General features: G+C 40.2%; 3 protein-coding genes, 2 long non-coding RNA genes, 1 pseudogene and 1 gene segment (V, D, J or C); 4 read left to right on the plus strand and 3 right to left on the minus strand.

Annotated features, from left to right (window-relative positions):
- Positions 1-21,408, plus strand: part of LOC133541816 (uncharacterized) — a 35,998-nt gene extending 14,590 nt beyond the window's left edge. The window contains 12 exon segments of the C gene segment in view: positions 5,293-5,305; positions 5,876-5,928; positions 6,851-7,150; positions 15,037-15,360; positions 15,437-15,730; positions 16,680-16,991; positions 17,057-17,341; positions 18,467-18,793; positions 20,315-20,626; positions 20,695-20,982; positions 21,049-21,197; positions 21,306-21,408. Of these exon segments, the coding sequence occupies positions 5,293-5,305; positions 5,876-5,928; positions 6,851-7,150; positions 15,037-15,360; positions 15,437-15,730; positions 16,680-16,991; positions 17,057-17,341; positions 18,467-18,793; positions 20,315-20,626; positions 20,695-20,982; positions 21,049-21,197; positions 21,306-21,314 (2,666 nt within the window).
- Positions 7,232-20,933, minus strand: LOC133541820 (uncharacterized). The gene is made up of 3 exons (XR_009803980.1): positions 20,670-20,933; positions 10,260-10,316; positions 7,232-9,817 (listed from the first exon to the last, which is right to left on the minus strand). It is a non-coding gene; the product is annotated as an uncharacterized LOC133541820 (long non-coding RNA).
- A 32,043-nt stretch (positions 21,409-53,451) lies between the features above and the next one.
- On the plus strand, positions 53,452-102,802 carry LOC133541819 (uncharacterized). Its single transcript, XM_061885443.1, has 13 exons — positions 53,452-53,497; positions 53,568-53,887; positions 78,678-78,720; positions 79,475-79,774; positions 87,507-87,830; positions 87,907-88,200; positions 93,978-94,289; positions 94,355-94,639; positions 96,183-96,509; positions 98,046-98,357; positions 98,426-98,713; positions 98,780-98,928; positions 99,486-102,802. Exons 1-13 carry the CDS (start codon positions 53,455-53,457, stop codon positions 99,585-99,587), a joined length of 3,099 nt encoding a protein of 1,032 aa, XP_061741427.1. The 5' UTR covers positions 53,452-53,454; the 3' UTR covers positions 99,588-102,802.
- Positions 102,803-114,153: 11,351 nt separating this feature from the next.
- On the minus strand, positions 114,154-190,854 carry LOC133541842 (calcium-binding protein 5-like). 34 transcript variants are annotated; one of them, XM_061885509.1, is made up of 12 exons: positions 185,340-186,145; positions 174,274-174,533; positions 172,125-172,334; positions 164,015-164,071; positions 163,466-163,569; positions 127,495-127,560; positions 127,346-127,398; positions 122,826-122,853; positions 122,596-122,739; positions 121,402-121,511; positions 115,049-115,196; positions 114,154-114,519 (listed from the first exon to the last, which is right to left on the minus strand). In XM_061885509.1, the coding sequence occupies exons 7-12, from the start codon at positions 127,394-127,396 to the stop codon at positions 114,290-114,292; spliced, it is 711 nt and encodes a 236-aa protein (XP_061741493.1). In that variant the 5' UTR covers positions 127,397-127,398; positions 127,495-127,560; positions 163,466-163,569; positions 164,015-164,071; positions 172,125-172,334; positions 174,274-174,533; positions 185,340-186,145; the 3' UTR covers positions 114,154-114,289. The 34 variants fall into 34 exon arrangements, 33 of the variants coding, with proteins under 33 accessions (XP_061741493.1, XP_061741494.1, XP_061741492.1 ...); XM_061885510.1 differs by having other exon boundaries at positions 127,346-127,401; XM_061885508.1 differs by having other exon boundaries at positions 127,499-127,560; positions 185,340-186,144.
- Positions 135,049-175,006, plus strand: LOC133541849 (uncharacterized). The gene is made up of 14 exons (XM_061885543.1): positions 135,049-135,111; positions 135,182-135,466; positions 139,248-139,257; positions 159,629-159,687; positions 160,572-160,871; positions 168,603-168,926; positions 169,003-169,296; positions 170,247-170,558; positions 170,624-170,908; positions 172,070-172,396; positions 173,919-174,230; positions 174,299-174,586; positions 174,653-174,801; positions 174,912-175,006. The coding sequence occupies exons 1-14, from the start codon at positions 135,069-135,071 to the stop codon at positions 174,918-174,920; spliced, it is 2,997 nt and encodes a 998-aa protein (XP_061741527.1). The 5' UTR covers positions 135,049-135,068; the 3' UTR covers positions 174,921-175,006.
- A 1,953-nt stretch (positions 190,855-192,807) lies between the features above and the next one.
- Positions 192,808-196,865, minus strand: LOC133541850 (uncharacterized). The gene is made up of 3 exons (XR_009803987.1): positions 193,087-196,865; positions 192,987-193,014; positions 192,808-192,900 (listed from the first exon to the last, which is right to left on the minus strand). It is a non-coding gene; the product is annotated as an uncharacterized LOC133541850 (long non-coding RNA).
- Positions 196,866-208,573: 11,708 nt separating this feature from the next.
- On the plus strand, positions 208,574-248,606 carry LOC133541786 (uncharacterized; annotated as a pseudogene).
- The last annotated feature ends 9,284 nt before the right edge of the window (positions 248,607-257,890 follow it).

Below are 257,890 nucleotides of genomic sequence, written 5' to 3' on the forward strand. Positions count from 1 at the left end.
TAGCGAGAGTCCCGTCCATAAGGGAGCCAACAGGAAACCATCCCAAGCGGAAGCGGATCAGCAGCGCAGAGATGTCCCCAGCCGATACACAGGCGAGCGGTCCATCCTGGATCCCGGCTCTGGACGAGCGGTCCATCCTGGATCCCGGCTCTGGACGAGCGGTCCATCCTGGGTCCCGACTCTGGACGAGCGGTCCATCCTGGGTCCCGACTCTGGACGAGCGGTCCATCCTGGGTCCCGACTCTGGACGAGCGGTCCATCCTGGGTCCCGACTCTGGACGAGCGGTCCATCCTGGGTCCCGACTCTGGACTGCCAGTACTTCATTGGACCCCTCCACAAGGGAGAGTGGGACAGAGGAGAAAAGGAAAAGAAACGGCAGATCAACTGGTCTAAAAAGGGGGTCTATTTAAAGGCTAGAGTATACAAATGAGTTTTAAGGTGAGACTTAAATGCTTCTACTGAGGTAGCATCTCAAACTGTTAACGGAAGGGCATTCCAGAGTACTGGAGCCCGAACGGAAAACGCTCTATAGCCCGCAGACTTTTTTGGGGCTCTGGGAATCACTAATAAGCCGGAGTCCTTTGAACGCAGATTTCTTGCCGGGACATATGGTACAATACAATCGGTAAGATAGGCTGGAGCTAGAACGTGTAGTTTTTTATACGTAAGTAGTAAAACCTTAAATTCACATCTTAAGTGCACAGGGAGCCAGTGCAGGTGAGCCAGTACAGGCGTAATATGATCAAATTTTCTTGTTCTTGTCAAAAGTCTAGCAGCCGCATTTGGTACCAACTGTAATCTTTTAATGATAGACATGGGGGGACCCGAAAATAATACGTTACAGTAATCGAGACGAGACGTAACAAACGCATGGGTAATGATCTCGGCGTCACTAATGGACAAATTGGAGCGAATTTTTGCGATATTACGGAGATGAAAGAAGGCAGTTTTAGTAACATTCTTAATGTGTGACTCAAACGAGATAGTTGGGTCGAAGATAATACCCAGATTCTTTACCGAGTCGCCACTGTTTGTTTGGTTGTCAAATGTTAAAGTTGTATTATTAAATAGAAGTCGGTGTCTAGCAGGACCGATAATCAGCATTTCCGTTTTTTTGGCGTTGAGTTCCAAAAAGTTAGCGGACATCTATTTTTTTATTTCATTAAGACATGCCACCAGCTGACTACAATCCGGCGTGTTGGTCAGCTTTAGGGGCATGTAGAGTTCGGTGTCATCAGCATAACAGTGAAAACTAACACCGTATTTTTGCATGATGTCACCTAGCGGCAGCATGTAGATGCTGAAGAGTGCAGGGCCAAGGACCGAACCCTGGGGAACTCCACACGTTACCTTAACATAGTCCGAGGTCACATTGTTATGGGAGACGCACTGCATCCTGTCAGTAAGATAGGAGTTAAACCAAGACAGGTTAAGTCTGAGATACCAATTCGTGTGGGTCAAGTAAACATGTTTGTTTTATTCCATTTACACGTAACAATTCTTTAGTTATTTCATCAAAACGAGAGAAACTATTTTGGATGGCAGTATCCGCCGTATACACAGTCGTATCTGTGTTAATGGAACCCGGTTGTAGCTGGGACGCATTGTCTTTAATCTCCTTTCTAATGAGTTCAATTTTCTTATTAAAGAATTTCATAAAGTCATCTGCCGAGTGGGTGGAGCTACTGGAAGGAGTTCCTTGTTGGGTTAGCGATGCTACCGTACTAAACAACAATTTAGGATCGTTTTTATTAAGGCGGATGAGATTTGAGTAATATTTAGCTCTACCTAAGGTAAGCATGCGTTTAAAAGTTATTAAACTATCACTTCATGCTTGATGGTAAACCTCAAGTTTATTCGCGCGCCATTTGCGTTCCAGCTTTCTACATTATAATTTATGAGATTTAGTTTCTTCTGTAAACCATGGTGTACGCCTTGTTGGAGCCTTTTTAAACTTCAGCGGTGCTATACTATCAATGGTTTCGCGCAGGGCGTAGTTAAAGTTGTTAGTGAGGTTATCAATAAAGCCCACATACTTTGGGAATGGTGCCATTACCGAGGGCAGTAGACCAGCAAGAGTTGTCGTCGTGGCAGCATTAATGTTGCGGCTGCTATTGCAGTTATTATTCTTATTAGCTTGCCGAACATGAGTCTGAACCTCGAATTTTATAAGGTAATGATCGGACATTACTTTAGTGTACGGGAGTATCGTAACTTTGGAAACGGTGATACCCCTGACAAGCACTAGGTCTATCGTATTACCGTTGCGATGCGTGGGTTCATTTAATATTTGTGTAAGACCACAGCTATCAATTATAGTCTGGAGCGCCACACACGGTGGGTCCGATGGGGTATTCATATGGATATTAAAGTCCCCCATTATAATTATATTATCGGCATGCGTCACTAGATCAGCAACGGATTCTGAGAATTCATTGATAATTAAGATAATTATGACCATATTAAGGAATTGATAAGAGGGGAATTTTCCGATTGTTTGCTTGGTGCAGCGATAAACTGAACGCATCATAATTTGCCACCTCAGTAGAACCAATGTCCAACTCTGACACAGTCATAGCAGAAAAAACTTGTTCTAACTTAACTGACTCCTCACCCAGGCTAGCCGGCTCACGTCTTCCATTTAAATCCAGGTTCAGGATGGAAGGAAGCGGTGATCTGTGGGGATTAGCCTTTTGCTTTGTTGTTAGCCCCGCTTGGCATCCGCGCTTCTGCTTTCGATCACACCGCTTACGTGTCTTCCGTTGACAATCCCCGCTGGTACTATACACCGCTGCGTCAGAGGCCGCTGGATGTAGCCAGCCAAGTATTCCCATGCTAGCGAGGTGGTCCAACGTGCACGCATTTTCAGTCCAAAATGGCCCGATCTATCCACATATAAAATCGTCTGACGTCGTAAGTGATCACGGAGCGTCCACGCTGTAAGCCAGCCATGAAATTTGCAGAATTGTCTGGTATTTTTTGCCAAATGTTCTCTTTCTCCCATGAGCGTCTGTAGTCGCAGCCCGTCAAGGCGCCGCCATCTTGGCTTACTTTAAAGGGGAACATTATCACCAAACCTATGCAAGCGTCAATATATACCTTGATGTTGCAGAAAAAAGACCATGTATTTTTTTAACCGATTTCCGAACTCTAAATGGGTGAATTTTGGCAAATTAAAACGCCTTTCTGTTTATCGGTCTTTTAGCGATGACGTCAGAACGTGACGTCACCGAGGTAATACATCCGCCATTTTAATTTTCAAAATATTACAAACACCGGGTCTCAGCTCTGTTGTTTTCCGTTTTTTCGAATATTTTTTGGAACCTTGGAGACATCATGCCTCGTCGGTGTGTTGTCGGAGGGTGTAACAACACTAACAGGGAGGGATTCAAGAAGCATCGAAGATGCGAATGTGGCAAGAAATCTGCCGCCAGACCCACCATTGAATTTGCCAGAGTGTCTGCACATTTTACCGGCAATGCTAAGACAGACATGGCACAGAGATGTATGGATAACCTGCAGATGCATTTGCAACGATTAAGTCAACGAAATCACAAAGGTGAGTTTTGTTGATGTTGTTGACTTATGTGCTAATCAGAAATATTTGGTCACGGCATGACTGCCAGCTAATCGATGCTAACATGCTACGCTAATCAATGCTAACATGCTATTTACGCTAGCTGTATGTACATTTGAAACTAGATACCCACATTTAATGCGAAACAAACACTTACCAATCGACGGATTTAAGTTGCTCCAGTGTCACAAGATGCGAAAGTCCTGATCGTTTGGTCCGCACATTTTACCGGCGATGCTAATAAGGCAGCCAATGCTATGGGCCACTTCATTAGGTTTACCCATGCTATGGTCGAATAGCGACAATAGCTATTCGCTCAATAGCTTAAATTTCTTCTTCAATTTCGTTATCGCTATCTGCCTCCATACTCCGACCATCTGTTCCAATACATGCGTAATCTGTTGAATCGCTTAAACCGCTGAAATCAGAGTCTGAATCCGAGCTAATGTCGCTATATTTTGCTGTTGTAACCGCCATGTTGTTTGTATTGGCAGCCCTGTATGACGTCACAGGGAAATGGACAGTTGCATCACAAATAGCGAAAATCAAGAACTTTAAAGCTTTTTTTAGGGATATTCCGGGAGGTGTAAAATTTTGAAAAAAACTTTGAAAAATAAAACAAGCCACTGGGAACTGATTTTTATTGTTTTTAACCCTTTTGAAATTGTGATAATGTTCCCCTTTAACTGTGCCATCAGTAGGCTAAATGAACCTCTTCAACATGTGCCATAGTTAGATGGTGCCACATGTTGCCTACTTATGTGATGGTGCGTGATTGGACCATGCTGCAACGGAGAAAAGGCTTTATTGAAGCTTCCTTTGTGGGTCAGAACATACTCGTCAGCTAAAATAGCAGCAGACATAGTATTAATTATTTGTACCAAAATGGTTATTCTTTTTGCATCTTAACTCCAAGAAAACGGAAATGTTGATAATTGTCCTGCTAGAAACAAACACTTGTTTGCGGTTACCATTTTGAATTTCGATAAAACAATTGTCCCAAGCAACTCAGCAAAAAAATCTCGGGATTATTTTTGACCCAACTTTCTCATTTCTGCATCATATTAAGAATGTTATTAAAACAGCCGTAATATCACTAAAATCAGAGGCAGAATCAGTTTTACTGACCAATTGTGTTTAACACACAATTAATTTGACTTGAAGACAGTGTACTTTGTTCGTTGTAAGAAATGTGTCCCATTATGTCCACTTGTGACTTAGAGATCATTATACATGCGTTTGTTACGTCTTGTATTAATCAATGTAACGTATTTTTCCAGGGTCTCCCCGTGTCCAGCTTTAAAATATTGCAGTTGGTACAAAATGTGGCTGGTAAACTTTTGACCAGGACAAGAAAGTTTGATCATATTACGTAGATACTGGCCCACCGGCACCGGCTACCAGTACACATAAAGCGCGACATTAATGTTTTGTTACTCAGCTACAGAATACCAAACTATTTAGCACCATCACATCTTGCTGATTGTATTGTGCCGTATGTTCCGTCCTGAAATTTGTATTTCAAGTATGCAGGCTTATTAGAGACCACAGAGCCCTAAAAATGTTTGCAGGCATTATCATCCCCACAGCATGATGCTACCACCACCATGCTTCAATGTGGGGCAGGTATTGGGCTGGTAATGAGCGGATCCTGGTTTCCTCCAAACATGACGCCTGGCATTCATGGTGAAGAATTTAATCTTTGTCACATCAGACCAGAGAATTTTGTTTCTCATGGTCAGTCTTTCAGGTGCGTTTAAGAAAACTTTTTTTTACGAAGAAATGGCTTCCGTCTGACCACTATACCATAAAGGCCTGATTGGTGGATTGCTGCAGAGATGGTTGTCCTTGGAGAAGGTTCCCATCTCTCCACAGAGGAATGCCGTAGCTCTGACAGAGTGACCATCAGGTTCTTTGTCACCTCCCTGACTAGACCAACATGTAGCGATCAGAATTAAACTTCAGGTAGCGGAGTGGAAGTGGTGTTTCTTTCTTTACAAAATTACTCAAGTAAAAGTAAAGAGTATGTTGTGTTAAAACTACTCAGACAAGTACAATTATCCCAAAAGTTACTTGAGTAAATGTTTAACAAAATAATGTAGCACAAAACTACCTATCTCTGGTTATGCATCCAAACACAATCAAGACGTTAGAAAGCAAACCGGAAAAAATATCAAATCTCAAGGGAGTTGCCTGTGAAATAATTTTTGAGGAACAGCTTTTTCCTGTGTTCATTCTTTTTTTTTCATGTAATAGTATGTTCATTGTAAACACATTATGTTCTATCACTGTGACAGCAATCGCTACATGGACTTCTGGGGTAAAGGAACGCAAGTCACAGTTACATCTGGTAAGTAATTCTTACGTCCTTTTGAGACATTTTTAATTCTTTATTTGGAAAGTTTTTGTATTGGAATGCTCTTACTTTATGTCACTTTGGTACTACTTGGACTACTGGGGAAAAGGAACCCAAGTCACAGTTACATCTGGTAAGTCAATATTTGTGGTAATTCTATTCTACTGGAAAGGACAAGTACATTATTTTAATATTTCTGATGAAGTGCAATAATTTGTTGATATCAAGTAGTTCCAGTATTTCAACAGTAGAATTAGACCTATTTGCCTATCTTAAGTAGTCAAACATATGCTAAAATCTCTGAGATATTACATAACAATTGAAAAAAACAAACATCAGAATTGAGTGTGATAGCGCTTTGGCGAGTCCAATCTTCTATGTTGTTTGACAGATTATTATAGCATATGGTTGCAAATTGATCTATCATCGACAGCAACAGAGTCTTATGAAATAAGACAATGATTATTTTGCTTGAATTTGAGTTTCTGCACTGTGCTACGTTAATAATCAAACAGGTTTCGTTTTTCTAAGCTTTTGAGTGAGTTAATTTATATATATACATACACACACACACACGCACACACACATTATATATATATATATATATATATATATATATATATATATATATATATATATTATAACAATGTTTTCCAATGTTGAGAAAATGTTTACTCAAAATGTCAAATGAGAATTAAATAATTTGTGACATGTAAAATATAATAAGGTCTATTTTGCAATTTGATCTACAATTTAAATATGGTGTGTGTTATCTTTTCACCATTTTCATGGAATTGTATCATAACCGACTACTTATTTTCTGTTCCTACAATTTAAATATGGTTTAATATGTGTCTTCCCTTTACTATTTTTATTTAATTTGATCTCAACTGACAACTTGCTTTTCCTTTCACAGGCACACCAGCCCCACCCACTGTCTTTCCTCTGATGCAATGTGGCCCCGGAGCGGGATACATGGTCACTCTCGGCTGTCTGGCCACCGGCTTCAAACCCCTTCCACTGACATTTGCGTGGAGCAAAGATGGGGCCGATTTGTCTGACTTCATTCAGTATCCTTCAGTGGAGAAGGACAACCTTTACACGGGAGTCAGTCAGATCCGAGTGAGGCAAGCCGACTGGGACAGCAGGGCCAAATTTCGATGTGTCGCCAAACATTCAACTAAAACTGTTGATGCCGTGATTACAAAAACAGAAGGTAAGAGATTTTTACAGCATATGTACTATGAATAGGTACAATGAATGTGACAGAGCTAAAGGTAATCACAGTAATGTGCTGTCACGTTTGTAGTATATTTGGATTTGGTGTATTTGAAGTCGTTTAAAAAAAATATACTGGTTTTCAGATTCCCCAGTTTTAGTATGATTCAAAGTGGGTTATTTTGTATTCTACACAAAATAACCCACTATTGAACCAAATTAAGTTTTAGTGTACAGTAAAAGTCAAACAAGAGCCCTAGAAAAAGTATTTCTAGACTGTCACTAAATGCACCACGCTGCTAGTAGCTCATCCTTGTCAGTAGTCCTCCTAAAAGGTAAAAGTGATGTTAAAAACTGCAAAAACTGTTTTGTGTAAATATCTGGAACGGGGTAATTAGAATTAGATGATTTTTTTTATGTAAAACAATGTTTACACACAACACGTTTACCTGAAAATTGCACATTTCATACTATCCATACAAATGTTATTGTTGGTGCTAAAGCCAACAGTAAGGTGGAAAGAAAGGTCTGACTCTTCCTTGTGCAGCTGCTTACTCTGCCTTGTCAAATAATTGTTGCAGCAGTTTATTGCTTGCTTTTTGTTTAATCTACGCTTGCTTGTCTCACATGCAGGTTGTGTACGATCTAATCTTGCTGTTTTAGTAGTGTCGACCCTGCAGAAGCCATGAGAATTAGCATTCAAATGACGTTTTGTGTTGTGTATATATATGTGTTGTGCAGACATATACTTAATATGTTCGTGTTTCAGAGTCCTTTTACAAGTTGCCAACTCTGAAAGTGTTGGCCTCCTCTCATGGTCAAGATGAGGCTTCAATCGTCTGCTTTGCCAAAGATTTTTCCCCAAATGTTTATGACTTCAAATGGCTGCATAACGAAGAGGACATCTCCCACGAAATAGAGCAGGTCATAACTTTGTCTAAGGCCAGAAAGACTGCAAATGGGACAACGCTTTACAGCGCGGCGACCCTCATCACGCTCAAGTCCAACGAGTGGTCATCTGGCACCACTGTAAGGTGCAAGTTTACGGGGAGGGACGCACATGGAGATGTGTATATCAACTCATCTGTGAGCAACATGCGCGCCGCAGATTCATCAAGTGAGTACTTTTCCATTTGTTTATTTTAGGCTGTGTTCACACTTTGGTTAAATCAAACTGATTGCAAACAAAGCATGCAAAAATTACAAATATGTAAAACTCTGTGTGTGACAACACGGTGTCTGTAAAAATTAGTGAAGTCAAATGATTAATTATTCAAATCTAATTAATCCCACTTTTGAATTGGAATGAAATATAACTTTTTACCTGCTTGCGTTATTTAAATGACCCTAAAAAGGCCCCCGAAATTGGGCACAAATGTATTTTTTAACATGACAATGACAAACAGCAACATTTTAAAATGTTGCTGTATGTAGGGTGTATTTCTGAAATTAAAAATGCCAGAGAGCACACCAGTCGGAGTCCTCTCACTCATCTCTCTCCATGAATACACCAACCCACGCATCTTTCAGGTAAAAATTCACGGTAAAGGTAAAGGAGCATGTGCGGTCAAAATAAATTGTGTGATTAATCTGTGTATACGCATGATTAATGCAATTCTTTGGTTGATGATTCACATGAGTTAAATTGTTACATTTAACAGCATTAGTTTAATTATATTTCAACGCCAAAAAATAATTTGCTAAAATTGGTGTGAATCAATCATCAGGAATTGGGTGCAATACGTTTGCGGTACAACAAAAAAAGTATGCCATCTTTCAGGTAACCATCTGCATTTAAAGTCAAGGAACATGTGTGCTCAAAATAAAATGTGTAATTAATATGCATGCACCCATGCTTAATGCACTGTTGTGATTAATCACATGATTTAACTGCCCTAGTACAAATAAGCTGGTAAAAATAGCAAAGTCTAAAAAAAACAACTATTTTTGGTTTGAAATAATTGAGTTAGGTTCATAAAAGTGTCCAATCAAGTCTTTCAATGCATATATTTTGGTCTGAACAACTAGTGTGAACGCGGGCTAAAATGCAACACACTCAATGTAAATCACACAACGACCTTGAAAAAGACTTCCTGTCCATTCAACAGGCGAAGGATGCCCGGAGGCGGATGTCGATATACAGATCAGCGGCCCCACAATGGAGGACATCTTTTTGAACAAAAAAGGCACCGTGATATGTCAGGTCAAAGCTAGCAGGCTATCAGTGCAGAGTATTTTGTGGGAGGACCAAGATGGTAACGAGATGGCCGGGACCTTGAAAAGCACCCCGGAGAACGATTCGGGCCCATTTGAGACCCGACTTGACATCACGTATGACGAATGGAGCACAGGGATAGCGCGCAACTGCGTGGTGAAGCATTCAAAGATTGCGAACCCAGTGAAGAAATCCTATAAAAGAACTGCTGGTAAGAAAACTGTAACTGTTTGATAATACTTCCTGTGGTCAAATGTTGTTCTGTCGCACTTGCAGGTAAATCAACTCAAAATCCTGCGGTGTTTATGATGCCTCCAGTGGAACAAACTGATAAAAACATGGTTACCCTGACTTGCTTAGTGAAAGACTTCTTCCCCCAAGAGGTTCTGGTGTCTTGGCTTGTCGATGACAACCCTGTAAACTCCACATACGTCACCAGGACCACCCAACCTGTAGAAAACCAAGGCGTGTATTCAGTCTACGGCCAGTTAACGCTCAGCCTTAATCAGTGGAAAAGGAACGGTGTGGTGTACTGCTGTGCCATTTACCACCAATCTGTGGCCAACACACCCAATGTCCTTGTCAGGTCCATTTCATACAGAACCACCGATAACGTCAACATGGACGACCCCAAAGTGTGCAAGGCCCAGTAGATGTGTTCTGTGTCACTATTGTCTTCTCTTCTTTGTTCTTGGTTGTTTGCTGCATGTTTAATGATAGTGTGTCCATTTAAAATCAAAATAAATTAAAAAAATCACTTTGCAACTGTTGTATGTCGCAAGCTGTTCATGTTGTGGTTATTTTTAGCTACGTGTGACTTGCAGTGTCACTAATCATGCAACAAGGATTAATAGTATGTTGGGGTTTTGAAAGAGAGTATTAAAGTCCTTACTCGTACAGATAGGTGGTCTGTGTGACTTGTCTTGGTACACGTCTTCTGGGTCTTGCCCTAACAAACACAAACAAAAGAGAGATCATGTTTTAAAGACACACACTGAAATAATGGAGTCTTTCAAAAGGCAATTCAGGGTCTCCAGTTATATAGCACTACTTGTACTCATAAAATCAACATTATAGGACACATTTGTTTATATAAACACATAATACAGTACGAGGCTCAATAATTACAGTATGTATTGAAGTACTACTGTACATCCACCAGACTTCCTGGTGGAGATGAGCCACCAGTGGAACAATGCGGTGGAAGCCGAGCAAGATAACATGGGGAACACGGCGCTCACCTTCATCATTCTCTTTCTCATCACGCTGCTGTTCAGCATTGGAACAACTGTCTTCAAGGTAATAATACAACTTTTGTTTTTGAGTTGAGCACTTAACTGCACCTTTACACATTGTGGGTGAAAATAAGTCTGCAATATTTCTAAAGAACATTGGTTGACGGTACACATTTTATACAGTAATGCACTTTTTGGGGAATTTGTCCATCAATCACAATCTTTCTGTGAGACCAAAACACACGTCATTCCCTTTTCTTTTCATACTAAATAGTAAAAGACTGCTCGTAAAAAGCGGCTAACAATACAGGTAATTGTGATACGATCTATTTCACCATATACTGTTGGATAAGCTCAGAGCAATCGGATTCGATAAAACCTCATCAAGCTGGATGCAATCTTACTTGAAGAGGAGGAAACAGGTGGTAGAGGTGAACGGCACCGTGTCCCCTCCCTCTCAGTAAGCTGTGGAGTCCCCCAAGGCAGTATATTAGGGCCTTTACTGTTCCTAATATATGTAAATGACATGCCATCAGCATGTGACTGAATTGTTCCTGTTTGCGGATGACTCGGCCCTGCTGGTATCCGGCAAAGACAAGTCACAGGTGGAACAAATCCTCAGTGCTGAACTCCTTAGTATTTACACCTGGCTCGCTGACAACAAGCTATCCATACACTTAGGTAAAACAAAATCCATCCTATTTGGGTCCCACATCAACCTTGTGAAAGTCAGTGACTTCACTATAAAAGTGGATGACATTGTTATCATCAGGAAAGATGAGATCACCTACATAGGTTCCATTCCAGAGGCTGATCTTTCCTGTGATTAAATGGCAACTAAGGTAACCAAAAGTTCAACCAAAGAACGTGATTTCTCTACAGAATCTCCTCTCTGATCAACAAAAGCACCTTGAAGATTCTAGCGGGAACTCTCGTTCAACTCTTTTTCGATTACGCTTGCACCTCCTGGCACCCCAGCACCTCTAAAACCCTCAAATCTAGACTCCAAACATCCCAGAACAAGCTAGTCAGGTTACTTCTAGACCTCCACCCCAGATCACACCTCACTCCAACCCACTTCTCCAAAGTGGGCTGGCTCAGAGTGGAGGACAGAGTAAAACAACTTGCACTGAGCCTAGTCCATACAATCCGCTACACCTCCCTGATACCAAAGTACATGTCAAACTACTTCCTTAAATGACCGCCAGGGGGGAGCGCCACAAACCACGTTAAACCCAGATTCTGATCTAACAAAGGTCTTAATTCATTCTTTTTCTATGCCACAATGTGGAATGCACTCCCAACAGGTGTAAAAGTAAGTGCATCTCTATCCTCCTTCAAAACCGCTCTAAAACATCACCTCCAGGCAACTTCAACCCTTTACTAAAACCGCTCTCGTTATTTCGTTGCTTGTGTTTCTCTCGCTCCGCACCATCACCAGCCCGTTTTCTCCTCCTCCTCCTCCTCCCCTTCTATACAGCGAGAGGAGATACATTAATTGTATACATACTATATTCCTTCAAAACCGCTCTACAACAACACCTCCAGGCAACTTCAACCCTTTACTAACACCCTCCCCCCTTCACATCCCATCTCCCCGGATTGTAAATAACCAAATGTAAATATTCACATTTATTTCTAATGTATTTACTTGTTCTTATGCTATCTGAACTCACTATGTTCTCTGCTCGCTGTACATATCCTAAGTCAGACCTACACTGTTTCAATGTCCATTTCTCTGATGAGGAAATTGTTGATGACTGAAGTGCTGATATCAACCAAACCCTCCCCCCAGATTGTAAATAATTGAAATAATTAAATGTATATACTCTGATGATTAATCTGTGTGATGACTGTATTATGATGATAGTATACATTTGTACCATGAATTGATTTACGTGGACCCCGACTTAAACAAGTTGAAAAACTTATTCGGGTGTTACCATTTAGTGGTCAATTGTACGGAATATGTACTGTACTGTGCAATCTACTAATAAAAGTTTCAATCAATCAATCAAAAACCAAACAGACCTTTCAAAAAACCTCCAAAAACCTCCCACACTATTTTATATACATGCTGTAAGTATGTACGTCATGTAGTAACATGCACATTCATGAAAACATAACTTGGTGCCACAAGCTTCTACTATAATTGTAATATAAATAATAATGTATCATATTTATATAGTGCTTTTCTAGACACTCAAAACACTAACAGTGAGAACTTAGAACCCATCATTTATTCAACAATTGATGGTGGTAAGCTACATTTGTAGCCACAGCTGCCCTGGGGTAAACTGACGGAAGCGTGGCCGCAATTTTGCGTCCATCGATCCCCCGATCACAAACATTCACTCAAATTCATACAGTGTGGGCGGCACTGGCAGCAAGGTGGGTGACATGTCTTGCCCAAGGACACGATGGCAGTAACTAAGATGGCGGAAGCTAGATTTGAAGCAGGAATCCTTCAATTTCTGTACGGCCGCGCTACCATCTGAACCCTACCTTAGAAGCAATGCAGCAGAAAAAACTAAAGCTCCTTCTTGTTTATTTTGTGGCGAGTTGAAGCCTACGTTATTATCATCTCAAGCCAGCTAGTAGCTGACAACTCACTATAGTGGTATTCTGTTTTTCTACGCCATAAAAGTAGTTCCTCTGTGTTAGCTCCTATGATAACAATGTTGCTATAGGGCATGGCATGTAACTAGTGCATTGTTGGTGTTTTTTTTAAGAGCACAGAGTGGATGTCCGCATTATTAGCCACCTCTTATTAGCAGTTTTTCACCATTTAAAACGCACATGCAAGATTGTCTCACATAAGGATTGTGGATAATGGGCAAAATTCCAAAAAAACAATTCCCTTTAAATTCTATGGATGCCTTATAAAGAATAATTACACTTTATTTGTTGGTTAGCCCTTAAGCTGGAATTTAAATATAAATACGTATTTGTCCAAAAAGACAATCATACTGTAAAAAATTACACATTAAGATTCAAGCAGGTAAATATCTTAAAATTTCAGGCTGAAATATAAATTACATACCAATTAGGCAATTGATTATGTCCACGAATGTCTGCTTTTCAAACAACTGCTCTAAAATATATTGTACATATTATATCAACCCTTTATAGCACAATAGGTTTTAGGTTGACAAAGTGACCACATTTATGTCCAAACACACACATACAAGAGTCAAGACCAAAACTAATCAAACCATTTGCCAATTTTTGTCCAAAGTCAATCAAAGTAAATTTTTTGTTCAAATGTGAATACAGTAAAAAGATTAAAAAACATTTTTTTCCCCACAACTCTTCCTCTTGTTTATCATCATATTATCTCCTGGTAGGAGCCTGTGTAATTTTCCAGGAAGAAAAACTTGCTGATCAAATAAAAGCAACTTTAAGTTAAATTTGCATGGTTTACAGTAGACTTATGCATACTTTTGGGTTTGACTGTACACTTTGTTTGACAGACACACCATTATCCACCATCAATAGTGACACACACATATCTTTACAGTAGCAGGGCAGCCATGCAGAATTTTTGCTGCATGCTTTGAATGGGAAAAAGTAAGGGAAATAAAAGTCTGGTGGAAAAATATAAAAATTAAATAGAAGTAGAAAGCCACTAGTCCAAATTGACAATTATTACATGAGTTCATTACAGGATAGTGTGGAATCAAAAATGGTGTTTTTATCTGTTTTAGAAGGAAATTTGTGTCACTTTTGTTTAGCTTTAGCAATTTGGCTAATTTAAAGAAGACAGATCCTATAAATGGTTTGGAAAACAATTGAATTGCACAAAACATACCAAGCCTCTATTTTTGGATTTCCAATAGGATTAATGAGTCACTCTGTTGTGTGTATTATTTTAATATATTTTTGTTTTCTTTCAGGTCAAATGAATTTTTTTTCTTGAAATTGTAATATGTAATTAATCATATTGATTTACAATTCAAAGAAAAATAAAAAAATTAAATGACGTCTGTGAGTGATGCTTTTCTTGCAGATTTTTTCTCAGAAATTCAAAATGACCTGAAAAAGCTGCAGCTGGAATCTACAAAAAAAGAAAATATATTTTTAGTGTGTTATAAAAAACAAAACTAAATCAACTTTAAAGATGTGTCTGTATATGAAATGTATTTAAATATGTCATCTCTTCTCACACCTGGCCTTTGTCATGCAATGTTGCGCCTCGCTGAGTTTCACTTCTGTGTTATTTTCGGAACTTTCATCATCTTCTTTTTTTAAATGTTGCTAATGCTCGCTCAAGCGGAACCCTTTCCACCTGACTGTTAGTACTATAAAACTACTTAAAATTAAAGACACCTGCACCTTTACAATTGTGACAACAATCTGAAGGTATGTGCAAGTAATTTGTTACATACAGAGAAATAGCCATACGTGTCATTTACGTATTTTCTATTTCAACAGAGAGGATGGAGAGGATTGTGTCTCCAAACATGACATTGTATCCGCTGTGGGAGGGCAACCTTACAGGAGACTCCTCTGTCAAACTTAGATGCGCCTTAAGTGGCTTCTTCCCGGACATGCTGAGTGTCGAGTGGCTGCAGGGCAACCAAATCATCGACGGCGTGCAAACCGTGAGCAAGTTTCAGAGTGTGACGACCCCAAAGACCTTCAGTCTAATCAGTGAGATTGAACCTGATGCAAAAGAGTGGACAAACGGCTTAAGGTTTACCTGCAAGTCCACTCACAACAAGGTGGAAGAGAAAAAGTCAATCAGTATCTGTGAAAGTACGTATGTGTTTGCCGTCTCGCATTAACACACCTATTCTCATCGTCTTCTAACAACGGACGTGTCGCCTGGCAGCACAGGCAAGCGTCCCACCTTCCGTTCATGTGGAGCTCCCCAGCTTCAAGGAAGTCATGACGGAAACATCCCAAGTGAAAGCAACATGCTCGGTGCGCACCGCATTGGATGCCGTTGTCACATGGCTGCTGGACGGCAAAGCAGCCGCCGACCAAGCGAGCGCGTACGCTAATGCATCTCACGTCATCAGTACTCTGACAGTGATGCCTGATGTGTGGAGACAAATCAGGATTCTCAAATGTAAAGTTGTGCATCGTTGCTTTCCTGACGTCGAGGAGACCATACGTGTGTCAGGTAGGATGACTGAACAAAATCGAGTAAGTCCACTCCTCACAACTCAACAAGTAGTCAGTGTACAGCTTGTCCATTTACTACGTACTGAAAAATGAGTCAACACTCAGGCCTTATTGTCCAAACAGCTGGGAACAAAAGTGACTACACTAAGATAACATCATGGCCTGAAGATGCATTACTGCCGACAATGGTGAGCTGCGGTTCTTTAAGGGACATCCAACTGTGACATTGTGAAGTAGCCCACTTCCTCCACTGTAAAGTCAAACTACTGGTTAATAATTGGATTACTTCATATATTTATTTACATTATGATGAAAAATAGAGGACCTAAAATAGAACCTTGAGGAACACCACTAGTATAACTAAAGAAGTTGAACAAATGACTATTGACTGCATCTGAAGAAAACAAGCAACAGCAACACCTTAATTACATAAAGTGCATTACAAAAAAATGTGTAACTGCCAAAAAGGACTTGAAAAGGTGCCTCTAAGAACGCCTCAGTTATGTAAATCACAAGGGTTGACCCCAGTTTTGTACGTTTGCTAGCAAGGTTGAAATGTCTGTGCAAAGATCTGCCAATGTGTTTACATTGGTCCAAGTTCCTCTATACTGTACAACAAGAGCATTTGTGTTTTTAGAAATTGGCTGCAAAAATGTTTATTTGAAGATTTGAACTGAACTCGGGTGACGGTAGGAAGTCATTTTAATTTTACTGAGGGAAGGAATCAAAAAAGTACTATCTATGTATTACCGACAGCCGCCAGCTGAATAACCCTGCAGTACAAAATGTACACTGACTACTTTAAGTTTCATTTCCATCGTATTGTACTTTGAGACTATTAAATAAAATGTTAGCTGAAATGTGAGGGGTGTATTTACTGTACTCTGATGAGCTACTGTATCTTTGAGAGACTGAATTCCACCTTTTATCCTGTTATGATCACTTAGGTGTTGCAGTCACCGCTCCACTGGTGGAGATGAGGCGATCTCTTGCAGATTTACAGAATAAAAACAGCGGCGTGTTCGAGTGTGACGTCACGCAACTAGACGCCATCGACCTCTACGTCACATTTCAGGCCGACGGTGTGGATATTTCTAACAAACAGTATGTTGATCTCCCTGAAGGCCTGGGACCACATTCCATCCGTCCACGTTTCAGTTTGCACGAGTCCTACAGGAAGACTGACGCAAATTTAACCTGCAAAGTGAACCAAGGCTTCTCCGACAGCTTCCGCTCAAACCCCATTTACAGCCTTTTTGGTGAGAGTCTGACTCATCAGAGCTGGATTCATTTGGCACAATAATTTGAACCCATTTTCCAACAGAGAACCCATCAGTGGAACTTTTTCTGGCCCCCGTTGAGGAATCAAAACCTCAGAGGGTTCTGTGCTCTGGTCAGGGCTTTAACCCTCAAATTAAATGGTTCAGCGAGGCTAAGCAGAGAGCTCCATCAATTACTAGCATCAGCATGAGTGCGGATGGACGTGTGACTGTGACCAGTCAACTCCACGTCCCACCGACAGAGTGGCAAACTGGGAAGGTCTTCACCTGTCGAGTGTCTGACAAGTGGCTGAAAAAAAATGTCACAAAGACCATCAGCATTTGCTCCGGTAAATAATCATAAGTACCCTATTGGCATGTTGCATGAAAAAAAGACAACTCATAACATTGTCCTTCAAATATCTGCATTTGTTTGTCCCTCAAGAAAAATATCGGATTCCCAAAAACTGCTGTAAAAATATTATTCAATATTTTTTCCACTTTGACTGTGACAGTCTTTCAAAATCACTTAAAAGCATTAAAAGAAATGTATACATAAAGCATATATCACTTAACCCTTTGAAAGCAACTGTTTGCTGAACTATCCATCCATGTTTTACCGCTTATTGCCTTCCTCGACATGCACCTGGGGATAGGTTGATTGGCAACACTAAATTGGCCCTCGTGTGTGAATGTTCTCCGCCTATCTGTGTTGGCCCTGAGGTGGGGTGGCGACTTGTCCAGGGTGTACCCCGCCTTCTGACCGATTGTAGCTGAGATATATTGTTCCTAATTTCAAAACAAACAAAATAATGAATGTGTTTTATATTATCAAAAAATATTTACATGAATTATATTTTAAGGAATATATCTTTAATATTTTTATCATTGTGCTTTATTTCAATATCATCAGTATATGATGTTTATTTTATATTATCATTGGGCCCTAAGATAGGTTAATGATTGACAACTTTATTGATATTTCATGCCCTGTTTTTCTATTTCTTCAAAATAAATATTAAATATTCATTATATTTTGGGGCTTCAACCCTTCAAAAGCCATTATGCTTAAACAACACTACTATTTATTATTAGGAATGAAATAAGACTAATACAACACACACTTGCCATTACCAAAAGGCACAAGAATAGTTCTTCTGCTGGCTTTGAATAGGAAAAATTAGCGACATCTGGTGGACATTTACACAAATTTAAACTGAACGACCAGTAGGCCACATTAAGATCTAAACATAAACGTTTGTAACTTCTGTTAAGATAAATGTAAAATCAAAAGGTTGCATTTGTATTTGTTTTCATACAAGCATGTTTTGTCTTTAAATTATAACACTACTGTAATAAAAAAAAAAATATATCTTGCCAATTTTACCTACTGTATGCTCAACCGTGAATGGCACAAAATGTTCAAAGTATCTTAATATTTGTTTCTAATCTCACATTTCATGTTATTTTTACAGTAACCCCAATATCATCCCAACAAGTTGGAGTGTTTGTTCACGGACCCCCACTCACAGAGTCTCAGCAGAGGGACAAGGTGACCATTACTTGTCTTTTGGTTGGCCCTCGACTTCATGATTTTGTCATCTCCTGGAAAGTAGATGGGAAGAAATACTCTCAGAATTCCCACACGGAGGAGCCAACTCGTCACAGCAATGGTACAGAGACCTTACGGAGCTTCCTCAGTGCGCCAGCAGATGACTGGGATGCATATAAACAAATGTCTTGTGAGGGAAAACACAAGTGTTCCAACCAGGGCCATGAGGACTACATCAGCAAAAGCAGAGGTATTGTCTCAACATATATTCACATTTCCACCAGATGGCACTATCACACCATCGGTTTTCATCCGGGACAAGTATGTGTGTGTATTTGTATGAGTGTGTGTGTGTGTGTGTGCCATTTTGACAGTTATAATTACACACTAAAAATAACATTGCATGTATACTGAAAATAGCAATTTTTTTCTCTAAAACAACATAAGTTAAAAAAGTTTTTTTTTTTAAATTCTTATGAAGGATATTTGAGGTTTATGACTTTAATTAGTGAAGTTTTAAAGCAAGTGGAAATAGTATTGCTGCAAAATTGTAAACATTAGGAAAAAAGCGCATTTTGATATTAACAGTATGAATGTAAGTATTTCACATGGCATTCTTAAAACCAAAAAAATTCGCCTACCGGCACAAAGAAACGCTGTTTCTTAAGAAAGTTGGTCTTTCACATAAGTTTAAAAAAACTTTTCACATTGACCTTCCTTAGATTGCTCCTGTTTGCAGTTTAAACAGTGAATTTTCCAGGTTGTAATACTACCAAAAAACACACAAGCATGCACACACACGCGCACACACACACACACACGCGCGCACACACACAAAAAAACCAAATGTAATTAAAAACAACAACTCAGTTCATATTTTTTGCAATATCAACAGTTTAAACATTACAAAAACTAAATAATATATATTTTTAAATTTTTGACTAGTTTAGATTTATTTTAAAATGAAGTCTGAAAACAGTTGAAGATAATATTCTGTAATATATTTTAGTGCCCTCCAGGACTTTGCCAAATCACGCAAATTCGCACCGTCACCGCACATTTTGTCCTCCAGTGTAATTTTTGCCAATCAAATGTAATCATAATAATAATTTTCTGATTATTATTATTATTTTTGCCAATCAAACATGTTTCTGATCATCGCTCAAACACGCACAGTAACTGTCGAAACCAAAACATATTTTTGGGTCTACAAAAGCAAGGACAGCAATGCGTAACAATGTATTAACACTTTATTACTCTAACTGCACAACTGTCGTCCTCCCGTGTGTAGCTCACACCTTCTTCTGGGTTCTGTCTACGGCGCTAAGCCTTCTGGGTATAAGCACATTTAGCAACATACCAGCGTCCACACTTTCTAGTTTACTTGTTTTTAGTTAACCTTTTTTTATCCAGGCTAAGAAAATCAAGAACAGATGCTTATTTGGAATATGGACCTAGCAAAGTGACAGCATTTACATGTTAGAGATGTTGAAGTGTGATGATAATCTCTCATCATCGTTTATTACCGCATGAGAAACTCTCCACAGTTCACAAATGCTTTTAACGTGCGGGGATGAATGTGTCGGAATGTAAATGAATGTTTAAGAGAGATAATCTATTTTCAAATGTAAACTAAACATGGATAATTTCCAACTTCTGGCCAAAGCACAATTAAGAGGGTTTTGGTCCCTTTTTCTTTTTACAATAAATTGTAATTATTACTATTATCACTTTTAACTCATAAATGTGTTTTTGTGTTTTATCTTATCAGACTTGTATCCACCAACAGTGCACATAATACCACCGACCATCTCAGAGCTGTCACTGTCTGATGACCTCACACTGACTTGCTTAGTTTCTGGATATTTCCCAGATAACGTTATAGTGTACTGGGAGAAAGATGGTCAAAGATTGCTTGACTACACCAACAGCCCTTCGTGGAAATACAGCAGCAGCAACACTTATTCAATGACCAGTAGAATTAATGTGTCTAAAATTGAGGACCATGAATCCAGCTATTCTTGCGCTGTCAGACATGAGTCATCTCAAAGTCCTTTTACGAGCACTATAGAGGATGTGTTTGGTGAGGGAAAGTTTTACCATGACTTTGTGTTTGCACTACATACTTCCTTACAACTTTCATCTCCACAGCCACAGTGACTCCTACTCAACCGTCAGCCATCTTGCTCCAGGGTCGTGGTGAACTGGTGTGTCTGGTGTTTGGCTTCAGTCCCGCGTCCGTTAACGTCTCCTGGTTTCTGGATGACACCAATGAGCTGCCGGACTTTAACACCAGTCAACCCAGCAGAGGCCCAGATGGGAAGTTCAGCATCCAAAGCCGCCTTCGTCTGTCTCAAGTCAACTTGTTACCTGGGGCGGTTCACACCTGCAGGGTGACACATGTGACCGTTACACTGACCTTGAATCTAACCAATCCAGGTATTAATGAGCTGATTTATGACTATCTTGCAGAAAAATAAACTCATTTAAAAAATAATTCCACAGTGATTTTGCCGGATTGCAACGTCTTGGATGACATTGCTCATGCAGTTGTTAACCAAGATATCAATGCGGAAAGCTGGTATATGTCTGCCACATTCCTTGTCCTCTTCCTCATCTCCACCATCTATGGTGTGGTGGCCACCCTGCTTAAGGTGGGTAATAGATAATGATTCTATTTTTAACATATTTTTTATTTTATACAAATTATCACATTTAATGTGAAATTTGACCTCACTTTATCCTGCTTTTTTCTCCTTTAGACTAAATAATTCTGTCAGTGGAACAGATGAATGCTTCCAAGACAGTGGATGTTTTATTGAACTTCTTTTGACATATAAATAAAGATTTGGTTTGAGTATTGTATCACTGGTTTAATGTTTGCTTTTTACAAAGCAGTATCACAACAACATACAAATTAGAATATTGTTTCTGCATTTAAACAGTAAAAACAAAAAAAAGCTAAAATAACACACCCTAAGTTACTCACATTGACCACAAGAGTGCACCAAAGTTTAAACTGTAGTAACGCTTGCTTGCTTGAGTTTCGTTATACATGCTTGAAAATGTTAAGTATTGACAAAACTTAACTAAAGAACCATTTCTTTACTACAACAGATATGTTTTTTTAAATATTATATTATTTCCGTCCACAGTATTTTTGAAAGTATGTACACACTCCCACTATACTGTCTGCATGTGTTGTGTGTATATAGTGGGTTTAAAGGAATTTCCATCTCGGAGGGAGGACAACTCAGCAACATCAAGGACAACTATTGGCTACCTCTGCTATGAATTGGCTTTGTTGATGTGTGATTGGCCGGGGACTTGAGTTAGTAAGCCCAAATCTGTGACGCTGTTGCTGGGATGTGGATGCACCATGCGGATGCCATCCTAACTGCCAAGAGGCCGGTGAGAGGGATGCATGGCATCAGGCCCACGGGACGGCCTGAGAGGGTGTCACTGTCTTTGACCACCGTCACATCCCATACTAAAAAAATGAGTTACTGTATATTTGATATAGGGAATTACGCTAACGTTTAGTACAAAGGAGTAATGCATTTGTGATGTGTAAAATAAATAGTCTTGACGAGTCTATAAGATGGTATTTTTTACTATATAAAAATTCTGAAAAAAACCTGGAAATGTATACATGCTAACCACAGTTGTCACCAAACGACTTTTGTCCCCTTGCACTTTACACTCACGTCCATAACCAAGGTCGGCTAGTTTTTGTGGCACGAAATAAAATGTAGTTTGTGGCTTCGATATTACAAGGATTTGATTTGTAAGTAGCTAGCTAATCAAAGTGAACCGACCAAGGTTTCAAATGTCACTTGTTATTGAAAATATAAATAGTGTGCATCTAAATTTAGACATAGCACCTTGCACCAGAAGTATAGTTTTCCTCTGTCAATGGTAATGATCCTGCCACATGTTAACATACAGAAACTTTGTTTAACTTCTACTTCCTCTGATTAAGTTTGATTTCTTCTCTACGATGCGCCAGAGCCGAGGACCTCAGTAAATTATGCAATCGCAATTGTTTGTTTATCCAAGTGGTTGCAACTTTTTGTTCAAGGGGGAAAAAGTCGCAATGTGATCTGTTTTGTTCACTTAAAAGAAACTGGATTTTTTAAATACGTTTCTTTAGTTCACTCTTTATACACCTTTTCGGACATGCTATAATAAAAAACTGAGAATATGAGCTGTATTGCATTGTTCAAAATAAACTGATACTATTACTACTTTGAAGGAATCAACAGATAGTGGTTAGATTCACATTAATGTGGCGTTACTGACACCTAGTGATCCATCAGTATATTTACTACCATATTTCACAATCTGTTTATCGTTCTCTTTAAAAAAACAATGATTCAACTGATCATCAACTGTGGGCAAAATTTTGCAAATCAGAATCAACTATAAGAATCCTTAGTCACAGACAGCCCTTGATATTAGAATTTAGCAATGCACAAGTTTATGTATACATACCCTCCAAACATGTACGAAAAGGAGTAGGAAGTAGCATACGCTTACTTGCATCTTATCTTACCCCTTCTCCATACTTCAGTAAAACTACTTGATGTTTGAATGTTATCACTGATGTTCTCAATGTCCACAGAATTTGAAAATAAATAATCGTAAACTACTCAGAAAACATAAGCAATATGCAGCTTTTGAGTAAAATTTCAAGATGTACCTAACATTTATATTATGCAGTATACATTTTACAGGTGGACTTAATTCAAAACCCTTGCACATGTCCAACTGTTTCAGTACTTTTTACACAACTTGCTATTCTCTAACAAGCAGGTTAACTGCAACATGTACAACAGGTGAATTTTATTAAAGTATTTTTACAGAAAAGCATACAGAACAGTATTTATTTTTGTCAATCGTCCCGACGCACAGTGGCCATTTATCTTTGGGAACATCCTGTTTGAAGTGTCGGACTGGCAAAGTACTGTTGATCAACTGTTAGACTTTGTCTCGGTCTCGGTCTCATGATGTCAATCAAGATACTAGCTGCCAATGAATTTGGCCAACTTTATTTGAACCAGGACAATTATTGGTCCATTAATGGATTGTCTGTATTAGAAAACAGCAAGTTGTGCAATACATACTGAAACGTTGAACAGTTGTGCATTCAAAAGTTTAGAGACGGTCAAATTAAGCTCACCTATAAACTTTATATCTGACAATTCCTGTTTTCTTCAGGAAACTCCCCCATTTTGTCCTTCCTTCCCATAAGCGTCTTCCAATTCCTGTGTGACCTTCCGTGAGAAAGTAAAACTGTAAGGCATACAGCGGGGGCCACACAGCTTCCCGGGCCACTAGGTAAACCTTGGTTAACATTGATTGATTGTAACACACATTTTGCAGCTTGTAAAACGTCAGGCCAGCCACCTGCAACACTTGCTCGACGGTGATATTGTGCAAGTAACATCTCTGAAAAGGGGTCATATTGTGATGTTTTTTCTACATATAAAACACTTCCTTGTGGTTTAAATAACATGTAATGGTGGTTCTCTTGTCAAAATTTTGCATTGATTATGTTTTACACGTTGTTTTCAAGCAGCTTCCTGACTGTATCTTAAGGTTGCGCCGTTTTGGTCTTAGTTACGTGGCTCCACTTTGACTGCGTTTTCTCCCCGCCAGCAATGTTTTAGTTCTTAACGCTTTTTTCTATATACAGTCTATTGACAGATATAATTTGGAGATATACGTTACTTTGTATTAGAAATGGCAACAACAGAAGATGCATGACCATGTACAAGCCAGTCTGAAGAAAAAAGAAGGAACTTATTGACTACAGCGTCAGATTACATTTGCAAATTCGTGCAAGGATCTTCGGGTAAATTTAAACCATACATGGAAATATCGTCTGACCTCACAGGGCAGAAAATGTGACCTGAACGAGTTAATTTCAAACGGCTTGTTTCGAGAAAGCATGAAAGAAGGTATGATTATTCTATAAATATCTCCGCAATGCTTCCACTGTTATATTACACATTTTCGAGATTTATGGGAATCCCAAATACACAAAAGCAAGTACCAATAGGTAAGAAAAGTTGGTTTTGCGTTATAGGTTCCCTTTCAGTACTGTAGTGTCCTGACAAAAGTACACAGAGTCTGAAGCTAGTTTTACACTTAAGTACGAGCCTTAGCACGCCAACAGCAGCCATCATAACACCATTTGTATTGCAGCACTAAGCTAGCCACAGCAAAAACAGAGCACTCCCTTATTATGCACCAGGGTCGGTTATGGCTAGTAACTATTCTGGAACCCACAGATTTATGACCATCAATAATTGCAAGAGTCACTTTTGGCACTTTCTCTATGTTCTGCATTGCTGGAAAAATTGTTCTGTATTGCAGCAAAAATTATTACATTTTGTTGTGGATTTTATCATTCATTTTTGAAAGTATTACGTTTGATTTATCTAAATAAAGAATTTAAATTGCCAGTTTATTCAGCTTGAATGTCACAAAGTTCCAAAAAGGAGAACGACAATATTTTTTGTAAATTTTGCCTGTTATTCAAAATTCCTCTGTAAGACAAACACATTAAAATTAAAGTACCAATGATTGTCATTCGGTGTGGTGAAATTTGTCCTCTGCATTTGACCATCCCCTTGATCATCCCCTGGGAAGTGAAGGGAGCAGTTGGCAGCAGTGGGCAGCAGCGGTGCCGCACCCGGGAATCATTTATGGTGATTTAACTCCCAATTCCAACCCTTGATGGTGAGTGCCAAGCAGGGAGGCAATGGGTCTCATTTTTATAGTCTTTGGTATGACTCGGCCGGGGTTTGAACTCACAACCTACAGACATCAGGGCGGACAATCTAACTACTAGGCCACTGAGCATATTTACCATTTATATCTTGTGACCTGATTATTATTGGTGGTAATCGAAATTTTGCGGAGCATGTATAACAGAGCTAACCAACTAATCGAGAAGTGGTCAACTTTGAAGTGAAGTGAAGTGAATTATATTTATATAGCGCTTTTCTCTAGTGACTCAAAGCGCTTTACATAGTGAAACCCAATATCTAAGTTACATTTAAACCGGTGTGGGTGGCACTGGGAGCAGGTGGGTAAAGTGTCTTGCCCAAGGACACAACGGCAGTGACTAGGATGGCGGAAGCGGGAATCGAACCTGCAACCCTCAAGTTGCTGGCACGGCCGCTCTACCAACCGAGCTATGCCGCCCCACAAAGATTGTTTGCGGAAACTTTTATTTTTCAAACTTTTGTGGGGATTATAATACATTTTTCATCTAAACGGGACAATATGAACATTCCACCAGTTGGCATCCCAGTGAGAAAAGACACCCATAGAGTGTTTCTTTGTTATATTCGTAGTATATTTAGGTTTAACTAAAGCTGCATCTGTTTTACACACAACTTCTAAAACTTGTTGCTCATTCTTCTTATATTTAGTCTAAACATTTTTAGGTTGTGGATCATAAATTGTTTCAAAGTAGTCCTTGTTGTCTCTCACAAATGCCGTGAATAGTAGATTTGTCATTGAAAAGCAAAGCAAATGTTGAGACACGTCTGTGAAATGAATGCTTGAAATGAGCAAAATATGTAATCGCATGTTATTATGAATGTGCCTGTTACTACATTACATATATACTTACAGTGTGGTTATAAAACGTTGGAGGGGTTCGGATATTTTTTAGTCCGCTGAATCGCTGAATAGGCGAAATATAGCAACTCCCTGTGACGTTAGCTGACTTATGCTAAAGTTTATTTACGATTTACAAAGTATAAAAAATTAAAAACATGTGTCCTTGTCTTACATAAGGACAGCAAATGATGGGCAAAATTCCCCCAAATTGCAGTCCCCTGTTATAAATTAATTTTTTTTTTATTTTATTTTTTTTTTTTACAAAAACATGTACATGTTTTTAATGTTTCAAGTACCAGTTCAGGCACCATTTATGCAACTGCACTGTTTTTAAAGTACCAATTTTATGCTACTATCAATTGAAATATAAAACAATAGGGGTGAACCATTTGTTTATAATTATAATTAGATTTTTCCCATATAATTCAGGGACTATATTAGTTTACAAACCCCATTTCCATATGAGTTGGGAAATTGTGTTAGATGTAAATATAAATGAAATACAATGATTTGCAAATCATTTTCAACCCATATTCAGTTGAATATGCTACAAAAAGACAACATATTTGATGTTCAAACTGATAAACATTTTTTAATTTTTTTTTGCAAATGATCATTAACTTTAGAATTTGATGCCAGCAACACGTGACAAAGAAGTTGGGAAAGGTGGCAAAAAATACTGATAAAGTTGAGGAATGCTCATCAAACACTTATTTGGAACATCCCACAGGTGTGCAGGCTAATTGGGAACAGGTGGGTGCTATGATTGGGTATAAAAGCAGCTTCTATGAAATGCTAAGTAATTCACAAACAAGGATGGAGCGAGGGTCTCCACTTTGTAAGCAAATTGTCGAACAGTTTTAGAACATCATGCAAGGAATTTAGGGATTTTACAATCTACGGTCCGTAAAATCATCAAAAAGTTCAGAGAATCTGGAGAAATCACTGCACGTAAGCGATGATATTACAGACTTTTGATTCCTCAGGCTGTACTGCATTAACAACAGACATCAGTGTGTAAAGGATATCATCACATGGGCTCAGGAACACTTCATAAAACCACTGTCAGTAATTACAGTTGGTCGCTACATCTGTAAGTGCAAGTTAAAACTACTATGCAAACCCAAACCCATTTATCAACAATATCCTGAAACGCCACCGGCTTGGCTGGGCCCGAGTTCACCTAAGATGGACTGATGCAAAGTGGAAAGGTGTTCTGTGGTCTGACGAGTCCACATTTCAAATTATATTTGGAAACTGTGGACGTGGTGTCCTCCAGAACAAAGAGGAAAATAACGATTCGGATTGTTATAGGCGCAAAGTTCAAAAGCCAGCATCTGTGGGGGTGTTTTAGTGTCGAAGGCATGGGTAACTTACACATCTGTGAAGGCACCATTAATGCTGAAAGGTCCATACAGCTTTTGGTGCAGAATATGTTGTCATCCAAGCAACGTTATCATGGACGCCCCTGCTTATTTCAGCAAGACAAGTGTTACAACAGCATGGCTTCGTAAAAAAAAAAAAAAGAGTGCAGGTACTATCCTGGCCCGCTTGCAGTCCAGACCTGTCTCCCATCGAAAATGTGTGGCGCATTATGAAGCATAAAATACGACAGCGGAGACCCCGGACTGTTGAACGACTTAAGCGCTACATAAAACAAGAATGGGAAAGAATTCCACTTTCAAAGCTTCAACAACTAGTTTCCTCAGTTTCCAAACGTTTATTGAGTGTTGTTAAAAGAAAAGGTGATGTAACACAGTGGTGAACATGTCCTTTCCCAACTACTTTGGCACGTGTTGCAGCCATGAAATTCTAAGTTAATTATTATTTGCAAAAAAAGTAAAGTTTATTAGTTTGAACATCAAATATCTTGTCTTTGTAGTGCATTCAATTGAATAAGGGTTGAAAAGGATTTGCAAATTGTGGTGTGATTGTATTATGAGAGAACTACAGAGTCGACAGGCTATGACGTCACGAGTGTGCGACGGAGCGGGGGACACGGTGGGAGTGAGCTAGATAGGTGACACGTGTGACTGGGCTATAATAAATGTATCCACGTTACAAAGTACAGCTGGACTCGCGTATTAATTAAGTAACTCGACATGGTGTCAGAAGTCCTGTAGTTAATGTGGAGTCTGAGCCAAGTGTAAAGATAGTTTGTACGCGTCTGTGGGGAAAGAAGTGAAGGACAACATGAGCGTACATACCAGGGAGTGCGCGATGGATTACAAGGTTTTTCTGTTGTCAAGAAAAATGTTATCTACGAGCGTGCTAAGTTTAACATGCGCAAGCAGAAAGAAGGGGAGAGTGTGGATTCGTTTGTCACTGCACTATATGCGCTGGCGGAGCATTGTAGCTACGGGATGCTACACAATGAACTGATCAGAGATAGACTTGTCGTCGGATTGCAAGATAAGGGGCTGTCTGAACGCATGCAGTTGGACGCGGATCTAACCTTGGATAAAGCCATAAGAATGGCACGACAGAGCGAGGAGGTGAAAAAGGCAGCAGTCTACTCTCCGAGGGGACACCACCAGTTCATTGGCAAGTGATGCAAAATCTGTTGATAGAGTGTTCAAGAGCAACTTCAAGTCTGCTAAAAACAAACCTCAATATGTTGATAGCCCAAAGTACAAGCCACACAGTATTCAGTACAGCAAGGACAAGGGCGCACAGTCACTTTGTCAAAATTGTGGCAGCTCTCCATCCCATCAAAAAAGTGACTGTCCTGCTAATGAAGTGAGATGTCATGCATGTGGGAGGAGGGGACATTACAAGCGTGTGTGTAAGTCCAAATCAGTGCATGAAGTTGAAGAAGATGAGGAGGAAATCTTCCTCGGCAGTGTCACGAAGGATGGGGATCCTTGGATGGTCAAAATTGGTATCCATGAGAACAGTGTGACATTCAAAATCGACACAGGTGCCGATGTGACAGTCTTGCCTCACTCAGTGTTCCAAAACACATACAGAAATGATCCGCCTAGCCTCAAAAAGGCAACAAAGCCACTCCTGGGACCAGGAAGAAATCCCCTCGACGTTGTGGGCGTCGCCAGGTTGCTACTGAGGAGAGGAGATAAGACAGAGAGGGAGGATGTGTATATTGCTCGTCATGTGCATACTGCTCTGCTGGGAAGATCTGTGAGCTGTCGGCTGGGGCTTGTAGCACGCCTAGACAGCGTTACTATGGAAACATTAAAGGAGCACTACCCAAAATTATGCACCGGGCTCGGAGAAGTGCGGCAGCCATATGCCATCAAGCTGAGTCCAGGGGCGGAACCATTCTCACTAAAGACACCAAGGAGGATTCCATTGCCTTTAATGGACAAAGTCAAGCAGGAACTGTCCCGCATGGAACAACTCGGGGTGATAAGTAGAATTGAGGAGCCAACAGACTGGTGCGCTGGCATAGTAGTGGTGCCAAAGAAGACAGGTGCTGTACGCATGTGTCGATCTCACAAAACTCAATGAGTCAGTGTGTAGGGAAAAGTTCATTCTGCCATCAGTGGAGGAAACACTAGGAATGCTGGCTGGAGCCAAATTTTTTAGTAAGCTGGATGCAAACATGGGGTTTTGGCAAATTCCTCTAACTGCAGATTCAGCAAAACTGAAAACATTCATTACACCCTTCGGGCGCTATTACTTCAGGCGGCTACCGTTTGGCATAGCATCCGTCCCCGAACATTTTTAGAACCGGATGGTGACAGAAGTCACAGAAGGGCTTGAGGGTGTTGTTTGCCACATGGATGACGTGCTAGTGTGGGGCCGAACACAAAAAGAGCATGATGCTCGCCTGCATGCCACACTAGAAAAGATCCAAAAGGCAGGCATCACTTCGAATGTTGATAAGTGTGACCTGTCAAAGTCAGAGGTGACCTTTCTAGGCCACGTGCTCTCCACCAGTGGCATCAGCCCAGACCCAAGCAAAACAGAAGCTGTGAGAAAGATGCAGGAGCCAACAACAGTGACTGAGTTAAGAAGGTTTCTTGGAATGATTAATCAACTTGGGAAGTTTGTGCCGCAGCTGGCTGAGAGAGACAAGCCCCTGCGAGATCTCCTGTCGAAAAAGAACTGCTGGGTGTGGGGCGTCGATCAGGCAAGGGCCTTCCAGGATCTAAAGGATGCACTGACGTCTACACCAGTGCTAGCCATGTATGATCCCAATAGAGAGTGCAAAGTATCAGCAGACGCGTCGTCATACGGGTTGGGAGGCGTCCTGCTACAAAAATGGGACGAAGAGTGGAGGCCAGTGGCCTACATGTCGCGGTCTCTCACACCAACAGAGCAGAGATACGCGCAAGTAGAGAAAGAAGCTTTGGGACTGACCTGGGCCTGTGAGAGGTTTCGCAACTTTCTCATCGGGAAACATTTCCAGATGGAGACGGACCACAAGCCTCTCCTGAGTCTTCTGGGGTCTCAAGCACTGGATGCTCTACCTCCACGGATCCAACGCTTCAGAATGCGTCTGATGCGCTATTCGTACTCTATCTCTCATGTGCCAGGGAAGTGTCTGTGGACAGCTGATACATTGTCACGAGCTCCTGTTAAGAGAGAGGAGACAGCAGCGGACAAAGAGCTGTTGGAAGAAACCAACATATATGTGGACATGGTACTGGAAAACTTACCTGCAAGTGCTGACTACCTGGAGGAGCTGAGAGAGCAACTGCAGAGAGACAGTGTGTGTGCACAGGTGATGCAGCTGTGTGCCGAAGGCTGGCCAGCACACGGTTCCAAAGAACCAATACTCAGGCTGTACAGGGCAGAGCAGGCGTTCCTCACAGTTCAAGATGGTGTCTTGCTTAAGGGACACAGGCTTGTCATCCCTTCTACAATGAGGAATGGTGTACTCGCCAAATTGCATGAAGGACACCAAGGCGTGGTGAAGTGTAGACAGCGGGCACGACAGTCAGTATGGTGGCCCGGGCTGAGCCAGCAGCTAAATGAATTGGTTCTCAACTGCCGAACATGCTGTAAGGAGAGACAGAACCACAGGGAGCCTCTGATGCCGTCACCATACCCGGGGCGACCATGGGAGAAGTTAGGAGCTGATCTATTCATGCTCGGTACCAAGACCTACCTGCTGGTAGTGGACTACATGTCAAGGTACGTGGAGATTGCTTTGCTGACCTCCACAAAGTCAAACGATGTAATCCAACACCTAAAATCCATTTATGCACGTCATGGAATCCCGGATCTTCTCGTTTCGGACGGAGGGCCCCAGTTCTCCGGAGCAGGCTTCGCTGAGTTCGCAGAGTCTTATGGATTCCGTCACGTTACCAGTAGCCCAAGATATCCTCAAGGTAACGCTGAAGCTGAACGTGCAGTACAGACGGTGAAAGGTCTCCTAAAGAAAGCAGACGACCCCTATCTTGCTTTGCTTGCTTACAGGGCTACCCCTCTCGACAATGGGTATAGTCCAGCGCAGCTTCTCATGGGGAGGAGACTCCGCACAACAGTGCCTATCCTTCCTGCTTTACTAAATCCTGCCCTTCCAGATAGCGAAGCTGTTAGGTTGAAAGAAGGGGAGAAGAGGACAAAAGATGCACAACACTACAACCTGCGCCATCGTGCAATGAACCTTGACAGACTGAATCCGGGACAGGACGTGTGGATCAAGGACCAAAAGAACGCAGGAGCTATCATTGGACATCACACCACTCCACGATCGTATCTGGTGGAAGGACCCAAGGGGACCATCAGACGGAACCGTCGTCATCTCATCTCTATGGGATCCTCGCCGGAGCAGAGTGGCCGTGGTACAGCAGAGCCGTTCCTAGGGGGTGTTCGGGAACAACCTACAGCAGAAACATCGCAGCAGAATGTTCCAGAACCTCCATCTACTCCTACTCCTAGAACCAGGTCTGGGAGGGCTGTGGTAAGACCAACTAGGTTGGACCTATAATTTTGTTTCCTTGAGACATTACAGAGACTCTAATGAAAAAAAAAGAATGTTACTGTATGTGAAAAAAAAAAGTGTAATTGGAGCGTTTTGGATATGTTTTATTGTATTGTAAATGTTCAAGTCAGTTGCAGGGCTTAGGTTAAGGACAGTACAGGATTGGTATAGGATGGATGTCTGAGTATTTATATTGAAGTGGATTGTTCTAAGGGTAAAATATGTGTGTGTGTTTGATTGTTTGGTACAGGCCCATATAGGAGCAGACCTTCCAACCACGAGGCAGAATAATCCTCAAGGTCTGTTGAATCAATGGCAGTCTACCCATTGATTCTAGAAAGGGGAGATGTGGTGTGATTGTATTATGAGAGAACTACAGAGTCGACAGGCTATGACGTCACGAGTGTGCGACGGAGCGGGGGACACGGTGGGAGTGAGCTAGATAGGTGACACATGTGTGACTGGGCTATAATAAATGTATCCACGTTACAAAGTACAGCTGGACTCACGTATAAATTAAGTAACTCGACACAAATCACTGTATTCGGTTTATATTTACATCTAACCCAATTTCCAAACTCATATGGAAACAGGGTTTGTATTAAGAACAATAGGATCTGAAAGGATTCAGTGAGTTGAAATCAATTCAGTAACTTTTTAGAAATAAACATTCCAACCAGTGTGACTTTGAAATAAATACTGGATACCGGACACTGCATGTGAAATTATCTATGTTCCTGTTATTTCTTCTAAGCCTTAGAATCTAAGGGAATTAGGTGAATGAATTATCGATGCAAACAAGCAAGTAAACAACAACATGGCCAATGCATTAACATGTTATTTGAATAATGTGCAAGCAACACTTCAGGTTGAATTAACAAGAAGAAAAGTTTTGTGCTTACATTTTTAATATTCAAGAAATTATATATTAAAGTACAGTAACTAACATTTTACTTGCTACTTTTGCTGTTTTTCAACAAAAAATACAATCAACATCTCTTCAGGGTTGAATGAAAGGGAGGTGTACGAGAGAAATAAGTGCAACCAAATCTTTTCAGATCAAATGTTTTGACCTACTTATTTTAATAAGTTTTTTTTTATTATTCAAACAGCTGCGGTAGCCGAGAAAAACAATTCAAATACAAATGCCACAACATAACTATAACACTAAACATTAAAAAACGATCAAATGCAGGTAACAGCGGACAAGTTTCGGTGACGGACTGGCTTCCTCAGACGTAAAGTTAAAACCATGTAATGATTGAGATTGGAAAAGTAAGTGAAGTGTGACCATTTTAAAGTCATAAATAACTGTTTTTTTCCATTTTAATAATACCAATAATTATGTTCATTACACTTCTGCCTCTCTAGGTCCGTCAGCTAAACCTGCTCCGCTGTCACTTTTGTTGTGTCTGTTGCTTCCTTTGTGGCTTAAAGTTGTGTTGTGGCTTTTTGATTGATTGATTGAAACTTTTATTAATAGATTGCACAGTACAGTACATACTCCGTACAATTGACCACTAAATGGTAATACCCAAATAAGTTTTTGAACTTGTTTAAGTTAGGGTCCACGTTAATCAATTCATACTATTGTGTTGTAGTGTTTGTATGTGTTGTGGCTTTTGCAAACGTGCCGTAGCAAAAAGTTGTTGCATTGTGTATTTGTTATTGTTTCCCTTTGATGTGAACTTTCTCAGGCACCGTATGTATCCACCATTCTTGCTTTGATGACTGAGCTATCTTATTCACACAGCTTCACACACGTTTACCATCCCTATCATCAGCTACATTCGGGCGGAAGGCGGCGTACACCCTAGACAAGTCGCCACCTAATGAAAATATCGATTTTTAAATTCAAAGTTTAAATTATGACTTTTTATCTCATTATTTATGACTTACCATTGAGATATTTTTTTGTTTTTGAGGCGGAAACGGCCTTCTATTGTGTCCCGTTCTAAGAGGGAGCGAAAGCCATCCTCCGCCGGGGTCGTCTCAGGATCCAGCGGCGGCGACTGCTGCGGAGGAAGAGGAGGAGTAGGAGGAAAGGAGGGAGGGCCAGTCTGCGCCTCTACACCGTGATGATGAGGACGATGAAGAATCCGGCTGATACGGGACATTTAAAGTTTGCAAGAAAGTAGGGGATGATACCACATTGGATTCACTTCCCCCCGTAGGTCCAAGCTCACAGCAAATGTGCTATAGCCACAAAATATCCCCCCAAAAAACGCAGAGTTGCTCAGGTGTGCGTGAATTTTAGCGCCGCTCGTGAATAATCGCGCCTTGTTGTGAGCCTTTAATAAATCAGAAACTGATGACATAGTGCTGTATTTTACTTCATTTCTTTTTTTCCAACCAAAAATGCTTTGCTCTGATTAGGGGGTACTTGAATTAAAAAAATGTTCACAGGGGGTACATCACTGAAAAAAGGTTGAGAACCACTGCTCTATTGGCTAAGTCTTATATTCATAAATGTAAGTTTCTCAATTCCCGACCTGCTAGCGGGGTGTATAAAATAGTCAGGAATTGTCATGGATACAAAGGATTCTGAGTATTTGTTGTGTTGTGTTTATGTTGTGTAACTGGGAGGATGTCCTCCCGAAATGTGTTTGTCAATCTTGTTTGGTGTGGCTTCACAGCGTGGCGCATATTACTAAGAGTGTTAAAATTGTTTATATCACAACCATTAGTGTACTCTGCGTCACCCAGTATGCCTTGCAGTCATGTGCGTGTTGCTGCGGAAGCCACACACAACAAGATGCTGGACTGACAAGCAGATCGTACATGCTGTAGAGGGCGACAAAGTCCATGACTTCATAGCACGCCCTAATACTTATCATCTGGGTGACTGCCGGCCGTCATTGTAGAGAATATTAGCGTCTCCCTTTGTCTTCTTCGCTTTGTGACACGGGTCTTAAATGGCTCTTTGAATGGCAAAGGATACCGATCCCAGAACCATGTATATCAAATATTTCCGGATGGTTCCACCGCCACCCGCACAAATCTAATTAAAATCTATTTTTTCGTCATGTCACCCGCCCGACCCGCGGTTTATCCGCGAACTCCGCGGATGAGACCGCAAACTGCGCATCTCTAATATATATATATATATATATATATATATATATATATATATATTTATATATATACATGAAGAATTGTTGGTTTCTTTTTAGTTGATCTTCAAAATAATCAGTAAGTTATAAACCTTCAAACCACATAAACCTACATGTTGATGTGATTACACAGGTTATTTTCAAACAACTTTTTACAAATGCTTTTAAACCTCTTAGTAATTTTTAAAACTTTCTACATAATGCTTCAACTTTTAGCAAAACATGACTTTATCCTTTAAACTTTACATTCATCTCTTGTACTTTTAACTTTAAACATTTGCCATTTTAGCTTCAGCTTTAAACATTTACATGTGCTTTAAACAACTTGCTTTTAACTGCTCAAACACGGTATGTCAGCAATGGTCAACGGTAAATGCAATGATGCAGTGCTTCAATTTCAACCCAGCAGTTCAAACAAACTAATGAAGAGAGTTCAGAAAGAAAATGAACAAGCTTGCAGGTACAAGTTAAGCATATTAAACAAAGCATTTCGATTGTCATTAAATGAAGAAGCATATTGACCGACCATTGGTGTGTTTGGAGAAACTTGTTGAGAGGATCTTGCGGTTGTGGCTGCTTGCTGTTCTTTCATCCATGGAAGTTGTTTGGGGAATGAATGCCTTCAATTAATAATTTGGCGGCCATTTTACCTTGGCATTCTGGGAATTGTAGTTTTATATATGATTTTGACCATGTTGTTATGTTTTTGTTTTAAATAACACATCGTTGGATGTCTTGTAGAACTGTCTTTTAATAACGATAACATATAACCAACGCTTCTTCACCCCTCGTGCGTACAAGGTGTGTCTACCTCAAATGAGTCCTGCTAGACACATACTATAATTGGTTCCTAGTCATTTGTAGACTATTACTACCACCATGTGGTCAAACACTATCATTACATCCCCCTTTCTAAGCTAAGCACACATTGCTAAAACAATGTCATGTATTAAACGAATAACTTAGTTAACTAAGTTAGTTTTATTTGCAGACGACACAACTGCTTTCTGTTCAGGAGAGAACACAGAAAATAATACAAATAATAACGGAAGAAATGAACAAATTAAAAAAATGGTTTGATAAAAACAGACTAACTTTGAATCTCAGTAAAACTAAAATAATGCTATTTGGTAACAGTAGAAAAGAGCATCTGACACGAATACAAATAGACGGAGTAGATATTAAAAGGGTAAAAGAAACTAGATTTTTGGGAGTATTAATAGATGATAAAATGAACTGTAAATCTCATATACAAAACATACAACATAAGGTAGTAAAAACACATTTCAATAATGAATAAAGCAAAATACGTCCTGGGCCAAAAATCACTTTATATTCTTTACTGCTCGCTAGTGTTACCATATCTGAGTTATTGTGCAGAAATATGGGGAAACAACTACAAATGTGCGCTACATTCGTTAACTGTGTTACAAAAAACATCAATTAGAAGAGTACATAATGTTGGATATAGAGGACATACAAGCCCTTTATTTATTGTGTCAAAAATATTAAAGTTTGGTGATTTGGTAAAATTGCAAACAGCTAAATTGATGTAAGAAGCAAATTATAACCTGCTACCAAAGAATTTACAACAATTCTTCTCAACTAAAGAGGAGAAATATAACCTTAGAGGAAAATCTAATTCAAAACATTTGTATGCACGTACAACACTTAAAACCTTTAGCATATCAGTATGTGGAATTAAATTATGGAATTGATTAAGTGAAGAAGTTATACATTGGACTGATATGATCCAGTTTAAGAGGCTGTTCAAATTAATAGTGCTTACAAAGTACAAAGAAGAGAATTGTGAGATACACTTTCAACCTTATTGAAAATAAGATATTCTTCATCTCAGTATGTTAATAATGACTGAACTAATTAAGTACATATTACAAAACTGTTGTGTTACTCATTCATGGATGTCATTTTGTGGTAAAGAAGGTCAGTGAATGAATGTATATATTTGTGGGCGCTCTGACGTGGGAAAGGGGTAGGATTAAATAAGCTTTGCTTCTTCCTACTCCTTTTCGGACATGATGTATTGTGAATTGTGAAATGATGAAATTGCCTGATGTATAATGTTGTAGGTATGTCATGTTCGAAATAAACTAAGGAAAGAAAGAAAAGAAAAAAGAACTTGTTTTTCTTTCTTGACCACATGAATATGCAATCTTTTCAAAAATGATCCATGTCCAACAGTATTAGAAAACATTAACTCTTTTGCTTGTCAATCAGTTTGAAATTAAAAGAGTTCAATAATACACATAGTCATCATCCACAGGTTTCTTGGTCTGCCTTGTGGATCTTCTCAACACAGGTTCAGGATCGTCAGTTACATCTTCATTCATGTGCTGCATTGGCATTGTTTCAAAATCAGTAGGTGTTGATGAAACCTCGGACTCAGCTGTTGCTTGGTTTGAAACAGTCTTTGGAACCTTCAGCAAACTGTGACGATTTCGATGTAGTATTTGTCCTTCTTCAGTCTTCCCAGTTTACGATCGTGGTGATGTTTCTTGGAGAACAGTAGCTTTTGTTTTCCAACCATCAGGACTTTCAATTCTCACTGTGTCCCTTGATGATAGTGGTGGGAGCGATTTGGCTGCTTTGTCATAAAACGACTTCTGCTTTAGCATTTGTTGCTTTAGCTTTCGTTGTACCTTTTGACTCTGCGTTGGTCTTGACATACCTGGTAGTGTTGTACGAAGCTTTCAGTTCATCAGTAGTTCAGAGGGTGACAAGCCACACTCAAGAGGTGTTGCTCTGTAACTAAGTAGTGCTAGGTATGGATCAGAGTTACTATCCACTGTTTCTTTCAAAAGTTGCTTGAGAATATGTACTCCTTTCTCAGCCTTTCCATTTGACTGTGCGTACAGACAAATGGTGAAGTGAAATTACTTTTATGAAGACGTATCTGAGGAGAGGATTGTCCGTGTTACCCATCATCATACAAAAACAAAACTCTGAAGGGATTCATGGAAAACTAGGTGACATGAAATTCAATTCTTGAGAAATATAACTGCATTAAATGTAGCGCATGCATTTGTAACAAAAATAATTGTTGCAGTAAAAATGACCGATCTGATGAGAGCAAAGGAAGGGTCAAGTTGATTCAAAGACATCCATAGTCCTTTGTTGCCCTCATTTTTGTGACTTCATTCTCACAAACTCTGTAAAGACATTGAGCACAATTTGAATTAGTCTTATTTGTTGCAAATTTCTGTCAATTTGTTTTCATATTATGTACAGTCGTCCCCCATATACCACGATTAATTGGGACTGGACAATAAACAAGTGTACTCAAAGTAGGTTTGTTAATAATGAATCAAATATTTTCATTGTTGGAGCATAATGAACTGTTTACAACCTCCTAAATATTTATTTTAACATCATTAGAGCCTTCTAAACATGAAATAACATCAATATAGACATCTTTCACCAATCTACAAGCTTTGAGTGTGCTCTACTGTAGATTAATTATAATATTCATCCTCCAAGCGCCATTGTCGTCACCCGGCCACTACAACACAGCCACGGCATTAAAATACTTGGTCACATTCATCTAAGTTAGAACTTGGATTCCATCTGCTGAAACCACAGGTGAAAGTTTTTCTGCAAAATCTTGGGGCAACTTGACAGTCACAGCTATGATCATTAGCGGTGTTGTTAGCATTCCGTGTTATCAGCATTGCGTACGCTGCGTTGTCATTCTACACCGCTAAAGCCACAGCTGATGATAAAGTCTATCAAAAAGTTATTCTGCCAAAATTTGGTCAATTTGAGATGTTTGACTGATTGAATTGATTGAAACTTTTATTAGTAGATTTCATAGTACAGTACATATTCCGTACAATTGACCTCTAAATGGTAACACCCGAATAACTTTTTCAACTTGCTTAAGTCGGCGTCAATTCATGGTGACAATAGATTAGCGCCAAGATTAGCCAAAGTGTTGTTGGCATTATTTACCTTTAACCCGGAAACAAAAGTCCTGATTGGTGAATTGATCGCCGCAACATAATAGAACAAATTACATAAATAAAACATGGAGATTATGCTTTTTTTAAGTTTTAAAAATGATGTAGCGAGGGACGACGGTATTTCTCGTGTTGCTGTTTGTTTCTCACCCTCAAAGTCGACAGTTCCATCCCCATTGCGGTCAGCTTCCCTCACCACCGCGTCAATTTCCTTCTTGCTGGTTTGCGCGCCCAGCAACTTCACCATGGCGTGCCTCAGCTCATCGGAAGTGATGCAGCCATCGCCGTCAATGTCAAACTGCGAGACAGAAACCTACAGTTATTAAAAAAACTCTGCCGCACAGGTGCTTTGGACGACGAGAGAGCGAGTGACCGCATCGCAACAATTTTTAAAAGTCACTGTATTGGCTCCCAGTCCGTTTCAGGGTGGCTTTTAATGTTTCGTTTGGTTTTTAAATGTCTTAATGGCGTTGTGTCTTCGTATCTATCTGACCAAGCTGTTAACATCCTGAGGACCTTTTATTTTTATCAACTACCAGAACAAAGACTCATCTGCGGAACACTGCTGGAGAGCTTCAGGACCGGGGCCAGGCTAAATTGGGGCCCTAAGCATCATTGGTCACACTTTCATTCATGTCAAACAGTTTTTATACGTTTTCAATGAAATTTCAATTGATTGCTTTGTACTGAAACATATTCACGGGAAATAAATTGTTCAATAATTTATGTTTTAGTGCAAAACAACACATAACAAAATGAAAACACATGTTCTTTGGACAACCTCGACTGAGATTGGATCACTGTAAATTAAAATTAGCAGGCCAGCAATAATATTATGTGCCACAGGAGACAAAAAAGAACATCTGGAGAAATGTGCCATTTCATTCTTATCTATGACGAGACGGTAAAATTTGATAAGAAGCGCCCTGTTAGTCATTAATTGACATTTTACATGTACTTCTTCAGGCCCCCACAGATTGTGGGGGCCTATGCACAGTGCATGTTTTGCTTATAGGGATTGGTGGCCCTGACTGTTGATACTTTTAGGTTAATGTGTAAGGCAAACCTTTTTATTTATTTTACTGATCTTTTAAAACTTTTTTGGTTCTTGATTTTTTTCCAATTGTTATTTTCCAATTAATCATCATATCTAGTGTTCTTACTATTACAATATTTTAATTTATATTTTTATTTATCTTTACATAACATTTTAAGATATTTTCCATATTTTTTCAATTAAAAATATATATATTTTTTTAATTATCAAACCACGCAGCCTATCAGGAGGCTTCTAAATGTTGCTTTGTATCTAAACATGCTGCATAGCTTTTCCTATGCTTTTTGTGCACGTCGCTGCTGTACTGTTTTTTTTTTTGGTGTTTTCCCTAATCAAGGGGTTTTTACCTGCACTTCGCTGGCTCTCTCTGCATCCTGGAGACCAGGTCAACACTGACCGTAACAGCTAAACAAATAATGTTTTGATTGAATGTAGACAGGGTAACGCTGCCACTCACGATCACAATCATTTAAACCGTTAATCACCAACAACAGGAAACATTGAGACGAAGCTCACCTCTCTGAAAGCTTCTTTGAGTTCTTTTAGACCAATCATGCCTGCCGTTTCAGCCAAGAGTTTGGGGGTCATCAGTTCCAGAAAGTCCTCAAAGTCCACTCGTCCTCCCACTGTCATGATAAATGTTTGGGATGGATAAGTTACCAGCTAGTAATTAAAATACTCAGAAAATAATGTGAAAGATATTACGTTTGCTCGTAAAGCTCCATTTAACACCTCTATTGCAAATAACCAATCCCCAATTAGATTTGGATTAAACAGCTGTGGCTGTAAACAACCTCCTGGTGTAGTTTTTATTACCACTACGGGATGGAAGTATAGTAGCTGCATTAAAAGTATGATGACTGTTCGACATCCAGCAGCTTTATTTACCTCTTCATGCGCTTTAAAACTGTTACATTTGCCAAACTTTTGTTCACAATCAACTCATCAGCGCTGTTAATGCTAGCCAATAAAACATTGATTCTGTTGTTGCTGCTGTAAAATATGAAAATGTGGTCAAAGCCTTCACTTTCCCTTGCACTCCAAATGTATTATTTGCGTAAAAATAATACATTGGAATTAACACCCTCTCTTCACTTGTTGCCTGCTTCCAAAAGCCAAATACAGCATTTATGTTGGGTACTCTTGTTATGTCAGTTGGTGGCAACATACAGAAGAAAAAAAAAATCACAATATAAGCTTTTCTTAATCACGTTACTTCTGTATATTATGAACAGTTATTAGGAACTTTGAAAATATTATTGTATTTCAGTATATGATCGCAAAATGTAAAATAAGTCAATCATAAAACCTTAATCTTTGGTTATGCCTGACAATATTAAATATAATATAAAGTATTTATTCCTTTATACCGACAATTTTCAGCACTGTTTCACATAAAAATATTGTCTCACTCTGACAAAAAGCGATTTATAATCTAATCTTTTTTTGTGCGTAACGGATGAGCGATCATATGCAAACGAGAGCATCAAAGTGTGTAAAACACACTTCCTGCAAACATCACTTTACATAAACTTAGTTTTAGTCATGCATCCATTTTTAGTTCTATGTCATCAGAAAAAAACTAAGCTTTTTCCTACTGCACCCATAAAACATAAGTAAATATTCCAACATTTAACAAAATAACACACAAGTAATGATATTAGCAATTACATTAGATGTATTACTCCAGTCGACATTACTTACAGTTCATGTTGATGTTTTGGCTGAGTTGTATCAGTTCCATTTCGGTTGGCATGTAACCCATGGTCCTCATCAGGTTACCCAAGTCTTTACAGGTTATGAACCCATCTTTGTCTTTATCAAACTCCACAAATGCCTCACGTAACTCTAGAGGGCATGCAGACATAAGGCCAGAGTATAAAAACTGCCCATTTTTGTAAATCATGGGAGACAGGACATGAAAAATGGATTACCTTCTACCTCCTCGTGGGTGAGGGTTCTCTGCAAAACATTAAAGGCGGATGTTGAAAATGAAAAGCAAGGTTTAAGGCGTTTTCATAGTAAAGGTAAACTTTTAAATAGTTCAGGACATGACTTAAAAGCGTTATGAAACATTATTGAACAGGAAATGATTAAACTTAAGAGATAGTTTGATGTCAATAAATGATCATTAAATGTAAAAAAATAATAAATTAATGATTTTTTTTATAAGAGGAAAAGGGAGGAAGCGATGAAACTGTCAGTAGATGGAATTGATATTGAAAATGTTTCTGTACTTAGATTTTCAGGAGTGATACTGGATCAAGGTCTGATATGGAAATCTCATATTGCACATGTACGGAAAAAGATGTCTAAAATTATTTTTATATTAAATAAGGTCAAATATGTGTTAGATAATAGGACAATGTGTATATCGTATTGTGCACTTATATTGCCAAATATCAGCTACTGTGTGGAAGTGTGGGGGAACACATAAGAGTAACATAAAGGCATTGTATCAACTACAGAAAAGAGCTATAAGGATTATTCAAAAATTTGATTATCTAAAACACACTAACATATTTATTAATTCTACTGTATTGAAACTACAGGAGCTAGTAAAGTTACAGACATTATGTGTTATGTTTAAGGCTAAAAGTAAAACATTACCAGCAAATTTACAAAAAATGTTTGTCATCACTTCTGAGAATGAAGAGCATAGAAAAAAAGGTCATTTCAAACATCAGTATTCAAGGACAACTTTAAAACAAATGTGTAAATCAGTGGTGGGGGTTCAACTATGGAATTCTCTTTACAATGAGATAAAAGACCATAAAAACGTATTCCAATTGAAAAAAAGATATAAAGACAGAACAATAAGATCATATGGACAGCCATAAGTGTTTACATTTTGCTTTTTATTTATTATTTTAGTTATTTTTTTGTCTGGTTTTGTATCATCCTGTGAGGTGTATATTCTATTTTTTGTTTCGTTTGTAGTCCATGAAGTTTTGCAGTTGTGTTTTTTTGTGTGATTTGTTTGTTTTCATCATATTTGGATGTATTTGCTTGGTTTTCATGCAATCCATTAAGTAAGACTACGTATTATGTTGAAGGGGGCAGGAAAATATAAGATTTTCTTCATCCTGTTCCTTCTCAGGCATTGGTGTGTAAATGTGTGTTTAGTTCCTGAGGTTTAATGGTCTATTGATCAAAGATGCACATGATGAATGGCCTTCCCAAAGTCATGACTTAAACATGTGGGCAATGCTGAAAAAACAAGTCCATGTCAGAAAACCAACAAATTTAGCTGAACTGCACCAATTTTGTTAAGAAGAGTGGTCAAAAATTCAACCAGACGCTTGTGGATGGCTGCCAAAAGCGCCTTATTGCAACTTGCCAAGGGACATACCAAAGACTATAAAAATGGGACCAATTACCCCCCTGCTTTGCACTCGGCTTCAAGGGTTGGAATTGGGGTTTAAATCACCAAAATGATTCCTGAGCGCGGCGCACGCTGCTGCTCACTGCTCCCCTTACCTCCCAGGGGGTGAAAATGGGGATGAGTCAAATGCAAATTTCACCACACCTCGTGTGTGTGACAATCATTGGAACTTTAACTTTATATCGTTGTCTTGTCAGGTGCCGCCCCGCATGGCTTTGTTAGCTGTGGGAGCCCTCTTTTTTTTTTGAGAAAAAACACACTTCAAATGTAAATTATTGAATGACAAGGCGCTTCACATTAAATTATACCCTGAAGCACTGTCACTGATTAGAACATGAAGACAAATTTTGCCTCATAACTTTTGGTGGCACGTGTCATTAGGACTAAAGCTACAGAGTAGAGACCTTGTGTTCAATTCCATGTCAAGGTATAAATGATGTTAAGTTTTCAAATTGATATTTTAATGATGTTTAAACTGTTTATTCCATTAAATGACAGCTTAGGAATTAAAAAAAGTGGATTGTTAATTGTGTTGCTCAAGGTAATATTGTTTATATGCTGCTGTATACCCATGATTTCAGCCTTTCAAAAGCTCCTCTTGGACCACCACATTTTTGACCTCAGTATTTGTCAAATCCTGGTTACGGCCCTGCACTAGACTAGTGATTGTCAAACTTTTTTCATCGAGTACCACCCCAGAAAAAACTTGACTCTGCAAGTACCACCATGACAATTGACACTGAACTACAGTAGCGTAGTAGGCCTACATATTCATTAAAAACAATACAGAGGCTTTTTTTAACAGGTATTTTTGGTCACTGTAACATTACACAGTTTGAACAGTAACACTGTTTAAAAATAAAAACAAAAAACACTGCACTTCAATCCAGTGTTTCTTTGGCGCACCACTGATGGAGCCCGTGTACCACTACTGGAACATGTACCACAGTTCACGAGAGTGCTGTCGGAAATGATCTTTGACTAGCTTTTTTGTGGTAGTTCTTTAAAAACAGCAGAGCACTCGTGTAACTCTGACAAACTAAATAGACCAAAATGTCTACTGTAGAGGATGTTAGTTCTCTGGAAAATACAAAATAAGAATAATACTGGATGGGCGGGTTCGGCTTTCTGGAAATGTGGCCCCAAAATCAATCTAGTTTGTCTATTCCTGCTGTACAGTATGTACCAACATATTATTTCTGGACACTTCTTGGTAAATGTTATATAAAACAGTACTGTATTGACATTTTGTTAAAAAAAAAATATATATATATTTATATATCTGTTGTATGGCCCTGCGATGAGGTGGCGACTTGTCCAGGGTGTACCCTGCCTTCCGCCCGATTGTAGCTGAGATAGGCGCCAGCGCCCCCCGCCACCCCAAAAGGGAATAAGCGGTAGAAAATGGATGGATGGATCTGTTGTATGATTAATAACAACGTATAACAACTCCTTATATCTGCGAGCTAACATCAATATGTAAGAAGAATCCACTATCATTTTTCTGTTCAACACTTCTGGATAATTTCAAAATTAGAAAAATAAATAACAAATACAAACAAACAAAAAAAATATATATATATATATACACACACATATAAGTATACATATACACACAAGCATGTATATACATATGTTTCATAAATTAGATTTTTTTTTATCATGCCCCCATTTTCATATGCAAGTCTACCATTTGACTAATGTCAATACAGGTGAACAAGTAAATTGTACAGTAAGCCTACAGTATAAACAATTAGGGGTAACGGTGTCTGCATAAGATTACAATATACAAGTCATTTTTTTAATGTAATGTATGTGCATACCTAAAATAGCAATCCCAATTAACATTTAATATTATCAATATTGCACAAATTTAGCCATAAACACAACCCCACATTTCTGGCAAAAATGTATTAATTTGATCTTTCAGCTTGTCTCTTTGAATATTTTGCTTGGAATTCTTTGAAATATAACTTACTTGTCTCCTCGACGCCCCTTTGAGGAAGATGCAGGCTTGTTTCTGGCTCATGTCTGCTTTTGTAAAGAAAAATATATTTTAAAAAGCATGTATTTTATGTATGTATGTATGTCTTTATTGAGTGTGCGTATGTTGAGTGTCAAATGTGATCACTTGCTGATGTGTGTATGTCAGAGAGGAGGGATGAAGTCTCTGGTGGATTATCTCTGCAGCTTTGGTCTGGAAAATAAACATGGACTTAATGATGTACATATACACATTTGCAATGTTGTGTGTATGATGCACATTCAGATAGGGACTTCATTTGACGTAAATCCAAGGAAAATGGGAATGGGATTGAACAATTTACATTGAAAATTGATTTTTGTTGTTGAAAGTTAAAGAAGCTGTTTGCAGCTTGCTCAAAGTTCAATTTTGTTAGGCCTAAAACGAGAACCAGAACAGAACATATGTATTTTTCAATATTTTTCATAAGTACTTATTACATTGAATAAAAGAAATGCGTGTTGGCCTGAGAAAATTGTCTGCTGTTCAGGCTTGTTACTCAAGAGACACAACTACTGTGATGAGGTGGCGACTTGTCCAGGGTGTACGCCGCCTTCCGCCCAATTGTAGCTGGGATAGGCACCAGCTACTTCTAAATCACTAATCCTGGTTTCCATGGCGACAAATAAAGTATGTTTCTTACAAGTATCATATATGTTTAATCTACCCGTAGATTGTTTGTTAAAATAAAGCAAATAATATATATATTTTTTTAATGCTTTGATTTTACGGTCCAGGGCACAGATAATCCTCCATGCGGCCCCTGAGCTCAAATGAGTTGGACACCCCTGCATAAATGCATTAACATTGACATCTCTAAATATGACACTTTTTCTAGCCGTATTTTATTTGGAGCTTCACCCCCATTAATATTTTTCCAACACAGAAGGTGATCAGAACGCCATTTGTTTACACCCGAATGGAATGCTTACGAGGGGGATTCGGACTATGCTAACAAGTGGAAATTGCTGTTTTGCATGGAAACAGTTTTTCTCACTATGATGGAGCGAAACTATCCTTGGTCAGGCACGCCCTTGTCGTTTTGAGTATAAATATTTGGGGTTTTGGCACTAGACTGGACTAGATCTGACCAAACTAAGTCTATGTGTGATGGACCCGAGTGGTAAAAATATTAAAATCTAATACAGTTGTTGCTTAAAACCAATAAAAATTGTTAATATAAATATTAAGAACCCAATGTAATGAGAGCAGCTGTCCAAAATAAGGAAAGATGATTAACAGGTTCACAATTTATTAAAATACAATAAAAACAGTCACGTTGTTGATGCGGGCTTCACGGTGGCAGAGGGGTTAGTGCGTCTGCCTCACAATACGAAGGTCCTGCAGTCCTGGGTTCAAATCCAGGCTCGGGATCTTTCTGTGTGGAGTTTGCATGTTCTCCCCGTGAATGCGTGGGTTCCCTCCGGGTACTCCGGCTTCCTCCCACTTCCAAAGACATGCACCTGGGGATAGGTTGATTGGCAACACTAAATTGACCCTAGTGTGTGAATGTGAGTGTGAATGTTGTCTGTCTATTTGTGTTGGCCCTGCGATGAGGTGGTGACTTGTCCAGGGTGTACCCCGCATTCCGCCCGATTGTAGCTGAGATAGGCGCCAGCACCCCCCGCGACCCCAAAAGGGAATAAGCGGTAGGAAATGGATGGATGGACATTGTTGATGTTAAAATACCAGAGGTTGTTTTTTGTTTTTTTTCAAGATGGCGCTGCTGTAGTGGCTGCTGTAGGCAGGAGCTCTGTGCTCTTGTAATAATAATAATAATGGATTAGATTTATATCGCGCTTTCCTATTGTTAGATACTCAAAGCGCTCACAGAGCAGTGGGAACCCATCATTCATTCACACCTGGTGGTGGTAAGCTACATTTGTAGCCACAGCTGCCCTGGGGTAGACTGACGGAAGCGTGGCTACCAGTTTGCGCCTACGGCCCCTCCGACCACCACCAAACATTCACTCATCATTCATTCACCGGTGTGAGCGGCACCGGGGGCAAGGGTGAAGTGTCCTGCCCAAGGACACAACGGCAGCGATTTTGGATGTTAATAGGTGGGAAGCGAACCTGCAACCCTCAGGTTTCTGGCACGGCCGCTCTACCCACTACGCCATGCCGCCCCTTGTGTCATCCTTTTGTGTTTCCCTCTTGTTTTCATGTGTTATATTTTTTTTCATTTTGGTCCGGGACCCTTTGGGACTGTGTGACAAGGGGTGGCACTTTCGTGACCTCTGTGGTGCTTTTTTTGTAGACTTCTGGATCTACCTCCCGGGAGCCTTTTGGCCATGGAGACCAGCTGCTGGGTCTCTGCTACACCAGAGTCTGTTTGGAGGGACAGGAGGAGATGCGGATGAGGGGACAGGGCTGCGGAGCTAGCACTGAGCGCTGGGACGGAGAGGTTTCGCGGTGTCTCGACTGGGTGAGCAGGTGTTGGACACCTCAGTCACCTTGGACGTATCCTCGCTCATCCATGCGGACTGGACATTGGCCGAGAGTGGAGTCGGCTGTCTTGGTTGCTTTGTTGGGTCTGCTTCTGTCTCTGGCCATGCTCCCTCCTCCCCAGCGGACGATGGCGTGGAACACCGCAGAGGCCACCACAGTGTATATGTTTATTTTACTTTTTATTCATAGCTGTATGTAGAAGTGTCTGGTTGTATCTGCTGCTTTAATGTCTTTAATGTCCTCTGTGTTCTTTGATGTTTCCCTCTTACAGACATGTAAGAGGGATGTGTACTATGGCTATGAGTTGTTTTTTTTTCTCCCTTGGCCTCAGTCTGCACCCCCACTCCAGGGCCCAGGCTAACACCGATTTTTTTTATTTTATTTTAATCTTCTATTCTTTTCTCCCATCCCCCCCTTGTTTACCTGTATGTCATCTTTTTTGTAAGGGGCGCTGGAAGCCAGCAGACCCGTCAGCGATCCTGTTCTGTCTCCCTGTAATGTTTGCCTGATCTTGAATGGGATTGTGCTGAAAATTGTAATTTTCCTGAAGGAACTCTCCTGACGGAATAAATAAAGTACTATCTAATCTAAAAAAGGTGATGGGCGAGGGGCCAACAGGCGTGTGGGTATCTTGGCTCCGCCCCCTTCCATGGCCTCCTCCACCACAAAAAATTAAAAAGGGAGGCAGGCCACGGAGAAAAAATCAACAAAAACCACGGAGACACTGTCCGGGCTGACCTCACATTTACTGTAGTTCCCCGTCCAAGTGTTGGGGCACGCCCACTCTCCTCGCCAGTCTCCGGTCACTCATGGGACCCACATGGCCGTACCCGTCCCGCTCCGCCTCCTGGTCGCTCCGGGGGTCTCCGCAGGTCTCTGGGTCTAAATCGCCCCCCCTGTCCACAGAACCACACAGCCAGCGTACGACGCACGAGCCTGCATGCCCACAGCCAAAGGCAGTTGGGTGTCCCCACAGATCCACAACAGTATGGCACTTACTTGGGCGGCAGAGTTTCCTCTGCCCCTGCCTGTTGTGGACGTCTTGGGGTTCGTTCCGGTAGCCTGAGGGGTCTACTGCGTGGTCCGGGGGTTCCTTCCCAGCCTACATGCGTTCACTCGGTCGCCCTTGGCAAAGCCTGTTGATTCCTCTCCGTTCTGGCCAGAACCTGCCGTCCTCTCTCTCCTGTCGTCCAAGCCTGTCGATCCTTCCTGCTGTCGATCCTTCCTGCTGTCGATCCTTCCTGCTTGTCTCGCCCCTGCCTCTGTCACTCCTTCTCTTGTTGCTCCTTTTAAATGTGCAGTCCTAATGCTCCTCAGGTGCGTCCAATTTCCCGTGCCGTTTGATTGGGCACTTTGGTTGTTAGGGGCAACCAGCTAAAAGGGGCAATGTCTTAAAATACCAGCAAAGTCCACAAGAAGTAAAAACAAACAATTAAACAAGACAAATTCTAAAATGTACAAACATGCAATTAAAAATTCAATCAACTTCTAAAATGTTAAAACGTGCAATTCAAAATACAATCAAATTCTAAAATATAGAAACATGCAGTTCAAAATATAATCAAATCCTAAAATATAAAAGCATGCAATGTAAAATCCACAGCAATAAAACACTATAAAACTTGCATGGCAATGAAACAAACAAAAAATAAAATCCCCTACTTGTGTCCCATCACATATGTGCATGAATTGATGAAGCCTACTTGGATGAGAGGCGAAACGTCTTCTCAGACAAACCAAACAGTCCAGTTGCAATCGATTGAACAACCTGAGATTCAAAATACATGGTAAACAGTGCTTTGATTAAAAAATAAAGAAACATTCTGTATCAATTCAATCTTTGGCAATTTTTTGTTTTCTGCAGGACTCCCCCTATTGTTGAAAAATATGAATTTATTTGATATTATTTTAATTATTTATTTATTCAAGTGTTCTATCTAAAACATATCTAAGCAAGAATACATATTTGGTAGGTCCTGTATATTAGACTTATAAACTATGTTATACAAACTTCATGTGACCTTCCAATTAGCCCACGTACGGTACGCAGAGAGCTTCATGGAATGGGTCTCCATGGCCAAGTAGCTTCATCTAAGCCATAAATCACCAAGTCCAAAGCTAAGCATCGGATGCAGTGGTGTAAAGCACGTCACCACTGGACTCTAGAGCAGTGGAAACGTGTTCTTCGGAGTGAGGAATCACGCTTTTCCATCTGGCAATCTGATGGACCAGTCTGAGTTTGGAGGCTGCCAGGAGTACGCTTCATTTCGGACTGCATTGTGCCGAGTGTGAAATTTGGTAGAGGAAGAATTAAGGTGTGGGGTTGGTTTTTCAGGAGTTGGACTTAGCCCCTTAGTTCCAGTGAAAGGAACTTTGAATGCTCCAGGAAACCAAAACATTTTGGACAATTCCATGGGATGGCACTTCAAGTTCATATGTGAGTAATATAGTATGTGAGTCATCTAGTAATATAATGTACCTAAATACAATTGGTCTTTACTTAGTTGAGCCGTTGCTTTTTTATTAAAAAATAAAAATAAAAATGGTGATTTAATGATTCAAAACCATAAGAGGTGTGAATGTATGCATAAAAAATATGTGGCAAATAAAATCGGTTACAAAAAACACATGGAAAAATATAGATGCATTGTTTTTACATACATGAATATTTGAATATATATAAAGTATATATATATATATATATATATATATATATATATATATATATATATATATACATATATATATACATATATATATATGAATACAACTAAAGTATATATACATATATATTTTTTTGCCCTTTAAGTGAAGATATATGCAAAAAAAAAAAAAACTAACAAAAAAAACTGTCGAACCAAAGAAAAAAAAGTTCTGATCTGTTAAGCTCTTTCAGTTTCCAAACACATCCTGTGGCTGCACCCCTGGGACACCACCTGCTGCTTTGAAACTGGACCCATAAAAACATATTCTCAATTCTTGCCCTGTTTTCCACACAAAAATAATTTGCGTGTTGAATAAATATTGTGAAAGTGTACTATAGATGTGCAAAAAAGGTAGTAGGAAAGAAAAATGAGCATCTCTTAGAAACAAGGGGACCATCTGTTGTTGGACCAACCATGCTTGACACCGCTGTTTTGCATTTGGACTGAGAGAGTTGAGCTGACTGACAGAAAGAAAAAAAAAAAGATTCTCGGTTTTACTTTAGGTAAAACCAAGACTCACCTAACATTTGTGAGTGCAGAGGTCACCACATGAGGTTATTATTTTAGTTGTCGTTCCTGAATAAAATGTTTTCAATTGAACTAACTCCATCACGTCTTTATGGATCCCATGTTGGAACAGAAAAGGATATTCTGACGTCCCCACAAAGTCGGAAACATTCAATTGTCTCAAAGAATAAAATGCCGTCAGATACAATTTATCCTGAATTTAACGTAATCATCAATCAAGTACACAGTAATACATTATTGTTTAATTTATATCAGTTTATTTCTTCTGCATTTATCAATTATTTAATTTCAGCTGCAACAGACATCTAACTCATTTTATGAGACTGAGCCACACAAAGTATTCACTTCAGATTCATGTTTTAGCCACATGTCAACATTTTTAACTACTTTTACCTGAGATATAGTAGACCTTAAATCATATTAATTTTAAAATTGCATGTACAAGTTGTATATTTTCAAAGTCTTGAGTCCCCCAGGAAATAGTTATTCCGCTTGCTTACAGGAAGTGTTTCGTTGTTTTGCCCAATGTGTTTTTTGGGCTGTCATTTTTGTGCTTGTGTATCACAACAAGTTATGCAATAATGTAATAAATGTTCAACTCATTATGTCATAATGCCACATTTGTAGCTGAGATAGGCTCCAGCACCCCGAAAGGGATAAGCGGTAGAAAATAGATGGATGGATAACGCATTTTGTAAAAAACCTTGAAGCATTTTGTGATATATTTGTTAAATATGGTATAAGTTATTACAAAATGATTCATGGTAATCTGCATATTTACATGATTATTGCAATATTAGACCAAAAATGCACAAAAAAATATGCTAAACGTTTTGGAATGTGATTCTGGGAGTGAACGTTTTTGTTCTTTATTGTACCGTCTTTTTTTTTTAAATAAAAGTTTTAAGAGAGAATAAATATACATGAACACATTTTTGTGGAAGTGTACAGCATTTTTTTTTCACCCTAAGAGTGAAAGAGTTTTATTGTCATGAATGTAGTTTTTTTTTTACTCCTGTGGGAAATTTGAATGTCTTAAGCAATGGTTCTTAAACTTTTATTGTTTTTATTTTTCACCCAAGTTCCACCTCAGAAAAAACTTGGCTCTCCAAGTACCACCATTATGGCTAACAGTAAAATACAGTTGCGAAGTAGGCCTAAATATACATTAAAAAACAACAAAGAAGTTTACTTTAACAAGTATATTTGCTTTTTTTGGCCATTGTAACATCAAGGACAGTTTGAACAGTAACACTGTTTGAATATAGGAAAATAAAACAAAACTATCTTTGTCCATCAATGTCAGATTGGGTGGCTGATACCCGAACATATGCAGGTCATCCAAGATAAGATAATTTATTATCTAAGACAGCACTTGTTTCAATGTTTTTTTGTGTAGTGTATAAATACAGTATGTGCGGGGAAAAATGATGCTAATAGTGCTGAAATATGATCTTAAGAGTGAAATTGTTAAATTTTTTAATTTAAGTTGTTTTTTTCAATTCTATCATTCGACTTGAGAAAGAAAAAAAAAAAACATATCTTAGTTGAACCTGAGAAAAACTTGGAAGAAATACATCCATCCATTTTTTTTCTACTGCTTTTCCCTTTCAATTGTAATACTTTAAAAGAACAGAACAAAAACCAAACTCCACATGGAGAGATCCTGAGCCTGGGATTAAACCCGGGACTACTCAGGACCTTCGTATTGTGAGGCAGACGCACTAACCCCTCTACCACCGTGCTGCCTCAATAATAAGAATACATAAAATATATATAAGCTTGTGGGAGCAAACATACATTTTTGTTTTACCTTGGGAGTGAATACAGTCCCATTTTTTTTATTCCTGTGGGGATATCTAATATCCTAGAATAATAAACATATTGATAGTATTATTTTAATTCATAAGCACAAATCTAAGCAAAGTCACTGTATCAACAATGAAAGTAGTGCAATAGCAGTTTCAATAAAAAAAGATAAATAGTAAACATGATTGTAAAATGTATTGCAGCTTACGTAATGAGCGGTCATCTTGCAGCACACCTGTAGTGCCACTGCATGCAAAGTGACCCTCCCACCATGCAGCGTGCTATAAAAGCTGCACACATTCCATCCCATCAGAACAAGTTGAGTACCAACCATGTTCCGTGTAGTTGTGCTGCTGTTGCTGGCTGCAGGTTCCTGTGAGTGTCACTGAGGCACACATGACCTTAGATCCCTAACATCCGATATCTAATAACTTTTCCTCCGCAGGTGTCGAGTGTGAAGAGTTGACCCAGCCACCATCTGTCACTCTGCAGTCTGGTCAGAGTCTGAGGATCGACTGTGGGGTGTCTTATTCTGTGGCTAGCTACTACACATCGTGGGTCAGGCATCCTGCTGGGAAAGGACTGGAGTGGATTGGGTTGGCGCGTACTGACGGCTCTTACTACAAGGACTCACTGAAGAACCAGTTCAGTATTAATCTGAACACCTCCAGCAACACAGTGACTCTAAATGGACAGAATATGCAGCCTGGAGACACGGCTGTGTATTACTGTGCCAGATACATCCACAACAACACAAAGCATCAGCAGACTAGAACAAAAACAACAACATTGTTCAGCGTGACAAACATGTCCTTGTCACTCTTCAAATGGAATCCATCCATCCATTTTTTACCGCTTGTCCCTTTTGGGGTCGCGGGGGATGCTGGAGCCTATCTTAGCTCCATTCGGGCGGAAGGCGCGGTACACCCCGGACAAGTCGCCACCTCATCACAGGGCCAACACAGATAGACAGACAACATTCACACTCACATTCACACACTAGGACCCATTTTAGTTTTGCCAATCAGCCGATCCCCAGGTGCATGTTTTTGGCGGTGGGAGGAAGCCGGAGTACCTGGAGGGAACCCGCGCAGTCACGGGTAGAACATGCAAACTGCACACAGAAAGATCCCGAGCCCGGGATTGAATTTAAGACTGCTCAGGAACTTCGTATTGTGAGGCACATGCACTAACCCCTGTACCACCGTGCTGCCCCAAAATGGAATCCAAAGAACTGTATTCACTTCTAAATCCCATTTTTTCGACGTGCCTAAATGTGTTAGCGACTGTTACCTGAGCTATGGTAGGCCTGGAGTTAATATATGTCTGCTTAGGCTGCTGCCCCCGCGACCTGACTTTGGATAAGCAGACGAAGATGAATGGATGGATACAATTGCATGTACAAATTTTACATCTTCACACTGTTGAGTTTGTCAGGAAATGGCCCGCTAAAACTTCTGCTTGCTTACAGGAAGTTGCTCTTTGTGTTGCCCAATATTTGTTTGTTGTGCTGCATTTTTTATGTTTACAATGTTATTTCAATGTAATTTCAGAAAGCTGAGGACCGGGGGCCCTGACGTGTCCCTTCACACTTTTAGTCTTATTTTGTACAAACCCAGTTTCCATATGAGTTGGGAAATTGTGTTAGATGTAACAAAATATTTGATGTTCAAACTCATAAACTTTATTTTTTATTTTTTTGCAAATAATAATTAACTTAGAATTTCATGGCTGCAACACGTGCCAAAGTAGTTGGGAAAGGGCATGTTCACCACTGTGTTACATCACCTTTTTTTTTTAACAACTCTCAATAAACATTTGGGAACTGAGGAAACTAATTGTTGAAGCTTTGAAAGTGGAATTCTTTCCCATTTTTGTTTTATGTAGAGCTTCAGTCGTTCAAAGGTCCAGGATCTCCGCTGTCGTATTTTACGCTTCGTAATGCCCGACACATTTTAGATGGGAGACAGGTCTGGACTGCAGGCGGGCCAGGAAAGTACCCACACTCTTTTTTTACGAAACCACGCTGTTGTAACACGTGCTAAATGTGGCTTGGCATTGGCTTGCTGAAATAAGCAGGGGCGTCCATGAAAAAGACGGCGCTTAGATGGCAGCATATGTTGTTCCAAAACCTTTATATACCTTTCAGTATTACTGGTGCCTTCACAGATGTGTAAATTACCCATGCCTTAGGCACTAATGCACCCCCATATCGACACAGATGCTGGCTTTTGAACTTTGTGTCGATAACAGTCTGGATGGTTCGCTTCCCCTTTGGTCCGGAAGACACCATGTCAATAATTCCAAAAATAATTTGAAATGTGGACTCGTCAGACCACAGAACACTTTTCCACTTTGCATCAGTCCATCTTAGATGATCTCGAGCCCAAAGAAGCCGGTGGCGTTTCTGGATGTTGTTGATAAATGGCTTTCGCTTTGCATAGTAGAGCTTTAATTTGCACTCACAGATGTAGCGACAAACTGTATTTAGTGACAGTGGGATCGAAGGTCACGGTCATTCAATGTTGGTTTCCGGCCATACCGCTTACGTGGCGCTATTTCTCCAGATTTTCTGAAACTTTTGATGATATTATTGTAACGTCTGTTTGGCATCGTGGTGCCGGGTCTTATTCCCTCGAGGATGCGTCAAAACAATGAACACAACAAAGGTAAGGTGTAACAGATTTATTCTACAAAAAGGTGCTATGAACAGAAACACTGGTGCTAATAAAGGCAAACAAAAGAAACTAGCGTGAGAGCTAGGAAGTACACATAAACTAAACTTGGCACAAAGGCACAAAATGTGAAACAAAACACAATTAGCATGAGAGCTAAAATGGCAAGTGGCTTAGTGTATGAGCTAGCGAGAAAGACATACCAGTCGTACAGTTGCATGAGAGCAAACTAGAGTCCCAGAAAGAATAATGAAAAGGGGAAGGCTTATAAAGGGAGTAATCAAGGAGAAACAGGTGTGTGTCGAAAACGAGGAGCAGGTGAAACTAATGTGTAACCACGGTGACTGACTTAACAGGAAGTAAGCGGGTCAGAGGGAGAATGAGACAACAATGGAACAATAAATAATATGTGAAGAAGTTTTGAGTACGGATCTTAACAATTATGGACCATAGATGTTGAAATCTTTAAATTTCTTGCAATTGCACTTTGAGAATCGTTGTTCTTAAACTGTTTGACTATTTGCTCATGCAGTTGTGGACAAAGTGGTGTACCTCGCCCAATCCTTTCTTGTGAAGGACTGAGCATTTTTTGGGAAGCTGTTTTTATACCCAATCATGGCACCCACCTGTTCCCAATTAGCCTGCACACCTGTTGGATGTTCCAAACAAGTGTTTGATGAGCATTCCTCAACTTTATCAGTATTTATTGCCACCTTTCCCAACTTCTTTGTCACGTGTTGCTGGCATCAAATTCTAAAGTTAATGATTATTTGAAAAAAAAAAAAGTTTATCAGTTTGAACATCAAATATGTTGTCTTTGTAGCATATTCAACTGAATATTGATTGAAAATGATTTGCAAATCATTGTATCCTGTTTATATTTACATCTAACACGATTTCCCAACTCATATGGAAACGGGGTTTGTATATTCTGGAGAACCACTGTCCTCTGCAGTAGATATTTGATTTTTGTCTATTTATTTTGTCAGATTTACAGGAGCGCTCTGTTGTTTTTAAGGACATTCTACAAAAAAAGCTAGTCAAAGATCATTTCTATGACAGCAATTTAGTGTTGGAAAGAATCTGCAAAAATGTGAGTTACTCACAAGGTTTTTTTTTTTTTGAAACTACACTCGTGGTCCACCAGTTAAATAATCCAAATGATGAAAAAGTTATGTAAATCACAAGTTTGGACACCTGTGTTCTATGTTTGCTAGCAAGGTTAAAATGTCAATGCAAGGATCTGTCAATGTGTTTACGGTGGTTCGAGTTCCTCCATACAACAGGAGCACTCTACTGTTTTTAGGAATTTGCTGCAAAAATATTTTTTTTCTCCTAAGTTTTGAACTGAATTTGGAGGCCGGAATGGTTTTATTGGGGTTGATTGGAAAGTTGAATAGAACTGAATTACAGTATATTAAAGAAACCACACTTCTGCCAAACATGTTTTATCATCTGTGGTGTTTCACAGTTTGTCTTTCAAAAGAGTGCTTTAAACGCCCTACACTTCGGACGCTGGAAGTTGCAGGTCAAACCACAGTTCATTTAACCTGAAGAGATTTGGTTACATTTAAATATTTACATTAATGCTGGATTTGAATTATTTGTATATTAGACAACAGCAAAAGTGGTTGGTAAACCTAGTGCAAATTCAGCTTAAAAGATATTTTGGTTGCACTTTTGATGTTACTGAAAATGAGAGCAGAAAAGGTTTACTCTTGTTAATTCAAGCGAAAGTGATGGTGGCACCTAAATAAGATGTGAATACATTGACCATTAATTGTAGTTTACTTGCTTGTCTGTATCCATAATTCATTTAAATCTAATCCCCATAAAAGACATAAGAATATAGGAAACTTCACCTGCAGTATCCAGTATTTATTTCACAGTCTCACTGCTTGAATTTTTGCCTAAAAACTTTGGCTTAAAGTTACCCTTAATCGTACCGGCAATTATTATTTGAATCAAATCGTCGTAAAATGAAATCATTACTCTCCTGATAAAATTTGTTTTTGTTATTGAGTTTATTATTAACACATCTTTGGACGTTGACAAAGTGAACCGCATGAAAATCTGTCGAAATTGGGCAAGTTGTGATTCTTTTTTCAAATAAACAATACATTGAACATTAAGTAAGAAACCAAAGGGAAAAATGTGTGTGTAAACTGACAAAAAAAAAGATTAAATATATTAAAGTATGGCAGCACGATGGAACAGGGGTTAGTGTGTATGTCCTGAGTAGTCCTGGGTTCAATCCCGGGCTCAGGACCTTTCTGAGTGGAGTTTGCATGTGCTCCCCGTGACTGCGTGGGTTCCTTCCGGGTACTCCGGCATCCTCCCTCTTCCAAAGACATGCACCTGGGGATAGGTTGATTGGCAACACTAAATTGGCTCTAGTGTGTGAATGTTGTCTATCTGTGTTGGCCCTGCGATGAGGTGCCGACTTGTCCAGGGTGTACACCGCCTTCCGCCCGATTGTAGCTGAGATAGGCACCAGCGCCCCCCGCAACCCCCAAGGGATTAAGCGGTAGAAAAATGGATGGATGGATAATAATCTATTTTCATCATATTGTGTACATGCATAGACACTTTTCTTTCTTTCTTTTCTTAGTTTATTTCGAACATTAATATTTACAACACAATACAATACAGACAATACAATATTACCTCACTTTACATCACGCCCGAAAAGGAGTAGGAAGAAGCCAAGCTTATTTAATCCTACCCCTTTCCCACTTCAGAGCGCCCACAAATACATACATCTACTGACCTTCTTGCTCAGCACAATAAATAATGAATAATTCCACTTGTAATCAAAAATAACGTTCAAAATATAAAACATTCTCATGCATTTTTATGTTCAAGAAGTTGCATTAATGGTAAGAAGTAATTTATTTATTATTGGTTAGTGTGGGACTTGCCCTCTTGGGGGTTCTTCAGACCACCAGGCACCGACATGAGAGCCTGTTCCGGGGTTACAATATTTTTTAATTTTTCAATAAGTCTCTTAGTTGCTTTCGAGCATTTGTCTTTTTCTCTTTCGTTCTCGCTCTCTCCTGGCTGCTGCTTATAAACAGAGTGACAAGTGATTAGAAAACAAGGCCAAGCTGGGCCATCTACGCACCTGTCGCTGATTTCGAGGTCGGCCCTGGCAACACCCCGCTTCGCTGCAGGCCCACAGGCCACGCCCCCTCCACAGTTAGCTTCAGAATAACAATGTTATTACAAAGAATAAGAGACCTATTATACTCTAGAAATGTTGGTCTTACTTGAAAATGCACGCTTTGAGTTGAGTTCAGTGTAAAAAAAAATATATGGCTCTTACGGAAATACATTTTAAAAATATTTAGCTTCTTGGCTCTCTCTGCCAAAAAGGTTCCCGACCCCTGCTCTAAGGTTATATTTCTCCTCTTTAGTTGAGAAGAATTGTTGTACATTCTTTGGTAGCAGGTTATAATTTGCTTTGTACATCATTTTAGCTGTTTGCAATTTTATCAAGTCATTGAGCTTTAATATTTTTGACTTTTTATAGACAATGTCAGGCTGTTCTCCACCTGTGCTGACGTGTATAAGGTGTTCTGTCGTCTTTTGCGTCACAATTTGTACTTTATAAAGTTTTGTTTTATGACATGTTTATTGTTAGTTATTGTGTATTATTACCCGCAGAGTAAATAAGTAGTTAGTGGGACTGTAAGTTTAGACAGCATGTTGTGTAGTCAAGTACTCTTAACCGTTAATGACAATTGAGATTGCAAAGGTCTTAAATACAAGATTGAGTGCACAATTGCGACAAGAAGAATTTTCACATTATTGTCGCGTGTGATCTTTATTATTAGGTAGTGGTTGCTGGGACATGAATCAGCGAATATGCTGCAATGCAAATTTTTCATGTGGGCAAGATATTAATTCTGTAATTATATCTATTTTTGTGATCACAGCTGAGGACACATCTTCTCAAATCTTAGGAAGTAGTAATGCTTGAGTCCGGGTCAGTCAAGTCCAAGTCGAGTTGCAAGTCTTTGATATTTTTAAGTTGAGTCCTAAGTCATCAAAATTTTGACTCAAGGCCACAACTCTGATCACAATAGAGCAACACCATTCAAGCACCCCTGCTGTGTTGCCTGTGCTATTATTTTGTGACAAATATACACACTTTTATCAAACTCCAAAGTTTGACCGCAAAAGGCAAACTGACTTGAAATTTCTCATGCAGTTCAATGTGCTCTACAGTGGAAAAAAACAACTGCAACCTTATGGTGTGAAGCCAAATTGCCAAAAATTTGGCAAATTTGTTACAAATCTGCACGAGATGGACAAGGACATGTCTGTAAAATCTGACCAAGATTGGTTGAAAAAACATGTCAACCATTAAGCATAACGTCTTTGATGGGGCACTGGTGTGACTTGGCAACTTATTGCCCATAAGTCAGTGACTATTGATTATATAACTTTGAGGATATCTGTGTTAAATGTATGGGCAACACAAATATTATTCACAGTCACCTGATGAGGGGGTTTTGATTATTTAATGTCAATGTATATATTATACAGTGACATTAGTTTCACTAACCTTAACAGATAAAATTAATGAGAGACAATGTTTAACCCAGGGATTCTCAAACTGTGGTACGTGTACGACTCGTAGTACGCCAAAGATTCACTTAATTAAAGTACAGTGTTATATTTTGCTATATTCAAAAACAGTGTTACTGTTCAAACTGCTTGTTATGTTCAGTTATGTTAAGTCAGGGCGAAATTATTGAATATACTTGTTAAATAAAACCCCTGGCCTGTTTTTAATGAATACTTAGCCCTACAATGATCATTATGGTGGTACTTAAAGAGCCACGTTTTTTCTGAGGTGGTACTTCGTGAAAAAAGTAAGAGAGCCACTAGTTAAACCAATAAAACAATCTGTACAGGCAATGTTTTAGTCAAGTGTTTACATTTCAAACTGTCATACAAGAGTAAAGGCAATTTAACCAATGCAAAAGAAAGTTCTACATGAAACCGAAATAAAGTAAAACAATTTACTGCTTTGACTGTTCTCTCTGGACTTTTCCTTGATGACAGTTTGACATTTAAGACTTTGGTCAACGATTTAGACATTCTTCGACTCTAAGTCCTGCTGAATTGTTGCTCTTTGCCTTTGTTGTTTCTGTTTGAAAATATAGAGTATGCATAATATTTGTATTAAATAATATCAAAAGTGGTATTCATATATATATATATATATATATATATATATATATAAACCCTTACAGGCTTAGATGTTTCTACTATTTGCTGTTCCAAAGTCTCGAAAAAAAATATATATTGTACACATATACCCTGCTAAAAAAAATATTTTGTATATTCCAAGTCTTTGTTAAATATAAATATTTCCTACCTTTGTTTCCGTGTCCAAAAAAAAATCCTCTGCTACGTTCTGGACTGGGGAGGTTTTTGTATGGGCTTGTGTCACTGTGGTTATTATACAGAGTGGGGTGGCACAGTGTTACACATCATAACAAAAACCTTTCATTATTCAAGCGGTGTGCACGCCCTCTGATGCACATTGTTAGCTCTAAAAGGTTGATACATATTTTCCCCAACTAAATCAGAGTCAACTAACTGACTGACTAAACTTTTAGCTCAATTAAAAACAAGTTTATTTGTTACAAAACATTAACACTGTAAACATTAGATTTGAAACAATTAATACCTTTGCTAAATTGTGAATTAAAACACACATGTAGTTGTTTAGTTTGCATCACATGGCTGGAAATAAGATGAGTTAAAGATATGCATTTTGTGGATTATAGATTCTTAGTATCACTAATCTGTAAAGACAAATTTTTGAACCTATTCTAAAACATTTTGGTAACTATAAATTTACAATAATGGGTATGCATTTGGGGTTTAAAAAAACACCATAATCCCGTTTTAGTAAATACCTTGGTTTTAATGTCACGGTTTGGTTCATCTTGGGGGCAGGAAGAGAAAAGAAACCTAACAAAATTAAACAGCTTAAGCCTTGTGTAGAATGCTTTAATGTTTTTTAAAAACATTTTTTTTTATCATAACTATTATTAATCTATATGCAAATTTACTGGTAAAATCTGGTTACTTTCTGTTGTAACATCATTGACTAATTACATTTTCATCACAATTATAAAAACAAAACACAGAACGGCTGTCTGAAAAAAGCTAACAATTAAATATTTAAATTATTGTATTATTTATTTTAGTACATACAATGTTTTTGAGCAATATTTGAGTAAAATAAATTTGGAGGTGCAAAATAACCAAACATAAGTGAAAACAACTATTGGCTTTGGTTTTAAATCCTGAAGTCCTGTACACAAAAACAAAACTGAAAAAAATATTTTGTGATGATAAAATATATTGATCTCATTACTGTAGTATTGACTATATAATGATACTGCAGTACACTTGGTATCAGTACAGTCAATATTTGTATCAATTGGCCGCCGGCCCTTGTGTACATCCAAGAGATCTACCTTAGCAAAGCTTCTTGTATGAAGTCCTAAACTCCTGGAAACAATAACAAAAGAATGACAGAATTTTTTTTCATAATAGTAAAAAATATCCATCTAATCACTGTAGTATCAACCATATACAAATAATATACTTGGCATTGTTTCTGTCAAATAGTTTTATCAGTCTGCCCACCCCTGTTTACATTCAAAAGCTCTAGCTTAGTGATTAGCATGGCTTATTGTGTCCTCGTCTGGTGTTTAGTGCAGCATGTTTAGCTGTTCCTCATCCTCTAGTCCTCCAGTGATATCACTTTAAAGAATGTCAATGTTACTGTTGCTTATTTTCTTGCCATGGAGGCTAGGATTAGTTAGCCATCATCTCACTTGCAAAAACTTTGCCACGGCGTGGTCTCGAACCCACAATTTTCCTGCAGCAAGATCCATCAACACTCAGGCTGGCAGTATGCCAGAACACCCCCCGCTTCACGCCCATGCAACGCTGCAGCTGCAGACTATCGGCTATCAGCGCACCTGGTAATAATCAGGGGGACAGCATAAAGACCAGTCGACCCTTGGAATGAACGCCGGAACGTCGTTAACTCATCGTAGTACGTAAGTCTCTGGCTTGCTTCCTGTTGTCCTCGCATTCGTTCTCTTCGTCCTCCTTGTTCCCTCGTCTCATGTTCCTTGTTTCTCCCGCAGTACCCGTCTTGTGCCGTGTGCTCGAGCTCTCTGCCTCGACCAAACTCTGGACTTAGGACTGCCTTCCTCGATCTTTGACCCTCACTTGGACACGGATCTTGTCGCTTCTCTCCTGCCCTTGACCACTCTGCCTGCTTACGGACACCCTTTTTGCCTCGCTCTCTTGGCCTGCCGAAAGATTCATCCATCACGCACGTACAATATCGTCTGGTATTATTCACATGGTTAAAATCACACATAGTCCTGCATCAAACAGAGTAGCATACACATCCCACTCACTCATCAAAGGTTACAATAAACCAGGTAACCGGAGTTTCTTCGTGGTGTCGTCCCCCATCACCCCCCCACGTACATAACAGACATTGCGTTGAGAAAACGGTCATTTGCTTATCTTTGTCAAATATGCGTGACATGACTAGAATGTGTCATTTTAACAATAACACAATAGTATTAAAAACTCTATTGTCAACTAAATTTACATCATTTATATCACATACCTAAATAATATACGCAAAACTGCAAACACTAATTTTAAAAGATAAAATAAAACTGATATAATATACCATAGTTTGCAACATTTCTTTGTTTTAGTCAAATGACACAAAGCAATAACTGTTTAAAAAAATTCTGAATTACTGTCATTTCTTTTGATTTGCTTGTCTCTACCTGTTGAAATATTTCACAGACACATTAACGAAACTGCAGACCTTAAGTCTGAACAGCTCGGCAAAAATTCTGCAAAACTCCTGCCCCGGGTTTAAGACCGACTTGTTGTGTTTTAGGCCTTTTTTAAAAAGGTGATGCTAATGATGCTAACAATGTAAACAGCCAACATGCTAACAATAGATGTGGTACATTGTAATATAATGGAAGCATATTTTGATTCAATCGATGGTTGCTAAATTGCAAAATGACCATGTGATATGCAAAATGCTAATTGGCTCAGGCTAGCATCAATAGAACGTACCAGAATTGCAGTACCTGGACAAGTGGAAGGAGAGAGCTGATTGGAGGGGAGACAAGGATCACGGCAAAACACAGGTGTACTAATGATGGAAAAAGGTGTAGACCATGTAACAATGAGCACATGGAAAACAAAGACAGCAGAAAACAAGGTAAATAAGTGTTATATATAGTGTGACTTGAGTGAGCAAATAAATTAGCAATATGCAAATAAATATCTCATAAAAGAAATGTTGAATTTCTTATAATGCTTTTTGAATGTACAACTAATATGAAAACACTGAAAAAATGTTTCCAACATTCTGGACATGTGGTTATCAACATCCTGTCTGGTTGATATTAATAAACCACAGGAAGCGACCGTTTCTTCCACAGGTGTTTTGTAATATAGCCAACAAACTGAAAGAAATATTGTAAGCCAAGAACACAACGAATAAAAAGATACACGTTGTCACCAGGACACAGGTAGATGCCTGGGGCCCCCGGATTTCCACGGGCCCCCAAACGTTTGAAAAACGATGATTAAAGTTTCCTTCTATTTAAAACAAGTATTTACTTATTTCTGTCTTAATTTATGTATTTAAATATACTTAATCAAAGATGACTGTTGCGACAGATCCCCTCTCCCTTCTCACGCAATGGAGTATTACACGTTATTTACTGCACATGTGCAGACTTGTTTGAGGAAGGCATTCTGAAACAAACTTGTTGGCGCGGTTGGGAAAAGTTTACCATAGTGGAGCAGAGAACAGAAAAAGGTGAGAAGAAAATAGTTTTAATTGATGATTCAATGACACTGAATGTACTGTAGAATTCAGGCGTCCCCAATCCCGGGTCCGGGGACCAGTATCGGTCCGTGACGCATTTGCTACCTAGCCGCACAGAAACATTAAATCATTTATAAACGATTGCATTTTCTCCAACTTAACTTTCGCCTGTCCCACGAGACACACCAATAAGATTGTTTATAGATGTACAATAAAACTCCGCATAGGAAGTTACAATTTGTTATATTTGTTTTAACTTTTTGACATGTTACAATGCACATTAATGAACATATCAAATATTAATGTGACACATTGTAGCCAAAGGCTGATTTCCATCTGCAGTCCCCAGCAGGTTACCATCAACCTGCTGGGGATCTCATTGCAAAGTAACCAGCCCCCCAGCATTATAATGAGTTGTATTTTTATTGCACTTATTTTTGCTGTAATTATCTGCCACAAATGGAAAGCCGGTCTCTAAAAATAATGCCTACATTAAATCGGTCCGTGGTGCAAAAAAGGTTGGGGACCCCTGTGCAGATGCTCTACAACAGCACCAGTCAGAGGGCGTTGCTGCCTGTCAGGATGCGGAGGTGAAGTGGAAAGTGACGCTTTCATCACAAACATGTGGGTAATGGTACGCTCAAAATGGTAACCTATTGTAACTCAGGGTATGGTATAATATAGCGCTAGCTCAGCTGAAAGGCACGCTACATCAGTGTTGTTCTCAGTGCTGCCTTCAATACAGTTGATCAGAACATTATTTTAGATTGAGACGGCGTGGCGCAGTGGTGAGAGTGGCTGTGCGCAACCCGAGCGTCCCTGGTTCAATTCCCACCTAGTACCAACCTCGTCACGTCCGTTGTGTCCTGAGCAAGACACTTCACCCTTGCTCCTGATGGGTGCTGGTTGGCGCCTTGCATGGCAGCTCCCTCCATCAGTGTGTGAATGTGTGTGTGAATGGGTAAAACGTGGAAGTAGTGTCAAAGCGCTTTGAGTACCTTGAAGGTAGAAAAGCGCTATACAAGTACAACCCATTTATTGCATCAAATCGTGTATTGGTATGTCATGTTTATCATGTTTAGCTACTACTTGACTAAAACAATTACAAGGTAAAGAGCAATGGGAAATAATCAATAAAATGGTGCACGTAACACAGTGAATGGTGAAGAGAAAAAAGGCCACCTGAAGAGAGTGCATGGGTCCATCTATCCATCTATTTCCACATATCCGAGGTCGGGTTGCGTTTACAGCAGCTGAAGCAGGGAAGCCCAGACTTTCATTTACCCAGCCGTTTTGTCCAGCTCCTCCCCGGGGATCCCAAGGTGTTCCCAGACCAGCCGAAACGTTCCCTGGGTTTTCCCTGTGGCCTCCTACTGGTCGGACATGCCCTAATCACCTCCACAGGGTGTTGTCCGGGGGGCATCCTGACCAGATTCCTGAATCACCTCATCTGGCTTTTCTCGATGTGCAGGAGCAGCGGCTTTACTTTGAGCTCCTCCCGAATTACAGAGCTTCTCACCTTATCTCTTAGAAAGAGCCCCGCCACCCGATGGAAGAAACTCATTTGGGCTGCTTGTACCCAGGATTTTGTCTTTTCGGTCATAACCCAAAGCTCATGACCATAAGTGAGGATGGGAACATAGATTGACCTGTAAATTGAAAGTTTCGTCTTCTGGCTCAGCTCTTTCTTGACCACGACGGACCGATGTCCGCATCACTGCAGACGCCACACTGATCCGCCTGTCGATCTCACGATCCACTCTTCCCTCACATGTGAACAAGACTCCCAGGTACTTGAACTCATCCACTTGGGGCAAGATCTCCTCCCCAACCTGGAGTTGACACTCCACTCTTTTCCGCGCGAGAACCATGGACTCGGATTTGGAGGTGTTGATTCTCATCCCAGTCGCTTCACACTTGGCTGCGAACCGATCTAGTGAGAGCTGAAGATCCTGGCCAGATGAAGCCATCAGGACTACATGATCTGAAAAAAGCAGAGACCTAATCCTACAATCACCAAACCGGAATCCCTCAATGCCCTGACTGCGCCTTGAAATTCTATCCATAAAAGTTCTTTGCGGACCAAGCTCTGACACCGAACATACAGGAAGGGGACCATCACAATCAGACAGTCCAATACCCCATACTCTCAGAGCACTCCCCACAGGACTTCCCGAGGGACACGGTCAAATTCCTTCTCAAAGTCCACAAAGCACATGTGGACAGGTTGGACAAACTCCCATTCACCCTCAAGAACCCTACCGAGATTAAAGAGATGGTCCACAATTCCATAACCAGGACAAAAACCATACTGCTGCTTTTGATCACAGGTTTGACTATCCGGCGTAGCCTCCTCTCCAGTACAACCAGACACAACTTACCGGGAAGGCTGATTTGTGTGACCCCACGATATTTAGAACACACCCTCCGGTTCCCCTTGTTAACGAGAGGAACCACCTTGCAATACAGAGGCACCGGCCCCGATGTCCACACAATGCTGCAGAGTCTTGTCAGCAAAGACAGCCCCACAGCACCCAGAGCCTTAACAAACTCCGGGCAGATCTCATCCACTCCTGGACCCCTGCCACCGAGGAGTTTATCAACCTCGGCAACCTCAGCCTCAGAAATACGAGAGCCCACCACAGATTCCCAAGGCACTGCTTCTTCATAGGAAGACGTGGAGGTGGGATTGAGGAGGTCTTCAAAGTATTCCCTCCACCGATCCACAGCGTCCTGAGTTCAGGTCAACAGCACACCATTCCCACCATATACGGTGTTGAAATTGCACTGATTCCCTCACCAGAGGCGGCAGATGATGGTTCAGAATCACTTTGAAGCTGTCCAGAAGTCATTTTCCATGGCTTTGCCAAACTCTTCCCATGTTGTACCTGTCCTCTGGGGTTCCATGAGCCATGAGCACTTTCTAGTACTCCGTCGAGGGAATCCAAAAGGAGTGGGTATTCTGAACTGCTATTTGGTGTATCAGCACAAACAACAGTCAGGACCCGTGCCCCAACCTGGGTTAAAATCCAACGTACGGGCTTTGAACCGAGGGACATCAAAAATTGCCACTGCGGCCCGTCTCCGCTCACTGCTCGCAACACCAGAGTGAATGGTTAATCTAGCAAATTTAATTCCAAAGCCTTAGACCAGCTCGTTACATTTTAAGGAGGTTTTATGTGAAAGAGGCGACACACCACGAAGAAAAATAGACTGAGTCTGCAGTATCACGTAAAATAGTAACTGGGACTTTTACATTGCTATCAGTCAGTGAGGCAGCACCCTTCATAATAAAAGGGGAATAAACAGCTTGGTCCGCACACTCACTTTTAAAAGGAATATGGCACTGAAGGGGCCTTTACCAGAACTACTGGTTTTGATTTGGTTCAAATCAACAAGGGACAGCTGTTTATTAACTGCCTAGGTTTCTTGCAGTATTTTCACATGAGCCTTCAATCAATCAATGTTTATTTATATAGCCCTAATTCACCAGTGTCTCAAAGGGCTGCACAAACCACAACACAAACCACGACGACATCTTCGGTCAAGCCCACATAAGGGCAAGGAAAACTCACCCCAGTGGGACGTCGGTGACAGTGACAATGATAACTATTAGAAACCTTGGAGAGGACCGCATATGTGGGCAACCCCCCCAGGGGACCGAAAGCAATGGATGTCGAGCGGGTCTAACATGATACTGTAAAAGTTCAATCCATAGTGGATCCAACACAACCGTGAGAGTCCAGTCCAAAGTGGATCCAACACAGTAGCGAGAGTCCCGTCCATAGTGGAGCCAACAGGAAACCATCCCAAGCGGAAGCGGATCAGCAGCGCAGAGATGTCCCCAGCCGATGCACAGGCGAGCCGTCCATCCTGGGTCCCGACTCTGGACGAGCGGTCCATCCTGGGTCCTGACTCTGGACAGCCAGTACTTCATCGGACCCCTCCACAAGGGAGAGTGGGACATAGGAGAAAAGGAAAAGAAACGGCAGATCAACTGGTCTAAAAAGGGGGTCTATTTAAAGGCTGGAGTATAAAAATGAGTTTTAAGGTGAGACTTAAATGCTTCTACTGAGGTAGCATCTCAAACTGTTAACGGGAGGGCATTCCAGAGTACTGGAGCCCGAACGGAAAACGCTCTACAGCCCGCAGACTTTTTTTGGGCTCTGGGAATCACTAATAAGCCGGAGTCCTTTGAACGCAGATTTCTTGCCGGGACATATGGTACAATACAATCGGCAAGATAGGCTGGAGCCAGACCGTGTAGTTTTTTTATACGTAAGTAGTAAAACCTTGAAGTCTCATCTTAAGTGCACAGAAAGCCAGTGCAGGTGAGCCAGTATAGGCGTAATGTGATCAAACTTTCTTGTTCTGGTCAAAAGTCTTGCAGTCGCATTTTGTACCACCTGTAATCTTTTAATGCTAGACATGGGGAGACCGGAAAATAATACGTTACAGTAATCGAGACGAGACGTAACAAACGCATGGATAATGATCCCGACGTCTTTAGTGGACAGAATGGAGCGAATTTGAGAGATATTACGGAGATGAAAGAAGGCTGTTTTAGTAACACTCTCAATGTGTTACTCAAACGAGAGAGTTGGGTCGAAAATAATACCCAGATTCTTTACCGAGTCGCCTTGTTTAATAATCTGGTTGTCAAATGTTAAAGTTGTATTATTAAAGAGAAGTCGGTGTCTAGCAGGACCGATAATCAGCATTTCCGTTTTTTTGGCGTTGAGTTGCAAAAAGTTAGCAGACATCAATTTTTTTATTTCAATAATACACGCCTCCAGCTGACTACAATTCGGCGTGTTGGTCAGCTTTAGGGGCATGAAGAGTTGGGTGTCATCAGCATAACAGTGAAAGCTAACACCGTATTTGCGTATGATGTCACCTAGCGGCAGCATGTAGATGCTGAAGAGTGCAGGGCCAAGGACCGAACCCTGGAGAACTCCACACGTTACCCTAACATAGTCCGAGGTCACATTGTTATGGGAGACGCACTGCATCTTGTCAGTAAGATAGGAGTTAAACCAAGACAGGGCTAAGTCTGACATACCAATTCTTGTTTTGATACGCTCTAATAAAATATTATGATCGACGGTATTGAAAGCAGAACTAAGATCGAGGAGCAGCAACATAGATGACGCATCAGAATCTATCGTTAGCAATAGATCATTACTCATTTTTACGAGGGCTGTCTCCGTAGAGTGATTTACCCTGAAACCGGATTGAAAGGTTTCACATAGATTGTTAGACGCTAAGTGTTCATTTAGCTGCTCTGCAAAAATTTTTTCGAAGATTTTGGAAATAAAGGGAAGGTGAGACACCGGTCGGTAGTTTGCTATGAGGTCAGGATTGAGGTTAGGTCTTTTAAGAAGAGGATGAATAACCGCTTTTTTGAATGCTAGGGGAACAGAGCCAGAGGAAAGTGATATGTTTATAATATTTGGCACTGATGAACCTAATAATACGAAGCGCTCCTTGATAAGTTTCCCAGGAAGTGGGTCAAGTAAACATGTTTGTTTTATTCCATTTACACGTTGTAACAATTCTTCTGTTATTTCATCAAAACGAGAGAAACTATTTTAGAGGGCAGTATCCGCCGTATACACAGTCGTATCTGTATTAGTAGAACCCGGTTGTAGCTGGAACGCATTGTCTTTAATCTCCTTTCTAATGAGTTAAATTTTCTTATTAAAGAATTTCATAAAGTCATCTGCCGAGTGGGTGGAGCTACTGGAAGGAGTCTCTTGTTGGGTTAGCGATGCTACTGTACTAAACAAAAATTTAGGATCGTTTTTATTAAGGTGGATGAGATTTGAGTAATATTTAGCTTTAGCTAAGATAAGCATGCGTTTATCAATCAATCAATGTTTACTTATATAGCCCTAAATCACTAATGTCTCAAAGGGCTGCACAAACCAATACGACATCCTCGGTAGGCCCACATAAGGGCAAGGAAAACTCACACCCAGTGGGACATCGGTGACAATAATGACCCAGTGGGACGTCGGTGACAATGATGACTATGAGAACCTTGGAGAGGAGGAAAGTAATGGATGTCGAGCGGGTCTAACATGATACTGTGAAAGTTCAATCCATAATGGATCCAACACAGTTGCGAGAATCCAGTCCAAAGCGGATCCAACACAGCAGCGAGAGTCCCGTTCACAGCGGAGCCAGCAGGAAACCATCCCAAGCGGAGGCGGATCAGCAGCGCAGAGATGTCCCCAGCCGATACACAGGCGAGCAGTACATGGCCACTGGATCGGACCGGACTCACTCCACAAAGGAGAGTGGGACATAGAAGAAAAAGAAAAGAAACGGCAGATCAACTGGTCTAAAAAGGGAGTCTATTTAAAGGCTAGAGTATACAAATGAGTTTTAAGGTGAGACTTAAATGCTTCTACTGAGGTGGCATCTCGAACTGTTACCGGGAGGGCATTCCAGAGTACTGGAGCCCGAAATGAAAAAGCTCTATAGCCCGCAGACTTTTTTTGGGCTTTGGGAATCACTAATAAGCCGGAGTCTTTTGAACGCAGATTTCTTGCCGGGACATATGGTACAATACAATCGGCAAGATAGGATGGAGCTAGACCGTGTAGTATTTTATACGTAAGTAGTAAAACCTTAAAGTCACATCTTAAGTGTACAGGAAGCCAGTGCAGGTGAGCCAGTACAGGCGTAAAGTGATCAAACTTTCTTGTTCTTGTCAAAAGTCTAGCAGCCGCATTTTGTACCAACTGTAATCTTTTAATGCTAGACATGGGGAGACCCGAAAATAATACGTTACAGTAGTCGAGGCGAGACGTAACAAACGCATGGATAATGATCTCAGCGTCTTTAGTGGACAGAATGGAGCGAATTTTAGCGATATTGCGGAGATGAAAGAAGGCCGTTTTAGTAACGCTTTTAATGTGTGCCTCAAAGAAGAGAGTTGGGTCGAAGATAATACCCAGATTCTTTACCGTGTCGCCTTGTTTAATTGTTTGGTTGTCAAATGTTAGAGTTGTATTATTAAATAGAGTTCGGTGTCTATCAGGACCGATAATCAGCATTTCCGTTTTTTTGGCGTTGAGTTGCAAAAAGTTAGCGGACATCCATTGTTTAATTTCATTAAGACACGCCTCCAGCTGACTACAATCCGGCGTGTTGGTCAGCTTTAGGGGCATGTAGAGTTGGGTGTCATCAGCATAACAGTGAAAGCTAACACCGTATTTGCGTATGATGTCACCTAGCGGCAGCATGTAGATGCTGAAGAGTGCAGGGCCAAGGACCGAACCCTGGGGAACTCCACACGTTACCTTAACGTAGTCCGAGGTCACATTGTTATGGGAGACACACTGCATCCTATCAGTAAGATAAGAGTTAAACCAATACAGGGCTAAGTCGGACATACCAATTCGTGTTTTGATACGTTCTAATAAAATATTATGATCGACAGTATCGAAAGCAGCGCTAAGATCGAGGAGCAGCAACATAGATGACGCATCAGAATCCATCGTAAGCAATAGATCATTAGTCATTTTTGCGAGGGCTGTCTCCGTGGAGTGATTTGCCTTGAAACCGGATTGAAAGGTTTCACATAGATTGTTAGACGCTAAGTGTTCATTTAACTGCTCCGCAACAATTTTTTCGAGGATTTTTGAAATAAAGGGAAGGTGAGACACCGGTCGGTAGTTTACCATGAGGTCAGGATCGAGGTTAGGTCTTTTAAGAAGAGGATGAATAACCGCTTTTTTGAATGCTAGGGGAACAGTGCCCGAGGAAAGTGATAAGTTTATAATATTTAGCACTGATGGACCTAATAATACAAAGAGCTCCTTGATCAGTTTCCCAGGAAGAGGGTCAAGTAAACATGTTGTTTGTTTTATTCCATTTACACGTAACAATTCCTCTAATGTTATTTCCTCAAAACGAGAGAAACTATTTTGGAGGGCAGTATCCGCTGTATATACAATCGTGTCAGTGTTAATAGAACCCCGTTGTAGCTGGGACGCATTGTCTTTAATATCCTTTCTAATGACTTCAATTTTCTTACAAAAGAATTGCATAAAGTCATCAGCTGAGTGGGTGGAGCTACTGGAAGGAGTCCCTTGTTGGGTTAGCGATGCTACCGTACTAAACAAAAATTTAGGATCGTTTTTATTACGGTGGATGAGATTTGAGTAATATTTAGCTTTAGCTAAGGTAAGCATGCGTTTATAAGTTATTAAACCATCACTCCATGCTTGATGGTGCACCTCAAGTTTAGTCGTGCGCCATTTGCGTTCCAGCTTTCTGCATAATAATTTCTGGGCTCTAGTTTCTTCTGTAAACCACGGGGTGCGCTTTTTTGGAGCCTTTTTTAACTTTAGCGGTGCTATGTTATCAATGGTTTCGCGCAGGGCGTCGTTAAAGTTGTTAGTGAGGTTATCAATAGAGCTCACATACTTTGGGAATGGTACCATTACCGAGGGCAGTAGGTCAGCAAGAGTTGTCGTCGTGGCCGTATTAATGTTGCGGCTGCTATAGCAGTTATTATTATTATTAGTTTGACGAACATGCGTCTGAACCTCGAATTTTATAAGGTAATGATCGGACAATACTTTAGTGTACGGGAGTATCGTAACTTTGGAAACGGTGATACCCCTGACAAGCACTAGGTCTATCGTATTACCGTTGCGATGCGTGGGTTCATTTATTATTTGTGTGAGACCACAGCTATCAATTATAGTCTGGAGCGCTACGCACGGTGGGTCCGATGGGGTATTCATATGGATATTAAAGTCCCCCATTATAAATTAAATGGGTTGTACTTGTATAGCGCTTTTCTATCTTCAAGGTACTCAAAGCGCTTTGACACTATTTCCACATTTACCCATTCACACACACATTCACACACTGATGGAGGGAGCTGCCATGCAAGGCGCCAACCAGGACCCATCAGGAGCAAGGGTGAAGTGTCTTGCTCAGGACACAACGGACGTGACGAGGTTGGTACTAGGTGGGATTTGAACCAGGGCCCCTCGGGTTGCGCACGGCCACTCTCCCACTGCGCCACGCCGATAATATGATTATATTATCGGCGTGTGTCACTAGATCAGCAACGAACTCTGAGAATTCATTGATAAAGTCCGAATAGGGCCCTGGGGGGCGGTAGATGACAGCCAGGTGTAGAGGGAGCGGTGTGACAGACCTCATAGTAAGCACCTCAAACGATTTATATTTATTATTTATGTTAGGACTAAGGTTAAAGTTTTCGTTGTATATTAGTGCGACCCCCCCACCCCTTTTAAGCGGACGGGCAATATGCGCATGTGTAAAGTTAGGAGGACATGCCTCATTTAGCGCAAAAAAGTCTTTTGGTTTAAGCCAGGTTTCGCTGAGAGCGATGACGTTAAGATTGTTGTCTCTGATAATATCATTAACTAACAACGTTTTGGGAGACAATGATCTTATGTTTAAAAAACCTATATTATAGGTAGTCGGCTGTTTTAGGGAATTTTTGATCAAATTATCCGTAGTAGCAATATTAATAATGTTGTGTTTATTATGCCCAGTGCATTCAGTATAATTACGACCATATCTAGGAATTGATACGACGGGAATTTTCCGATTGTTTGATTGTTGCTTTGATAAACTGCACGCATCATGGTTAGCCACCTCAGTAACGGGAATTTTCCGATTGTTTGTTTGTTGCTTTGATAAACTGCACGCATCATGGTTAGCCACCTCAGTAACGGGGATTTTCCGATTGTTTGTTTGTTGCTTTGATAAACTGCACGCATCATAGTTAGCCACCTCAGTAAAACACACGTCCAACTCTGAAACACTCAAAGCAGAAAAAAACTTGTTCTAATTTAACTGACTCCTTACCCAGACCAGTAGTCTCGCATTTTCCATTTAAATCCGGCTGCAGGATGGAGGGAAGTGGTGTTCTGTGGGGATTAGCCTTCTGCTTTGTTTTTAGCCCCGCTCGGCATCCGCGTTTCCGATCACACCGCTGGCGTTTGCTCCGTAGACGGCCCCCGCTGCTACTAGACTCCGCTGCTTCACAGGCCGCTGGATGTAGCCGCCGAAGTATTCCCATGCTAGTTAGCACGTCGAACAAGCACGCGTCTATCAGTCCAAAACGGCCCGATATGTCCATATCCAGAAGTGTCTGGCGGTCGTACGTGATCACGGTGCGAGCCAGCCATGAAGTCTGCAGAACTGTCCGGCATTTCCGCCAAATGTTCCATCTTTAGCAAGAGCTCCGCAGTGCCGCAGCCCGTCTGGGCGCCGCCATCTTGCTCTTGTTATAGGTTATTAAACTATCACTTCATGCTTGATGGTGCACCTCAAGTTTAGTCGTGCGCCATTTGCGTTCCAGCTTTTTACATGATTATTTATGAGATCTAGTTTCTTCTGTAAACCATGGGGTACGCCTTGTTGGAGCCTTTTTTAACTTCAGCGGTGCTATACTATCAATGGTTTCGCGCAGGGTGTAGTGAAAGTTGTTAGTGAGGTTATCAATAAAGCCCACATACTTTGGGAATGGTGCCATTACCGAGGGCAGTAGGTCTGCAAGAGTTGTCGTTGTGGCAGCATTAATGTTGCGGCTGCTATAGCAGTTATTATTCTTACAAGCTTGCCGAACATGAGTCCGAACCTCGTATTTTATAAGGTAATGATCTGCCATTACTTTAGTGTACGGGAGTATCATAACTTTGGAAACGGTGATACCCCTGACAAGCACTAGGTCTATCGTATCACCGTTGCGATGCGTGGGTTCATTTATTATTTGTGTAAGACCGCAGCTATCAATTATAGTCTGGAGCGCCATGCACGGTGGGTCCGATGGGGTATCCATATGGATATTAAAGTTCCCCATTATTATTATATTATCAGAATGCGTCACTAGATCAGCAACGAATTCTGAGAATTCATTGATAAATTATAGGGCTCTGGGGTGCGGTAGATAACAGCCAGGTATAGAGGCAGCGGTGTGACAGACCTCATAGTAAGCACCTCAAACGATTAATATTTATTATTTAGATTAGGACTAAGGTTAAAGTTTTCGTTGTATATTAGTGCGACCCCCCCACCCCTTTTAAGCGGACGGGCAATATGCGCTGTCGTATAGTTAGGAGGAGATGTCTCATTTAGTGCAAAAAAGTTGTCTGCTTTAAGCCAGGTTTCGCTGAGACCGATGACGTAAAGATTGTTGTCTCTAATGACCTCATTAACTAATAACGTTTTGGGAGACAATGATCTTATGTTTAAAAAGCCCATATTATAGGTAGTGGGCTTTTTGAAGGAGTTTTTGATCAAATAATATGTAGTAGCAATATTAATAATATTGCGTTTATTATGCGTAGTGCACTTAAAATAATTACGACCATATTTAGGAATTGATATGAGGGGAATTTTCCGATTGTTTGCTTGGTGCTGCGATAAACTGAACGCATCATATTTCGCCACCTCAGTAGAACACATGTCCAACTCTGACACAGTCATAGCAGAAAAAAACTTGTATCTAACTTAACTGACTCCTCAGCCAGACTAGCAGGCTCGCGTCTTTTATTTAAATCCAGCTTCAGGATGGAAAGAAGAGGTGTTCTGTGGGGATTAGCCTTTTGCTTTGTTGTTAGCCCTGCTTGGCATCCGCGCTTCTGCTTTCGATCACACCGCTTACGTGTCTTCCGTTGACGGTCCCCGCTGGTACTATACTCCGCTGCATTATGAGGCCCCTGGATGTAGCCGGCGAAGTATTCCCATGCTAGCGAGGTGGTCCAACGTAGTGAAGTGAAGTATATTTATATAGCGCTTTTCTCTAGTGACTCAAAGCGCTTTATATAGTGAAACCCAATATCTAAGTTACATTTAAACCAGTGTGGGTGGCACTGGGAACAGGTGGGTAAAGTGTCTTGCCCAAGGACACAACGGCAGTGACTAGGATGGCGGAAGCGGGAATCGAACCTGCAACCCTCAAGTTGCTGGCACGGCCACTCTACCAACCGAGCTATACCGCCCCGCGCATCTTTCAGTCCAAAACGGCCCGATCCATCCACATCCAGAATCGTCTGTCGGTCGTAAGTGATCACGGAGCGTCCATGCTGTAAGCCAGCAATGAAATTTGCAGAATTGTCCGGTATTCTTTGCCAAATGTTTTCTTTCTCCCATGAGCGTCTATAGCCGTAGCCCGTCAAGTCGCCGCCATCTTGGCTTACTTTAACTGTGCCATCAGTAGGCTAAATGAACCTCTTCAACATGTGCCATAGTTAGATGGTGCCACATGTTGCCTACTTATGTGATGGTGCGTGATTGGACCATGCTGCAACGGAGAAAAGGCTTTATTGAAAATTCCTTTTTGGGTCTGAACATACTCGTCAGCTAAAATAGCAGCAGACATAGTATTAATTCTTTGTACCAAAATGGTTATTCTTTGTGCATCTTAACTCTAAGAAAACGGAAATGTTGATTATTGTCCTGCTAGAAACAAACACTTGTTTGCGATCACCATTTTGAATTTCGATAAAACAATTGTTCCAAGAAACTCTGCAAAAAAATCTCGGGATTATTTTTGACCCAACTTTCTCATTTCTGCATCACATTAGGAATGTCACTATAACACCCATAATATAATTAAAATCAGAGTCAGAATCAGTTTTACTAACCAAGTGTGTTTAACACACAATTAATCTGACTTGAAGACTGTGTACTTTGTTGTAAGAAATGTGTCCCATTATGTCCACTTGTGACTTAGAGATCATTATACATGCATTTGTTACGTCTTGTATTAATCAATGTAACGTATTTTTCTAGGGTCTCCCCGTGTCCAGCTTTAAAATATTGCAGTTGGTACAAAATGTGACTGTTAAACTTTTGACAAGGACAAGAAGGTTTGATCATATTACGTAGATACTGGCCCACCGGCACCGGCTACCAGTACACTTAAAGCGCGACATTAACGTTTTGTTACTCAGCTACAGAATACCAAACTATTTAGCACCATCACATCTTGCTGATTGTATTGTGCCGTATGTTCCGTCCTGAAATTTGTGTTTCAAGTACGCAGGCTTATTAGAGACCACAGAGCCCTAAAAATGTTTGCAGGCATTATCATCCCCACAGCATGATGCTACCACCACCATGCTTCAGTGTGGGGCAGGTATTGGGCTGGTAATGAGCGGATTCTGGTTTCCTCCAAACATGACACCTGGCATTCATGGTGAAGAATTTAATCTTTGTCTCATCAAACCAGAGAATTTTGTTTCTCATGGTCAGAGTCTTTCAGGTGCGTTTAAGCAAACTTTTTACGAATAAATGGCTTCCATCTGACCACTATACCATAAAGGCCTAAATGGTGGATTGCTGCAGAGATGGTTGTCCTTGGAGAAGGTTCCCTTCTCTCCACAAAGGAATGCTGTAGCTCTGACAGAGTGACCATCAGGTTCTTTGTCACCTCCCTCACTAGACCAACATGTAGCGATCAGAATTAAACTTCAGGTAGCGGAGTGGAAGTGGTGTTTCTTTCTTTACAAAAATACTCAAGTAAAAGTAAAAAGAGTATGTTGTTAAAACTACTCAGACAAGTACAATTATCCCAAAAGTTATTTGAGTAAATGTATAACAAAATAATGTAGCACATAACTACCTATCTCTGGTTATGCATCCAAACACAATCAAGACATTAGAAAGCAAACCGGAAAAAATATCAAATCTCAAGGGAGTTGCCTGAGAAATAATTTTTGAGGAACAGCTTTTTCCTGTGTTAATTTTTTTTTTTTTATATAACAGTATTTTCATTGTAAACATATTATGTTCTATCACTGTGACAGCTATTACTACCGGTACTTGGACTTCTGGGGTAAAGGAACGCAAGTCACAGTTACATCTGGTAAGTAATTCTTACGTCCTTTTGAGAAATTTTTTATTCTATATTTGAAAAGTTTTTGTATTAGAATGCTCTTACTTTATGTCACTTTGGTACTACTTGGACTACTGGGGAAAAGGAACCCAAGTAACAGTTACATCTGGTAAGTCAATATTTGTGGTAATTCTATTCTACTGGAAAGGACAAGTACATTTCTTTAATATTTCTGATGTAGTGCAATAATTTGTTGATATCAAGTAGTTTCAGTATACTAACAGTTGAATTAGACCTATTTGCCTATCTTAAGTAGCCAAATATATGCTAAAGTCTCTGAGATATTACAAAATTAAAAAAAAAAAACACCTAAAATGAGTATGGTGGCGCTTTGGCGAGTCATATCTTCTTGGTTGTTTGACAGATTATTATAGCATATAGTTGCAAATTGATCTATCATCGACAGCAACAGAGTCTTATGAAATAAGACAATGATTATTTTGCTTGAATTTGAGTTTCTGCACTGTGATATCTTTAATAATCAAATAGGTTTCGTTTTTCTAAGCTTTTGAGTGAGCTAATCTATATATATATATATATATATATATATATATATATATATATATATATATATATATATATATATATTATAAAGATGTTTTCCAATGTTGAGAAAACGTTTACTCAAAATGTCAAAGGAGAATCAAATAATTTGTGACATGTAAAATATAATAAGGTCTATTGTGCAATTTGATCTACAATTTAAATATGGTGTGTCATCTTTTCACCATTTTCATGGAATTGTATCATAACCGACTACTTATTTTCTGTTCATACAATTTAAATATGGTTTAATATGTGTCTTCCCTTTACTATTTTCATTTAATTTGATCTCAACTGACAACTTGCTTTTCTTTTCACAGGCACACCAGCCCCACCCACTGTCTTTCCTCTGATGCAATGTGGCTCCGGAGCAGGAGACATGGTCACTCTCGGCTGTCTGGCCACCGGCTTCAAACCCCTTCCACTGACATTTGCGTGGAGCAAAGATGGGGCCGATTTGTCTGACTTCATTCAGTATCCTTCAGTGGAGAAGGACAACCTTTACACGGGAGTCAGTCAGATCCGAGTGAGGCAAGCCGACTGGGACAGCAGGGCCAAATTTCGATGTGTCGCCAAACATTCAACTAAAACTGTTGATGCCGTGATTACAAAAACAGAAGGTAAGAGATTTTTACAGCATATGTACTATGAATAGGTACAATGAATGTGACAGAGCTAAAGGTAATCACAGTAATGTGCTGTCACGTTGGTAGTATATTTGGATTTAGTATATTTGAAGTCGTTTAAAAAATATATATTGGTTTTCAGATTCCCCGGTTTTAGTATGATTCAAAGTGGGTTATTTTGTATTCTACACAAAATAACCCACTATTGAACCAAATTAAGTTTTAGTGTAGAGTAAAAGTCAAAAAAGAGCCCTAGAAGACGTATTTCTAGACTGTCACTGAATGCACCACGCTGCTAGTAGCTCATCCTTGTCAGTAGTCCTCCTAAAAAGTAAAAGTGATGTTAAAAACTATACATGTTTTTAAAAATATAATTAAGCTCTGCAAAAACTGTTTTGTGTAAATATCTGGAACGGGGTAATTAGAATTAGATGATTTGTTTATGTAAAACAATGTTTACACACAACACGTTTACCTGAAAATTGCACATGATTTCATACTATCCATACAAATGTTATTGTTGGTGCTAAAGCCAACAGTAAGGTGGAAAGAAAGGTCTGACTCTTCCTTGTGCAGCTGCTTACTCTGCCTTGTCAAATAATTGTTGCAGCAGTTTATTGCTTGCTTTTTGTTTAATCTACGCTTGCTTGTCTCACATGCAGGTTGTGTACGATCTAATCTTGCTGTTTTAGTAGTGTCGACCCTGCAGAAGCCATGAGAATTAGCATTCAAATGAGGTTTTGTGTTGTGTATATATATGTGTTGTGCAGACATATACTTAATATGTTCGTGTTTCAGAGTCCTTTTACAAGTTGCCAACTCTGAAAGTGTTGGCCTCCTCTCATGGTCAAGATGAGGCTTCAATCGTCTGCTTTGCCAAAGATTTTTCCCCAAATGTTTATGACTTCAAATGGCTGCATAACGAAGAGGACATCTCCCACGAAATAGAGCAGGTCATAACTTTGTCTAAGGCCAGAAAGACTGCAAATGGGACAACGCTTTACAGCGCGGCGAGCCTCATCACGCTCAAGTCCAACGAGTGGTCATTTGGCACCACTGTAAGGTGCAAGTTTACGGGGAGGGACGCACATGGAGATGTGTATATCAACTCATCTGTGAGCAACATGCGCGCCGCAGATTCATCAAGTGAGTAGTTTTCCATTTGTTTATTTTAGGCTGTGTTCACACTTTGGTTAAATCAAACTCTGATTGCAAACAAAGCATGCAAAACTTACAAATATGTAAATCTCTGTGTGTGACAACAGGGTGTCTGTAAAAATTAGTGAAGTCAAATGATTCATTATTCAAATCTAATTAATCCCACTTTTGAATTGGAATGAAATATAATTTTTTAGCTGCTGCATTATTTAAATGACCCTAAAAAGGCCCCCGAAATTGGGCACAAATGTATTTTTTAACATGACAATGACAAACAGCAACATTTTAAAATGTTGCTGTATGTAGGGTGTATTTCTGAAATTAAAAATGCCAGAGAGCACACCAGTCGGAGTCCTCTCACTCATCTCTCTCTATAAATATACCAACCCACGCATCTTTCAGGTAAAAATTCACGGTAAAGGTAAAGGAGCATGTGCGGTCAAAATAAATTGCGTGATTAATCTGTGTATACGCATGATTAATGCAATTCTTTGGTTGATGATTCACATGAGTTAAATTGTTACATTTAACAGCATTAGTTTAATTATATTTCAACGCCAAAAAATAATTTGCTAAAATTGGTGTGAATCAATCATCAGGAATTGGGTGCATTACGTTTGCGGTACAACAAAAAAAGTATGCCACCTTTCAGGTAACCATCTGCATTTAAAGTCAAGGAACATGTATGCTCAAAATAAAATGTGTAATTAATATGCATGCACCCATGCTTAATGCACTGTTGTGATTAATCACATGATTTAACTGCCCTAGTACAAATAAACTGGTAAAAATAGCAAAGTGTAAAAAAAAAAACTATTTTTGGTTTGAAATAATTGAGTTAGGTCAATAAAAGTGTCCAATCAAGTCTTTCAATGCATATATTTTGGTCCGAACAACCAGTGTGAACGCGGGCTAAAATGCAACACACTCAATGTAAATCACACAACGACCTTGAAAAAGACTTCCTGTCCATTCAACAGGCGAAGGATGCCCTGAGGCGGATGTCGATATACAGATCAGCGGCCCCACAATGGAAGACATCTTTCTGAACAAAAAAGGCACCGTGATATGTCAGGTCAAAGCTAGCAGGCTATCTGTGCAGAGTATTTTGTGGGAGGACCAAGATGACAACGAGATGGCCGGGACCTTGAAAAGCACCCCGGAGAACAATTCGGGCCCATTTGAGACCCGGCTTGACATCACGTATGACGAATGGAGCACAGGGATAGCGCGCACCTGCGTGGTGAAGCATTCAAAGATTGCGAACCCAGTGAAGAAATCCTATAAAAGAACTGCTGGTAAGAAAACTGTAACTGTTTGATACTACTTCCTGTGGTCAAATGTTGTTCTGTCGCACTTGCAGGTAAATCAACTCAAAATCCTGCGGTGTTTATGATGCCTCCAGTGGAACAAACTGATAAAAACATGGTTACCCTGACTTGCTTAGTGAAAGACTTCTTCCCGCAAGAGGTTCTGGTGTCTTGGCTTGTCGATGACAACCCTGTAAACTCCACATACGTCACCAGGACCACCCAACCTGTAGAAAACCAAGGCGTGTATTCAGTCTACGGCCAGTTAACGCTCAGCCTTGATCAGTGGAAAAGGAACGGTGTGGCGTACTGCTGTGCCATTTACCACCAATCTTTGGCCAACACACCCAATGTCGTTGTCAGGTCCATTTCATACAGAACCACCGATAACGTCAACATGGACGACCCCAAAGTGTGCAAGGCCCAGTAGATGTGTTCTGTGTCACTCTTGTCTTCTCTTCTTTGCTCTTGGTTGTTTGCTGCATGTTTAATGATATTGTGTGTCCATTTAAAATCAAAATAAATAAAAAAAAATCAAGTTGCAACTGTTGTATGTCGCAAGCTGTTCATGTTGTGGTTATTTTTAGCTACGTGTGACTTGCAGTGTCACTAATCATGCAACAAGGATTAATAGTATGTTGGGGTTTTGAAAGAGAGTATTAAAGTCCTTACTCGTACAGATAGGTGGTCTGTGTGACTTGTCTTAGTACACGTCTTCTGGGTCTTGCCCTAACAAACACAAACAAAAGAGAGATCATGTTTTAAAGACACACACTGAAATAATGGAGTCTTTCAAAAGGCAATTCAGGGTCTCCAGTTATATAGCACTACTTGTAATCATAAAATCAACATTATAGGACACATTTGTTTGTATAAACACATAATACAGTACGAGGCTTAATAATTACAGTATGTATTGAAGTACTACTGTACATCCACCAGACTTCCTGGTGGAGATGAGCCACCAGTGGAACAATGCGGTGGAAGCCGAGCAAGATAACATGGGCAACACGGCGCTCACCTTCATCATTCTCTTTCTCATCACGCTGCTGTTCAGCATTGGAACAACTGTCTTCAAGGTAATAATACAACTTTTGTTTTTGAGTTGAGCACTTAACTGCACCTTTACACATTGTAGGTGAAAATAAGTCTGCAATATTTCTAAAGAACATTGGTTGACGGTACACATTTTATACAGTAATGCACTTTTTGGGGAATTTGTCCATCAATCACAATCTTTCTGTGAGACCAAAACACACGTCATTCCCTTTTCTTTTCATACTAAATAGTAAAAGACTGTTAGTAAAAAGCGGCTAACAATACAGGTCATTGTGATACGATCTATTTCACCATATACTGTTGGATAAGCTCAGAGCAATCGGATTCGACAAAACCTCATCAAGCTGGATGCAATCTTACTTGGAGAGGAGGAAACAGGTGGTAGAGGTGAACGGCACCGTGTCCCCTCCCTCTCAGTAAGCTGTGGAGTCCCCCAAGGCAGTATATTAGGGCCTTTACTGTTCCTAATATACGTAAATGACATGCCATCAGCATGTGACTGAATTGTTCCTGTTTGCGGATGACTCGGCCCTGCTGGTATCCGGCAAAGACAAGTCACAGGTGGAACAAATCCTCAGTGCTGAACTCCTTAGTATTTACACCTGGCTCGCTGACAACAAGCTATCCATACACTTAGGTAAAACAAAATCCATCCTATTTGGGTCCCACATCAACCTTGTGAAAGTCAGTGACTTCACTATATAAGTGGATGACATTGTTATCACCAGGAAAGATGAGATCACCTACATAGGTTCCATTCTAGAGGCTGATCTTTCCTGTGATTAAATGGCAACTAAGGTAACCAAAAGTTCAACCAAAGAACGTGATTTCTCTACAGAATCTCCTCTCTGATCAACAAAAGCACCTTGAAGAATCTAGCAGGAACTCTCGTTCAACTCTTTTTCGATTACGCTTGCACCTCCTGGCACCCCAGCACCTCTAAAACCCTCAAATCTAGACTCCAAACATCCCAGAACAAGCTAGTCAGGTAACTTCTAGACCTGCACCCCAGATCACACCTCACTCCAACCCACTTCTCCAAAGTGGGCTGGCTCAGAGTGGAGGACAGAGTAAAACAACTTGCACTGAGCCTAGTCTATACAATCCGCTACACCTCCCTGATACCAAAGTACATGTCAAACTACTTCCCTAACGTAAATGACCGCCAGGGGGAGTGCCACAAACCACGTTAAACCCAGATTCTGATCTAACAAAGGTCTTAATTCATTCTTTTTCTATGCCACAATGTGGAATGCACTCCCAACAGGTGTAAAAGTAAGTGCATCTTTATCCTCCTTCAAAACCGCTCTAAAACATCACCTCCAGGCAACTTCAACCCTTTACTAACACCCTCCCCCCTTCACATCCCATCTCCCCGGATTGTAAATAACCAAATGTAAATATTCACATTTATTTCTAATGTATTTACTTGTTCTTATGCTATCTGAACTCACTATGTTCTCTGCTCGCTGTACATATCCTAAGTCAGACCTACACTGTTTCAATGTCCATTTCTCTGATGAGGAAATTGTTGATGACTGAAGTGCTGATATCAACCACCCCTCCCCCCAGATTGTAAATAATTGAAATAATTAAATGTATACACTCTGATGATTAACCTGTGTGATAACTGTATTATGATGATGGTATACATTTGTACCATGAATTGATTTACGTGGACCCCGACTTAAACAAGTTGAAAAACTTATTCGGGTGTTACCATTTAGTGGTCAATTGTACGGAATATGTACTGTACTGTGCAATCTAATAATAAAAGTTTCAATCAATCATTCAAAAACCAAACGGACCTTTCAAAAAACATCCCAAAACCTCCCACACTGTTTTATATACATGCTGTATGTACGTCATGTAGTAACATGCACATTCATGAAAACATAACTTGGTGCCACAAGCTTCTACTATAATTGTAATATAAATAATAATGTATCATATTTATATAGTGCTTTTCTAGACACTCAAAACACAAACAGTGAGAACTTAGAACCCATCATTTATTCAACAATTAATGGTGGTAAGCTACATTTGTAGCCACAGCTGCCCTGGGGTAAACTGACGGAAGCGTGGCCGCAATTTTGCGTCGATTGATCCCCCTGATCACAAACATTCACTCAAATTCATGCAGTGTGGGCGGCACTGGCAGCAAGGTGGGTGACATGTCTTGCCCAAGGACACGATGGCAGTAACTAAGATGGCGGAAGCTAGATTTGAAGCAGGAATCCTTCAATTTCTGTACGGCCGCGCTACCATCTGAACCCTACCTTAGAAGCCATGCAGCAGAAAAAACTAAAGCTCCTTCTTGTTTATTTTGTGGCGAGTTGCAGCCTACGTTATTATCATCTCAAGCCAGCTAGTAGCTGACAACTCACTATAGTGGTATTCCGTTTTTCTACGCCATAAAAGTAGTTCCTCTGTGTTAGCTCCTATGATAACAATGTTGCTATAGGTCATGGCATGTAACTAGTGCATTGTTGGTGGGTTTTTTAAGAGCACAGAGTGGATGTCCGCATTATTAGCCACCTCTTATTAGCAGTTTTTCACCTTTTAAAACGCACATGCAAGATTGTCTCACATAAGGATTGTGGATAATGGGCAAAATTCAAAAAAACAATTCCCTTTAAATTCTATGGATGCCTTATAAAGAATAATTACACTTTATTTGTTGGTTAGCCCTTAAGCTGGAATTTAAATATAAATACGTATTTGTCCAAAAAGACAATCATACTGTAAAAAATTACACATTGATTCAAGCAGGTAAATATCTTAAAACGTCAGGCTGAAATATAAATTACATACCAAATAGGCAATTGATTATGTCCACAAATGTCTGCTTTTCAAACAACTGCTCTAAAATGTATTGTACATATTATAATATTAACCCTTTATAGCCCAATAGGTTTTAGGTTGACAAAGTGACCACATTTATGTCCAAACACACACATACAAGAGTCAAGACCAAAACTAATCAAACCATTGGCCAATTTTTGTCCAAAGTCAATCATAGTAATTTTTTTGTTCAAATGTGAATACAGTAAAAAGATTAAAAAACATTTTTTTCCCCACAACTCTTCCTCTTGTTTATCATCATATTATCTCCTGGTAGAAGCCTGTGTAATTTTCCAGGAAGAAAAACTTGCTGATCAAATAAAAGTAATTTTAAGTTAAATTTGCATGGTTTACAGTAGACTTATGCATACTTTTGGGTTTGACTGTACACTTTGTTTGATAGACACACCATTACCCACCATCAATAGTGACACACACATATCTTTACAGTAGCAGAGCAGCCATGCAGAATTTTTGCTGCATGCTTTGAATGGGAAAAAGTAAGGGAAATAAAAGTCTGGTGGAAAAATATAAAAATTAAATAGAAGTAGAAAGCCACTAGTCCAAATTGACAATTATTACATTAGTTCATTACAGGATAGTGTGGAATCAAAAATGGTGTTTTAGAAGGAAATTTGTGTCACTTTTGTTTAGCTTTAGCAATTTGGCTAATTTAAAGAAGACAGATCCTATAAATGGTTTGGAAAACAATTGAATTGCACAAAACATACCAAGCCTCTATTTTTGGATTTCCAATAGGATTAATGAGTCACTCTGTTGTGTGTATTATTTTAATATATTTTTGTTTTCTTTCAGGTCAAATGATTTTTTTTTCTCGAAATTGTAATATGTAAGTAATCATATTGATTTACAATTTAAAGAAAAATAAAAAAATTAAATGACGTCTGTGAGTGATGCTTTTCTTGCAGATTTTTCCTCAGAAATTCAAAATGACCTGAAAAAGATGCAGCTGGAATCTACAAAAAAAAGAAAATATATTTTTAGTGTGTTATAAAAAACAAAACTAAATCAACTTTAAAGATGTGTCCGTGTATGAAATGTATTTAAATATGTCATCTCTTCTCACACCTGGCCTTTGTCATGCAATGTTGCGCCTCGCTGAGTTTCACTTCTGTGTTTTTTTCGGAACTTTCATCATCTTTTTTTTTTAAATGTTGCTAATGCTCGCTCAAGCGGAACCCTTTCCACCTGACTGTTAGTACTATAAAACTACTTAAAATTAAAGACACCTGCACCTTTACAATTGTGACAACAATCTGAAGGTATGTGCAAGTAATTTGTTACATACAGAGAAATAGCCATACGTGTCATTTACGTATTTTCTATTTCAACAGAGAGGAGGGAGAGGATTGTGTCTCCAAACATGACATTGTATCCGCTGTGGGAGGGAAACCTTACAGGAGACTCCTCTGTCAAACTTAGATGCGCCTTAAGTGGCTTCTTCCCGGACATGCTGAGTGTCGAGTGGCTGCAGGGCAACCAAATCATCGACGGCGTGCAAACCGTGAGCAAGTTTCAGAGTGTGACGGCCCCAAAGACCTTCAGTCTAATCAGTGAGATTGAACCTGATGTAAAAGAGTGGACAAACGGCTTAAGGTTTACCTGCAAGTCCACTCACAACAAGGTGGAAGAGAAAAAGTCAATCAGTATCTGTGAAAGTACGTATGTGTCTTCCGTCTCGCATTAACACACCTATTCTCATCGTCTTGTAACAACGGACGTGTCGCCTGGCAGCCCAGGCAAGCGTCCCACCTTCCGTTCATGTGGAGCTCCCCAGCTTCAAGGAAGTCATGACAGAAACATCCCAAGTGAAAGCAACATGCTCGGTGCGCACCGCATTGGATGCCGTTGTCACATGGCTGCTGGACGGCAAAGCAGCCGCCGACCAAGCGAGCGCGTACGCTAATGCATCTCACGTCATCAGTACTCTGACAGTGATGCCTGATGTGTGGAGACAAATCAGGATTCTCAAATGTAAAGTTGTGCATCGTTGCTTTCCTGATGTCGAGGAGACCATACGTGTGTCAGGTAGGACGACTGAACAAAATCGAGTAAGTCCACTCCTCACAACTCAACAAGTAGTCAGTGTACAGCTTGTCCATTTACTACGTACTGAAAAATGAGTCAACACTCAGGCCTTATTGTCCAAACAGCTGGGAACAAAAGTGACTATATCAATCAATCAATCAATGTTTATTTATATAGCCCCAAATCACAAATGTCTCAAAGGACTGCACAAATCATTACGACTACAACATCCTCGGAAGAACCCACAAAAGGGCAAGGAAAACTCACACCCAGTGGGCAGGGAGAATTCACATTCAGTGGGACGCCAGCGACAATGCTGACTATGAGAAACCTTGGAGAGGACCTCAGATGTGGGCAACCCCCCCCCTCTAGGGGACCGAAAGCAATGGATGTCGAGCGAGTCCAACATGATACTGTGAAAGTTCAATCCATAGTGGCTCCAAGACAGCAGCGAGAGTCCCGTCCACAGGAAACCATCTGAAGCGGATCAGCAGCGTAGAGATGTCCCCAACCGATACAGGCGAGCGGTCCATCCTGGGTCCCGACGAGCGGTCCATCCTGGGTCTCGACTCTGGACAGTCAGTACTTCATCCATGGTCATCGGACCGGACCCCCTCCACAAGGGAGGGGGGGACATAGGAGAAAGAAAAGAAGCGGCAGATCAACTGGTCTAAAAAGGAGGTCTATTTAAAGGCTAGAGTATACAAATGAGTTTTAAGATGAGACTTAAATGCTTCTACTGAGGTAGCATCTCGAACTGTTACCGGGAGGGCATTCCAGAGTACTGGAGCCCGAACGGAAAACGCTCTATAGCCCGCAGACTTTTTTTGAGCTCTAGGAATCACTAATAAGCCGGAGTCTTTTGAACGCAGATTTCTTGCCGGGACATACGGTACAATACAATCGGCAAGATAGGCTGGAGCTAGACCGTGTAGTATTTTATACGTAAGTAGTAAAACCTTAAAGTCACATCTTAAGTGCACAGGAAGCCAGTGCAGGTGAGCCAGTACAGGCGTAATATGATCAAACTTTCTTGTTCTTGTCAAAAGTCTAGCAGCCGCATTTTGTACCAACTGTAATCTTTTAATGCTAGACATGGGGAGACCCGAAAATAATACGTTACAGTAATCGAGACGAGACGTAACAAACGCATGGATAATGATCTCGGCGTCTTTAGTGGACAAAATGGAGCGAATTTTAGCGATATTACGGAGATGAAAGAAGGCCGTTTTAGTAACGCTTTTAATGTGTGACTCAAAGGAGAGAGTTGGGTCGAAGATAATACCCAGATTTTTTACAGAGTCACCTTGTTTTATTATTTGGTTGTCAAATGTTAAAGTTGTATTATTAAATAGAGGTCGGTGTCTAGCAGGACCGATAATCAGCATTTCCGTTTTTTTGGCATTAAGTTGCAAAAAGTTAGCGGACATCCATTGTTTAATTTCATTAAGACACGCTTCCAACTGACTACAGTCCGGCGTGTTGGTCAGCTTTAGGGGCATGTAAAGTTGGGTGTCATCAGCATAACAGTGAAAGCTAATACCGTATTTGCGTATGACGTCACCTAGCGGCAGCATGTAGATGCTGAAGAGTACAGGGCCAAGGACCGAACCCTGGGGAACTCCACACGTTACCTTAACATAGTCCGAGGTCACACTGTTATAGGAGACGCACTGCATCCTATCAGTAAGATAAGAGTTAAACCATGACAGGGCTGAGTCTGACATACCAATTCGTATTTTGATACGCTCTAATAAAATATTATGATCGACGGTATCGAAAGCAGCGCTAAGATCGAGGAGCAGCAACATAGATGACGCATCAGAGTCCATCGTTAGCAATAGATCATTAGTCAGTTTTGCGAGGGCTGTCTCAGTCGAGTGATTTGCCCTGAAACCGGATTGAAAGGTTTCACATAGATTGTTAAACGCTAAGTGCTCATTTAGCTGCTCCGCAACAATTTTTTCGAGGATTTTCGAAATAAAGGGAAGGTGAGACACCGGTCGGTAGTTTACCATGAGGTCAGGATCGAGGTTAGGTCTTTTAAGGAGAGGATGAATAACCGCTTTTTTGAATGCAACGGGAACAGTGCCCGAGGAAAGTGATAAGTTTATAATATTTAGCACTGATGGACCTAATAATACAAAAAGCTCCTTGATAAGTTTCCCAGGAAGTGGGTCAAGTAAACATGTTGTTTGTTTTATTCCATTTACACGTTGTAACAATCCTTCTAATGTTATTTCATCAAAACGAGAGAAACTATTTTGGATATTTGCAGTATCCGCCGTATATACAATCGTATCTGTGTTACTATAACCCCGTTGTAGCTGGGACGCATTGTCTTTAATCTCCTTTCTAATAAATTCAATTTTCTTATTAAAGAACTTCATAAAGTCATCTGCCGAATGGGTGGAGCTACTGGAAGGAGTCCCTTGTTGGGTTAGCGATGCTACAGTACTAAACAAAAATTTTGGATCGTTTTTATTAATGCGGATGAGATTTGAGTAATAATTAGTTTTAGCTAAGGTAAGCATGCGTTTATAAGTTATTAAACTATCACTCCATGCTTGATGGTGCACCTCAAGTTTAGTCGTGCGCCATTTGCGTTCCAGCTTTCTACATAATAATTTCTGAGCTCTAGTTTCTAAAGTAAACCATGGCGTACGCCTTTTTGGAGCCTTTTTTAACTTCAGCGGTGCTATACTATCAATGGTTTCGCGCAGGGCGTTGTTAAAGTTGTTAGTGAGGTTATCAATAGAGCCCACATACTTTGGGAACGGTGCCATTACCGAGGGCAGTAGGTCCGCAAGAGTCGTCGTTGTGGCAGCATTAATGTTGCGGCTGCTATAGCAGTTATTATTCTTATTAGCTTGCCGAACATGAGTCTGAACTTCGAATTTTATAAGGTAATGATCGGACATTACTTTAGTATACGGGAGTATCATAACTTTGGAGACGGTGATACCTCTGACAAGCACTAGGTCTATCGTATTGCCGCTGCGATGCGTCGGTTCATTTATTATTTGTGTAAGACCACAGCTATCAATTATAGTCTGGAGCGCCACGCACGGTGGGTCCAATGGGGTATTCATATGGATATTAAAGTCCCCCATTATAATTATATTATCGGCGTGCGTCACTAGATCAGCAACAAACTCTGAGAATTCACTAATAAAGTCCGAATAGGGCCCTGGGGGGCGGTAGATAACGGCCAGGCACAGAGGCAGAGGTGTGGCAGACTTCATAGAAAGCACCTCAAACGATTTATATTTATTATTTAAGTTAGGACTAAAGTTAAAGTTTTCGTTGTATATTAGTGCGACACCCCCTCCCCTTTTGAGGTGACGGGCAATATGCGCATTCGTATAGTTAGGAGGGGATGCCTCATTTATCGCAAAAAAGTCGTCTGGTTTAAGCCAGGTTTCGCTAAGACCGATGACGTTAAGGTTGTTGTCTCTAATGACCTCATTGACTAATAACGTTTTGGGAGACAAAGATCTGATGTTTAGAAAGCCCATATTATAGGTAGTGGGCTGTTTTAAGGAGTTGTTGATTAAATTATCCGTCGTAGCAATATTAATAATGTTACGTTTATTATGCGCAGTGTACTTAAAATAATTACGACCATATCTAGGAATTGATATGACGGGAATTTTCAGATTATCTACTTGCCGCTGCGATAAACTGAACGCATCATAATTTGCCACCTCAGTAGAGCGCATGTCTAACTCTGACGTAGTCATAGACACAGTAGAAAAAACATTTTGTGAGTTGTGTATTATTCTACGAAAATTGCTATGTGTACAGGGATCATCCAGCCTGGCGCTGGCTAGTTCTAACTTAACTGACTCCATACCCAGGCTAGCAGGCTCTGTAATTGCCTGTGACCGGGCTTGCTCTAGTGCAGTTAGTCAAATGTGGCTCAATGCGAAGTCTATGTTCCGAGACAAGAGGATAGCGCCTTCCTGGTTAGGGTGAAGGCCGTCTCTCCTCAGCAAGCCAGGTTTGCCCCAGAAAGAGGGCCAATTATCAATAAACGTAAATCCCTGTTGTCTGCAGAAGCTATCCAGCCACTTGTTAAGAGAGACTAATCTGCTATATCTCTCATCATTGCCTCTCCCAGGCAGGGGGCCAGAGACAATTACTCGATGCCTGGACATCTTTCTGGCGAGATTACAAGCCCTGGCTATGTTTCTCTTTGTAATCTCTGATTGTCTCATCCTAACGTCATTGGAGCCAACGTGTATTACTATATTCGCATAACTAGTGGTGCGGTTAGCCTGCCGTACGTGTTTACTAGACCTGTTGCGAGTTAGCTCCCTAAGATTAGCTTCAATGTCAGGTGCTCTGCCCCCGGGAATACACTTAATTGTGGCTGGTTTGCTAAGCTTTATGTTTCGGGTGATGGAGTCCCCTATGACTAAAGTGTGGTGCCCGGTAGACTGGGGTGTAGGACTAGCTAAAGGGCTAAATCTATTATGCGTCTCAACCGGTACACCGTAGCTTGTAGGCCGATTAGGGCTGCTACAAGCTGGGCTAGTTAGCTCGCTACAGCTAACGCTAGCAGATGTGTCCGCAACATCTAAAGTTACGAAATTACACTGCTCTAACTGGCGGACACGGCTCTCTAGCAAAGCCAACCTATCCATGAGTAAAGTGCACGAAGCGCAGGAAGCCATACTCACAGAAACTTTCCGTCGCCGAGTGGGGTGCCAGCTGTCTTCGGGAAGTGATGGTCACGGTGGCGGGGGAGAAGCTTCCTTCAGACCGGCGCTGCCTTTCTCCGCTAGCCTCGTTAGCTTAGCAGCTAGCTAGCTGAGGGCGGAGTGGTGAGACAGAGATCGGGTGATTTGCAAGTTAAATGGAACTATTAAATATGTTCGATAAGTTGTAAATAAAGCTGCAAAACAGTTAAAATCACACAGATAGAACGATACTTAGCTTTTTTGCAACAAGAGCAGTCGGCGAGCAGTCATTCACGTAACATCATGGCCTGAAGATGCATTACTGCCGACAATGGTGAGCTGCGGTTCTTTAAGGGACATCCAACTCTGACATTGTGAAGTAGCCCACTTCCTCCACTGTAAAGTCAAACTACTGGTTAATAATTGGATTACTTGATATATTTATTTACATTATGATGAAAAATAGAGGACCTAAAATGGAACCTTGAGGAACACCACTAGTATAACTAAAGAAGTTGAACAAATGACTATTGACTGCATCTGAAGCAAACAAGCAACAGCAACACCTTAATTACATAAAGTGCATTACAAAAAAATGTGTAACTGCGAAAAAGGACTTGAAAAGGTGCCTCTGGGAACGCCTCAGTTATGTAAATCACAAGGGTTGACCCCAGTTTTCTACGTTTGCTAGCAAGGTTGAAATGTCTGTGCAAAGATCTGCCAATGTGTTTACATTGGTCCAAGTTCCTCTATACTGTACAACAAGAGCATTTGTGTTTTTAGAAATTGGCTGCAAAAATGTTTATTTGAAGATTTGAACTGAATCGGGTGACGGTAGGAAGTCATTTTAATTTTACTGAGGGAAGGAATCAAAAAAGTACTATCTATCTATTACCGGCAGTCGCCAGCTGAATAACCCTGCAGTACAAAATGTACACTGACTACTTTAAGTTTCATTTCCATCGTATTTTACTTTGAGACTATTAAATAAAATGTTAGCTGAAATGTGAGGGGTGTATTTACTGTACTCTGATGAGCTACTGTATCTTTGAGAGACTGAATTCCACCTTTTATCCTGTTATGATCACTTAGGTGTTGCAGTCACCGCTCCACTGGTGGAGATGAGGCGATCTCTTGCAGATTTACAGAATAAAAACAGCGGCGTGTTCGAGTGTGACGTCACGCAACTAGACGCCATCGACCTCTACATCACATTTCAGGCCGACAGTGTGGATATTTCTAACAAACAGTATGTTGATCTCCCTGAAGGCCTGGGCCCACATTCCATCCGTCCACGTTTCAGTTTGCACGAGTCCTACAGGAAGAGTGACGCAAATTTAACCTGCAAAGTGAACCAAGGCTTCTCCGACAGCTTCCGCTCAAACCCCATTTACAGCCTTTTTGGTGAGAGTCTGACTCATCAGAGCTGGATTCATTTGGCACAATAATTTGAACCCATTTTCCAACAGAGAACCCATCAGTGGAACTCTTTCTGGCCCCCGTTGAGGAATCAAAACCTCAGAGGGTTCTGTGCTCTGGTCAGGGCTTTAACCCTCAAATTAAATGGTTCAGCGAGGCTAAGCAGAGAGCTCCATCAATTACTAGCATCAGCATGAGTGTGGATGGACGTGTGACTGTGACCAGTCAACTCCACGTCCCACCGACAGAGTGGCAAACTGGAAAGGTCTTCACCTGTCGAGTGTCTGACAAGTGGCTGAAAAAAAATGTCACAAAGACCATCAGCATTTGCTCCGGTAAATAATCATAAGTACCCTATTGGCATCCATCTATCCATCCATCCATCCATCATCTTCCGCTTATCTGAGGTCGGGTCGCGGGGGCAACAGCCTAAGCAGGGAAACCCAGACTTCCCTCTCCCCAGCCACTTCGTCTAGCTCTTCCCGGGGGATCCCGAGGCGTTCCCAGGCCAGCCGGGAGACATAGTCTTCCCAACGTGTCCTGGGTCTTCCCCGTGGCCTCCTACCGGTTGGACGTGCCCTAAACACCTCCCTAGGGAGGCGTTCGGGTGGCATCCTGACCAGATGCCCGAACCACCTCATCTGGCTCCTCTCGATGTGGAGGAGCAGCGGCTTTACTTTGAGAGCCTCCCGGATGGCAGAGCTTCTCACCCTATCTCTAAGGGAGAGCCCCGCCACACGGCCTATTGGCATGTTGCATGAAAAAAAGACAACTCATAACATTGTCCTTCAAATATCTGCATTCGTTTGTCCCTCAGAAAAATATCGGATTCCCAAAAACTGCTGTAAAAATATTCAATATTTTTTCCACTTTAACTGTGACAGTCTTTCAAAATCACTTAAAAGCATTAAAAGACATGTATACATACAGCATATATCACTTAACCCTTTGAAAGCAACTGTTTGCTGAACTATCCATCCATCCATGTTTTACCGCTTATTGCCTTCCTCGACATGCACCTGGGGATAGGTTGATTGGCAACACTAAATTGGCCCTCGTGTGTGAATGTTCTCCGCCTATCTGTGTTGGCCCTGCGATGAGGTGGCTACTTGTCCAGGGTGTACCCCGCCTTCTGCCCAATTGTAGCTGAGATATATTGTTCCTAATTTCAAAACAAACAAAATAATTAATGTGTTTTATATTATCAAAAAATATTTACACGAATTATATTTTAAGGAATATATCTTTAATATGTTTATCATTGTGCTTTATTTCAATATCATCAGTATATGATGTTTATTTTATATTATCATTGGGCCCTAAGATAGGTTAATGATTGACAACTTTATTGATATTTCATGCCTTGTTTTTCTATTTCTTCAAAATAAATATTAAATATTCATTATATTTTGGGGCTTCAACCCTTCAAAAGCCATTATGCTTAAACAACACTACTATTTATTATTAGGAATGAAATAAGACTAATAAAACACACACTTGCCATTACCAAAGGGCACAAGAATAGTTTTTCTGCAGGCTTTGAATAGGAAAAATTAGCGACATCTGGTGGACATTTACACAAATTTAAAGTGAATGACCAGTAGGCCACGTTAAGATCTAAACATAAACGTTTGTAACTTCTGTTAAGATAAATGTAAAATCAAAAGGTTGCATTTTTATTTGTTTTCATACAAGCATGTTTTGTCTTTAAATTATAACACTACTGTAATAAAAAAAAAAAATATCTTGCCAATTTTACCTACTGTATGCTCATTCATCACAACCAAAATGGTTTGCAGATAAAACCGTGAATGGCACAAAATGTTCAAAGTATCTTAATATTTCCTTCTAATCTCACATTTCATGTTATTTTTACAGTAACCCCAATATCATCCCAACAAGTTGGAGTGTTTGTTCACGGACCCCCACTCACAGAGTCTCAGCAGAGGGACAAGGTGACCATTACTTGTCTTTTGGTTGGCCCTCGACTTCATGATTTTGTCATCTCCTGGAAAGTAGATGGGAAGAAATACTCTCAGAATTCCCACACGGAGGAGCCAACTCGTCACAGCAATGGTACAGAGACCTTACGGAGCTTCCTCAGTGTGCCAGCAAATGACTGGGATGCATATAAACAAATGTCCTGTGAGGAAAAACACAAATGTTCCAACCAGGGCCATGAGGACTACATCAGCAAAAGCAGAGGTATTGTCTCAACATATATTCACATTTCCACCAGATGGCACTATCACACCATCGTTTTTCATCCTGGACAAGTATGTGTGTGTATTTGTATGAATGTGTTTGCACAAACAAATGTGTGTGTGTGTGTGTGTGTGTGTGTGTGTGTGTGTGTGCCATTTTGACAGTTATAATTACACACTAAAAATAACATTGCATATATACTGAAAATAGCAATTTTTTTCTCTAAAACAACATAAGTTAAAAAAGTTTTTTTTTTTTAATTCTTATGAAGGATATTTGAGGTTTATGACTTTAATTAGTGAAGTTTTAAAGCAAGTGGAAATAGTATTGCTGCAAAATTGTAAACATTAGGAAAAAAGTGCATTTTGATATTAACAGTATGAATGTAAGTATTTGACATGGCATTCTTAAAACCAAAAAAATTTGGCTACCAGCACAAAGAAACGCTGTTTCTTAAGAAAGTTGGTCTTTCACATAGGTTTAAAAAAACTTTTCACATTGACCTTCCTTAGATTGCTCCTGTTTGCAGTTTAAACAGTGAATTTTCCAGGTTGTAATACTAACAAAAAACACACAAGCATGCACGCACGCACACACACAAAAAAAACAAATGTAATTAAAAACAACAACTCAGTTCATATTTTTTGCAATATCCAGAGTTTAAACATTATAAAAACTAAATAATATATATTTTTACATTTTGGACTAGTTTAGATTTATTTTAAAAAGAAGTCTGAACAGTTGAAGATAATATTCTGTAATATATTTTAGTGCCCTCCAGGACTTTGCCAAATCACGCAAATTCGCACCGTCACCGCACATTTTGTCCTCCAGTGTAATTTTTGCCAATCAAATGTAATCATAATAATAATAAAATGATTATTATTATTATTATATTTGCCAATCAAACTTGTTTCTGATCATCGCTCAAACACGCACAGTAACTGTCGAAACCAAAACATATTTTTGGGTCTACAAAAGCAAGGACAGCAATGCGTAACAATGTATTAACACTTTATTACTCTAACTGCACAACTGTCGTCCTCCTGTGTGTAGCTCACACCTTCTTCTGGGTTCTGTCTACGGCGCTAAGCCTTCTGCGTATAAGCACATTTAGCAACACACCAGCTTCCACACTTTCTAGTTTACTTGTTTTTAGTTAACCTTTTTTTATCCAGGCTAAGAAAATCAAGAACAGATGCTTATTTGGAATATGGACCTAGCAAAGTGACAGCATTTACATGTTAGAGATGTTGAAGTGTGATGATAATCTCTCATCATCGTTTATTACCGCATGAGAAACTCTCAACAGTTCACAAATGCTTTTAACGTGCGGGGATGAATGTGTTGGAATGTAAATGAATGTTTAAGAGAGATAAACTATTTTCAAATGTAAACTAAACATGGATAATCTCCAACTTCTGGCCAAAGCACAATTAAGAGGGTTTTGGTCCCTTTTTCTTTTTACAATAAATTGTAATTATTACTATTATCACTTTTAACTCATAAATGTGTGTTTGTGTTTTATCTTATCAGACTTGTATCCACCAACAGTGCACATAATACCACCGACCATCTCAGAGCTGTCACTGTCTGATGACCTCACACTGACTTGCCTAGTTTCTGGATATTTCCCAGGTAACGTTATAGTGTACTGGGAGAAAGATGGTCAAAGATTGCTTGACTACACCAACAGCCCTTCGTGGAAATACAGCAGCAGCAACACTTATTCAATGACCAGTAGAATTAATGTGTCTAAAATTGAGGACCATGAATCCAGCTATTCTTGCGCTGTCAGACATGAGTCATCTCAAAGTCCTTTTACGAGCACTATAGAGGACGTGTTTGGTGAGTGAAAGTTTTACCATGACTTTGTGTTTGCACTACATACTTCCTTAAAACTTCCATCTCCACAGCCACAGTGACTCCTACTCAACCGTCAGCCATCTTGCTCCAGGGTCGTGGTGAACTTGTGTGTCTGGTGTTTGGCTTCAGTCCCGCGTCCGTTAACGTCTCCTGGTTTCTGGATGACACCAATGAGCTGTCGGACTTCAACACCAGTCAACCCAGCAGAGGCCCAGATGGGAAGTTCAGCATACAAAGCCGCCTTCGTCTGTCTCAAGTCAACTTGTTACCTGGGGCGGTTCACACCTGCAGGGTGACACATGTGACCGTTACACTGACCTTGAATCTAACCAATCCAGGTACTAATGAGCTGATTTATGACTATCTTGCAGAAAAATTAACTCATTTAAAAAATAATTCCACAGTGATTTTGCCGGATTGCAACGTCTTGGATGACATTGCTCATGCAGTTGTTAACCAAGATATCAATGCGGAAAGCTGGTATATGTCTGCCACATTCCTTGTCCTCTTCCTCATCTCCACCATCTATGGTGTGGTTGCCACCCTGCTTAAGGTGAGAAATAGATAATAATTTTATTTTTTAACATATTTAATTTAATACTAATTATCACATTTAATGTGAAATTTGACCTCACTTTATCCCGCTTTTTTCTCCTTTAGACTAAATAATTCTGTCAGTGGAACAGATGAATGCTTCCAAGACAGTGGATGTTTTATTGAACTACTTTTGACATATAAATACAGATTTGGTTTGAGTACTGTATCACTGGTTTAATTTTTGCTTTTTACAAAGCAGTATCACAACAACATAAAACATAGAATATTGTTTCTGCATTCAAACAGTAAAAACAAAAAAAAGCTAAAATAACAGACCCTAAGCTACTCACATTGACCACAAGAGTGCACTAAAGTTTAAACTGTAGTAACGCTTGCTTGCTTGAGTTTCGTTATACATGCTTGAAAATGTTAAGTATTGACAAAACTTAACCAAACAACCATTTCTTTACAACAACAGATATGTTTTTTTTTTATTTTATTTACATCCACAGTTTTTTTTGAAAGTATGTACACATTCCCACTATACTGTCTGCATGTGTTGTGTGTATATAGTGGGTTTATCGGAGGAATGACAACTCAGCAACATCAAGGACAACTATTGGCTACCTCTGCTATGAATTGGCTTTGTCGATGTGTGATTGGCTGGGGACTTGAGTTAGTAAGCCCAAATCTGTGACGCTGTTGCTGGGATGTGGATGCAGCATGCGGATGCCTTCCTAACTGCCAAGGAGCCGGTAAGAGGGATTCATGGCATCAGGCCCACGGGACGGCCTGAGAGGGTGTCACTGTCTTTGACCACCGTCAGATCCCATACTAAAAGAACAAGCTACAAAAAATAAACAGTCTTGACGCGTCTATAAGATGGTATTTTTTGCTATATAAAAATTCTGGAAAGATGGGTGTCTTGGAAATGTATACATGCTAACCACAGGTGTCACCAAACAACTTTTGTCCCCTTGCACTTTACACTCACATCCATAACCAAGGTCGGCTAGTTTTTGTGGCACGAAATAAAATGTAGTTTGTGGCTCCATTTCGGTCTTCGATATTACAAGGATTTGATTTGTAAGTAGCTAGCTAATCAAAGTGAACCCACCAAGGTTTCAAATGTCACTTGTTATTGAAAATATAAATAGTGTGCATCTAAATTTAGACATAGCACCCTGCACCAGAAGTGTAGTTTACCTCTGTCAATGGTAATGATCCTGCCACATGTTAACATACAGAAACGTTGTTTAACTTCTACTTCCTCTGATTAAGTTTGATTTCTTCTCTACGATGCGCCAGAGCCGAAGACCTCACTAAATTATGCAATCGCAATTGTTTGTTTATCCAAGTGGTTGCAACTTTTTGTTCAAGGGGAAAAAGTCGCAAATGTCATCTGTTTTGTTCACTTAAAAGAAACTCTGGATTTTTTAAATACGTTTTTTTAGTTCACTCTTTATACACCTTTTCGGACATGCTATAATAAAAAACTGAAAATATAAGCTGTATTGCATTATTCAAAATAAATTGATACCATTACTACTTTGAAGGAATCAACAGATAGTGGTTAGATTCACATTAATGTGGTGTTACTGACACCTAGTGATCCATCAGTATATTTACTACCATATTTCACAATCTGTTTATCGTTCTCTTTAAAAAAAAAAAAATGATTCGTCTGCTCATAAACTGTGGGTAAAATTTATCAAATCAGAATCAACTATAAGAATCCTTGATATTACAATTTAGCAATACACAAGTTTATGTATATATACCATCCAAACATGTACGAAAACGAGTAGGAAGTAGCATACGCTTACTTGCATCTTATCTTACCCCTTCTCCATACTTCAGTAAAACTACTTGATGTTTGAATGTTATCACTGATGTTCTCAATGTCCACAGAATTTGAAAATAAATAATCGTAAACTACTCAGAAAACATAAGCGATATGCAGCTTTTGAGTAAAATTTCAAGATGTACCTAACATTTATATTATGCAGTATACATTTTACAGGTGGACTTAATTCAAAACCCTTGCACATGTCCAACTGTTTCAGTACTTTTTACACAACTTGCTATTCTCTAACAAGCAGGTTAACTGCAACATGTACAACAGGCGCATTTTATTAAAGTATATTTACAGAAAAGCATACAGAACAGTATTTTTGTCAATCGTCCCGACGCACAGTGCCCATTTATCTTTGGGAACATCCTGTTTGAAGTGTCGGACTGGCAAAGTACTGTTGACCAACTGTTAGACTTTGTCTCTGTCTCATGATGTCAATCAAGATACTAGCTGCCAATGAATTTGGCCAACTTTATTTGAACCAGGACAATTATTGGTCCATTAATGGATTGTCCGTATTAGAAAACAGAAAGTTGTGCAATACGTACTGAAACGAACAGTTGTGCATTCAAAAGTTTAGAGACAGTCAAATTAAGCTCACCTATAAACTTTATATCTGACAATTCCTGCTTTCTTCAGGAAACTCCCCCATTTTGTCCTTCCTTCCCATGAGCGTCTTCCAATTCCTGTATGACCTTCCGTGAGAAAGTAAAACTGTAAGGCATACTGCCGGCAGCGGGGGCCACACAGCTTCCCGGGCCACTAGGTAAACCTTGGTTAACATTGTTTGATTGTAACACACATTTTGCAACTTGTAAGAAGTCAGGCCAGCAACCTGCAACACTTGCTCGATGGTGATATTGTGCAAGTAACATCTCTGAAAAGGGGTCATATTGTGATGTTTTTTCTACTTATAAAACACTTCCTTGTGGTTTAAATAACATGTAATGGTGGTTCTCTTGTCAAAATTTTGCATTGATTATGTTTTACAGACCGTTTTCAAGCAGCTTCCTGACTGTATCTTAAGGTTGCGCCGTTTTGGTCTTAGTTACGTGGCTCCACTTTGACTGCGTTTTCTCCCCGCCAGCAATGTTTTAGTTCTTAACGCTTCTTTCTATATGCAGTCTATTGACAGATAAAATTTGGAGATGTACGTTACTTTGTATTAGAAATGGCAACAGCAGAGGATGCATGACCATGTACAAGCCAGTCTGAAGAAAAAAGAAGGAACTTATTGACTACAGCGTCAGATTACATTTGCAAATTCGTGCAAGGATCTTCGGGTAAATTTAAACCATACATGGAGATATCGTCTGACCTCACAGGGCAGAAAACGTGACCAGAACGAGTTAATTTCAAACGGCTTGTTTCGAGAAAGCATGAAAGAAGGTATGATTATTCTATAAATATCTCCGCAATGCTTCCACTTTTATATTACAAATTTTCGAGACTTATGGGAATCCCAAATACACAAAAGCAAGTACCAATAGGTAAGAAAAGTTGGTTTTGCATTATAGGTCTGAAGCTAGTTTTACACTTAATTACGAGCTTTAGCACGTTAACAGCAGCCATCATAACACCATTTGTATTGCAGCACTAAGCTAGCCACAGCAAAAACAGAGCACTCCCTTATTATGCACCAGGGTCGGTTATGGCTAGTGACTATTCTGGAACCCACAGATTTATGACCATCAATAATTGCAAGAGTCACTTTTGGCACTTTATGTTCTGCATTGTGACTGCGTGGGTTCCCTCCGGGTACTCCGGCTTCCTCCCACTTCCAAAGACATGCACCTGGGGAAAAGTTGATTGGCAACACTAAATTGGCCCTAGTGTGTGAATGTGAGTGTGAATGTTGTCTGTCTATCTGTGTTGGCCCTGCGATGAGGTGGCGACTTGTCCAGGGTGTACCCTGCCTTTCGCCCGATTGTAGCTGAGATAGGCGCCAGCGCCCCCCGTGACCCCGAAAGGGAATAAGCGGTAGAAAATGGATGGATGGATGGATGTTCTGCATTGCTGGAAAAATTGTTCTGTACTGCTGCAAAAATTATGACATTTTGTTGTGGATTTTATTACTCATTTTTGAAAGTATTACGTTTGATTTATATAAATAAAGTATTGAAATTGCTTGTTTATTCAGCTTGAATGTCACAAATTTCCAAAAAGGAGAACGACAATATTTTTGGTATATTTCGCCTGTTATTCAGAATTCCTATGTAAGACAAACACATTGAAGTTAAAGTACCAACAATTTTCACACACAGACTAGGTGTGGTGAAATTTGTCCTCTGCATTTGACCATCCCCTTGATCACCCCCTGGGAAGTGAAGGGAGCAGTGGGCAGCAGCGGTGCCGCACCCGGGAATCATTTATGGTGATTTAACCCCCACTTCCAACCCTTGATGCTGAGTGCCAAGCAGGGAGGTAATGGGTCCCATTTTTATAGTCTTTGGTATGACTCACAACTCACAACCTACCGATCTCAGGGCGGACACTCCAACCACTAGGCCACTGAGCATTTTACCATTTATATCATGTGACCTGATTATTATTATTATTGTTAATCAAAATTTTGCAGAGCATGTATAACAGAGCTAAACAACAAATCGAGAAGTGGTCAACTTTGACAAAGACACGAATATATATATATATATATATATATATATATATATACATATATTTTTTTTTATTGTTTGCGGAAACTTTTATTTTTCAACCTTTTGTGGGGATTATGATTAATTCTTCATCTAAACGGGAAAATATGAACATTCCACCAGTTGGCATCCCAGTGAGAGCAGACACCCGTAGAGTGTTTGTTTGATATATTCGTAGTATACTTAGGTTTAACTAAAGTTGCATCTTTTTTACACACAACTTCTAAAACTTGTTGCTCATTCTTCTTATATTTAGGCTAAACATTTTTAGGTTGTGGATCATAAATTGTTTCAAAGTAGTCCTTCTTGTCTCTCACAAATGCCGCGAATAGTAGATTTGTCATTGAAAAGAAAAGCAAATGTTGAGACACGTCTGTGAAATGAATGCTTGAAATGAGAAAAATATGTAATTACATGTTATTATGAATGTGCCTGTTACTACATTACATATATACTTACAGTGTGGTTATAAAACGGAGGGGTTTGAATATTTTTTAGACCGCTGAATCGCTGAATAGGTGAAATATAACAACTCCCTGTGACGTTAGTTGACTTATGCTAAAGTTTATTTACGATTTACAAAGCATAAAAAATGAAAAACATATGTGTCCTTGTCTTACATAAGGACAGCAAATGATGGGCAAAGTTCCCCAAAATTCCAGTCCCCTCTTATAAATTAATAATTTTTTTATTTATATTTTTACAAAAAAATGTACATGTTTTTAATGTTTCAAGTACCAGTTCAGGCACCGTTTATGCAACTGCAATGTTTTTCAAGTACCAATTTTATACTACTATCAATTAAAATATAAAACAATAGGTGTGAACAATTTGTTTATAATCATAATTAGATTTTTCCCATATAATTCAGGGACTATATTAGTTTACAAACCCCGTTTCCATATGAGTTGGGACATTGTGTTGGATGTAAATATAAACGGAATACAATGATTTGTAAATAATTTTCAACCCATATTCAGTTGAATATGCTACAAAAAGACAACATTTGATGTTCAAACTGATAAACATTTTTTTTTTTTGCAAATAATCATTAACTTTAGAATTTGATGCCAGCAACATGTGACAAAGAAGTTGGGAAAGGTGGCAAAAAATACTGATAAAGTTGAGGAATGCTCATCAAACACTTATTTGGAACATCCCACAGGTGTGCAGGCTAATTGGGAACAGGTGGGTGCTATGATTGGGTATAAAAGCAGCTTCCATGAAATGCTAAGTAATTCACAAACAAGTATGGAGCGAGGGTCTCCACTTTGTAAGCAAATTGTCGAACAGTTTTAGAACATCATGCAAGGAATTTAGGGATTTTACCATCTACGGTCCGTAAAATCATCAAAAAGTTCAGAGAATCTGGAGATATCACTGCACGTAAGCGATATTACAGACTTTTGATCCCTCAGGCGGTACTGCATCAAAAACCGACAGTGTGTAAAGGATATCATCACATGGGCTCAGGAACACTTCATAAAACCACTGTCAGTAACTACAGTTGGTCGCTACATCTGTAAGTGCAAGTTAAAACTACTATGCAAACCCAAACCCATTTATCAACAATATCCTGAAACGCCACCGGCTTGGCTGGGCCCGAGTTCACCTAAGATGGACTGATGCAAAGTGGAAAGGTGTTTTGTGGTCTGACACGTCCACATTTCCAATTATATTTGGAAACTGTGGACGTGGTGTCCTCCAGAACAAAGAGGAAAATAACGATTCGGATTGTTATAGGCGCAAAGTTCAAAAGCCAGCATCTGTGATGGTATGGGGGTGTATTAGTGCCGAAGGCATGGGTAACTTACACATCTGTGAAGGCACCATTAATGCTGAAAGACCCATAGAGCTTTTGGTGCAGCATATGTTGTCATCCAAGCAACGTTATCATGGACGCCCCTGCTTATTTCAGCAAGACAAGTGTTACAACAGCGTGGCTTCATAAAAAAAGACTGCGGGTACTTTCCTGGCCCGCCTGCAGTCCAGAACTGTCTCCCATTGAAAATGTGTGGCACATTATAAAGCGTAAAATGCGACAGCGGAGACCCCGGACTGTTGAACGACTGAAGCGCTACAAAAAACAAGAATTGGAAAGAATTCTACTTTCTAAGCTTCAACAATTAGTTTCCTCAGTTCCCAAATGTTTATTGAGTGTTGTTAAAAGAAAAGGTGATGTAACACAGTGGTGAACATGTCCTTTCCCAACTACTTTGGCACGTGTTGCAGCCATGAAATTATAAGTTAATTATTATTAAATAAAGTTTATGAGTTTAAACATCCAATATCTTGTCTTTGTAGTGCATTCAATTGAATATGGATTGAAAAGGATTTGCAAATCGCTGTATTCGGTTAATATTTACATCTAACCCAATTTCCAAACTCATATGGAAACAGGGTTTGTATTAAGAACAATAGGATCTGAAAGGATTCAGCGAGTTGAAATCAATTCAGTAACTTTTTAGAAATAAAAATTCCAACCAGTGTGACTTTGAAATAAATACTGGATACCGGACACTGCATGTGAAATTATCTATGTTCCTGTTATTTCTTCTAAGGGAATTTGGTGAATGAATTATCGATGCAAACAAGCAAGTAAACAACAACATGGCCAATGCATTAACATGTTATTTGAATAATGTGCAAGCAACACTTCAGGTTGAATTAACAAGAAGAAAAGTTTTGTGCTTACATTTTTAATATTCAAGAAATTATATATTAAAGTACAGTAACTAACATTTTAACATTTTACTTGCTACTTTTGCTGTTGTTTTTCAACAAAAAATACAATCAACATCTCTTCAGGGTTGAATGAAAGGGAGGTGTACGAGAGAAATAAGTGCAACCAAATCTTTTCAGATCAAATGTTTTGACCTACTTATTTTAATCAATCAATCAATCAATCAATGTTTACTTATATAGCCCTAAATCACTAGTGTCTCAAAGGGCTGCACAAACCACCACGACATCCTCGGTAGGCCCACATAAGGGCAAGGAAAACTCACACCCAGTGGGACATCGGTGACAATAATGACCCAGTGGGACGTCGGTGACAATGATGACTATGAGAACCTTGGAGAGGAGGAAAGCAATGGATGTCGAGCGGGTACAACATGGTACTGTGAAAGTTCAATCCACAATGGATCAACACAGTCGCGAGAGTCCAGTCCAAAGCGGATCCAACACAGCAGCGAGAGTCCCGTTCACAGCGGAGCCGGCAGGAAACCATCCCAAGCGGAGGCGGATCAGCATCGCAGAGATGTCCCCAACCGATACACAGGCAAGCAGTACATGGCCACCGGATCGGACCGGACCCCCTCATGGCCACCGGATCGGACCGGACCCCCTCCACAAGGGAGAGTGGGACATAGAAGAAAAAGAAAAGAAACGGCAGATCAACTGGTCTAAAAAGGGAGTCTATTTAAAGGCTAGAGTATACAAATGAGTTTTAAGGTGAGACTTAAATGCTTCTACTGAGGTGGCATCTCGAACTGTTACCGGGAGGGCATTTCAGAGTACTGGAGCCCGAACGGAAAACACTCTATAGCCCGCAGAATTTTTTTGGGCTTTGGGAATCACTAACAAGCCGGAGTCCTTTGAACGCAGATTTCTTGCCGGGACATATGGTAATAAGTTTTTTTTATTATTCAAACAGCTGCGGTAGCCGAGAAAAACAATTCAAATACAAATGCCACAACATAACTATAACACTAAACATTAAAAAACGATCAAACGCAGGTAACAGCGGACAAGTTTCGGTGACGGACTGGCTTCCTCAGACGTAAAGTTAAAACCATGTAATGATTGAGATTGGAAAAGTAAGTGAAGTGTGACCATTTTAAAGTCATAAATAACTGTTTTTTCTATTTTAATATTACCAATAATTATGTTCATTACACTTCTGCCTCTCTATGTCCGTCAGCTAAACCTGCTCCGCTGTCACTTTTGTTGTGTCTGTTGCTTCCTTTGTGGCTTAAAGTTGTGTTGTGGCTTTTTGATTGATTGATTGAAACTTTTATTAATAGATTGCACAGTACAGTACATACTCCGTACAATTGACCACTAAATGGTAACACCCAAATAAGTTTTTGAACTTGTTTAAGTTAGGGTCCACGTTAATCAATTCATACTATTGTGTTGTAGTGTTTGTATGTGTTGTGGCTTTTGCAAACGTGCCGTAGCAAAAAGTTGTTGCATTGTGTCTTTGTTATTGTTTCCCTTTGATGTGAACTTTCTCAGGCACCGTAGGTATCCACCATTCTTGCTTTGACGACTGAGCTAACTATCTTATTCACACAGCTTTACACACATTTAACGTCTTTATCATCAGCTGCATTAGAGCGGAAGGCGGCGTACACCATGGACAAGTCGCCACCTCGTGAAAATATCCATCCATCCATCTTCTTCCGCTTATCCGAGGTCGGGTCGCGGGGGCGGCAGCCTAAGCAGGGAAGCCCAGACTTCCCTCTCCCCAGCCACTTCGTCTAGCTCTTCCCGGGGTATCCCGAGGCGTTCCCAGGCCAGCCGGGAGACATAGTCTTCCCAACGTGTCCTGGGTCTTCCCCGTGGCCTCCTACCGGTTGGACGTGCCCTAAACACTTCCCTCGGGAGGCGTTCGGGTGGCATCCTGACCAGATGCCCGAACCACCTCATATCGATTTTTAAATTCAAAGTTTAAATGACGACTTTTTATCTCATTATTTATGACTTACCATTGGGATTTATTTTTGTTTTTGAGGCAGAAACGGGCTTTTATAGTATCCACTTCTAGGAGGGAGCGAAAGCCATCCTCCGCCGGGGTCGTCTTAGGATCCAGCGGCGGTGACTGCTGCGGAGGAAGAGGAGTAGGAGGAAAGGAGGGAGGGCCAGTCTGCGCCTCTACGCCGTAAAGATGAGGACGATGAAGAATCCGGCTGATACAGGACATTTAAATTTTGCAAAAAAGTAGGGGATGATACCACATTGGATTCACTCCACCCCGTCGGTCCAAGCTCACAGCAAATGTGCTATAGCCACAAAATATCCCCCAAAAAACCGCAGAGTTGCTCAGGTGTGCGGGAATTTTAGCGCCGCTCATGAATAATTGCGCCTTGTTGTGAGCCTTTAATAAATCAAAAACTGATGACATAGTGCTGTATTTTACTTCTTTATCTCTTTTTTTCCAACCAAAAATGCTTTGGTTTACATCACTGAAAAAAGGTTGAGAACCACTGCTCTATTGGCTAAGTCTCATATTCATTAATGTAAGTTTCTGAATACCCGGCCTGTTTTTTGTGCCTTTAAAAAAGAATTAGAACTCTACATTAAAAGACTCTCTACTTCTAACAACCAAAACGCTGAGAAAATTATGATGCTGTGTTTCACATTTTAAATTATTTACTGAACTTGTGTGAGCTTGTGGCTCTGTGGCTTTGCACTTGTCTCACGCACACACACAAACAGCTATATATATATATATATATATATATATATATATATATATATACACATATATATATATATATTTATATTTATATTTATTTTCAGTTAATCTTAAAAATCATCAGTGGGTGGTAAACCTTCAAACCACATAAACCAAGATAATGTGATTACACAGGTTATTTTCAAACAACTTTTTACAAATGCTTTTAAACCTCTGAATGTTTTAAACTTTCGACATAATGTTTTAGCTTTTGACAAAACATGACTTTATCCTTTAAACGTTGCATTCATCTTTTGTAACTTTAACTTTAAACATATTTGCCATTTTAGCTTCAGCTTTAAACTTTTACATGTGCTTTAAACAACTTGCTTTTAACTGCTCAAACACGGTATGTCAGCAATGGTCAAAGGTAAATGCAATGATGCAGTGCTTCAATTTCAACCCAGCAGTTCAAACAAACTAATGAAGAGAGTTCAGAAAGAAAATGAACAAGCTTGCAGGTACAAGTTAAGCATATTAAACAAAGCATTTCGATCGTCATTAAATGAAGAAGAATATTCACCGACCATTGGTGTGTTTGGAGAAACTTGTTGAGAGGATCTTGCGGTTGTGGCTGCTTGCTGTTCTTTCATCCATGGAAATTGTTTGGGGAATGAGTGCCTTCAATTAGTAATTTGGCGTCCATTTTACCTTGGCATTCTGGGAATTGTAGTTTTCACTGATTTTGACCATGTTGTTATGTTATTGTTTTAAATAACACATCGTTGGATGTCTTGTAGAACTGTCTTTTAATAACGATAACATATAACCAACGCTTCTTCAACCGTCGTGCATACAAGGTGTGTCTACCTCTAATGAGTCCTACTAGACACATACTATAATTGGTTCCTAGTCATTTGTAGACTATTACTACCACCATGTGGTCAAACACTATCATTACACATGTAGGGCAGGGGTAGGGAACCTATGGCTCTAGAGCCAGATGTGGCTCTTTTGATGACATTGCTTAACACGGTAAGTAATGAATATTTCCGCTGGCAATTACAGTGTCAAAAATAACGTTCAAAATTTAAAACATTCTCATGCATTTTAATCCATCCATCCGGTTTCTACCGCATCTGTTCAAGAAATCGCATTAATGGTAAGAATGATTTTATTTATTGTTGGTTAGCTTCAGAATAACAATGTTATCAAAAATAATAAGAGACTTATTATACTCTAAAAATGTTGGTCTTACTTAAAAATGCATGCATTTAGTTGTATTCAGTTTTAAAAAATATATATTATATGGCTCTCACGGAAATATTTTTAAAAATATTTGACTTTTATGGCTCTCTCAGCCAAAAAGGTTCCCGACCCCTGATGTAGGGCATGGGTTACTGTCACTTCTGGGTTTTAACTCCACTCTCTCTCTCTCTCTCTCTCTATATATATATATATATATATATATGTATATCCATCCATTTTCTACCGCTTATTCCCTTTGTGGGGTCGCGGGGGGCGCTGGCGCCTATCTCAGCTACAATCGGGCGGAAGGCGGGGTACACCCTGGACAAGTCGCCACCTCATTTAGTTGTATTCAGTGTTAAAAAAAAAAATATATATATATATATATATATATATATGTGTGTGTATATACACACCTTTTTGGTGAGGGAGCCATGCAAGCCAAATATTTAAAAAAATATTTCCGTGAGAGCGATATATTTTTTTTAACACTGAATACAACTAAATGCGTTGTAGCGTTACACTAGGGGTGTAAAGGTACACAAAAATTTCGGTTCAGTACATACTTCGGTTTGGAGGTCACGGTTTGGTTCATTTTCGGTACAGTAAGAAAACTACAAAATATAAATTTTTTTGGTTATTTATTTACCAAATTTGTAAACAATGGCATAACATACATATACACACAGGGTCCATTGCCAGGGTTAATGTGGTCCACATGTATAAAATAAAAACTAAATAAGATAAGGCTCAGAATGGTTTCTTAACAAAACCTTTCTACATATAAAGTGCTTTTTTTTATTGATTGATTGAGACTTTTATTAGCCTGGCTAACTTGGCAGTAAGAGGATATATGGGCTCATTGTTTTTCCACCATAGAAATGGGTCAAAATGTAGTTTTTATTGCAATATGGACTTAAATCTGCTGCTATAAAAACATTTGTTATTGCTTTACCCCTGCCTGACTTGCCGAGGAGAGGCTGCTTGAATGCGGTGGTGACGCTTCAAATGGGTTAGCATGTGTTATGAGAGTAGCGTGTGTGTGTGTGTGTGTGTGTGTGGCCCTTTAATATGTGACAGCATGTGACGTCAGTGAGTGTGTGTGCGAGCGAGGATAGGGAGCTTAGCACAAGTGCGGGAGTGGCTGGTGCTTTGTTGGATTGGCTGTCTGCAAGACCTCCATAAAGCCACGATTTGCAACTAATTGCCGGACGCTTCATTTACCCTGGAGTCCGGAGCTGTGGAGACCCACTGCCGGGTAGAGTGAAGGGTGTTGCCCCCGAGAATACATCAGCCCTGGAGGAGTGTCTCCCCTGCGCTGCTCGACTACGGTCTGGGAGCCGGAAGCAGAAAAGGTGCAACACGTTTGACGTGTTGTCAGAAGCAGCTGCTGAACAATATCGGCAAACCTCCGTCCTCCATTGTTGTATCGCGCAGCCAAAGTGTTCCCAAACGCGAGATCTTAACGAGGCAGGAGGGTCTTCCAGCTCTGGCTTTTATATGTTGTCCTAGCCCGGTCGCTGCTAGCATGTGTATTAGTTTGGTACACCTCTGAAACGGTTCAATACAAATACACGTACCGTTACACCCCTAATATACACACACACACACTTTTCCACCGCGTCATGTGATCACTGAAAGTGGCCAAAATTTCATCTTTTAAGGCCAGCAAGATGGACAGCATCGCCAACAGTTATATCAGGAAGTGGCTGGGCCTCCCCCGCTGTTTCCCAGACACAGGTCTTTTCGGCAAGAACATTCTGCAACTTCCTCTGAAGTCCATCAATCTGGGTTACGGGCAGAGAAGACTCGCCTTGTACTAGAGTTGAGGGAATCAAGAGACAAAGCTGTGAAGAGTGCAGCGGTGACAGTCCGCACTGGACGAAAGTGGAGGATCCAGGTCGAAGTCGACCAAGCTGTCTCGAGGCTGAAACACAATGAGATTCTGGGAAGTGTCCAAGACAGCCGGGCAGGACTGGGCTGGGGACAACCAGTCCAGTTCTGGTCCAAAGCCACGAGACAGCAGAGGAAGGCCATGGTGGTGGAAGAGGTCTCACAAGTGGCGCAAGAATAATATCTGATCAAGGCCGTATCCCAGGGAAAACAGGGGGCATGGACTCGCTGGGAGGATACCATACAAAGAGTCATAACCTGGGCCGACATCTGGCGCACTCTTCAATCACGGCTCAGCTTCCTCGTGAGGGCAGCTTATGACACACTGCCATGCCCTCGAAACCTCGCCCAGTGGTTCGGAAGAAAGGGCAAGTGCTGCCTGTGCAGCAAAGACAATGCAGGACTCAAACACATCCTGTCAGGTTGCAGCGTCACGCTGACGCAGGGGCGCTTCCGGTGGCGACACAATCAGGTGCTGAGGAAGTTGGGAGAGCTGTTGGAGAGCTGCAGGGCAAACAACTCCAGGGACCCAGGCTTACACCGATTTTTTCCATTTTATTCTCCCATTCCCCCCACTTGTTTACCTGTATGTATCTCACCTTTTTTGTAAGGGGAGCCGCAAGTTGGCAGACCTGCAAGGGCGGAGGCTGGTCTGTGTCCATTCACCCCGTGGAGATCGGATGAAGGGGTTTCTTAGTCGGTTCTGGGACCCGGCTCCTGCGTGCGGCGGGAATTGAATGGTTCCAGCCTGAGGAGGGCCATCAAGGAGTTGGCAGAGGAGGCAAGTTTCTGGATGTGGCTAAGGAGGAGGGACAACACTTGGGGCTCAACACCCCATTGAGGTCAGTTGCAGGGAGTGGGGCGGGGAGACGTCCCCGCTTAGCCACTTGCCCCCCCAATGCGAGGTGTCCTGGCTTGGGGGCGAAACATCAGTGAACGGTGGCACCAGCTGACGACCCTGCAGCTGACCTCGTTGTGCACTGGAGGAGGTGCGACAGGCAGAGATGCCAAGCAGTTAGGCCTGTACACATACATATATACATATATATATATATATATATATATATATATATATAATTCTATTTTAGGTACTTTATAGAGTTTACAACCCCCTGGCACTGATTTGTACTTATTTTGATTATTATTATTTCTCGATTGTTTGTAAATGTTGCAGTTTATAAATAAAGGTTTGAAGTCACGTGACACGGGTCTTTCAAAACAGCATTAAAAAAGGCAGTTATCCAGGCATAATACGACATAATTAACATTTCAATGCTGCTCGCTGGACGTTTCCAAACTATAGGTATGATTTTAATGGTGTGGAGATGCGCAGCCGGCAGTCCAACAGAGAGGCAGGGCACGCCGGAGCCCAGCCCAAGATGGCGGCGAGGAGGCGGGAATGGCGAGCGAGCGGCGAGGCGCGTCGGGAGCGACGCCACAATCAAGCGTGGATCGCGCACCTGGGGACAATCTAGTAATTCTGCAGAAAAGTGATATATCGAATATGTGGATTTTTTTTTTTACACTTTGCGTTTATATTTCGATGTGTATATTGCATCTTGCCCTGCGATGAGGTGGTGACTTGTCCAGGGTGTACACCGCCTTCTGCCCGATTGTAGCTGAGATAGGGACCAGCGCCCCCCGCGACCCCAAAGGGAATAAGCGGTAGAAATGGATGGATGTTGCATCTTTGTCGTTCTTGCTTGAGGCGGGTGTCCCTCCCCCAACGGACGACCATCCTTTGATTTGAAAAGATGTCGATCGAGGAGGTGGTCTGCAGTGGAGGATGGAGAAACGTTTTTAAATTCTCAAAGTATAGTGTTCATACTTCAAATTGTAAATCTGACATTCTGTATTTTAATGTACATTCTGAGTGTTTTTAAATAAAAATAGAAATTGCATTCCGTTTTTGAGATGGTCTGTTATAACGTTTTTTTGTGACAGACATTGCGTGTTTGTACCACCATGTTTGCTTTCATCCTTTTTTGCGGAATTTTGGGATTATTTTTCCCCACTAACACATAGTAACCATCACTGTTTAATGTGTTAATAAAAAGCGATCATAGCACATACAGATTACACGCCGCATGTAGTGCTGCATTAGCTGCCTCTTTGTAGTACCCGTGTCACGTGACTTCCAATCTAAATCCTCATTGGCTGCTTCTGAGACAGGATCGATTGAGTCAGTTTTAATTTACCCGAAGTGGATCTTGTGTTTTCATCATCAAGCTTTATTACTTAAGCGCTTTTCATACATAAAATAAATGCAATGCAAAGTGCTTTACAAAGTTAAAAACAATACCCCGGTGACCCATATCCCCCGTTATCTAATACGTACGCACAGATACAGATACCAAATACAAACACACACAACATACACATAAGTAACAATGTGGACCAATGATTGCATGGCTGAGTACAGAGGAGACATGTGAGTAAACACTATCACAGGAACCATCTTCACCAGGAGGTCATCAGACAATGGCCACCAGGACGCTGACACATAAGCGCTCTCACAAGCACGGCTGATAAGCCCTGAGGCAGATGGCTCATCTAAAGGAACGTTGGAAAACAAAAATAATACAACTTGTAAAATAGTAAAAACCATGTGTAGAGATAAAGAATAAAATACAAGTAAGACATATGAAGGTTAATAGAAAAAATATACATACAAACACAGTAAATAAATATAAAAAAATTGAATATTGCATAACTATTAAGATAAAAAGTAAATTACAAATGACTTCAATAAAATAATTATTATATTGAAACTTTTATTAGTAGACTGCACAGTACAGTACATATTCCATACAATTTACCCGAATAACTTTTTCAACTTGTTTAAGTCGGGGTCCACGTAAATCAATTCATGGTGACAATAGATTAGCACCAATATTAGCCAAAGTGTTGTTGGCATTATTTACCTTTAACCCGGAAACAAAAGTCCTGGTTGGTGCATTGATCGCCGCAACATAATAAAACAAATTACATAAATAAAACATGGAGATTATGCTTCTTTTAGGTTTTAAAAATTATGTAGCGAGAGACGACCGTATTTCTCGTGTTGCTGTTTGTTTCTCACCCTCAAAGTCGACAGTTCCATCCCCATTGCTGTCAGCTTCCCTCACCACCGCGTCAATTTCCTTCTTGCTGGTTTGCGCGCCCAGGAACTTCACCATGGCGTGCCTCAGCTCATCGGAAGTGATGCAGCCATCGCCGTCAATGTCAAACTGCGAGACAGAAACATACAGTTATTACAAAATCTCTGCCGCACAGGTGCTTCTGACGACGAGAGAGCGAGTGACCGCATCGCAACAAATTTTTTTAAAGTCACTGCATTGGTTCCCAGTCCGTTTCAGGGTGGCTTTTAATGTTCTGTTTAGTGTTTAAATGTCTTAATGGCGTGTCTTCGTATCTGACCCAGCTGTTAACATCCTGAGGACCTTTTATTTTGATCAACTACCAGAACAAAGACTCATCTGCGGAACACACTGCTGGAGAGCTTCAGGACCGGGGCCAGGTAAATTGGGGCCCTAACAGGGGCGGTTCTAGGCACGCTTATATGAGGGGGCAGTCAGAAATGTGAAGGGGGCATCATGTGTACACATCATGCTCCAGGACTTTTTTTCTGTGCTTATAGTAACGATGCTTTCTTCATTGAAATGGGTCTTTAGCTATGTGTCCAACCCTAACCTGGAGTAGTGGATTGCACTTTGTCAGGCCTCTACCTTCAGACCTGTCCAACTTGGGTGTCCCACCTGAAGACTAAGCTCCTGCTGGTATAGCTCTTACGGTCACTGAGGCACGCAAACCCCCTGACCACAATAAGGTGGCAATCCCTCAGGGGGGAAACATTAACAGCCATATTTCCGACAGGGGAAACAGAAGCAGGCGTCTCGCACCACAAAATACTCTAGACATGGTCGTGTGCGGTACCAGGCAGGATTGAATGATCTTAATGTTGTACCAAATGCACGCTTTGGGTAGCCACCCAGTATTGGCTGAGATGGTGCATTGCCATTTAAGTCACTGGGTAGCTGAGCAGGCTGCTTTGGGGGAGCGCTTGTTGGGGGGATGGAGGGAGCTGGTGCAGGAGAAACAGTGCTTGCTGGTGCTAAAGGTGCAGTATTGCTGGCTGCTGTCCCTGATGTACTAGCAGTAGCATCATTGCTACTACAACATGCAGGAGCAGGACTAGACTTTTTAAATGCTCTGAAAAATGGATGCATTACAGAGGATTAACTTTTTCTTGGTGAGCTGCTGGAAGCTGGAGCAGAACATAAGTAAGCTTGAACAACAACCAGAGGTGAGTAGTAACGCGCTCCATTTACTCCGTTACATCTACTTGAGTAATTTTTGGGATAAATTGTACTTCTAAGAGTAGTTTTTATGCAACATACTTTTACTTTTACTTGAGTATATTTATAGAGAAGAAACGCTACTTTTACTCCGCTCCATTTATCTACAATTAGCTCGCTACTCGCTACTTTTTTTTTTTTATCGATCTGTTAATGCACCCTTTGTTTGTTTTGATTTTGTCAGACACGCATTCTAAGTAGAATCTACGCATGCCTGTGTTTCACCAATCAAATGCAGTCACTGGTGACGTTGGACCAATCAAACAAAACCAGGCGGTCACGTGACCTTCACACGTCGAATCCGACCTAAAAAGGTTGAAAAACTTATTGGGGTGTTACCATTTAGTGGTCAATTGTACGGAATATGTACTGTACTGTGCAATCTACTAATAAAAGTTTCAATCAATCAATTAAAAGTTTAAAAGAAAAAAGACACTTTTTACTTCAACCGTACTTCCCGTCAAAAGCCTAAAGACTGATCGCACAGTTCCTGTCTTCACAATAAAAGTGCTGCTCCATCGCGCCTGCGCTTAGTGCGCTAACTAAATAAGAGTCTCCGAAAGCCAGAGCATACAAGCTAGATAACTACGGAGTTTGCCGCCAATGCATTTATTGTAAAGTGTATAAAAACGAATATGGAAGATGCCAAAAACCAACGACATTCATGTGGTATTAGACAGAAAAGAGGAACTTTTTTTCTCCTCCATTTGAAAATGTGGACATTATCAGCACTATCTGATTCCAGTCAATGCAAGTCATCAGAATCAGGTAATATGTTAAACATTCATGTATATTCATTAAAACACCTTTAATATGTCAACAAAAACGGCAAAATAAATAACTATAAATTATTTATATATATATATATATATATATATATATATATATATATATATGAGGTAGATCACCTCGACTTGGTCATTTATTAAGTAATTGATTAACGTTGAAAAACTTATTGGGGTGTTACCATTTCGTGGTCAATTGTACAGAATATGTACTGTACTGTGCAATCTACTAATACATGTTTCAATCAATCAATCAATCAATCAATCGATGAATGCCTACTGAGCCTATGGTGCTGTTGAGTTATTGTGGCTCAATTTGCCTTAATTTTTTTCATTTTCATGATTTATTATTTAATATATATTATTGTTTTAGTTGCTTAAGAGATATTCCTGGCTAGGAATTTGCTCATTGCTATTTTTATGTTTTTGTGCATTATTTGTGGCCGTATTAATTAAACAAACAGGTTACTCATCAGTTACTCAGTACTTGAGTAGTTTTTTCACAACATACTTTTTACTTTTACTCAAGTAAATATTTGGGTGACTACGCCCTACTTTTACTTGAGTAATAAATCTCTAAAGTAACAGTACTCTTACTTGAGTACAATTTCTGGCTACTCTACCCACCTCTGACAACAACAGAAAAAACCCGCTGTGATTACATGAAGAAAAACAACAACAGTACAGGACTACAGCCTGGGGCGGGGCTTTACGTAGGGGTCCGTCAGACACATGTCACTTGTCTTCAGTTTGTCACATGCAGTGGACGTGGGCACTCATCTGGGCACAAAATTCATTCACTCCAATGTATGTGTGTTGCCCACTAGCTTGTAAATTGATGAAAACGAATGTGTTTTTGTTTTTAGGTGTCTTGGTCATATCAAAATAAACTTATAATTTGTTTATTACAAAATGTAGATTGAAACATTAAAGATTGACTATGTAGAATTACAAGAAAAACAACAGAAAAAGAATTCCAGCAGTCGATTGCCAGACCGTTGCTAAGTTAAACGGGCCGTTGCTAAGGACTCCGCTCTGAACAGAGGACAGCAGAGGAGGACTGCCAAGCAGGATATATACCTTATGTTTCATTTTTACCGTCATTAACAGCATCATAAATGACTTGTAGCTTGTTACAGGGACAGTGGAGGCAGGGGTGTCGCCAGACAGATATCACTGGGGCACGTGCCCCAGTGTTGATCTGCAGTGCCCCAGTAAAAATTTCACCAATAAAAAAAACCCTTCAGAGTTTTAAGTCTACATAACATAGACAACAGCGCACATACTACTTAGTATGGTAATTGATTGCTACTGCATTCACTCCATGAAACAATGAGCACATGGCTAATTAATATGGTAATTTATTAACGTGTGGATCGAGACTTCGGTTGAGAGAGAGAGAGGGAGGATGAGAATCACTGCGTGAGGTAGGTAACGTTAGCCAACAACAATTTTTTAATTTTGATTTGACTCAAACTGTAACTCCTAGATGGATTTAAAAAAGTTATTCGCCCGCAGCAGAGAAAAAGCAGCAGGAATGAGAGATGTAAGTGAAGTCCTAGCTAGCTAGGCAACATCATTGTCTTAAGTTGATGCTAAGTTAGCTAACGTTATTCCTTGTATCAAGACAAACATTCATTTGCTGTACGAGCTGTCGGGGGAATTTCCAATGAACATGAAACATAATGTTGGTTATTGTCTGCTGGTTCTGCATCAATGATGATTTGGAGTAAGCGTGTGTGAGTTGAGTGCTTCTCAAATGGTTTATCTTCAGGAAGAAAAACATTTTTTCCATATCAAGTCGTGAGCCAAATTTTTAAATCATTCAAGTTTATTTCACAGAAAAATAGCACAGTAGACTTGTCTTGTTAATCGGTGTGACTTTGACTAAATCTTGTTTTGTCACCAGAAAAATGGCTACAGCTAAAGCATCTGGTTTTGTTTCCAGAAAAAATTGTAAAATTTCTGTATTTGTTTTCAGAAAGATGGCTGAAAATATCGAGTTTTGTTGCCCCATTTAGATTTTATTAAAATATATTTCCATGTCTGTCCTGAGTCCTCCTCCAACTTGTTAGACGGTTTGCCTTTTGCTAAAATACTCACTAAAAGTCACTAGAAAAATGACTAAAAATATCTGGTTTTGTTGCCACAATTTGACTTTTTTTCTCCCTAAACTTTTTTTTTTTTTCATGCACACATCTGACTGCGACTCACTGAAAATGACACACAATCCACTTTTATGTCACGACCCAGCAGTTGGGAACCACTGGTCAACTGTATAACAGTTACTGTAATATTTCCATGTCTGTCCAGAGTGATTGACCACTTTGCAAAAATGAAAACGAGACGTTACAGTTTACTTTTCAGAAAATGATTCCCTGAACAGACACACAACAGTTGTTCATTTATTCTACTACTGTGGCTTTATTGTTTTGTGTATATTTTATAGTTTTGTGTATCTGAAATAGGATTAGCCACATTGCCATAAATGGAAATTAAATAATATAAAAGAACCCAGAGATGTAGGGGTGCTTTATTTTTTGTTTTACTTTTGTAGATGTTAAATTTGCAGATGATTACTGCAATAAATATTTCAAAAAGATTCATTGCTCTTCCTTTTTGCTTTTACCAGTGGCAGTTTAGAAGTCTGGAGTAAAAAAGTGCACAAGTAGGTCAAATGCATTAGTTAATTTCAGGTGGTTAATCAAAGATCCATACATCATCTGATATGATTTTATAGTTTAAAGCACTATTTATGTATTTTTTATGATGAATAAGAGCTAAAAATGTTTTTGCTTGCGCGCTTTGCACACCTACATGAATTATTTGTGCCCCAGGTACAGTATTAGGTCTAGTGACGCCCCTGGCTCAGAGCCTCCGCTGTCACTGCTCTCGTCAAGTTGTAAAAAAAAAAAAAAAGGAACTCCGTAGCACCGAAAGTCCGCGACGATAAACGTGTTTATGACAGATAAGACTACACAAATACACCCAGTATATGATAAATGTAGGCAACTTTTCCTTTTCTTTTACTTTCATACTGCAACAGTGATTGGATGTTTACTGAGGGCTGAGGGGTGTGTGCGGGTGTGTGACTGCTGCGCAGCCTGTGGAATGTTGAATACATGCACAGCGGAGGGAGGGATGGGAGGGAAGCCGACACTATATCGTGTGTGTCCCTTTTTCGGCGGATTTTTCCGCTAGTGCAGATAATTTTGTCAACTTGTAATGTAGTAATTTTGTGAGTTTATTAAAATTAGCTTTCTAGAAATTTTAATTTGAGGAGGCAAAACATTTATTTAAGGGGGGAGAGCCCCCTCTTGCCCCTGCGTAGAGCCGGCCATGGGCCCTAAGCATCATTGGTCACACTTTCATTCATGTCAAACAGTTTTTATACGTTTTCAATGAAATTTCAATTGATTGCTTTGTACTGAAACATATTCACGGGAAATAAATTGCTCAATAATTTATTTTTTAGTGCAAAACAACACATAACAGAATGAAAATACATGTTCTTTGGACAACCTCGACTGAGATTGTCAGCAATAATATTATGTGCCGAAGGAGACAAAAAAGAACATCTGGAGAAATGTGCCATTTCATTTTTATCTATGACGAGGCAGTAAAATTTGATAAGAAGCGCCTTGTTAGTCATTAATTGACATTTTACATGTACTTCTTCAGGCCCCCACAGATTGTGGGGCCCTATGCACAGCGCATGTTTTGTTTATAGGGATTGGTGGCCCTGCTCAGACTGTTGATACTTTTAGGTTAATGAGTAAGGCACACCTTTTTATTTATTTTACTGATCTTTTAAAACTTTTTTGGTTCTTGATTTTTTTTCCAATCGTTATTTTCCAATTTATCATCATATCTAGTGTTCTTACTAAAACTATATTTTTATTTATATTTTATTTTATCTTTACATAACATTTTAAGATATTTTCCATACTTTTTCAATTAAAAAATATATATATTTTTTCTAATTATCAAACGACGCAGCCTATCAGGAGGCTTCTTAATGTTGCTTTGTATCTAAACATGCTGCATAGCCTTTCTTATGCTTTTTGTGCACGTCGCTGCTGCACTGTTTTTTTTATGTGTTCCCTAATCAAGGGGTTTTTACCTGCACTTCGCCGGCTCTCTCTGCATCCTGGAGACCAGGTCAACACTGACTGTAACAGCTAAACAAATAATGTTTTGATTGAATGTAGACAGGGTAACGCTGCCACTCGCGATCGCAATCATTTAAACCGTTAATCACCAACAACAGGAAACATTGAGACGAAGCTCACCTCTCTGAAAGCTTCTTTGAGTTCTTTTAGACCAATCATGCCTGCCGTTTCAGCCAAGAGCTTGGGGGTCATCAGTTCCAGAAAGTCCTCAAAGTCCACTCGTCCTCCCACTGTCATGATAAATGTTTGGGATGGATAAGCTACCAGCTAGTATTTAAAATACACAGAAAAAAATGTGAAATATATTAAATTTGCTCGTTAAACTCCATTTAACACCTCTATTGCAAATAACCAATCCCCAATTAGATTTGGATCAAACAGCTGTGGCTGTAGACAACCTTCTGGTGTAGTTTTTATATTACCACTACGGAATGGAAATACAGTAGCTGCATTAAAAGTATGATGACTGTTCAACATCCAGCGGCTTTATTTACCTCTTTGTGAGCTTTAAAACTGTTACATTTGCCAAACTTTTGTTCACAATCAACTCATCAGCGCTGTTAATGCTAGCCAATAAAACATTGGTTCTGTTGTTGCTGCTGTAAAATAGAAAAATGTGGTCAAGGCCTTCACTTTCCCTTGCAATCCAAATGTATTATTTGGGTGAAAATAATACATGGAGTTAACACCCTCTCTTCACTTGTTGCCTGCTTCCAAAAGCCAATTACAGCATTTATGTTGGGTACTCTTGTTATGTCAGTTGGTGGCAACATACAGAAGAAAAAAAAAATCACATTAATATAAGCTTTTCTTAATCACGTTATTTCTGTATATTATGAACAGTTATTAGGAACTTCAAAAATATTATTGTATTTCAGTATATGATCGAAAAATATAAAATAGGTCAACCATAAAACCTTAATCTTTGTTTATGCCTGACAATATTAAATCAATTATAAAGTATCTATTCCTTTTTACCGACAATTTTCAGCACTGTTTCACATAAAAATATTGTCTCACTCTGACAAAAAGCGATTTATAATCTAATCTTTTTTTTTGTGCGTAACGGATGAGCGATCATATGCAAACGAGAGCATCAAAGTGTGTAAAACACACTTCCTGCAAACATCACTTTACATAAACTTAGTTTGAGTCATGCATCCATTTTTAGTTATATGTCATCAGAAAAAAACAAAGTTTTTTCCTACTACACCCATAAAACATAAGTAAATATTCCAACATTTAACAAAATAATACACACGTAATGATATCAGCAATTGCATTAGATGTATTACTCCAGTCGACATTACTTACAGTTCATGTTGATGTTTTGGCTGAGTTGTATCAGTTCCATTTTGGTTGGCATGTAACCCATGGTCCTCATCAGGTTACCCAAGTCTTTACAGGTTATGAAGCCATCTTTGTCTTTATCAAACTCCACAAATGCCTCACGTAACTCTAGAGGGCATGCAGACATGAGGCCAGAGTATAAAAACTGCCCATTTTTGTAAATCATGGGAGACAGCAAATGAAAAATGGATTACCTTCTACCTCCTCGTGGGTGAGGGTTCTCTGCAAAACATTAAAGGTGGATGTTGAAAATGAAAAGCAAGGTTTAAGGCGTTTTCATAGTAAACAACTTACAGTAGGGCTACTTAACTAGTGGCCCGGGAAAAACCATAAACGATACCGACCCCCCGAATTCAGGTAAAAACTTAGTAGACAAACATTTTTGCAGAAAACTTCTAACACTTGAGTGGTCCTCGTCACGGCGGGGTCGCATTTTACTGCATGGATTGTTCCCCCAGGATGCAGAGGGAACTCTGCAGGCAAGGTGCAGGTAAGAAAATGATTTATCGTCCATAAGTCATGCAACGTACCAACAAAGAAAACAAACATGGCGATAGCACGGGAAGCTAAGGAAAAAGGTCAGCGCGAATGCTTAGCATATAAAAAGGGATAGGAATAAAAAAAAGTAGCCGTTGTAACTGTTGTGTGGAAGCAAAGAATAATACCAGACTGAGTGTGGCGAAAAGCATGGAATAAGTAGCTCTCTGATTAGTGCCCAGGAACAGGTGAGCATCCCGAACACAAATCAGAGGCAGGTGGAAACAATCTGCAGTCATGGCAACCCAGGGGTGCTCAAAACAGAAACTGAGGGAGTCAAAAACTAAACAAATATGATCTGGGCAGCGGATCATGACAGTCCTGTTGTATAGACGAACTTGGGCCACTGTAAACACTTCGGCAGATCCTTGCATTAGCATTTTAACCTTGCGAGCATACTTAGAACACCGGTGTCCAAACTTGTGATTTACATAACTGAGGCGTTCCTCAAAGCACCCATTTAAGTCCTTTCCTTTCTATCGTAATGTGATTTATGTAACTAAGGTTATGCTTGTTTACATCAGACGTATTCAGTCATTTTTTCAACTGCTTTTGTAGTGTTCCTCAAGGTTCAATTTTGGGTCCTCTCTTTTTTGTCATTTGGGCTATTCAACTGAGTTGAGTTCACAAAATTTGTGAGACTCACATTGTTGCAGCAGAGTGTTAAAAAACACTAGAGCATGGCTGTAACTACCATTGAGGACACTGAGGTCATGTCCTCTGTATTTGTTCTAAGTGACAAAACTGTACATCACCATATGGTACATCATTCTCTCTCACTATACAATCTTTGGTCATTCACAGCCTGCTACAACTCCAGACACCGTGATGTAATAAAGTCCATGTGGAAAGGCGGAGCCGACGGGCCGGGGCGCGCTAGAGCCCTGCCCAAGATGGCGGCAAGGAGGCGGAGAATGCGGCCGAGTGGAGAGGCGGGGCGTGCCAGGAGAGACACCGCCGTAATCTAATTCAGGTGCCTGGATCGCGCACCGGCAAACAATTAACATTTCTCCTTATGATGTATAAAAGGGGAGAAGGAGGCGAGATCAAGAAAGGAGTTGGAGAGCCGGCAACAGCGACCAAGAAGCAAGAGAGAGCAAGACACGAGAGACGGAGATGCGGCCGACTAAAGAGCGGACCGGAGAGCGAGACACAGACGAGAGAGCAGTGGGAGCGACGACGGCGCAAAAAACTGCCTTTATTGAAAAATAAAAGAGTCAAACCTGCTAGAGAGATGTTCTTCCTGGGTGGTCAGTGGAACCCGAGCGACAACAGGGTCGTTCACAGTCCACTTTTACTTTAAACTAAGGTTTTCCCCAATACCAATATTTTGGGACCATTGTTGGCTTTATTTTAACAAAAAATATTTGAATACATTAAACATATTTTTCTTATTGCAGGTTTGTCCTTAAATAAAATAGTGAACATACAAGACAACTTGTCTTTTAGTAGTAAGCAAACAACGGCTCCTAATTTAGCTGCTGACATATGCAGTAACATATTGTGTCATTTTCCATTCTATTATATTGTCAAAATTATTAAAGAAACGCGGCAGAAAATTAATTATTAATATGCTTGTTCATTTACTCTTAACATCTGCTTACTTTCTCTATAACATGTTCTATCTACACTCTTGCTAAAATGTAGTCACTTATTCTTCTGTTGTTTGGATGCTTTACATTAGTTTTGGATGATACCACAAATTTAGGTATTGATCCGATACCAAGTAGTTACAGGATCATACATTGGTCATAAAGTCCTCATGTGTCCAGGGACATATTTCCTGAGTTTATAAAGAGACAACACATTTTTGAAAAACGAAAAAAGATTTTGTGATGCTGAAAAATAGACGTAATCTTAGTAGTATCGACTGGATACGCTCCTGTACTTGCTATCATTACAGTGGATGTCACGTGTAGATCCACCAATGGCGTTTGTTTACGTTTTGACGCCTGTGAGCTACGGTGTGTAGTGAAGCATGTTTAGCTATTCCTCGTCCTGCAGGGATGATACTTGTAAGAAACTTGCTTTAATTGTAGCCATGGAGGCAAGAATTGGTTGGGGGACCGGTACTTTTCAGAGGCGGTATAGTACCGAATATGATTCATTAGTATTGCGGTACTATACCAATACCGGTATACCGTACAACCCTACTTTAAACATTAACCAATCCCAAATGTGCTGTCAACATAAATTATACCAGCTCAGTGGCCTTGCAGTTAGAGTGTCCGCCCTGAGACTGGGAGGTTGTGAGTTCAAACCCCGGCAGAGTTATACCAAAGACTACAAATATGGGACCCGTTGCCTCTCTGCTTGGCACTCAGCTACAAGTGTTGGAATTGGGGTTTAAATCACCAAAATGATTCCCGAGCGCGGCGCACGCTGCTGCTCATTGCTCCACTTACCTCCCAGGGGGTGAACATGGAGATGGGTCAAATGTAGATTTCACCACACCTCGTGCGTGTGATAACCATTGGAACTTTAGCTTATATCGTTGTCTTGTCAGGTGCCGCCCCGCATGGCTTTGTTAGCCGTGGGGGGACCGTTTTTTTTGAGAAGAAACACACTTCAAATGTAAATTATTGAATGACAAGGCGCTTCACATTAAATTATACCCTGAAGCACTGTCACTGATTAGAACATGAATACAAATTTTGCCTCATAACTCTTGGTGGCACGTGTCATTAGGACTAAAGCTACAGAGTAGAGACCTTGTGTTCAATTCCATGTCAAGGTATAAATGATGTTAAGTTTTCAAATTGATATTTTAATGATGTTTAAACTGTTTATTACATTAAATGACAGCTTAGGAATTAAAAAAAGTGGATCGTTAATTGTGTTGCTCAAGGTAATATTGTTTATATGCTGCTGTATACCCATGATTTCAGCCTTTCAAAAGCTCCTCTTGGACCACCACATTTTTGACCTCAGTATTTGTCAAATCCTGGTTACGGCCCTGCACTAGACTAGTGATTGTCAAACTTTTTTCATCGAGTACCATCACAGAAAAACCTTGACTCTGCAAGTACCACCATGACAATTGACACTGAACTACAATAGCGTAGTAGGCCTACGTATTCATTAAAAACAATACAGAGGCTTTTTTTAACAGGTATTTTTGGTCACTGTAACATTACACAGTTTAAACAGTAACACTGTTTAAAAATAAAAACAAAAAACACTGCACTTCAATCCAGTGTTTCTTTGGCGCACCACTGATGGAGCCCGTGTACCACTACTGGAACATGTACCACAGTGCACGAGAGTGCTGTCGGAAATGATCTTTGACTAGCTTTTTTGTGGTAGTTCTTTAAAAACAGCAGAGCACTCGTGTAACTCTGACAAACTAAATAGACCAAAATGTCTACTGTAGAGGATGTTAGTTCTCTGGAAAATACAAAATAAGAATAATACTGGATGGGCGGGTTCGGCTTTCTGGAAATGTGGCCCCAAAATCAATCTAGTTTGTCTATTCCTGCTGTACAGTATGTACCAACATATTATTTCTGGACACTTCTTGGTAAATGTTATATAAAACAGTACTGTATTGACATTTTGTTAAAAAAAAAAAAATATATATATATATATATATATATCTATATATCTATATATATATATATATCTGTTGTATGATTAATAACAACGTATAACAACTCCTTATATCTGCGAGCTAACGTCAATAATAGAATCCACTATCATTTTTCTGTTCAACACTTCTGGATAATTTCAAAATTAGAAAAATAAATAACAAATACAAACAAACAAAAAATATATATATATACACACACATATAAGTATACATATATACACACAAGCATGTATATACATATATGTTTCATAAATTAGATTTTTTTTTTTTATCATGCCCCCATTTTCATATGCAAGTCTACCATTTGACTAATGTCAATACAGGTGAACAAGTAAATTGTACAGTAAGCCTACAGTATAAACAATTAGGGGTAACGGTGTCTGCATAAGATTACAACATACAAGTCATTTTTTAATGTAATGTATGTGCATACCTAAAATAGCAATCCCAATTAACATTTAATAATATCAATATTGCACAAATTTAGCCATAAACACAACCCCACATTTCTGGCAAAAATGTATTAATTTGATCTTTCAGCTTGTCTCTTTGAATATTTTGCTTGGAATTCTTTGAAATATAACTTACTTGTCTCCTCGACGCCCCTTTGAGGAAGATGCAGGCTTGTTTCTGGCTCATGTCTGCTTTTATAAAGAAAATATTATTTAAAAAAGCAAGTATTTTATGTACGTATGTCTTTATTGAGTGTGCGTATGTTGAGTGTCAAATGTGATCACTTGCTGATGTGTGTATGTCAGAGAGGAGGGATGAAGTCTCTGGTGGATTATCTCTGCAGCTTTGGTCTGGAAAATAAACATAGGCTTAATGATGTACATATACACATTTGCAATGTTGTGTGTATGATGCACATTCAGACAGGGACTTCATTTGACGTAAATCCAAGGAAAATGGGAATGGGATTGAACAATTTACATTGAAAATTGATTTTTGTTGTTGAAAGTTAAAGAAGCTGTTTGCAGCTTGCTCAAAGTTCAATTTTGTTAGGCCTAAAACGAGAACCAGAACAGAACATATGTATTTTTCAATATTTTTCATAAGTACTTATTACATTGAATAAAAGAAATGCGTGTTGGCCTGAGAAAATTGTCTGCTGTTCAGGCTTGTTACTCAAGAGACACAACTACTGTGATGAGGTGGCGACTTGTCCAGGGTGTACGCCGCCTTCCGCCCAATTGTAGCTGGGATAGGCACCAGCTACTTCTAAATCACTAATCCTGGTTTCCATGGCGACAAATAAAGTATGTTTCTTACAAGTATCATATATGTTTAATCTACCCGTAGATTGTTTGTTAAAATAAAGCAAATAATATATATATTTTTTAATGCCATGATTTTACGGTCCAGGGCACAGATAATCCTCCATGCGGCCCCTGAGCTCAAATGAGTTGGACACCCCTGCATAAATGCATTAACATTGACATCTCTAAATATGACACTTTTTCTAGCCGTATTTTATTTGGAGCTTCACCCCCATTAATATTTTTCCAACACAGAAGGTGATCAGAACGCCATTTGTTTACACCCGAATGGAATGCTTACGTGGGGGATTCGAACTATGCTAACAAGTGGAAATTGCTGTTTTGCATGGAAACAGTTTTTCTCACTATGATGGAGCGAAACTATCCTTGGTCAGGCACGCCCTTGTCGTTTTGAGTATAAATATTTGGGGTTTTGGCACTAGACTGGACTAGATCTGACCAAACTAAGTCTATGTGTGATGGACCCGAGTGGTAAAAATATTAAAATCTAATACAGTTGTTGCTTAAAACCAATAAAAATTGTTAATATAAATATTAAGAACCCAATGTAATGAGAGCAGCTGTCCAAAATAAGGAAAGATGATTAACAGGTTCACAATTTATTAAAATACAATAAAAACAGTCACGTTGTTGATGCGGGCTTCACGGTGGCAGAGGGGTTAGTGCGTCTGCCTCACAATACGAAGGTCCTGCAGTCCTGGGTTCAAATCCAGGCTCGGGATCTTTCTGTGTGGAGTTTGCATGTTCTCCCCGTGAATGCGTGGGTTCCCTCCGGGTACTCCGGCTTCCTCCCACCTCCAAAGACATGCACCTGGGGATAGGTTGATTGGCCACACTAAATTGACCCTAGTGTGTGAATGTGAGTGTGAATGTTGTCTGTCTATTTGTGTTGGCCCTGCGATGAGGTGGCGACTTGTCCAGGGTGTACCCCGCCTTCCGCCCGATTGTAGCTGAGATAGGCGCCAGCACCCCCCGTGACCCCAAAAGGGAATAAGCGGTAGGAAATGGATGGATGGACGTTGTTGATGCTAAAATACCAGAGGTTGTTTTTTTGTTTTTTTTTCAAGATGGCGCTGCTGTAGTGGCTGCTGTAGGCAGGAGCTCTGTGCTCTTGTAATAATAATAATAATGGATTAGATTTATATCGCGCTTTCCTATTGTTAGATACTCAAAGCGCTCACAGAGCAGTGGGAACCCATCATTCATTCACACCTGGTGGTGGTAAGCTACATTTGTAGCCACAGCTGCCCTGGGGTAGACTGACGGAAGCGTGGCTGCCAGTTTGCGCCTACGGCCCCTCCGACCACCACCAAACATTCACTCATCATTCATTCACCGGTGTGAGCGGCACCGGGGGCAAGGGTGAAGTGTCCTGCCCAAGGACACAACGGCAGCGATTTTGGATGTTAATAGGTGGGAAGCGAACCTGCAACCCTCAGGTTTCTGGCACGGCCGCTCTACCCACTACGCCATGCCGCCCCTTGTTTCATCCTTTTGTGTTTCCCTCTTGTTTTCATGTGTTATTATAATTTTTTTTCATTTTGGTCCAGGACCCTTTGGGACTGTGTGACAAGGGGTGGCACTTTTGTGACCTCTGTGGTGCTTTTTTTGTGGACTTCTGGATCTACCTCCCGGGAGCCTTTTGGCCATGGAGACCAGCTGCTGGGTCTCTGCTACACCAGAGTCTGTTTGGAGGGACTGGAGGAGACGCGGATGAGGGGACAGGGCTGCGGAGCTAGCACTGAGCGCTGGGACAGAGAGGTTTCGCGGTGTCTCGACTGGGTGAGCAGGTGTCGGACACCTCAGTCACCTTGGACGTATTCTCGCTCATCCATGCGGACTGGACATTGGCCGAGAGTGGAGTCGGCTGTCTTGGTTGCTTTGTTGGGTCTGCTTCTGTCTCTGGCCATGCTCCCTCCTCCCCAGCGGACAATGGCGTGGAACACCGCAGAGGCCACCACAGTGTATATGTTTATTTTACTTTTTATTCATAGCTGTATGTAGAAGTGTCTGGTTGTATCTGCTGCTTTAATGTCTTTAATGTCCTCTGTGTTCTTTGATGTTTCCCTCTTACAGACATGTAAGAGGGATGTGTACTATGGCTATGAGTTGTTTTTTTTCTCCCTTGGCCTCAGTCTGCACCCCCACTCCAGGGCCCAGGCTAAGACCGATTTTTTTAATTTTATTTTAATCTTCTATTCTTTTCTCCCATGCCCCCACCCCTTGTTTACCTGTATGTCATCTTTTTTGTAAGGGGCTTTGGAAGCCAGCAGACCCGTCAGCGATCCTGTTCTGTCTCCCTGTAATGTTTGCCTGATCTTGAATGGGATTGTGCTGAAAATTGTAATTTTCCTGAAGGAACTCTCCTGACGGAATAAATAAAGTACTATCTAATCTAAAAAAGGTGATGGGCGAGGGGCCAACAGGCGTGTGGGTATCTTGGCTCCGCCCCCTTCCATGGCATCCTCCTGCACAAAAAATTAAAAAGGGAGGCAGGCCACGGAGATAAAATCAACAAAAACCACGGAGACACTGTCCGGGCTGACCTCACATTTACTGTAGTTCCCCGTCCAAGTGTTGGGGCACGCCCACTCTCCTCGCCAGTCTCCGGTCACTCACGGGACCCACATGGCCGTACCCGTCCCGCTCCGCCTCCTGGTCGCTCCGGGGGTCTCCGCAGGTCTCTGGGTCCAAATCGCCCCCCCTGTCCACAGAACCACACAGCCAGCGTACGACGCACGAGCCTGCATGCCCACAGCCAAAGGCAGTTGGGTGTCCCCACAGATCCACAACAGTATGGCACTTACTTGGGCGGCAGAGTTTCCTCTGCCCCTGGCTGCTGTGGACGTCTTGGGGTTCTTTCCGGTAGCCTGCGGGGTCTACTGCGTGGTCCGGGGGTTCCTTCCCAGCCTACATGCGTTCACTCGGTCGCCCTTGGCAAAGCCTGTTGATTCCTCTCCGTTCTGGCCAGAACCTGCCGTCCTCTCTCTCCTGTCGTCCAAGCCTGTCGATCCTTCCTGCTGTCGATCCTTCCTGCTGTCGATCCTTCCTGCTTGTCTCGCCCCTGCCTCTGTCACTCCTTCTCTTGTTGCTCCTTTTAAATGTGCAGTCCTAATGCTCCTCAGGTGCGTCCAATTTCCCGTGCCGTTTGATTGGGCACTTTGGTTGTTAGGGGCAACCAGCTAAAAGGGGCAATGTCTTAAAATACCAGCAAAGTCCACAAGAAGTAAAAACATGCAATTAAACAAGACAAATTCTAAAATGTACAAACATGCAATTAAAAATTCAATCAACTTCTAAAATATAAAAGCATGCAATTTAAAATCCACAGCAATAAAACACTATAAAACTTGCATGGCAATGAAACAAACAAAAAAATAAAATCCCCTACTTGTGTCCCATCACATATGTGCATGAACTGATGAAGCCTACTTGGATGAGAGGCGAAACGTCTTCTCAGACAAACCAAACAGTCCAGTTGCAGTCGATTGAACAACCTGAGATACAAAATACATGGTAAACAGGGCCTAGATTAAAAAATAAAGAAACATTCTGTATCAATTCAATCTTTGGCAATTTTTTGTTTTCTGCAGGACTCCCCCTATGTTGAAAAATATGAATTTATTTGATATTATTTTAATTATTTATTTATTCAAGTGTTCTATCTAAAACATATCAAAGCAAGAATACATATTTGGTAGGTCCTGTATATTAGACTTATAAACTATGTTATACAAACTTCATGTGACCTTCCAATTAGCCCACGTACAGTACGCAGAGAGCTTCATGGAATGGGTCTCCATGGCCAAGTAGCTTCATCTAAGCCATAAATCACCAAGTCCAAAGCTAAGCATCGGATGCAGTGGTGTAAAGCACGTCACCACTGGACTCTAGAGCAGTGGAAACGCGTTCTCCGGAGTGAGGAATCACGCTTTTCCATCTGGCAATCTGATGGACCAGTCTGAGTTTGGAGGCTGCCAGGAGTACGCTTCATTTCGGACTGCATTGTGCCGAGTGTGAAATTTGGTAGAGGAAGGTTTTTCAGGAGTTGGACTTAGCCCCTTAGTTCCAGTGAAAGGAACTTTGAATGCTCCAGGAAACCAAAACATTTTGGACAATTCCATGGGATGGCACTTCAAGTTCATATGTGAGTAATATAGTATGTGAGTCATCTAGTAATATAATGTACCTAAATACAATTGGTCTTTACTTAGTTGAGCCGTTGCTTTTTTATTTAAAAAAAAAAAAAAATGGTGATTTAATGATTCAAAACCATAAGAGGTGTGAATGTATGCATAAAAAATATGTGGCAAATAAAATCGGTGACAAAAAACACATGGAAAAATATAGATGCATTGTTTTTACATACAAGAATATTTGAATATATATATATATATATATATATATATATATATATATATATGAATACAACTAAAGTATATATACATATATATTTTTTTGCCCTTTAAGTGAAGATATATGCAAAAAAAAAAAAAAACTAACAAAAAAAACTGTCGAACCAAAGAAAAAAAAGTTCTGATCTGTTAAGCTCTTTCAGTTTCCAAACACATCCTCTGGCTGCACCCCTGGGACACCACCTGCTGCCTTGAAACTGGACCCCTAAAAACATATTCTCAATTCTTGCCCTGTTTTCCACACAAAAATAATTTGCGTGTTGAATAAATATTGTGAAAGTGTACTATAGATGTGCAAAAAAGGTAGTAGGAAAGAAAAATGAGCATCTCTTAGAAACAAGGTGACCATCTGTTGTTGGACCAACCATGCTTGACACCGCTGTTTTGCATTTGGACTGAGAGAGTTGAGATGACTGACAGAAAGAAAAAAAAAAAGATTCTCGGTTTTACTTTAGGTAAAACCAAGACTCACCTAACATTTGTGAGTGCAGAGGTCACCACATGAGATTATTATTTTAGTTGTCGTTCCTGAATAAAATGTTTTCAATTGAACTAACTCAATCACGTCTTTATGGATCCCATGTTGGAACAGAAAAGGATATTCTGACATCCCCACAAAGTCGGAAACATTCAATTGTCTCAAAGAATAAAATGCCGTCAGATACAATTTATCCTGAATTTAACGTAATCATCAATCAAGTACACAGTAATACATTATTGTTTAATTTATATCAGTTTATTTCTTCTGCATTTATCAATTATTTAATTTCAGCTGCAACAGACATCTAACTCATTTTATGAGACTGAGCCACACAAAGTATTCACTTCAGAATCATGTTTTAGCCACATGTCAACATTTTTAACTACTTTTACCTGAGATATAGTAGACCTTAAATCATATTATTTTAAAATTGCATGTACAAGTTGTATATTTTCAAAGTCTTGAGTCCCCCAGGAAATAGTTATTCCGCTTGCTTACAGGAAGTGTTTCATTGTTTTGCCCAATGTGTTTTTTGGGCTGTCATTTTTGTGCTTGTGTATCACAACAAGTTATGCAATAATGTAATAAATGTTCAACTCATTATGTCATAATGCCACATTTGTAGCTGAGATAGGCTCCAGCACCCCGAAAAGGATAAGCGGTAGAAAATAGATGGATGGATAACGCATTTTGTAAAAAACCTTGAAGCATTTTGTGATATATTTGTTAAATATGGTATAAGTTATTACAAAATGATTCATGGTAATCTGCATATTTACATGATTATTGCAATATTAGACCAAAAATGCACAAAAAAATATGCTAAACGTTTTGGAATGTGATTCTGGGAGTGAACGTTTTTGTTCTTTATTGTACCGTCTTTTTTTTTAAATAAAAGTTTTAAGAGAGAATAAATATACATGAACACATTTTTGTGGAAGTGTACAGCATTTTTTTTCACCCTAAGAGTGAAAGAGTTTTATTGTCATGAATGTAGTTTTTTTTTTACTCCTGTGGGAAATTTGAATGTCTTAAGCAATGGTTCTTAAACTTTTATTGTTTTTATTTTTCACCCAAGTTCCACCTCAGAAAAAACTTGGCTCCCCAAGTACCACCATTATGGCTAACAGTAAAATACAGTTGCGAAGTAGGCCTAAATATACATTAAAAAACAACAAAGAAGTTTACTTTAACAAGTATATTTGCTTTTTTTGGCCATTGTAACATCAAGGACAGTTTGAACAGTAACACTGTTTGAATATAGGAAAATAAAACAAAACTATCTTTGTCCATCGATGTCAGATTGGGTGGCTGATACCCGAACATATGCAGGTCATCCAAGATAAGATAATTTATTATCTAAGACAGCACTTGTTTCAATGTTTTTTTGTGTAGTGTATAAATACAGTATGTGCGGGGAAAAATGATGCTAATAGTGCTGAAATGTGATCTTAAGAGTGAAATTGTTAAATTTTTTAATTTAAGTTGTTTTTTTCAATTCTATCATTCGACTTGAGAAAGAAAAAAAAAACATATCTTAGTTGAACCTGAGAAAAACTTGGAAGAAATACATCCATCCATTTTTTTTCTACTGCTTTTCCCTTTCAATTGTAATACTTTAAAAGAACAGAACAAAAACCAAACTCCACATGGAGAGATCCTGAGCCTGGGATTAAACCCGGGACTACTCAGGACCTTCGTATTGTGAGGCAGACGCACTAACCCCTCTTCCACCGTGCTGCCCCAATAATAAGAATACATAAAATATATATAAGCTTGTGGGAGCAAACATACATTTTTGTTTTACCTTGGGAGTGAATACAGTCCCATTTTTTTTATTCCTGTGGGGATATCTAATATCCTAGAATAATAAAAATATTGATAGTATTATTTTAATTCATAAGCACAAATCTAAGCAAAGTCACTGTATCAACAATGAAAGTAGTGCAATAGCAGTTTCAATAAAAACAGATAAATAGTAAACATGATTGTAAAATGTATTGCAGCTTACGTAATGAGCGGTCATCTTGCAGCACACCTGTAGTGCCACTGTATGCAAAGTGACCCCCCCACCATGCAGCGTGCTATAAAAGCTGCACACATTCCATCCCATCAGAACAAGTTGAGTACCAACCATGTTCCGTGTAGTTGTGCTGCTGTTGCTGGCTGCAGGTTCCTGTGAGTGTCACTGAGGCACACATGACCTTAGATCCCTTACATCCGATATCTAATAACTTTTCCTCCGCAGGTGTCGAGTGTGAAGAGTTGACCCAGCCACCGTCTGTCACTCTGCAGTCTGGTCAGAGTCTGAGGATCGACTGTGGGGTGTCTTATTCTGTGGCTAGCTACTACACATCGTGGGTCAGGCATCCTGCTGGGAAAGGACTGGAGTGGATTGGGACGGCGAGTGCTGGATACTCTTACTACAAGGACTCACTGAAGAACCAGTTCAGTATTAATGTGAACACCTCCAGCAACACAGTGACTCTAAATGGACAGAATACACAGCCTGGAGACACGGCTGTGTATTACTGTGCCAGACAACCACAACAACACAAAGCATCAGCAGACTAGAACAAAAACAACAACACTGTTCAGCGTGACAAACATGTTCTTGTCACTCTTCAAATGGAATCCATCCATCCATTTTTTACCGCTTGTCCCTTTTGGGGTCGCGGGGGATGCTGGAGCCTATCTTAGCTCCATTCGGGCGGAAGGCGCGGTACACCCCGGACAAGTCGCCACCTCATCACAGGGCCAACACAGATAGACAGACAACATTCACACTCACATTCACACACTAGGACCCATTTTAGTGTTGCCAATCAGCCGATCCCCAGGTGCATGTTTTTGGCGGTGGGAAGAAGACGGAGTACCTGGAGGGAACCCGCGCAGTCACGGGTAGAACATGCAAACTGCACACAGAAAGATCCCGAGCCCGGGATTGAATTTAAGACTGCTCAGGAACTTCGTATTGTGAGGCACATGCACTAACCCCTGTACCACCGTGCTGCCCCAAAATGGAATCCAAAGAACTGTATTCACTTCTAAATCCCATTTTTTCGACGTGCCTAAATTTGTTAGCGACTGTTACCTGAGCTATGGTAGGCCTGGAGTTAATATATGTCTGCTTAGGCTGCTGCCCCCGCGACCTGACTTTGGATAAGCAGACGAAGATGAATGGATGGATACAATTGCATGTACAAATTTTACATCTTCACACTGTTGAGTTTGTCAGGAAATGGCCCGCTAAAACTTCTGCTTGCTTACAGGAAGTTGCTCTTTGTGTTGCCCAATATTTGTTTGTTGTGCTGCATTTTTTATGTTTACAATGTTATTTCTATGTAATTTCAGAAAGCTGAGGACCGGGGGCCCTGACGTGTCCCTTCACACTTTTAGTCTTATTTTGTACAAACCCAGTTTCCATATGAGTTGGGAAATTGTGTTAGATGTAACAAAATATTTGATGTTCAAACTCATAAACTTTATTTTTTATTTTTTTGCAAATAATAATTAACTTAGAATTTCATGGATGCAACACGTGCCAAAGTAGTTGGGAAAGGGCATGTTCACCACTGTGTTACATCACCTTTTTTTTTAACAACTCTCAATAAACATTTGGGAACTGAGGAAACTAATTGTTGAAGCTTTGAAAGTGGAATTCTTTCCCATTTTTGTTTTATGTAGAGCTTCAGTCGTTCAACAGTCCAGGATCTCCGCTGTCGTATTTTACGCTTCGTAATGCCCGACACATTTTAGATGGGAGACAGGTCTGGACTGCAGGCGGGCCAGGAAAGTACCCACACTCTTTTTTTACGAAACCACGCTGTTGTAACACGTGCTAAATGTGGCTTGGCATTGGCTTGCTGAAATAAGCAGGGGCGTCCATGAAAAAGACGGCGCTTAGATGGCAGCATATGTTGTTCCAAAACCTTTATATACCTTTCAGTATTACTGGTGCCTTCACAGATGTGTAAATTACCCATGCCTTGGGCACTAATGCACCCCCATATCGACACAGATGCTGGCTTTTGAACTTTGTGTCGATAACAGTCTGGATGGTTCGCTTCCCCTTTGGTCCGGAAGACACCATGTCAATAATTCCAAAAATAATTTGAAATGTGGACTCGTCAGACCACAGAACACTTTTCCACTTTGCATCAGTCCATCTTAGATGATCTCGAGCCCAAAGAAGCCGGTGGCGTTTCTGGATGTTGTTGATAAATGGCTTTCGCTTTGCATAGTAGAGCTTTAATTTGCACTCACAGATGTAGCGACAAACTGTATTTAGTGACAGTGGGATCGAAGGTCACGGTCATTCAATGTTGGTTTCCGGCCATACCGCTTACGTGGCGCTATTTCTCCAGATTTTCTGAAACTTTTGATGATATTATTGTAACGTCTGTTTGGCATCGTGGTGCCGGGTTTTATTCCCTCGAGGATGCGTCAAAACAATGAACACAACAAAGGTAAGGTGTAACAGATTTATTCTACAAAAAGGTGCTATGAACAGAAACACTGGTGCTAGTAAAGGCAAACAAAAGACACTAGCGTGAGAGCTAGGAAGTACACATAAACTAAACTTGGCACAAAGGCACAAAATGTGAAACAAAACACAATTAGCATGAGAGCTAAAATGGCAAGTGGCTTAGTGTATGAGCTAGCGAGAAAGACATACCAGTCGTACAGTTGCATGAGAGCAAACTAGAGTCCCAGAAAGAATAATGAAAAGGGGAAGGCTTATAAAGGGAGTAATCAAGGAGAAACAGGTGTGTGTCGAAAACAAGGAGCAGGTGAAACTAATGTGTAACCACGGTGACTGACTTAACAGGAAGTAAGCGGGTCAGAGGGAGAATGAGACAACAATGGAACAATAAATAATATGTGAAGAAGTTTTGAGTACGGATCTTAACAATTATGGACCATAGATGTTGAAATCCTTAAATTTCTTGCAATTGCACTTTGAGAATCGTTGTTCTTAAACTGTTTGACTATTTGCTCATGCAGTTGTGGACAAAGTGGTGTACCTCGCCCAATCCTTTCTTGTGAAGGACTGAGCATTTTTTGGGAAGCTGTTTTTATACCCAATCATGGCACCCACCTGTTCCCAATTAGCCTGCACACCTGTTGGATGTTCCAAACAAGTGTTTGATGAGCATTCCTCAACTTTATCAGTATTTATTGCCACCTTTCCCAACTTCTTTGTCACGTGTTGCTGGCATCAAATTCTAAAGTTAATGATTATTTGAAAAAAAAAAAAAGTTTATCAGTTTGAACATCAAATATGTTGTCTTTGTAGCATATTCAACTGAATATGGGTTGAAAATGATTTGCAAATCATTGTATCCTGTTTATATTTACATCTAACACGATTTCCCCACTCATATGGAAACGGGGTTTGTATATTCTGGAGAACCACTGTCCTCTGCAGTAGATATTTGATTTTTGTCTATTTATTTTGTCAGATTTACAGGAGCGCTCTGTTGTTTTTAAGGACATTCTACAAAAAAAGCTAGTCAAAGATCATTTCTATGACAGCAATTTAGTGTTGGAAAGAATCTGCAAAAATGTGAGTTACTCACAAGGTTTTTTTTTTTTTGAAACTACACTCGTGGTCCACCAGTTGAATAATCCAAATGATGAAAAAGTTATGTAAATCACAAGTTTGGACACCTGTGTTCTATGTTTGCTAGCAAGGTTAAAATGTCAATGCAAGGATCTGTCAATGTATTTACGGTGGTTCGAGTTCCTCCATACAACAGGAACACTCTACTGTTTTTAGGAATTTGCTGCAAAAATATTTTTTTTCTCCTAAGTTTTGAACTGAATTTGGAGGCCGGAATGGTGTTATTGGGGTTGATTGGAAAGTTGAATAGAACTGAATTACAGTATATTAAAGAAACCACACTTCTGCCAAACATGTTTTATCATCTGTGATGTTTCAAAGTTTGTCTTTCAAAAGAGTGCTTTAAACGCCCTACACTTCGGACGCTGGAAGTTGCAGGTCAAACCACAGTTCATTTAACCTGAAGAGATTTGGTTACATTTAAATATTTACATTAATGCTGGATTTGAATTATTTGTATATTAGACAACAGCAAAAGTGGTTGGTAAATCTAGTGCAAATTCAGCTTAAAAGATATTTTGGTTGCACTTTTGATGTTACTGAAAATGAGAGCAGAAAAGGTTTACTCTTGTTAATTCAAGCGAAAGTGATGGTGGCACCTAAATAAGATGTGAATACATTGACCATTAATTCTAGTTTACTTGCTTGTCTGTATCCATAATTCATTTAAATCTAATCCCCTTAAAAGACATAAGAATGTAGGAAACTTCACCTGCAGTATCCAGTATTTATTTCACAGTCTCACTGCTTGAATTTTTGCCTAAAAACTTTGGCTTAAAGTTACCCTTAATCGTACCGGCAATTATTATTTGAATCAAATCGTCGTAAAATGAAATCATTACTCTCCTGATAAAATTTGTTTTTGTTATTGAGTTTATTATTAACACATCTTTGGACGTTGACAAAGTGAACCGCATGAAAATCTGTCGAAATTGGGCAAGTTGTGATTCTTTTTCAAATAAACAATACATTGAACATTAAGTAAGAAACCAAAGGGAAAAATGTGTGTGTAAACTGACAAAAAAAAAGATTAAATATATTAAAGTATGGCAGCACGATGGAACAGGGGTTAGTGTGTATGTCCTGAGTAGTCCTGGGTTCAATCCCGGGCTCAGGACCTTTCTGAGTGGAGTTTGCATGTTCTCCCCGTGACTGCGTGGGTTCCTTCCGGGTACTCCGGCATCCTCCCTCTTCCAAAGACATGCACCTGGGGATAGGTTGATTGGCAACACTAAATTGGCCCTAGTGTGTGAATGTTGTCTATCTGTGTTGGCCCTGCGATGAGGTGCCGACTTGTCCAGGGTGTACACCGCCTTCCGCCCGATTGTAGCTGAGATAGGCACCAGCGCCCCCCGCAACCCCCAAGGGATTAAGCGGTAGAAAAATGGATGGATGGATAATAATCTATTTTCATCATATTGTGTACATGCATAGACACTTTTCTTTCTTTCTTTTCTTAGTTTATTTCGAACATTAATATTTACAACACAATACAATACAGACAATACAATATTACCTCACTTTACATCACGCCCGAAAAGGAGTAGGAAGAAGCCAAGCTTATTTAATCCTACCCCTTTCCCACTTCAGAGCGCCCACAAATACATACATCTACTGACCTTCTTGCTCAGCACGATAAATAATGAATAATTCCACTTGTAATCAAAAATAACGTTCAAAATATAAAACATTCTCATGCATTTTTATGTTCAAGAAGTTGTGTTAATGGTAAGAAGTAATTTATTTATTATTGGTTAGTGTGGGACTTGCCCTCTTGGGGGTTCTTCAGACCACCAGGCACCGACATGAGAGCCTGTTCCGGGGTTACAATATTTTTTAATTTTTCAATAAGTCTCTTAGTTGCTTTCGAGCATTTGTCTTTTTCTCTTTCGTTCTCGCTCTCTCCTGGCTGCTGCTTATAAACAGAGTGACAAGTGATTAGAAAACAAGGCCAAGCTGGGCCATCTACGCACCTGTCGCTGATTTCGAGGTCGGCCCTGGCAACACCCCGCTTCGCTGCAGGCCCACAGGCCACGCCCCCTCCACAGTTAGCTTCAGAATAACAATGTTATTACAAAGAATAAGAGACCTATTATACTCTAGAAATGTTGGTCTTACTTGAAAATGCACGCTTTGAGTTGAGTTCAGTGTTGAAAAAAATATATGGCTCTTACGGAAATACATTTTAAAAATATTTGGCTTTTTTGGCTCTCTCTGCCAAAAAGGTTCCCGACCCCTGCTCTAAGGTTATATTTCTCCTCTTTAGTTGAGAAGAATTGTTGTACATTCTTTGGTAGCAGGTTATAATTTGCTTTGTACATCATTTTAGCTGTTTGCAATTTTATCAAGTCATTGAGCTTTAATATTTTTGACTTTTTATAGACAATGTCAGGCTGTTCTCCACCTGTGCTGACGTGTATAAGGTGTTCTGTCGTCTTTTGCGTCACAATTTGTACTTTATAAAGTTTTGTTTTATGACATGTTTATTGTTAGTTATTGTGTATTATTCCCCGCACAGTAAATAAGTAGTTAGTGGGACTGTAAGTTTAGACAGCATGTTGTGTAGTCAAGTACTCTTAACCGTTAATGACAATTGAGATTGCAAAGGTCTTAAATACAAGATTGGCTGCACAATTGCGGCAAGAAGAATTTTCACTTTATTGTCGCGTGTGATCTTTATTATTAGGTAGTGGTTGCTGGGACATGAATCAGCGAATATGCTGCAATGCAAATTTTTCATGTGGGCAAGATATTAAATCTGTAATTATATTGATTTTTGTGATCACAGCTGAGGACACATCTTCTCAAATCTTAGGAAGTAGTAATGCTTGAGTCCGGGTCAGTCAAGTCCAAGTCGAGTTGCAAGTCTTTGATATTTTCAAGTTGAGTCCTAAGTCATCAACATTTTGACTCAAGGCCACAACTCTGATCACAATAGAGCAACACCATTCAAGCACCCCTGCTGTGTTGCCTGTGCTATTATTTTGTGACAAATATACACACTTTTATCAAACTCCAAAGTTTGACCGCAAAAGGCAAACTGACTTGAAATTTCTCATGCAGTTCAATGTGCTCTACAGTGGGAAAAAACAACTGCAACTTTATGGTGTGAAGCCAAATTGCCACAAAATTTGTTACAAATCTTCACGAGATGGACAAGGACATGTCTGTAAAATCTGACCAAGATTGGTTGAAAAAACATGTCAACCATTAAGCATAACGTCTTTGATGGGGCACTGGTGTGACTTAGCAACTTATTGCCCATAAGTCAGTGACTATTGATTATATAACTTTGAGGATATCTGTGTTAAATGTATGGGCAACACAAATATTATTCCCAGTCACCTGATGAAGGGGTTTTAATTATTTAATGTCAATGTATATATTATACAGTGACATTAGTTTCACTAACCTTAACAGATAAAATTAATGAGAGACAATGTTTAACCCAGGGATTCTCAAACTGTGGTACGTGTACGACTCGTAGTACGCCAAAGATTCACTTAATTAAAGTACAGTGTTATATTTTGCTATATTCAAAAACAGTGTTACTGTTCAAACTGCTTGTTATGTTCAGTTATGTTAAGTCAGAGCAAATTATTGAAGATACTTGTTAAATAAAACCCCTGGCCTGTTTTTAATGAATACTTAGCCCTACCATGCTAATTTATTTTAATGTTGATCATTATGGTGGTACTTAAAGAGACACGTTTTTTCTGAGGTGGTACTTCGTGAAAAAAGTACGAGAACCACTAGTTAAACCAATAAAACAACCTGTACAGGCAATGTTTTAGTCAAGTGTTTACATTTCAAACTGTCATACAAGAGAAAAGGCAATTTAACCAATGCAAAAGAAAGTTCTACATGAAACTGAAATAAAGTAAAACAATTTACTGCTTTGACTGTTCTCTCTGGACTTTTCCTTGATGACAGTTTGACATTTAAGACTTTGGTCAACGTTTTAGACATTGTTCGACTCTTAAGTCCTGCTGAATTGTTGCTCTTTGCCTTTGTTTCTGTTTGAAAATATAGAGTATGCATAATATTTGTATTAAATAATATCAAAAGTGGTATTCATATATATATATATATATATATATATATATATATATATATGTATATATATATATATATATATATATATATATAAAACCTTACAGGCTTAGATGTTTCTACTATTTGCTGTTCCAAAGTCTCGAAAAAAAAAAATTGTACACATATACCCTGCTAAAAAAAACACTTTGTATATTCCAAGTCTTTGTTAAATATAAATATTTCCTACCTTTGTTTCCGTGTCCAAAAAAAAATCCTCTGCTACGTTCTGGACTGGGGAGGTTTTTGTATGGGCTTGTGTCATTGTGGTTATTACACAAAGAGGGGTGGCACAGTGTTACACATCATAACAAAAACCTCTCATTATTCAAGCGGTGTGCACGCCCTCTGATGCACATTGTTAGCTCTAAAAGGTTGATACATATTTTCCCCAACTAAATCAGAGTCAACTAACTGACTGACTAAACTTTTAGCTCAATTAAAAACACGTTTATTTGTTACAAAACATTAACACTGTAAACATTAGATTTGAAACAATTAATACCTTTGCTAAATTGTGAATTAAAACACACGTGTAGTTGTTTAGTTTGCATCACATGGCTGGAAATAAGATGAGTTAAAGATATGCATTTTGTGGATTATAGATTCTTAGTATCACTAATCTGTAAAGACAAATCTTTGAACCTATTCTAAAACATTTTGGTAACTATAAATTTACAATAATGGGTATGCATTTGGGGTTTAAAAAAACACCATAATCCCGTTTTAGTAAATACCTTGGTTTTAATGTCACGGTTTGGTTCATCTTGGGGGCAGGAAGAGAAAAGAAACCTAACAAAATTAAACAGCTTAAGCCTTGTGTAGAATGCTTTAATGTTTTTTAAAAACATTTTTTTTTATCATAACTATTATTAATCTATATGCAAATTTACTGGTAAAATCTGGTTACTTTCTGTTGTAACATCATTGACTAATTACATTTTCATCACAATTATAAAAACAAAACACAGAACGGCTGTCTGAAAAAAGCTAACAATTAAATATTTAAATTATTGTATTATTTATTTTAGTACATACAATGTTTTTGAGCAATATTTTAGTGAAATAAATTTGGAGGTGCAAAATAACCAAACATAAGTGAAAACAACTATTGGCTTTGGTTTTAAATCCTGAAGTCCTGTACACAAAAACAAAACTGAAAAAAATATTTTGTGATGATAAAATATATTGATCTCATCACTGTAGTATTGACTATATAATGATACTGCAGTACACTTGGTATCAGTACAGTCAATATTTGTATCAATTGGCCGCCGGCCCTTGTGTACATTCAAGAGATCTACCTTAGCAAAGCTTCTTCTATAAAGTCCTAAACTCCTGGAAACAATAACAAAAGAATGACAGAATTTTTTTTCATAATAGTAAAAAATATCCATCTAATCACTGTAGTATCAACCATATACAAATAATATACTTGGCATTGTTTCTGTCAAATAGTTTTATCAGTCTGCCCACCCCTGTTTACATTCAAAAGCTCTAGCTTAGTGATTAGCATGGCTTATTGTGTCCTCGTCTGGTGTTTAGTGCAGCATGTTTAGCTGTTCCTCATCCTCTAGTCCTCCAGTGATATCACTTTAAAGAATGTCAATGTTACTGTTGCTTATTTTCTTGCCATGGAGGCTAGGATTAGTTAGCCATCATCTCACTTGCAAAAACTTTGCCACGGCGTGGTCTCGAACCCACAATTTTCCTGCAGCAAGATCCATCAACACTCAGGCTGGCAGTATGCCAGAACACCCCCCGCTTCACGCCCATGCAACGCTGCAGCTGCAGACTATCGGCTATCAGCGCACCTGGTAATAATCAGGGGGATAGCATAAAGACCAGTCGACCCTTGGAATGAACGCCGGAACGTCGTTAACTCATCGTAGTACGTAAGTCTCTGGCTTGCTTCCTGTTGTCCTCGCATTCGTTCTCTTCGTCCTCCTTGTTCCCTCGTCTCATGTTCCTTGTTTCTCCCGCAGTACCCGTCTTGTGCCGTGTGCTCGAGCTCTCTGCCTCGACCAAACTCCGGACTTAGGACTGCCTTCCTCGATCTTTGACCCTCACTTGGACACGGATCTTGTCGCTTCTCTCCTGCCCTCGACCACTCTGCCTGCTTACGGACACCCTTTTTGCCTCGCTCTCTTGGCCTGCCGAAAGATTCATCCATCACGTACGTACAATATCGTCTGGTATTATTCACATGGTTAAAATCACACATAGTCCTGCATCAAACAGAGTAGCATACACATCCCACTCACTCATCAAAGGTTACAATAAACCGGGTAACCGGAGTTTCTTCGTGGTGTCGTCCCCCTTTACCCCCCCACGTACATAACAGAAATTGCGTTGAGAAAACGGTCATTTGCTTATCTTTGTCAAATATGCGTCACATGACTAGAATGTGTGATTTTAACAATAACACAATAGTATTAAAAACTCTATTGTCAACTAAATTTACATCATTTATATCATATATCTAAATAATATACCCAAAACTGCAAACACTAATTTAAAAGATAAAATAAAACTGATATAATATACCATAGTTTGCAACATTTCTTTGTTTTAGTCAAATGACACAAAGCAATAACTGTTTAAAAAAATTCTGAATTACTGTCATTTCTTTTGATTTGCTTGTCTCTACCTGTTGGAATATTTCACAGACACATTAACGAAACTGCAGACCTTAAGTCTGAACAGCTCCGCAAAACTTCAGCAAAACTCCTGCCCCGGGTTTAAGACCGACTTGTTGATTTTAGGCCTTTTTTAAAAAGGTGATGCTAATTATGCTAACAATGTAAACAGCCAATATGCTAACAACAGATGTGGTACATTGTAATATAATGGAAGCATATTTTGATTCAATCGATGGTTGCTAAATTGCAAAATGACCATGTGATATGCAAAATGCTAATTGGCTAAGGCTAGCATCAATAGAACGTACCAGAAGTGCAGTACCTGGACAAGTGGAAGGAGAGAGCTGATTGGAGGGGAGACAAGGATCACAGCAAAACACAGGTGTACTAATGATGGAAAAAGGTGTAGACCATGGAACAATGAGCACATGGAAAACAAAGACAGCAGAAAACAAGGTAAATAAGTGTTATATATAGTGTGACTTGAGTGAGCAAATAAATTAGCAATATGCAAATAAATATCTCATAAAAGATATGTTGAATTTCTTATAATGCTTTTTAAATGTACAACTAATATGAAAACCCTGATAAAATGTTTCCAACATTCTGGACATGTGCTTATCAACATCCTGTCTGGTTGATATTAATAAACCACAGGAAGCGACCGTTTCTTTCACAGGTGTTTTGTAATATAGCCAACAAACAAAGAAATATTGTAAGCCAAGAACACAACGGATAAAAGATACACGTTGTCACCAGGACACAGGCAGATGCCTGGGGCCCCCGGATTTCCACGGGCCCCCAAACGTTTGAAAAACGATGATTAAAGTTTCCTTCTATTTAAAACAAGTATTTACTTATTTCTGTCTTAAATTATTTATTTAAAAATACTTAATCAAAGATGACTGTTGCGACAGATCCCCTCTCCCTTCTCACGCAATGGAGTATTACACGTTATTTACTGCACATGTGCAGACTTGTTTGAGGAAGGCATTCTGAAACAAACTTGTTGGCGCGGTTGGGAAAAGTTTACCATAGTGGAGCAGAGAACAGAAAAAGGTGAGAAGAAAATAGTTTTAATTGATGATTCAATGACACTGAATGTACTGTAGAATTCAGGCGTCCCCAATCTCGGGTCCGGGGACCAGTATCGGTCCGTGACGCATTTGCTACCTGGCCGCAAAGAAACATTAAATCATTTATAAACGATTGCATTTTCTCCAACTTAACTTTCGCCTGTCCCACGAGACACACCAATAAGATTGTTTATAGATGTACAATAAAACTCCGCATAGGAAGTTACAATTTGTTATATTTGTTTTGACTTTTTGACATGTTACAATGCACATTAATGAAAATATCAAATATAAATGTGACACATTGTAGCCAAAGGCTGATTTCCATCTGCAGTCCCCAGCAGGTTACCATCAACCTGCTGGGGATCTCATTGCAAAGTAACCAGCCCCCCAGCATTATAATGAGTTGTATTTTTATTGCACTTATTTTTGCTGTAATTGTCTGCCACAAATGGAAAGCCGGTCTCTAAAAATAATGCCTACATTAAATCGGTCCGTGGTGCAAAAAAGTTTGGGGACCCCTGTGCAGATGCTCTACAACAGCACCAGTCAGAGGGCGTTGCTGCCTGTCAGGATGCGGAGGTGAAGTGGAAAGTGGCGCTTTCATCACAAACATGTGGGTAATGGTACGCTCAAAATGGTAACCTATTGTAACTCAGGGTATGGTATAATATAGCGCTAGCTCAGCTGAAAGGCACGCTACATCAGTGTTGTTCTCAGTGCTGCCTTCAATACAGTTGATCAGAACATTCTTTTAGATTGCATCAAATCATGTATTGGTATGTCATGTTTATCATGTTTAGCTACTACTTCACTAAAACAATTACAAGGTAAAGAGCAATGGGAAATAATCAATAAAATGGTGCACGTAACACAGTGAATGGTGAAGAGAAAAAAGGCCACCTGAAGAGAGTGCATGGGTCCATCTATCCATCCATCCATCTATTTCCACATATCCGAGGTCGGGTTGCGTTTACAGCAGCTGAAGCAGGGAAGCCCAGACTTTCCTTTACCCAGCCGTTTTGTCCAGCTCCTCCCGGGGGATCCCAAGGTGTTCCCAGACCAGCCGAAACGTTCCCTGGGTTTTCCCTGTGGCCTCCTACTGGTCGGACATGCCCTAATCACCTCCCCAGGGTGTCGTCCGGAGCGCATCCTGACCAGATTCCTGAACCACCTCATCTGGCTTTTCTCGATGTGCAGGAGCAGCGGCTTTACTTTGAGCTCCTCCCGAATTACAGAGCTTCTCACCTTATCTCTTAGAAAGAGCCCCGCCACCCGATGGAAGAAACTCATTTGGGCTGCTTGTACCCAGGATTTTGTCTTTTCGGTAATAACCCAAAGCTCATAACCATAATTGAGGATGGGAACATAGATTGACCTGTAAATTGAAAGTTTCGTCTTCTGGCTCAGCTCTTTCTTGACCACGACGGACCGATGTCCGCATCACTGCAGACGCCACACTGATCCGCCTGTCGATCTCACGATCCACTCTTCCCTCACATGTGAACAAGACTCCCAGGTACTTGAACTCATCCACTTGGGGCAAGATCTCCTCCCCAACCTGGAGTTGACACTCCACTCTTTTCCGCGCGAGAACCATGGACTCGGATTTGGAGGTGTTGATTCTCATCCCAGTCGCTTCACACTTGGCTGCGAACCGATCTAGTGAGAGCTGAAGATCCTGGCCAGATGAAGCCATCAGGACTACATGATCTGAAAAAAGCAGAGACCTAATCCTACAATCACCAAACCGGAATCCCTCAATGCCCTGACTGCGCCTTGAAATTCTATCCATAAAAGTTATTTTGCGGACCAAGCTCTGACACCGAACATACAGGAAGGGGACCATCACAATCAGACAGTCCAATACCCCATACTCTCAGAGCACTCCCCACAGGACTTCCCGAGGGACACGGTCAAATTCCTTCTCAAAGTCCACAAAGCACATGTGGACAGGTTGGACAAACTCCCATTCACCCTCAAGAACCCTACCGAGAGTAAAGAGATGGTCCACAATTCCATAACCAGGACAAAAACCATACTGCTGCTTTTGATCACAGGTTTGACTATCCGGCGTAGCCTCCTCTCCAGTACAACCAGACACAACTTACCGGGAAGGCTGATTTGTGTGACCCCACGATATTTAGAACACACCCTCCGGTTCCCCTTGTTAACGAGAGGAACCACCTTGCAATCCAGAGGCACCGGCCCCGATGTCCACACAATGCTGCAGAGTCTTGTCAGCAAAGACAGCCCCACAGCACCCAGAGCCTTAACAAACTCCGGGCAGATCTCATCCACTCCTGGACCCCTGCCACCGAGGAGTTTATCAACCTCGGCAACCTCAGCCTCAGAAATACGAGAGCCCACCACAGATTCCCAAGGCACTGCTTCTTCATAGGAAGACGTGGAGGTGGGATTGAGGAGGTCTTCAAAGTATTCCCTCCACCGATCCACAGCGTCCTGAGTTCAGGTCAACAGCACACCATTCCCACCATATACGGTGTTGAAATTGCACTGATTCCCTCACCAGAGGCGGCAGATGATGGTTCAGAATCACTTTGAAGCTGTCCAGAAGTCATTTTCCATGGCTTTGCCAAACTCTTCCCATGTTGTACCTGTCCTCTGGGGTTCCATGAGCCATGAGCACTTTCAAGTACTCCGTCGAGGGAATCCAAAAGGAGTGGGTATTCTGAACTGCTATTTGGTGTATCAGCACAAACAACAGTCAGGACCCGTGCCCCAACCTGGGTTAAAATCCAACGTACGGGCTTTGAACCGAGGGACATCAAAAATTGCCACTGCGGCCCGTCTCCGCTCACTGCTCGCAACACCAGAGTGAATGGTTAATCTAGCAAATTTAATTCCAAAGCCTTACACCAGCTCGTTACATTTTAAGGAGGTTTTATGTGAAAGAGGCAACACACCACGAAGAAAAATAGACTGAGTCTGCAGTATCACGTAAAATAGTAACTGGGACTTTTACAATGCTATCAGTCAGTGAGGCAGCACCCTTCATAATAAAAGGGGAATGAACAGCTTGATCCGCACACTCACTTTTAAAAGGAATATGGCACTGAAGGGGCCTTTACCAGAACTACTGGTTTTGATTTGGTTCACTTCAACAAGGGACAGCTGTTTATTAACTGCCTAGGTTTCTTGCAGTATTTTCACATGAGGCTTCAATCAATCAATGTTTATTTATATAGCCCTAATTCACCAGTGTCTCAAAGGGCTGCACAAACCACAACACAAACCACGACGACATCTTCGGTCAAGCCCACATAAGGGCAAGGAAAACTCACCCCAGTGGGACGTCGGTGACAGTGACAATGATAACTATTAGAAACCTTGGAGAGGACCGCATAAGTGGGCAACCCCCCCAGGGGACCGAAAGCAATGGATGTCGAGCGGGTCTAACATGATACTGTAAAAGTTCAATCCATAGTGGATCCAACACAACCGTGAGAGTCCAGTCCAAAGTGGATCCAACACAGTAGCGAGAGTCCCGTCCATAGTGGAGCCAACAGGAAACCATCCCAAGCGGAAGCGGATCAGCAGCGCAGAGATGTCCCCAGCCGATGCACAGGCGAGCAGTCCATCCTGGGTCCCGACTCTGGACGAGCGGTCCATCCTGGGTCCTGACTCTGGACAGCCAGTACTACATCGGACCCCTCCACAAGGGAGAGTGGGACATAGGAGAAAAGGAAAAGAAACGGCAGATCAACTGGTCTAAAAAGGGGGTCTATTTAAAGGCTGGAGTATAAAAATGAGTTTTAAGGTGAGACTTAAATGCTTCTACTGAGGTAGCATCTCAAACTGTTAACGGGAGGGCATTCCAGAGTACTGGAGCTCGAACGGAAAATGCTCTACAGCCCACAGACTTTTTTTGGGCTCTGGGAATCACTAATAAGCCGGAGTCCTTTGAACGCAGATTTCTTGCCGGGACATATGGTACAATACAATCGGCAAGATAGGCTGGAGCCAGACCGTGTAGTTTTTTTATACGTAAGTAGTAAAACCTTGAAGTCTCATCTTAAGTGCACAGAAAGCCAGTGCAGGTGAGCCAGTATAGGCGTAATGTGATCAAACTTTCTTGTTCTGGTCAAAAGTCTAGCAGCCGCATTTTGTACCAACTGTAATCTTTTAATGCTAGACATGGGGAGACCGGAAAATAATACGTTACAGTAATCGAGACGAGACGTAACAAACGCATGGATAATGATCCCGACGTCTTTAGTAGACAAAATGGAGCGAATTTGAGAGATATTACGGAGATGAAAGAAGGCTGTTTTAGTAACACTCTCAATGTGTTACTCAAACGAGAGAGAGTTGGGTCGAAGATAATACCCAGATTCTTTACCGAGTCGCCTTGTTTAATAGTCTGGTTGTCAAATGTTAAAGTTGTATTATTAAAGAGAAGTCGGTGTCTAGCAGGACCGATAATCAGCATTTCCGTTTTTTTGGCGTTGAGTTGCAAAAAGTTAGCAGACATCAATTTTTTTATTTCAATAATACACGCCTCCAGCTGACTACAATTCGGCGTGTTGGTCAGCTTTAGGGGCATGTAGAGTTGGGTGTCATCAGCATAACAGTGAAAGCTAACACCGTATTTGCGTATGATGTCACCTAGCGGCAGCATGTAGATGCTGAAGAGTGCAGGGCCAAGGACCGAACCCTGGAGAACTCCACACGTTACCCTAACATAGTCCGAGGTCACATTGTTATGGGAGACGCACTGCATCCTGTCAGTAAGATAGGAGTTAAACCAAGACAGGGCTAAGTCTGACATACCAATTCTTGTTTTGATACGCTCTAATAAAATATTATGATCGACGGTATTGAAAGCAGAACTAAGATCGAGGAGCAGCAACATAGATGACGCATCAGAATCTATCGTTAGCAATAGATCATTACTCATTTTTACGAGGGCTGTCTCCGTAGAGTGATTTACCCTGAAACCGGATTGAAAGGTTTCACATAGATTGTTAGACGCTAAGTGTTCATTTAGCTGCTCTGCAAAAATTTTTTCGAGGATTTTGGAAATAAAGGGAAGGTGAGACACCGGTCGGTAGTTTGCTATGAGGTCAGGATTGAGGTTAGGTCTTTTAAGAAGAGGATGAATAACCGCTTTTTTGAATGCTAGGGGAACAGAGCCAGAGGAAAGTGATATGTTTATAATATTTGGCACTGATGAACCTAATAATACAAAGCACTCCTTGATAAGTTTCCCAGGAAGTGGGTCAAGTAAACATGTTTGTTTTATTCCATTTACACGTTGTAACAATTCTTCTGTTATTTCATCAAAACGAGAGAAACTATTTTAGAGGGCAGTATCCGCCGTATACACAGTCGTATCTGTATTAATAGAACCCGGTTGTAGCTGGGACGCATTGTCTTTAATCTCCTTTCTAATGAGTTAAATTTTCTTATTAAAGAATTTCATAAAGTCATCAGCTGAGTGGGTGGAGCTACTGGAAGGAGTCCCTTGTTGGGTTAGCGATGCTACTGTACTAAACAAAAATTTAGGATCGTTTTTATTAAGGTGGATGAGATTTGAGTAATATTTAGCTTTAGCTAAGATAAGCATGCGTTTATCAATCAATGTTTACTTATATAGCCCTAAATCACTAGTGTCTCAAAGGGCTGCACAAACCAATACGACATCCTCGGTAGGCCCACATAAGGGCAAGGAAAACTCACACCCAGTGGGACATCGGTGACAATAATGACCCAGTGGGACGTCGGTGACAATGATGACTATGAGAACCTTGGAGAGGAGGAAAGCAATAGATGTCGAGCGGGTCTAACATGATACTGTGAAAGTTCAATCCATAATGGATCCAACACAGTCGCGAGAGTCCAGTCCAAAGCGGATCCAACACAGCAGCGAGAGTCCCGTTCACAGCGGAGCCAGCAGGAAACCATCCCAAGCGGAGGCGGATCAGCAGCGCAGAGATGTCCCCAGCCGATACACAGGCGAGCAGTACATGGCCACCGGATCGGACCGGACTCCCTCCACAAAGGAGAGTGGGACATAGAAGAAAAAGAAAAGAAACGGCAGATTAACTGGTCTAAAAAGGGAGTCTATTTAAAGGCTAGAGTATACAAATGAGTTTTAAGGTGAGACTTAAATGCTTCTACTGAGGTAGCATCTCGAACTGTTACCGGGAGGGCATTCCAGAGTACTGGAGCCCGAAATGAAAAAGCTCTATAGCCCGCAGACTTTTTTTGGGCTTTGGGAATCACTAATAAGCCGGAGTCTTTTGAACGCAGATTTCTTGCTGGGACATATGGTACAATACAATCGGCAAGATAGGATGGAGCTAGACCGTGTAGTATTTTATACGTAAGTAGTAAAACCTTAAAGTCACATCTTAAGTGCACAGGAAGCCAGTGCAGGTGAGCCAGTACAGGCGTAATGTGATCAAACTTTCTTGTTCTTGTCAAAAGTCTAGCAGCCGCATTTTGTACCAACTGTAATCTTTTAATGCTAGACATGGGGAGACCCGAAAATAATACGTTACAGTAATCAAGGCGAGACGTAACAAACGCATGGATAATGATCTCAGCGTCTTTAGTGGACAGAATGGAGCGAATTTTAGCGATATTGCGGAGATGAAAGAAGGCCGTTTTAGTAACGCTTTTAATGTGTGCCTCAAAGGAGAGAGTTGGGTCGAAGATAATACCCAGATTCTTTACCGTGTCGCCTTGTTTAATTGTTTGGTTGTCAAATGTTAGAGTTGTATTATTAAATAGAGTTCGGTGTCTAGCAGGACCGATAATCAGCATTTCCGTTTTTTTGGCGTTGAGTTGCAAAAAGTTAGCGGACATCCATTGTTTAATTTCATTAAGACACGCCTCCAGCTGACTACAATCCGGCGTGTTGGTCAGCTTTAGGGGCATGTAGAGTTGGGTGTCATCAGCATAACAGTGAAAGCTAACACCGTATTTGCGTATGATGTCACCTAGCGGCAGCATGTAGATGCTGAAGAGTGCAGGGCCAAGGACCGAACCCTGGGGAACTCCACACGTTACCTTAACGTAGTCCGAGGTCACATTGTTATGGGAGACACACTGCATCCTATCAGTAAGATAAGAGTTAAACCAAGACAGGGCTAAGTCGGACATACCAATTCGTGTTTTGATACGTTCTAATAAAATATTATGATCGACAGTATCGAAAGCAGCGCTAAGATCGAGGAGCAGCAACATAGATGACGCATCAGAATCCATCGTTAGCAATAGATCATTAGTCATTTTTGCGAGGGCTGTCTCCGTGGAGGGATTTGCCCTGAAACCGGATTGAAAGGTTTCACATAGATTGTTAGACGCTAAGTGTTCATTTAACTGCTCCGCAACAATTTTTTCGAGGATTTTTGAAATAAAGGGAAGGTGAGACACCGGTCGGTAGTTTACCATGAGGTCAGGATCGAGGTTAGGTCTTTTAAGAAGAGGATGAATAACCGCTTTTTTGAATGCTAGGGGAACAGTGCCCGAGGAAAGTGATAAGTTTATAATATTTAGCACTGATGGACCTAATAATACTAAGAGCTCCTTGATCAGTTTCCCAGGAAGAGGGTCAAGTAAACATGTTGTTTGTTTTATTCCATTTACACGTAACAATTCCTCTAATGTTATTTCCTCAAAACGAGAGAAACTATTTTGGAGGGCAGTATCCGCCGTATATACAATCGTGTCAGTGTTAACAGAACCCCGTTGTAGCTGGGACGCATTGTCTTTAATATCCTTTCTAACGACTTCAATTTTCTTACTAAAGAATTGCATAAAGTCATCAGCTGAGTGGGTGGAGCTACTGGAAGGAGTCCCTTGTTGGGTTAGCGATGCTACCGTACTAAACAAAAATTTAGGATCGTTTTTATTACGGTGGATGAGATTTGAGTAATATTTAGCTTTAGCTAAGGTAAGCATGCGTTTATAAGTTATTAAACCATCACTCCATGCTTGATGGTGCACCTCAAGTTTAGTCGTGCGCCATTTGCGTTCCAGCTTTCTGCAGAATAATTTCTGGGCTCTAGTTTCTTCTGTAAACCACGGGGTGCGCTTTTTTGGAGCCTTTTTTAACTTTAGCGGTGCTATGTTATCAATGGTTTTGCGCAGGGCGTCGTTAAAGTTGTTAGTGAGGTTATCAATAGAGCTCACATACTTTGGGAATGGTACCATTACCGAGGGCAGTAGGTCAGCAAGAGTTGTCGTCGTGGCCGTATTAATGTTGCGGCTGCTATAGCAGTTATTATTATTATTAGTTTGACGAACATGCGTCTGAACCTCGAATTTTATAAGGTAGTGATCGGACAATACTTTAGTGTACGGGAGTATCGTAACTTTGGAAATTGTGATACCCCTGACAAGCACTAGGTCTATCGTATTACCGTTGCGATGCGTGGGTTCATTTATTATTTGTGTGAGACCACAGCTATCAATTATAGTCTGGAGCGCTACGCACGGTGGGTCCGATGGGGTATTCATATGGATATTAAAGTCCCCCATTATGATTATATTATCGGCGTGTGTCACTAGATCAGCAACGAACTCTGAGAATTCATTGATAAAGTCCGAATAGGGCCCTGGGGGGCGGTAGATAACAGCCAGGTGTAGAGGGAGCGGTGTGACAGACCTCATAGTAAGCACCTCAAACGATTTATATTTATTATTTATGTTAGGACTAAGGTTAAAGTTTTTGTTGTATATTAGTGCGACCCCCCCACCCCTTTTAAGCGGACGGGCAATATGCGCATGTGTAAAGTTAGGAGGACATGCCTCATTTAGCGCAAAAAAGTCGTTTGGTTTAAGCCAGGTTTCGATGAGACCGATGACGTTAAGATTGTTGTCTCTGATAATATCATTTACTAACAACGTTTTGGGAGACAATGATCTTATGTTTAAAAAACCTATATTATAGGTAGTCGGCTGTTTTAGGGAATTTTTGATCAAATTATCCGTAGTAGCAATATTAATAATGTTGTGTTTATTATGCCCAGTGCATTCAGTATAATTACGACCATATCTAGGAATTGATACGACGGGAATTTTCCGATTGTTTGATTGTTGCTTTGATAAACTGCACGCATCATGGTTAGCCACCTCAGTAACGGGAATTTTCCGATTGTTTGTTTGTTGCTTTGATAAACTGCACGCATCATGGTTAGCCACCTCAGTGACGGGGATTTTCCGATTGTTTGTTTGTTGCTTTGATAAACTGCACGCATCATAGTTAGCCACCTCAGTAAAACACACGTCCAACTCTGAAACACTCAAAGCAGAAAAAACTTGTTCTAATTTAACTGACTCCTTACCCAGACCAGTAGTCTCGCATTTTCCATTTAAATCCGGCTGCAGGATGGAGGGAAGTGGTGTTCTGTGGGGATTAGCCTTCTGCTTTGTTTTTAGCCCCGCTCGGCATCCGCGTTTCCGATCACACCGCTGGCGTTTGCTCCGTAGACGGCCCCCGCTGCTTCACAGGCCGCTGGATGTAGCCGCCGAAGTATTCCCATGCTAGTTAGCACGTCGAACAAGCACGCGTCTATCAGTCCAAAACGGCCCGATATGTCCATATCCAGAAGTGTCTGGCGGTCGTACGTGATCACGGAGTGACCACGATGCGAGCCAGCCATGAAGTCTGCAGAACTGTCCGGCATTTCCGCCAAATGTTCCATCTTTAGCAAGAGCTCCGCAGTGCCGCAGCCCGTCTGGGCGCCGCCATCTTGCTCTTGTTTATAGGTTATTAAACTATCACTTCATGCTTGATGGTGCACCTCAAGTTTAGTCGTGCGCCATTTGCGTTCCAGCTTTCTACATGATAATTTATGAGATCTAGTTTCTTCTGTAAACCATGGGGTACGCCTTGTTGGAGCCTTTTTTAACTTCAGCGGTGCTATACTATCAATGGTTTCGCGCAGGGTGTAGTGAAAGTTGTTAGTGAGGTTATCAATAAAGCCCACATACTTTGGGAATGGTGCCATTACCGAGGGCAGTAGGTCTGCAAGAGTTGTCGTTGTGGCAGCATTAATGTTGCGGCTGCTATAGCAGTTAATATTCTTACAAGCTTGCCGAACATGAGTCCGAACCTCGTATTTTATAAGGTAATGATCTGCCATTACTTTAGTGTACGGGAGTATCATAACTTTGGAAACGGTGATACCCCTGACAAGCACTAGGTCTATCGTATCACCGTTGCGATGCGTGGGTTCATTTATTATTTGTGTAAGACCACAGCTATCAATTATAGTCTGGAGCGCCATGCACGGTGGGTCCGATGGGGTATCCATATGGATATTAAAGTTCCCCATTATTATTATATTATCAGAATGCGTCACTAGATCAGCAACGAATTCTGAGAATTCATTGATAAATTATAGGGCTCTGGGGTGCGGTAGATAACAGCCAGGTATAGAGGCAGCGGTGTGACAGACCTCATAGTAAGCACCTCAAACGATTAATATTTATTATTTAGATTAGGACTAAGGTTAAAGTTTTCGTTGTATATTAGTGCGCCCCCCCCCCTTTTAAGGGGACGGGCAATATGCGCTGTCGTATAGTTAGGAGGAGATGTCTCATTTAGTGCAAAAAAGTTGTCTGCTTTAAGCCAGGTTTCGCTGAGACCGATGACGTAAAGATTGTTGTCTCTAATGACCTCATTAACTAATAACGTTTTGGGAGACAATGATCTTATGTTTAAAAAGCCCATATTATAGGTAGTGGGCTTTTTTAAGGAGTTTTTGATCAAATAATATGTAGTAGCAATATTAATAATATTGCGTTTATTATGCGTAGTGCACTTAAAATAATTACGACCATATTTAGGAATTGATATGAGGGGAATTTTCCGATTGTTTGCTTGGTGCTGCGATAAACTGAACGCATCATAATTCGCCACCTCAGTAGAACACATGTCCAACTCTGACACAGTCATAGCAGAAAAAAACTTGTTTCTAACTTAACTGACTTCTCAGCCAGACTAGCAGGCTCGCGTCTTTTATTTAAATCCAGCTTCAGGTTGGAAAGAAGCGGTGTTTTGTGGGGATTAGCCTTTTGCTTTGTTGTTAGCCCCGCTTGGCATCCGCGCTTCTGCTTTCGATCACAACGCTTACGTGTCTTCCGTTGACGGTCCCCGCTGGTACTATACACCGCTGCATTATGAGGCCGCTGGATGTAGCCGGCGAAGTATTCCCATGCTAGCGAGGTGGTCCAACGTAGTGAAGTGAAGTATATTTATATAGCGCTTTTCTCTAGTGACTCAAAGCGCTTTATATAGTGAAACCCAATATCTAAGTTACATTTAAACCAGTGTGGGTGGCACTGGGAACAGGTGGGTAAAGTGTCTTGCCCAAGGACACAACGGCAGTGACTAGGATGGCGGAAGCGGGAATCGAACCTGCAACCCTCAAGTTGCTGGCACGGCCACTCTACCAACCGAGCTATACCGCCCCGCGCATCTTTCAGTCCAAAACGGCCTGATCTATCCACATCCAGAATCGTCTGTCGGTCGTAAGTGATCACGGAGCGTCCACGCTGTAAGCCAGCCATGAAATTTGCAGAATTGTCCGGTATTCTTTGCCAAATGTTTTCTTTCTCCCATGAGCGTCTATAGCCGTAGCCCGTCAAGGCGCCGCCATCTTGGCTTACTTTAACTGTGCCATCAGTAGGCTAAATGAACCTCTTCAACATGTGCCATAGTTAGATGGTGCCACATGTTGCCTACTTATGTGATGGTGCGTGATTGGACCATGCTGCAACGGAGAAAAGGCTTTATTGAAAATTCCTTTTTGGGTCAGAACATACTCGTCAGCTAAAATAGCAGCAGACATAGTATTAATTCTTTGTACCAAAATGGTTATTCTTTGTGCATCTTAACTCTAAGAAAACGGAAATGTTGATTATTGTCCTGCTAGAAACAAACACTTGTTTGCGATCACCGTTTTGAATTTCGATAAAACAATTGTTCCAAGAAACTCTGCAAAAAAATCTCGGGATTATTTTTGACCCAACTTTCTCATTTCTGCATCACATTAGGAATGTCACTATAACACCCTTAATATCATTAAAATCAGAGTCAGAATCAGTTTTACTGACCAAGTGTGTTTAACACACAATTAATCTGACTTGAAGACTGTGTACTTTGTTGTAAGAAATGTGTCCCATTATGTCCACTTGTGACTTAGAGATCATTATACATGCATTTGTTACGTCTTGTATTAATCAATGTAACGTATTTTTCTAGGGTCTCCCCGTGTCCAGCTTTAAAATATTGCAGTTGGTACAAAATGTGGCTGTTAAACTTTTGACAAGGACTAGAAGGTTTGATCATATTACGTGGATACTGGCCCACCGGCACCGGCTACCAGTACACTTAAAGCGCGACATTAACGTTTTGTTACTCAGCTACAGAATACCAAACTATTTAGCACCATCACATCTTGCTGATTGTATTGTGCCGTATGTTCCGTCCTGAAATTTGTGTTTCAAGTGCGCAGGCTTATTAGAGACCACAGAGCCCTAAAAATGTTTGCAGGCATTATCATCCCCACAGCATGATGCTACCACCACCATGCTTCAGTGTGGGGCAGGTATTGGGCTGGTAATGAGCGGATTCTGGTTTCCTCCGAACATGACACCTGGCATTCATGGTGAAGAATTTAATCTTTGTCTCATCAAACCAGAGAAGTTTGTTTCTCATGGTCAGAGTCTTTCAGGTGCGTTTAAGCAAACTATTTACGAATAAATGGCTTCCATCTGACCACTATACCATAAAGGCCTAAATGGTGGATTGCTGCAGAGATGGTTGTCCTTGGAGAAGGTTCCCTTCTCTCCACAGAGGAATGCTGTAGCTCTGACAGAGTGACCATCAGGTTCTTTGTCACCTCCCTCACTAGACCAACATGTAGCGATCAGAATTATTTTTCAGGTAGCGGAGTGGAAGTGGTGTTTCTTTCTTTACAAAAATACTCAAGTAAAAGTAAAAAGAGTATGTTGTGTTAAAACTACTCAGACAAGTACAATTATCCCAAAAGTTATTTGAGTAAATGTATAACAAAATAATGTAGCACATAACTACCTATCTCTGGTTATGCATCCAAACACAATCAAGACATTAGAAAGCAAACCGGAAAAAATATCAAATCTCAAGGGAGTTGCCTGAGAAATAATTTTTGAGGAACAGCTTTTTCCTGTGTTAATTTTTTTTTTTTTATATAACAGTATTTTCATTGTAAACATATTATGTTCTATCACTGTGACAGCTATTACTACTGGTACTTGGACTTCTGGGGTAAAGGAACGCAAGTCACAGTTACATCTGGTAAGTAATTCTTACGTCCTTTTGAGAAATTTTTTATTCTATATTTGAAAAGTTTTTGTATTAGAATGCTCTTACTTTATGTCACTTTGGTACTACTTGGACTACTGGGGAAAAGGAACCCAAGTAACAGTTACATCTGGTAAGTCAATATTTGTGGTAATTCTATTCTACTGGAAAGGACAAGTACATTATTTAATATTTCTGATGTAGTGCAATAATTTGTTGATATCAAGTAGTTTCAGTATACTAACAGTTGAATTAGACCTATTTGCCTATCTTAAGTAGCCAAATATATGCTAAAATCTCTGAGATATTACATAATTGAAAAAAAACCCCACCTAAAATGAGTATGGTGGCGCTTTGGCGACTCATATCTTCTTGGTTGTTTGACAGATTATTATAGCATATAGTTGCAAATTGATCTATCATCGACAGCAACAGAGTCTTATGAAATAAGACAATGATTATTTTGCTTGAATTTGAGTTTCTGCACTGTGATATCTTTAATAATCAAATAGGTTTCGTTTTTCTAAGCTTTTGAGTGAGCTAATCTATATCTATCTATCTATCTATATATATATATATATATATATATATATATATATATATTATAAAGATGTTTTCCAATGTTGAGAAAACGTTTACTCAAAATGTCAAATGAGAATCAAATAATTTGTGACATGTAAAATATAATAAGGTCTATTGTGCAATTTGATCTACAATTTAAATATGGTGTGTCATCTTTTCACCATTTTCATGGAATTGTATCATAACCGACTACTTATTTTCTGTTCATACAATTTAAATATGGTTTAATATGTGTCTTCCCTTTACTATTTTCATTTAATTTGATCTCAACTGACAACTTGCTTTTCCTCTCACAGGCACACCAGCCCCACCCACTGTCTTTCCTCTGATGCAATGTGGCTCCGTAGCGGGAGACATGGTCACTCTCGGCTGTCTGGCCACCGGCTTCAAACCCCTTCCACTGACATTTGCGTGGAGCAAAGATGGGGCCGATTTGTCTGACTTCATTCAGTATCCTTCAGTGGAGAAGGACAACCTTTACACGGGAGTCAGTCAGATCCGAGTGAGGCAAGCCGACTGGGACAGCAGGGCCAAATTTCGATGTGTCGCCAAACATTCAACTAAAACTGTTGATGCCGTGATTACAAAAACAGAAGGTAAGAGATTTTTACAGCATATGTACTATGAATAGGTACAATGAATGTGACAGAGCTAAAGGTAATCACAGTAATGTGCTGTCACGTTGGTAGTATATTTGGATTTGGTGTATTTGAAGTTGTTTAAAAAAAATATATTGGTTTTCAGATTCCCCGGTTTTAGTATGATTCAAAGTGGGTTGTTTTGTATTCTACACAAAATAACCCACTATTGAACCAAATTAAGTTTTAGTGTAGAGTAAAAGTCAAACAAGAGCCCTAGAAGACGTATTTCTAGACTGTCACTGAATGCACCACGCTGCTAGTAGCTCATCCTTGTCAGTAGTCCTCCTAAAAAGTAAAAGTGATGTTAAAAACTATACATGTTTTTAAAGATATAATTAAGCTCTGCAAAAACTGTTTTGTGTAAATATCTGGAACGGGGTAATTAGAATTAGATGATTTGTTTATGTAAAACAATGTTTACACACAACACGTTTACCTGAAAATTGCATATTTCATACTGTCCATACAAATGTTATTGTTGGTGCTAAAGCCAACAGTAAGGTGGAAAGAAAGGTCTGACTCTTCCTTGTGCAGCTGCTTACTCTGCCTTGTCAAATAATTGTTGCAGCAGTTTATTGCTTGCTTTTTGTTTAATCTACGCTTGCTTGTCTCACATGCAGGTTGTGTACGATCTAATCTTGCTGTTTTAGTAGTGTCGACCCTGCAGAAGCCATGAGAATTAGCATTCAAATGACGTTTTGTGTTGTGTATATATATGTGTTGTGCAGACATATACTTAATATGTTCGTGTTTCAGAGTCCTTTTACAAGTTGCCAACTCTGAAAGTGTTGGCCTCCTCTCATGGTCAAGATGAGGCTTCAATCGTCTGCTTTGCCAAAGATTTTTCCCCAAATGTTTATGACTTCAAATGGCTGCATAACGAAGAGGACATCTCCCACGAAATAGAGCAGGTCATAACTTTGTCTAAGGCCAGAAAGACTGCAAATGGGACAACGCTTTACAGCGCGGCGAGCCTCATCACGCTCAAGTCCAACGAGTGGTCATTTGGCACCACTGTAAGGTGCAAGTTTACGGGGAGGGACGCACATGGAGATGTGTATATCAACTCATCTGTGAGCAACATGCGCGCCGCAGATTCATCAAGTGAGTACTTTTCCATTTGTTTATTTTAGGCTGTGTTCACACTTTGGTTAAATCAAACTCTGATTGCAAACAAAGCATGCAAAACTTACAAATATGTAAATCTCTGTGTGTGACAACAGGGTGTCTGTAAAAATTAGTGAAGTCAAATGAGTCATTATTCAAATCTAATTAATCCCACTTTTGAATTGGAATGAAATATAATTTTTTAGCTGCTGCATTATTTAAATGACCCTAAAAAGGCCCCCGAAATTGGGCACAAATGTATTTTTTAACATGACAATGACAAACAGCAACATTTTAAAATGTTGCTGTATGTAGGGTGTATTTCTGAAATTAAAAATGCCAGAGAGCACAGCAGTCGGAGTCCCCTCACTCATCTCTCTCTATAAATATACCAACCCACGCATCTTTCAGGTAAAAATTCACGGTAAAGGTAAAGGAGCATGTGCGGTCAAAATAAATTGCGTGATTAATCTGTGTATACGCATGATTAATGCAATTCTTTGGTTGATGATTCACATGAGTTAACTTGTTACATTTAACAGCATTAGTTTAATTATATTTCAACGCCAAAAAATTATTTGCTAAAATTGGTGTGAATCAATCATCAGGAATTGGGTGCAATACGTTTGCGGTACAACAAAAAAAGTAGGCCACCTTTCAGGTAACCATCTGCGTTTGAAGTCAAGGAACATGTATGCTCAAAATAAAATGTGTAATTAATATGCATGCACCCATGCTTAATGCACTGTTGTGATTAATCACATGATTTAACTGCCCTAGTACAAATAAACTGGTAAAAATAGCAAAGTGTAAAAAAAAAAACTATTTTTGGTTTGAAATAATTGAGTTAGGTCAATAAAAGTGTCCAATCAAGTCTTTCAATGCATATATTTTGGTCCGAACAACCAGTGTGAACGCGGGCTAAAATGCAACACACTCAATGTAAATCACACAACGACCTTGAAAAAGACTTCCTGTCCATTCAACAGGCGAAGGATGCCCGGAGGCGGATGTCGATATACAGATCAGCGGCCCCACAATGGAAGACATCTTTCTGAACAAAAAAGGCACCGTGATATGTCAGGTCAAAGCTAGCAGGCTATCTGTGCAGAGTATTTTGTGGGAGGACCAAGATGACAACGAGATGGCCGGGACCTTGAAAAGCACCCCGGAGAACGATTCGGGCCCATTTGAGACCCGGCTTGACATCACGTATGACGAATGGAGCACAGGGATAGCGCGCACCTGCGTGGTGAAGCATTCAAAGATTGCGAACCCAGTGAAGAAATCCTATAAAAGAACTGCTGGTAAGAAAACTGTAACTGTTTGATACTACTTCCTGTGGTCAAATGTTGTTCTGTCGCACTTGCAGGTAAATCAACTCAAAATCCTGCGGTGTTTATGATGCCTCCAGTGGAACAAACTGATAAAAACATGGTTACCCTGACTTGCTTAGTGAAAGACTTCTTCCCCCAAGAGGTTCTGGTGTCTTGGCTTGTCGATGACAACCCTGTAAACTCCACATACGTCACCAGGACCACCCAACCTGTACAAAACCAAGGCGTGTATTCAGTCTACGGCCAGTTAACGCTCAGCCTTGATCAGTGGAAAAGGAACGGTGTGGCGTACTGCTGTGCCATTTACCACCAATCTTTGGCCAACACACCCAATGTCCTTGTCAGGTCCATTTCATACAGAACCACCGATAACGTCAACATGGACGACCCCAAAGTGTGCAAGGCCCAGTAGATGTGTTCTGTGTCACTCTTGTCTTCTCTTCTTTGCTCTTGGTTGTTTGCTGCATGTTTAATGATATTGTGTGTCCATTTAAAATCAAAATAAATAAAAAAAAATCAAGTTGCAACTGTTGTATGTCGCAAGCTGTTCATGTTGTGGTTATTTTTAGCTACGTGTGACTTGCAGTGTCACTAATCATGCAACAAGGATTAATAGTATGTTGGGGTTTTGAAAGAGAGTATTAAAGTCCTTACTCGTACAGATAGGTGGTCTGTGTGACTTGTCTTAGTACACGTCTTCTGGGTCTTGCCCTAACAAACACAAACAAAAGAGAGATCATGTTTTAAAGACACACACTGAAATAATGGAGTCTTTCAAAAGGCAATTCAGGGTCTCCAGTTATATAGCCCTACTTGTACTCATAAAATCAAATCATAGGACACATTTGTTTGTATAAACACATAATACAGTACGAGGCTTAATAATTACAGTATGTATTGAAGTACTACTGTACATCCACCAGACTTCCTGGTGGAGATGAGCCACCAGTGGAACAATGCGGTGGAAGCCGAGCAAGATAACATGGGCAACACGGCGCTCACCTTCATCATTCTCTTTCTCATCACGCTGCTGTTCAGCATTGGAACAACTGTCTTCAAGGTAATAATACAACTTTTGTTTTTGAGTTGAGCACTTAACTGCACCTTTACACATTGTAGGTGAAAATAAGTCTGCAATATTTCTAAAGAACATTGGTTGACGGTACACATTTTATACAGTAATGCACTTTTTGGGGAATTTGTCCATCAATCACAATCTTTCTGTGAGACCAAAACACACGTCATTCCCTTTTCTTTTCATACTAAATAGTAAAAGACTGTTAGTAAAAAGCGGCTAACAATACAGGTCATTGTGATACGATCTATTTCACCATATACTGTTGGATAAGCTCAGAGCAATCGGATTCAACAAAACCTCATCAAGCTGGATGCAATCTTACTTGAAGAGGAGGAAACAGGTGGTAGAGGTGAACGGCACCGTGTCCCCTCCCTCTCAATAAGCTGTGGAGTCCCCCAAGGCAGTATATTAGGGCCTTTACTGTTCCTAATATACGTAAATGACATGCCATCAGCATGTGACTGAATTGTTCCTGTTTGCGGATGACTCGGCCCTGCTGGTATCCGACAAAGACAAGTCACAGGTGGAACAAATCCTCAGTGCTGAACTCCTTAGTATTTACACCTGGCTCGCTGACAACAAGCTATCCATACACTTAGGTAAAACAAAATCCATCCTATTTGGGTCCCACATCAACCTTGTGAAAGTCAGTGACTTCACTATAAAAGTGGATGACATTGTTATCATCAGGAAAGATGAGATCACCTACATAGGTTCCATTCTAGAGGCTGATCTTTCCTGTGATTAAATGGCAACTAAGGTAACCAAAAGTTCAACCAAAGAACGTGATTTCTCTACAGAATCTCCTCTCTGATCAACAAAAGCACCTTGAAGAATCTAGCGGGAACTCTCGTTCAACTCTTTTTCGATTACGCTTGCACCTCCTGGCACCCCAGCACCTCTAAAACCCTCAAATCTAGACTCCAAACATCCCAGAACAAGCTAGTCAGGTTACTTCTAGACCTGCACCCCAGATCACACCTCACTCCAACCCACTTCTCCAAAGTGGGCTGGCTCAGAGTGGAGGACAGAGTAAAACAACTTGCACTGAGCCTAGTCTATACAATCCGCTACACCTCCCTGATACCAAAGTACATGTCAAACTACTTCCTTAACGTAAATGACCGCCAGGGGGAGCGCCACAAACCACGTTAAACCCAGATTCTGATCTAACAAAGGTCTTAATTCATTATTTTTCTATGCCACAATGTGGAATGCACTCCCAACAGGTGTAAAAGTACTAAGTGCATCTCTATCCTCCTTCAAAACCGCTCTAAAACATCACCTCCAGGCAACTTCAACCCTTTACTAACACCCTCCCCCCTTCACATCCCATCTCCCCGGATTGTAAATAACCAAATGTAAATATTCACATTTATTTCTAATGTATTTACTTGTTCTTATGCTATCTGAACTCACTATGTTCTCTGCTCGCTGTACATATCCTAAGTCAGACCTACACTGTTTCAATGTCCATTTCTCTGATGAGGAAATTGTTGATGACTGAAGTGCTGATATCAACCACCCCTCCCCCCAGATTGTAAATAATTGAAATAATTAAATGTATACACTCTGATGATTAACCTGTGTGATAACTGTATTATGATGATAGTATACATTTGTACCATGAATTGATTTACGTGGACCCCGACTTAAACAAGTTGAAAAACTTATTCGGGTGTTACCATTTAGTGGTCAATTGTACGGAATATGTACTGTACTGTGCAATCTAATAATAAAAGTTTCAATCAATCAATCAAAAACCAAACAGACCTTTCAAAAAACATCCAAAAACCTCCCACACTGTTTTATATACATGCTGTATGTACGTCATGTAGTAACATGCACATTCATGAAAACATAACTTGGTGCCACAAGCTTCTACTATAATTGTAATATAAATAATAATGTATCATATTTATATAGTGCTTTTCTAGACACTCAAAACACTAACAGTGAGAACTTAGAACCCATCATTTATTCAACAATTGATGGTGGTAAGCTACATTTGTAGCCACAGCTGCCCTGGGGTAAACTGACGGAAGCGTGGCCGCAATTTTGCGTCCATTGATCCCCCTGATCACAAACATTCACTCAAATTCATGCAGTGTGGGCGGCACTGGCAGCAAGGTGGGTGACATGTCTTGCCCAAGGACACGATGGCAGTAACTAAGATGGCGGAAGCTAGATTTGAAGCAGGAATCCTTCAATTTCTGTACGGCCGCGCTACCATCTGAACCCTACCTTAGAAGCCATGCAACAGAAAAAACTAAAGCTCCTTCTTGTTTATTTTGTGGCGAGTTGCAGCCTACGTTATTATCATCTCAAGCCAGCTAGTAGCTTACAACTCACTATAGTGGTATTCCGTTTTTCTACGCCATAAAAGTAGTTCCTCTGTGTTAGCTCCTATGATAACAATGTTGCTATAGATCATGGCATGTAACTAGTGCATTGTTGGTGGGTTTTTTAAGAACACAGAGTGGATGTCCGCATTATTAGCCACCTCTTATTAGCAGTTTTTCACCATTTAAAACGCACATGCAAGATTGTCTCACATAAGGATTGTGGGTAATGGCAAAATTCAAAAAAACAATTCCCTTTAAATTCTATGGATGCCTTATAAAGAATAATTACACTTTATTTGTTGGTTAGCCCTTAAGCTGGAATTTAAATATAAATACGTATTCGTCCAAAAAGACAATCATACTGTAAAAAATTACACATTGATTCAAGCAGGTAAATATCTTAAAACGTCAGGCTGAAATATAAATTACATACCAAATAGGCAATTGATTATGTCCACAAATGTCTGCTTTTCAAACAACTGCTCTAAAATATATTGTACATATTATAATATTAACCCTTTATAGCCCAATAGGTTTTAGGTTGACAAAGTGACCACATTTATGTCCAAACACACACATACAAGAGTCAAGACCAAAACTAATCAAACCATTGGCCAATTTTTGTCCAAAGTCAATCATAGTAAATTTTTTGTTCAAATGTGAATACAGTAAAAAGATTAAAAAACATTTTTTTCCCTACAACTCTTCCTATTGTTTATCATCATATTATCTCCTGGTAGAAGCCTGTGTAATTTTCCAGGAAGAAAAACTTGCTGATCAAATAAAAGTAATTTTAAGTTAAATTTGCATGGTTTACAGTAGACTTATGCATACTTTTGGGTTTGACTGTACACTTTGTTTGATAGACACACCATTATCCACCATCAATAGTGACACACACATATCTTTACAGTAGCAGGGCAGCCATGCAGAATTTTTGCTGCATGCTTTGAATGGGAAAAAGTAAGGGAAATAAAAGTCTGGTGGAAAAATATAAAAATTAAATAGAAGTAGAAAGCCACTAGTCCAAATTGACAATTATTACATTAGTTCATTACAGTGATAGTGTGGAATCAAAAATGGTGTTTTAGAAGGAAATTTGTGTCACTTTTGTTTAGCTTTAGCAATTTGGCTAATTTAAAGAAGACAGATCCTATAAATGGTTTGGAAAACAATTGAATTGCACAAAACATACCAAGCCTCTATTTTTGGATTTCCAATAGGATTAATGAGTCACTCTGTTGTGTGTATTATTTTAATATATTTTTGTTTTCTTTCAGGTCAAATGAATTTTTTTTCTCGAAATTGTAATATGTAAGTAATCATATTGATTTACAATTTAAAGAAAAATAAAAAAATTAAATGACGTCTGTGAGTGATGCTTTTCTTGCAGATTTTTCCTCAGAAATTCAAAATGACCTGAAAAAGCTGCAGCTGGAATCTACAAAAAAAAGAAAATATATTTTTAGTGTGTTATAAAAAACAAAACTAAATCAACTTTAAAGATGTGTCCGTGTATGAAATGTATTTAAATATGTCATCTCTTCTCACACCTGGCCTTTGTCATGCAATGTTGCGCCTCGCTGAGTTTCACTTCTGTGTTTTTTTCGGAACTTTCATCATCTTTTTTTTTTAAATGTTGCTTATGCTCGCTCAAGCGGAACCCTTTCCACCTGACTGTTAGTACTATAAAACTACTTAAAATTAAAGACACCTGCACCTTTACAATTGTGACAACAATCTGAAGGTATGTGCAAGTAATTTGTTACATACATAGAAATAGCCATACGTGTCATTTACGTATTTTCTATTTCAACAGAGAGGAGGGAGAGGATTGTGTCTCCAAACATGACATTGTATCCGCTGTGGGAGGGCAATCTTACAGGAGACTCCTCTGTCAAACTTAGATGCGCCTTAAGTGGCTTCTTCCCGGACATGCTGAGTGTCGAGTGGCTGCAGGGCAACCAAATCATCGACGGCGTGCAAACCGTGAGCAAGTTTCAGAGTGTGACGGCCCCAAAGACCTTCAGTCTAATCAGTGAGATTGAACCTGATGTAAAAGAGTGGACAAACGGCTTAAGGTTTACCTGCAAGTCCACTCACAACAAGGTGGAAGAGAAAAAGTCAATCAGTATCTGTGAAAGTACGTATGTGTCTGCCGTCTCGCATTAACACACCTATTCTCATCGTCTTGTAACAACGGACGTGTCGCCTGGCAGCCCAGGCAAGCGTCCCACCTTCCGTTCATGTGGAGCTCCCCAGCTTCAAGGAAGTCATGACAGAAACATCCCAAGTGAAAGCAACATGTTCGGTGCGCACCGCATTGGATGCCGTTGTCACATGGCTGCTGGACGGCAAAGCAGCCGCCGACCAAGCGAGCGCGTACGCTAATGCATCTCACGTCATCAGTACTCTGACAGTGATGCCTGATGTGTGGAGACAAATCAGGATTCTCAAATGTAAAGTTGTGCATCGTTGCTTTCCTGACGTCGAGGAGACCATACGTGTGTCAGGTAGGACGACTGAACAAAATCGAGTAAGTCCACTCCTCACAACTCAACAAGTAGTCAGTGTACAGCTTGTCCATTTACTACGTACTGAAAAATGAGTCAACACTCAGCCATTATTGTCCAAACAGCTGGGAACAAAAGTGACTATACTAAGATAACATCATGGCCTGAAGATGCATTACTGCCGACAATGGTGAGCTGCGGTTCTTTAAGGGACATCCAACTCTGACATTGTGAAGTAGCCCACTTCCTCCACTGTAAAGTCAAACTACTGGTTAATAATTGGATTACTTGAAAAAATTATATACATTATGATGAAAAATAGAGGACCTAAAATGGAACCTTGAGGAACACCACTAGTATAACTAAAGAAGTTGAACAAATGACTATTGACTGCATCTGAAGCAAACAAGCAACAGAAACACCTTAATTACATAAAGTGCATTACAAAAAAATGTGTAACTGCCAAAAAGGACTTGAAAAGGTGCCTCTAGGAACGCCTCAGTTATGTAAATCACAAGGGTTGACCCCAGTTTTCTACGTTTGCTATCAAGGTTGAAATGTCTGTGCAAAGATCTGCCAATGTGTTTACATTGGTCCAAGTTCCTCTATACTGTACAACAAGAGCATTTGTGTTTTTAGAAATTGGCTGCAAAAATGTTTATTTGAAGATTTGAACTGAACTCGGGTGACGGTAGGAAGTCATTTTAATTTTACTGAGGGAAGGAATCAAAAAAGTACTATCTATCTATTACCGGCAGCCGCCAGCTGAATAACCCTGCAGTACAAAATGTACACTGACTACTCTAAGTTTCATTTCCATCGTATTTTACTTTGAGACTATTAAATAAAAATGTTAGCTGAAATGTGAGGGGTGTATTTACTGTACTCTGATGAGCTACTGTATCTTTGAGAGACTGAATTCCACCTTTTATCCTGTTATGATCACTTAGGTGTTGCAGTCACCGCTCCACTGGTAGAGATGAGGCGATCTCTTGCAGATTTACAGAATAAAAACAGCGGCGTGTTCGAGTGTGACGTCACGCAACTAGACGCCATCGACCTCTACGTCACATTTCAGGCCGACGGTGTGGATATTTCTAACAAACAGTATGTTGATCTCCCTGAAGGCCTGGGACCACATTCCATCCGTCCACGTTTCAGTTTGCACGAGTCCTACAGGAAGACTGACGCAAATTTAACCTGCAAAGTGAACCAAGGCTTCTCCGACAGCTTCCGCTCAAACCCCATTTACAGCCTTTTTGGTGAGAGTCTGACTCATCAGAGCTGGATTCATTTGGCACAATCATTTGAACCCATTTTCCAACAGAGAACCCATCAGTGGAACTCTTTCTGGCCCCCGTTGAGGAATCAAAACCTCAGAGGGTTCTGTGCTCTGGTCAGGGCTTTAACCCTGAAATTAAATGGTTCAGCGAGGCTAAGCAGAGAGCGCCATCAATTACTAGCATCAGCATGAGTGCGGATGGACGTGTGACTGTGACCAGTCAACTCCACGTACCACCGACAGAGTGGCAAACTGGGAAGGTCTTCACCTGTCGAGTGTCTGACAAGTGGCTGAAAAAAAATGTCACAAAGACCATCAGCATTTGCTCCGGTAAATAATCATAAGTACCCTATTGGCATGTTGCATGAAAAAAAGACAACTCATAACATTGTCCTTCAAATATCTGCATTCGTTTGTCCCTCAAGAAAAATATCGGATTCCCAAAAACTGCTGTAAAAATATTATTCAATATTTTTTCCACTTTAACTGTGACAGTCTTTCAAAATCACTTAAAAGCATTAAAAGAAATGTATACATACAGCATATATCACTTAACCCTTTGAAAGCAACTGTTTGCTGAACTATCCATCCATCCATCCATGTTTTCCCGCTTATTGCCTTCCTCGACATGCACCTGGGGATAGGTTGATTGGCAACACTAAATTGGCCCTCGTGTGTGAATGTTCTCCACCTATCTGTGTTGGCCCTGCGATGAGGTGGCGACTTGTCCAGGGTGTACCCCGCCTTCTGCCCGATTGTAGCTGAGATATATTGTTCCTAAATTCAAAACAAACAAAATAATTAATGTGTTTTATATTATCAAAAAATATTTATATGAATTATATTTAAGGAATATATCTTTAATATTATTATCATTGTGCTTTATTTCAATATCATCAGTATATGATGTTTATTTTATATTATCATTGGGCCCTAAGATAGGTTAATGATTGACAACTTTATTGATATTTCATGCCTTGTTTTTCTATTTCTTCAAAATAAATATTAAATATTCATTATATTTTGGGGCTTCAACCCTTCAAAAGCCATTATGCTTAAACAACACTACTATTTATTATTAGGAATGAAATAAGACTAATAAAACACACACTTGCCATTACCAAAGGGCACAAGAATAGTTTTTCTGCAGGCTTTGAATAGGAAAAATTAGCGACATCTGGTGGACATTTACACAAATTTAAAGTGAATGACCAGTAGGCCACGTTAAGATCTAAACATAAACGTTTGTAACTTCTGTTAGGATAAATGTAAAATCAAAAGGTTGCATTTTTATTTGTTTTCATACAAGCATGTTTTGTCTTTAAATTATAACACTACTGTAATAAAAAAAATAAATATCTTGCCAATTTTACCTACTGTATGCTCATTCATCACAACCAAAATGGTTTGCAGATAAAACCGTGAATGGCACAAAATGTTCAAAGTATCTTAATATTTGTTCTTATCTCACATTTCATGTTATTTTTACAGTAACCCCAATATCATCCCAACAAGTTGGAGTGTTTGTTCACGGACCCCCACTCACAGAGTCTCAGCAGAGGGACAAGGTGACCATTACTTGTCTTTTGGTTGGCCCTCGACTTCATGATTTTGTCATCTCCTGGAAAGTAGATGGGAAGAAATACTCTCAGAATTCCCACACGGAGGAGCCAACTCGTCACAGCAATGGTACAGAGACCTTACGGAGCTTCCTCAGTGTGCCAGCAAATGACTGGGATGCATATAAACAAATGTCCTGTGAGGGAAAACACAAATGTTCCAACCAGGGTCATGAGGACTACATCAGCAAAAGCAGAGGTATTGTCTCAACATATATTCACATTTCCACCAGATGGCACTATCACACCATCGTTTTTCATCCTGGACAAGTATGTGTGTGTATATGTATGAGTGTGTTTGCACAAACAAATGTGTGTGTGTGTGTGTGTGTGTGTGTGTGCCATTTCGACAGTTATAATTACACACTAAAAATAACATTGCATGTATACTGAAAATAGCAATTTTTTTCTCTAAAACAACATAAGTTAAAAAAGTTTAAAAAAAAATTCTTATGTAGGATATTTGAGGTTTATGACTTTAATTAGTGAAGTTTTAAAGCAAGTGGAAATAGTATTGCTGCAAAATTGCAAACATTAGGAAAAAAGTGCATTTCGATATTAAAAGTATGAATGTAAGTATTTGACATGGCATTCTTAAAACCAAAAAAATTTGGCTACCAGCACAAAGAAACGCTGTTTCTTAAGAAAGTTGGTCTTTCACATAAGTTTAAAAAAACTTTTCACATTGACCTTCCTTAGATTGCTCCTGTTTGCAGTTTAAACAGTGAATTTTCCAGGTTGTAATACTAACAAAAAACACACAAGCATGCACGCATGCACGCACACACAAAAAAACCAAATGTAATTAAAAACAACAACTCAGTTCATATTTTTTGCAATATCAAGAGTTTAAACATTATAAAAACTAAATAATATATATTTTTACATTTTGGACTAGTTTAGATTTATTTTAAAATGAAGTCTGAAAACAGTTGAAGATAATATTCTGTAAAATATTTTAGTGCCCTCCAGGACTTTGCCAAATCACGCACATTTGCACCGTCACCGCACATTTTGTCCTCCAGTGTAATTTTTGCCAATCAAATGTAATCATAATAATAACATAATGATTATTATTATATTTGCCATTCAAACTTGCTTCTGATCATCGCTCAAACGCGTTCAGTAACTGTCGAAACCAAAACATATTTTTGGGTCTACAAAAGCAAGGACAGCAATGCGTAACAATGTATTAACACTTTATTACTCTAACTGCACAACTGTCATCCTCCCGTGTGTAGCTCACACCTTCTTCTGGGTTCTGTCTACGGCGCTAAGCCTTCTGCGTATAAGCACATTTAGCAAGATACCAGGGTCCACACTTTCTAGTTTACTTGTATTTAGTTAACCTTTTTTTATCCCGGCTAAGACAATCAAGAACAGCTGCTTATTTGGAATATGGACCTAGCAAAGTGACAGCATTTACATGTTAGAGATGTTGAAGTGTGATGACAATCTCTCATCATTGTTTATTACCGCAAGAGAAACTCTCAACAGTTCACAAATGCTTTTAACGTGCGGGGATGAATGTGTTGGAATGTAAATGAATGTTTAAGAGTGATAAACTATTTTCAAATGTAAACTAAACATGGATAATCTCCAACTTCTGGTCAAAGCACAATTAAGAGGGTTTTGGTCCCTTTTTCTTTTTAGAATAAATTGTAATTGTTACTATTATCACTTTTAACTCATACATGTGTGTTTGTGTTTTATCTTATCAGACTTGTATCCATCAACAGTGCACATAATACCACCGACCATCTCAGAGCTGTCACTGTCTGATGACCTCACTCTGACTTGCCTAGTTTCTGGATATTTCCCAGATAACATTATAGTGTACTGGGAGAAAGATGGTCAAAGATTGCTTGACTACACCAACAGCCCTTCGTGGAAATACAGCAGCAGCAACACTTATTCAATGACCAGTAGAATTAATGTGTCTAAAATTGAGGACCACGAATCCAGCTATTCTTGCGCTGTCAGACATGAGTCATCTCAAAGTCCTTTTACGAGCACTATAGAGGACGTGTTTGGTGAGTGAAAGTTTAACCATGACTTTGTGTTTGCACTACATACTTCCTTAAAACTTCCATCTCCACAGCCACAGTGACTCCTACTCAACCGTCAGCCATCTTGCTCCAGGGTCGTGGTGCACTGGTGTGTCTGGTGTTTGGCTTCAGTCCCGCGTCCGTTAACGTCTCCTGGTTTCTAGATGACACCAATGAGCTGTTGGACTTCAACACCAGTCAACCCAGCAGAGGCCCAGATGGGAAGTTCAGCATACAAAGCCGCCTTCGTCTGTCTCAAGTCAACTTGTTACCTGGGGCGGTTCACACCTGCAGGGTGACACATGTGACCGTTACACTGACCTTGAATCTAACCAATCCAGGTACTAATGAGCTGATTTATGACTATCTTGCATAAAAATTAACTCATTTAAAAAATAATTCCACAGTGATTTTGCCGGATTGCAACGTCTTGGATGACATTGCTCATGCAGTTGTTAACCAAGATATCAATGCGGAAAGCTGGTATATGTCTGCCACATTCCTTGTCCTCTTCCTCATCTCCACCATCTATGGTGTGGTGGCCACCCTGCTTAAGGTGAGATATAGATAATAATTCTATTTTTAACATATTTTTTTTATTGTATACAAATCATCACATTTAATGTGAAATTTGACCTCACTTTATCCCGCTTTTTTCTCCTTTAGACTAAATAATTATGTCAGTGGAACAGATGAATGCTTCCAAGACAGTGGATGTTTTATTGAACTTCTTTTGACATATTAATAAAGATTTGGTTTGAGTACTGTATCACTGGTTTAATGTTTGCTTTTTACAAAGCAGTATCACAACAACAAAAAAATAGAATATTGTTTCTGCATTAAAACATTAAAAACAAAAAAAAAGCTAAAATAACACACCCTAAGTTACTCACATTGACCACAAGAGTGCACCAAAGTTTAAACTGTAGTAACGCTTCCTTACTTGAGTTTCGTTAAACATGCTTGAAAATGTTAAGTATTGACAAAACTTAAAGAACCATTTCTTTACTACAACAGATATGTTTTTTTAAATATTATATTATATCCGTCCACAGTATTTTTGAAAGTATGTACACACTCCCACTATACTGTCCGCATGTGTTGTGTGTATATAGTGGGTTTAAAGGAATTTCCATCTCGGAGGGATGACAACTCAGCAACATCAAGGACAACTATTGGCTACCTCTGCTATGAATTGGCTTTGTCGATGTGTGATTGGCCGAGGACTTGAGTTAGTAAGCCCAAATCTGTGACACTGTTGCTGGGATGTGGATGCAGCATGCGGATGCCATCCTAACTGCCAAGGGGCCGGTAAGAGGGATGCATGGCATCAGGCCCACGGGACGGCCTGAGAGGGTGTCACTGTCTTTGACCACCGTCACATCCCATACTAAAAAAATGAGTTACTGTATATTTGATATAGGGAATTACGCTAACGTTTAGTACAAAAGGAGTAATGCATATGTGATGTGTAAAATAAATAGTCTTGACGAGTCTATAAGATGGTATTTCTTACCATATAAAAATTCTGAAAAAAACTTGGAAATGTATACATGCTAACAACAGTTGTCACCAAACGACTTTTGTCCCCTTGCACTTTACACTCACATCCATAACCAAGGTCAGCTAGTTTTGGTGGCACGAAATAAAATGTAGTTTGTGGCTTCGATATTACAAGGATTTGATTTGTAAGTAGCTAGCTAATCAAAGTGAACCGACCAAGGTTTCAAATGTCACTTGTTATTGAAAATATAAATAGTGTGCATCTAAATTTAGACATAGCACCCTGCAACAGAAGTGTAGTTTTCTTCTGTCAATGGTAATGATCCTGCCACATGTTAACATACAGAAACGTTGTTTAACTTCTACTTCCTCTGATTAAGTTTGATTTCTTCTCTACGATGCGCCAGAGCCGAGGACCTCACTAAATTATGCAATCGCAATTGTTTGTTTATCCAAGTGGTTGCAACTTTTTGTTCAAGGGGAAAAAGTCGCAAATGTCATCTGTTTTGTTCACTTAAAAGAAACTCTGGATTTTTTAAATACGTTTTTTTAGTTCACTCTTTATACACCTTTTCGGACATGCTATAATAAAAAACTGAAAATATAAGCTGTATTGCATTATTCAAAATAAATTGATACCATTACTACTTTGAAGGAATCAACAGATAGTGGTTAGATTCACATTAATGTGGTGTTACTGACACCTAGTGATCCATCAGTATATTTACTACCATATTTCACAATCTGTTTATTGTTCTCTTTAAAAAAAAAAAAAAAAGATTCGTCTGATCATAAACTGTGGGCAAAATTTAGCAAATCAGAATCAACTATAAGAATCCTTGATATTACAATTTAGCAATGCACAAGTTTATGTATAAATAGCATCCAAACATGTACGAAAAGGAGTAGGAAGTAGCATACGCTTACTTGCATCTTATCTTACCCCTTCTCCATACTTCAGTAAAACTACTTGATGTTTGAATGTTATCACTGATGTTCTCAATGTCCACAGAATTTGAAAATAAATAATCGTAAACTACTCAGAAAACATAAGCGATATGCAGCTTTTGAGTAAAATTTCAAGATGTACCTAACATTTATATTATGCAGTATACATTTTACAGGTGGACTTAATTCAAAACCCTTGCACATGTCCAACTGTTTCAGTACTTTTTACACAACTTGCTATTCTCTAACAAGCAGGTTAACTGCAACATGTACAACAGGCGCATTTTATTAAAGTATTTTTACAGAAAAGCATACAGAACAGTATTTATTTTTGTCAATCGTCCCGACGCACAGTGGCCATTTATCTTTGGGAACATCCTGTTTGAAGTGTCGGACTGGCAAAGTACTGTTGATCAACTGTTAGGCTTTGTCTCTGTCTCATGATGTCAATCAAGATACTAGCTGCCAATGAATTTGGCCAACTTTATTTGAACCAGGACAATTATTGGTCCATTAATGGATTGTCTGTGATAGAAAACAGCAAGTTGTGCAATACGTACTGAAACGTTGAACAGTTGTGCATTCAAAAGTTTAGAGAGAGTCAAATTAAGCTCACCTATAAACTTTATATCAATTCCTGCTTTCTTCAGGAAACTCCCCCATTTTGTCCTTCCTTCCCATGAGCGTCTTCCAATTCCTGTATGACCTTCCATGAGAAAGTAAAACTGTAAGGCATACTGCCGGCAGCGGGGGCCACACAGCTTCCCGGGCCACTAGGTAAACCTTGGTTAACATTGTTTGATTGTAACACACATTTTGCAGCTTGTAAAAAGTCAGGCCAGCAACCTGCAACACTTGCTCGACGGTGATATTGTGCAAGTAACATCTCTGAAAAGGGGTCATATTGTGATGTTTTTTCTACATATAAAACACTTCCTTGTGGTTTAAATTACATGTAATGGTGGTTCTCTTGTCAAAATTTTGCATTGATTATGTTTTACAGACCGTTTTCAAGCAGCTTCCTGACTGTATCTTAAGGTTGCGCCGTTTTGGTCTTAGTTACGTGGCTCCACTTTGACTGCGTTTTCTCCCCGCCAGCAATGTTTTAGTTCTTAACGCTTCTTTCTATATACAGTCTATTGACAGATATAATTTGGAGATTTCCGTTAATTTGTATTAGAAATGGCAACAGCAGAGGATGCATGACCATGTACAAGCCAGTCTGAAGAAAAAAGAAGGAACTTATTGACTACAGCGTCAGATTACATTTGCAAATTCGTGCAAGGATCTTCGGGTAAATTTAAACCATACATGGAGATATCGTCTGACCTCACAGGGCAGAAAACGTGACCAGAACGAGTTAATTTCGAACGGCTTGTTTCGAGAAAGCATGAAAGAAGGTATGATTATTCTATAAATATCTCCGCAATGCTTCCACTGTTATATTACACATTTTCGAGACTTATGGGAATCCCAAATACACAAAAGCAAGTACCAATAGGTAAGAAAAGTTGGTTTTGCGTTATAGGCTCCCTTTCAGTACTGTAGTGTCCTGACAAAAGTACACAGAGCCTGAAGCTAGTTTTACACTTAATTATGAGACTAAGCACGTTAACAGCAGCCATCATAACACCATTTGTATTGCAGCACTAAGCTAGCCACAGCAAAAACAGAGCACTCCCTTATTATGCACCAGGGTCGGTTATGGCTAGTGACTATTCAGGAACCCACAGATTTATGACCATCAATAATTGCAAGAGTCACTTTTGGCACTTTCTCTATGTTCTGCATTGCTGGAAAAATTGTTCTGTATTGCTGCAAAAATTATGACATTTTGTTGTGGATTTTAGTACTCATTTTTGAAAGTATTACATTTGATTTATATAAATAAAGTATTGAAATTGCTCGTTTATTCAGCTTGAATGTCACAAATTTCCAAAAAGGAGAACGACAATATTTTTGGTATATTTTGCCTGTTATTCAGAACTCCTATGTAAGACAAACACATTGAAGTTAAAGTACCAACAATTTTCACACACAGACTAGGTGTGGTGAAATTTGTCCTCTGCATTTGACCATCCCCTTGATCACCCCCTGGGAAGTGAGGGGAGCAGTGGGCAGCAGCGGTGCCGCACCCGGGAATCATTTATGGTGATTTAACCGCCAATTCCAACCCTTGATGCTGAGTGCCAAGCAGGGAGGTAATGGGTCCCATTTTTATAGTCTTTGGTATGACTCACAACTCACAACCTACCCATCTCAGGGCGGACACTCCAACCACTAGGCCACTGAGCATTTTACCATTTATATCGTGTGACCTGATTATTATTATTATTGTTAATCGAAATTTTGCAGAGCATGTATAACAGAGCTAAACAACAAATCGAGAAGTGGTCAACTTTGACAAAGACACGAAAATATATATATATATATATATATATATATATATATATATATATATATTTTTTTTTTTTTTATTGTTTGCGGAAACTTTTATTTTTCAACCTTTTGTGGGGATTATGATTAATTCTTCATCTAAACGGGAAAATATGAACATTCCACCAGTTGGCATCCCAGTGAGAGCAGACACCCGTAGAGTGTTTGTTTGATATATTCGTAGTATACTTAGGTTTAACTAAAGTTGCATCTGTTTTACACACAACTTCTAAAACTTGTTGCTCATTCTTCTTATATTTAGGCTAAACATTTTTAGGTTGTGGATCATAAATTGTTTCAAAGTAGTCCTTCTTGTCTCTCACAAATGCCGCGAATAGTAGATTTGTCATTGAAAAGAAAAGCAAATGTTGAGACACGTCTGTGAAATGAATGCTTGAAATGAGCAAAATATGTAATTACATGTTATTATGAATGTGCCTGTTACTACATTACATATATACTTACAGTGTGGTTATAAAACGGAGGGGTTTGAATATTTTTTACACCGCTGAATCGCTGAATAGGTGAAATATAACAACTCCCTGTGACGTTAGTTGACTTATGCTAAAGTTTATTTACGATTTACAAAGCATAAAAAATTAAAAACATATGTGTCCTTGTCTTACATAAGGACAGCAAATGATGGGCAAAGTTCCCCAAAATTCCAGTCCCCTCTTATAAATTAATAATTTTTTTATTTATATTTTTACAAAAAAATGTACATGTTTTTAATGTTTCAAGTACCAGTTCAGGCACCGTTTATGCAACTGCAATGTTTTTCAAGTACCAATTTTATACTACTATCAATTAAAATATAAAACAATAGGTGTGAACAATTTGTTTATAATCATAATTAGATTTTTCCCATATAATTCAGGGACTATATTAGTTTACAAACCCCGTTTCCATATGAGTTGGGACATTGTGTTGGATGTAAATATAAACGGAATACAATGATTTGTAAATAATTTTCAACCCATATTCAGTTGAATATGCTACAAAAAGACAACATATTTGATGTTAAAACTGATAAACATTGTTTTTTTTTGCAAATAATCATTAACTTTAGAATTTGATGCCAGCAACATGTGACAAAGAAGTTGGGAAAGGTGGCAAAAAATACTGATAAAGTTGAGGAATGCTCATCAAACACTTATTTGGAACATCCCACAGGTGTGCAGGCTAATTGGGAACAGGTGGGTGCTATGATTGGGTATAAAAGCAGCTTCCATGAAATGCTAAGTCATTCACAAACAAGTATGGAGCGAGGGTCTCCACTTTGTAAGCAAATTGTCGAACAGTTTTAGAACATCATGCAAGGAATTTAGGGATTTTACCATCTACGGTCCGTAAAATCATCAAAAAGTTCAGAGAATCTGGAGATATCACTGCACGTAAGCGATGATATTACAGACTTTTGATCCCTCAGGCGGTACTGCATCAAAAACCGACAGTGTGTAAAGGATATCATCACATGGGCTCAGGAACACTTCATAAAACCACTGTCAGTAACTACAGTTGGTCGCTACATCTGTAAGTGCAAGTTAAAACTACTATGCAAACCCAAACCCATTTATCAACAATATCCTGAAACGCCACCGGCTTGGCTGGGCCCGAGTTCACCTAAGATGGACTGATGCAAAGTGGAAAGGTGTTTTGTGGTCTGACATGTCCACATTTCCAATTATATTTGGAAACTGTGGACGTGGTGTCCTCCAGAACAAAGAGGAAAATAACAATTCGGATTGTTATAGGTGCAAAGATGAAAAGCCAGCATCTGTGATGGTATGGGGGTGTATTAGTGCCGAAGGCATGGGTAACTTACACATCTGTGAAGGCACCATTAATGCTGAAAGACCCATACAGCTTTTGGTGCAGCATATGTTGTCATCCAAGCAACGTTATCATGGACGCCCCTGCTTATTTCAGCAAGACAAGTGTTACAACAGCGTGGCTTCGTAAAAAAAGAGTGCGGGTACTTTCCTGGCCCGCCTGCAGTCCAGAACTGTCTCCCATCGAAAATGTGTGGCGCATTATGAAGCGTAAAATGCGACAGCGGAGACCCCGGACTGTTGAACGACTGAAGCGCTACAAAAACAAGAATTGGAAAGAATTCTACTTTCTAAGCTTCAACAATTAGTTTCCTCAGTTCCCAAATGTTTATTGAGTGTTGTTAAAAGAAAAGGTGATGTAACACAGTGGTGAACATGTCCTTTCCCAACTACTTTGGCACGTGTTGCAGCCATGAAATTCTAAGTTAATTATTATTTGCAAAAAAAAATAAAGTTTATGAGTTTGAACATCAAATATCTTGTCTTTGTAGTGCATTCAATTGAATATGGATTGAAAAGGATTTGCAAATCGCTGTATTCGGTTAATATTTACATCTAACCCAATTTCCAAACTCATATGGAAACAGGGTTTGTATTAAGAACAATAGGATCTGAAAGGATTCAGCGAGTTGAAATCAATTCAGTAACTTTTTAGAAATAAAAATTCCAACCAGTGTGACTTTGAAATAAATACTGGATACCGGACACTGCATGTGAAATTATCTATGTTCCTGTTATTTCTTCTAAGGGAATTTGGTGAATGAATTATCGATGCAAACAAGCAAGTAAACAACAACATGGCCAATGCATTAACATGTTATTTGAATAATGTGCAAGCAACACTTCAGGTTGAATTAACAAGAAGAAAAGTTTTGTGCTTACATTTTTAATATTCAAGAAATTATATATTAAAGTACAGTAACTAACATTTTAACATTTTACTTGCTACTTTTGCTGTTGTTTTTCAACAAAAAATACAATCAACATCTCTTCAGGGTTGAATGAAAGGGAGGTGTACGAGAGAAATAAGTGCAACCAAATCTTTTCAGATCAAATGTTTTGACCTACTTATTTTAATCAATCAATCAATCAATCAATGTTTACTTATATCAATCAATCAATCAATCAATGTTTATTTATATAGCCCCAAATCACAAATGTCTCAAAGGACTGCACAAATCATTACGACTACAACATCCTCGGAAGAACCCACAAAAGGGCAAGGAAAACTCACACCCAGTGGGCAGGGAGAATTCACATTCAGTGGGACGCCAGTGACAATGCTGACTATGAGAAACCTTGGAGAGGACCTCAGATATAGTCCTAAATCACTAGTGTCTCAAAGGGCTGCACAAACCACCACGACATCCTCGGTAGGCCCACATAAGGGCAAGGAAAACTCACACCCAGTGGGATATCGGTGACAATAATGACCCAGTGGGACGTCGGTGACAATGATGACTATGAGAACCTTGGAGAGGAGGAAAGCAATGGATGTCGAGCGGGTCTAACATGGTACTGTGAAAGTTCAATCCACAATGGATCAACACAGTCGCGAGAGTCCAGTCCAAAGCGGATCCAACACAGCAGCGAGAGTCCCGTTCACAGCGGAGCCAGCAGGAAACCATCCCAAGCGGAGGCGGATCAGCAACGCAGAGATGTCCCCAACCGATACACAGGCAAGCAGTACATGGCCACCGGATCGGACCGGACCCCCTCATGGCCACCGGATCGGACCGGACCCCCTCCACAAGGGAGAGTGGGACATAGAAGAAAAAGAAAAGAAACGGCAGATCAACTGGTCTAAAAAGGGAGTCTATTTAAAGGCTAGAGTATACAAATGAGTTTTAAGGTGAGACTTAAATGCTTCTACTGAGGTGGCATCTCGAACTGTTACCGGGAGGGCATTCCAGAGTACTGGAGCCCGAACGGAAAACACTCTATAGCCCGCAGACTTTTTTTGGGCTTTGGGAATCACTAACAAGCCGGAGTCCTTTGAACGCATATTTCTTGCCGGGACATATGGTAATAAGTTTTTTTTATTATTCAAACAGCTGCGGTAGCCGAGAAAAACAATTCAAATACAAATGCCACAACATAACTATAACACTAAACATTAAAAAACGATCAAACGCAGGTAACAGCGGACAAGTTTCGGTGACGGACTGGCTTCCTCAGACGTAAAGTTAAAACCATGTAATGATTGAGATTGGAAAAGTAAGTGAAGTGTGACCATTTTAAAGTCATAAATAACTGTTTTTTCTATTTTAATATTACCAATAATTATGTTCATTACACTTCTGCCTCTCTATGTCCGTCAGCTAAACCTGCTCCGCTGTCACTTTTGTTGTGTCTGTTGCTTCCTTTGTGGCTTAAAGTTGTGTTGTGGCTTTTTGATTGATTGATTGAAACTTTTATTAATAGATTGCACAGTACAGTACATACTCCGTACAATTGACCACTAAATGGTAACACCCAAATAAGTTTTTGAACTTGTTTAAGTTAGGGTCCACGTTAATCAATTCATACTATTGTGTTGTAGTGTTTGTATGTGTTGTGGCTTTTGCAAACGTGCCGTAGCAAAAAGTTGTTGCATTGTGTCTTTGTTATTGTTTCCCTTTGATGTGAACTTTCTCAGGCACCGTAGGTATCCACCATTCTTGCTTTGACGACTGAGCTAACTATCTTATTCACACAGCTTTACACACATTTAACGTCTTTATCATCAGCTGCATTAGAGCGGAAGGCGGCGTACACCATGGACAAGTCGCCACCTCGTGAAAATATCCATCCATCCATCTTCTTCCGCTTATCCGAGGTCGGGTCGCGGGGGCGGCAGCCTAAGCAGGGAAGCCCAGACTTCCCTCTCCCCAGCCACTTCGTCTAGCTCTTCCCGGGGGATCCCGAGGCGTTCCCAGGCCAGCCGGGAGACATAGTCTTCCCAACGTGTCCTGGGTCTTCCCCGTGGCCTCCTACCGGTTGGACGTGCCCTAAACACTTCCCTCGGGAGGCGTTCGGGTGGCATCCTGACCAGATGCCCGAACCACCTCATATCGATTTTTAAATTCAAAGTTTAAATGACGACTTTTTATCTCATTATTTATGACTTACCATTGGGATTTATTTTTGTTTTTGAGGCAGAAACGGGCTTTTATAGTATCCACTTCTAAGAGGGAGCGAAAGCCATCCTCCGCCGGGGTCGTCTTAGGATCCAGCGGCGGTGACTGCTGCGGAGGAAGAGTAGGAGGAGGAAAGGAGGGAGGGCCAGTCTGCGCCTCTACGCCGTAAAGATGAGGACGATGAAGAATCCGGCTGATACGGGACATTTAAATTTTGCAAAAAAGTAGGGGATGATACCACATTGGATTCACTCCACCCCGTCGGTCCAAGCTCACAGCAAATGTGCTATAGCCACAAAATATCCCCCAAAAAACCGCAGAGTTGCTCAGGTGTGCGGGAATTTTAGCGCCGCTCATGAATAATTGCGCCTTGTTGTGAGCCTTTAATAAATCAAAAACTGATGACATAGTGCTGTATTTTACTTCTTTATCTCTTTTTTTCCAACCAAAAATGCTTTGGTTTACATCACTGAAAAAAGGTTGAGAACCACTGCTCTATTTGCTAAGTCTCATATTCATTAATGTAAGTTTCTGAATACCCGGCCTGTTTTTTGTGCCTTTAAAAAAGAATTAGAACTCTACATTAAAAGACTCTCTACTTCTAACAACCAAAACGCTGAGAAAATTATGATGCTGTGTTTCACATTTTAAATTATTTACTGAACTTGTGTGAGCTTGTGGCTCTGCACTTGTCTCACGCACACACACAAACCGCTATATATATATATATATATATATATATATATATATATATATATATATATATATATATATATATTTATATTTATTTTCAGTTAATCTTAAAAATCATCAGTGGGTGGTAAACCTTCAAACCACATAAACCAAGATAATGTGATTACACAGGTTATTTTCAAACAACTTTTTACAAATGCTTTTAAACCTCTGAATGTTTTAAACTTTCGACATAATGTTTTAGCTTTTGACAAAACATAACTTTATCCTTTAAACGTTGCATTCATCTTTTGTAACTTTAACTTTAAACATATTTGCCATTTTAGCTTCAGCTTTAAACATTTACATGTGCTTTAAACAACTTGCTTTTAACCGCTCAAACACGGTATGTCAGCAATGGTCAAAGGTAAATGCAATGATGCAGTGCTTCAATTTCAACCCAGCAGTTCAAACAAACTAATGAAGAGAGTTCAGAAAGAAAATGAACAAGCTTGCAGGTACAAGTTAAGCATATTAAACAAAGCATTTCGATCGTCATTAAATGAAGAAGCATATTGACCGACCATTGATGTGTTTGGAGAAACTTGTTGAGAGGATCTTGCGGTTGTGGCTGCTTGCTGTTCTTTCTTCCATGGAAATTGTTTGGGGAATGAATGCCTTCAATTAGTAATTTGGCGTCCATTTTACCTTGGCATTCTGGGAATTGTAGTTTTCACTGATTTTGACCATGTTGTTATGTTATTGTTTTAAATAACACATCGTTGGATGTCTTGTAGAACTGTCTTTTAATAACGATAACATATAACCAACGCTTCTTCAACCGTCGTGCATACAAGGTGTGTCTACCTCTAATGAGTCCTACTAGACACATACTATAATTGGTTCCTAGTCATTTGTAGACTATTACTACCACCATGTGGTCAAACACTATCATTACACATGTAGGGCAGGGGTAGGGAACCTATGGCTCTAGAGCCAGATGTGGCTCTTTTGATGACATTGCTTAACACGGTAAGTAATGAATATTTCCGCTGGCAATTACAGTGTCAAAAATAACGTTCAAAATTTAAAACATTCTCATGCATTTTAATCCATCCATCCGGTTTCTACCGCATCTGTTCAAGAAATCGCATTAATGGTAAGAATGATTTTATTTATTGTTGGTTAGCTTCAGAATAACAATGTTATCAAAAATAATAAGAGACTTATTATACTCTAAAAATGTTGGTCTTACTTAAAAATGCATGCATTTAGTTGTATTCAGTTTTAAAAAAATATATTATATGGCTCTCACGGAAATATTTTTAAAAATATTTGACTTTTATGGCTCTCTCAGCCAAAAAGGTTCCCGTGGGTTACTGTCACTTATGGGTTTTAACTCCACTATATATATATATATATATATATATATATATATATATATATATATATATATATATGTATATGTATATGTATATGTATATGTGTGTGTATATACACACCTTTTTGGTGAGAGAGCCATACAAGCCAAATATTTTAAAAAGTATTTCCGTTAGAGCGATATAATTTTTTAGCACTGAATACAACTAAATGCGTTGTAGCGTTACACTAGGGGTGTAAAGGTACACAAAAATTTCGGTTCAGTACATACTTCGGTTTAGAGGTCACGGTTTGGTTCATTTTCGGTACAGTAAGAAAACTACAAAATATAATTTTTTTGGGTTATTTATTTACCAAATTTGTAAACGATGGCATAACATACATATACACACAAGGTCCATTGCCAGGGTTAATGTGGTCCACATGTATAAAATAAAAACTAAATAAGATAAGGCTCAGAATGGTTTCTTAACAAATCCTTTCTACATATAAAGTGCTTTTTTTTATTGATTGATTGAGACTTTTATTAGCCTGACTAACTTGGCAGTAAGAGGATATATGGGCTCATTGTTTTTCCACCATAGAAATGGGTCAAAATGTAGTTTTTATTGCAATATGGACTTAAATCTGCTGCTATAAAAACATTTGTTATTGCTTTACCCCTGCCTGACTTGCTGAGGAGAGGCTGCTTGAATGCGGTGGTGACGCTTCAAATGGGTTAGCATGTGTTATGAGAGTAGCGTGTGTGTGTGTGTGTGTGGCCCTTTAATATGTGACAGCATGTGACGTCAGTGAGTGTGTGGGCAAGCGAGGTGAGGGAGCTTAGCACAAGTGCGGGAGTGGCTGGTGTTTTGTTGGATTGGCTGTCTGCAAGACCTCCACAAAGCCACGATTTGCAACTAATTGCCGGACGCTTCATTTACCCTGGAGTCCGGAGCTGTGGAGACACACTGCCGGGTAGAGTGAAGGGTGTTGCCCCCGAGAATACATCAGCCCTGGAGGAGTGTCTCCCCTGCGCTGCTCGACTACGGTCTGGGAGCCGGAAGCAGGAAAGGTGCAACACGTTTGACGTCTTGTCAGAAGCAGCTGCTGAACAATATCGGCAAACTTCCGTCCTCCATTGTTGTATCGCGCAGCCAAAGTGTTCCCAAACGGGAGATCTTAACGAGGCAGGAGGGACTTCCAGCTCTGGCTTTTATATGTTGTCCTAGCCCGGTCGCTGCTAGCATGTGTATTAGTTTGGTACACCTCTGAACCGAACCGAAACCTCCGTACCGAAACGGTTCAATACAAATACACGTACCGTTACATCCCTAATATACACACACACACACTTTTTCCACCGCGTCATGTGGTCGCTGAAAGTGGCCAAAATTTCATCTTTTAAGGCCAGCAAGATGGACAGCATCGCCAACAGTTATATCAGGAAGTGGCTGGGCCTCCCCCGCTGTTTCCCAGACACAGGTCTTTTCGGCAAGAACATTCTGCAACTTCCTCTGAAGTCCATCAATCTGGGTTACGGGCAGAAAAGACTCGCCTTGTACTGGAGTTGAGGGAATCAAGAGACAAAGCTGTGAAGAGTGCAGCGGTGACAGTCCGCACTGGAGGAAAGTGGAGGATCCAGGTCGAAGTCGACCAAGCTGTCTCGAGGCTGAAACACAATGAGATGTATAATTATCTGATCAAGGCCGTATCCCAGGGAAAACAGGGGGCATGGACTCGCTGGGAGGATACCATACAAAGAGTCATAACCTGGGCCGACATCTGGTGCACTCCTCAATCACGGCTCAGCTTCCTCGTGAGGGCAGCTTATGACACACTGCCATGCCCTCGAAACCTCTCCCAGTGGTTCGGAAGAAAGGGCAAGTGCTGCCTGTGCAGCAAAGACAATGCAGGACTCAAACACATCCTGTCAGGTTGCAGCGTCACGCTGACGCAGGGGCGCTTCCGGTGGCGACACAATCAGGTGCTGAGGAAGTTGGCAGAGCTGTTGGAGAGCTGCAGGGCAAACAACTCCAGGGACCCAGGCTTACACCGATTTTTTCTATTTTATTCTCCCATTCCCCCCACTTGTTTACCTGTATGTATCTCACCTTTTTTGTAAGGGGAGCCGCAAGTTGGCAGACCTGCAAGGGCGGAGGCTGGTCTGTGTCCATTCACCCCGTGGAGATCGGATGCAGGGGTTTCTTAGTCGGTTCTGGGACCCGGCTCCTGCGTGCGGCGGGAATTGAATGGTTCCAGCCTGAGGAGGGCCATCAAGGAGTTGGCAGAGGAGGCAAGTTTCTGGATGTGGCTAAGGAGGAGGGACAACACTTGGGGCTCAACACCACATTGAGGTCAGTTGCAGGGAGTGGGGCGGGGAGACGTCCCCGCTTAGCCACTTGCCCCCCCAACGCGAGGTGTCCTGGCTTGGGGGCGAAACATCAGTGAACGGTGGCACCAGCTGACGACCCTGCAGCTGACCTCGTTGTGCACTGGAGGAGGTGCGACAGGCAGAGATGCCAAGCAGTTAGGCCTGTACACATACATATATACATATATATATATATATATAATTCTATTTTAGGTACTTTATAGAGTTTACAACCCCCTGGCACTGATTTGTACTGTTTTTGTACTTATTTTGATTATTATTATTTCTCGATTGTTTGTAAATGTTGCAGTTTATAAATAAATGTTTGAAGTCACGTGACACGGGTCTTTCAAAACAGCATTAAAAAAGGCAGTTATCTGGGCATAATACGACATAATTAATATTTCAATGCTGCTCGCTGGACGTTTCCAAACTATAGGTATGATTTTAATGGTGTGGAGATGCGCAGCCGGCAGTCCAACAGAGAGGCAGGGCACGCCGGAGCCCAGCCCAAGATGGCGGCGAGGAGGCGGGAATGGCGAGCGAGCGGCGAGGCGCGTCGGGAGCGACGCCACAATCAAGCGTGGATCGCGCACCTGGGGACAATCTAGTAATTCTGCAGAAAAGTGATATATCGAATATGTGGATTTTTTTTTTTACACTTTGCGTTTATATTTCGATGTGTATATTGCATCTTGCCCTGCGATGAGGTGGTGACTTGTCCAGGGTGTACACCGCCTTCTGCCCGATTGTAGCTGAGATAGGGACCAGCGCCCCCCGCGACCCCAAAGGGAATAAGCGGTAGAAATGGATGGATGTTGCATCTTTGTCGTTCTTGCTTGAGGCGGGTGTCCCTCCCCCAACGGACGACCATCCTTTGATTTGAAAAGATGTCGATCGAGGAGGTGGTCTGCAGTGGAGGATGGAGAAACGTTTTTAAATTCTCAAAGTATAGTGTTCATACTTCAAATTGTAAATCTGACATTCTGTATTTTAAGGTACATTCTGAGTTTTTTTAAATAAAAATAGAAATTGCATTCCGTTTTTGAGATGGTCTGTTATAACGTTTTTTTGTGACAGACATTGCGTGTTTGTACCACCATGTTTGCTTTCATCCTTTTTTGCGGAATTTTGGGATTATTTTTCCCCACTAACACATAGTAACCATCACTGTTTAATGTGTTAATAAAAAGCGATCATAGCACATACAGATTACACGCCGCATGTAGTGCTGCATTAGCTGCCTCTTTGTAGTACCCGTGTCACGTGACTTCCAATCTAAATCCTCATTGGCTGCTTCTGAGACAGGATCGATTGAGTCAGTTTTAATTTACCCGAAGTGGATCTTGTGTTTTCATCATCAAGCTTTATTACTTAAGCGCTTTTCATACATAAAATAAATGCAATGCAAAGTGCTTTACAAAGTTAAAAACAATACCCCGGTGACCCATATCCCCCGTTATCTAATACGTACGCACAGATACAGATACCAAATACAAACACACACAACATACACATAAGTAACAATGTGGACCAATGATTGCATGGCTGAGTACAGAGGAGACATGTGAGTAAACACTATCACAGGAACCATCTTCACCAGGAGGTCATCAGACAATGGCCACCAGGACGCTGACACATAAGCGCTCTCACAAGCACGGCTGATAAGCCCTGAGGCAGATGGCTCATCTAAAGGAACGTTGGAAAACAAAAATAATACAACTTGTAAAATAGTAAAAACCATGTGTAGAGATAAAGAATAAAATACAAGTAAGACATATGAAGGTTAATAGAAAAAATATACATACAAACACAGTAAATAAATATAAAAAAATTTAATATTGCATAACTATTAAGATAAAAAGTAAATTACAAATGACTTCAATAAAATAATTATTATATTGAAACTTTTATTAGTAGACTGCACAGTACAGTACATATTCCATACAATTTACCCGAATAACTTTTTCAACTTGTTTAAGTCGGGGTCCACGTAAATCAATTCATGGTGACAATAGATTAGCACCAATATTAGCCAAAGTGTTGTTGGCATTATTTACCTTTAACCCGGAAACGAAAGTCCTGGTTGGTGCATTGATCGCCGCAACATAATAAAACAAATTACATAAATAAAACATGGAGATTATGCTTCTTTTAGGTTTTAAAAATTATGTAGCGAGAGACGACCGTATTTCTCGTGTTGCTGTTTGTTTCTCACCCTCAAAGTCGACAGTTCCATCCCCATTGCGGTCAGCTTCCCTCACCACCGCGTCAATTTCCTTCTTGCTGGTTTGCACGCCCAGCAACTTCACCATGGCGTGCCTCAGCTCATCGGAAGTGATGCAGCCATCGCCGTCAACGTCAAACTGCGAGACAGAAACCTACAGTTATTACAAAATCTCTGCCGCACAGGTGCTTTTGACGACGAGAGAGCGAGTGACCGCATCGCAACAATTTTTTAAAGTCACTGCATTGGTTCCCAGTCCGTTTCAGGGTGGCTTTTAATGTTCTGTTTAGTGTTTAAATGTCTTAATGGCGTGTCTTCGTATCTGACCCAGCTGTTAACATCCTGAGGACCTTTTATTTTGATCAACTACCAGAACAAAGACTCATCTGCGGAACACACTGCTGGAGAGCTTCAGGACCGGGGCCAGGTAAATTGGGGCCCTAACAGGGGCGGTTCTAGGCACGCTTATATGAGGGGGCAGTCAGAAATGTGAAGGGGGCATCATGTGTACACATCATGCTCCAGGACTTTTTTTCTGTGCTTATTGTAACGATGCTTTCTTCATTGAAATGGGTCTTTAGCTATGTGTCCAACCCTAGCCTGGAGTAGTGGATTGCACTTTGTCAGGCCTCTACCTTCAGACCTGTCCAACTTGGGTGTCCCACCTGAAGACTAAGCTCCTGCTGGTATAGCTCTTACGGTCACTGAGGCACGCAAACCCCCTGACCACAATAAGGTGGCAATCCCTCAGGGGGGGAAACATTAACAGCCATATTTCCGACAGGGGAAACAGAAGCAGGCGTTTCGCACCACAGAATACTCTAGACATGGTCGTGTGCGGTACCAGGCAGGATTGAATGATCTTAATGTTGTACCAAATGCACGCTTTGGGTAGCCACCCAGTATTGGCTGAGATGGTGCATTGCCATTTAAGTCACTGGGTAGCTGAGCAGGCTGTCATGATAAATGTTTGGGATGGATAAGCTACCAGCTAGTATTTAAAAAAAACACAGAAAAAAATGTGAAAGATATTACATTTGCTCGTTAAACTCCATTTAACACCTCTATTGCAAATAACCAATCCCCGATTAGATTTGGATCAAACAGCTGTGGCTGTAGACAACATCCTGGTGTAGTTTTTATATTACCACTACGGGATGGAAATACAGTAGCTGCATTAAAAGTATGATGACTGTTCAACATCCAGCGGCTTTATTTACCTCTTCATGACCTTTAAAACTGTTACATTTGCCGAACTTTTGTTCACAATCAACTCATCAGCGCTGTTAATGCTAGCCAATAAAACATTGGTTCTGTTGTTGCTGCTGTAAAATATGAAAATGTGGTCAAGGCCTTCACTTTCCCTTGCACTCCAAATGTAATATTTGGGTGAAAATAATACATGGAGTTAACACCCTCTCTTCACTTGTTGCCTGCTTCCAAAAGCCAATTACAGCATTTATGTTGGGTACTCTTGTTATGTCAGTTGGTGGCAACATACAGAAGAAGAAGAAAAAAAAAATCACAATATAAGCTTTTCTTAATCACGTTACTTCTGTATATTATGAACAGTTAAGAACTTCAAAAATATTATTGTATTTTAGTATATGATCGAAAAATATAAAATAGGTCAACCATAAAACCTTAATCTTTGTTTATGCCTGACAATATTAAATCAATTATAAAGTATGTATTCCTTTATACCGACAATTTTCAGCACTGTTTCACATAAAAGTATTGTCTCACTCCGACAAAAAGCGATTTATAATCTAATCTTTTTTTTTTGTGCGTAACGGATGAGCGATCATATGCAAACGAGAGCATCAAAGCGTGTAAAACACACTTCCTGCAAACATCACTTTACATAAACTTAGTTTGAGTCATGCATCCATTTTTAGTTATATGTCATCAGAAAAAAACTAAGTTTTTTCCTACGGCACCCATAAAACATAAGTAAATATTCCAACATTTAACAAAATAATACACAAGTAATGATATCAGAAATTGCATTAGATGTATTACTCCAGTCGACATTACTTACAGTTCATGTTGATGTTTTGGCTGAGTTGTATCAGTTCCATTTCGGTTGGCATGTAACCCATGGTCCTCATCATGTTACCCAAGTCTTTACAGGTTATGAAGCCATCTTTGTCTTTATCAAACTCCACAAATGCCTCACGTAACTCTAGAGGGCATGCAGACATGAGGCCAGAGTATAAAAACTGCCCATTTTTGTAAATCATGGGAGACAGCAAATGAAAAATGGATTACCTTCTACCTCCTCGTGGGTGAGGGTTCTCTGCAAAACATTAAAGGTGGATGTTGAAAATGAAAAGCAAGGTTTAAGGCGTTTTCATAGTAAACAACTTACAGTAGGGCTACTTAACTAGTGGCCCGGGAAAAACCATAAACGATACCGACCCCCCGAATTCAGGTAAAAACTTAGTAGACAAACATTTTTGCAGAAAACTTCTAACACTTGAGTGGTCCTCGTCACGGCGGGGTCGCATTTTACTGCATGGATTGTTCCCCCAGGATGCAGAGGGAACTCTGCAGGCAAGGTGCAGGTAAGAAAATGATTTATCGTCCATAAGTCATGCAACGTACCAACAAAGAAAACAAACATGGCGATAGCACGGGAAGCTAAGGAAAAAGGTCAGCGCGAAAGCTTAGCATATAATAGGAATCAAAAAAAGTAGCCGTTGTAACTGTTGTGTGGAAGCAAAGAAGAATACCAGACTGAGTGTGGCGAAAAGCATGGAATAAGTAGCTCTCTGATTAGTGCCCAGGAACAGGTGAGCATCCCGAACACAAATCAGAGGCAGGTGGAAACAATCTGCAGTCATGGCAACCCAGGGGTGCTCAAAACAGAAACTGAGGGAGTCAAAAACTAAACAAATATGATCTGGGCAGCGGATCATGACAGTCCTGTTGTATAGACGAACTTGGGCCACTGTAAACACTTTGGCAGATCCTTGCATTAGCATTTTAACCTTGCGAGCATACTTAGAACACCGGTGTCCAAACTTGTGATTTACATAACTGAGGCGTTCCTCAAAGCACCCATTTAAGTCCTTTCCTTTCTATCGTAATGTGATTTATGTAACTAAGGTTATGCTTGTTTACATCAGATGTAGTCAGTCATTTTTTCAACTGCTTTTGTAGTGTTCCTCAAGGTTCAATTTTAGGTCCTCTCTTTTTCGTCATTTGGGCTATTCAACTGAGTTGAGTTCACAAAATTTGTGAGAGACTCACATTTTTGCAGCCGAGTGTTAAAAAACACTAGAGCATGGCTGTAACTACCATTGAGGACACTGAGGTCATGTCCTCTGTATTTGTTCTAAGTGACAAAACTGTACATCACCATATGGTACATCATTCTCTCTCACTATACAATCTGTGGTCATTCACAGCCTGCTACAACTCCAGACACCGTGATGTAATAAAGTCCATGTGGAAAGGCGGAGCCGACGGGCCGGGGCGCGCTAGAGCCCTGCCCAAGATGGCGGCAAGGAGGCGGAGAATGCGGCCGAGCGGAGAGGCGGGGCGTGCCAGGAGAGAGACCGCCGCAATCTAATTCAGGTGCCTGGATCGCGCACCGGCAAACAATTATTTCTCCTTATGATGTATAAAAGGGGAGAAGGAGGCGAGATCAAGAAAGGAGTTGGAGAGCCGGCAACAGCGACCAAGAAGCAAGAGAGAGCAAGACACGAGAGACGGAGATGCGGCCGACTAAAGAGCGGACCGGAGAGCGAGACACAGACGAGAGAGCAGTGGGAGCGACGACGGCGCAAAAGACTGCCTTTATTGAAAAATAAAAGAGTCAAACCTGCTAGAGAGATGTTCTTCCTGGGTGGTCAGTGGAACCCGAGCGACAACAGGGTCGTTCACAGTCCACTTTTACTTTAAACTAAGGTTTTCCCCGATACCAATATTTTGGGAGCATTGTTGGCTTTATTTTAACAAAAAATATTTGAATACATTAAACATATTTTTCTTATTGCAGGTTTGTCCTTAAATAAAATAGTGAACATACAAGACAACTTGTCTTTTAGTAGTAAGCAAACAACGGCTCCTAATTTAGCTGCTGACATATGCAGTAACATATTGTGTCATTTTCCATTCTATTATATTGTCAAAATGATTAAAGAAACGCGGCAGAAAATTAATTATTAATATGCTTGTTCATTTACTCTTAACATCTGCCTACTTTCTCTTTAACATGTTCTATCTACACTCTTGCTAAAATGTAGTCACTTATTCTTCTGTTGTTTGGATGCTTTACATTAGTTTTGGATGATACCACAAATTTAGGTATTGATCCGATACCAAGTAGTTACAGGATCATACATTGGTCATAAAGTCCTCATGTGTCCAGGGACATATTTCCTGAGTTTATAAAGAGAAAACACATTTTTGAAAAACGAAAAAAGATTTTGTGATGCTGAAAAATAGACGTAATCTTAGTAGTATCGACTGGATACGCTCCTGTACTTGCTATCATTACAGTGGATGTCACGTTTAGATCCACCAATGGCGTTTGTTTACGTTTTGACGCCTGTGAGCTACGGTGTGTAGTGAAGCATGTTTAGCTATTCCTCGTCCTGCAGGGATGATACTTGTAAGAAACTTGCTTTAATTGTAGCCATGGAGGCAAGAATTGGTTGGGGGACCGGTACTTTTCAGAGGCGGTATAGTACCGAATATGATTCATTAGTATTGCGGTACTATACCAATACCGGTATACCGTACAACCCTACTTTAAACATTATCCAATCCAAAATGTGCTGTCAACATAAATTATACCAGCTCAGTGGCCTTGCAGTTAGAGTGTCCGCCCTGAGACTGGGAGGTTGTGAGTTCAAACCCCGGCAGTTATACCAAAGACTACAAAAATGGGACCCGTTGCCTCTCTGCTTGGCACTCAGCTACAAGTGTTGGAATTGGGGTTTAAATCACCAAAATGATTCCCGAGCGCGGCGCACGCTGCTGCTCATTGCTCCACTTACCTCCCAGGGGGTGAACATGGAGATGGGTCAAATGTAGATTTCACCACACCTCGTGCGTGTGATAACCATTGGAACTTTAGCTTATATCGTTGTCTTGTCAGGTGCCGCCCCGCATGGCTTTGTTAGCCGTGGGGGGCCCGTTTTTTTTGAGAAGAAACACACTTCAAATGTAAATTATTGAATGACAAGGCGCTTCACATTAAATTATACCCTGAAGCACTGTCACTGATTAGAACATGAAGACAAATTTTGCCTCATAACTCTTGGTGGCACGTGTCATTAGGACTAAAGCTACAGAGTAGAGACCTTGTGTTCAATTCCATGTCAAGGTATAAATGATGTTAAGTTTTCGAATTGATATTTTAATGATGTTTGAACTGTTTATTACATTAAATGACAGCTTAGGAATTAAAAAAAGTGGATTGTTAATTGTGTTGCTCAAGGTAATATTGTTTATATGCTGCTGTATACCCATGATTTCAGCCTTTCAAAAGCTCCTCTTGGACCACCACATTTTTGACCTCAGAATTTGTCAAATCCTGGTTACGGCCCTGCACTAGACTAGTGATTGTCAAACTTTTTTCATTGAGTACCACCCCAGAAAAAACTTGACTCTGCAAGTACCACCATGACGATCAACACTGAACTACAGTAGCGTAGTAGACCTACGTATTCATTAAAAACAATACAGAGGCTTTTTTTAACAGGTATTTTTGGTCACTGTAACATTACACAGTTTGAACAGTAACACTGTTTAAAAATAAAAACAAAAAACACTGCACTTCAATCCAGTGTTTCTTTGGCGCACCACTGATGGAGCCCGTGTACCACTACTGGAACATGTACCACAGTGCACGAGAGTGCTGTCGGAAATGATCTTTGACTAGCTTTTTTGTGGTAGTTCTTTAAAAACAGCAGAGCACTCGTGTAACTCTGACAAACTAAATAGACCAAAATGTCTACTGTAGAGGATGTTAGTTCTCTGGAAAATACAAAATAAGAATAATACTGGATGGGCGGGTTCGGCTTTCTGGAAATGTGGCCCCAAAATCAATCTAGTTTGTCTATTCCTGCTGTACAGTATGTACCAACATATTATTTCTGGACACTTCTTGGTAAATGTTATATAAAACAGTACTGTATTGACATTTTGTTAAAAAAAAAAAAAAAAAATATATATATATATATATATATATATATATCTGCTGTATGATTAATAACAACGTATAACAACTCCTTATATCTGCGAGCTAACGTCAATAATAGAATCCACTATCATTTTTCTGTTCAACACTTCTGGATAATTTCAAAATTAGAAAAATAAATAACAAATACAAACAAACAAAAAATATATATATATACACACACATATAAGTATACATATACACACAAGCATGTATATACATATATGTTTCATAAATTAGATTTTTTTTTTTTATCATGCCCCCATTTTCATATGCAAGTCTACCATTTGACTAATGTCAATACAGGTGAACAAGTAAATTGTACAGTAAGCCTACAGTATAAAAAAATTAGGGGTAACGGTGTCTGCATAAGATTACAACATACAAGTCATTTTTTAATGTAATGTATGTGCATACCTAAAATAGCAATCCCAATTAACATTTAATAATATCAATATTGCACAAATTTAGCCATAAACACAACCCCACATTTCTGGCAAAAATGTATTAATTTGATCTTTCAGCTTGTCTCTTTGAATATTTTGCTTGGAATTCTTTGAAATATAACTTACTTGTCTCCTCGACGCCCCTTTGAGGAAGATGCAGGCTTGTTTCTGGCTCATGTCTGCTTTTATAAAGAAAATATTATTTAAAAAAGCAAGTATTTTATGTATGTATGTCTTTATTGAGTGTGCGTATGTTGAGTGTCAAATGTGATCACTTGCTGATGTGTGTATGTCAGAGAGGAGGGATGAAGTCTCTGGTGGATTATCTCTGCAGCTTTGGTCTGGAAAATAAACATGGGCTTAATGATGTACATATACACATTTGCAATGTTGTGTGTATGGTGCACATTCAGACAGGGACTTCATTTGACATAAATCCAAGGAAAATGGGAATGGGATTGAACAACTTACATTGAAAATTGATTTTTGTTGTTGAAAGTTAAAGAAGCTGTTTGCAGCTTGCTCAAAGTTCAATTTTGTTAGGCCTAAAACGAGAACCAGAACAGAACATATGTATTTTTCAATATTTTTCATAAGTACTTATTACATTGAATAAAAAGAAATGCGTGTTGGCCTGAGAAAATTGTCTGCTGTTCAGGCTTGTTACTCAAGAGACACAACTACTGCGATGAGGTGGCGACTTGTCCAGGGTGTACGCCGCCTTCCGCCTAATTGTAGCTGGGATAGGCACCAGCTACTTCTAAATCACTAATCCTGGTCTCCATGGCGACAAATAAAGTATGTTTCTTACAAGTATCATATATGTTTAATCTACCCGTAGATTGTTTGTTAAAATAAAGCAAATAATATATATATTTTTTCTAATGCCATGATTTTACGGTCCAGGGCACAGATAATCCTCCATGCGGCCCCTGAGCTCAAATGAGTTGGACACCCCTGCATAAATGCATTAACATTGACATCTCTAAATATGACGCTTTTTCTAGACGTATTTTATTTGGAGCTTCACCCCCATTAATATTTTTCCAACACAGAAGGTGATCAGAACGCCATTTGTTTACACCCGAATGGAATGCTTACGTGGGGGATTCGAACTATGCTAACAAGTGGAAATTGCTGTTTTGCATAGAAACAGTTTTTTTCAGTTGATGGAGCGAAACTATCCTTGGTCAGGCACGCCCTTGTCGTTTTGAGTATAAATATTTGGGGTTTTGGCACTAGACTGGACTAGATCTGACCAAACTAAGTCTATGTGTGATGGACCCGAGTGGTAAAAATATTAAAATCTAATACAGTTGTTGCTTAAAACCAATAAAAATTGTTAATATAAATATTAAGAACCCAATGTAATGAGAGCAGCTGTCCAAAATAAGGAAAGATGATTAACAGGTTCACAATTTATTAAAATACAATAAAAACAGTCACGTTGTTGATGCGGGCTTCACCGTGGAAGAGGGGTTAGTGCGTCTGCCTCACAATACGAAGGTCCTGCAGTCCTGGGTTCAAATCCAGGCTCGGGATCTTTCTGTGTGGAGTTTGCATGTTCTCCCCGTGAATGCGTGGGTTCCCTCCGGGTACTCCGGCTTCCTCCCACCTCCAAAGACATGCACCTGGGGATAGGTTGATTGGCAACACTAAATTGACCCTAGTGTGTGAATGTGAGTGTGAATGTTGTCTATTTGTGTTGGCCCTGCGATGAGGTGGCGACTTGTCCAGGGTGTACCCCGCCTTCCGCCCGATTGTAGCTGAGATAGGCGCCAGCACCCCCCGCGACCCCAAAAGGGAATAAGCGGTAGGAAATGGATGGATGGACGTTGTTGATGCTAAAATACCAGAGGTTGTTTTTTTTGTTTTTTTCAAGATGGCGCTGCTGTAGTGGCTGCTGTAGGCAGGAGCTCTGTGCTCTTGTAATAATAATAATAATGGATTAGATTTATATCGCGCTTTCCTATTTTTAGATACTCAAAGCGCTCACAGAGCAGTGGGAACCCATCATTCATTCACACCTGGTGGTGGTAAGCTACATTTGTAGCCACAGCTGCCCTGGGGTAGACTGACGGAAGCGTGGCTGCCAGTTTGCGCCTACGGCCCCTCCGACCACCACCAAACATTCATTCATTCACCGGTGTGAGCGGCACCGGGGGCAAGGGTGAAGTGTCCTGCCCAAGGACACAACGGCAGCGATTTTGGATGTTAATAGGTGGGAAGCGAACCTGCAACCCTCAGGTTTCTGGCACGTCCCCTCTACCCACTACGCCATGCCGCCCCTTGTGTCATCCTTTTGTGTTTCCCTCTTGTTTTCATGTGTTATTATAATTTTTTTCATTTTGGTCCAGGACCCTTTGGGACTGTGTGACAAGGGGTGGCACTTTTGTGACCTCTGTGGTGCGTTTTTTGTGGACTTCTGGATCTACCTCCCGGGAGCCTTTTGGCCATGGAGACCAGCTGCTGGGTCTCTGCTACACCAGAGTCTGTTTGGAGGGACTGGAGGAGATGCGGATGAGGGGACAGGGCTGCGGAGCTAGCACTGAGCGCTGGGACAGAGAGGTTTCGCGGTGTCTCGACTGGGTGAGCAGGTGTCGGACACCTCAGTCACCTTGGACGTATTCTCGCTCATCCATGCGGACTGGACATTGGCCGAGAGTGGAGTCGGCTGTCTTGGTTGCTTTGTTGGGTCTGCTTCTGTCTCTGGCCATGCTCCCTCCTCCCCAGCGGACAATGGCGTGGAACACCGCAGAGGCCACCACAGTGTATATGGTTATTTTACTTTTTATTCATAGCTGTATGTAGAAGTGTCTGGTTGTATCTGCTGCTTTAATGTCTTTAATGTCCTCTGTGTTCTTTGATGTTTGATGTTTCCCTCTTACACACATGGAAGAGGGATGTGTACTATGGCTATGAGTTGTTTTTTTTCTCCCTTGGCCTCAGTCTGCACCCCCACTCCAGGGCCCAGGCTAAGACCGATTTTTTTTAATTTTATTTTAATCTTCTATTCTTTTCTCCCATGCCCCCACCCCTTGTTTACCTGCATGTCATCTTTTTTGTAAGGGGCGCTGGAAGCCAGCAGACCCGTCAGCGATCCTGTTCTGTCTCCCTGTAATGTTTGCCTGATCTTGAATGGGATTGTGCTGAAAATTGTAATTTTCCTGAAGGAACTCTCCTGACGGAATAAATAAAGTACTATCTAATCTAAAAAAGGTGACGGGCGAGGGGCCAACAGGCGTGTGGGTATCTTGGCTCCGCCCCCTTCCATGGCATCCTCCTGCACAAAAAATTAAAAAGGGAGGCAGGCCACGGAGATAAAATCAACAAAAACCACGGAGACACTGTCCGGGCTGACCTCACATTTACTGTAGTTCCCCGTCCAAGTGTTGGGGCACGCCCACTCTCCTCGCCAGTCTCCGGTCACTCACGGGACCCACATGGCCGTACCCGTCCCGTCCCGCTCCGCCTCCTGGTCGCTCCGGGGGTCTCCGCAGGTCTCTGGGTCCAAATCGCCCCCCCTGTCCACAGAACCACACAGCCAGCGTACGACGCACGAGCCTGCATGCCCACAGCCTAAGGCAGTTGGGTGTCCCCACAGATCCACAACAGTATGGCACTTACTTGGGCGGCAGAGTTTCCTCTGCCCCTGCCTGCTGTGGACGTCTTGGGGTTCTTTCCGGTAGCCTGCGGGGTCTACTGCGTGGTCCGGGGGTTCCTTCCCAGCCTACATGCGTTCACTCGGTCGCCCTTGGCAAAGCCTGTTGATTCCTCTCCGTTCTGGCCAGAACCTGCCGTCCTCTCTCTCCTGTCGTCCAAGCCTGTCGATCCTTCCTGCTGTCGATCCTTCCTGCTTGTCTCGCCCCTGCCTCTGTCACTCCTTCTCTTGTTGCTCCTTTTAAATGTGCAGTCCTAATGCTCCTCAGGTGCGTCCAATTTCCCGTGCCGTTTGATTGGGCACTTTGGTTGTTAGGGGCAACCAGCTAAAAGGGGCAATGTCTTAAAATACCAGCAAAGTCCACAAGAAGTAAAAACATGCAATTAAACAAGACAAATTCTAAAATGTACAAACATGCAATTAAAAATTCAATCAACTTCTAAAATATAAAAGCATGCAATTTAAAATCCACAGCAATAAAACACTATAAAACTTGCATGGCAATGAAACAAACAAAAAATAAAATCCCCTACTTGTGTCCCATCACATATGTGCATGAACTGATGAAGCCTACTTGGATGAGAGGAGAAAAGTCTTCTCAGACAAACCAAACAGTCCAGTTGCAATCGATTGAACAACCTGAGATACAAAATACATGGTAAACAGGGCCATCCATCCATCCATCCATCCATCCATCTTCTTCCGCTTATCCGAGGTCGGGTCGCGGGGGCAGCAGCCTAAGCAGGGAAGCCCAGACTTCCCTCTCCCCAGCCACTTCTTCTAGCTCTTCCCGGGGGATCCCGAGGCGTTCCCAGGCCAGCCGGGAGACATAGTCTTCCCAACGTGTCCTGGGTCTTCCCCGTGGCCTCCTACCGGTTGGACGTGCCCTAAACACCTCCCTCGGGAGGCGTTCGGGTGGCATCCTGACCAGATGCCCGAACCACCTCATCTGGCTCCTCTCGATGTGAAGGAGCAGCGGCTTTACTTTGAGTTCCTCCCGGATGACAGAGCTTCTCACCCTATCTCTAAGGGAGAGCCCCGCCACACGGCGGAGGAAACTCATTTCGGCCGCTTGTACCCGTGATCTTATCCTTTCGGTCATGACCCAAAGCTCATGACCATAGGTGAGGATGGGAACGTAGATCGACCGGTAAATTGAGAGCTTTGCCTTCCGGCTCAGCTGCTTCTTCACCACAACAGATCGGTACAACGTCCGCATTACTGAAGACGCCGCACCGATCCGCCTGTCGATCTCACGATCCACTCTTCCCCCACTCGTGAACAAGACTCCTAGGTACTTGAACTCCTCCACTTGGGGCAGGGTTTCCTCCCCAACCCGGAGATGGCACTCCACCCTTTTCCGGGAGAGAACCATGGACTCGGATTTGGAGGTGCTGATTCTCATTCCGGCCGCTTCACACTCGGCTGCGAACCGATCCAGTGAGAGCTGAAGATCCCGGCCAGATGAAGCCAACAGGACCACATCGTCTGCAAAAAGCAGAGACCTAATCCCGCGGCCACCAAACCGGAACCCCTCAATGCCTTGACTGCGCCTAGAAATTCTGTCCATAAAAGTTATGAACAGAATCGGTGACAAAGGGCAACCTTGGCGGAGTCCAACCCTCACTGGAAACGTGTCCGACTTACTGCCAGCAATGCGGACCAAGCTCTGACACTGATCGTGCAGGGATCGGACTGCCATAATAAGACAGTCCGATACCCCATACTCTCTGAGCACTCCCCACAGGACTTCCCGAGGGACACGGTCGAATGCCTTCTCCAAGTCCACAAAGCACATGTAGACTGGTTGGGCAAACTCCCATGCACCCTCAAGAACCCTGCCGAGAGTATGGAGCTGGTCCACAGTTCCACGACCAGGACGAAAACCACACTGTTCCTCCTGAATCCGAGGTTCAACTATCCGGCGTAGCCTCCTCTCCAGTACACCTGAATAAACCTTACCGGGAAGGCTGAGGAGTGTGATCCCACGATAGTTGGAACACACCCTCCGGTCCCCCTTCTTAAAGAGAGGGACCACCACCCCGGTCTGCCAATCCAGAGGTACCGCCCCCGATGTCCACGCGATGCTGCAGAGTCTTGTCAACCAAGACAGCCCCACAGCATCCAGAGTCTTAAGGAACTCCGGGCGGATCTCATCCACCCCTGGGGCCTTCCCACCGAGGAGCTTTTTAACTACCTCAGCAACCTCAGCCCCAGAAATAGGAGAGTCCACCACAGATTCCCCAGGCACTGCTTCCTCATAGGAAGACGTGTTGGTGGGATTGAGGAGGTCTTCAAAGTATTCCTTCCACCTATCCACAACATCCGCAGTTGAGGTCAGCAGAACACCATCCGCACCATACACGGTGTTGACAGTGCACTGCTTCCCCTTCCTGAGGCGGCGGATGGTGGTCCAGAATCGCTTTGAAGCCATCCGGAAGTCATTTTCCATGGCTTCCCCAAACTCTTCCCATGTCCGAGTTTTTGCCTCTGTGACCGCCGAAGCTGCACACCGCTTGGCCTGTCGGTACCTGTCCACTGCCTCTGGAGTCCTATGAGCCAAAATAACCCGGTAGGACTCCTTCTTCAGCTTGACGGCATCCCTCACCGCTGGTGTCCACCAGCGGGTTCTAGGATTACCGCCACGACAAGCACCAACTACCTTGCGGCCACAGCTTCGATCAGCCGCCTCGACAATAGAGGTGCGGAACATGGTCCACTCGGACTCAACGTCCAGCACCTCCCTCGTGACATGTTCAAAGTTCCTCCGGAGGTGGGAATTGAAACTTTCTCTGACAGGAGACTCTGCCAGACGTTCCCAGCAGATCCTCACAATGCGTTTGGGCCTGCCAGGTCTGTCCGGCATCCTCCCCCACCATCGCAGCCAACTCACCACCAGGTGGTGATCGGTAGAAAGCTCCGCCCCTCTCTTTACCCGAGTGTCCAAAACATGAGGCCGCAAATCCGATGACACAACAACAAAGTCGATCATGGAACTGCGGTCTAGGGTGTCCTGGTGCCAAGTGCACATATGGACACCCTTATGTTTGAACATGGTGTTTGTTATGGACAAACTGTGACGAGCACAGAAGTCCAATAACAAAACACCACTCGGGTTCAGATCCGGGCGGCCATTCTTCCCAATCACGCCTCTCCAGGTTTCACTGTCGTTACCAACATGAGCGTTGAAGTCCCCCAGTAGGACAAGGGAATCACCCGGGGGAGCACTTTCCAGTACTCCCTCGAGTGTACCCAAAAAGGGTGGGTACTCTGAACTGTTGTTTGGTGCGTAAGCACAAACAACAGTCAGGACCCGTCCCCCCACCCGAAGGCGGAGGGAGGCTACCCTTTCGTCCACTGGGTTGAACTCCAACGTGCAGGCTTTAAGCCGGGGGGCAACCAGAATTGCCACCCCAGCCCGTCGCCTCTCACTGCCGGCCACGCCAGAGTGAAAGAGAGTCCAGCCCCTTTCAAGAGAAGTGGTTCCAGAGCCCTTGCTGTGCGTCGAAGTGAGTCCGACTACATCCAGCCGGAATTTCTCTACTTCGCGCACTAGCTCAGGCTCCTTTCCCCCCAGTGAGGTGACGTTCCACGTCCCAAGAGCGAGCTTATGTAGCCGAGGATCGGACCGCCAAGTGCCCTGCCTTCGGCCGCCGCCCAGCTCACATTGCACCCGACCTCTATGCCCCCTGCTATGGGTGGTGAGCCCATTGGAGGGGGGACCCACGTTGCCTCTTCGGGCTGTGCCCGGCCGGGCCCCATGGGTACAGGCCCGGCCACCAGGCGCTCGCCATCGTGCCCCACCTCCGGGCCTGGCTCCAGAGGGGGGCCCCGGTGACCCGCGTCCGGGCGAGGGAAATCTGGGTCCTTTGTTTTTACTTTTCATAGAGGTTTTCGAGCTGCTCTTTGTCTGGTCCCTCACCTAGGACCAGTTTGCCTTGGGAGACCCTACCAGGGGGCATAAAGCCCCCAGACAACATAGCTCCTAGGATCATTGGGACACGCAAACTCCTCTACCACGGTAAGGTGGCAGCTCAGAGAGGAGGTAAACAGGGCCTTGATTAAAAAATAAAGAAACATTCTGTATCAATTCAATCTTTGGCATTTTTTTGTTTTCTGCAGGACTCCCCCTATTGTTGAAAAATATGAATTTATTTGATATTATTTTAATTATTTATTTATTCAAGTGTTCTATCTAAAACACATCAAAGCAAGAATACATATTTGGTAGGTCCTGTATATTAGACTTATAAACTATGTTATACAAACTTCATGTGACCTTCCAATTAGCCCACGTACGGTACGCAGAGAGCTTCATGGAATGGGTCTCCATGGCCAAGTAGCTTCATCTAAGCCATAAATCACCAAGTCCAAAGCTAAGCATCGGATGCAGTGGTGTAAAGCACGTCACCACTGGACTCTAGAGCAGTGGAAACGTGTTCTTCGGAGTGAGGAATCACGCTTTTCCATCTGGCAATCTGATGGACCAGTCTGAGTTTGGAGGCTGCCAGGAGTACGCTTCATTTCGGACTGCATTGTGCCGAGTGTGAAATTTGGTAGAGGAAGAATTAAGGTGCGGGGTTGGTTTTTCAGGAGTTGGACTTAGCCCCTTAGTTCCAGTGAAAGGAACTTTGAATGCTCCAGGAAACCAAAACATTTCGGACAATTCCATGGGATGGCACTTCAAGTTCATATGTGAGTAATATAGTATGTGAGTCATCTAGTAATATAATGTACCTAAATACAATTGGTCTTTACTTAGTTGAGCCGTTGCTTTTTTATTTAAAAAAAAAATAAAAATGGTGATTTATTGATTCAAAACCATAAGAGGTGTGAATGTATGCATAAAAAATATGTGGCAAATAAAATCGGTTACAAAAAACACATGGAAAAATATAGATGCATTGTTTTTACATACAAGAATATTTGAATATATATATATATATATATATATGAATACAACTAAAGTATATATACATATATATTTTTTTGCCCTTTAAGTGAAGATATATGCAAAAAAAAAAAAAAACTAACAAAAAAAACTGTCGAACCCAAAAAAAAAAAGTTCTGCTCTGTTAAGCTCTTTCAGTTTCCAAACACATACTCTGGCTGCACCCCTGGGACACCACCTGCTGCTTTGAAACTGGACCCATAAAAACATATTCTCAATTCTCGCCCTGTTTTCCACACAAAAATAATTTGCGTGTTGAATAAATATTGTGAAAGTGTACTATAGATGTGCAAAAAGGTAGTAGGAATGTAAAATGAGCATCTCTTAGAAACAAGGTGACCATCTGTTGTTGGACCAACCATGCTTGACACCGCTGTTTTGCATTTGGACTGAGAGAGTTGAGCTGACTGACAGAAAAAAAAAAAAAAAAGATTCTCGGTTTTACTTTAGGTAAAACCAAGACTCACCTAACATTTGTGAGTGCAGAGGTCACCACATGAGGTTATTATTTTAGTTGTCGTTCCTGCATAAAATGTTTTCAATTGAACTAACTCCATAACGTCTTTATGGATCCCATGTTGGAACAGAAAAGGATATTCTGACGTCCCCACAAATTCGGAAACATTCAATTGTCTCAAAGAAGAAAATGCCGTCAGATACAATTTATCCTGAATTTAACGTAATCATCAATCAAGTACACAGTAATACATTATTGCTTAATTTATATCAGTTTATTTCTTCTGCATTTATCAATTATTATTTAATTTCAGCTGCAAGAGACATCTAACTCATTTTATGAGACTGAGCCACACAAAGTATTCACTTCAGAATCATGTTTTAGCCACATGTCAACATTTTTTAACTACTTTTACCTGAGATATAGTAGACCTTAAATCATATTATTTTAAAATTGCATGTACAAGTTGTATATTTTCAAAGTCTTGAGTCCCCCAGGAAATAGTTATTCCGCTTGCTTACAGGAAGTTGTTCGTTGTTTTGCCCAATGTGTTTTTTGGGCTGTCATTTTTGTGATTGTGTATCACAACAAGTTATGCAATAATGTAATAAATGTTCAACTCATTATGTCATAATGCCACATTTGTAGCTGAGATAAGCTCCAGCACCCCCCGTGACCCCGAAAGGGATAAGCGGTAGGAAATGGATGGATGGATAACGCATTTTGTAAAAAACCTTGAAGCATTTTGTAATATATTTGTTAAATATGGTATAAGTTATTACAAAATGATTCATGGTAGTCTGCATATTTACATTTTTATTGCAATACTTTAGACCAAAAATGCACAAAAAAATATGCTAAAAGTTTTGGAATGTGATTCTGGGAGTGAACGTTTTTCTTCTTTATTATACCGTTTTTTTATTAACAGTTTTTAGAGAGAATAAATATACATAAACACATTTTTTGGAAGTGTACACCATTTTTTTTTCACCCTAAGAGTGAAAGAGTTTTATTGTCATGAATATTTTTTTTTTTTACTCCTGTGGGAAATTTGAATGTCTTAAGCAATGGTTCTTAAACTTTTATTGTTTTCATTTTTTACCCAAGTTCCACCCCCGAAAAAACTTGGCTCTCCAAGTACCACCATTATGGCCAACAGTAAAATACAGTAGCGTAGTAGGCCTATATATACATTAAAAAACAACAAAGAGGTTTACTTTAACAAGTATATTTGCTTTTTTTGGCCATTGTAACATCAAGGACAGTTTGAACAGTAACACTGTTTGAATATAGGAAAATAAAACAAAACTATCTTTGTCCATCGATGTTAGATTGGGTGGCTGATACCCGAACATATGCAGGTCATCCAAGATAAGATAATTTATTATCTAAGACAGCACTTGTTTCAATATTTTTTTGTGTAGTGTATAAATACAGTATGTGCGGGGAAAAATGATGCTAATAGTGCTGAAATGTGATCTTAAGAGTGAAATTGTTAAATTTTTTAATTTAAATTGTTTTTTTCAATTCTATCATTCGACTTGAAAAAGAAAAAAACAAAAACAAATCTTAGTTGAACCTGAGAAAAACTTAGAAGAAATACATCCATCCATTTTTTTTCTACTGCTTTTCCCTTTCAATTGTAATACTTTAAAAGAACAGAACAAAAACCAAACTCCACATGGAGAGATCCTGAGCCTGGGATTGAACCCAGGACTACTCAGGATCTTCGTATTGTGAGGCAGACGCACTAACCCCTCTACCACCGTGCTGCCCCAATAATAAGAATACATAAAATATATATAAGCTTGTGGGAGCAAACATACATTTTTGTTTTACCTTGGGAGTGAATACAGTCCCATTTTTTTTTTTATTCCTGTGGGGATATCTAATATCCTAAAATAATAAAAATATTGATAGTATTATTTTAATTCATAAGCACAAATCTAAGCAAAGTCACTGTATCAACAATGAAACTAGTGCAATAGCAGTTTCAATAAAAAAAGATAAATAGTAAACATGATTGTAAAATGTATTGCAGCTTACGTAATGAGCGGTCATCTTGCAGCACACCTGTAGTGCCACTGCATGCAAAGTGACCCCCCCACCATGCAGCGTGCTATAAAAGCTGCACACATTCCATCCCATCAGAACAAGTTGAGTACCAACCATGTTCCGTGTAGTTGTGCTGCTGTTGCTGGCTGCAGGTTCCTGTGAGTGTCACTGAGGCACACATGACCTTAGATCCCTAACATCCGATATCTAATAACTTTTCCTCCGCAGGTGTCGAGTGTGAAGAGTTGACCCAGCCACCGTCTGTCACTCTGCAGTCTGGTCAGAGTCTGAGGATCGACTGTGGGGTGTCTTATTCTGTGGCTAGCTACTACACATCGTGGGTCAGGCATCCTGCTGGGAAAGGACTGGAGTGGATTGGGACGGCGAGTGCTGGATACTCTTACTACAAGGACTCACTGAAGAACCAGTTCAGTATTAATGTGGACCCCTCCAGCAACACAGTGACTCTAAATGGACAGAATATGCAGCCTGGAGACACGGCTGTGTATTACTGTGCCAGATACAACCACAACAACACAAAGCATCAGCAGACTAGAACAAAAACAACAACACTGTTCAGCGTGACAAACATGTTCTAGTCGCTCGTCAAATGGAATCCATCCATCCATTTTTTACCGCTTGTCCCTTTTGGGGTCGCGGGGGATGCTGGAGCCTATCTTAGCTCCATTCGGGCGGAAGGCGCGGTACACCCCGGACAAGTCACCACCTCATCACAGGGCCAACACAGATAGACAGACAACATTCACACTCACATTCACACACTAGGACCCATTTTAGTGTTGCCAATCAGCCGATCCCCAGGTGCATGTTTTTGGCGGTGGGAGGAACCCGCGCAGTCACGGGAAGAACATGCAAACTGCACACAGAAAGATCCCGAGCCCGGGATTGAATTTAAGACTGCTCAGGAACTTCGTATTGTGAGGCACATGCACTAACCCCTGTACCACCGTGCTGCCCCAAAATGGAATCCAAAGAACTGTATTCACTTCTAAATCCCATTTTTTCGACGTGCCTAAATGTGTTAGCGACTGTTACCTGAGCTATGGTAGGCCTGGAGTTAATATATGTTTGCTTAGGCTGCTGCCCCCGCGACCTGACTTTGGATAAGCAGACGAAGATGAATGGATGGATACAATTGCATGTACAAATTTTACATCTTCACACTGTTGAGTTTGTCAGGAAATGGCCCGCTAAAACTTCTGCTTGCTTACAGGAAGTTGCTCTTTGTTTTGCCCAATATTTGTTTGTTGTGCTGCATTTTTTATGTTTACAATGTTATTTCAATGTAATTTCAGAAAGCTGAGGACCGGGGGCCCTGACTTGTGCCTTCACACTTTTAGTCTTATTTTGTACAGACCCAGTTTCCATATGAGTTGGGAAATTGTGTTAGATGTAACAAAATATTTGATGTTCAAACTCATAAACTTTATTTTTTATTTTTTTGCAAATAATAATTAACTTAGAATTTCATGGCTGCAACACGTGCCAAAGTAGTTGGGAAAGGGCATGTTCACCACTGTGTTACATCACCTTTTTTTTTAACAACTCTCAATAAACATTTGGGAACTGAGGAAACTAATTGTTGAAGCTTTGAAAGTGGAATTCTTTCCCATTTTTGTTTTATGTAGAGCTTCAGTCGTTCAACAGTCCAGGATCTCCGCTGTCGTATTTTACGCTTCGTAATGCCCCACACATTTTAGATGGGAGACAGGTCTGGACTGCAGGCGGGCCAGGAAAGTACCCACACTCTTTTTTTACGAAACCACGCTGTTGTAACACGTGCTAAATGTGGCTTGGCATTGGCTTGCTGAAATAAGCAGGGGCGTCCATGAAAAAGACGGCGCTTAGATGGCAGCATATGTTGTTCCAAAACCTTTATATACCTTTCAGTATTACTGGTGCCTTCACAGATGTGTAAATTACCCATGCCTTGGGCACTAATGCACCCCCATATCGACACAGATGCTGGCTTTTGAACTTTGTGTCGATAACAGTCTGGATGGTTCGCTTCCCCTTTGGTCCGGAAGACACCATGTCAATAATTCCAAAAATAATTTGAAATGTGGACTCGTCAGACCACAGAACACTTTTCCACTTTGCATCAGTCCATCTTAGATGATCTCGAGCCCAAAGAAGCCGGTGGCGTTTCTGGATGTTGTTGATAAATGGCTTTCGCTTTGCAGAGTAGAGCTTTAACTTGCACTTACAGATGTAGCGACAAACTGTATTTAGTGACAGTGGTTTTCTGAAGTGTTCCTGAGCCCATGTGGTGATATCCTTTAGAGATTGATGTCGGTTTTTGATACAGTGTTGCTAAGGGATCGAAGGTCACGGTCATTCAATGTTGGTTTCCGGCCATACCGCTTACGTGGCGCTATTTCTCCAGATTTTCTGAAACTTTTGATGATATTATTGTAACGTCTGTTTGGCATCGTGGTGCCGGGTTTTATTCCCTCGAGGATGCGTCAAAACAATGAACACAACAAAGGTAAGGTGTAACAGATTTATTCTACAAAAAGGTGCTATGAATAGAAACACTGGTGCTAATAAAGGCAAACAAAAGACACTAGCGTGAGAGCTAGGAAGTACACATAAACTAAACTTGGCACAAAGGCACAAAATGTGAAACAAAACACAATTAGCATGAGAGCTAAAATGGCAAGTGGCTTAGTGTATGAGCTAGCGAGAAAGACATACCAGTCGTACAGTTGCATGAGAGCAAACTAGAGTCCCAGAAAGAATAATGAAAAGGGGAAGGCTTATAAAGGGAGTAATCAAGGAGAAACAGGTGTGTGTCGAAAACGAGGAGCAGGTGAAACTAATGTGTAACCACGGTGACTGACTTAACAGGAAGTAAGCGGGTCAGACGGAGAATGAGACAACAATGGAACAATAAATAATATGTGAAGAAGTTTTGAGTACGGATCATAACAATTATGGACCATAGATGTTCAAATCCTTAAATTTCTTGCAATTGCACTTTGAGAATCGTTGTTCTTAAACTGTTTGACTATTTGCTCATGCAGTTGTGGACAAAGTGGTGTACCTCGCCCAATCCTTTCTTGTGAAGGACTGAGCATTTTTTGGGAAGCTGTTTTTATACCCAATCATGGCACCCACCTGTTCCCAATTAGCCTGCACACCTGTTGGATGTTCCAAACAAGTGTTTGATGAGCATTCCTCAACTTTATCAGTATTTATTGCCACCTTTCCCAACTTCTTTGTCACGTGTTGCTGGCATCAAATTCTAAAGTTAATGATTATTTGAAAAAAAAAAAAAAGTTTATCAGTTTGAACATCAAATATGTTGTCTTTGTAGCATATTCAACTGAATATGGGTTGAAAATGATTTGCAAATCATTGTATTCTGTTTATATTTACATCTAACACGATTTCCCAACTCATATGGAAACGGGGTTTGTATATTCTGGAGAACCACTGTCCTCTGCAGTAGATATTTGATTTTTGTCTATTTATTTTGTCAGATTTACAGGAGCGCTCTGTTGTTTTTAAGGACATTCTACAAAAAAAGCTAGTCAAAGATCATTTCTATGACAGCAATTTAGTGTTGGAAAGAATCTGCAAAAATGTGAGTTACTCACAAGGTTTTTTTTTTTTTGAAACTACACTCGCGGTCCACCAGTTGAATAATCCAAATGATGAAAAAGTTATGTAAATCACAAGTTTGGACACCTGTGTTCTATGTTTGCTAGCAAGGTTAAAATGTCAATGCAAGGATCTGTCAATGTATTTACGGTGGTTCGAGTTCCTCCATACAACAGGAGCACTCTACTGTTTTTAGGGATTTGCTGCAAAAATATTTTTTTTCTCCTAAGTTTTGAACTGAATTTGGAGGCCGGAATGGTGTTATTGGGGTTGATTGGAAAGTTGAATAGAACTGAATTACAGTATATTAAAGAAACCACACTTCTGCCAAACATGTTTTATCATCTGTGATGTTTCAAAGTTTGTCTTTCAAAAGAGTGCTTTAAACGCCCTACACTTCGGACGCTGGAAGTTGCAGGTCAAACCACAGTTCATTTAACCTGAAGAGATTTGGTTACATTTAAATATTTACATTAATGCTGGATTTGAATTATTTGTATATTAGACAACAGCAAAAGTGGTTGGTAAATCTAGTGCAAATTCAGCTTAAAAGATATTTTGGTTGCACTTTTGATGTTACTGAAAATGAGAGCAGAAAAGGTTTACTCTTGTTAATTCAAGCGAAAGTGATGGTGGCACCTAAATAAGATGTGAATACATTGACCATTAATTCTAGTTTACTTGCTTGTCTGTATCCATAATTCATTTAAATCTAATCCCCTTAAAAGACATAAGAATGTAGGAAACTTCACCTGCAGTATCCAGTATTTATTTCACAGTCTCACTGCTTGAATTTTTGCCTAAAAACTTTGGCTTAAAGTTACCCTTAATCGTACTGGCAATTATTATTTGAATCAAATCGTCGTAAAATGAAATCATTACTCTCCTGATAAAATTTGTTTTTGTTATTGAGTTTATTATTAACACATCTTTGGACGTTGACAAAGTGAACCGCATGAAAATCTGTCGAAATTGGGCAAGTTGTGATTCTTTTTCAAATAAACAATACATTGAACATTAAGTAAGAAACCAAAGGGAAAAATGTGTGTGTAAACTGACAAAAAAAAAGATTAAATATATTAAAGTATGGCAGCACGATGGAACAGGGGTTAGTGTGTATGTCCTGAGTAGTCCTGGGTTCAATCCCGGGCTCAGGACCTTTCTGAGTGGAGTTTGCATGTTCTCCCCGTGACTGCGTGGGTTCCTTCCGGGTACTCCGGCATCCTCCCTCTTCCAAAGACATGCACCTGGGGATAGGTTGATTGGCAACACTAAATTGGCCCTAGTGTGTGAATGTTGTCTATCTGTGTTGGCCCTGCGATGAGGTGCCGACTTGTCCAGGGTGTACACCGCCTTCCGCCCGATTGTAGCTGAGATAGGCACCAGCGCCCCCCGCAACCCCCAAGGGATTAAGCGGTAGAAAAATGGATGGATGGATAATAATCTATTTTCATCATATTGTGTACATGCATAGACACTTTTCTTTCTTTCTTTTCTTAGTTTATTTCGAACATTAATATTTACAACACAATACAATACAGACAATACAATATTACCTCACTTTACATCACGCCCGAAAAGGAGTAGGAAGAAGCCAAGCTTATTTAATCCTACCCCTTTCCCAGTTCAGAGCGCCCACAAATACATACATCTACTGACCTTCTTTTTCAGCACGATAAATAATGAATAATTCCACTTGTAATCAAAATAACGTTCAAAATATAAAACATTCTCATGCATTTTTATGTTCAAGAAGTTGCGTTAATGGTAAGAAGTAAATTATTTATTATTGGTTAGTGTGGGACTTGCCCTCTTGGGGGTTCTTCAGACCACCAGGCACCGACATGAGAGCCTGTTCCGGGGTTACAATATTTTTTAATTTTTCAATAAGTCTCTTAGTTGCTTTCGAGCATTTGTCTTTTTCTCTTTCGTTCTCGCTCTCTCCTGGCTGCTGCTTATAAACAGAGTGACAAGTGATTAGAAAACAAGGCCAAGCTGGGCCATCTACGCACCTGTCGCTGATTTCGAGGTCGGCCCTGGCAACACCCCGCTTCGCTGCAGGCCCACAGGCCACGCCCCCTCCACAGTTAGCTTCAGAATAACAATGTTATTACAAAGAATAAGAGACCTATTATACTCTAGAAATGTTGGTCTTACTTGAAAATGCACGCTTTGAGTTGAGTTCAGTGTTGAAAAAAATATATGGCTCTTACGGAAATACATTTTAAAAATATTTGGCTTCTTGGCTCTCTCTGCCAAAAAGGTTCCCGACCCCTGCTCTAAGGTTATATTTCTCCTCTTTAGTTGAGAAGAATTGTTGTACATTCTTTGGTAGCAGGTTATAATTTGCTTTGTACATCATTTTAGCTGTTTGCAATTTTATCAAGTCATTGAGCTTTAATATTTTTGACTTTTTATAGACAATGTCAGGCTGTTCTCCACCTGTGCTGACGTGTATAAGGTGTTCTGTCGTCTTTTGCGTCACAATTTGTACTTTATAAAGTTTTGTTTTATGACATGTTTATTGTTAGTTATTGTGTATTATTCCCCGCACAGTAAATAAGTAGTTAGTGGGACTGTAAGTTTAGACAGCATGTTGTGTAGTCAAGTACTCTTAACTGTTAATGACAATTGAGATTGCAAAGGTCTTAAATACAAGATTGGCTGCACAATTGCGGCAAGAAGAATTTTCACTTTATTGTCGCGTGTGATCTTTATTATTAGGTAGTGGTTGCTGGGACATGAATCAGCGAATATGCTGCAATGCAAATTTTTCATGTGGGCAAGATATTAAATCTGTAATTATATTGATTTTTGTGATCACAGCTGAGGACACATCTTCTCAAATCTTAGGAAGTAGTAATGCTTGAGTCCGGGTCAGTCAAGTCCAAGTCGAGTTGCAAGTCTTTGATATTTTCAAGTTGAGTCCTAAGTCATCAACATTTTGACTCAAGGCCACAACTCTGATCACAATAGAGCAACACCATTCAAGCACCCCTGCTGTGTTGCCTGTGCTATTATTTTGTGACAAATATACACACTTTTATCAAACTCCAAAGTTTGACCGCAAAAGGCAAACTGACTTGAAATTTCTCATGCAGTTCAATGTGCTCTACAGTGGGAAAAAACAACTGCAACTTTATGGTGTGAAGCCAAATTGCCACAAAATTTGTTACAAATCTTCACGAGATGGACAAGGACATGTCTGTAAAATCTGACCAAGATTGGTTGAAAAAACATGTCAACCATTAAGCATAACGTCTTTGATGGGGCACTGGTGTGACTTAGCAACTTATTGCCCATAAGTCAGTGACTATTGATTATATAACTTTGAGGATATCTGTGTTAAATGTATGGGCAACACAAATATTATTCCCAGTCACCTGATGAAGGGGTTTTAATTATTTAATGTCAATGTATATATTATACAGTGACATTAGTTTCACTAACCTTAACAGATAAAATTAATGAGAGACAATGTTTAACCCAGGGATTCTCAAACTGTGGTACGTGTACGACTCGTAGTACGCCAAAGATTCACTTAATTAAAGTACAGTGTTATATTTTGCTATATTCAAAAACAGTGTTACTGTTCAAACTGCTTGTTATGTTCAGTTATGTTAAGTCAGAGCAAATTATTGAAGATACTTGTTAAATAAAACCCCTGGCCTGTTTTTAATGAATACTTAGCCCTACCATGCTAATTTATTTTAATGTTGATCATTATGGTGGTACTTAAAGAGACACGTTTTTTCTGAGGTGGTACTTCGTGAAAAAAGTACGAGAACCACTAGTTAAACCAATAAAACAACCTGTACAGGCAATGTTTTAGTCAAGTGTTTACATTTCAAACTGTCATACAAGAGAAAAGGCAATTTAACCAATGCAAAAGAAAGTTCTACATGAAACTGAAATAAAGTAAAACAACTTACTGCTTTGACTGTTCTCTCTGGACATTTCCTTGATGACAGTTTGACATTTAAGACTTTGGTCAACGTTTTAGACATTGTTCGACTCTTAAGTCCTGCTGAATTGTTGCTCTTTGCCTTTGTTTCTGTTTGAAAATATAGAGTATGCATAATATTTGTATTAAATAATATCAAAAGTGGTATTCATATATATATATATATATATATATATATATATATATGTATATATATATATATATATATATATAAAACCTTACAGGCTTAGATGTTTCTACTATTTGCTGTTCCAAAGTCTCGAAAAAAAAAAATTGTACACATATACCCTGCTAAAAAAAACACTTTGTATATTCCAAGTCTTTGTTAAATATAAATATTTCCTACCTTTGTTTCCGTGTCCAAAAAAAAATCCTCTGCTACGTTCTGGACTGGGGAGGTTTTTGTATGGGCTTGTGTCACTGTGGTTATTACACAAAGAGGGGTGGCACAGTGTTACACATCATAACAAAAACCTCTCATTATTCAAGCGGTGTGCACGCCCTCTGATGCACATTGTTAGCTCTAAAAGGTTGATACATATTTTCCCCAACTAAATCAGAGTCAACTAACTGACTGACTAAACTTTTAGCTCAATTAAAAACACGTTTATTTGTTACAAAACATTAACACTGTAAACATTAGATTTGAAACAATTAATACCTTTGCTAAATTGTGAATTAAAACACACATGTAGTTGTTTAGTTTGCATCACATGGCTGGAAATAAGATGAGTTAAAGATATGCATTTTGTGGATTATAGATTCTTAGTATCACTAATCTGTAAAGACAAATCTTTGAACCTATTCTAAAACATTTTGGTAACTATAAATTTACAATAATGGGTATGCATTTGGGGTTTAAAAAAACACCATAATCCCGTTTTAGTAAATACCTTGGTTTTAATGTCACGGTTTGGTTCATCTTGGGGGCAGGAAGAGAAAAGAAACCTAACAAAATTAAACAGCTTAAGCCTTGTGTAGAATGCTTTAATGTTTTTTAAAAACATTTTTTTTTATCATAACTATTATTAATCTATATGCAAATTTACTGGTAAAATCTGGTTACTTTCTGTTGTAACATCATTGACTAATTACATTTTCATCACAATTATAAAAACAAAACACAGAACGGCTGTCTGAAAAAAGCTAACAATTAAATATTTAAATTATTGTATTATTTATTTTAGTACATACAATGTTTTTGAGCAATATTTTAGTGAAATAAATTTGGAGGTGCAAAATAACCAAACATAAGTGAAAACAACTATTGGCTTTGGTTTTAAATCCTGAAGTCCTGTACACAAAAACAAAACTGAAAAAAATATTTTGTGATGATAAAATATATTGATCTCATCACTGTAGTATTGACTATATAATGATACTGCAGTACACTTGGTATCAGTACAGTCAATATTTGTATCAATTGGCCGCCGGCCCTTGTGTACATTCAAGAGATCTACCTTAGCAAAGCTTCTTCTATAAAGTCCTAAACTCCTGGAAACAATAACAAAAGAATGACAGAATTTTTTTTCATAATAGTAAAAAATATCCATCTAATCACTGTAGTATCAACCATATACAAATAATATACTTGGCATTGTTTCTGTCAAATAGTTTTATCAGTCTGCCCACCCCTGTTTACATTCAAAAGCTCTAGCTTAGTGATTAGCATGGCTTATTGTGTCCTCGTCTGGTGTTTAGTGCAGCATGTTTAGCTGTTCCTCATCCTCTAGTCCTCCAGTGATATCACTTTAAAGAATGTCAATGTTACTGTTGCTTATTTTCTTGCCATGGAGGCTAGGATTAGTTAGCCATCATCTCACTTGCAAAAACTTTGCCACGGCGTGGTCTCGAACCCACAATTTTCCTGCAGCAAGATCCATCAACACTCAGGCTGGCAGTATGCCAGAACACCCCCCGCTTCACGCCCATGCAACGCTGCAGCTGCAGACTATTGGCTATCAGCGCACCTGGTAATAATCAGGGGGATAGCATAAAGACCAGTCGACCCTTGGAATGAACGCCGGAACGTCGTTAACTCATCGTAGTACGTAAGTCTCTGGCTTGCTTCCTGTTGTCCTCGCATTCGTTCTCTTCGTCCTCCTTGTTCCCTCGTCTCATGTTCCTTGTTTCTCCCGCAGTACCCGTCTTGTGCCGTGTGCTCGAGCTCTCTGCCTCGACCAAACTCCGGACTTAGGACTGCCTTCCTCGATCTTTGACCCTCACTTGGACACGGATCTTGTCGCTTCTCTCCTGCCCTCGACCACTCTGCCTGCTTACGGACACCCTTTTTGCCTCGCTCTCTTGGCCTGCCGAAAGATTCATCCATCACGCACGTACAATATCGTCTGGTATTATTCACATGGTTAAAATCACACATAGTCCTGCATCAAACAGAGTAGCATACACATCCCACTCACTCATCAAAGGTTACAATAAACCGGGTAACCGGAGTTTCTTCGTGGTGTCGTCCCCCTTTACCCCCCCACGTACATAACAGAAATTGCGTTGAGAAAACGGTCATTTGCTTATCTTTGTCAAATATGCGTCACATGACTAGAATGTGTGATTTTAACAATAACACAATAGTATTAAAAACTCTATTGTCAACTAAATTTACATCATTTATATCATATATCTAAATAATATACCCAAAACTGCAAACACTAATTTAAAAGATAAAATAAAACTGATATAATATACCATAGTTTGCAACATTTCTTTGTTTTAGTCAAATGACACAAAGCAATAACTGTTTAAAAAAATTCTGAATTACTGTCATTTCTTTTGATTTGCTTGTCTCTACCTGTTGGAATATTTCACAGACACATTAACGAAACTGCAGACCTTAAGTCTGAACAGCTCCGCAAAACTTCAGCAAAACTCCTGCCCCGGGTTTAAGACCGACTTGTTGATTTTAGGCCTTTTTTAAAAAGGTGATGCTAATTATGCTAACAATGTAAACAGCCAATATGCTAACAACAGATGTGGTACATTGTAATATAATGGAAGCATATTTTGATTCAATCGATGGTTGCTAAATTGCAAAATGACCATGTGATATGCAAAATGCTAATTGGCTAAGGCTAGCATCAATAGAACGTACCAGAAGTGCAGTACCTGGACAAGTGGAAGGAGAGAGCTGATTGGAGGGGAGACAAGGATCACAGCAAAACACAGGTGTACTAATGATGGAAAAAGGTGTAGACCATGGAACAATGAGCACATGGAAAACAAAGACAGCAGAAAACAAGGTAAATAAGTGTTATATATAGTGTGACTTGAGTGAGCAAATAAATTAGCAATATGCAAATAAATATCTCATAAAAGATATGTTGAATTTCTTATAATGCTTTTTAAATGTACAACTAATATGAAAACCCTGATAAAATGTTTCCAACATTCTGGACATGTGCTTATCAACATCCTGTCTGGTTGATATTAATAAACCACAGGAAGCGACCGTTTCTTTCACAGGTGTTTTGTAATATAGCCAACAAACAAAGAAATATTGTAAGCCAAGAACACAACGGATAAAAGATACACGTTGTCACCAGGACACAGGCAGATGCCTGGGGCCCCCGGATTTCCACGGGCCCCCAAACGTTTGAAAAACGATGATTAAAGTTTCCTTCTATTTAAAACAAGTATTTACTTATTTCTGTCTTAAATTATGTATTTAAAAATACTTAATCAAAGATGACTGTTGCGACAGATCCCCTCTCCCTTCTCACGCAATGGAGTATTACACGTTATTTACTGCACATGTGCAGACTTGTTTGAGGAAGGCATTCTGAAACAAACTTGTTGGCGCGGTTGGGAAAAGTTTACCATAGTGGAGCAGAGAACAGAAAAAGGTGAGAAGAAAATAGTTTTAATTGATGATTCAATGACACTGAATGTACTGTAGAATTCAGGCGTCCCCAATCTCGGGTCCGGGGACCAGTATCGGTCCGTGACGCATTTGCTACCTGGCCGCAAAGAAACATTAAATCATTTATAAACGATTGCATTTTCTCCAACTTAACTTTCGCCTGTCCCACGAGACACACCAATAAGATTGTTTATAGATGTACAATAAAACTCCGCATAGGAAGTTACAATTTGTTATATTTGTTTTGACTTTTTGACATGTTACAATGCACATTAATGAAAATATCAAATATAAATGTGACACATTGTAGCCAAAGGCTGATTTCCATCTGCAGTCCCCAGCAGGTTACCATCAACCTGCTGGGGATCTCATTGCAAAGTAACCAGCCCCCCAGCATTATAATGAGTTGTATTTTTATTGCACTTATTTTTGCTGTAATTGTCTGCCACAAATGGAAAGCCGGTCTCTAAAAATAATGCCTACATTAAATCGGTCCGTGGTGCAAAAAAGTTTGGGGACCCCTGTGCAGATGCTCTACAACAGCACCAGTCAGAGGGCGTTGCTGCCTGTCAGGATGCGGAGGTGAAGTGGAAAGTGACGCTTTCATCACAAACATGTGGGTAATGGTACGCTCAAAATGGTAACCTATTGTAACTCAGGGTATGGTATAATATAGCGCTAGCTCAGCTGAAAGGCACGCTACATCAGTGTTGTTCTCAGTGCTGCCTTCAATACAGTTGATCAGAACATTCTTTTAGATTGCATCAAATCATGTATTGGTATGTCATGTTTATCATGTTTAGCTACTACTTCACTAAAACAATTACAAGGTAAAGAGCAATGGGAAATAATCAATAAAATGGTGCACGTAACACAGTGAATGGTGAAGAGAAAAAAGGCCACCTGAAGAGAGTGCATGGGTCCATCTATCCATCCATCCATCTATTTCCACATATCCGAGGTCGGGTTGCGTTTACAGCAGCTGAAGCAGGGAAGCCCAGACTTTCCTTTACCCAGCCGTTTTGTCCAGCTCCTCCCGGGGGATCCCAAGGTGTTCCCAGACCAGCCGAAACGTTCCCTGGGTTTTCCCTGTGGCCTCCTACTGGTCGGACATGCCCTAATCACCTCCCCAGGGTGTCGTCCGGAGCGCATCCTGACCAGATTCCTGAACCACCTCATCTGGCTTTTCTCGATGTGCAGGAGCAGCGGCTTTACTTTGAGCTCCTCCCGAATTACAGAGCTTCTCACCTTATCTCTTAGAAAGAGCCCCGCCACCCGATGGAAGAAACTCATTTGGGCTGCTTGTACCCAGGATTTTGTCTTTTCGGTAATAACCCAAAGCTCATAACCATAATTGAGGATGGGAACATAGATTGACCTGTAAATTGAAAGTTTCGTCTTCTGGCTCAGCTCTTTCTTGACCACGACGGACCGATGTCCGCATCACTGCAGACGCCACACTGATCCGCCTGTCGATCTCACGATCCACTCTTCCCTCACATGTGAACAAGACTCCCAGGTACTTGAACTCATCCACTTGGGGCAAGATCTCCTCCCCAACCTGGAGTTGACACTCCACTCTTTTCCGCGCGAGAACCATGGACTCGGATTTGGAGGTGTTGATTCTCATCCCAGTCGCTTCACACTTGGCTGCGAACCGATCTAGTGAGAGCTGAAGATCCTGGCCAGATGAAGCCATCAGGACTACATGATCTGAAAAAAGCAGAGACCTAATCCTACAATCACCAAACCGGAATCCCTCAATGCCCTGACTGCGCCTTGAAATTCTATCCATAAAAGTTATTTTGCGGACCAAGCTCTGACACCGAACATACAGGAAGGGGACCATCACAATCAGACAGTCCAATACCCCATACTCTCAGAGCACTCCCCACAGGACTTCCCGAGGGACACAGTCAAATTCCTTCTCAAAGTCCACAAAGCACATGTGGACAGGTTGGACAAACTCCCATTCACCCTCAAGAACCCTACCGAGAGTAAAGAGATGGTCCACAATTCCATAACCAGGACAAAAACCATACTGCTGCTTTTGATCACAGGTTTGACTATCCGGCGTAGCCTCCTCTCCAGTACAACCAGACACAACTTACCGGGAAGGCTGATTTGTGTGACCCCACGATATTTAGAACACACCCTCCGGTTCCCCTTGTTAACGAGAGGAACCACCTTGCAATCCAGAGGCACCGGCCCCGATGTCCACACAATGCTGCAGAGTCTTGTCAGCAAAGACAGCCCCACAGCACCCAGAGCCTTAACAAACTCCGGGCAGATCTCATCCACTCCTGGACCCCTGCCACCGAGGAGTTTATCAACCTCGGCAACCTCAGCCTCAGAAATACGAGAGCCCACCACAGATTCCCAAGGCACTGCTTCTTCATAGGAAGACGTGGAGGTGGGATTGAGGAGGTCTTCAAAGTATTCCCTCCACCGATCCACAGCGTCCTGAGTTCAGGTCAACAGCACACCATTCCCACCATATACGGTGTTGAAATTGCACTGATTCCCTCACCAGAGGCGGCAGATGATGGTTCAGAATCACTTTGAAGCTGTCCAGAAGTCATTTTCCATGGCTTTGCCAAACTCTTCCCATGTTGTACCTGTCCTCTGGGGTTCCATGAGCCATGAGCACTTTCAAGTACTCCGTCGAGGGAATCCAAAAGGAGTGGGTATTCTGAACTGCTATTTGGTGTATCAGCACAAACAACAGTCAGGACCCGTGCCCCAACCTGGGTTAAAATCCAACGTACGGGCTTTGAACCGAGGGACATCAAAAATTGCCACTGCGGCCCGTCTCCGCTCACTGCTCGCAACACCAGAGTGAATGGTTAATCTAGCAAATTTAATTCCAAAGCCTTACACCAGCTCGTTACATTTTAAGGAGGTTTTATGTGAAAGAGGCAACACACCACGAAGAAAAATAGACTGAGTCTGCAGTATCACGTAAAATAGTAACTGGGACTTTTACAATGCTATCAGTCAGTGAGGCAGCACCCTTCATAATAAAAGGGGAATGAACAGCTTGATCCGCACACTCACTTTTAAAAGGAATATGGCACTGAAGGGGCCTTTACCAGAACTACTGGTTTTGATTTGGTTCACTTCAACAAGGGACAGCTGTTTATTAACTGCCTAGGTTTCTTGCAGTATTTTCACATGAGCCTTCAATCAATCAATGTTTATTTATATAGCCCTAATTCACCAGTGTCTCAAAGGGCTGCACAAACCACAACACAAACCACGACGACATCTTCGGTCAAGCCCACATAAGGGCAAGGAAAACTCACCCCAGTGGGACGTCGGTGACAGTGACAATGATAACTATTAGAAACCTTGGAGAGGACCGCATAAGTGGGCAACCCCCCCAGGGGACCGAAAGCAATGGATGTCGAGCGGGTCTAACATGATACTGTAAAAGTTCAATCCATAGTGGATCCAACACAACCGTGAGAGTCCAGTCCAAAGTGGATCCAACACAGTAGCGAGAGTCCCGTCCATAGTGGAGCCAACAGGAAACCATCCCAAGCGGAAGCGGATCAGCAGCGCAGAGATGTCCCCAGCCGATGCACAGGCGAGCAGTCCATCCTGGGTCCCGACTCTGGACGAGCGGTCCATCCTGGGTCCTGACTCTGGACAGCCAGTACTACATCGGACCCCTCCACAAGGGAGAGTGGGACATAGGAGAAAAGGAAAAGAAACGGCAGATCAACTGGTCTAAAAAGGGGGTCTATTTAAAGGCTGGAGTATAAAAATGAGTTTTAAGGTGAGACTTAAATGCTTCTACTGAGGTAGCATCTCAAACTGTTAACGGGAGGGCATTCCAGAGTACTGGAGCTCGAACGGAAAACGCTCTACAGCCCACAGACTTTTTTTGGGCTCTGGGAATCACTAATAAGCCGGAGTCCTTTGAACGCAGATTTCTTGCCGGGACATATGGTACAATACAATCGGCAAGATAGGCTGGAGCCAGACCGTGTAGTTTTTTTATACGTAAGTAGTAAAACCTTGAAGTCTCATCTTAAGTGCACAGAAAGCCAGTGCAGGTGAGCCAGTATAGGCGTAATGTGATCAAACTTTCTTGTTCTGGTCAAAAGTCTAGCAGCCGCATTTTGTACCAACTGTAATCTTTTAATGCTAGACATGGGGAGACCGGAAAATAATACGTTACAGTAATCGAGACGAGACGTAACAAACGCATGGATAATGATCCCGACGTCTTTAGTAGACAAAATGGAGCGAATTTGAGAGATATTACGGAGATGAAAGAAGGCTGTTTTAGTAACACTCTCAATGTGTTACTCAAACGAGAGAGAGTTGGGTCGAAGATAATACCCAGATTCTTTACCGAGTCGCCTTGTTTAATAGTCTGGTTGTCAAATGTTAAAGTTGTATTATTAAAGAGAAGTCGGTGTCTAGCAGGACCGATAATCAGCATTTCCGTTTTTTTGGCGTTGAGTTGCAAAAAGTTAGCAGACATCAATTTTTTTATTTCAATAATACACGCCTCCAGCTGACTACAATTCGGCGTGTTGGTCAGCTTTAGGGGCATGTAGAGTTGGGTGCGTTCAGCATAACAGTGAAAGCTAACACCGTATTTGCGTATGATGTCACCTAGCGGCAGCATGTAGATGCTGAAGAGTGCAGGGCCAAGGACCGAACCCTGGAGAACTCCACACGTTACCCTAACATAGTCCGAGGTCACATTGTTATGGGAGACGCACTGCATCCTGTCAGTAAGATAGGAGTTAAACCAAGACAGGGCTAAGTCTGACATACCAATTCTTGTTTTGATACGCTCTAATAAAATATTATGATCGACGGTATTGAAAGCAGAACTAAGATCGAGGAGCAGCAACATAGATGACGCATCAGAATCTATCGTTAGCAATAGATCATTACTCATTTTTACGAGGGCTGTCTCCGTAGAGTGATTTACCCTGAAACCGGATTGAAAGGTTTCACATAGATTGTTAGACGCTAAGTGTTCATTTAGCTGCTCTGCAAAAATTTTTTCGAGGATTTTGGAAATAAAGGGAAGGTGAGACACCGGTCGGTAGTTTGCTATGAGGTCAGGATTGAGGTTAGGTCTTTTAAGAAGAGGATGAATAACCGCTTTTTTGAATGCTAGGGGAACAGAGCCAGAGGAAAGTGATATGTTTATAATATTTGGCACTGATCAACCTAATAATACAAAGCACTCCTTGATAAGTTTCCCAGGAAGTGGGTCAAGTAAACATGTTTGTTTTATTCCATTTACACGTTGTAACAATTCTTCTGTTATTTCATCAAAACGAGAGAAACTATTTTAGAGGGCAGTATCCGCCGTATACACAGTCGTATCTGTATTAATAGAACCCGGTTGTAGCTGGGACGCATTGTCTTTAATCTCCTTTCTAATGAGTTAAATTTTCTTATTAAAGAATTTCATAAAGTCATCAGCTGAGTGGGTGGAGCTACTGGAAGGAGTCCCTTGTTGGGTTAGCGATGCTACTGTACTAAACAAAAATTTAGGATCGTTTTTATTAAGGTGGATGAGATTTGAGTAATATTTAGCTTTAGCTAAGATAAGCATGCGTTTATCAATCAATGTTTACTTATATAGCCCTAAATCACTAGTGTCTCAAAGGGCTGCACAAACCAATACGACATCCTCGGTAGGCCCACATAAGGGCAAGGAAAACTCACACCCAGTGGGACATCGGTGACAATAATGACCCAGTGGGACGTCGGTGACAATGATGACTATGAGAACCTTGGAGAGGAGGAAAGCAATAGATGTCGAGCGGGTCTAACATGATACTGTGAAAGTTCAATCCATAATGGATCCAACACAGTCACGAGAGTCCAGTCCAAAGCGGATCCAACACAGCAGCGAGAGTCCCGTTCACAGCGGAGCCAGCAGGAAACCATCCCAAGCGGAGGCGGATCAGCAGCGCAGAGATGTCCCCAGCCGATACACAGGCGAGCAGTACATGGCCACCGGATCGGACCGGACTCCCTCCACAAAGGAGAGTGGGACATAGAAGAAAAAGAAAAGAAACGGCAGATTAACTGGTCTAAAAAGGGAGTCTATTTAAAGGCTAGAGTATACAAATGAGTTTTAAGGTGAGACTTAAATGCTTCTACTGAGGTAGCATCTCGAACTGTTACCGGGAGGGCATTCCAGAGTACTGGAGCCCGAAATGAAAAAGCTCTATAGCCCGCAGACTTTTTTTGGGCTTTGGGAATCACTAATAAGCCGGAGTCTTTTGAACGCAGATTTCTTGCTGGGACATATGGTACAATACAATCGGCAAGATAGGATGGAGCTAGACCGTGTAGTATTTTATACGTAAGTAGTAAAACCTTAAAGTCACATCTTAAGTGCACAGGAAGCCAGTGCAGGTGAGCCAGTACAGGCGTAATGTGATCAAACTTTCTTGTTCTTGTCAAAAGTCTAGCAGCCGCATTTTGTACCAACTGTAATCTTTTAATGCTAGACATGGGGAGACCCGAAAATAATACGTTACAGTAATCAAGGCGAGACGTAACAAACGCATGGATAATGATCTCAGCGTCTTTAGTGGACAGAATGGAGCGAATTTTAGCGATATTGCGGAGATGAAAGAAGGCCGTTTTAGTAACGCTTTTAATGTGTGCCTCAAAGGAGAGAGTTGGGTCGAAGATAATACCCAGATTCTTTACCGTGTCGCCTTGTTTAATTGTTTGGTTGTCAAATGTTAGAGTTGTATTATTAAATAGAGTTCGGTGTCTAGCAGGACCGATAATCAGCATTTCCGTTTTTTTGGCGTTGAGTTGCAAAAAGTTAGCGGACATCCATTGTTTAATTTCATTAAGACACGCCTCCAGCTGACTACAATCCGGCGTGTTGGTCAGCTTTAGGGGCATGTAGAGTTGGGTGTCATCAGCATAACAGTGAAAGCTAACACCGTATTTGCGTATGATGTCACCTAGCGGCAGCATGTAGATGCTGAAGAGTGCAGGGCCAAGGACCGAACCCTGGGGAACTCCACACGTTACCTTAACGTAGTCCGAGGTCACATTGTTATGGGAGACACACTGCATCCTATCAGTAAGATAAGAGTTAAACCAAGACAGGGCTAAGTCGGACATACCAATTCGTGTTTTGATACGTTCTAATAAAATATTATGATCGACAGTATCGAAAGCAGCGCTAAGATCGAGGAGCAGCAACATAGATGACGCATCAGAATCCATCGTTAGCAATAGATCATTAGTCATTTTTGCGAGGGCTGTCTCCGTGGAGTGATTTGCCCTGAAACCGGATTGAAAGGTTTCACATAGATTGTTAGACGCTAAGTGTTCATTTAACTGCTCCGCAACAATTTTTTCGAGGATTTTTTAAATAAAGGGAAGGTGAGACACCGGTCGGTAGTTTACCATGAGGTCAGGATCGAGGTTAGGTCTTTTAAGAAGAGGATGAATAACCGCTTTTTTGAATGCTAGGGGAACAGTGCCCGAGGAAAGTGATAAGTTTATAATATTTAGCACTGATGGACCTAATAATACTAAGAGCTCCTTGATCAGTTTCCCAGGAAGAGGGTCAAGTAAACATGTTGTTTGTTTTATTCCATTTACACGTAACAATTCCTCTAATGTTATTTCCTCAAAACGAGAGAAACTATTTTGGAGGGCAGTATCCGCCGTATATACAATCGTGTCAGTGTTAACAGAACCCCGTTGTAGCTGGGACGCATTGTCTTTAATATCCTTTCTAACGACTTCAATTTTCTTACTAAAGAATTGCATAAAGTCATCAGCTGAGTGGGTGGAGCTACTGGAAGGAGTCCCTTGTTGGGTTAGCGATGCTACCGTACTAAACAAAAATTTAGGATCGTTTTTATTACGGTGGATGAGATTTGAGTAATATTTAGCTTTAGCTAAGGTAAGCATGCGTTTATAAGTTATTAAACCATCACTCCATGCTTGATGGTGCACCTCAAGTTTAGTCGTGCGCCATTTGCGTTCCAGCTTTCTGCAGAATAATTTCTGGGCTCTAGTTTCTTCTGTAAACCACGGGGTGCGCTTTTTTGGAGCCTTTTTTAACTTTAGCGGTGCTATGTTATCAATGGTTTTGCGCAGGGCGTCGTTAAAGTTGTTAGTGAGGTTATCAATAGAGCTCACATACTTTGGGAATGGTACCATTACCGAGGGCAGTAGGTCAGCAAGAGTTGTCGTCGTGGCCGTATTAATGTTGCGGCTGCTATAGCAGTTATTATTATTATTAGTTTGACGAACATGCGTCTGAACCTCGAATTTTATAAGGTAATGATCGGACAATACTTTAGTGTACGGGAGTATCGTAACTTTGGAAATTGTGATACCCCTGACAAGCACTAGGTCTATCGTATTACCGTTGCGATGCGTGGGTTCATTTATTATTTGTGTGAGACCACAGCTATCAATTATAGTCTGGAGCGCTACGCACGGTGGGTCCGATGGGGTATTCATATGGATATTAAAGTCCCCCATTATGATTATATTATCGGCGTGTGTCACTAGATCAGCAACGAACTCTGAGAATTCATTGATAAAGTCCGAATAGGGCCCTGGGGGGCGGTAGATAACAGCCAGGTGTAGAGGGAGCGGTGTGACAGACCTCATAGTAAGCACCTCAAACGATTTATATTTATTATTTATGTTAGGACTAAGGTTAAAGTTTTTGTTGTATATTAGTGCGACCCCCCCACCCCTTTTAAGCGGACGGGCAATATGCGCATGTGTAAAGTTAGGAGGACATGCCTCATTTAGCGCAAAAAAGTCGTTTGGTTTAAGCCAGGTTTCGATGAGACCGATGACGTTAAGATTGTTGTCTCTGATAATATCATTTACTAACAACGTTTTGGGAGACAATGATCTTATGTTTAAAAAACCTATATTATAGGTAGTCGGCTGTTTTAGGGAATTTTTGATCAAATTATCCGTAGTAGCAATATTAATAATGTTGTGTTTATTATGCCCAGTGCATTCAGTATAATTACGACCATATCTAGGAATTGATACGACGGGAATTTTCCGATTGTTTGATTGTTGCTTTGATAAACTGCACGCATCATGGTTAGCCACCTCAGTAACGGGAATTTTCCGATTGTTTGTTTGTTGCTTTGATAAACTGCACGCATCATGGTTAGCCACCTCAGTGACGGGGATTTTCCGATTGTTTGTTTGTTGCTTTGATAAACTGCACGCATCATAGTTAGCCACCTCAGTAAAACACACGTCCAACTCTGAAACACTCAAAGCAGAAAAAACTTGTTCTAATTTAACTGACTCCTTACCCAGACCAGTAGTCTCGCATTTTCCATTTAAATCCGGCTGCAGGATGGAGGGAAGTGGTGTTCTGTGGGGATTAGCCTTCTGCTTTGTTTTTAGCCCCGCTCGGCATCCGCGTTTCCGATCACACCGCTGGCGTTTGCTCCGTAGACGGCCCCCGCTGCTACTAGACTACGCTGCTTCACAGGCCGCTGGATGTAGCCGCCGAAGTATTCCCATGCTAGTTAGCACGTCGAACAAGCACGCGTCTATCAGTCCAAAACGGCCCGATATGTCCATATCCAGAAGTGTCTGGCGGTCGTACGTGATCACGGAGTGACCACGATGCGAGCCAGCCATGAAGTCTGCAGAACTGTCCGGCATTTCCGCCAAATGTTCCATCTTTAGCAAGAGCTCCGCAGTGCCGCAGCCCGTCTGGGCGCCGCCATCTTGCTCTTGTTTATAGGTTATTAAACTATCACTTCATGCTTGATGGTGCACCTCAAGTTTAGTCGTGCGCCATTTGCGTTCCAGCTTTCTACATGATAATTTATGAGATCTAGTTTCTTCTGTAAACCATGGGGTACGCCTTGTTGGAGCCTTTTTTAACTTCAGCGGTGCTATACTATCAATGGTTTCGCGCAGGGTGTAGTGAAAGTTGTTAGTGAGGTTATCAATAAAGCCCACATACTTTGGGAATGGTGCCATTACCGAGGGCAGTAGGTCTGCAAGAGTTGTCGTTGTGGCAGCATTAATGTTGCGGCTGCTATAGCAGTTAATATTCTTACAAGCTTGCCGAACATGAGTCCGAACCTCGTATTTTATAAGGTAATGATCTGCCATTACTTTAGTGTACGGGAGTATCATAACTTTGGAAACGGTGATACCCCTGACAAGCACTAGGTCTATCGTATCACCGTTGCGATGCGTGGGTTCATTTATTATTTGTGTAAGACCACAGCTATCAATTATAGTCTGGAGCGCCATGCACGGTGGGTCCGATGGGGTATCCATATGGATATTAAAGTTCCCCATTATTATTATATTATCAGAATGCGTCACTAGATCAGCAACGAATTCTGAGAATTCATTGATAAATTATAGGGCTCTGGGGTGCGGTAGATAACAGCCAGGTATAGAGGCAGCGGTGTGACAGACCTCATAGTAAGCACCTCAAACGATTAATATTTATTATTTAGATTAGGACTAAGGTTAAAGTTTTCGTTGTATATTAGTGCGCCCCCCCCCCCCCCCCCCTTTTAAGGGGACGGGCAATATGCGCTGTCGTATAGTTAGGAGGAGATGTCTCATTTAGTGCAAAAAAGTTGTCTGCTTTAAGCCAGGTTTCGCTGAGACCGATGACGTAAAGATTGTTGTCTCTAATGACCTCATTAACTAATAACGTTTTGGGAGACAATGATCTTATGTTTAAAAAGCCCATATTATAGGTAGTGGGCTTTTTTAAGGAGTTTTTGATCAAATAATATGTAGTAGCAATATTAATAATATTGCGTTTATTATGCGTAGTGCACTTAAAATAATTACGACCATATTTAGGAATTGATATGAGGGGAATTTTCCGATTGTTTGCTTGGTGCTGCGATAAACTGAACGCATCATAATTCGCCACCTCAGTAGAACACATGTCCAACTCTGACACAGTCATAGCAGAAAAAAACTTGTTTCTAACTTAACTGACTTCTCAGCCAGACTAGCAGGCTCGCGTCTTTTATTTAAATCCAGCTTCAGGATGGAAAGAAGCGGTGTTTTGTGGGGATTAGCCTTTTGCTTTGTTGTTAGCCCCGCTTGGCATCCGCGCTTCTGCTTTCGATCACACCGCTTACGTGTCTTCCGTTGACGGTCCCCGCTGGTACTATACACCGCTGCATTATGAGGCCGCTGGATGTAGCCGGCGAAGTATTCCCATGCTAGCGAGGTGGTCCAACGTAGTGAAGTGAAGTATATTTATATAGCGCTTTTCTCTAGTGACTCAAAGCGCTTTATATAGTGAAACCCAATATCTAAGTTACATTTAAACCAGTGTGGGTGGCACTGGGAACAGGTGGGTAAAGTGTCTTGCCCAAGGACACAACGGCAGTGACTAGGATGGCGGAAGCGGGAATCGAACCTGCAACCCTCAAGTTGCTGGCACGGCCACTCTACCAACCGAGCTATACCGCCCCGCGCATCTTTCAGTCCAAAACGGCCTGATCTATCCACATCCAGAATCGTCTGTCGGTCGTAAGTGATCACGGAGCGTCCACGCTGTAAGCCAGCCATGAAATTTGCAGAATTGTCCGGTATTCTTTGCCAAATGTTTTCTTTCTCCCATGAGCGTCTATAGCCGTAGCCCGTCAAGGCGCCGCCATCTTGGCTTACTTTAACTGTGCCATCAGTAGGCTAAATGAACCTCTTCAACATGTGCCATAGTTAGATGGTGCCACATGTTGCCTACTTATGTGATGGTGCGTGATTGGACCATGCTGCAACGGAGAAAAGGCTTTATTGAAAATTCCTTTTTGGGTCAGAACATACTCGTCAGCTAAAATAGCAGCAGACATAGTATTAATTCTTTGTACCAAAATGGTTATTCTTTGTGCATCTTAACTCTAAGAAAACGGAAATGTTGATTATTGTCCTGCTAGAAACAAACACTTGTTTGCGATCACCGTTTTGAATTTCGATAAAACAATTGTTCCAAGAAACTCTGCAAAAAAATCTCGGGATTATTTTTGACCCAACTTTCTCATTTCTGCATCACATTAGGAATGTCACTATAACACCCTTAATATCATTAAAATCAGAGTCAGAATCAGTTTTACTGACCAAGTGTGTTTAACACACAATTAATCTGACTTGAAGACTGTGTACTTTGTTGTAAGAAATGTGTCCCATTATGTCCACTTGTGACTTAGAGATCATTATACATGCATTTGTTACGTCTTGTATTAATCAATGTAACGTATTTTTCTAGGGTCTCCCCGTGTCCAGCTTTAAAATATTGCAGTTGGTACAAAATGTGGCTGTTAAACTTTTGACAAGGACTAGAAGGTTTGATCATATTACGTGGATACTGGCCCACCGGCACCGGCTACCAGTACACTTAAAGCGCGACATTAACGTTTTGTTACTCAGCTACAGAATACCAAACTATTTAGCACCATCACATCTTGCTGATTGTATTGTGCCGTATGTTCCGTCCTGAAATTTGTGTTTCAAGTACGCAGGCTTATTAGAGACCACAGAGCCCTAAAAATGTTTGCAGGCATTATCATCCCCACAGCATGATGCTACCACCACCATGCTTCAGTGTGGGGCAGGTATTGGGCTGGTAATGAGCGGATTCTGGTTTCCTCCGAACATGACACCTGGCATTCATGGTGAAGAATTTAATCTTTGTCTCATCAAACCAGAGAAGTTTGTTTCTCATGGTCAGAATCTTTCAGGTGCGTTTAAGCAAACTATTTACGAATAAATGGCTTCCATCTGACCACTATACCATAAAGGCCTAAATGGTGGATTGCTGCAGAGATGGTTGTCCTTGGAGAAGGTTCCCTTCTCTCCACAGAGGAATGCTGTAGCTCTGACAGAGTGACCATCAGGTTCTTTGTCACCTCCCTCACTAGACCAACATGTAGCGATCAGAATTATTTTTCAGGTAGCGGAGTGGAAGTGGTGTTTCTTTCTTTACAAAAATACTCAAGTAAAAGTAAAAAGAGTATGTTGTGTTAAAACTACTCAGACAAGTACAATTATCCCAAAAGTTATTTGAGTAAATGTATAACAAAATAATGTAGCACATAACTACCTATCTCTGGTTATGCATCCAAACACAATCAAGACATTAGAAAGCAAACCGGAAAAAATATCAAATCTCAAGGGAGTTGCCTGAGAAATAATTTTTGAGGAACAGCTTTTTCCTGTGTTAATTTTTTTTTTTTTTATATATAACAGTATTTTCATTGTAAACACATTATGTTCTATCACTGTGACAGCTATAACTACTGGTACTTGGACTTCTGGGGTAAAGGAACGCAAGTCACAGTTACATCTGGTAAGTAATTCTTACGTCCTTTTGAGAAATTTTTTATTCTATATTTGAAAAGTTTTTGTATTAGAATGCTCTTACTTTATGTCACTTTGGTACTACTTGGACTACTGGGGAAAAGGAACCCAAGTAACAGTTACATCTGGTAAGTCAATATTTGTGGTAATTCTATTCTACTGGAAAGGACAAGTACATTATTTAATATTTCTGATGTAGTGCAATAATTTGTTGATATCAAGTAGTTTCAGTATACTAACAGTTGAATTAGACCTATTTGCCTATCTTAAGTAGCCAAATATATGCTAAAATCTCTGAGATATTACATAATTGAAAAAAAACCCCACCTAAAATGAGTATGGTGGCGCTTTGGCGACTCATATCTTCTTGGTTGTTTGACAGATTATTATAGCATATAGTTGCAAATTGATCTATCATCGACAGCAACAGAGTCTTATGAAATAAGACAATGATTATTTTGCTTGAATTTGAGTTTCTGCACTGTGATATCTTTAATAATCAAATAGGTTTCGTTTTTCTAAGCTTTTGAGTGAGCTAATCTATATCTATCTATCTATATATCTATATATATATATATATATATATATATATATATAATAGATGTTTTCCAATGTTGAGAAAACGTTTACTCAAAATGTCAAATGAGAATCAAATAATTTGTGACATGTAAAATATAATAAGGTCTATTGTGCAATTTGATCTACAATTTAAATATGGTGTGTCATCTTTTCACCATTTTCATGGAATTGTATCATAACCGACTACTTATTTTCTGTTCATACAATTTAAATATGGTTTAATATGTGTCTTCCCTTTACTATTTTCATTTAATTTGATCTCAACTGACAACTTGCTTTTCCTCTCACAGGCACACCAGCCCCACCCACTGTCTTTCCTCTGATGCAATGTGGCTCCGTAGCGGGAGACATGGTCACTCTCGGCTGTCTGGCCACCGGCTTCAAACCCCTTCCACTGACATTTGCGTGGAGCAAAGATGGGGCCGATTTGTCTGACTTCATTCAGTATCCTTCAGTGGAGAAGGACAACCTTTACACGGGAGTCAGTCAGATCCGAGTGAGGCAAGCCGACTGGGACAGCAGGGCCAAATTTCGATGTGTCGCCAAACATTCAACTAAAACTGTTGATGCCGTGATTACAAAAACAGAAGGTAAGAGATTTTTACAGCATATGTACTATGAATAGGTACAATGAATGTGACAGAGCTAAAGGTAATCACAGTAATGTGCTGTCACGTTGGTAGTATATTTGGATTTGGTGTATTTGAAGTTGTTTAAAAAAAATATATTGGTTTTCAGATTCCCCGGTTTTAGTATGATTCAAAGTGGGTTGTTTTGTATTCTACACAAAATAACCCACTATTGAACCAAATTAAGTTTTAGTGTAGAGTAAAAGTCAAACAAGAGCCCTAGAAGACGTATTTCTAGACTGTCACTGAATGCACCACGCTGCTAGTAGCTCATCCTTGTCAGTAGTCCTCCTAAAAAGTAAAAGTGATGTTAAAAACTATACATGTTTTTAAAGATATAATTAAGCTCTGCAAAAACTGTTTTGTGTAAATATCTGGAACGGGGTAATTAGAATTAGATGATTTGTTTATGTAAAACAATGTTTACACACAACACGTTTACCTGAAAATTGCATATTTCATACTGTCCATACAAATGTTATTGTTGGTGCTAAAGCCAACAGTAAGGTGGAAAGAAAGGTCTGACTCTTCCTTGTGCAGCTGCTTACTCTGCCTTGTCAAATAATTGTTGCAGCAGTTTATTGCTTGCTTTTTGTTTAATCTACGCTTGCTTGTCTCACATGCAGGTTGTGTACGATCTAATCTTGCTGTTTTAGTAGTGTCGACCCTGCAGAAGCCATGAGAATTAGCATTCAAATGACGTTTTGTGTTGTGTATATATATGTGTTGTGCAGACATATACTTAATATGTTCGTGTTTCAGAGTCCTTTTACAAGTTGCCAACTCTGAAAGTGTTGGCCTCCTCTCATGGTCAAGATGAGGCTTCAATCGTCTGCTTTGCCAAAGATTTTTCCCCAAATGTTTATGACTTCAAATGGCTGCATAACGAAGAGGACATCTCCCACGAAATAGAGCAGGTCATAACTTTGTCTAAGGCCAGAAAGACTGCAAATGGGACAACGCTTTACAGCGCGGCGAGCCTCATCACGCTCAAGTCCAACGAGTGGTCATTTGGCACCACTGTAAGGTGCAAGTTTACGGGGAGGGACGCACATGGAGATGTGTATATCAACTCATCTGTGAGCAACATGCGCGCCGCAGATTCATCAAGTGAGTACTTTTCCATTTGTTTATTTTAGGCTGTGTTCACACTTTGGTTAAATCAAACTCTGATTGCAAACAAAGCATGCAAAACTTACAAATATGTAAATCTCTGTGTGTGACAACAGGGTCTCTGTAAAATTTAGTGAAGTCAAATGAGTCATTATTCAAATCTAATTAATCCCACTTTTGAATTGGAATGAAATATAATTTTTTAGCTGCTGCATTATTTAAATGACCCTAAAAAGGCCCCCGAAATTGGGCACAAATGTATTTTTTAACATGACAATGACAAACAGCAACATTTTAAAATGTTGCTGTATGTAGGGTGTATTTCTGAAATTAAAAATGCCAGAGAGCACAGCAGTCGGAGTCCTCTCACTCATCTCTCTCTATAAATATACCAACCCACGCATCTTTCAGGTAAAAATTCACGGTAAAGGTAAAGGAGCATGTGCGGTCAAAATAAATTGCGTGATTAATCTGTGTATACGCATGATTAATGCAATTCTTTGGTTGATGATTCACATGAGTTAACTTGTTACATTTAACAGCATTAGTTTAATTATATTTCAACGCCAAAAAATTATTTGCTAAAATTGGTGTGAATCAATCATCAGGAATTGGGTGCAATACGTTTGCGGTACAACAAAAAAAGTATGCCACCTTTCAGGTAACCATCTGCGTTTGAAGTCAAGGAACATGTATGCTCAAAATAAAATGTGTAATTAATATGCATGCACCCATGCTTAATGCACTGTTGTGATTAATCACATGATTTAACTGCCCTAGTACAAATAAACTGGTAAAAATAGCAAAGTGTAAAAAAAAAAACTATTTTTGGTTTGAAATAATTGAGTTAGGTCAATAAAAGTGTCCAATCAAGTCTTTCAATGCATATATTTTGGTCCGAACAACCAGTGTGAACGCGGGCTAAAATGCAACACACTCAATGTAAATCACACAACGACCTTGAAAAAGACTTCCTGTCCATTCAACAGGCGAAGGATGCCCGGAGGCGGATGTCGATATACAGATCAGCGGCCCCACAATGGAAGACATCTTTCTGAACAAAAAAGGCACCGTGATATGTCAGGTCAAAGCTAGCAGGCTATCTGTGCAGAGTATTTTGTGGGAGGACCAAGATGACAACGAGATGGCCGGGACCTTGAAAAGCACCCCGGAGAACGATTCGGGCCCATTTGAGACCCGGCTTGACATCACGTATGACGAATGGAGCACAGGGATAGCGCGCACCTGCGTGGTGAAGCATTCAAAGATTGCGAACCCAGTGAAGAAATCCTATAAAAGAACTGCTGGTAAGAAAACTGTAACTGTTTGATACTACTTCCTGTGGTCAAATGTTGTTCTGTCGCACTTGCAGGTAAATCAACTCAAAATCCTGCGGTGTTTATGATGCCTCCAGTGGAACAAACTGATAAAAACATGGTTACCCTGACTTGCTTAGTGAAAGACTTCTTCCCCCAAGAGGTTCTGGTGTCTTGGCTTGTCGATGACAACCCTGTAAACTCCACATACGTCACCAGGACCACCCAACCTGTACAAAACCAAGGCGTGTATTCAGTCTACGGCCAGTTAACGCTCAGCCTTGATCAGTGGAAAAGGAACGGTGTGGCGTACTGCTGTGCCATTTACCACCAATCTTTGGCCAACACACCCAATGTCCTTGTCAGGTCCATTTCATACAGAACCACCGATAACGTCAACATGGACGACCCCAAAGTGTGCAAGGCCCAGTAGATGTGTTCTGTGTCACTCTTGTCTTCTCTTCTTTGCTCTTGGTTGTTTGCTGCATGTTTAATGATATTGTGTGTCCATTTAAAATCAAAATAAAAAAAAAAAAATCAAGTTGCAACTGTTGTATGTCGCAAGCTGTTCATGTTGTGGTTATTTTTAGCTACGTGTGACTTGCAGTGTCACTAATCATGCAACAAGGATTAATAGTATGTTGGGGTTTTGAAAGAGAGTATTAAAGTCCTTACTCGTACAGATAGGTGGTCTGTGTGACTTGTCTTAGTACACGTCTTCTGGGTCTTGCCCTAACAAACACAAACAAAAGAGAGATCATGTTTTAAAGACACACACTGAAATAATGGAGTCTTTCAAAAGGCAATTCAGGGTCTCCAGTTATATAGCCCTACTTGTACTCATAAAATCAAATCATAGGACACATTTGTTTGTATAAACACATAATACAGTACGAGGCTTAATAATTACAGTATGTATTGAAGTACTACTGTATATCCACCAGACTTCCTGGTGGAGATGAGCCACCAGTGGAACAATGCGGTGGAAGCCGAGCAAGATAACATGGGCAACACGGCGCTCACCTTCATCATTCTCTTTCTCATCACGCTGCTGTTCAGCATTGGAACAACTGTCTTCAAGGTAATAATACAACTTTTGTTTTTGAGTTGAGCACTTAACTGCACCTTTACACATTGTAGGTGAAAATAAGTCTGCAATATTTCTAAAGAACATTGGTTGACGGTACACATTTTATACAGTAATGCACTTTTTGGGGAATTTGTCCATCAATCACAATCTTTCTGTGAGACCAAAACACACGTCATTCCCTTTTCTTTTCATACTAAATAGTAAAAGACTGTTAGTAAAAAGCGGCTAACAATACAGGTCATTGTGATACGATCTATTTCACCATATACTGTTGGATAAGCTCAGAGCAATCGGATTCAACAAAACCTCATCAAGCTGGATGCAATCTTACTTGAAGAGGAGGAAACAGGTGGTAGAGGTGAACGGCACCGTGTCCCCTCCCTCTCAATAAGCTGTGGAGTCCCCCAAGGCAGTATATTAGGGCCTTTACTGTTCCTAATATACGTAAATGACATGCCATCAGCATGTGACTGAATTGTTCCTGTTTGCGGATGACTCGGCCCTGCTGGTATCCGACAAAGACAAGTCACAGGTGGAACAAATCCTCAGTGCTGAACTCCTTAGTATTTACACCTGGCTCGCTGACAACAAGCTATCCATACACTTAGGTAAAACAAAATCCATCCTATTTGGGTCCCACATCAACCTTGTGAAAGTCAGTGACTTCACTATAAAAGTGGATGACATTGTTATCATCAGGAAAGATGAGATCACCTACATAGGTTCCATTCTAGAGGCTGATCTTTCCTGTGATTAAATGGCAACTAAGGTAACCAAAAGTTCAACCAAAGAACGTGATTTCTCTACAGAATCTCCTCTCTGATCAACAAAAGCACCTTGAAGAATCTAGCGGGAACTCTCGTTCAACTCTTTTTCGATTACGCTTGCACCTCCTGGCACCCCAGCACCTCTAAAACCCTCAAATCTAGACTCCAAACATCCCAGAACAAGCTAGTCAGGTTACTTCTAGACCTGCACCCCAGATCACACCTCACTCCAACCCACTTCTCCAAAGTGGGCTGGCTCAGAGTGGAGGACAGAGTAAAACAACTTGCACTGAGCCTAGTCTATACAATCCGCTACACCTCCCTGATACCAAAGTACATGTCAAACTACTTCCTTAACGTAAATGACCGCCAGGGGGAGCGCCACAAACCACGTTAAACCCAGATTCTGATCTAACAAAGGTCTTAATTCATTATTTTTCTATGCCACAATGTGGAATGCACTCCCAACAGGTGTAAAAGTAAGTGCATCTCTATCCTCCTTCAAAACCGCTCTAAAACATCACCTCCAGGCAACTTCAACCCTTTACTAACACCCTCCCCCCTTCACATCCCATCTCCCCGGATTGTAAATAACCAAATGTAAATATTCACATTTATTTCTAATGTATTTACTTGTTCTTATGCTATCTGAACTCACTATGTTCTCTGCTCGCTGTACATATCCTAAGTCAGACCTACACTGTTTCAATGTCCATTTCTCTGATGAGGAAATTGTTGATGACTGAAGTGCTGATATCAACCACCCCTCCCCCCAGATTGTAAATAATTGAAATAATTAAATGTATACACTCTGATGATTAACCTGTGTGATAACTGTATTATGATGATAGTATACATTTGTACCATGAATTGATTTACGTGGACCCCGACTTAAACAAGTTGAAAAACTTATTCGGGTGTTACCATTTAGTGGTCAATTGTACGGAATATGTACTGTACTGTGCAATCTAATAATAAAAGTTTCAATCAATCAATCAAAAACCAAACAGACCTTTCAAAAAACATCCAAAAACCTCCCACACTGTTTTATATACATGCTGTATGTACGTCATGTAGTAACATGCACATTCATGAAAACATAACTTGGTGCCACAAGCTTCTACTATAATTGTAATATAAATAATAATGTATCATATTTATATAGTGCTTTTCTAGACACTCAAAACACTAACAGTGAGAACTTAGAACCCATCATTTATTCAACAATTGATGGTGGTAAGCTACATTTGTAGCCACAGCTGCCCTGGGGTAAACTGACGGAAGCGTGGCCGCAATTTTGCGTCCATTGATCCCCCTGATCACAAACATTCACTCAAATTCATGCAGTGTGGGCGGCACTGGCAGCAAGGTGGGTGACATGTCTTGCCCAAGGACACGATGGCAGTAACTAAGATGGCGGAAGCTAGATTTGAAGCAGGAATCCTTCAATTTCTGTACGGCCGCGCTACCATCTGAACCCTACCTTAGAAGCCATGCAACAGAAAAAACTAAAGCTCCTTCTTGTTTATTTTGTGGCGAGTTGCAGCCTACGTTATTATCATCTCAAGCCAGCTAGTAGCTTACAACTCACTATAGTGGTATTCCGTTTTTCTACGCCATAAAAGTAGTTCCTCTGTGTTAGCTCCTATGATAACAATGTTGCTATAGATCATGGCATGTAACTAGTGCATTGTTGGTGGGTTTTTTGAGAACACAGAGTGGATGTCCGCATTATTAGCCACCTCTTATTAGCAGTTTTTCACCATTTAAAACGCACATGCAAGATTGTCTCACATAAGGATTGTGGGTAATGGCAAAATTCAAAAAAACAATTCCCTTTAAATTCTATGGATGCCTTATAAAGAATAATTACACTTTATTTGTTGGTTAGCCCTTAAGCTGGAATTTAAATATAAATACGTATTCGTCCAAAAAGACAATCATACTGTAAAAAATTACACATTGATTCAAGCAGGTAAATATCTTAAAACGTCAGGCTGAAATATAAATTACATACCAAATAGGCAATTGATTATGTCCACAAATGTCTGCTTTTCAAACAACTGCTCTAAAATATATTGTACATATTATAATATTAACCCTTTATAGCCCAATAGGTTTTAGGTTGACAAAGTGACCACATTTATGTCCAAACACACACATACAAGAGTCAAGACCAAAACTAATCAAACCATTGGCCAATTTTTGTCCAAAGTCAATCATAGTAAATTTTTTGTTCAAATGTGAATACAGTAAAAAGATTAAAAAACATTTTTTTCCCTACAACTCTTCCTCTTGTTTATCATCATATTATCTCCTGGTAGAAGCCTGTGTAATTTTCCAGGAAGAAAAACTTGCTGATCAAATAAAAGTAATTTTAAGTTAAATTTGCATGGTTTACAGTAGACTTATGCATACTTTTGGGTTTGACTGTACACTTTGTTTGATAGACACACCATTATCCACCATCAATAGTGACACACACATATCTTTACAGTAGCAGGGCAGCCATGCAGAATTTTTGCTGCATGCTTTGAATGGGAAAAAGTAAGGGAAATAAAAGTCTGGTGGAAAAATATAAAAATTAAATAGAAGTAGAAAGCCACTAGTCCAAATTGACAATTATTACATTAGTTCATTACAGGATAGTGTGGAATCAAAAATGGTGTTTTAGAAGGAAATTTGTGTCACTTTTGTTTAGCTTTAGCAATTTGGCTAATTTAAAGAAGACAGATCCTATAAATGGTTTGGAAAACAATTGAATTGCACAAAACATACCAAGCCTCTATTTTTGGATTTCCAATAGGATTAATGAGTCACTCTGTTGTGTGTATTATTTTAATATATTTTTGTTTTCTTTCAGGTCAAATGAATTTTTTTTCTCGAAATTGTAATATGTAAGTAATCATATTGATTTACAATTTAAAGAAAAATAAAAAAAATTAAATGACGTCTGTGAGTGATGCTTTTCTTGCAGATTTTTCCTCAGAAATTCAAAATGACCTGAAAAAGCTGCAGCTGGAATCTACAAAAAAAAGAAAATATATTTTTAGTGTGTTATAAAAAACAAAACTAAATCAACTTTAAAGATGTGTCCGTGTATGAAATGTATTTAAATATGTCATCTCTTCTCACACCTGGCCTTTGTCATGCAATGTTGCGCCTCGCTGAGTTTCACTTCTGTGTTTTTTTCGGAACTTTCATCATCTTTTTTTTTTAAATGTTGCTTATGCTCGCTCAAGCGGAACCCTTTCCACCTGACTGTTAGTACTATAAAACTACTTAAAATTAAAGACACCTGCACCTTTACAATTGTGACAACAATCTGAAGGTATGTGCAAGTAATTTGTTACATACATAGAAATAGCCATACGTGTCATTTACGTATTTTCTATTTCAACAGAGAGGAGGGAGAGGATTGTGTCTCCAAACATGACATTGTATCCGCTGTGGGAGGGCAATCTTACAGGAGACTCCTCTGTCAAACTTAGATGCGCCTTAAGTGGCTTCTTCCCGGACATGCTGAGTGTCGAGTGGCTGCAGGGCAACCAAATCATCGACGGCGTGCAAACCGTGAGCAAGTTTCAGAGTGTGACGGCCCCAAAGACCTTCAGTCTAATCAGTGAGATTGAACCTGATGTAAGAGTGGACAAACGGCTTAAGGTTTACCTGCAAGTCCACTCACAACAAGGTGGAAGAGAAAAAGTCAATCAGTATCTGTGAAAGTACGTATGTGTCTGCCGTCTCGCATTAACACACCTATTCTCATCGTCTTGTAACAACGGACGTGTCGCCTGGCAGCCCAGGCAAGCGTCCCACCTTCCGTTCATGTGGAGCTCCCCAGCTTCAAGGAAGTCATGACAGAAACATCCCAAGTGAAAGCAACATGTTCGGTGCGCACCGCATTGGATGCCGTTGTCACATGGCTGCTGGACGGCAAAGCAGCCGCCGACCAAGCGAGCGCGTACGCTAATGCATCTCACGTCATCAGTACTCTGACAGTGATGCCTGATGTGTGGAGACAAATCAGGATTCTCAAATGTAAAGTTGTGCATCGTTGCTTTCCTGACGTCTAGGAGACCATACGTGTGTCAGGTAGGACGACTGAACAAAATCGAGTAAGTCCACTCCTCACAACTCAACAAGTAGTCAGTGTACAGCTTGTCCATTTACTACGTACTGAAAAATGAGTCAACACTCAGCCATTATTGTCCAAACAGCTGGGAACAAAAGTGACCATACTAAGATAACATCATGGCCTGAAGATGCATTACTGCCGACAATGGTGAGCTGCGGTTCTTTAAGGGACATCCAACTCTGACATTGTGAAGTAGCCCACTTCCTCCACTGTAAAGTCAAACTACTGGTTAATAATTGGATTACTTGAAAAAATTATATACATTATGATGAAAAATAGAGGACCTAAAATGGAACCTTGAGGAACACCACTAGTATAACTAAAGAAGTTGAACAAATGACTATTGACTGCATCTGAAGCAAACAAGCAACAGAAACACCTTAATTACATAAAGTGCATTACAAAAAAATGTGTAACTGCCAAAAAGGACTTGAAAAGGTGCCTCTAGGAACGCCTCAGTTATGTAAATCACAAGGGTTGACCCCAGTTTTCTACGTTTGCTATCAAGGTTGAAATGTCTGTGCAAAGATCTGCCAATGTGTTTACATTGGTCCAAGTTCCTCTATACTGTACAACAAGAGCATTTGTGTTTTTAGAAATTGGCTGCAAAAATGTTTATTTGAAGATTTGAACTGAACTCGGGTGACGGTAGGAAGTCATTTTAATTTTACTGAGGGAAGGAATCAAAAAAGTACTATCTATCTATTACCGGCAGCCGCCAGCTGAATAACCCTGCAGTACAAAATGTACACTGACTACTCTAAGTTTCATTTCCATCGTATTTTACTTTGAGACTATTAAATAAAAATGTTAGCTGAAATGTGAGGGGTGTATTTACTGTACTCTGATGAGCTACTGTATCTTTGAGAGACTGAATTCCACCTTTTATCCTGTTATGATCACTTAGGTGTTGCAGTCACCGCTCCACTGGTAGAGATGAGGCGATCTCTTGCAGATTTACAGAATAAAAACAGCGGCGTGTTCGAGTGTGACGTCACGCAACTAGACGCCATCGACCTCTACGTCACATTTCAGGCCGACGGTGTGGATATTTCTAACAAACAGTATGTTGATCTCCCTGAAGGCCTGGGCCCACATTCCATCCGTCCACGTTTCAGTTTGCACGAGTCCTACAGGAAGACTGACGCAAATTTAACCTGCAAAGTGAACCAAGGCTTCTCCGACAGCTTCCGCTCAAACCCCATTTACAGCCTTTTTGGTGAGAGTCTGACTCATCAGAGCTGGATTCATTTGGCACAATAATTTGAACCCATTTTCCAACAGAGAACCCATCAGTGGAACTCTTTCTGGCCCCCGTTGAGGAATCAAAACCTCAGAGGGTTCTGTGCTCTGGTCAGGGCTTTAACCCTGAAATTAAATGGTTCAGCGAGGCTAAGCAGAGAGCGCCATCAATTACTAGCATCAGCATGAGTGCGGATGGACGTGTGACTGTGACCAGTCAACTCCACGTACCACCGACAGAGTGGCAAACTGGGAAGGTCTTCACCTGTCGAGTGTCTGACAAGTGGCTGAAAAAAAATGTCACAAAGACCATCAGCATTTGCTCCGGTAAATAATCATAAGTACCCTATTGGCATGTTGCATGAAAAAAAGACAACTCATAACATTGTCCTTCAAATATCTGCATTCGTTTGTCCCTCAAGAAAAATATCGGATTCCCAAAAACTGCTGTAAAAATATTATTCAATATTTTTTCCACTTTAACTGTGACAGTCTTTCAAAATCACTTAAAAGCATTAAAAGAAATGTATACATACAGCATATATCACTTAACCCTTTGAAAGCAACTGTTTGCTGAACTATCCATCCATCCATCCATGTTTTCCCGCTTATTGCCTTCCTCGACATGCACCTGGGGATAGGTTGATTGGCAACACTAAATTGGCCCTCGTGTGTGAATGTTCTCCACCTATCTGTGTTGGCCCTGCGATGAGGTGGCGACTTGTCCAGGGTGTACCCCGCCTTCTGCCCGATTGTAGCTGAGATATATTGTTCCTAAATTCAAAACAAACAAAATAATTAATGTGTTTTATATTATCAAAAAATATTTATATTAATTATATTTAAGGAATATATCTTTAATATTATTATCATTGTGCTTTATTTCAATATCATCAGTATATGATGTTTATTTTATATTATCATTGGGCCCTAAGATAGGTTAATGATTGACAACTTTATTGATATTTCATGCCTTGTTTTTCTATTTCTTCAAAATAAATATTAAATATTCATTATATTTTGGGGCTTCAACCCTTCAAAAGCCATTATGCTTAAACAACACTACTATTTATTATTAGGAATGAAATAAGACTAATAAAACACACACTTGCCATTACCAAAGGGCACAAGAATAGTTTTTCTGCAGGCTTTGAATAGGAAAAATTAGCGACATCTGGTGGACATTTACACAAATTTAAAGTGAATGACCAGTAGGCCACGTTAAGATCTAAACATAAACGTTTGTAACTTCTGTTAAGATAAATGTAAAATCAAAAGGTTGCATTTTTATTTGTTTTCATACAAGCATGTTTTGTCTTTAAATTATAACACTACTGTAATAAAAAAAATAAATATCTTGCCAATTTTACCTACTGTATGCTCATTCATCACAACCAAAATAGTTTGCAGATAAAACCGTGAATGGCACAAAATGTTCAAAGTATCTTAATATTTGTTCTTATCTCACATTTCATGTTATTTTTACAGTAACCCCAATATCATCCCAACAAGTTGGAGTGTTTGTTCACGGACCCCCACTCACAGAGTCTCAGCAGAGGGACAAGGTGACCATTACTTGTCTTTTGGTTGGCCCTCGACTTCATGATTTTGTCATCTCCTGGAAAGTAGATGGGAAGAAATACTCTCAGAATTCCCACACGGAGGAGCCAACTCGTCACAGCAATGGTACAGAGACCTTACGGAGCTTCCTCAGTGTGCCAGCAAATGACTGGGATGCATATAAACAAATGTCCTGTGAGGGAAAACACAAATGTTCCAACCAGGGTCATGAGGACTACATCAGCAAAAGCAGAGGTATTGTCTCAACATATATTCACATTTCCACCAGATGGCACTATCACACCATCGTTTTTCATCCTGGACAAGTATGTGTGTGTATATGTATGAGTGTGTTTGCACAAACAAATGTGTGTGTGTGTGTGTGTGTGTGTGTGTGCCATTTCGACAGTTATAATTACACACTAAAAATAACATTGCATGTATACTGAAAATAGCAATTTTTTTCTCTAAAACAACATAAGTTAAAAAAGTTAAAAAAAAAATTCTTATGTAGGATATTTGAGGTTTATGACTTTAATTAGTGAAGTTTTAAAGCAAGTGGAAATAGTATTGCTGCAAAATTGCAAACATTAGGAAAAAAGTGCATTTCGATATTAAAAGTATGAATGTAAGTATTTGACATGGCATTCTTAAAACCAAAAAAATTTGGCTACCAGCACAAAGAAACGCTGTTTCTTAAGAAAGTTGGTCTTTCACATAAGTTTAAAAAAACTTTTCACATTGACCTTCCTTAGATTGCTCCTCTTTGCAGTTTAAACAGTGAATTTTCCAGGTTGTAATACTAACAAAAAACACACAAGCATGCACGCATGCACGCACACACAAAAAAACCAAATGTAATTAAAAACAACAACTCAGTTCATATTTTTTGCAATATCAAGAGTTTAAACATTATAAAAACTAAATAATATATATTTTTACATTTTGGACTAGTTTAGATTTATTTTAAAATGAAGTCTGAAAACAGTTGAAGATAATATTCTGTAAAATATTTTAGTGCCCTCCAGGACTTTGCCAAATCACGCACATTTGCACCGTCACCGCACATTTTGTCCTCCAGTGTAATTTTTGCCAATCAAATGTAATCATAATAATAACATAATGATTATTATTATATTTGCCATTCAAACTTGCTTCTGATCATCGCTCAAACGCGTTCAGTAACTGTCGAAACCAAAACATATTTTTGGGTCTACAAAAGCAAGGACAGCAATGCGTAACAATGTATTAACACTTTATTACTCTAACTGCACAACTGTCGTCCTCCCGTGTGTAGCTCACACCTTCTTCTGGGTTCTGTCTACGGCGCTAAGCCTTCTGCGTATAAGCACATTTAGCAAGATACCAGGGTCCACACTTTCTAGTTTACTTGTATTTAGTTAACCTTTTTTTATCCCGGCTAAGACAATCAAGAACAGCTGCTTATTTGGAATATGGACCTAGCAAAGTGACAGCATTTACATGTTAGAGATGTTGAAGTGTGATGATAATCTCTCATCATTGTTTATTACCGCAAGAGAAACTCTCAACAGTTCACAAATGCTTTTAACGTGCGGGGATGAATGTGTTGGAATGTAAATGAATGTTTAAGAGTGATAAACTATTTTCAAATGTAAACTAAACATGGATAATCTCCAACTTCTGGTCAAAGCACAATTAAGAGGGTTTTGGTCCCTTTTTCTTTTTAGAATAAATTGTAATTGTTACTATTATCACTTTTAACTCATACATGTGTGTTTGTGTTTTATCTTATCAGACTTGTATCCACCAACAGTGCACATAATACCACCGACCATCTCAGAGCTGTCACTGTCTGATGACCTCACTCTGACTTGCCTAGTTTCTGGATATTTCCCAGATAACGTTATAGTGTACTGGGAGAAAGATGGTCAAAGATTGCTTGACTACACCAACAGCCCTTCGTGGAAATACAGCAGCAGCAACACTTATTCAATGACCAGTAGAATTAATGTGTCTAAAATTGAGGACCACGAATCCAGCTATTCTTGCGCTGTCAGACATGAGTCATCTCAAAGTCCTTTTACGAGCACTATAGAGGACGTGTTTGGTGAGTGAAAGTTTAACCATGACTTTGTGTTTGCACTACATACTTCCTTAAAACTTCCATCTCCACAGCCACAGTGACTCCTACTCAACCGTCAGCCATCTTGCTCCAGGGTCGTGGTGCACTGGTGTGTCTGGTGTTTGGCTTCAGTCCCGCGTCCGTTAACGTCTCCTGGTTTCTAGATGACACCAATGAGCTGTTGGACTTCAACACCAGTCAACCCAGCAGAGGCCCAGATGGGAAGTTCAGCATACAAAGCCGCCTTCGTCTGTCTCAAGTCAACTTGTTACCTGGGGCGGTTCACACCTGCAGGGTGACACATGTGACCGTTACACTGACCTTGAATCTAACCAATCCAGGTACTAATGAGCTGATTTATGACTATCTTGCATAAAAATTAACTCATTTAAAAAATAATTCCACAGTGATTTTGCCGGATTGCAACGTCTTGGATGACATTGCTCATGCAGTTGTTAACCAAGATATCAATGCGGAAAGCTGGTATATGTCTGCCACATTCCTTGTCCTCTTCCTCATCTCCACCATCTATGGTGTGGTGGCCACCCTGCTTAAGGTGAGATATAGATAATAATTCTATTTTTAACATATTTTTTTTATTGTATACAAATCATCACATTTAATGTGAAATTTGACCTCACTTTATCCCGCTTTTTTCTCCTTTAGACTAAATAATTCTGTCAGTGGAACAGATGAATGCTTCCAAGACAGTGGATGTTTTATTGAACTTCTTTTGACATATTAATAAAGATTTGGTTTGAGTACTGTATCACTGGTTTAATGTTTGCTTTTTACAAAGCAGTATCACAACAACAAAAAAATAGAATATTGTTTCTGCATTAAAACATTAAAAACAAAAAAAAGCTAAAATAACACACCCTAAGTTACTCACATTGACCACAAGAGTGCACCAAAGTTTAAACTGTAGTAACGCTTGCTTGCTTGAGTTTCGTTAAACATGCTTGAAAATGTTAAGTATTGACAAAACTTAACTAAAGAACCATTTCTTTACTACAACAGATATGTTTTTTTTAAATATTATATTATTTCCGTCCACAGTATTTTTGAAAGTATGTACACACTCCCACTATACTGTCCGCATGTGTTGTGTGTATATAGTGGGTTTAAAGGAATTTCCATCTCGGAGGGAGGACAACTCAGCAACATCAAGGACAACTATTGGCTACGTCTGCTATGAATTGGCTTTGTCGATGTGTGATTGGCCGAGGACTTGAGTTAGTAAGCCCAAATCTGTGACACTGTTGCTGGGATGTGGATGCAGCATGCGGATGCCATCCTAACTGCCAAGGGGCCGGTAAAAGGGATGCATGGCATCAGGCCCACGGGACGGCCTGAGAGGGTGTCACTGTCTTTGACCACCGTCACATCCCATACTAAAAAAATGAGTTACTGTATATTTGATATAGGGAATTACGCTAACGTTTAGTACAAAAGGAGTAATGCATATGTGATGTGTAAAATAAATAGTCTTGACGAGTCTATAAGATGGTATTTCTTACCATATAAAAATTCTGAAAAAAACTTGGAAATGTATACATGCTAACAACAGTTGTCACCAAACGACTTTTGTCCCCTTGCACTTTACACTCACATCCATAACCAAGGTCAGCTAGTTTTGGTGGCACGAAATAAAATGTAGTTTGTGGCTTCGATATTACAAGGATTTGATTTGTAAGTAGCTAGCTAATCAAAGTGAACCGACCAAGGTTTCAAATGTCACTTGTTATTGAAAATATAAATAGTGTGCATCTAAATTTAGACATAGCAACCTGCAACAGAAGTGTAGTTTTCTTCTGTCAATGGTAATGATCCTGCCACATGTTAACATACAGAAACGTTGTTTAACTTCTACTTCCTCTGATTAAGTTTGATTTCTTCTCTACGATGCGCCAGAGCCGAGGACCTCACTAAATTATGCAATCGCAATTGTTTGTTTATCCAAGTGGTTGCAACTTTTTGTTCAAGGGGAAAAAGTCGCAAATGTCATCTGTTTTGTTCACTTAAAAGAAACTCTGGATTTTTTAAATACGTTTTTTTAGTTCACTCTTTATACACCTTTTCGGACATGCTATAATAAAAAACTGAAAATATAAGCTGTATTGCATTATTCAAAATAAATTGATACCATTACTACTTTGAAGGAATCAACAGATAGTGGTTAGATTCACATTAATGTGGTGTTACTGACACCTAGTGATCCATCAGTATATTTACTACCATATTTCACAATCTGTTTATTGTTCTCTTTAAAAAAAAAAAAAATGATTCGTCTGATCATAAACTGTGGGCAAAATTTAGCAAATCAGAATCAACTATAAGAATCCTTGATATTACAATTTAGCAATGCACAAGTTTATGTATAAATAGCATCCAAGAATGTACAAAAAGGAGTAGGAAGTAGCATACGCTTACTTGCATCTTATCTTACCCCTTCTCCATACTTCAGTAAAACTACTTGATGTTTGAATGTTATCACTGATGTTCTCAATGTCCACAGAATTTGAAAATAAATAATCGTAAACTACTCAGAAAACATAAGCGATATGCAGCTTTTGAGTAAAATTTCAAGATGTACCTAACATTTATATTATGCAGTATACATTTTACAGGTGGACTTAATTCAAAACCCTTGCACATGTCCAACTGTTTCAGTACTTTTTACACAACTTGCTATTCTCTAACAAGCAGGTTAACTGCAACATGTACAACAGGCGCATTTTATTAAAGTATTTTTACAGAAAAGCATACAGAACAGTATTTATTTTTGTCAATCGTCCCGACGCACAGTGGCTATTTATCTTTGGGAACATCCTGTTTGAAGTGTCGGACTGGCAAAGTACTGTTGATCAACTGTTAGGCTTTGTCTCTGTCTCATGATGTCAATCAAGATACTAGCTGCCAATGAATTTGGCCAACTTTATTTGAACCAGGACAATTATTGGTCCATTAATGGATTGTCCGTATTAGAAAACAGAAAGTTGTGCAATACGTACTGAAACGAACAGTTGTGCATTCAAAAGTTTAGAGACAGTCAAATTAAGCTCACCTATAAACTTTATATCTGACAATTCCTGCTTTCTTCAGGAAACTCCCCCATTTTGTCCTTCCTTCCCATGAGCGTCTTCCAATTCCTGTATGACCTTCCGTGAGAAAGTAAAACTGTAAGGCATACTGCCGGCAGCGGGGGCCACACAGCTTCCCGGGCCACTAGGTAAACCTTGGTTAACATTGATTAAATTGTAACACACATTTTGCAACTTGTAAGAAGTCAGGCCAGCAACCTGCAACACTTGCTTGACGGGGATATTGTGCAAGTAACATCTCTGAAAAGGGGTCATATTGTGATGTTTTTTCTACATATAAAACACTTCCTTGTGGTTTAAATAACATGTAATGGTGGTTCTCTTGTCAAAATTTTGCATTGATTATGTTTTACAGACCGTTTTCAAGCAGCTTCCTGACTGTATCTTAAGGTTGCGCCGTTTTGGTCTTAGTTACGTGGCTCCACTTTGACTGCGTTTTCTCCCCGCCAGCAATGTTTTAGTTCTTAACGCTTCTTTCTATATGCAGTCTATTGACAGATAAAATTTGGAGATGTACGTTACTTTGTATTAGAAATGGCAACAGCAGAGGATGCATGACCATGTACAAGCCAGTCTGAAGAAAAAAGAAGGAACTTATTGACTACAGCGTCAGATTACATTTGCAAATTCGTGCAAGGATCTTCGGGTAAATTTAAACCATACATGGAGATATCGTCTGACCTCACAGGGCAGAAAACGTGACCAGAACGAGTTAATTTCAAACGGCTTGTTTCGAGAAAGCATGAAAGAAGGTATGATTATTCTATAAATATCTCCGCAATGCTTCCACTGTTATATTACACATTTTCGAGACTTATGGGAATCCCAAATACACAAAAGCAAGTACCAATAGGTAAGAAAAGTTGGTTTTGCGTTATAGGTTCCCTTTCAGTACTGTAGTGTCCTGACAAAAGTACACAGAGTCTGAAGCTAGTTTTACACTTAATTACGAGCCTTAGCACGTTAACAGCAGCCATCATAACACCATTTGTATTGCAGCACTAAGCTAGCCACAGAAAAAACAGAGCACTCCCTTATTATGCACCAGGGTCGGTTATGGCTAGAGACTATTCTGGAACCCACAGATTTATGACCATCAATAATTGCAAGAGTCACTTTTGGCACTTTCTCTATGTTCTGCATTGCTGGAAAAATTGTTCTGTATTGCTGCAAAAATTATGACATTTTGTTGTGGATTTTATTACTCATTTTTGAAAGTATTACGTTTGATTTATATAAATAAAGTATTGAAATTGCTCGTTTATTAAGCTTGAATGTCACAAATTTCCAAAAAGGAGAACGACAATATTTTTGGTATATTTCGCCTGTTATTCAGAACTCCTATGTAAGACAAACACATTGAAGTTAAAGTACCAACAATTTTCACACACAGACTAGGTGTGGTGAAATTTGTCCTCTGCATTTGACCATCCCCTTGATCACCCCTTGGGAAGTGAAGGGAGCAGTGGGCAGCAGCGGTGCCGCACCCGGGAATCATTTATGGTGATTTAACCCCCACTTCCAACCCTTGATGCTGAGTGCCAAGCAGGGAGGTAATGGGTCCCATTTTTATAGTCTTTGGTATGACTCACAACTCACAACCTACCAATCTCAGGGCGGACACTCCAACCACTAGGCCACTGAGCATTTTACCATTTATATCGTGTGACCTGATTATTATTATTATTGTTAATCGAAATTTTGCAGAGCATGTATAACAGAGCTAAACAACAAATCGAGAAGTGGTCAACTTTGACAAAGACACGAATATATATATATATATATATATATATATATATATATATATATATATATATATATATATATTTTTTTTTATTGTTTGCGGAAACTTTTATTTTTCAACCTTTTGTGGGGATTATGATTAATTCTTCATCTAAACGGGAAAATATGAACATTCCACCAGTTGGCATCCCAGTGAGAGCAGACACCCGTAGAGTGTTTGTTTGATATATTCGTAGTATACTTAGGTTTAACTAAAGTTGCATCTGTTTTACACACAACTTCTAAAACTTGTTGCTCATTCTTCTTATATTTAGGCTAAACATTTTTAGGTTGTGGATCATAAATTGTTTCAAAGTAGTCCTTCTTGTCTCTCACAAATGCCGCGAATAGTAGATTTGTCATTGAAAAGAAAAGCAAATGTTGAGACACGTCTGTGAAATGAATGCTTGAAATGAGCAAAATATGTAATTACATGTTATTATGAATGTGCCTGTTACTACATTACATATATACTTACAGTGTGGTTATAAAACGGAGGGGTTTGAATATTTTTTAGACCGCTGAATCGCTGAATAGGTGAAATATAACAACTCCCTGTGACGTTAGTTGACTTATGCTAAAGTTTATTTACGATTTACAAAGCATAAAAAATGAAAAACATATGTGTCCTTGTCTTACATAAGGACAGCAAATGATGGGCAAAGTTCCCCAAAATTCCAGTCCCCTCTTATAAATTAATAATTTTTTTATTTATATTTTTACAAAAAAATGTACATGTTTTTAATGTTTCAAGTACCAGTTCAGGCACCGTTTATGCAACTGCAATGTTTTTCAAGTACCAATTTTAAACTACTATCAATTAAAATATAAAACAATAGGTGTGAACAATTTGTTTATAATCATAATTAGATTTTTCCCATATAATTCAGGGACTATATTAGTTTACAAACCCCGTTTCCATGAGTTGGGAAATTGTGTTGGATGTAAATATAAACGGAATACAATGATTTGCAAATAATTTTCAACCCATATTCAGTTGAATATGCTACAAAAAGACAACATATTTGATGTTCAAACTGATAAACAATTTTTTTTGTGCAAATAATCATTAACTTTAGAATTTGATGGCAGCAACACGTGACAAAGAAGTTGGGAAAGGTGGCAAAATATACTGATAAAGTTGAGGAATGCTCATCAAACACTTATTTGGAACATCCCACAGGTGTGCAGGCTAATTGGGAACAGGTGGGTGCTATGATTGGGTATAAAAGCAGCTTCCATGAAATGCTAAGTAATTCACAAACAAGGATGGGGTGAGGGTCACCACTTTGTAAGCAAATTGTCGAACAGTTTTAGAACAGCATGCAAGGAATTTAGGGATTTTACCATCTACGGTCTGTAAAATCATCAAAAAGTTCAGAGAATCTGGAGAAATCACTGCACGTAAGCGATGATATTACAGACTTTTGATCCCTCAGGCGGTACAGCATCAAAAACCGACAGTGTGTAAAGGATATCATCACATGGGCTCAGGAACACTTCATAAAACCACTGTCAGTAACTACAGTTGGTCGCTACATCTGTAAGTGCAAGTTAAAACTACTATGCAAACCCAAACCCATTTATCAACAATATCCTGAAACGCCACCGGCTTGGCTGGGCCCGAGTTCACCTAAGATGGACTGATGCAAAGTGGAAAGGTGTTTTGTGGTCTGACAAGTCCACATTTCAAATTATATTTGGAAACTGTGGATGTGGTGTCCTCCAGAACAAAGAGGAAAATAACGATTCGGATTGTTATAGGCGCAAAGTTCAAAAGCCAGCATCTGTGATGGTATGGGGGTGTATTAGTGCTGAAGGCATGGGTAACTTACACATCTGAAAGGTCCATACAGCTTTTGGTGCAGCATATGTTGTCACCCAAGCAACGTTATCATGGACGCCCCTGCTTATTTCAGCAAGACAATTGTTACAACAGCGTGGCTTCGTAAAAAAAGAGTGCGGGTACTTTCCTGGCCTGCCTGCACTCCAGAACGGTCTCCCATCGAAAATGTGTGGCGCATTATGAAGCGTAAAATACGACAGCGGAGACCCCGGACTGTTGAACGACTTAAGCGCTACATAAAACAAGAATGGGAAAGAATTCCACTTTCTAAGCTTCAACAATTAGTTTCCTCGGTTCCCAAATGTTTATTGAGTGTTGTTAAAAGAAAAGGTGATGTAACACAGTGGTGAACATGTCCTTTCCCAACTACTTTGGCATGTGTTGCAGCCATGAAATTCTAAGTTAATTATTATTTGCAAAAAAAAACAAAGTTTATGAGTTTGAACATCAAATATCTTGTCTTTGTAGTGCATTCAATTGAATATGGGTTGAAAAGGATTTGCAAATAGCTGTATTCGGTTTATATTTACATCTAACCCAATTTCCAAACTCATATGGAAACAGGGTTTGTATTAAGAACAATAGGATCTGAAAGGATTCAGTGAGTTGAAATCAATTCAGTAACTTTTTAGAAATAAAAATTCCAACCAGTGTGACTTTGAAATAAATACTGAATACCGGACACTGCATGTGAAATTATCTATGTTCCTGTTATTTCTTCTAAGGGAATTTGGTGAATGAATTATCAATGCAAACAAGCAAGTAAACAACAACATGGCCAATGCATTAACATGTTATTTGAATAATGTGCAACCAACACTTCAGGTTGAATTAACAAGAAGAAAAGTTTTGTGCTTACATTTTTAATATTCAAGAAATTATATATTAAAGTACAGTAACTAACATTTTAACATTTTACTTCCTACTTTTGCTGTTGTTTTTCAACAAAAAATACAATCAACATCTCTTCAGGGTTGAATGAAAGGGAGGTGTACGAGATAAATAAGTGCAACCAAATCTTTTCAGATCAAATGTTTTGACCTACTTATTTTAATAAGTTTTTTTTATTATTCAAACAGCTGCGGTAGCCGAGAAAAACAATTCAAATACAAATGCCACAACATAACTATAACACTAAACATTAAAAAACGATCAAACGCAGGTAACAGCGGACAAGTTTCGGTGACGGACTGGCTTCCTCAGACGTAAAGTTAAAACCATGTAATGATTGAGATTGGAAAAGTAAGTGAAGTGTGACCATTTTAAAGTCATAAATAACTGTTTTTTCTATTTTAATAATACCAATAATTATGTTCATTACACTTCTGCCTCCCTAGGTCCATCAGCTAAACCTGCTCCGCTGTCACTTTTGTTGTGTCTGTTGCTTCCTTTGTGGCTTAAAGTTGTGTTGTGGCTTTTTGATTGATTGATTGAAACTTTTATTAATAGATTGCACAGTACAGTACATACTCCGTACAATTGACCACTAAATGGTAACACCCAAATAAGTTTTTCAACTTGTTTAAGTTAGGGTCCACGTTAATCAATTCATACTATTGTGTTGTAGTGTTTGTATTTGTTGTGGCTTTTGCAAACGTGCCGTAGCAAAAAGTTGTTGCATTGTGTCTTTGTTATTGTTTCCCTTTGATGTGAACTTTCTCAGGCACCGTATGTATCCACCATTCTTGCTTTGATGACTGAGCTATCTTATTCACACAGCTTCACACACGTTTACCATCTTTATCATCAGCTGCATTCGGGCGGAAGGCGGCGTACACCCTAGACAAGTCGCCACCTAATGAAAATATCGATTTTTAAATTCAAAGTTTAAATGATGACTTTTTATCTCATTATTTATGACTTACCATTGAGATATTTTTTTGTTTTTGAGGCGGAAACGGCCTTCTATTGTGTCCCCTTCTAAGAGGGAGCGAAAGCCATCCTCCGCCGGGGTCGTCTCAGGATCCAGCGGCGGCGACTGCTGCGGAGGAGTAGGAGGAGTAGGAGGAAAGGAGGGAGGGCCAGTCTGCGCCTCTACACCGTGATGATGAGGACGATGAAGAATCCGGCTGATACGGGACATTTAAAGTTTGCAAGAAAGTAGGGGATGATACCACATTGGATTCACTTCCCCCCGTAGGTCCAAGCTCACAGCAAATGTGCTATAGCCACAAAATATCCCCACAAAAAACGCAGAGTTGCTCAGGTGTGCGTGAATTTTAGCGCCGCTCGTGAATAATCGCGCCTTGTTGTGAGCCTTTAATAAATCAGAAACTGATGACATAGTGCTGTATTTTACTTCATTTCTTTTTTTCCAACCAAACATGCTTTGCTCTGATTAGGGGGTACTTGAATTAAAAAAATGTTCACAGGGGGTACATCACTGAAAAAAGGTTGAGAACCACTGCTCTATTGGCTAAGTCTTATATTCATAAATGTAAGTTTCTCAATTCCCGACCTGCTAGCGGGGTGTATAAAATAGTCAGGAATTGTCATGGATACAAAGGATTCTGAGTATTTGTTGTGTTGCGTTTATGTTGTGTAACTGGGAGGATGTCCTCCCGAAATGTGTTTGTCAATCTTGTTTGGTGTGGCTTCACAGCATGGCGCCTATTACTAAGAGTGTTAAAATTGTTTATATCACAACCATTAGTGTACTCTGCGTCACCCAGTATGCCTTGCAGTCATGTGCGTGTTGCTGCGGAAGCCACACACAACATGATGCTGGACTGACAAGCAGATCGTACATGCTGTAGAGGGCAACAAAGTCCATGACTTCATAGCACGCCCTAATACTTATCATCTGGGTGACTGCCGGCCGTCATTGTAGAGAATATTAGCGTCTCCCTTTGTCTTCTTCGCTTTGTGACAAGGGTCTTAAATGGCTCTTTGAATGGCAAAGGATACCGATCCCAGAACCATGTATATCAAATATTTCCGGATGGTTCCACCGCCACCCGCACGAATCTAATTAAAATCTATTTTTTCGTCATGTCACCCGCCCGACCCGTGGTTTATCCGCGGACTCCGCGGATGAGACCGCAAACTGCGCATCTCTAATTATATATATATATATATATATATATATATATATATATACATGAAGAATTGTTGGTTTCTTTTTAGTTGATCTTCAAAATAATCAGTAAGTTATAAACCTTCAAATCACATAAACCTACATGTTGATGTGATTACACAGGTTATTTTCAAACAACTTTTTACAAATGCTTTTAAACCTCTTAATAATTTTTAAAACTTTCTACATAATGTTTTAGCTTTTGACAAAACATGACTTTATCCTTTAAACGTTGCATTCATCTT

The sequence above is a fragment of the Nerophis ophidion genome, linkage group LG23 (assembly GCF_033978795.1).
Source record: "Nerophis ophidion isolate RoL-2023_Sa linkage group LG23, RoL_Noph_v1.0, whole genome shotgun sequence".
In the NCBI taxonomy this organism is placed as follows: Eukaryota; Metazoa; Chordata; class Actinopteri; order Syngnathiformes; family Syngnathidae; genus Nerophis; species Nerophis ophidion.

Excerpts from the sequence above, each read along its gene's own strand:
- LOC133541819 (XM_061885443.1), top strand. The coding sequence starts at position 53,455 with ATGTTCCGTGTAGTTGTGCTGCTGTTGCTGGCTGCAGGTTCCT. Across the intron at positions 53,498-53,567 it reads GTTGCTGGCTGCAGGTTCCT|GTGTCGAGTGTGAAGAGTTG; the intron begins GTGAGTGTCACT and ends TTTCCTCCGCAG. Across the intron at positions 96,510-98,045 it reads CTACATCAGCAAAAGCAGAG|ACTTGTATCCACCAACAGTG; the intron begins GTATTGTCTCAA and ends TTATCTTATCAG.
- LOC133541842 (XM_061885479.1), bottom strand. The coding sequence starts at position 123,180 with ATGTTTGTTTTCTTTGTTGGTACGTTGCATGACTTATGGACGATAAAT. Across the intron at positions 122,740-122,825 it reads CACCCACGAGGAGGTAGAAG|AGTTACGTGAGGCATTTGTG; the intron begins GTAATCCATTTT and ends CATGCCCTCTAG. Across the intron at positions 114,520-115,048 it reads TGGAACTGTCGACTTTGAGG|ATGAGCCATCTGCCTCAGGG; the intron begins GTGAGAAACAAA and ends ACGTTCCTTTAG.
- LOC133541849 (XM_061885543.1), top strand. The coding sequence starts at position 135,069 with ATGTTCCGTGTAGTTGTGCTGCTGTTGCTGGCTGCAGGTTCCT. Across the intron at positions 168,927-169,002 it reads GTCAATCAGTATCTGTGAAA|CCCAGGCAAGCGTCCCACCT; the intron begins GTACGTATGTGT and ends GTCGCCTGGCAG. Across the intron at positions 172,397-173,918 it reads CTACATCAGCAAAAGCAGAG|ACTTGTATCCATCAACAGTG; the intron begins GTATTGTCTCAA and ends TTATCTTATCAG.